The sequence below is a fragment of the Euleptes europaea genome, chromosome 8 (genome assembly GCF_029931775.1).
Source record: "Euleptes europaea isolate rEulEur1 chromosome 8, rEulEur1.hap1, whole genome shotgun sequence".
NCBI classification, from domain to species: domain Eukaryota; kingdom Metazoa; phylum Chordata; class Lepidosauria; order Squamata; family Sphaerodactylidae; genus Euleptes; species Euleptes europaea.
The window spans coordinates 85483774-85772131 of NC_079319.1; the positions used below are offsets into that span (position 1 = coordinate 85483774).

The 288358-nt window shown below is 43.3% G+C and overlaps 1 protein-coding gene across 1 annotated transcript; it reads right to left on the reverse strand.

The window, feature by feature from the left end:
• Positions 1 to 1830: 1830 nt before the first annotated feature.
• On the reverse strand, positions 1831 to 224822 carry CDH18 (cadherin 18). Its single transcript, XM_056854114.1, has 11 exons — positions 224475 to 224822; positions 153996 to 154290; positions 136245 to 136364; positions 86393 to 86560; positions 66100 to 66287; positions 52975 to 53228; positions 39561 to 39697; positions 19305 to 19426; positions 12496 to 12613; positions 5001 to 5252; positions 1831 to 2321 (listed from the first exon to the last, which is right to left on the reverse strand). Exons 1-11 carry the CDS (start codon positions 224700 to 224702, stop codon positions 1831 to 1833), a joined length of 2373 nt encoding a protein of 790 aa, XP_056710092.1. The 5' UTR covers positions 224703 to 224822.
• Positions 224823 to 288358: the final 63536 nt, after the last annotated feature.

Below are 288358 nucleotides of genomic sequence, written 5' to 3' on the forward strand. Positions count from 1 at the left end.
AATTGGATATTGCATTGGAATTGCCCAATCTGCTCTGCAACATTTGTGCTCTCTCATACTAACATAGAATCATAGAGTTGGAAGGGACCACCAGGGTCATTTAATCCAACCCCCTGCACAATGAAGAAATTCACAACTGCCTTCCCACCCATACCCCCAGTGGCCCCTACTCCACGCCCAGAAAACTCCTCCAGGATCACTGGCTAATTTGGCTTGGAGGAAAATTGCTTCTTGATTCCAAAGTAGTGATTGGCACTACCCTGGGCCTGGAAGAAAGGGCCATGAGAGCAAAGAACTGACACAAACCTTCCTGCCCTCCCTCTCATGATCTGCTTAAGTTCACAGAATCAGTATTGCTGACCGTTGGCCATCTAGCCTATGTTTAAAAACCTCCAGGGAAGGAAATCCCACCACCTCCCAAGGAAGCCTGTTCCACTGAGGAACCGCTCTAACTGTTAGAAAGTTCTTCCTAATGTTTAGCCAGAAACTCTTTTGATTTAATTTCAACTCGTTGGTTCTGGTCCGACCTTCTGGGGAAACTTGGCACCATCCTCTATATGACAGCCCTTCAAGTACTTGAAAAGGGTCATCATATCACTTCTCAGTTGTCTCCTCTCAAATTTGAACATGATGATGGGTTGGATCCAACCAGCACCATTCATGACAAAGGGAGGAGAGGGTTCCCTTCAACCACGAAAAAGGCTATGCTGGGGTTCTTGGGACCTGCATGGATCAAAGTCATGTGGGATGGATACTGTAGTAAGGAAGGGAATTAAGCAAGAATGGGTGAAAAAGCTGGCTGGATCAAACCTTATAATCTCCTAATCATGTGACTATTTCATTTCGGGATTTAGAGTAGCCTGTCACTGGCTACATCTTATTTACATTCACCAGTCCCAAGGCAGACTAGGCAATCCAGGCTTTTGCATAGCCGAACACATAACAGAACAATGACTTTTTTAAACCAAGCTCATTCATCTTCTACTTCACTGCAAAAAAGACAGAAACAGTCCCCCTTTTTTTGTGTTAAAAACTTTACCCAATATAGTAACTCTAAAACAGAAGCAGCAGTTTCAAAGCCAATCAATAACTTCCAAATTCAGTGTGGGAGGGTGATTATAAGCCTGTTTCAATAAACTGCAAATCAACTTGTCCTTCATTAACTCCTTCATGGATGGAAAGATTTACGTTTGGGCTAGTGAAATGTTATATTCCACAAGAAACTCTGGTGTTTAAGTACCATTCAGCTGCATGTTAGTAAGGACAGACACCATTATGGCATTTGACAAGATAATCCCAGTGCACATTCCTGGAAAATAAAATAGGATTTCTGAGGTTTGGTAAAACCAAAGTGAATTACCCTCACAATGGTTCCTTAAGCCTATAAACAGAGCTAGACACACAACCATCCCAATGAGATCGAGTTCTTGTGAATAGGCATCCCTAGAAGCTCACTGTAGTGCTGGTGTGTTTAAAGGATACTGCAATAATTTTGGCCATTGCTTGATTTACTTAAGGTATCTTTACTGATACTGCACCATGGACTTTATTGAGCAATTTAAAATATACACAAAGGGACAATCTTCTTTCTGGGGTATATTTTTTTCCCTCCAAAATTTGACTTTCTTCCAATTGAAGAACCCAGTTTCAAATGCGAAAAGGGCACTTGTTTCTACAGTAACTGTGCACATCCTGCTCATTTTGTTCGAAGTACTGTATTCATATATATATATTTCTTTCTCTCTCTCTCTCTCTCTTTTTAAAATCACCGTTGTCATTATGCCTCCAAGTTGCTTGGGGGAACAAAAATGTTCCTCATTAGGGGAAGAATTAAGTTGTTCTTTCGGATTCTATTTCTCCATAAAGTTCTGCTAGCTTCTTAAACTCTGGTCCCCAGTCACCAAGGTAATTATAATCCTGGTCAGAATGTGTGGTAGCTGAATCCAATGAGCTGATAGATCCAGCTTCTGACCTTTGACCCTCATACGCATATGTCTGTAGAGAATCGTATGGTGGTACGCTCGGGTCTAGGTCCGCTTCGGCCAGTCTTTGTTTAATAAATTCCTGAACATCTATGCTCTCAAGGCTAGATGAAGTGGGGTGCTTGGATGTGGGCTTCACTTCAGGCCGAACATCCCGCCGATACTTCAGTTCTTCAGCAGCTGATGGGTTCCGCAGAGCAGTAATGTCAAAAGCTTCAGTGTCCTCCTCGCCGCCGCCCTCGTCGTCGTAGGTGACAACATTTTCCCGGACATCCTCTTCCGAAATGATCAGAGGCTCCTTTTTGCTGCGTCTGAGCGTGATAAAAAGGACCACTATTGCTGAGGAGAAAATTCAGGAGAGGCGATTAGTAAGGTCTGCTGCCTGATTAAAGGCTTTTTAGTTCATTACACACCTGACTTTTAAAAGATCCATTATTCATTATTTAACTGATAGAAGGAAATCAATGCATTACCGAATCTTCAATGCAGATTCTTTTTTGAGATACTGAAGGAGCTCTAAGATAAAATAACCTTTTTCTGCTATTATCTTACGTAAGTAAATAATATTTTATGGAATCTGAGCAGAATACCTTCTATTAATGTTGCGTCAAACAAAATTGACACAACATATTGTGCAAGTTTTTTTAGCCTTACCATACCATACCATACCATACCATACACCATACTATACCATTTACCATACCATACCATACCATTTACTATACCACACCATTTACCATACTGTTTACCATACCATGTCATACCATACCATACAATTTACCATAACATACCATTTACCATATCACACCATACCATACCATACCATACCATTACCAGACCAGACCAGACCCAGACCAGCCAAAGTTGTCTTTTCAAATTCTGGAATCTCAGACCTGGTGTAGCACCATGGTGAAGAGAGTAATCTGTGATCTAGAAAGCTGCCAGTTCATACCAGCCCCCAAATCACAAGCTGGCCTCTGCCATGGTATCTGCAGTGCCCCCTCCCTGAAATATGGGGATACAATATATGTGACCACAGAATGACCTAAGCACATGAGACCTTACTAGAGTCCTCCCCAGACACTGACAAGTGATTATGGTTCCAGAATTGAAAGAATGGATGCTTACTATCTGACACGTAGCAGAATTATAATGCTTAGGCCTTTCTGTGGTCACACATATTGTTAAGAAACCCTGGGAGCACAGCGGAAGTTAGCAAAGGGGTGGGGATGACAGAAATCACCCCTCCCCTCTTGAGAAATGTGTTTTACAAGTGGAGCAAGAGATTGCATGGGGGGGGGGACTTCTTTCTTCCCCATGTAGTTGCAACCCTCTCAATTCACAAAGATTCCCCAGTGCTCAGGAGCAGCAGCAGCAGCAGCAGCAGCAGCAGCAGCAGAAGAAGAAGAAGAAGAAGAAGAAGAAGAGTTGATTTTTATACCCAGATTTTCTCTTCCTATAAGGAGTCTCAGACAGGTTTACAATCCCCTTCCCCTCATCTCCCCACAACAGACACCTTGTGAGAGTTCGGAAAGAACTGTGACTAGCCCAAGGTCACCCAGCAGGCTTCATGTGGAGGAATAAGGGGAACCAATCTGGTTCACCAGATTAGAGTCTGCTGCTCATGTGGAGGAGTGGGGAATAAACCCTGGTTTTCCAGGTTAGAGTCCACCATTCTTAACCACTACATCACACTGGGAGAGATCTGTGCCACAAACTCCTTCCATTCACAGGATCCTCCTGCGCTGATCTTAATTCTAAGAAAAACCATATCTGGGTCATTCATTGTGTGTAGCAGTGGCTTCCCACAAAGTGCTTTATTATCAAGCTGTGTGTGTATGTATTTCCGAGTCTGTGTATGAAAAACGTTGAATCTTGGCCAAATGAGAATATTAGCTAGCTAATGGGCACCATTCAAATTAGTCCGGGTGAAAGCAAATGCATTTCCAAGGACGTTTATCTAATGGAATCATATTCTTCCTTCCTCTCTCCCTTGCCCCTCTCGAGGAAGCTTTGTGCTGTTATCAGCTCATCCCACAGAGATAATTAGCAAATGGCTTTCTCACAGCCCTGGTAGTACTTCTGGCAGAGGAATCTCTTTCAAAAAGACTCTCCTCACCTCTTTTCTTTATCACTTTCCCCGAGAGTGCCGGACATGCCACTCAAGTCTGTGGCTTCCTGAAATCTTACCAAATTTCCTGAGTAGATTGACAATGCTAATTACTCAGTGACCTTGGTAGAATTAATTCCTCAGGATGCCAGCTGTCTGGGCTGCCTGCTTTCTTGTTTTTAAAATATATTTATTAAAATTTACCATGCCACATTAAAAATGAAATTCTTTCCAATCAAACATCGACCAATACTTATAAAACCCATAAAACCTATAAAACAATAAATCTCTTTATAGACTACCACCAACAGAATCTTGACTTTTAAGCATGTTCTCCATTCTGGATATTGTGGGATTCCATATTCCATTTAATTCCTCAAAGTTTTTTGTTATTTTGATAGTAAGTCAATTTAATCAAAACATAAATCTACTTTGTTGGACCAACTATTTAACTTTGGAGAGTTTGTTCCTTTCCAATATCTGGCAAAATTTATCCTTGCTAATGTTAACGTATGGAGGAATACATCAAGATGCTTCTTATTCATTGTTGGCAAACAATTTAACAAAATTATTTATGTTTTCATAATTATTTCCAGACCTTTAGATATTATACTAATCACTTTTCCCCAATAAACTGTAGCTCTGATACATTCCCACCACATATGATAAAAATCTGCCTTATCTATATTGCTTTAGAGGCCTATTTATTTTGGCAAAACCTATTAATTTTAGCAAAACCTTCTCCCCCTCCAAAACCAGAACTCTGCATTTCTAATTACCTTTCTATTTCTGATTACCTCCTATCACAAGCAGCTCCGAATAGCATTATGCTTAAAAGCCACAGTGCTGCTGTGATCATCGAAAATACATGGAAAGGACAACGGTATTTAGTTCTCAGACAGGCTTACCCAGGAGAATGACAACGCATAGCAGGATAGCAATTAAGGCTCCTGTACTCAGTCCCGCAGAGGAAAGGAATGCTTCAGCATTGCAGGTCCGCACACGCCCATCTCTTTCACATGCGCACACGCGGATCACTAGGGTGGCACTGCTGCTGAGAGAAGGGATCCCCCCATCGGCGATCACAACAGGGAGGTAATACACATCCTGGATCGTCCGGCTAAATCGCCGCCGTCTGGTAACGATACTGGCTGTGTTATCTAGAGTTGCAAAAAAGCAAGTCAGAGGAGTTGTTCAGGATTATATTTCATCATCTTTGCCCCAAGTCTGTATCAGGGGGAAAGATCACCCCATTCTCAAAAGCTGAGCAGCAGAAAATGTCAAGAGCATTAAGGAAGGGGTACAGTTCACTGGACGAGCATCTGCTTTGCATGCAGAAGATCCCAGGTTCGTGCTGTGGCATCACAAGTTAAAAGGATCATACGAACGTAAGAAACGTCATTCTGGATCACACCAAGGCCCATCAAGTCCAGCTGGCTGTTCACACAGTGGCCAATCAGGTGCCTCTAGGAAGCCACAAACAAGACGACTGCAGCAATATTATCTGCTTGTGTTCCAAAGCACCTAATATAATAGGCATGCTCCTCTGATCCTGGAGAGAATAGAGATGCGTCATGACTTGTATTCATTTTTACTACTAGCCATGGATATCTCTATCCTCCATGGATATCCCTATCCTCCATAGATATCCCTATCCTTGAAAGGTAGACTTTCTCTACCTTTCAAGGAGAATCAAACCGTCTTACAATTGCCTTCCCTTCCTTTCCGCACAACAGACACCTTGTGAGGTAGGTGAGGCTGAGAGAGTTCAGAGAGAGCTGTGACTAGCCCAAGGTCACCTAGCAGGCTTCATGTGGAGGAGTGAGGAATCAAACCCGGTTCTCCAGATTAGAATCCATCGCTCTTAACCACTATACCACACTGGTACCACGAATAACGGGATGCCACTGCAGTGGAGGACAAATATGCTATCTGCCTCTGATAACCACAGACACTGAGAATCCAGCCTCTTTCTGTCTGTGTAGTCCCATTTCAGAGTTTTGCTTATTGGTCACATTCAAGTGAGATGGCATGTGTAGGACTGACTTTTATAAACTAGGGTTGTGCAAAAAAAAAAATCGGTAAATTTCGGGTTCGAGTTTATTGGGACGGGTTTTTTTGTAAACCTGGAATAAACCAATAGCTTTGTGAGGGCCCATTGCAAGCATTAATGGGAAAGTGAGTTTTCCCACCCTAATGTAGACTGGATCCACTTATAATGGGATACTGTGCTACTACAGCGGTTCACCTCCTAGATCTTTTTGTCTGGACAGGAAAATCCAGGAAGTGTGCCATTACAATAGCATAGTAACCAGCCAAGTGTGGATCCAGCCATGAGGTCAGTAACTCTGAGAATATTACAGTATTCCATACATTTCTTGATTATTGATTCACTGATGGTTGTTTTTCACTTTCCGCACTGTTTTGGTATGACCTAATTGTAACAATAGTATGCTGTAAAAGATCAAGCTTTTGTTTTATAGTCAATGTTTTTGCTATACTTACTCAAAAGGTTATGGGGGGGGGGACCAAAAAACGAACAAACCATGAATTGATAATCCTAGTCCTACTATGTTCTGAGAATTTGTCATACACTGTTCCATATGCTATGTATGTGAATAAATTTATTTACAGCAAAAGCCAGAATAAAATGACCAAATACAACCTGTGAGAGATTAGGGTGTCTCTTGTTTAAAAATATCACAATTTAAAAACAGTTAAAACCAATAATTTACCAGATAAAAATTAGCCAGTCCCAATGTTCACCTTTCCCGTATGGCTCTTAATTGCAGCAGCGCAAAATTTGGCAACTTGAGAGAGACAAAAAGAGTCCCCGTCCCAAAGAAGAAGTTTCATTACCTCTTCCTTTGACTCCATTAAATTAATAAGTGGATGGATCAGCTTCCACCGAATACCCTCGTAAAAGCCACATCTGAGGAGCGCATGGTTTGTGTTTTCCAGTTCTCCCGCACTACATGGGCACTCCCACTGGGCTCTTGGCAACTTACGCATATGTGTAACAAACATGTATATTATGCTTGTCTATCTTTGTTTAGGAAATGCATTATTTTGCCACCTCTCAAGAACTTTCTAAGGCAGTGAACAAGTCAAAATATTAAAACAATAAAATCCAACTGAAACTAATATTGTAAGTAGCAGCATAAACACTAAAAACTGCAATAGTGACTGAATTTTTTCTCAAGCTAGTACGACGTGGAAACCCCATATTGGGATAGCCATAAGGTTGGCTTCAACTTGACAGCACTTGCATACAAAATAAGGATGGAATTAGTGCATCAGTAACTATGGCCAAAATCATGCTTCTCAAAAAAGGGATGCTGTTGGTGTACTTAATAACATAAGAACATAAGGAAGAACATGCTGGATCAGACCAAGGTCCATCAAGCCCAGCAGTCTGTTCACACAGTGGCCAACCAGTTGCCTCTAGGAAGCCCACAAACAAGACGACTACAGCAGCATTGTCCTGCCTATATTCAAAAACACCTAATATAATAAGCATGCTCATAGGAACATAAGAAGAGCTCTGCTGCATCAGATCAAGGCCCATCAAGTCCAGCAGTGTGTTCACACAGTGGCCAACCAGGTGCTTCTAGGAAGCCCACAAACAAGACAACTGCAGCAGCATTATCTTGCCGGTTTTCCACAACATCTAATACTGTAGGCATGCTCATAAGAACATAAGGAAAGCCTTGCTGAATCAGACCAAGGCCCGTCAAGTCCAGCAGTCTGTTCACACAGTGGCCAAACAGATGCCTCTAGGAAGCCCACAAACAAGACGACTGCAGCAGCATCCTGCCTGTGTTCCAGAGCATCTCATATAATAGGCATGCTCATCCGATTCTGGAGATAATAGGTATGCATCATGACTTGTATCCATTTTTACTAATTTTTACTTGTCAAATTTGTTTAAAGGCGCTATGTGCTATAGATTAAATTTGAATATCCATTTGTGGATATTATTACCATAAACCTTTGGGATCTACCTGAGAGATGAGCAAACAAATCCCATTTAATTTCTTTTCATGTCCGTTTATTGTTTTATTAACAGTTACCATGCTGTGCTTTTCCATTTGTTCAGCATTCCTTTGTACTGTGTTTTTCGTGTTGGATGGTTTTTACACACAATTTAAATGGCCATTTATACATTATGTGCATGTATAATGCTGTTTTACTGCCTCACAAAAGAAGTTTGAAAAATGAGTACATTTCATGGGGGAAATTTGGTGTGAAGAAACAGAAGGTGACATGAAAATAAAGAATTACAGATTTGATTCACTCAAGGGAGAAGTGAAATCAAAACAGGGATTTTGATGGTGAAAGAGCAGGGGCAAGAAATTCACAAGAATTCCTGGCCTAATTCACCTCCTCTCTCTGCAGTATCTATATTTCTTTCTTACATTCTCTGGGTGAGGAAAGCAAAACTCATGCAAAGTCTGGCCTTGCATAAGCCAACTGGAATTGGGCTCTGTAAAGAATCCATCAAAATATTTTTGGCTGCCTGCCAACTCTTACAGCAGCCTAAATGAAGTGTGAATGTCTATCCTATCTTTCTTCTTGGATCTCACCTCACCGCAGGAGACAAAATATTATGTTAATTCACCTTTAGTTCAGGTTTCTAAAAGTGCAACCAATCTGTGATGATGGAGGCCTTTCGCTGGAGACACCCGTGTAAGAACTGGTCACTGGGTGACCTCAGTTGATCATTATCTCTCCGGACAGAATTGGGGTAGAGAAAGACCATGTACATTGCTTTTGAACCCCTTGGGAGAAGGGCAGAATAAAAAATGAAATAGATGGATGTGTGATGCCTCTCAAGAAGCAGTTGCGGAAGGGGAGCATGTCAATCTAAACTGAAGCCTTTGTGCTGAGAAAAAAGAATTGGTTTTTATATGCCAACTTTTTTTACCTTTTAAGGAGAATCAAACTGGCTTACAATTGCCTTCCCTTCCTCTCCCCACAACAGACACCTTGTGAGGTAGGTGGGGCTGAGAAATTTCAGAGAGAACTGTGACTAGCTCAAGGTCACCCAGCTGGCTTCATGTGTAGGAGTGGGGAAACCAACCTGGTTCACCATATTGGAGTCTGTCGCTCATGTGGAGGAGTGGGGAATCAAACCCGGTTCTCCACATTAGTACACCGCTCCAAACCATTACACGATGCTGGCAGCGTAGCTCCTTCTACTTCACCATGTTGTATCTTTTTTCCTACTCAACTAAAAGCCTGGGAAAGGACTGGGGAAATGGCATGGGGAAGAGGAGCTGATCTCCCCAGCACCACAACCACAATCTATACTCCCTCCTTTAGTGAAGCTATTTTTTTAAAGGGCTAAATTGCATTGGGAAGGAATCTGATAAAACCCGGGGTCATCGTTTCTTATTGCCAAAATGCTTTCTTCCTGGATTAGTTACTGTGAATCATTGTACTACAAAACATATTAAAGGCAAGTGAGGGGGTGGGGATAAGACACCAGAGATATAATGGTAGAGTTGTAGCAGGTGAATGCAAGAACACCTTTGGAGAGCGCTAAATTATGTATTATTCATAATCTGAGGTGGGTTTTTTTTTTTTTACACATTATGCATAATAGGCTCTCAGAAGAGGATAGGAGAGAATCTGTTTTTTTCCCCTTTAGGCAAATTTTAATTTGTTGCTCAGCTCTATTTGTATTAAGCATTTAATCTATTCTAAGGTGTTGTGATTAATTAACGATCAACATTATATATTTGTATCTTTAGATTTGTTTTTGTAATGTCCCTGAAGTGAGAACTGGCACTTCTGAATCCTCCCTTTGTTTCCAGAAGACTAGTTTGTCATCACTGCACCCCATTTTTTCTTCAAGAAACTCCCATTTTTCTCTCTCTCAGCAACTTTGTGAGATAGAAGAAGAGTTGATTTTTATACCCCAATTTTCTCTGCCTCAGGAGTCTCAAACCGGCTTACAATTGCTGTCCCTTCCCTTCTTCACAGCAGGAACCTTTATGAGGCAAGTGGGACTGAATGAGTTCGGAGACAACTGTGACTAGAACAAGGTCACCCAGCTGGCTTCATGTGGGGAAACCGACCCGATTATCCAGATTAGAGTCTGCAGCTCTTAACCACTACACCACTATAGCTGGTGGTCTCCTGCTATTACAGTGATCTCCAGCCGATAGATATGAGTTCATCTGGAGAAAATGGCCACTTTGGCAACTGGACTCTAGGCACTGAAGTCCCTCCCCTCCCGAAACCCTGCCCTCCTCAGGCTCCACCCCAAAAATCTGTGGTTTCTTTTTCTCCAGTACCATGTTTGTCTTCATTATTTCCCGTTGAGCCCTCCCTCCCTCCCTCCCTTGTCCCTAGGACTGCAAGCTGCAGCCCCGGACTTACTTGGGGCCATTTTGTGGCAGCAGGATTAGGAGCAGATGAAAAGGGAGTTTTTTCCCTTTCTTCCCTCAGCTCCATGGCAGGTGGCTAGGGGCCATGGTGATTGGCCCGGAGGTGGCCCCAGTTATCCAGGCACCCAGGCAGGCTGCAGGGGAGCGAAGCCTCCAAGTAGGCCTGAAGGCCAAAGTCTTCATTCTGGTCCACCTGGATAGTTTAATGGCTGCAACCTGGGCCTCTCGGCAGTAGGGCTCCACCTTCCTCCACTCACCCTCCCTTGGTCTCCGTTCTCTTTATGTGTTTTATAATTTCTGTTTGCATGCATGTTCCATCACAACTTGGAGCCAGCATGGAGTAGTGGTTAAGAGTGGTGGTTTGGAGCAGAGGACTCTAATCTGGAGAACCATGCTTGATTCCCCCACTCTTTCACATGACCAGTGGACCCTAATTCAGTGAACTGTGTTGGTTTCCCCACTCCTCCACATGAAGCCAGCTGGGTGACCTTGGGCTAGTCACAGCTCTCTTAGAGCCCTCTCAGCCCTCCTACCTCACAGGCTGTCTGTTGTGGGGAGGGGAAGGGAAGATGATTATAAACCAGTTTGATTCTTCCTTAAATGGTAGAGAAAGTTGGCAGATAAAAACCAACACTTCTTCTTTTCATAAGCGGTTTGGGCACTTAGTCGGTTCCAATTTTGGGGGGAGGCTGAGCCTGTGTACCTGCCTCCCCAGGTCTGGGGACCCCCGTAAGAGGTCTTGGGGTATGCCTGTTTGGCAATATGCCCAGCTCAGGGGCGGTCACATAGCCTTCATCTTCAGAAGGCAAGGGAACCACCCAGAAGCTGGCACCGATGTGGGTCCTTGGGGCTTGACATTCCATGGTGGCTCTCCCAGCAGGTGGGCTGGGTGGAGGGTTGGTATAATCAGCCAACAGGTGGGTCACCCAGTGCTGGATCTGTGCCCCCTCCCCATGCTGCACCAATGCTCTGGTGACTGTTTTCCTATAAAAGCGGTGTCCTCCTTTTCTCCAGTTATATTTCAGCTTCATTATTTCCTGTGGAACTCCTTAAGGTCCCGCCGGGTCCTGATCTCATTTGGGAGGCTATTCCACCAGAAGGGGGCCAGGGCAGAAAAGGCCTTGGCCCTGGTCGAGGACAGCATGACACACTTTGGGCCAGGGACCACCAGCAGACTGGAAATAAGCCCCATTCAATACACCCGAATCAGATTCTGAGTAGACCTGTTTAGGATAACACTACTAGACACTCATATGTCTCAATGAAATAAAAGGCAGCAGACGGGGGGTGGGGACAGAAAATATCTAAACCTTTGAGAAAACTGCAGCTTCACTTCCAGTAAAATCCTAAGCAGACTTGCACCATTCTCCACTGAAGTCAATGTGGTTAGAAAGGCTTAGCTCTGCTTTGAACTACACTGTTAACAGCTCAAAATCCAAGCCCTCCAAAAATAGGTTGTCAGAAAACAAGACTATATTTTGCTCATTGACTTAAATTAGTTTGGAGTATTGCAGAACTACCATTTTACAGAACCAATTTTTATACTGAAAAAAATGAGTTATGGACTTAATTTACAATGTAATATTCTACAACAGTGTACTAAGCATCGCAAGGAGCAATAACACCCCATTTCCTCATAATTCTGTCCTTTTGTCTTTTAAAAAAACCAATAGAAGTCAAAGTTGCAACGATCACAATGTTACAGGGCTACTCAAGCAAGGAGCCAAAGTAACTGAACAAAAGGAAGCCTCATAAACCAGACATTGTGAGTACAAGAACAGAATAAAATGTCAAATGGGAACAAATATTACAAGGTCATTTTCTCAGTGCAACCCCTGAACATTCCTTGTTTGCGACACGCAGGGCGCAAGTGTGGTATCCTTGCTGCAAACACTTCTACCCTGATGGATTATGGCTTTCATCCATGGACAAAAAAAGATAAGAGAAAAGGAAGTCATTCTGTTCAACGAGACACTCACGACAAACACAGAGCCCAGTTGCTATTTACCTTCATTATCCTTCAGCGTAAAGTTGGGGTTTAAAGAAAGACTGTTGTCCAGAGAAAAATGGAGCCTTTGTCCATTGGCAAACTCATCTCTGTCAGTGGCACTGATAGTCTGAATAACCTGAAAGGAAAATGAAATAGTCGTGATCAAGTTTGAACAGGACCCACATTTTGCCAGAACTCAGCTGAATCTTGTAAGCTTGACTCAATTTCGCAACCTCCTACTTGGTTGCTGTCAAAGCCTGCCAACTCTCTCCCTTCACCTGATTTTTGTAGCTTCAGATATTTAAGCCATGATTTGAGATGAGTTAAACAAAAAACCAGCACTATAACTTTACTGCATATGGGCAAAGTCCATACATATTTGGAAGATTTGATAAAGATATTTTTGTGTGAAGTGCAGTCAAGTCACTTTTGACTCATGGCAACAATATGAATCAATGTCCTCCAAAATGTACTATCGTTAGGAGCCTTAGAGCCTGAGAACATAAGAAAAGCTATGCTAGATCAGATTAAGGCCCATCAAGTCCAGCAGTCTGTTCACATAGTGGGCAACCAGGTGCTGGAAGCCCACAAACAAGACAACTGCAGCAGCAGCATCCTGTGTTCCACAGCACCTGATAAAAGATGCATGCTCCTCTGAGATGGGAGAGAATAGGTATGCATCATGACTAGTATTCATTTTTACTAGTAGGCATGGATTGCCCTCTCCTCCATGAACATGTCCACTCCCCTTTTAAAACCTTCCAAGTTGGCAGCCATCACCACATTCTGGGGTAGGGAGTTCCACAATTTAACTATGTGTTATGTGAAGAAATACTTCCTTTTATCTGTTTAATCTTGCTTAGGTCTTGCAAACTGAGGGACGTGGCTTCCTTTACTGAGTCAATCCATCTCATTTTGGGTCTTCCTCTCTTAGAGCTCTCTCAGCCCCACCTACCCCACAGGGTGTCTGTTGTGGGGAGAGGAAGGGAAAGAGATTGTAAACCAGCTTGATTCTCCTTAAAAGGTAGAGAAAATTGGCATATAAATACCTACTCTTCTTATTCTTCTTTTGACCTTGTCTGTTCTGTGAAGATGGAGTGCATCTCTCTGAGGAGGGGCACAACCTGATGGATTTGCAGTGTGGCCTCTTCAAGGCTATCTGGATCAGATGAGGGTAGGCATACTATGCAGAGAGCTAGTCTCTTGCCATGACAATAGTAGTACAAGCCTTTAAATAGTAAGTACCAAAAATTAGGGGAGTTCACCAGAGGCATCAAATGAATGGTGAAGATGACAACTTCAGAGCTCATGTGACTTTGGGGAAGCAATGCCTCCATTTTGCTAGGCACAAGGGACACAGCATGCCTCCGTCAAAGGGCTGAAAGTGTTTGTTGAGGAACAGTATACTTTACTTGCATGACTAACAGCCAGAGTGGTCCTGCTCAGATATTGAAGACACACAGAGAGAAGAGGACTGACCATTCTGCATCCCAGTAGTTACCCACCCTGGAGCTGAGTAACTGTTGCAGAATCCCACCATTGCAGATAACTGTTGTTTTAACAATAAGGGCCACAACTTTATTTCTTTCAGATAATTGTGTCAGCTTTTTTAATGTCATGTCTGCCTGCAGACAAGATCCTTATTAGTTTTTGAGTACGCAAATCAGCTTTGGCTCCTATTGCACATGACAGAAAAGGGGCAGACCAGAGATCTGACTTTATTTGCAATGCAGGTTGCCACAAATTATTAATGTGCAGACATAAACTGGACAGCCCATGTGGAAGTGGAATTCAAAGACAACTGGGAGAGGGAGTTCTTCCTCAGGTAAAACATTTTAAGAATTCTGAAGGAAACCCATAGAATTTTGATAAAACAATCAATGGTTCTCAAGGTGGTCTTGCGCATTCTGTGGGGAGAAGATCTGCAGTACTGTAAGCCAGTGTGGTGTAGTGGTTAAGAGCGATGGTTTAGATCAGTGGACTTTAATCTGGAGAACTGGGCTTGATTCCCTACTCCTCCACATGAGCTGTGGATGCTAATCTGGTGAACCGGGTTGGTTTCCCCACTCCTCCACATGAAGCCAGCTGGGTGACCTTGGGCTAGTCATAGCTCTTTTAGTGCTCTCTCAGCCCCACCTACCTCACAGGGGAGGGAAAGGGAAGGTGATTGTAAGCTGGTTTGATTCTCCCTTAAGTGTTAAAGAAAGTCAGCATATAAAAACCAACCCAAATTCTTCTTCAACTGTAATATGCCACCAGTTGATAAAAAGAAAAGTTGGTTTTTATAACCCATTTTTCTCTACCTTTTTAGGAGACTCATACCAGCTTACAATCACCTTCCCTTCCTCTCCCCACTACAAACACCTTGTGAGGTAGGTGAGGCTTAGAGAGCTCTAAGTGAACTGTGACTAGCCCAGGGTCACCCAACTGGGAACTGGCTTCATGCGTAGGAGTGGGGAAGCCAACCCAGTTCTCTAGATTAGAGTCCCCCACTCTTAACCACTACACCGTGCTGGTAGTGCAACACAATCCCAGTTATTCCTAACAGAACTAATGGAGATATTTCTTGTCATTGATGTCTCAATGGAAATGTGATTTCGTACATAAGACGTTTGCACCATAAACTGCACACAGTACTAACTACCCAGGCACTGCATTGTTCTCACAAGTGTCCTTGGATTGGGGCCAGTATTGCTGACTCGAAACAAAAGCAGTTGATAGCTTTTTTCTCCATTTGCATTGCCAAGCAAAGCTATTATATCAGAACGACAGTCACACCAGCCCTTATGTTATATTTTCTATCATAACACAGTGCAGGATAAGCAAAGATGTAGCAGCCGCATCGTTTATTTTGTTCCACATAAATATGAAGATGAACTGTTGCAAGACGTCCTTATGGGAAACTGGGGTCTGAAAAAACAAAACCTCTGCAATGTAGATTGCTACCCTGGAACTAAAAAGAAAAGCTCACTTTCTTAAATTGGTACATTTGTGATTGTCTGTTTGTCACAACCGTTCACTGCACTGTTGTAACACCAGAAGTAACTCTGCCAGTGCTGTTCCTTTATCCCCAAAACAGAGTGCCGATTGTATCTGAGAACATGAATTTGTCTTGGTCCAGAGCTGTCAAAGGGAAATACAAACCACTAGAAAGAATAATGTGAGGAACTGCAAGTTGAATTGGGTAAATAAAGAACTGACAGGAGAAAAGAAGGGCAAGATGAGGAAGGAAAAGAAAAAGAAACAAAAGTGGGGGGGGGGGACAGAGGACCATCTTCAGAAAAATCTAGCTGGAACTCCTTAAAAAGTCATCTCCTGTAGGACCTTGAAAGCATGTGTTCATTTACGGGAGAGGCTGTGGCTCAGTGTCAAAGCATCTGCTCTGCATGCAGAAAGTCCTAAATTCAATCCCTGGCATCGCCAGTTAAAGGGACAAGGCAAGTAGGTGATGTGAAAGACCTCTGCCTGAGACCCTGGAGAGCCGCTGTTGGTCTGAGTAGACAATACTGATTTTGATGGACCAAGGGTCTGATTCAGTATAAGGCAGCCTCATGTGTTCATGTGTTCATTTTCTATAGATTTTCCATTGCTATGAACAACTAGGCACTAATTAAATCTAAAAACATTTATAACAAATCCTCATTCAAACCAAACAGATGTGTAAATAGCCTTCTTAACAAACAAGACGTTTCCCCTCTGATTGATGTGTCCTGTTTTTCCTCTATCATGGAACCCAAAGTGGTATACACAGGGCTCCTAGGGGATCTCCTATTGGGGCATGGATTGGACCCATGCCAGCTTGGTCTTAGTAAGGCCTCTGTGTCATAAGCCTTAGAACTGTGCCCTGGAGGAGAAGGAAGAGGAGGAAGGCAAACTGTAGCTCTTCTTCAGAACTGGATAGCAGAAAGTCTGCAGAGCACAGAGCTGTATCCTAGGAGATCCATGTGTGAAGTTCCATGATAAAGAGATAAGCAAAATTCCTGGCAAGATCCCAGAAAAAGACAATTCCCAGCAACTTCATGATATAAGTCTATTTTACCAGGAAGCCATCATCCCTTCTAGACTTGGCCATAGTGGCAACCTCCTTCTTCCTACTCTGACCTTTCGGCTAAATTGCTGTAATGAAGCTACCCTTGAAACCAACAGGGAAGCTGAAGATGCTCTAAGACATGGCTGCTCACTTGCTCTTGGCCATGGGCATGGCCATCATACATTTGAGTTAAAACGGCTATCCAGGTTACGTTGTTGTTTCAGGGTTCAATTCAAGATGCTGCAGATCTAAAGTCTGTAGCCCTCAGAACTATGCCTTTCATGGCATAGACTGATGACCTGTTGACTATGCCATCTTCTTGGGAAGTGGACATGTTCATGGAGGAGAGAGCTAGTCATGGCTACTAGTCAAAATGGCTACTAGTCATGATACATACCTATTCTGTCTAGTAGGGTTGTGCAAAAAAAAAAATCAGTAAATTTCAGTTTTGGGTTTATTGGGCCCAATTATTTTTTTGTAAACCTGGAATAAGCCAAATACCCATTCTAGTAAATATTGGTATTCGTCTTATTACCAGGTTTACTGAAAAATTCGGGCCCATTATAGTCTGTGGGGATATTTTTGGAGCTCCTGTGGGGGCATTTTTGGAGGTAAAGTCCCCAAATTTGCAGCATGGCTGCACGGGACTCTCCTTACACAGACACCAAAGTTTGGTGAACTTTGGGACGGGGGTCTGGTTTTATGGGCCCACAAAGAGGTTGCCCCATCCTCCAGGTATTTGAGAGCCGAGCTGTCCACAGGTTTCAGGTTCAGAAGTTCAGCATTGCTGAGGACTGATGGAAAGAGCTGATTTCCAGGCTGGCACCTCAAAGTCTGGGGGCTGCCTTCATATATGGGGCGCCTAGCATGATCACCATGCAAATTAGCTTCCAAACAAAGGAAAAAGGCTTAAATGCAAGAAAAATAAGGCACAGAAATGTTTCTTTTGGTAGCAAATTACATCCTGTGAAGAGTCCTTTATTGTTGTCATCAAAAATCTGATTTCAAGAGATGGTCACAATGCGGGGAAACAAATCCTCTACTTGGGGCAACCTTCAGTTTGGGAGCAGGTTTTCAGGGGGGAGTGACATTGGAGCCAGCCGAAGTCTTGACCACAGGGGCTGTCTGAAGGCGATTGCTCATCCACATGAAGAAATTGCCTTCGGAAGCCTGGTGGTCAGCAGCTGTTAAAGCTGGCTCTTTTTACTTGGAAGGTATATCCCTCCGGTTGGGACTTGGTGAGCCCCGTCTTTTACAAAACCCTTATGTTTGATCCAGATCAACCCACCGAAAGGTTGGTCAGACCAAGTCCGATTACATGATCCCCATCTCAAAATGGCCCCAAATACAGGACCCTAAAAAAACCCAGTTTTTTTTTTAAAAAAAAGATAGAAAAATGGGAGAAAGCACAGTGCCACGCCTCTGAGCAAAGACAAATAGCCAAACCCAAAAAAAGCCAGATATTTATTTAGCCTTTTCAGGAATTGACTATTTGGCTTTGGGGAGACCCCAAGGTTTTGGCATTCGTTAAATTTGAAGCCCGAAAATTACAAAAATGGCTATTTCTAGTTTATTTTTGGTTCAGGTTTATCAATATGCACAACCATACTCTCTAGTATTACAGGACCATGCCTATTATATCAGGTGCTGCAGAAGAACACAGGCAGGATAATGCTGCTGTAGTTGTCTTGTTTGTGGGCTTCCTAGAGGCACCTGGTTGGCCACTATGTGGACAGACTGCTGGACTTAATGGACCTTGGTCTGATCCAGCATGGTTTTTCTTATGTTCTTACTGGCATCTACAAGGACATGGGCTCTTTCAAGCATTGCCCCTCTGTTGTGAAACAGTTTGGTTGAATAAGTCCACTGGGCCTCTTTTCTGCCTAGCTTTTGTTAAGGTATATAAAACGTTGATACTTCAGTGAACTTTCTGGTAATACCAAACCCAACCCTTGGCAACCAAATCTATTCTTTCTGGATTTTTGTTGTTGTTGATGGACAGGCATTTGGTGTTAAGAATTTGTGGTATAAACTGGGCAAAATTTTAACTTCTTATGACATTTATTCTAAAATGTTCTTGTTGTTAGTATTTGGAAAGCTTTAATTGTGAATATGAACACAGAATGTAGAAAAGCATTTAATTTTAATTCACAAAGTTATTTTTTTATTATTACAGCCCTGTTGTTAGTTAACTTTTTAAAGTTCTTGTTCAAGGTGTTGGTGGGGTAGCCATTCAGATAGCCTGAGGAAAAGAGTTCTAAAGGCCAGCTGTCACAAGAAGGAAGATTTGTGCGTCCTATTGGATCTAACAGACAAGGCCTCTCTATATAATTTCAGTGTGTGGGAAGGTATATGTTAGTTTAATTTGAAACGGGGGGTATTTAAAAGTCAGTTTTGTTGCAGTTTTCTAAAAAAAACAACCCCTCCAGCCCTGCAGAAAAATTCCTTACAGGGAATAATGGAGCAGAAAAATATTGGAATTCCCCCCCCCCCCAAAAAAAACACAGATTCAAATACCAAACTGGTATTTGGAACATGGCTAACTGAGAATATCGAGATCCTTCAGCTCCTGGATATCTGGATCTGAAAAACACATTTTTTCCAGGTGGATATTCTTACTGCCCAATGTTAAATATTTCATCAAGAAAAGTACCAGCAATACCAGATTTTTTTTGTCCCACAGACAGTGAGGTTATTCCAAGCCAGTCATTACAGAATACATTTTGCAAGTGTCCTCTTTAATGCAACCACTGTGCTGCTTTCAAGCATGACACCGCATATGCAACTAGTGCGTTACCTGCCCTGCCTTTGCATTCTCGCAGACAACCACATCATAGTCTCTGGCGAGCTCTGGAGGGTTGTCATTGACATCAAGAATTTTAATTCCAACAGGAACGTGGCTCAGCAGGCCAGGACTGTCTGTAAAACACAAAAGCATGAAATGATTCAGCAGTTTCAACAGATGCTTGCCGACATCACAGCTTGTCCTCAAAGTACTTTGCCAGCCCAGACTCAGAGAGCAGCAGATTGGCGTGCAATTTCAAGATGATGGCTTGTCAGAAGGCTCCACATACTATGTCAGAACCATTGCAGGAATGACAACCTGATAAAGATGAGTTTGCTGAGAATCACTAGCTTTGTGAAAAAGCAATTCAAAGGCAAAGCTTGGCAGCTGAATGGAAGGTTAGGCAGGGCTGTCTTAACAGCATTATTAGGGTTGCCAACCCTCAGGTGGTGGGTAAGAAAGTCTCACAAAAACTGTAAGGTTGGCTAGAAATAAGGAACAGTAGTAGGCTCAGCACTCATGGGTAATAAACAAAACTCAATAAGAATAAATTCTTATATAAATACAATATATTCAAACAATGCTCCAAAAAAGCCAAGTTCACTAACCAAGGACAGTGCAATACAAAGATGCAATGCAAACATTACAATAAATAAGCGTAAAGAACAGCTGACAGCCAACAACACTGTTAAGGAGCGGAGAATCTCACTCCAAAAACAAACAATTTGGCTTGTCGCAGATCGCTTTGTTGCATCAGGCTTAGATGGTCAAAGGAAACGCCTTTCACTGAAAGACTCCATAAGAGAAGAAGCCCGTTTGGGGAGCATATGAATGATTCTTTGATTACACATTGAAGTTTAAAGCTTGTCTGGCTGAAGAAGCCACCTTTGGGTGGTGAAAACGCTGTGAATATCCGGAAAGGCGTTTCAGTGGAATCAGTGGAAGGGCAGCATGGTTAGTACAAATAAAAACCCATCTTTAATACAAGTGATTTGTCTTCTTTTTGCATATTCTACAACGTAAAGCAGAAACAAGCAGGCCCTGATTCTTTTTTCCCTTTTTCTTTTATAAAAGAAGGGGTACAAAGGGGAAAAAAGGGGAGAGGGGAAGAATAAGGGTTTCCACAATACAATTTAAAAAATGAAAATACACAAACATATCAAACAGATTGCATTGCCATGCTTTTCAGAGACATTATTCAATCAAATAATTACCCAAAATCTGAGGGGGGGGGGAAGAAAAGAAAATTAGTATAAATAAAAACCCATCTTTAGTACAAGTGACTTGGCTTCTTTTTGGGTATTCTACAAACATAAAAGCAGAATCAGGCAGGCCCTGAGTCTAAAGATGAGACAACATACCAATGCCATCCTTGCATATGAAAGGTTAATATGTTAGGAGGCAGTAAAATTCTTGCTGTGGGTGTACCTTCAAAGAAACGACCTCCTGCGAAGTTCTACGTTTGAACTGTCTGTTAAATTAATCATGTCAGAGTTTAGCACTAAAGTTCTTTGTGCCAGAACATACAAAACAATTCATTATGTATTGATCTAGCTTCAGTTCTGTAGATGCATAGGACAATGTTGCTCAGATTTATTTTTGATGCTTTCAAAATGACCCCATTCTTTCATTTGTGCGCTATAACATAAACGTCAATAGAAGCTTCAGTGGAAGAAACAGGCCCTTTCTGTTGTTGAAAGGTTGTGATCTCAAAAGTTGTTTGTTTGATTGAAAGGGTATAGAAGGAAATACCTACAATCGGTACAAGGTCCACAGGATCTTTTGAGTGCATTGAGTGCATTTGAGATGCCTACATATACCTCAAGAATTTCTTAATGTCTTTTTTCCTATCAGAACAGCCCCATTTTTTTCAAAGCCCCATCCCTGAAGTGGCACAATCCATTATTCAAAGATTCTATCATCCCATTCTAGGGTTACCAGCCTCCAGGTGGTAGCTGGAGATCTCTCGCTATTACAGCTGATCTCCAGCCAACAGAGATCAGTTCCTCTGGAGAAAAGGGATGCTTTAGGAATTGGACTCTATGGCATTGAAGCCTTTCCCCTCCCCAAACACTGCCCTCCTCAGGCTCCACCCCTAAAATCTCCTGGTATTTCCCAACCTGGAGCTGGCAATCCTATCCCATTCTGCTTCTTTTGCAGGGTAAGCATCATAAGCAGGGTAGGCAGGGAGTAAAGTTTGCTTTTGCATCACTGTTTGGTATATTAGAAGATTATCTGGCCAGTTGTTAGGGTTACCAGCTCCAGGTTGAGAAATACCTGGAGATTTTGGGGGGTGGAGACTGAGGAGGGCAGGGATTGGAGAGGGGAGGGACTCCAATTGCCAAAGTGTCCATTTTCTCCAGGTGAACTGATCTCTATCGGCTGGAGGTCAGTTGTAAGTAGGAGATCTCCAGCCACCACCTGGAGGTTAGCAACCCTACCAGCTGTAACCTCAAGGCAAGTGCAATACTTTGCTGATCTTGTGTAAAATAAAACATTAGGAGCATCCAGGGGAGATTCCTGCATGAACAGAATTAACCTTGAAGTTATTCACAAGACAAAAAATCTGTAGTACATTTGCCACCAGGACATAGGAAATAATCGTAACATCGGCCTCGTCACTGCAACAGGCAATCATCCAGAACTCTCTGCCAACTACAAACCAGGCTGGGTGATTAACATTCTGTAGCAATTATGCATGACAATGAATTTTACATTATCTGTTCAAGTTGCAGCCCTGTAATGACGTTTGAACAAAGGAAGGTTGAACTCATTTGCTTTAATTGTCTAATACTGGTCATTAAAATCATCTGATAATTTGCTGGGTGGAGAATATCAAAAGAATGAAAGCAAAACAAAACACAAAAACTGGGCTGTTCTCCGCTCCTTCCCTCCCCAACTCAGTTTTTAGATCTACTTCAAAACGTATACATTTCTGGGAAAAATGTCAACCCTTTTGTTGTTACCTAATTTTGAAGGATTATGTAATTAGGCCACTTTTAAAAATGGCAGCATGGGAGGTGCTGCAAAATGTTGCCTTTCCATGCTGCTGGAGTAACAAAGGAAAACCCTAGGAGTAGCTTCCACAGTAACTTCTCCACTATTGGACAATGCTGATGGGGGAGGAGCACCAATACGGTTGCCAGGTGGCTTGGAATGGTGGGCAATTGCCCACCAATCCATCTGGTGGCTGACAGCAAGGATTGTGTGTGCGTGCAGCCACAAGCAACATGATCCCATCACTTCTGGTTTACTTCCGGAAAGCTGCAGTGTGATAGGATGATTTATCACTCAAATGCGGGGTTGAGTGGTAAATTGTACCATTGTACTATGGTGCTTCCAGAAGTAAACCAGAAGTGACGGCATCACGTGCTTGTGGCCATGCACGTGCAGTCTCCACCCCCAAAAATCTTCCACCAGAGAAGAGGGAGGATCTGGCAACCCTAAGCTCCCAAGTGGGCTCCTCCCACATTGCCCAGGGCAGGCATGAGAAGTCAGGCACAAGTGGTTCTTGTGTCACTGGCATAAGTTAAAAAGGAGGCTTAAATCATGAAGAATAAGATCCAGAGTAGGGTTGTGCATACTGACATACACAAACCAAAAATAAACCCAAAACTAGCCATTTCGCCAATATTTGGGTTTGGGGTTGACCAAATACCAAAAACTGGGAATCTGCCCAAAGCCGAATAGGTGTTTGCTGAAAAAGCCGAATAATTATTTGGCTTTTTTGGGATTGGCTGTTCACCTTTGCTAATAGAATCATAGAATCATAGAATTGGAAGGGTCCATACAGGCCATCTAGTCCAACCCCCCCTGCTCAATGCAGGATCAGTCTAGATCATCCCTGACAAGTGTTTGTCCAGCCTCTGCTTAAAGACTGCCAGTGAGGGGGAACTCACCACCTCCCTAGGTAGCTGATTCCACTATTGAACAACTCTTACTGTAAAAATTGTTTTCCTAATATCCTAATACCTTTCCACCCTCAATTTAAGCCCATTATTGCAAGTCCTATCTTCTGCTGCCAACAGGAACAGCTCCCTGCCCTCCTCTAAGTGACAGACCTTCAAATACTTAAAGAGAGCAATCATGCCCCCCCTCAGCCTCCTCTTCTCCAGACTAAACATTCCCAACTCCCTCAGTCTTTCCTCATAGGGCTTGGTCTCCAGGACCCTGATAATTCTCATCACTCTCCTCTGCACCTGCTTGATTCTGTCCACATCTTTTTTTGAATTGAGGCCTTCAGAACTGCACACAATCCTCCAGGTGCGGCCTGACCAATGCAGTGTACAGTGGAACTATGACATCTTGTGATTTGGATGTTATGCCTCTGTTGGTGCACCCCAATATCACTGCATTAGTGTTTTTTGTCACTACTTCACACTGGCTGCTCATATTTAACTTTGCCCAAAAAAATTGGGCCCAATAAACCTAAACCCGAAATTTACTGATCCCAGATTCTTAGAACGGATCCCCAGGCAACAGAAATAATTTTCCCCAGAGAAAATGGCCGCTTTGGCCATTGGACTCTATGGCATAGAATTCCCTCCCCTCTCCAAACCCCGCCCTCCTCAGACTCCACCCCCAAACTCTCCAGTTATTTCCCAACCCGGAGCTGGCAACCCTACAAATGGTAGATTTATCAAGCTCAAGATGGGCTTAGAAACTTGACTGCTGGGCTGCGTTTGACTTGGTGGGTCAGAAATTGTGAAGGTGTGGCTTGTAAAGGGAAATATCTATGTGTCCAAAACAGTGCAAAAGAAAACACATGGGCAAGTTTTGTAAAAAAAAAAAAGGATATGATTAAGAAAATTTATTATTTAATATGGTTCAGAAAGTTGCATTGGTAAAGGGATAAAGACTGGGGCCTATACTACTGTATTGCTGCCTATCACTGTCTCCATACAAGGTAGTTTCTACAACATTTAATGCACTATGTTTAAATGCTTATGTTTTGTTTCAGGTTTGTTTCAGCTCAGTTTCAGATCCCTGTATGTTTTCAGATGTCCTATCCTATTGATTGTACTTGACTTGTACTATGTAATCCACCTTGAATTTCAGTGAGAAAGATGGACTATCAATCAGTCAATCCATCAGTAAAATTACATTCCCAATTTGGCAATCAGAACTATGTTGTAAGCCTTCCTGAAGCATTCTGGAAATCTTCCTCAAGGAATTAAAAAAAAAAGTAGATGCAGGCAACCTCTAATTCCAGTACAACAAAGGAGATATTTCTGCTTGCATTAGGTATGTTTTTAAATGCACCTCCTCCCTTGACTGACAGATATCCTGATCTTAAAACAAACAAACAAAAACCTGACTTACAGATATCCTGATCAAGTGGTTCCTTGCAGGGTTCCCAACTCAGAGCTAGCAACCCCTGAGAGATTTTGGTGGTGGGGCTAGGCATCACACAATACCACAACATCTCTTCTGGTTATGCAACTGGAAACCATGTTGCTGCTTTGCCATGATGACACTCCCCCACACACAACTTCTTCAGCTGCTGCATCTCTAGGGCTGTCGATTCGGTTGGTCTTGAACCGAAAAACAGCCGAATTTCCCCTGATTCGGCGGTTTTTAGTTCGGATGGAACCGAACTAAAAAAAGGCGGGAAAATGACGTGCCGAATTCAGCGAGTTCGGGGTGTTCGGCGAATAAATTTGGCAAATTCAGGGTTCAGCGCAGCAGCATAACCATCAGTTAGTAAGCAGCATTCTCCCGCGGCCAATCGGTGGCCAAGCTGGGTCTTCTTCTGGCCAATCAGTCGTGATTGAGTGCATGAGCCCAGCTGCTGTGTGGCCCGGGGAGAGAAAGAGAGAGTATCTGTTTGTGTGTGAGAGAGATCCCCCTTGGGGGGGGGGGGTGCGTGTCCACATTCGAGCCATTCCATGGCTGCAGAAGGCACATTTTTTGGGGTAGAGCCCCCAAACTTTCAGCATAGCTTCAGAGGACCCTTCTTGCAAGAACCCCCACGTTTTGTAAAGATTGGATCGGGGGGGGGCGAAATATGGGCCCCGGAAGGGGTCCCCCCCTTAATATGCATTTTATTCCATTTACAGCACACATTTGCTCCTTTCTGTGGCTGCAGGGGGTGCATTTTTTGGGGTAGAGCCTCCAAACTTTCAGCATAGCTTCAGAGGACCCTTCTTGAAAGAACCCCCAAGTTTTCTGAAGATTGGGTCGGGGGTTGCTGAGATATGGGCCCCAAAAGGGGTCCCCCTCCTTAATATGCATCTCTGACAATGGGGGTTTGCAATTAGCAGAGCTTGCCGCCCACGCCCCAAGCTCCCAGCCCCGACAAACAGCTGAGCTGCAGGGAGCAAGGGAGGGGCAGGTGCGAAGAAGATGGAACAGAAGACATCCACAGTAAGACCCGTTTTGGGGCTTTTCTCTATAATTTTTCTCCTGTGTGTGTGGGGGGAAGCAGAGTCTGTGTGTGTGTAGGGAGGGAGCAGTGTCTGTGGGTGGTGGGGAAGCCAAAGGGGGCTTTTGCCTATTCTGCCTGGGGTGTGTGTGCCCCCTCGAGTCTCTCCCTGATTTGAGGGGGGGGCTTCAGTTGTGTGTCCTCAGGTTTTCCCTCATTCATAAGATCGGTTAGGTCTATTTTGATGCTTGCTCAAAACTGGTTTTCAAATTGTGACTTAAAGAATGCATTTTCCTGGTCCCGAGTCCGATGCAAAAGGGGAAATTCCACCCCTCCTGCTCCTTTAGCATGCCTCTGTCCCTTTCCATGGTTTGCAAACTCCCAGGCGTCACGTGTTGCTTTGCATGGTTGCAAACGTGTTGCTTTGCATGGTTTGCATGGTTGCAAACCTGTTGCTTTGCATGGTTTGCAAACTTCTTCGCACCTGCCCCACCCTTGCTCCCCGCAGCTCAGCTGTTTGTCGGGGCTGGGAGCTTCGGGAGTGGGAGGCAAGCTCTGCTAATTGCAAACCCCCATTGTCAGAGATGCACATTAAGGAGGGGGGACCCCTTTCATTTCGGACCTCTACCCCCAAAAATGCCCCCCCCGGAGCCATGGAAAGGCGCGATTGTGTTTTTAATGGCTTTATTCGGCTGAATTTTCCCCCGAACTCCGGATCTCATGCCGAATTGCATGGATCCAAAGTGGGGGAGTTCGGACTTCGGCATTTCCTGAATAAAAACGGGCCAAATTTTGCTGAATCCGAATTTTACCCAAAAAAATTTTCAACAGCCCTATGTATCACAACAGCAGGACAGGGTTACCAGTTCTGGGTTGGGAAATACCTGGAGATTTCTGGGGAGAGCCTGAGGAGGGCAGAGTTTGGAAAGGGGAGGGACTTCAAAGCCTTATAGTCCAATGGCCAAAGTGGCCATTTTCTCCAGTTGAATTGATCTCTATTGGCTGGAGATCAGTTGTAATAGCGGGAGGTCTTCAGCTAGTACCTGAAGGTTCGCAACCCTACTAGGACCCCCTAGGTCAGTGGTTGGCAAACTCATTAGTCAACAGAGCCATATATCAACAGTACAACGATTGAGATATCTTTTGAGAGCCAAATTTCTTAAACTTAAACTATATAGGTAGGTACACTGTTTATTAATTTAATAAACTTTAATTTAAGTTTTAAGTCTTAATTAAACTATAGGCAATTAAAAACACTGGTCTTCTTGCCTAATCAGTTTCTAACATTAGTAAGTACTTTTATTTTTCATTTGTTGCGTACAGCTTGTACATCTTCCCTCAACACTGAACTTCCATTCTGTGAATTTTGCATTTTTTACAAGCACATTGATTTTTGTGTTTACTATATGGAATTTCATGGTGGGACTTACATGGGCCACTGGCAGACATTTTATAAGGGGATTACTGACAACTGCCCTCTCCCCTGAACTGCAAAAATAATAATACTGGAAGGCAGAGTACGCTGCACGGACCAGCCAGCTACCAGGAATGACCGCAGGGAGGGGAGTGAGTTCAAGGCAATCGACAGTTCATTTATCATGCAGATGGGACTGGGAGGGGGACAAAAAAAGAAGCTTCAGCTTCCTACACAGGCATTTTTTACAAGCAGGCACACTCAGTATATTGGCGGTTGCACACTCTGGCGTTTGCCGGAGTTTGGGTCCCTCTCCTGGCCTGCAGGTATTGACCAGGGGGGATTTCTAGCGGGCTCAGATGACCTCTGAGCATGTGGGCGGCAGCCCCTGTGCAACCCTCCCTCCGAAGTGCCCACGAAGCCCTCCGAAGTCTAGTCTGGAGGGTCCTTCGGCAGGGTTACCTGCGTGCCCCTCCTTGGCTTCTGTGCCGACCGCAGAATCACAGCTCTGCGCCCAGGCCAGCTCCTTCCTCTTCCATCAGACTCCCCCCGCCCCTTGCATGAACTCCAGGTGTCCCATCCCGCCTCGCCAGCCAGTGGGAGGAGGGCCTGCCGGGCCAAACCAACTGATGGCAACACTGGAGGGGAGCACAAACCTGGAGTGAGGATTCCAGACCCCCTTTTACTTTCCAATCATAGAACCAGCCTTTTTTTTTTTACTGCCGATGTAATCCGTCTCTTTTGAGAATGAAAGAGAACTTTGCTCCTCTGCTTTTCTAATGAACTACAAAGAACCAGGCGGGGCTGTAAGAGGAAAGGAGCAGTTTGCTAAATTGAGCACGCGCGTTTAGAGGGATGGTCTTCTCCTTCGGTAAAATGCAGCCTATGTTAGCGAAGGGTCTTTCCAGCCGTTCACGGTCTGCGGATCTAATTACAGAGCCGCACTCCAGGGGCCAAAGAGCCACTTGCAGCTCGGGAGCCGCGGTTTGCTGACCACTGCCCTAGGTGCCTTGGGATCAGGGGAATTTCAGTGTGGAAACAGTGCCCCCTTCCTTCTAGTCTTTTTTCTTTTCTCCTCCATAAACTCAACATCTCACTGTAGTGTGGGAGGGCCAAGCGTACATCACAGCCCACAAGGCAATCTCAACTGGGGGAGTGATTCCTAACTTTTCTAGCATTCGGTTACTGTGAATGGGATCCTATTGGCTTTTCCAGTCATGACAAAGGCCAGGAGGGGGTTCCTTTTGAGCACCAAAACAGCTATGCTGAAGATCATGGAGACTGCTTGCACAGCAGCAATGTGGGATAGGGAGGGGCTGTAGTAAAGAGAAGACTTAGGTCAGATGGAGCAAAAAAGGCTGGTTGGATCCCACCGTGTAAATCCTCCTTTTATTCACAGGTATGTGTAGATGGCTGGGGAAGGCAATGGCAAACCACCCCATAAACATAGTCTGCCTAGTAAATGTTGAGATGTGACATCACCCCACGGGTCAGTAATGACCCAGTTCTTGCATAGGAGACTACATTTACCTATGTGCCTGCTGAATTTTACCTTCGGATTAACAGGTGTGTGATCAACAAACGGGCCCATCTTTGTCTCAGCAGAATATCTGAGAACCTGCTGTTTTGCATCTTTCTATCATCTTTGTTTTGATTAGAATTCATGGCTCCTGCCTCAGAGCGCCTGCTAGCATCCTGGGCTAACGTACAGACTACGTTACCTTGGAATTGTTTTCAATTCCTCCAGTGTGTGGTGTGGAAGATTTTATTCATACAGCAGCAAGCTGTTCCTTTTATACTCGTACTCTCACTTTTGAAGGCAGAATAAGAAATATGAGATGTTTAAAGCAAGTATCTGCAAATCTGGAGGGGGGGAACCTTCTTTTTACAGTTGCTTACATTGCCCTGACTTTGAGGATTCCAAGGTTCTTGCAAAACTGCACATTTTGCTTTCAACCACTTTCCTCCCCAGGATATGCTACACAATTTGGGTTAAGAATTTACATCAAGCCACACAAAATATCAGATAAAAATATTTCATAAGGTTTCTTTCGGGATGTGTTTTTTTAATGATTTTATGTATTTATGACCACCAAGGAAGGCCTACTCAGGCCGAAAAGTGTCTGGTCAAGCATTGGTCTTTTATATTGTTTGTATATCAACTGTGCATTAGAATTTTATAACTGATTTTTATATGTAGCCTGTATTCCACGGCCTGTGTTTTTAACAATTTTATTGCATACACCTTGAAATAATTGTAATTATTTTGTTATATTATATAGTTTGTAGCTCAACCTTTGAACCTTAGTCTACATATTTGGTTGATTTCTCCCCCTTTTTTTGTTCTACTGTATCTTGCCTTCTGTCATAACAACAACACAAAAACATTTCGTTAGTACTTTTGCTCTGCTGTGCCTTCCTGTGCATAAAAATGAGAGAGTGCAGACGAGAAACAGGAAATCAAATCTGCTCTTCACCAAGGTGCCGGTGCTGCTGTCAAAGCCTGGACTGGTATGTTTTTGTCACTGTTTATTTCTCTGAAGAATATGCCGTATGTTCTGCCATCTGGAGCTCTCCGATAGCCTCTGCTTGGAAGTCATTTACAATCACCATGCGAGTCAGGGACTGCCGGGCTGAGGACTGACAGGCGGCTCAGCACAAACCCATCTACTGATCATCCTGGTTTGTTGTCCTCAAGCCATTTTTAAAAGACAAAAGGCCCTTGCTGTTTTTGCTGTGGAACGCAGGAAGGATAGTGCTGCTGCAGTTGTCTTGGGTGTGGGCTTCCTAGAGACATCTGGTTGGCCACTATGTAAAGAGACTGCTGGACTTGATGGGCCTGGGTCTGATCCAGCAGGGCTTGTCCTATGTTCTTATGATACTGGAACCATTCGAAACAATGGATCTATGAGGAAGCATCTATGAGGAAGAGGTTTTCTGTCCAGGGGTGCTTTTGCTTGTGTTTGTGGTAGCAGGGTCATTCCTGTTTCCTCACAACCTCATCTTTATTGTGCTTTGTTCCAGGCCAAGAGTTGGGGTTGCCAACCTCCAGGTACTAGCTGGAGATCTCCTGCTATTACAACTGATCTCCAGCCGATAGAGATCAGGTCCCCTGGAGAAAATGGCTGCTTTGGCAATTGGACTACATGGCATTAAAATCCCTCCCCTCCCCAAAACCCACCTCCACAGGCTCCACTGCAAAAACCTCCCACCAGTGGTGAAGAGGGGCCTGGCAAACCTAGTGGTGGTGGAGATATGCTAGCAGAATCTCACTGGAATGTTGGTACAACACCATGTTGTCTAACTCCCACATGCAAACATGAGAAACTCAAATGTGAGGAAACCCCAAGGAGAAGAAGGAGGTATAGGAGCTGAAAGAGCGCTTAGGTGGTACCACTTTTTCAAATCTGGAGCTCACACCAAATGTAGAACGCTTGAGCCCCCATTGCTTTCTGTTGTCATGGTGGAACATCATCCATAACTGTCCTTCCACCCTCTACATTGGATAAACATCCCAGCAGTAAAGATTGAATGGACATAAGTTTGACACCAGAAACCACAACATTCAGAAACCAGCAGGGAACACTTTCACCTTCCGGGACATTCAGTTGCTGGTTTAAGAGTTGCAGTTCTCTTTTGGGTTTGCAATTTTTTTTTGGTAAAATTCAGGTTTGGGTTTATTGGCCCCGATTTTGGGGGGGAAATCCCAAATAAGCCAAATTCCCATACCAGTAAATATGGGAATTTGGTTTATTTTAGGTTTCCTGAAAAAAAAATCATCCGTGAGGGGCATTTTTTTGAGGTAGAACCCCCAAACGTGCAGGATAGCTTGCAGAGATGCTCCTTGCAATAACCCCCAAGTTTGGTAAAGATTGGGTTGGGGGGCCCAAAGTTATGGGGTCTGGAAGAGGTTGCCCCTCCCACCTCCATACAAAAGCAGGAAGGTAAGAGTCAGATTCTCTGTTCACTAATCGGCTAATGCTTGTCTATGGAGGAGGGAGGGGTGACTTCTCCAGAGCCCATAACACCGGACCCCCTGACTCAATCTTCACCAAACTTTGGGATTCATGCAAGGAGAGTCCCTGAATGCTACCTTGAAAATGTGGAACCTCTACCCCAAAAAATTCCCCCACAGGAGCTTTGCAAAAAAAATCCCTTTTGTTTGCTATTGTGGGAATTTTCCATTAGCCAACTTCCGCAAGATAGCATCTATGTAGCGAAAGTCGGCTAATGGAAAATTCCCACAATAGCAAACAAAGGGGATTTTTTTGCAAAGCTCCTGTGGGGGAATTTTGGGGGTAGAGGTCCCAAATTTTCAAAGTAGCTTTCAGGGACTCTCCTTGCATGAACCCCAAAGTTCGGTGAAGATTGGGTCAGGAGGTCTGGTGTTATGGGCTCTGGAGACGTCGCTCCCTCCCTCCTCCATGGACAATTATTAGGGACAATTAGGCGGGAGGGGGCAACCTCTTCCCAACCCCATAACTTCGCCCCCCCCCCCCGACCCAATCTTCACCAAACTTAGGGGTTCTAGCAAGAAGAGTCTGAAGTGGTCATTTGCTGTGATAAGTGACTAAGGTTTTTAGATCTTGTATTTCACTGAAAAATATTTTATCTAATTTAACTAGTCATCCCAAGCAATGATACAAACTTTGAATTTAAAAAATCCTTTTTAATTATAGTTACTTCAGTATGAAAATGAAAAAGTAAAATATGAAAACACAAAAATATATGAAAATTGTTTTCATGAAAAGATCTAATATATTTTAACAAAATAATATAGATCTGGATACAGGTACACAATAGAAAAATTCAGAAATTCATACCTTTAAAGAGTCATGTTGGGGAGCCTTACCCAAAACAGCCTAAAGGAATACAGAGTCTGCCTGAGAAGGATCTCCAACTTTTCATAATTTTTGGATGCATATATATACCTTTTTTGAAAGTTGTTTACCACAAAAATCAGCAAATAAATGTTTTGGAAAAGTTGCAGTGTTCTCACACAGACAAAACTTCATTTGATTATGTTGTAACAGCATATAGTATGTATACTATTGATTGAGATAATATCGTCTATCGCAAACAGATGCAAAACTTCCCCCTTCCTCTTTTTCCCCTTCTGTATTCCTTAAAACACAATAAAAAACTTTTAATAAAAGACTAAACATGTCATTATTAAATTTGCATATAATGAGTTTCCATATATTATAAAAGCCAAACAAAATCATATGGGTAAGGAAATCTCCTTCCTATTCCCATTGGGGATTTAAAAGGTCACTTTGATATCATTTTTTTCCTGCGCTTCCATATCAGTAAACCACAAGTTTGTCTGGCCTCTGTTCTCAAGCAGCTGATTTTTGCTGACTGTACTCTCTGTTCCTTTCCCATCCACTCACATTTTCCATTCAGCCTTTTAATGTTTTATTCAGAAAAACCAAGAATTCATTCAAATTTATGCTGAAGTTTGTCAATAATCTATACTGTTAACACTAAATATATTGAAAACTACAGCATGACCCTGCAAGCTACCCAGAATGTTTGGGGGCTCTACCTCAAAAAGCCCCCCCCCAGGAGCTCTGCAAAGGCTGGGGAGAACCCGAAAAAAGCCAGATAATTACCCATTTTTTTGGGGAATGGCCAATTCGGCTTTGGCTTTCCCCCCAGATTTTGGAATTTGGTAAACCCAATCCTGAAATTCACCGAAATGGCTTTTTTTCCAGCTTATTTTCGGTTCAGGTTTATCGATATGAACAGCCCCAGTTCTCTTGCAAAGGGATTTTAAAGGGAGATTAGAAAGAGAGACTGCTGAATATTAACTAATAATGAAACATGCTACAGGTGTCCATACAAGAGAGGGTGCCATGTTACCTGTGTTCCTTCCTTTGCTGTGTTTGTGTGTGGTCTTTTCCAGTAGAGAACACTGACATTCTACTCTCCTATCACAGTGCACCATTCTTTCAGTCCTAAGCAAGGTTACTCTTTTCTCAGCCCGTTGACTTTAGTGGACTTAGAAGGGTGTAACTCTGCTTAGGACTGCATTGTATGAGAAATAAATAATGCATAGGAGGGCAACGTTTAAGTTGGATGATACTGAGTTTTATTTCTGCAGAGCGGCGACATGCAAAAATTCCTCCCCCTTCATCAGCCTCAATGGGCATGCAACTTCATAGATAAGCCCCGTCGAGGCTTTTAAATCTTAATTAAACCTGTCTGTTGGTGTATACTAGTTTATGATTAGGACTAAATTGCAGCCAAGAGTGTGCTGCCTTGGAAGGGGGGAAAGACACCACTTAAAAGGATGGTGCACAATATATCCAGGTCTCAGAGGTTGTGCTCTTAATGGTTAACTATAAAACTGCAGTTTACTAAGAAAATTTACTCAGTTCAAAGTATTAACTCAATCCCAAGAGTAGGAAGAACTATAAAAATCATTTTGCTGTCTTCATAAAATAGCCACGCAGAGCACTAATGCAGCCTTTGCCAGCGGCATCTCCTATAAATTAAAGTGCAAATTGGACTCGGTTAACCCACGGTAGTTAACGGCGAATGGAAATATGATGGGTGCATAGGAAGAAACCCCACCCGTTTTTACCATTTCATCTCATTCATCCATATAATTTGCTTGACGCCCTCTTGTGGTGGCTAAGAGATATCTGCAGTGCAGTCCTAGGCAGCGTGATACCCTTCCAAGTCCACTGAAGTCAACAAGCTCAGAAGGGGTAGACTCTGTTTAGGATTGCCCTGTGGTAGGATCCATGCTGAAAAGAGGGGAAATACATCAGCAGGGTTTTCCTACCGCCAGACATTTGGATGTGGAAGTAGAATGCAAAGTGACCATTAAGTAGAGCCATCTTGGTGTAGTGGTTAGGAGCAGTGGACTCTAACCAGCAGTAGTTAGGAGCAGTTTGATATTCCACTCCTTCACATGAAGCCAGCTGGGTGACCTTGGGCTAGTCACAGTTCTTTCTGAACTCTCTCAGCCTCACCTACCTCACAAGGTGTCTGTTGTGGGTAGAGGAAGGGAAGGCAATTGTAAGCCATCTTGGTTTACTCAATTTACTGAAATGGCTTTTTTTCGGTTCGGGTTTATCAATATGCACAGCCCCAGTTCTCTTACAAAGGGATTTTAAAGGGAGATTAGAAAGAGAGACTGCTGAATTACAACTAATAATGAAGCATGCCACAGGTGTCCATACAAGAGAGGGTGTCGTGTTACCTGTGTTCCTTCCCTTGCTGTGTTTGCTGATGGTCTTTTCCAGTAGAGAACACTGACATTCTACTCTCCTATCATAGTGTACCATTCTTTCAGTCCTAAGCAAGGTTACCCTTTTCTCAGCCCATTGCATAACAGGAGAACATGCTACATTTCTTTTGAGTTGCATAACAGGAGAACGTGCTACATTTTATTGTCCTAACACATGCTGTTGCCATTTTAAATAAAAGTAAAATAAAATGAATATTTTGGCTGGAAGAGGCAAATTGTGTATTTCCAGCTTTGTTACATGTGTGCTGGAATGAGTGGCTGAAAATACAGCCATTGTCTCTTTCAGACAAAATGGTGATCACATATCTAGGGTTGACAGGTTCCCATTTCCCACCGGTGGGAGCATCCTTGTGGTGGTGGGGGTGGTGGTGGAGCAATTTGTGTGTGCACGCAATGATGTCCGTTCTGGGTTTACCCTGGAAGTGATTAGGCTGCTATAGCATGCCTCTAAAAAACTCTATGGAAACTTCATTTTGCTATTTACAGGTTAAATAAATTGTTAAATAAACCCTAACCCTAACCCTAAACCACTGCTTTACTAGGTTGATACCTGCACACATAGCATATGAGAGACATATACTAACCAGTATTACAACTAGAACCTATCTGACTCTGCAGGAGTATATCGTATACCTTGCAGTTGTGGACAAGTTTACATCGGGACCACAAAACGCAACATACAAACAAGGATAAAAGAACATGAAAGATACTGCAGACTTGGCCAACCTGAGAAATCAGCAGTGGCTGAACATGGACTGACCCAAACAGGACACAGGGTCTTATTCCAAGACACTGAAAGACTGGACAATTCTACCAACTATTTTGTCAGATTGCACAGAGAAGCCATTGAAATTCATAAACATCAGCACAACTTTAACAGAAAAGAAGAGAGTTTAAGAATGAATAAGGCTTGGCTTCCTGTCCGGAAAACCTCCAGACTAACAAAGACTACAGTCCACAATAGCCATGCGGATTAGCTTTGGATTTCACACATTAACAGATCACTTCAGGATACAATGGTTCCACATTAACATACCACACCCTCATTAGCACATTGTCTTGATACTTACAGGATACTTTTTGCACGACAATGATTCAGCTCAACCCCCCTTTTATGACTATATATTACTCTTCCTACACACTTGACACTGAGAGACACTGTCCTTCAGTGTTACTCCTCTGAAGATGCCTGCCACAGCTGCTGGCGAAATGTCAGGAAAGAAAATACCAAGACCACGGTCACACAGCCCAGGTAGCCTACAAGAACCAATATCTGACCAGATGTTTGAGTAATTGGGAATAGATTTTACAACCTATGCACATGCCTGGTTGGGTTTGAACTGTTTGTATATGTATTTATTAATTTATTTCTGTAAATGTGTGCAGTCTTAACAAAGGTTTTAATTAACCACTGATGAAGGCCCTATAGGCCAAAACGCGTTTGGTATGTGGTTACAGTTATCAACCTCAGGAAATGCCCTTGTGCTATTTTAATGCTTTTAAATAATTTTAACCTTTAGCGCTTCTAATAAATTATATTTTTAGTATTTATAAACAGTATTTATACACAGATACATATATATAAAATTTCCTTTTTTTCTTTCCACCCAACCTTGGGTACCCAACCACATATCTAGGGTTGACAGGTTCCCATTTCCCACCGGTGGGAGCATCCTTGCGGTGGTTGTGGTGGGAGCAATTTGTGTGTGCACGCAATGATGTCCCTTCTGGGCTTACTCTGGAAGTGATTAGGATGCTACGGCATGCCTCAAAAAAACTCTATGGAAACTTCATTTTGCTCTTTACAGGTTAAATAAATTGTGCCCTGTGATCATTGCTCCACTCCTTCCTCAGTCCATTTCATGGAACAGCCAACCGAGTGAAAGTAATATTTATGTGTAGGGAAATGTTGGGGAGAGGTAGAAACACACTCCGCTTCTTAATTATTGACGGGACAAAGTAGATCTCAGACAGTTTATTTCCCATGTCTCCATCTTACTTATTCTGATTGCTAAGTGGCCTTATAAAATTTTTAAGAAGCTTTTGACATTTAATTTCACAGGTTATTAGCAGAAGCCTCCAAAAATAGTACATGGGTCTTAATCTTTAGTTTAGTAAAGGTACTTTCAAATGTCATCTTCCTTGTAATAAAGGCAGTCTCTATGAGCTGCCGCAATGTGAGGGTTAAGGGTGGAAGAAGCTAAAAAGGCCACGGTTCAAATTTCACTTTAGGCATGGTCTCTGTGCCCTATCCGCCTCAGCTGCAATAATGGGCTAATAATGTTGACTTCCTTCACAAGGTTGCTTTACAGATTGCTAAGACATGAAGAGCTTTGTGAAAGGCACTATAAAAATGCTACATCAGAGGTCCCCAACCATTTGAACCTGCGGGCACCTTTGGAATTTTGACACAAGGGGTGGGTAAAGTTACAAATTGGCTGCCAAATAGGGTTGCCAGCTACGGGTTGGGAAATACCTGGAGATTTTGGGGGTGGAGTCTGAGGAAGGCAGGGTTTGGAGAGGGGAGAGCCAGGGTGGTACAGTGGTTAAGAGTGGGGGTTTGGAGCGGTGGACTCTAATCTGGAGAACCGGGTTTGATTCCCCACTCCTCCAAATGAGCGGCAGACACTAATCTTGTGAACCGGGTGGGTTTCCCCACTCCTCCACATGAAGCCAGCTGGGTGACCTTGGGCTAGTCACAGATCCCTTAGAGCTCTCTCAGCCCCACCTACCTCACAGGGTGTCTGTTGTGGGGAGGGGAAGGGAAGGTGATTGTAAGCTAGTCTGATTCATCCTTATGTGGCAGAGAAAATCAGCATATAAAGACCAACTCTTCTTCTTCTTCACCACCACCGCCACCATGGAGTCCAATTGCCAGAGTGGACATTTTCCCCAGGGGAACTGATTTCTATCACCTGGAGATCAGTTGTAATAGCAGGAGATCTCCAGTCACCACCTGGAGGCTGACAACCATACTGCCACAGCAGCCGAACCCAACTACAAAATGGTTACTGCCGTAGCCAGAGCCAACCACAAGTTGTCAGGGAAAGTTACCATTCATAACTTTATAGTAGCTCTTCAACATTTCAGGCAGAAGCTTTGTTTAAAAGAATACCTTTCAAAATAAGCATAATGTTTAAAAATATCTTCTTGCACTCACATAGAGTAACACACTGAAGGTCCTTATGCTGCGGTGGCAGCCGCTTTCTAAAAACACTTGGCAGGCACCAAGAAAGGTGCCGGCAGTTGCCATCGTGCCCACGGGCATCACATTGGGGACCCCTGTGCTAAGTAGTCCTCTTTCCTTTGCTCTATGAACTCTATGGCTGCAATCTGGAGGGGGGGATCTCCTTAAGAGTTGGCGTAGGTAGGGTTGCCAACCTCCGGGTACTAGCTGGAGATCTCTTGCTATTACAACTGATCTCCAGCCGATAGAGATTGGTTCACCTGGAGAAAATGGCTGCTTTGGCAATTGGACTCTATGGCATTGAAGTCCCTCCCCTCCCCAAACCCCACCTTCCTCAGGCTCCACCCCAAAACCCTTCTGCTGGTGGTGAAGAGGGACCTGGCAACAGTAGGAGTAGGTGCCACTGTATCAATGGGGCAAACACGCTGGTGTATGGGAGAGATGGATCTCCGCCAGCCCCCACCACCAGTGCAGCCAATCGGGGAACTAAATCCCAGAAAAGAATGGCCACAGCTGCGTGGAGGAGGAGTTCCCAGGGTGTTCCTGGGGGCAGAGCTGCCTTTGGGCAGATCCTAACCCCCTTCGCCCTGGGAATACCCCCTTGAGCAGCAGCGGGGCTGTACCTCCTTTTTGGTGGCACAGTCTCTGTTTTCCTTTTAAAATTATTTTTTAATACCTCTTTTCTCCCTCTACTGTATGTTAGCTTCAAGCTCTACTATTGTTGGTAATGAGGGGTGTAACAGCAAATTAATTATGGGCATGGGAGAGGACGGGGCAGTTGAGTATGGGGGAAAGGCCTCCTGACTAAATACCACATGTGATCACTACTGGCCTGCTCAGGTTAAATTTTTAAGGAATATTTGAAAGACTTTTCTCTGTCGTGGTCCACCCATTTCCCCTTAGCACTTCCTTGCCTGAGAAAATGACATAGGTAATAACCATGGCTGTTAGAATCCACCACTCCCCAATTATAATTCTTTTCAAAGCTGAATGTAGGGCCAGATGGTAATCTTGTGCAGGGAAAAACCCCTGACATGCATGCATGCATGTGCAAACATACGCACAGTTCCAGAAAGAAAAGGCATGAAATCTCTTTTAAGACCAACCAAAGCAATATGGCACCAGCTACAATCCTAAGAACACTCTCCTGGGAGTAATATGATAATGACTGCATTGGGACTTACTTATAAGTAGACCTGCTTAGAATTGCTTCCACAGAATGCAAACTTTTCAGTTGTTCAGAATTCTTTTATCTGGCTGGATGTTAAACAAACAAACAGACGAACAGAAGAAAAGCCCTGCTGGATCAGACCCAGGCCCATCAAGTCCAGCGATCTGTTCACACAGTGGCCAACCAGGTGCCTCTAGGAAGCCCCCAAACAAGACGACTTCAGCAGCAGCAGCACACTGCCTGTGTTTCACAGCTCAATAAAAGGGGGTTCTTTTTTGTTTTTAATGGCCCTCCCGATGAATAAATCTGGAGAATTTGAAAGCTTGCACTCCGTTTTGTGTAATTTCAGTTGGTCTTGCTAAAAATATTATATGGCTTTTGTCTTGGACCAATGCGGCTAGCCGGTTTTGGGTTTTTTTTGTATTTTTCCTAGGTTTTTCCAAACATCAAAGACCAGGACTATATGGTTTATATGATGCATGATGCAGTAACCTTCTTCTTTTTCCACTAGTGTATAATAATATAGTAAAAAACCCCTGTGATGCAAGATCATTACGCTGAGTTTCCCTGCCCCATATGTTTTTTGTCAGGTTGCGGAAACTTGTAATTCAATTATAATGGATCATGCAATTTGCATTCCTGAATTTTGCCATGGGGAAGAGGCACCAGCATCAGCCGTACCCCTGCCATGTTCTTTCAGACATAACCTGACCACAGCAACAGCTGTACTCCAAACTCTTTTGAAACTCAACAATCGGTATTAAAGAAATAGCTCTGTATCAAAAAGAGAAATAAAATGGTCAATTGCCCCCAAGAGATCATTTCCTTTCTCCGTGAGAATGTATGGACTCTTAATCTTGTGACTGCCTACCAATTTCAGAAGCGGTGACTGTGATATTGTACCAAGAGATTTCTTCCCTGTCAAAAACCTTGGCTGTCTTAACAGTTCCAGTGTTGACATCAATGATGAAATATCTGTCTTCCTCCATATGGTGATCAATAAAATATCTAAAAAGGAAAGCAAAAAAAGTTAAAACTTCAGACATGCTTTTCATTGAAAAGGGATCTCAATTAATTGGCCAGTTAAATCTACACTGTGGAAGGGGGGAGGACTCCATGTCAGAGCACACACTTTTCCTGCAGAAGGTCTCTGCTGGTTTAACTGATGTTGAAAGGAGTTCAAGGGCACCCCCTGTTAAAAGATCTGGGTCTCACGTTCAATTTCCGGTATCTCTCACTAAAAGACCTCAAGTAGCAGAACTGACAAGAACCCTTATGACCATAAGAGATATCCTTAAAAGCCACTGGGAGTAGACATTATTGGATTAGATGTGCCCATGGACACAATGCATTCTTCTGGATTGAACAGAGATCTGGAATTCTTGTCTCATTACCAATACTAATTTCTCCATGCCTATGACCCCTCTGCATATCACACGAATCCAATCACATCTGCCAATGCCATTTACTTGCTTTTGGCATTTACATTGCCATTGTGCGTCTAATTCACTCTTCTCTACTTAAGGACAGATGGACTCACATTCTAGCTGTATCTGAAGAAGTGAGCTGTGGCTGAAGAAAGCTCAATACCCTGTCAGAAATTTTGTTTGTCTTTAAGGTGCTACTGGACTCTTGCTCTTTTCTACTGCTACAGACAGACTAACATGGCTATCCATCATGAAATTATGATAGCAACATATAAATTTGTCTTTTGAGCACAACAACTCAGAAATCAGGAGCTTGACAAAGGACATCTGTGCTTTCATTAACATATTAACGTATACATACAAACATACCAAATGTCTAAACCTATGAAGAATTTATGCACAATAAATCAGTTAATGACCAGTGTTCAACTACACAGTGAAGGGCAATAAGAAGAGTTTTCTTAAAGAGGGGGCAGCATTTCCACCAATTGCTCCCTCCCTGTACATACCCCCACTATGCTGTCCCTGAGAGATTACCAAGAAAAAATTGTCAGAGGGCTCAGCGATCTGCACTGCAAGGAAGGAAATGGGTCAGTTGCATTTAGAAGGTTCCAGGTTCAATTCATGACATCTCCAATTTAAAAGATCAGGGAAGTAAGACCTGTTATGCAGGGACATTTCCCCACGGTCACCCTGTTGACTGCTTTGGGGATTCCTTTTGATTATGCATGCCTTTTCCGCCCGTTAGAGATCGACTCACTCTCCCTGCACATTTTGCCCCCGTTATCCAGATTCTGGCTAAAACAGCATCTGGGAAACATGGGCAAAACACATGGGGAAATTGAGGCGACCTTTGCCGAGTGGAAAAGGTATGCATAATCAAAAGGAAGCCCCAAAGCAGTTGGGGAGGGTGACCGTGGGGCTACGCCCCTGCATAAAAGGCCCAAGTCATCAAAGACCTCCACCTAAGACCTTGGAGAGCTGCTGCTAGCCAGAGTAAATGATACTGGCCTTGACAGGCCAATGGACTGACTCAGTATAAGGTAGCTTTGTGCGTTCATGTGAAGCCAGTGGTGAGTGAGTAAACAAAGGTGATATATAGTCAAAGGGGAAGCGAACAGACTAGACAAAGACAGAATGTAAAGTAGATGCAAGATGATGGATCTGAGAAATCAGAAAGTAGGACACTGCGATAACCAACATAAAGAGCTGATCAGAGTGTTCACTAAAATCTTAGTGGTAAAGACAGTCAGGGAAGGCCAACATTTATAAGCGTTCAAAAGCTGTCAGGGTCCTAATAATGCTATATCATGGATAAAGGAATCAAAAAAAGAGGGAAGTATCAAACACAATGCTAAGATTATCCACCTCAGTGTAGGAAAGGATTGTAAGAGAACTGCAAAGCAAGGAAAATGAAGGAAGAAATGCTGGAGTGCCAAGAGGGCAGTGAAGAAGCTCCACATTAGATAGCTTAGTTTAAGAAAATGGAAAGAAAGCCAAATGAAAACATTAAAAAGGATACGAGCTAATATTGGACGATGAAGCAGAAGATCTTGAACCAAAAGGGTGCAGCTGTAGATTACCCACCCAGATGTGATGCTTAAATGAATATGCAATATAAAAGTCAATCTTAGTTGAAAGAAAGAAAGAAAGAAAGAAAGAAAGAAAGAAAGAAAGAAAGAAAGAAAGAAAGAAAGAAAGAAAGAAAGAAAGAAAGAAAGAAAGAAAGAAAGAAAGAGGACCTAGGACCCATCTCTGGGGTTCCTAGAATAACTCTGAAAAGCAAACCCCCTATATTTCAGATAACCAGTCTGCAATTAGTTCTCTGGGAGCATCTGTATCCCTGGTGGTTATAACAGGCTAATAGTCTTAGAACACTTTTTTGGCAATTATTTAGAGATTTATACTCCACTTTTCTCCCTACTGAGGACCCAAAGTGGTTTATAACATTGTTCAATTCTCTTCTCAACATTGTTCAATTTTATGCTCACAATAGGAGCCCTGTAAGGTAGATTAAGCTATGGGAGAGTTACTGGCCCAAGACCACTCAGCAAACTTCCATGATGGGCGGGGGGGACTTGAATCAAGATGGCCCACATCCTAGCACAACGCTGTGTCCAAGCTATATAATGTGAATGCATTCAAGAGCCAGTATCTAAATCTTGTCCCCCACCCCACCAGCCAACCTGAAATTGGATAAGGGGGGCGGGGGAGACTACATAGTATAGCTACATTAGAAAAGGATATGTGATTGATTTCTCCTATTTTTGAAGCATGACAGCCAGCGTGGTGTAATGGTTAAGAGCGGTGGTTTGGAGCAGTGGAGTCTAATCTGGAGAACCAGGTTTGACTCCCCACTCCTCCACATGAAGCTAGCTGGGTGGCCTTGGGCTAGTCACACTCTCTCAGCCCCACCTACCTCACAGGGTGTCTGTTGTGGGGAGGGGAAAGTGATTGTAAGCCGGTTTGATTCTTCCTTAAGTGGTAAAGAAAGTCAGCATATAAAAACAACACTTTTTCTTCTTCCTCTTCTTCTTCCTCTTCCTTTAAGCAAGACTGCAGATGTGGTTTATGATCCATGAAAATATTGCCAGAGGCTGTCAATCTTAAACAGCCACACAAGCTCAAATTAAGCATGAGATGCCATACATATCAGGCTTATTTGACTAACCACAGGAAGTTGTGGGGGAATGGTAAGTGCATCACCGGTTATCTGCTGTCACCTTCTTGATGGCTTGCCTTGTGTGGTGAGGAGACAGGATGTTTTCTCCACATGAATTATGAAAGCAAAAAAACCCAAATCTCATCCTCTCCTCTCGCCTCCAAGAACTAGTATTACTCAGATGGCCAACACATACTGTACCGCAATAGTCTCCAAACAGAACTAAGGAGCTCTTTGTAATTTCCTTCTATTGCTGGCACTCTGCCTAACACTGAGGGCCTTGAAAAGAAAAGAAAGAAACAGAACAAGACAACACCAAGAAGAAGACGGGCAAGGAGCATCAAATAGTGTACTTCACTGAAGGTTATTGTTAACATTTGAAGCAATTACAGACTTCTGGTGGCATTCAGATCGGCTTAAGAATCTTGACTGGAAAATGAAGGAGGCACTAAATATCTTATTCATATACCAGAAACTAGGTTTTGATGATACCCCCACAAGTCTGATACTTCAGTGAGGCATGTCTTATCTTTAAACTGACTATTCTGCCCATTTATTTCTGTGGAATCCTATACAGGCATGTGCATGAGCGCACTTGAGGGCCAGCGTGGTGTAGTGATTCAGGTGTTGGGATTAGGACCTGGGAAATTCAGGTTCAAATCTCCATTCTGCCTTGGAAACTTGTTGGGTGACCTTGGGCCAGTTACACACTCCCAGCCCTGACCCTGGCTAGTATTTAGATGGGAGAACTTCAAAGAATACTAGGGTTATGATGTGGAGGCAGGCAATGGCAAACCATCTCTGAACCTCTCTTGCCTTGAAAACCCTATGGGGTTGTCCTAAACCAGCTGTTACTTGATGGCAAACCCCCCCCCCCCAAAAAAAACCTTTATCTTAATGAATAAAACAAATCATTCCACCCAGGCTTATAGTAATATGGGAAGAGTCCACTAGCAGACATACTATAACAATATAAAACTGGAAACACAGCCAATGTTGTCTCATTACTAATTTCGTACAGCCTGCTGTTTGAAAGCTTAATTTGTACGCAGAAAGAAACACACAGATGTTGATTCAGGAAAATGTTTGGACGGTCACTCTTCTTTGGCAGCTCGGATAGGTTGGGACAGTTTCAATAACTAGGACTGGCTTGGCAATCTTCCTGAACAGATACAGGTCATCTGTTTTCTTCAAAGTCTTCAAGAAATATTTGATAATGGAATAGCACCCTCCCTATCCTCAGCACAGCATCAGAAGATCAACTGGGAAGTCACACAGCCTCCTAACAATCTCTCCAGATGCAGCAAACTGTGTTCCAACTCCATGGCTGTCTCTGCTTCATACCAGTACAAAACTGAGATTTGGCTTGTAGCTTCCCTTTCTGCCAGGGGTAGGTACGTCTTCTCAAAGAAGACAAACTTTATTCCAATACCTCCTTCACACTGTAGCCTTTCACTTTGACCCACACGATGTTTCTGGGGACCTGTAAAAACATGAGAGGCAGTTTCAGGGGCCATACACACTACAGTGTGTGTGTGTGTGTGTGTGTGTGTGTGTGGCGGGGTTGTCAACGTACAGGTGGTGGCTGCAGATCTCATGGGATTACAACTAATCTCTAGGCGACGGGGATCACTTCGCCTGGAGAAAATTGCCACTTTGGAAAGTGGACTCTATGGCACTGAAGTCCCACCCCTCTCCAAATCTTACCCGCCTCAGGCTCCACCTGATTTAAACCAGTCAATTATGGAAAGGGGGGTTCCTATAGATTTGTTTTGAGTTTTGCAGGCCAGATATGTTTTTGTGCATTGCTGCCTGTTCTTGGCCATGTCAGAAACATAAATAAATGTCAAAGCTTGTGAAAGATGCCTGGGAGAGTCAGGTGGAATGTTGTGAATTTAAATATATATGGTTAAGGAATATATAATTCCCTTGCCCTCATTTCCCACCTTTTTGCTCTATTTTCTTCCTTACTGGCTAAGATTCACCCCCATTCTTTGCCCATCCATCTTTATGCTTGTCCACATATCTCTCCCCCATGCTGACTTTCTTTCATAGTACAGTAGAATACCTCTGAAATCTCACAAGACTGCTTTACTAGGTTGATACCTGCACACATAGTATATGAGAGATATATACTAACCAGTATTACAACTAGAACCTATTATACCAGATGTTCGAATAATTGGGAATAGATTTTACAACATATACACATGCCTGGTTGGGTTTGAACTGTTTGAATTTATTAATGTATTTCTCTAAATGTGTGCAGGCTTAACAAGGGTTTTAATTAACCACTGATGAAGGCCCCATAGGCCATAGGTATGTGGTTACAGTTATCAACCTCAGGAAATGCCATTGTGCTATTTTAATGCTTTTAAACAATTTTAACTTTTACATAGCGCTTCCAATAAATTATACTTTCAGTATTTATACATAGTCTTATATATATTTTCTTTTCACCCAACCTTAGGTACCCAGCTTCTGTTTTTAGGGTGGGTTTTATTCCCCTCCTTTTTTTCTTGCATTTGTTTCATGAGACTTCAGCACAAACTATTTTATGTTTATACCTCTCCCCGATTGTTGTTCCAGAATTTTGTAGGTTTGCATAAACATTGCCCCAATCCTTATCTAGCCCCATCAGGAAGATGTTTTTATCCACATGCTGGGGGCTAGGTTCAAAATAAGATATAAAACACATTAATTGACCATGGTGGAAAAGATGTTCATTGCTTTGATTCTAACTTAGGTGAACTGGGTTTGTCCATCACGGCTTCCAGATGAAACAAAGCCAGATGGAAAATGGCTTTTCTAAATCGCCAGCAGGAGCAGGCAACTTAAGTACCGCAATATATCACTTCTTACTAGGTAATACTGCACAACAATTAGACAAAGTGGAAAGCCACAGGCGGCAATAAGATGCTCCTGCACGCTCCACTAGCTGCTCATAAAATGAACACTTTGAAGTGCACAGGAAAAAAAGCTTTTAAAATTGTGCAAGGTTTCTTTAATCTGGGAAGTGCACTTTGCACAGCCTGGAAATAAAGAATATGCTACCAGAAAGGGAACAGAAGTGTGTTTTTTGTTGTGTTTTATATGGAAATATTCCCTCTATTTATCACCTTTTAGTTTCAGTTAAGTTTGCAACAGAGCGTAATTTGTAATACAGTCTGCAAAACTAGTAAGGATCCGTAATGGTCTCCGCTGGCCGTCAGTTACAGCAAGGACTAATGAATTGCAAGACCACTAAGAGAATGACAGGGGTACAAAGTATTCCAGTTTAATATCCGGTTTTTCTCATTACAGTGTAAACTACCAGAACATATTCTTCACCCTCCCCGCCAAATACTTAGTAACTCTTCGAGAAGCAGTAACCTTGGGAAAGTAAAAACTCCAGCACATATTGGTCTAATGTTTTATTGTTTCAGTTATTTGAACAAACTCTGTTAGCTGGATGGATCTCAAGGTGGCTGACAACATGGGAAAATAATACCAAACAATCAAACAATTCCTAGCATTAATAAATAATAAATAATCTCCTGTGATGATAGCAGGAGCAATAAAATAGAAATAAAATAATGAAATCCATGGCAGCCAATAAACTATAAAAATTCTAAAAGCAGTAAAAATTAAGCTAGATATAAGCAGTGACAATATAAAACACCATTAGGCAGTATATGGGCACAGCAATATAAATTACTTACACGCCAGAGCATTCCGGATAGTATTAAAAAAGCTGCTTAAAACAAACTCAACAGAAAGCCTGGATATATAACACAGTCTTAAACTGGTGCTGAAAATTTAACAAACTTGTACTAGGCAAACAGCCTCTGGGAGGGTATCGTACAAGTCGATGGAGCAGTGGGCTCTGATCTGGAGAACCAGGTTTGATTCCCCACTCTTCCACATGAGTAGTGGACACTAATCTGGTGAACCAGGTTGGTTTTGCCACTCCTACACATAAAACCAGCTAGGTGACCTTGGGCCAGTCACAGTTCTCTCTAAACTCTCTCAGCCTTACCTACATCACAAGGTGTCTGTTGTGGGGAGAAAAAAGAAAGGCAATTGTAAGCCGGTTTGATTCTCCTTAAAAAAGGTACAGAAATTTGGCATAACTTCTTCTTCGAGTTCCACAACACTGGTGCCATTGGGGCAGATTTGCAGATACTGTTTAAGGAATCAATCTTAAAAGCCATGAGGCCATGTAGAATGGAGTCCATTTTTCAGACATGCTGGGTCAAGGCTATTTAGTGTTTTGTAGGTCATCACCGGCAACTTGAACGGAGCCCAGAAGAGAACAGGGAGTCAAAGCAGACAGGAAACCACGGTGCAGCATGCTCCCAATTATGCCCCCCATTTGGAAGGCAACCGGTAATGTTTCGTACTAGTCAGAACTTCCAGATCATGACTGAGGGCAGCCTGACGTGAAATGTATGACTGAAGTTTACCTGCCACATTATAAAGGCATTAATAATTGTCTGTATCTGAGAGAAAAGACTGCCGTTTTCGTTCCCAGTGAAGTGAGCAGAGTACTCAGGGTCACACTTCAATATTTCTTCCCAAGTCTCAAAAACAAGCAATTGCCCCTCGGGGATTGTTACGGCATGGTTGACGTGGCCTATCTATTGGAAACAAGTCCAACATCATGCTTCGGTGCAAAAAGGTAATATACAATATGTTTCTGCGATCCCATGAGTATCTGCTCTTTCTTTTTGCAGGAGCGTCCTGCAAGTTCATTGGATTAGCATCAGTCTTCAATTGATCTCTCTTAATAAACCCAGTGGCTTTTAGCCAGCCCTGCAATCAGATACAAGAACACAGCTTGATACTGATTGGATACAAGCTCATGGAATTTGCATTATGGAGCTAATGAGAACCATTACAAGAGCTATGATATTATATCAAATGTGCTGCTTCTTTAGTCGAACTACTCATAATTAGACTGTGCGTTTCTTGAACTCAATATACAGGTTGAGTATCCCTTATGTGGACATCCAATATCCAGACTGATTTGAAAACCAGATCTTTTGAGCCAGCATGCGGGCCTTACTCACAGGCCCTCAACAGCTCCACTGATAGTTCAATGTACACAAAATTATTACAAATATTGTTTAAAATGACATTCAGGTTATGTGTAGAAAGTATATATAAAACATATATAAAATGAAAATGAATTTCGTGTTTAGACTTGGGTCCCATCCCCAAGATATCTTATGTATATGAAAAAAATCCAAAATATTCCAAAATATGGAATGATCTGAAATACGGACCTCTTCTGGTCCCAAGTAGTCCAGATAAGGGATACTCAGCCTGTACCTAATAAAGTCCCATGTGGAGTTCTTCCCTAGAATTACTGCCTGCCATTCTTCTGGCTGAAACATTAGACATACACAAATCACCTGTCGCATCACTGAGCTAGGGGTCTCCACCCCATTCGTAGTGCTGCCTTTTGCTGAGCCAGACCAATGGACCATCTAGTCCACTACCAACCCTGCTTACTGAAACAACTTTCAAAGGGTTGGTTCCCGACAATTTCCACTAATCCTCTTCCGGATGCAGACTCCCTTGTGTCATTCCTCAGGGTCCCATATCTCCAGGAACAGCATTTTGTGGAGATCAGTGGGCTGCAGTGGGAGGGAGGAGGCAGGGAAGATCCACTCTGCCACAGTAAAATTTAGTACGGCTCCAACCCTAAGTCACAATCAAAGGTCTTTCCAGATCCTCTAACTGGTAAAAGTAGGGATGGAACCTGGACCCAAAGCACATCATATAGCTCATGTTGTAACCAAGAAACCTAACTGGGGAGGGGTCATGGCTCAGTGGTAGAGCATCTGCTTGACATGCAGAAGGTCCCAGGTTCAATCCCCAGCATTTCCAGTTAAAGGGCCTTGACAAGTAGGTGTTGTGAAAGACCTCTCCCTGAGACCCTGGAGAGCTGCTGCCAGTCTGAGTAGGCCATTCTGACTTTGATGGACCAAGGGTCTGATTCCGTATAAGGCAGCTTCTTGTGTTCATGTGTTCATGTGACTGCTTCATTAAATAGTATCATGCTCACTTATTTGGCCTCTGGCCACTTTCACAGGGTGGGTTGTACCCTACCACTCTGCTCAGCTAAGGGCAAAACTTTCTTTCAGCACAAGGGAACTTCCTCTAGAGGGGCTTCCTCTTCTGATAAGGAAGAGTCTTCTCTGCTGCTGAAGGAAGTCTTCTCACTTAGATGAGTACAGTGGAAGGATACAATCCACATAAAAGTCAAGTTTCACGAAGAGCTTTAGCAACCAATTTATTAAAGATGAATTAGGTGCATGTTTTTTTAAAGGATAAAGAGACAATATTATAGCATCATGCTCTCCCAAAGTGCTGTTCCATTTTGGAAACACATCCTTGTGAAAAGTATGTGTACAATGACTGGCAAGGCTTGTCATACAGGCAAATATTCCAAAACATTTTCATTAAGAGGTAGAGGAAAATAGCTGGATCACATGCTAACATTGTCATGATCCTGAGTGAAAAGCAGCTAGTATAATGCACCCAGTGTGCACAATGACCAACCTCAGTAGAATAAGAATAAGAATAAAAATAAGAATAAGAATAAGAATTGGTTTTTATATGCCAATTTTCTCTACCTTTTTTAAGGAGAATCAAACCGGTTTACAATCACCTTCCCTCCCTCTCCCCACAACCGACACCCTGTGAGGCAAATGGGGCTGAGAATGTTCAGAGACAACTGTGACTAGCCCAAGGTCTTCTAGCTGGCTTCATGTGGAGGAGTGGGGAAACCAACCCGGTTCAGCAGATTAGAGTCCACCCCTCTTAACCACTACACCACACTGGCAGATTTTTTTAAAAAAACACCACAAAACATAATTCTGTTCTGTATATTGTTACAAACTTATCAGTGTGATGTAGTGGTTAGATGGTCAGACTAGGATCTGGAAGACCCAGGTTCAAATCCTGCACTGTGCCATGGAAACTTCCTGGTTGACCATGGACCAATCACAGTCTAACCTCCCTCACAGGGTTGTTGTGAGGATAAAAGGAAGGAGAGGAGAATGATGTAAGCTGCTTTGGGTCTTCATTGGGGAGATATAAATGAATAAAAAATGCATGGAAGCGGATATCAATTTTTTTTATTAAAATTCTATCAATTACTATACTAAGGAAAAAGAAAAAAATAGTCTAAAAGGAAGAAAAGCCAAAAAAGTATGGAAAGAAGGAAAAATACAAATGAAATATTAGCAGCTTTAGATATAAAAATACACTAAAAGCAATCCACATGAACCATACAGGTACTTGTATTATCCCACATACTCACCTATGCAGGAGATTTAGAAGTTCTGGAGGGGGAGGACACTTAAATTGGAATATAATGTGTGGGGGAAATGTTGTGCTGGATCCAGACAGCTTTTTCACTCTGTCTCACCTAATTCCCCCCTCCTCATTATAGCCCCCACCCCACATAGCTTTTGCCCATACAGGCCCCATGCCCCTAGCATAGCCTTTTTTGGTAGTTAAAAAGGGCCCCCTCCTCTCTTTCGCACCAGTAAAAAGCTGATTGCACCCAGCTCATTCATTCTCCCCACACCACAGCCGAGATTCAAATTACCTCCTCCTCTCCATGGCCAATATCAGGCATTTGAAGGATCTCATCCAGTTTGGTCATTACTTTGGGGGAAAAGAGAGGGGTCCCTTCACAGCCTGGGGACTAGAGACCCTTCCACTGTCTGAGCATTTGCCCCAGCTACACACAGGCTTTCCTTACCCTGCGCTCCCGTAGCAATGTCTAGAGTCATAACTGGGGGCGTGAGGAGGGCAGTTGCTCCCCCTGTGGTGCGCAAAGAGGGCAGCAGAACTGCCTCTTCTGTAGGCGCCTCTGCGAGAAGCAGTTCTGCCATCCTCTCTGCATGCCACAAAGGTTGGTGGCTGCCACCCCCTGCTACGGCCCTGGCAGTGTCTGGGGTGGTGGTGACACATTCCAGGTGCTCTGGATTGGGCTCCCAGGAGGAGGTGGAGGACAAGTTGGTTTTTAGATGCTGACTTTCTCTACCTTTTTAAAGGAGAATCAAATCGGCTTACAGTCTCCTTCCCTTCCTCTCCCTGCAACAGACACCTTGTGAGGTAGATGGGGCTGAGAGAGTTCAGAGAGAACTGTGACTAGCTCAAGGTTGCCCAGCTGGCTTCCTGTGTAGGAGTGAGGAAAAGAACCCAGTTCCTCAGATTAGAGTCCACTGCTCATATGGAGAAGCGGGGAATCAAACCCAGTTCTCCAGATCAGAGTCCACCGCTCTCAACCCCTACACCACGCTGGCTCCCTACTACCCTACAGGACCATCGTCTCCTGGAGGATTGTAAGGAAAGCTTGCATGCCTGTTTCATTTCAAAATTAATCGATATTTATTCTGAGGCATTTGGTAGTGATGTACACCAAGCTAATTATTATACCACCATTCTAATGGCAAAGTGTGGTTTTAGCTGTTTGCAGCAGTTGGTTTATGTGTCTGTTTGCTGTTTTCATAAGACAAATTGCCTGTGGCCTGTTTCTATGGAAAGGTAATCTTAGCTAAGCTGGGACAGCCAGTGTCCTTGTAAGGCAGTCAGTTAAATCCCAGCATTAGGTTGCAGCTTTGTCCATAGCAAAAACCTGTACACATTCCTGTCTACAATTATGTCCACAGGAAAAACCTGTAAAGAATGGTGGGGGGGTTGGTATTATGCCTGTTAAAGATGCAGAACAGGAAGAGAAGTATCAATTTAGCAGCATTTTCAATTAACTGCCACTGACATCTTGCCTAAAGCAAAACGTGGAGTCAATTTGACTGTCCCTTCATAAGTGAAACATCTGAAAATTTCAAGGAAAGCCAAAAGCAGCTTTCATTAAGACCAGAGACATATTTCATGGGAGTTCCATGTATAACCCTATATTGTCACATGTCCATCACCTACGGTCATATTTAGAACAGATCTGACAGTTTTTCCTCCTCCATTTTATCGTCGCAACAAGTCAGGGTTGCCAGGTCCGTCTTGACCACCGCGGGAGGTTTTTGGGGTGGACCCTGAGGAGGGCGGGGTTTGGGGAGGGGAGGGACTTCAATGCCATAGAGTCCAATTGCCAAAGTGGCCATTTTCTCCAGGTGAACTGATCTCTATCGGATGGAGATCAGTTGTAATAGCAGGAGAATTCCAGCTAGTACCTGGATGTTGTCAACAAGCCTGTGAGGAAGATTGGGTTGAGAGGGTATGACTGGTCCAAAGTCACCCAGCAAGCTTCCATGGAACTTGAACCTGGGCCTCCCAGGCCCGAGTCTAACACTTTAATCACTGCACCTTGCTGGCACGGTTTTGCATTCTTAGTTTAGCTAACAGAATTATAACCAGCCCTGCTTATGAGGTAACTTGGCAGCAGATTGTGGTGGATCATGTTTGATAGCAAATGCTTCAGTTTCCCACAAAATGAGATTCCTTGGGATTTTTTTTTTAAATTAAGAGATGCATCTTCTACTTAGTTTCTGCCAACATAGTATGGAGGTTAAAGAGTTGGACTAGGATCTGGAAATCTCAGGTTTGAATCCCAACTCCGCCATAGAAACTTGTTGGGTGACCTTGGGCCAGTCACTCATTCACAGACTAACCTTACTCACAGGGTTGTTGTGAGGATAAATTGGAGGACAGAAGAAGAATTGGTTTTTATATGCCAACTTTCTCTACCACTTAAGGAAGAATCAAATCAGCTTACAATCACCTTCCCTTCCCCTCCCCATAACAGACCCCCTGTGAGGTAGGTGGGGCTGAGAGAGCTGTGACTAGCCCAAGGTCACTCAGCTGGCCTTATGTGCAGGAGTGGGAAAACCAACCCAGTTCACCAGATTAGCGTCAGCCTCTCATGTGGAGGAGTGGGGAATCAAACCCAGTTCTCCAGATTAGAGTCCACCACTCCAAACAACCACTCTTAACCACTACACCAAGCTGGTTCTCCAGAAGAACGATGTAAGCTGCTCTGGTTATAAATCAATAAATAAAAGGAATCTATTTCATAATAAAAAGGATTAGGTATTCACACCAGAATGACTCATATTTAAAAATGGATGAGGCCAGGCTTCCAAAATACATGTTTATACAAAACAGAAATCTGGTCCTTTCCTTTCTTGCCCCCACCCCCCTGGTTCTCCCAGCCCAGTGAAGATTTTTCAGTAGCACCATACCTTATTGCGTTGTTCGCACTGTCTGGATCTTGTGCTGTCACGGTGCCCACAATTGTCCCAATCTTGGCATTCTCATAAACATCCATCACATAGGAAGGTAAAGTGAATATTGGAGGCTCATCTACGTCGCCAACAATAATCTTCAACATAGTTACATCTTTAAAAGGTCCTAAGTGTGAGAAGCGGAAATCGAGGTGGGTATTTGCTCCTTCTATATTAAGAGTATAGGATTTCTTTTTTTCATAGTTGAGTGGCTGTGGGAAGAAAAGAAATCTAGCATTACCGTTCTGAGTTTGGGCTTAATGATCTACAAAATGCATTATTTCTCTACCTTATTTTGCAACTTTAGGTGGGCTTGCTAACTGCAGGGTTGTTTACATCAAAAGGACTGCTGAGATAGCCAGCGTGATATAGCGGTTAAGAGCGGCAGAGTCTAATCTGGTAAACCAGGTTGGTTTCCCCACTCCTACACATGAAGCCAGCTGGGTGACCTTGGGCTAGTCACAGTTCTCTCAGCACTCTTTCAGCCCCACCTACCTCACAAGGTGCCTCTTGTGGGGAGAGGAAAGGAAGGAGATTGTAAGCTGGTTTGATTCTCATTAAAAGGTAGAGAAAATCAGCATATAAAAACTTTTCTTCTTTTCAACTTTTCTTCTTCTGAGCCTGTGAGCTGGGGCCTAGACTTACACCCAAAGTCCATCCTTGATAGCATTATGCACCTAGCCCATCCTATCCCTGGACATCAAAAGCCACTTCGAGTAATGGGGGAAAGAGCTTTGCGGGAGACTCCCCTCCTTCCCAGACTTGAGTTTTGACAAATCACCAGGGGAAAGGAATTCCAGAGCTGAGGGGAGCATCAAGAATTCCACTGTGTCACCCCTGCAGACCTGCCTTGATTCACAGATGTTGATCAAGGCAATTCCTGCTCAGCCTTAAAAGCCATGAGGGTATGTAGAATGGAGACAGTTTTTCAGACATGCCGGGTCAAGGCTATTTAGGGTTTTGTAGGTCATCACTAGTGCCTTGAACTGAGCCCAGGAGGTGACAGGGAGCCAGAGCAGACAGGAAAACATGGTGCAGCGTGCTCCCAATTATGCACCCCATTTGGAAGGCAACCTGTAGCGTTTCGTACTAGTCGGCACTTGCAGATCATTGTGTGTGTGTTAAGTGCCGTCAAGTCGCTTCTGACTCATGGTGACCCTATGAATCAATGTCCTATCTTTGACAGACTTGCTCAGGTCTTGCAAATTGAGGGCTGTGACTTCCTTTATTGAGTCAATCCATGTCTTGTTGGGTCTTCCTCTTTTCCTGCTGCCCTCAACCTTTCCTAGCATGACTGTCTTCTCTAGTGACTCTTGCCTTCTCATAATGTGACCAAAATACAATAGCCTCAGTTTAGTCATTTTAGCTTCTAGGGTCAGTTCAGGCTTGATTTGATCTAGAACCCACTGATTTGTCTTTTTGGCAGTGCAGGGTATCCATAACACTCTCCTCCAACACCACATTTCAAAGGAATCTACTTTCTTCCTGTCAGCTGTCTTCATTGTCCAGTTTTCACACCCATACATAGTAATAGGGAATACAATGGCATGAACAAACCTGATCTTGGTGGCCAGTGACACATTCTTACACTTCAGAATCTTTTCTAGCTCCTTCATGGCTGCCCTTCCCAGTATCAAACTCCTTCTGATTTCTTGGCTGCAGTCTCCCTTTTGGTTGATGATGGAGCCAAGGAATAGAAAGTCTTCAACAATTTCAATTTCCTCATTGTCAACCTTAAAGTTGTGTAATTCTCCTGTAGTCATTACCAATGCCTGAAATGCATTACAGCAGTTTAGCCTCGCTGTTATAAAGGCATGAATAACTGTCTGCAGCTGAGAGAAAAGACTGCTGCTTTCTTTCCCAGTGAAGCTGGAAACAGCACTCCAGGATGCATTTCGATATTACTTGGCAAGTCTTAAAAATCAGTTAATCCACCCTTGGGTATTGCTACAGCACAGTTGACATGGCCCTCACTCTAAACCCTGTCTTTTCAAAAGACAGCAACAACAGGGCATCTCTTCTCGGACTTGCAACCCAACAGGCTCTGCAATCCCCCTGATGGTACCACCCTATGAAGGCTGCCGCTCTAAGGAGTCAAGATGGCTTTCCCCTTTATTCGCACAGCAATGCTCTAAGTGAGCTTATGACGAAAGGTAATGACTGGCCCAAAGTCACTCATGGCATGATCAACCCACTACCTTAATTTAAGTCCCTCCTCCTTTCATTTCAAACTGTATATGACTAGGGTTGTACATAACGATATACCCAAACAGAAAATAAATCTAGCTGTTTTAGTAATTTTTAGGTTTCAGGTTTACTGAACACCAAAACCTGGGATTCTGCCTGAAGCAGAATAGGAGATTCTTGAAAAAACTGAATAATAATTCTGCTTTTTCGGGTTCAGCTATTCACCCTTGATCAGATGCACGGCTCTGTGCTTCCATTTTTCTATCTTTTCCTGACTGATTTTGTTAGGGCCCCATAGTTGGGGCCCTTTTGAGGTAAGGGCCATGTAATTGGCACCAACTTGGTCTGACCAACCATCAGAGATCAGTTCACCAACTTGGTCTGACCAATCATCCAACCAAACATCCTTCCTCCATCACCATTCATTGGGTTAATTTGGATAAAGCATAAGGGTTGTTTAAAAGATGGGTCTCACCAGTCCCATCCAGAGGGATATACCCTCCAACCAAAAAGAGCTGGTATCAACAGCTGCTCACACCTCCAGGCTTCTGAAGGAGACTTCCTCACCCACGTGGATGAGCAATCTCCTTCAGACAGCCCCTATGGTCAAGAATTTGGCTAGCTCTGACATCACCCCCCCCCGGGGAAAACTTGCTCTCAAACTGAAGGTTGCCCTGAGTAGAGGCTTCATTTCCTTACACTGTGACCATCTCTTCAAATCAGATTTTTGATTACCATAATAAAGGTCTCTTCACAGAATGTAATTTGCCACCAAATGAAATGTTTTCTGTGCCACATTTTTCTTGCATTTAAGCCTTTTCCCTCAGTTTGGAAGCAAATTTGAATGGATATCATGCTATGCACCCCAGATATGAACAGAGCCCCAGACTTTGAGGCGCCAGCCAGTCAATCGGCTCTTTCTACCAGTCCTCAGCAATGCTGAACTTCTGAACCTGAAAGCCCAGAAATAAGCAGAATATCAATATTTACCAGTATGGGAATTTGGCTTATTTTGGGTTCACTGAAAAAAATAGGCCCCAATAAACCCGAACCCAAAATTTACTGAGTTGTTGTTGTTGTTGTTGTTGTTTACACAACCCTATATATGACTCTTGGAATCAATGAACTGTCTGGATTTATGGTAATAAATGTGAAATGGCACCATGTTATTCAACTGTCTGCGTGTATGTTTCAAAACAACATAACGGTGGACCTCTTTGTAGGTGCAGAACAAGCAAATGTATTTATTTTGAAATTAAGGAATATTAGAGGATACTGGTTATAGTAGTTTGTAGGGAAATGATATATTTTTGAATAAACTGAATATGCATCAAATTCTAATTCTTACAGTTGTTCATCATGCATATGTGTGTGTGTGTGTGTGTGTGATTGTTACCTTTACTGAGCCTGCCAACGGACTGGGCCCAATAAATGAAAAGATTTATTCTGAGGCAAAACAGGGCATTTTAAAAAGCTCCAATTATCTGAAAAATGGGAAAGACTCCTGAAACTTCTATTTAATACAGGCGCCACCAACAATACTACTTCAATCCAATATATATTAAAAGCAAATTACTCTTGAACGGGTAGATCTCTTCGGTATACAACTGGGAAGACTAAACCAACTATTTTTAGTGATGTGTAGGTCAGAGCATTAATAAGTGAAATTTGACTCAAACAATAAATATCCATTATTTATAGACATGGTAGATGTTTTGTAACTGGGTAGAATTTTTCCTGACATTCAGGAATGGTTGGGAATTATTGTGGCACCTCACAGTCATGTTTAATTTTCCCTGGCAATGAGAGAGAGATTGGCAGTGAGAGGTAAGAAGACTCATCAGATATGTGCCTGACAGGGGTAGCCAACCAGGAGAGTTTAACCAGCTTCCTGGCAAACAGGGCCATTCATTTATTTAGGACACTTCTATGCCACTTCTTTGGAGTTCTGCTCTAGGTGGCTTACAATTACAACCATGTCACAATATTAAAGCAAGCCATTCAAAACAAGCCATTGGACAAGCAGCATAAAAACTTCCCATAAGCCAAAAGCAGAGCATTAAAAAGCTGATAAGATAAAAGCCCTACGTAAAAGCCTGGGTAATAAAGATGTGTTTTGGCATGGCGCCTAAAGTAAAGTAGGGGGCAAGCATATCTCGAGGGGGAGGGTGTTCTAAAGGTGAGGTGCCACCACAGAAAATGCCCTGTCACAACCTGCCTCACCCATGAAGGCAGGGGCACAGAGACCAGGGCTGGAGGGGCAGCTCTTAGCTGGTGAGCTGGATAGTATGGGAGAAGAAAACTATGCAATGTGTTTTCACTTTCTGCAAATTATCGTGCCATTTCACTGAGTTTGGACCCTATACAAACATGGCTCCACTTTACTTGAGCAACGGTGATCTTTGGGCTGCAGCCATGAACACATGAAGCTGCCTTATACTGAATCAGATCCTTGGTCCATCAAAGTCAGTATTGTCTACTCAGACCAGCAGCGGCTCTCCAGGGTCTCAGGCAGAGGTCTGTCACATCACCTACTTGCCTAGTCCCCTTAACTGGAGATGCCGGGGATTGAACCTGGGACCTTCTGCATGCCAAGCAGATGCTCTACCACTGAGCCACGGCCCCTCCCCCATCAGCCATTACCAGCCTGACTGGACCAAAGGCAAAGAGGGAGGTGTAGGGGATAATCCAAACCCCAGCTAAGGTCCAGACTGTGGGCTGAACTCAAATATGAAACTCAGAGAATGTCTGCGAATTAATAATGCTTTATTGCATGAGTCTCATTTGCACAAATGGGAGAGATAGGCAGTGCTGACCTGTGGGGCAGCAACTGGACACACACTCTCTTTAACTGCCACAAATACCAACAGTTATATAGACATGTAGACAAGATTCTAGTTCTCATAAAGGGTTACAAAATACTGGTAGGAAAACATCTCAGCTTTCCCTCTTACCCCTCTACCCAAGCCAAGTTATTCAGTTCCTGCTGGTCAAGGACAGAATGTCATGCTGACTCTCCTTGGCTGTACGGTTGCCAACCTCCAGGTATTAGCTGGAGATCTCCTGATATTACAATTGATCTCCAGCTGATAGAGATCAGTTCACCTGGACAAAATGGCTGCTTTGGCAATTGCCCTCTATGGCATTGAAGTCCCTCCCCTCTCCAAACCCTGCCCTCCTCAGGCTCTGCCCCCAAAACCTCCTGCCAGTGGCAAAGTGGAACCTGGCAACCCTCCTTGGCTATTTTGTATTACCCTTGAGAGGAGGAAACCCGCTTCCTTCAACATGTTTCCAGCTGTTGTTCCTGTACAAAGATTTCTGCACAGAGTTCAAGCAATGCCTGCTGTTATTCTGTATTAAATTCAAAAGCAATGCTAAGCTTCTAACTGAAACTTTGGTTCATTGGCTTAGGTAGGCCTCAGACTATGCTCAATTCCACAATTCCTCTTCAGGGGAATAGAACCAGAAATTTGGCCTTGGGCTATATTTGCTCCTCCCTATGACAGAAACCTGCCTGCAGCATGGGAAAAAATTTGCATGTGCTAGTTAGGTTTGCCAGCTCCGGGTTGGGAAATACATAGAGATTTCTGGGGCATTGCCTGAGGAGGGCAGGGTTTGGGGAGGAACTGCAATGCCATAGAGTCCAATTGCCAAAGTGGTCATTTTCTCCAGGTGAACTGATCTCTATCAGCTGGAGATCAGTTGTAATAGCAGGAGATCTCCAGCTAGTACCTGGAGGTTGGCAACTCTAATTCTAGTAGGTAGGTCTAAAGAGATGAGGAACAAGAGGCAGAGGCTCCTCTCTCAGCCAGTGCCAACAAGCCCACCTCCCCTGCAGTCTGGGATGGATACAGAATGAAGCATGAGGTTCCCTCTCCATGAGAAAACACATGTACTTAAGACATGAGAGATGATGAAGGATGAGGTCATATTTCTATGAAATAGAAAACTGGACATTCAGGATCTGGTATATCACATCTTTATTGTGCTTCATGGCAATGCAGCCATGATGGGACATGATACAAAACATGAAAATTATCCCACAACTCTTATATAGAGCTTCAATATGGAATCCTCAGGTTGACAAGAGTATTGACCTCCCCTTGTGTCAGTTTTTACGGTGAATAACAGGAACCCCAAGATGTGTAGCTAAAGTAAGTTTAAGGTTAGAATTAGGCCAAGGTTATATTGAAAGCTAAAGCATGGCTACAAGCCTTCAAACATTGAGTAAAAGTCATATTTTCAACTGAGAAGGATGGCCTGATCTACAAACTAAACAAAGACCAGTTTTGCTCTTGTTGGATGCAAGAAATAGACAAGAAAGTATTAATTATTGGCCTATCTAAGGATACCTTATTAGGTATGGGGGAAAGTCAATTTATATTAACCATCAAGAACTATATTAAAAATTAGATTACTTCAGCTTTATTATGTGTGCTAGGAGAGTATGCTCCACCCAATTTTTAGGTATCCTTCCATCTTTGCGAACTCCAGTTTATTTAAGCAATTTAATAGTCCCTTGTTGTGTGTGTGTTAAGTGCCATGGCGACCCTATGAATGAAAGTCCTCCAGAATGTCCTATCTTTGACAGCCTTGTTCAGATCTTGCAAATTGAGGGCTGTGGCTTCCTTTATTGAGTCAGTCCAACTCTTGTTGGGTCTTCCTCTTTTCCTGCCACCCTGAACTTTTCATAGTATGACGGTCTTTTCCAGTGAAGTCCCTTGTTACCGTAGGGCATTCATGCTTGCTTGCTTGCTTGCTTGAATGTCACCCCTTCAGCAGTGTTAAATGAAAGATATGGCAATTTACCTTATTCAGATAGGCTTTGTCCCTGTGATCTGAAGAGAGTGGATTCATTACCCCATATGATGATGGAATGCCCACAATATAATTCCTATCACAATCAATGGATTAGCCCTATGTTAATCAAATTACCTGCCACCCTAACAAAAGATAAAACAGTCTCCTTTTTGATGGAGGATAAAGACCGTAGAACAACATTGGTGGTAGCCAAGTATCTCTCCACCATATTTTCCTTAAAGAAATAAAGGTTCCCCTTTTACAGCTCAAGACCTTTTGGTCAAGGGAGCTTGAAAGAAGGAAAGGGAAAGGGACATGATATGCAAGTGTCCACCCATCCCCATGTAAAGCAAGGAAGGTCTATTTATAGACAAAATCAGAGTCATGTGAACATTACCTCAGGAGTCATTTCCTCTGAGTGGCAACAAATCATCACATAAAAATGTTTCCTACATCACTGGCTCCGTGCCTCAAGGATTCTATTTATTATGAATGAGGCAAAGAGAAGACAACAGCACATACTGCCTTAAGGCATAATCGCTTGAAAAGAGCAGTATCCGGACACATGGTACAACTGAAAGTTTGTGACATGGAAGTGTGAAGATGTCCATGATTTTAGTATTATTATGATGGGCTTGCAACATGGGATTTGAGGTGTGGTTTTAGTTGTAGGGATGTGTAGTTTGAGGGGAAAATCAGGCTTAATGAAAACCAGAAGTGTCCATGCCAGGAGGGCTGAGAAAATAAATTAGCTGAATATGCCGTAATGACAAAATTAACAAACTATGTGAATAAATGACCAGTCAAAGAATTTCAATACAAATGAAAAGGATACTACTTTTTTTAAAAAAGGGCAGCAGATAACAAGTTTATTGACATGATGTATATGAATTATTAATAATCCTCTTTATATATTGTACAATTCATCTTATAATATTGTCTAACATTATTACCATGTTTATCAAGTATTGTATAGTTTCTTATGATTCTGCTAAGATTTATTATTATGATGATCACCAATTAATGCTCATTAGTATATCACTATTTACTACTAATTGGTGCTGTCATCTTTTATTGTTTATTGTTTACTATAACATTCATTATATTATATATTTTTCTTCATTTTTCCTTTTGATGTAATTGAGATTGCAGTTGGATATGGTTTCTATTCTCTTTCATTTTTGCTCTGCTTTATTTATATTTATATTAAAAATCTGACAATAAGAAAAAAGGGGGGAAAGAAAAAATCAGTCTTTTTTGGATCTGGATATCAGGGAGCCAAAAATTATCAGTATTCCTGGTTATCCAGATTCCAATTTTTTTTCCAGGACTCCGATATTATTCAGCTCCTTTATTCCCTATGGGGAACTTTTCCCAAGGGCTAGAAGGGCTGTTTCTTGAGCAAATACTACCAAACTCACAGTGGAACTGCTCATCCCTGTCCATTAAATAACTGCAAAGTTTCACAAGAATTGGACCAAGATGTCCAATTCTATGTGACCTTGAATATGGCCATCCTCCATTGGTTCCTGGGGGGTGGGGGGACTCCAAGCTTTCTCTGAGCAAACAGTATCCAAACACTCAAGAACAAGCAAAGCAATCCCTGGACAAAAATCTCTCAAAGCAGACAGAACCAACAAGCCCAAAGTACCAATGCAGAACCAGGCAATCCCACCAGAAGTGTGGGACAATATGGCAAGCCTAGCACAACAAATGTACAACCTGAGAATCCAAGCCAAGTTCAAACCAGAAAATCCTCCAAATCAAACTGAATCACAACTCTGTTGCAAGTGCAACAAATGTAAAATCAGATGATCTGAGCCAATGTACAACCCAAGAATCCATGGCAATGTTGAAACAGAGATTCCACTGCAAACCACAAACCCAACACAAACCAACTTGTGCAAAGAACACAATGTTGCAAGACCCATAGAACTAATTTCAAACCACAGAATCTAAGCCAAATCAACCTCTCAAGCCCTGGAAAGAAGACATTGACAGAGACACACAGCACATTCAAGAAAAGACAGTCTTGGGAGCCTTAAAATGCTGGCTTCCAATATTCTCAGTTACTCCCAAATATTTCCAGGATTTTTCAGGACCCATTTCCTGGTATCCCGGAAAATCCCAGATATTATCTGTAAATCTGAATATTTCTGGAAAATACCAACAAGGTATTTTCAGATATTTATTCATACTGGATATATACAAAGGCATACCCCTGTTTATTTTTTTTATAAACAGCCTTAAATTTGTTGGTGGTATGTGCATGTTTATGTATACATGTTTTTAACAAACAATAAAGGGTACTGAGTAGCCAACTTTTGGCCTTGCACCTGGAAAGCCTGAATTAAAACCCATACTTAGCCAAACAGATGGCCTTGCCAAATCTCTGTGCCTCAATTTCCTATCTGTAAATGAGCAGTAATAGTGGCCTATTAAGAGTTGATATGAGAGCACTGTAATTGGCACATGGGCTGGATCCAATCCTTCTATGAACTGAGTTCGCTAAAAGGATTTTTGTTGTCTTCCAGTGTGGTGCAGTGGTTAAGAGTGGTGGCTTGGAGCAGTTGACTTTAATCTGAAGAACCAGGTTTGATTACCCACTCCTACACATGAGCAACGGACGCTAATGTAGTGAACCGGGTTGGTTTTGCCACTCCTACACGTGAAGCCAGCTGGGTGACCTGGGGCTAGTCACAGCTCTCTTAGAGCTCTCTTAGCCTCACCTACCTCACAGGGGGTCTGTTGTGGGAAGGGGAAGGGAAGGTGATTGTAAGCTGGTTTGATTCTCCCTTAAAAAGTAGGGAAAGTGGTTAAGAGTGGTGGATTGGAGTGGTGGACTCTGATCTGGAGAACCGGGTTCAATTCCCCACTCCTCCACATGAGCGGCGGATGCTAATCTGGTGAACTGGGTTGGTTTCCCCACTCTTCCATATTAAGCCAGCTGGGTGATCTTGGGCTAGTCACACTCTCTCAGCCCCACCTACCTCACAGGGTGTCTGTTGTGGGGAGGGGAAGGGAAGGTGATTTTAAGCCAGTTGGATTCTGCCTTAAGTGGTAGAGGAAGTCAGCATATAAAAACCATCTCTTCTCCTCCTCCTCCTCCTTTTTCACAGGGCAGCCCCCCACCCCAAAAAAGCTGGAATTCTAAATATGGAGCAAAACTGGGGAATGAGGAGAAGTTGACCAGAAGAAAGCAACTGAGGCCAAGCAGAACAGAAGCCTGTGGCAAGTTGTCACTTCTGTGCCATTTCCACAGACTAGCTAGGATGATTTGTTTTTAATTAAAGGAATATATAAATACAATGGCATTAAAAAGCATTAAAAAGGTACCAGATAAAATATAACTATACTAGTTATCCACTAATGCTGATCAGTCATCTTCACCAACCTGACACCGAACATGACATGACACACAGAATAACATAACCTTGACTGGAATTCTGCAGGTTAATGGCTGTCTGTATGTCATACAATTATTTCCAGACAAAAAACATTTTGTAAAAGCATTTTAGAAACCAAGCCAGTGTCGACATCGTTGTCTCTTTGAGCCAATTCTGTATACACAGGGTGCCCCGTCAAACTTTGCTGCTAATGTTTTGCTTAACCAGGTAGTAACATTGTGTGTGTGTGTGTGTGTGTGTGTGTGTGTGTAACCCATCTCATGTTGGGTCGTACTCTTTTCCTGCTGTTTTTGACTTTTCCTAGCATTATTGTCTTTTCCAGTGACTCTTGTCTTCTCATAATGTGACCAATGTACGATAGCCTCAGTTTAGTTATTTTAGCTTCTAGGCTTGATTTGATGTAGAACCTATTTATTTGGGCTTTTTGGCAGTCCACGGTATCCATAACACTCTCCTGCAACGCCACATTTCAAAGGAATCTACTTTCTTCCTCTCAGCTTTCTTCATTGTCCAGCTTTCAGACCCATACATATTAAAAGGGAATACTATGGCATGAATTTACTTGATCATGGTGACACATCTTTACACTTAACAGTAACATTAAGCCAACATAACTGCTGGGCCTTTTGTGTTAAAGTGTTTGAGTAATTTACCTCACCTGGTATTTTGTGTGGAGATAGAAAAACAAGTTGTGTCTGTTTGGTTATGAGAATAAAAGGGGATTTGGAAAATGATAATTGATTTCCTACTCTATAATGTAGGAACAATTGGTAGTATTAACACAACTGTGTGCAGAGTGGGCTACACTTATCTCAACGCTAGGCCTACATTTTCTCCACAGGCTTTAAAAAAAGAAAATGGCAGTATTTCAGCTGATTTAAAGAGCTTGTAACCCAAATGAGCTTTTGAAGTTCTGGCCCTTGACACATAAGAAGTTCCATTCTTGAATGGACATGCAGAATGACTCCAAGTTTCCCTTACTATAGGAGGTGCTTCTGATGATAAGATTCACATGGTTTGGAAAGATAAGTATTCTGAAGCTGTTGCTACATCTACCAAACACTAGCACCAGTACAAAATAACAATGCAAATTAGCACATTTGGGTCAATACATCAGAAACTATCAGTATTAGATAACAGAGAAAATTAATAGAACTGTTGCCTTCAGGTAGAAGAAGAGTTGTTTTCATATGCTGATTTTCTCTATTTTTAAGAAGAATCAAACCGATGTACAATCTCCTTCCCTTCCTCTCCCCACAACAAACACCTTGTGAAACAGATGAGGTTGAGAGAGCTCTAAGAGAACTGTGACTTGCCCAAGGTCACCCAGCTGGCTTCATGTATAAGAGTTTGGAAACCCACCCGCTTCACCAGATTAGAGTCTACCACTCATGTGGAGGAGTAGGGAATCAAACCCGGTTCACCAGATTAGAGTCCACCGCTCCTAAGCACTACACCACAGTTGCTCTCTCTGGTAGGTGGGGCTCTCAAATTTTATCCCAGTTACAAGTCACCTAAAGAATTTAAATTTCTGTATGAGTTAGTACAGGGAACAATTTTAGTATCTGGGTATCTGCCTGTTTTCCAGCATATTTGGCTCAGATATTACTTCAGTCACTGATGCAGAGAACCACTTAGGTATCTTTCCCTGTGCAAAGTGCTTTTGTGTGTAGCTTCTACCTCATGGTTCAGGTGGAGGTTAATCATGGCAGTGAACCTTTTCTTTCTTTCATAGGGGAGGTTCAGTGGTCTTTTCAAATTGAGCCCAAACCATCTGGGAATCATTTCAACAGACAGCTCCCAGTAAAGCAGGGTGCCCATGCAAGTCCTGATTTCTACAGCTACTGTGCCATCATGGCAATATTCAAAGGAAGCCTCAATAAGCATATTCTGTGCAAGTTGGTTCAGAAATCTCCCACTAAAGAGGCATTTGCACATGTGGAATCATGCACTTTCAATCCACTTTCAGTGCACTTTGCAGCTGGATTTTAGTGTGTGAAATGGCAAAACCCACTAGCAAACAATCATTGAAGTGCATTGAAAGTAGATTGAAAGTGCATTATTCAGGATGTCTGAAAGCGCCCTACAATCAGTGGGACTTATTGATATGTAAGAATGCAGCTGCCCCAATCATGTAATAGAAGGAGAAGGAGAAGAGTTGGTTTTTATATGCTGACTTTCTCTACCACTTAAGGAAGAATCCAACCAGTTTACAATCACCTTCCCTTCCCCTCTCCACAACAGACACCCTGTGAGGTAGGTAGGGCTGAGAGACTTCTAAAAGAGCTGTGACTAGCCCAAGGTCACCCAGCTGGCTTCATGTGGAGGAGTGGGGAAACCAACCCTGTTCACCATATTAGAGCCCGCTGCTCATGTGTAGGAGTGGGGAATCAAACCCAGTTCTCCAGATTAGACTCCACTGCTCCAAACCACCTCTCTTAACCACTACACCACACTGGCTCTGATGAATGAAGGGTTTAAAGGAGCTGTCTGGCTTTAAAAACAACAAGACATGCCGGTACAAAGCACAGAACCCACAGCTTACTCCCCACAAGTGCTCTTCTCCTAGTTGAGGCACTTCTGGTACTAGAAGTCAGCCAAGGAAAAAGGTATTTGGGAAAAGAAACCATTGGGAGGTAAGTGGTATTGAGGGCTCTGCACTCCTTATTCAGGGCTCTTTGGGGCTTACCTTCTTCAGGGAGATAATTCCTTCTCGCGTTTCCTTGTCCGTCGACATGGAAAAGACTCCAGAGCCGTCCCCATTTATAATTGTGTATTTCATATCAGCATTCGACCCAGTGTCTGCGTCGTTGGCCTTGATTTTGCCCACTGCAGAGCCAACTTGTGCCGACTCAGGAACATACAACTGATAATGTTCTGGAAAATAGAATGAGAGCAATGTTGCTAGCAAGTCTACCATGGGAGAATTTTGCAGAGTCAAACATGCCTTCAAAGCATGAGTCATGATTTCACTACGATTTACCAAACTAGTTCTGCTGTACACTGACTTGGTCAGGCCACACCTAGAGTCTTGTGTGCAGTTCCAGAGGCCTCACATCAAAAAGGATGTGGGTAAAATGGAGCGGGTGCAGAGGAGAGCAACGAGGAGGGTCAGGGGCCTGGAGACCAAGCCCTATGAGGAAAGGCTGAGGGAGTTGGGAATGTTTAGTGTGGAGAAGAGGAGGTTGAGGGGGGGGCATGATTGCTCTCTTGAAGTATTTGAAGGGTTGTCACTTAGAGGAGGGCAGGGAGCTGTTCCTGTTGGCAGCAGAGAATAGGACTTGCAATAATGGGTTTAAATTGTGGGAGGAAAGGTGCCGGCTGGATATTAGGGGGGGAAATTACAGTAAGAGTTGTTCAACATTGGAATCAGCTACCTAGGGAGGTGGTAAGCTCCCCCTCACTGGCGGTCTTTAAGCAGAGGCTGGATAAACACTTTTCAAGGATGCTCTAGGCTTATCCGGCATTAAGCAGGGGGTTGTAATAGATGGCCTGTATGGCCTCTTCCAACTCTATGATTCTATGATTCTAGTGGGGAAACTCACAGGGAAATTCCCTCATTGGTCCTTTCTTTGTCCCCTGGTTTCTGACACTCTCCTTCAGCAAACTTTCTCTACCCTTTCCCCTCCCAGTGCCACCTCCTCCCCCCATCTTTTTCCTTCCACATTCTACTTCTTTTCCTCCCCATACCCCAATACTGGTCCCCACCTGTCCCTTGCCCTCCTGCTGCCCTCTTTCCTCAGTCTCACCTCCCCGCCACCTCCCCTTCTCCGCTAAACACCCATCCTCACCCCTTTTGGTTGGCAGGGCAGCCACTTACCAGCCAGCCTGCCCACTTGACGTGCTGCCAGTGCCAGTGCTCCCCTCCCAGTGCCACCTCCTCCCCCCATCTTTTTCCTTCTACATTCTACTTCTTTTCCTCCCCATACCCCAATACTGGTCCCCACCTGTCCCTTGCCCTCCTGCTGCCCTCTTTCCTCAGTCTCACCTCCCCGCCACCTCCCCCTCTCCGCTACACACCCATCCTCACCCCCTTTGGTTGGCAGGGCAGCCACTTACCAGTTCAGCCTGCCCACTTGACATGCTGCTGCCACCAGTCTGCCATGGCAGCTTCCCCTCCCACCTCAAGCTGTGGGGGTGGCTCCTCTCCTGTCTGTCCAGCTCACATGGTGGGAGGGAGCTGGGGGGCAGCAGTGGCTCCTCCTCCCACTTCCCTCCCTGCCACTCTAGCCACAAGCCTGCCCCCACCCTGCTGCTCTGCCCCGTCAACTACCCACCCACCCCCTTCCTCTCCCAGCAGTCTGATAGAGCTGCATAAAAGAGGTAAACATGCAGAAAACATGTTTGGTAGAATTTAAACCTCCCTCCATTTTCCCCAACATTCATATTTTCTGCAAGCCTGGGGTATCCACAAAGTTTGCAGAAAAACGTTCCTAGTCTGTAAATGGCTCTAATCCATTAGTTTAAGTATCAGAACATAGTGCCATGTTGGCTATTAGATCAATCTGTCTGTCTGTCCATTCGTCCGTCCGTCCGTCCATCCATCCATCCATCCATCCATCCATCCATCCATCCATCCATCCATCCTACTAGATATATCTATTCATTAGACTTATCTACAATGCATATACCTTGACTATGAAAGTTTGTCCTTCCTGAATGTGGAATACTGAATTCTGGCAGATGTAAAATAATAAGAAGTCTGTTGGATTAGACTATCTAGTCCATTCTAGTATCTGGATATCTAGCCAGATACATCTGGGAAGTCCTGAAGCAAGGTGTACTGACCCCCCCCCTGTTTCTTGTCATTAATACCTGATATTCAATTACCTTTGATTATCATTACAATTCTACTTTACTATTGCAGATGAGTTCCATCTGATAGGCCTTTCTGCCTTTTAAAAAGCAATTTAAACCATTGGTGAGCATAACAGCTTCTGGCTGAGAATTTTATACAAGAATTATGAGTTGTATGAAGGTTTCTGGCTGTCCTGAACTAGGTATGTTTAAAAAAAACAAAAAACAAAACAGAAACCAGACATATGTTGTTTGTCATTTAAAGTTAGAATTAAAATTAGCTGTATAAGGAAACCAAGTTGTTTCCATTGATGGTAGGTGGGCATCCTATTGTGGAGAGGTGGCAAATGTAGCCTGTGGCTGACCTTCAGTGTCAGTTCCTCCCATCAGGCTTGTCTTTGAGCATGTACGAAAAAACCTTTGTTGCAGCCCAAAAGGTGATGGCTATAGCTCCCCAGAACAAAATAACTTAAGCGAGCTTGTGCTTATATACAATCAGAAAGCCCCTCCCCAAAGCCAAAGGAGGTGATCCAGTGACTAGCAGAAAGTTGGATGTGAGGGCGATCTGGCTGTGACATCTGTCACCCCATTGATCGCCAGGGTTGATCTGGCTGGCTAGGCGGGTGTCCCCTACCTCCCTCACCGCTCCATGTGCATCCCTCCTGAAGCTGTGCGCTCGGTGGAAGAGGACGACCATCCCAGATAGATGGAGTGTACCGTGCTTCGGTCAAGGGTATATGATAGCTGTGCTCCCCTGCTAGAACCTCCCAACAAGAACACGGACTAGCAGAAAGTAGACAAAATTTCTGTGCCCAGAAATGCCCATTAGAATGCTCCTGTTTGGCAAGAAAATGATCCAACTAGACAACATCACCGTCGAAGGATGTATCCATTCTCACTCCTCAGGCTATCCCGTCTCCCTCCTACTGAGAAAATGAAACCAGACAGCAAGGCAGCGGAATGAACGGGCAGGCTAAAAGGTTTCCAGCCACTCCCAAATAATTCTTCAGATCCAGAATGATATTTACAAATGGGTGTGGCTCAGCTTGGAGCTCTATCTTAAATTTCCCAATGGCACATCCCATGGCAATCAATGTCACATGAGTTCTACGGTTATAAGTAGAGTTGGTTTTCATATAGCTGACTTTCTCTACCGCTTAAGGAAGTATTAAACCAGCTAACAATCACCTTCCCTTCCCCTGTCCACAACAGACACCTTGTGAGTAGGTGGGGCTGAGAGAGCTCTAAGAGATCTGTGACTAGCCCAGTGTCACCCAACTGGCTTAATGTGGAGGAGTGGGGAAACCAACCCAGTTCACCAGATTAGCGTCCATTGCTCATGTGGAAGAGTGGGGAATCAAACCTGGTTCACCAGTTCAGAGTCCGCTGCTCATGTGGAGGAGTGGGGAAAACAAAGCCATTGCTCCAGATTTGAGTCCACCACTCATGTGGAAGGGCAGGGAATCATATCCGGTTCACCAGATTAGAGTCTGCTGCTCATGTGGAGGAGTGGGGAATCAAACTCGGTTCTCCAGATTAGAGTCCACCATTCCAAACCACTGCTCTTAACCACTACACCATGTTGACTCTCCAAGATTAGTTGGGCTAATTGTTTTAAAGTAATGGAAATTCTAAAACACCATAAAGAATCCAAGATCTTGTGTTTTGTTTCATGGAATGGTTTGACGTTCAGAGCTGTAGCAGCCATGTATATCTTGCTGCCTTGGGAGAAAAATATAACACCTTTGCACACTCTCTTCTTTCTCTACTCCCAAATAGCCAGGGAAACAAGGACAAAAAATTTCCCAGAGTTAAAAGCTATGCAATTTTTAAAAGCCTAGGATGGGTTCTCCTCCTCCCACATTTATGTGCCTCGCAACTGAGAGAAACTTTTCTACTCCTAACTTTACAGCACTCAAGCCAAATCAAATTATTTCTTAAATGAATCTTTGCACACCCCAATGGCTGGCCTTAACGTAAAAGGAAATAAATGCTTATCCACAACTATGGAAGGCCACAATTAAGGTTGCAACAGTGGTTGCTATGCAGCCTACAGAACACTTTTGCTGGTCACTTAGGCGGCCTTGAGAGAGATCCTTTTGTGAGTATCTTAAAATTTTGTTTTCCAAAGAAGTACTTTAAAAAGAACAGTAACAACAATCAGGAGGGAACTAAACACAGTATGCCAGAGATGTGTATTCAGACATTCCTCAATTATCTTCATTATGGATCTCTCACATCTTATTTGTCCTTAAGTCTGTCGGTTTGTCCATATGAACGTATGCACCTTCTACTGGATCAGACCATCGGTCCATCAAAATCAGTATTGTCTACTCGGACTGGCAGTGGCTCTCCAGAGTCTTAGGCAGAGGCCTTTCACATCACCAACTATTTGCTCCTTTTAACTGGAGACGTCGGGGATTGAACCTACAGCCTTCTGCATGCCAAACAGATGCTCTGCCGTTGAGTCACAGCCCATCCCTTAATCTGTATCTGCATATTTTACTCATTGCAGTGCATGCTCTCTATTAAGACATGATAGCAGATGCCAGACATCCTTCCCCCCACCCATCAAGTCACAACTGACTTATAGTGAACCTTGTTGGGGTTTTCAAGGCAAGAGACAGTCAGAGGTGGATTGCCATTGCCTGCCTCTGTGTCATGACTGTATTCCATGGAGGTCTCCCATCTAAAGTGTCCTGGCATCAAGATTGTTGGTTTTGTTGCATTGCATTCTTATTCCAGTTGACTGTCCAGCAGATCTTGACTGTTGCCTGGAGCAATAGGATTGTATCGAGTCGTTCCAGGAATTTCTTCTGATGTCTCCTCTGAACCTAGGTAGGGTTCTATTGGACCAAAATGTCTTTGGAGCATTTGTCTTCTTGTTTTTGTATAAATTTTATTAGGTTTTATACTATAAATTTTCCATTGCAATAAACAACATCTATAACAATATAAAATTTCAATTCTAACTTGAAGTTGTTATGATTCCATAACATATAGTAATAAAAAAAGAAAATGGAAAATCTGTGACTTCCCCCTCACCTCCATCTGCCTCTTAATAAAAAGTTCATCCCGTCGTAGTTAATCTAATCTTGATGCTCTATCAATATCATTTAACAAAAAGAAAACCATAATCTGTTAGTAAATATAATTATACTTATTCATTATAAAAAAGACAAAGAAATCCTCTGGATCAGATTAGAAAATATTCTTCCATTTTTCCCAATTTTAACTCATATTCACAATAATGCATCCACGCCTCCCATTCCCCCAAAAACCGAGCCTCACTTTCTTCATTTAAAATAGCTGTGAGTTTTGCCATTTCTGCCACTTCAAACATTTTAACAATCCAGTCTTTTTTCACGGGAATTTCGATCCCTTTCCATTTCGCTGCATAAAGCAGTCTCGCAGCTGTTGTGGCATAAATCAAAAAGGTTCTTTGTGTTAATAAGTCGTCTGGAATCATACTCAATAACATCATTTCTGGTGTTTTGGGTATTTTTTTTGTAATATTAGTCTCAATTCATTGTAGATCATGTCCCAAAAGTCTTTAGCTTTATCACAGGTCCACCACATATGATAAAAGGAACCGATTTCTTTGTTACATTTCCAACAGATAGGGGACATTGTTTTGTAAATCTTTGCAATCTTCTTAGGTGTTAAATACCATCTATACATCATTTTGTAAATGTTTTCTCGCACTGACTGTGCTTTTATTCCTTTTAGGTCTTTAGACCATAGTCGTTCCCATTTATTTAAGGCAATATCATGTCCCACATTTTGAGCCCAATCGATCATAGTTGGTTTGATCGTGTCCTGCTCACAATATAATGTTAAAAGGAGATTATACATTTTAGAAATCAGTTTTGTATTATTATCTAATAGAATCCTTTGAAAAGAAGATTTTTCTTTAGAAAATCCTTTTTTGACATCTTGTACAAAAACTGATTTAATTTGATAGTATTGGAGCCATTGTAAATCGTCCTTAAGAAGTTGAAAGTCTTTTAGTGAGCATTTCTTTCCATCCCATTTAATTAGATCTTGATAGGTGATAAATTTGTCTGGTCTAAGTGGGCGCAATGTTAACATTTCTTGAGGCGATATCCACATTGGTGTTTCTGGTTCCAAAATATGTTTATATCTCATCCAAATACGGAATAAAGAGGACCTGATTATATGATTACGGAATGTTGCTTGTAATTTAATTTTATCATACCACAAGTAGCCATGCCATCCGCTTAAGTTATTATAACCTTCCAAGTCTAGCAAACGTGTATTTGACAAATCCATCCAGTCTTTTATCCATACTAAAGCTACCGCTTCAGCGTAAAGTTGAAGGTTAGGTAGTGCTAAACCTCCTCTAGTTTTTAGATCCACTAAATATTTATAAGCAGTCCTTGGTTTTTTCCCTTGCCAGATGAAATTTGAAATGTCTTTCCTCCAGGTATCAAAGTATTTAGTGTGTGATATTATTGGCAAATTTTGGAATAAAAAGAGCATCCTTGGTAGAACATTCATTTGAATCGTTGAAATACGTCCCATTAATGACAATTTTTTATTTGACCATATAATCATATCAGTTTTAATCTTACCCCATAGCTTGAGGTAATTGTTAATTATCAGATCTTTGTTCTTTGCAGTAATCCAGATTCCCAGGTATTTAACTTTGTTGGCTTTCTCCCAACCAGTATATGATATAAATTCCTGTTGCTGTATTTCCGGTAAATTTTTAAATATTATCTTTGTTTTTTCTTGATTCACTTTAAAGCCTGATATTTTCCCAAAGTCGTCCAAAGTCTCCCGAAGTATGTTCATTGACTGTGTTGGATTCTCCAAAATTAACAGGAGGTCATCCGCGAATGCTCTCAACTTGAATTCATGTTTTTTAATTCTTAATCCACGGATGTCCTCCATACTTCTTAGTTTCACACATAGCGGTTCCAACACCAACAAGAATAAAAGTGGAGACAGGGGACATCCCTGTCTAGTTCCTTTCGTGATTTGGCAATTATCTGACATTGATTCATTAACCAAAATTTTCGCCTGTTGGGAGGTATAGATAGCCGATATACCTTTCTGAAAACGATCTCCAAAATTCAATTTATCCAAAATCTGTTTTAAAAAATTCCAAGAGACCATATCAAAGGCTTTTTCTGCATCTAAAAATACAAAGGCCGCAGTTTGTTGGATGTTCTGATCATAATATTCCAATGAGTCTAGTAAAATTCTTACATTGTCTTTTATTTGCCTACCTGGTATAAAGCCTGCTTGGTCTTCGTGTATAAGATCCTTAATAAATTGTTTTATCCTACATGCCAAAACCGAAGCAAAAATTTTGTAATCCACATTTAACAGCGATATAGGTCTATAATTAAATGTTTTTTCTGGATCCCTTCCTTCTTTAGGTATCAATGATATAAATGCATGTGACCAAGTCTCCGGGGATATTCCCTCATCCAAAATTGCATTATAGAGTAAACCAAAAAAGCCAACTAGATTGTCACTGAATATTCTATAAAATAGTGCAGTAATTCCATCTGGTCCAGGTGTTTTATCCGTTTTTTGTCTCAGTATTGCTTCTTGTATTTCTTCTCTTGTAACTGGAGCTTCAATACATTCTCTCTGGGTCGTTGATAAAGCTTTCATCTGTATTGAATTTAAGAATTTATCTATTTTCTGCTTTGGAGTATTTTCTTTCTGATATAACTTGGAATAAAATGAAACAAATTCTTTTTGAATTTCTGAAGTTGAATAGACTGGTCCTTTAACAGTTTGGATTTTTGTTATAATCTTCTTTTGAAATGAATCCTTCAACTGTGTTGCTAAAAATTTTCCTGGTTTATTTGCATATTCAAAATATTTTTGTTTAGCAAGTTTCAAATTTTTATTCATTTCCTCCATTATTACCAAATTTAATTGGTGTTTAGATGCAGAAATCTTTATTTGAATTTCTCTTTTCTCCTCTTCCTGTGTTACCATTACCAATTTCTGCTCCAAATTTTGTAAATTCCAAAGTATATTGTTTGTAAATTGTAATTGAGTCTTCTTCCAAGCCGAGTGTTTCTGTATCATAAAACCTCTCAAAACAGCTTTAAATGCATCCCAAACTGTATTCAGAGAAGTTTCCCCATTAAGATTTATTTCAAAGAAGTCTTTCATTAAAGCCTGTAATTCCTTTTGTATCTTATTGTCTTTTAGAAGTTTATCATTCATTCGCCATCTAAATGCTTGTTTATTGTTCCAATCAAAAGTAACAGGATTGTGATCAGAAAAAGTTCTAGGTAAAATATGGATTTTGCGTAGCTGAGTGAAGATTGATTTACTGGCCCATATCATATCAATTCTGGAGTGTGAATCATGTCTCGCTGAATAAAAGGTGTATTCTTTAGCCGTTGTGTTCATTGTTCTCCAAATGTCTTGTAATTCTAATTCTGAAGCCATGGTGAAGAAAGTTTTAGGTAAGCATCCGTCATTGACGTCTTTTGCTTTTGATTTTTTGTCCAAAGATGGGAGAATAGTTCCATTGAAGTCGCCCATCAATAAGATTTGATCTTTTGCGTGTTGGGCTATCAAATCGTGTAGTTTTTCATAGAAGGATTTTTTCCCTTCATTGGGTGCATAAATTCCAACCACTATTGTCCTTTGTCCCAATATTTTAGTTCTGATAATTACAATTCTTCCTTCATTATCTTTATATACTAATTCTGGGCAAAGACTGGGGTGGGCATAAATTACCACTCCCTTTGTTTTAGTTTTAGCTGAGGCGATAAATGCTTGTCCAAGCACCTGTTTCTCCAAGTATTTTTTATGCTTTGAAGCTATATGGGTCTCTTGTAGACAAATTAGGGAGTATTTATATTTCTGTAAATATTTGAAAATTCTAGCCCTTTTAGTTTTCTCATTCAGTCCATTTACATTCCAAGAAATTGCTTTTGCCATGGTGTAGTATTTTTTAGCAAAATAGAAAGTCTATAATTTGGTACCTCCTTCTGCACCCTGTGCCTCTTCTTCTTCCTCTTCTTCTTCCTCCTTCTCCCCAGGTAATTCTTTAAGGTCCATTTTATATTTTCTCAGAAATTTCCCCACATCTGCTTGAGATAGAATTGTCGTTTTCACTTCCTTGTAGGTGAAAGCCAAACCTTGTGGCATGATCCAACGGTATTTGATACCATTAGCTTTCAATGTAGACACAAAGTCTTTGTAATTATTCCTCTGTGAGAGTAGATGCCTTGGAATATCCTTCAGTAATATAAGAGAGGAATCTCCTGCTGACACTGGATTTTCATAGTGAATCTTCATAATCTTGTCTTTAACTTTAGTGTCATAAAACACTATCATCAAATCTCTTGGCTTAGATCTTCTCATTCTAGCAGGTAGTGGTATCCTGTATATTCTGTTAATGGCTTGTTTTAGTTCTTGTTCATCTATCTGAAATAAGTAGGCCAAATTTGGTAATACAGTTTCTTTATTGTCTCCCATCATATCTGGAAAGTTGCGTATACGAAGATTAGTCTCTCTCACTCTCATCTCCATCATTGCCATTTGATTTTTTGCCGCCATCTGATCAGTTTGTATTGTTTCAATCTGTTTTTCTTGGCTTGTTAATTTTTTCTTTGTATCCTTGTGCTCATCCATCACTTTCTTAATTGATGCATCCATCGCTTGCATATCTGTCTTCATAACAGTCATTTGAGTTTTTACTTCTTTCAAGTCTCCCGTAACCACATCCAACTTCTGATTAATAGCTTGGGATGCTTGACCAAGATTTGTCATCATAGAAGTCAACTGTGCCATCTGTGTAGACATCTGTTCAAACTGTTTATTTGTTGCCTCAGTTTGTTTAGTTAGCATGTCCTGTAATTTTTTTCCCATGGTTGAGGTTTGTAATGAGTCCCTTAGTTTAGTATAGGCAGGGCTGTGTAGTGAGCCAGAGCGGGGTCGAGACATTTACATTCAGAAGAAGCTGGTAAAATACATGTCCACAGACAGGGCCTTTAAAGTACTAATTAAAAGATAATAGTTCAAACATCAGCCTTATAATTTTTTCGGGTTGAAAAGAGTCGAAATTGGCTTTAGAATTGCATTTTAAAGTTTTGAAATACCAGTGAGTTTTTTCGGCCGCTCTAGATCGGGTTAATCAGGAAGTATACCGGAAGTTGCTAGTGTTGCAGACCTTCTACCGCCTCTTCTCGATGGTTATTCCTTCAGGAATGATTTCAAAGTAACTCGAGTGCGACGCGTATTCAGTCCCACGGCTACTTCCTGTTGTTTTAGTTCCGATGATAGAGAGGGTGTTATAAAGAGTCTTCCGTTCCAGGCACTCCCTTACTACAAACGTGGCAGGAAATTCTTTTCACCGGAAAATCAGGAAGAAAGATCACCCTCCCCTTTCCTCGGACCTTCTCATTGGTGATAATTCTTGTCAATCTAAAAGATATCCTTCCGACTCTTTGTTATGGTTTAGGCTGATCGATTTGATAAGGCTCCTGTCGCTAATCCCGATGACTAACTCAAGTCAAACTTTTCCAGTTCGAATTAAGGGGGAGTGGGGGTCCCAGAAATATTCTTATCAGCCCCCCGTCTGTTCAAATTTCCAGTAAGTAGACGCAGAGTTCTTTTGTACTCACTTGGGTGTCAAGAGGTGAGGTTCTTTTCTTTATGTAGTCCTTATGTTGGTATTAAGGTGGTGGAGGGTAGAGCTTGAGGCCAAAGTTGCGTTTTGGCGATGTCCTTCCCTAGTGCCCTCGCAGGACCGGCGTCCAGGACTCCGAGGGGCTTAAAAAGCCCCCTCAGAGTACCTAGGAGGTCAAACCGCGTTTGCGGGCTGCAGGGAGTTCCTGCTTTCCAACCCACTTGCAAGGGTCGGATTGGGGTATCTATGTACCCCAGAAATAACGCAAACTTGGATTTCTCCCAGGACAGCCTGGGGAAATGGAGTGCTCTCTCCAGCGGCACCACCGGAAGTCTGTCTTCTTGTTTTTAAGTGAAAAGCATAGCCCTTTTCTTGTCCTTTGTTTCTATGAGGATGTCATCCGGGCTGTCCCCAAAGAGCTTGCTTCCAAGAAACAGCCATGTGGCCACATTTGGTTTACAGAGCGCATCTACTTTCCAGGACTTCAACCAGAGATGCTGACGAACCCCCACAATGGATGCCATAGCCCTTGCTAAGAATTTCATGGAGTCCAGGCTGGCATCAGTCATGAAGGTGGCTATTCTTTCCACCCTATGAAGGTACGCTAGGACCTTCTTGCCCAAGTCAGGGAACTCTTGAGCCAGCATGGTGTAGTGGTTAAGACCAGTGGTTTAGAGCGATGGACACTAATTTGGAGAACCAGGTTTGATTCCCCACTCCTCCTGTTAATGGGATCCTTTCATGGGGTAATTCCTCCTGTGTAAACAGTCTTTTAGAATGCTGGCTTGGTTTAGGAGGCTCATCCTCCAAGAATTCTCCATCCTCTATATCAGATTTCATTATTAGAGAGCTCAGAATCTGTGAGTGAATATTCTTCCTCTGATCTGCATGAAGGAGAGATGGAACATCTGCTTGAAGCAGGGGGACAACCCTTTAGGGTTGCCAGGTCCCTCTTCACCACCAGTGGGAGGTTTTTGGGGTGGAGCCTGAGGAGGGTGGGGTTTGGGGAAGGGAAGGAATTCAATGCCATGGAGTCCAATTGCCAAAGTAGCCATTTTCTCCAGGTGAACTGATCTCTATCGTCTGGAGATCAGTTGTAAAAGCGGGAGATCTCCATCTAGTACCTGGTGGTTGGCAACCCTACATCCCTTACTGGCTACCTTGGTTGGCCCGGTAGGGGCTCTCCTGCAGTCCAGTATTCTTGCAACCTGAGTAGCACACCTTTTAGGCTGGGAGTGATGGGGCCCCCAGAGAGTTTGCTTATTAGCCTCCTCTTTCCAGAGGTCTGCTTAGGCGTATTGAAGTTTTTCTCTTTTTTCTTCATTTGAGCGTTGACAAATTCCTTCAGCCAAGATTGGAAGGAAGGGAGGACACTAATAATCTCCAATTTATTTTTGGCTTGACAATGCTCTTCAGGAGTCAAGGCTTCTCACTCACTCATCCCTCCAAGCGCTTCTTCTCTGGTTGTAGAGGCCTGCTCTAGGGAGCTGGACATTCCCTGCTGTGTTCTCCAGGGAGCTGGCATTTTCACGCCTATTTGCTCCTCATCCCCCTTGCTGGTTTGTGGCGCGCTTCCTGGCTTATGGCTCCACCCTGGAGCTGTACCACTGTGTGGGGTTGTGGCGAGCACTAACACAGGGCCCTCCTGCTGTGCTACTTGGGAAGAATCCTCCCCAGCTCTCCTTCTGAAGTTGCTGCTGCATCTGAAACTCCAGTTGCTGAGTCAATTTTAGACATAATGATCTGCTAAGAAGGGATGCCATGTGGGGTGGCGGGAGGGGAGACAGACTGATGACAGGAACAGCTTTTCTTTAACTTTAAAGCCTAGCAGGTGGCAAAGACAAATGGTCAACAAATAACTTTTTTTAAAAACGCAAAGGAAGGTTAGGTGCATTACAGGGAAAGCTCTTGCAGGTTAGCTGCTCTATGAGAATTGGATGATTCATGGAGCTCAAAGGATCTGTGCAGTCTCAGAGGAGGCAAGAAAACAACTGAACAGGGCAGGCAGCTCCCCATGGGGGGTGGGGGTAGAAAAATTAATTTAGTTCCTGATTTCTAGGATGATGGAAAGGGGAGTGCTAGCAAACATCCTAGGATGTCCTCCTCATCTCAAACCAAAACAAACAAACAAACAAAAAACGAAAAACATGAAGTTTTAAAAGTCTGCACACCCTTAAAGCATGTTACATGCAGCAAAAGACATCTTGACATCTCAAATGAAAAAATGAAGTGAAAAAAGTCCGCACATCCTTAATGAGATGAGAGCCAGTGGTATAGTGGTCAAGAGTGGTGGTTTGGAGAGGTGGACTCTGATCTGGAGAACTGGGTTTGATTCCCCACTCCTCCACATGAGTGGTGGATGCTAATCTGGTGAAATGGATTTGTTTCTCCACTCCTAAACATGAAGCCAGCTGGGTGACCTTGGGTTAGTCACACTCTCTCAGCCCCACCTACCTCACAAGGTGCCTGATGTGAGGGAGAAGAAGGGAAGGAGATTGTAAACCAGTTTGATTCTTCCCTAAGTGGTAGAGAAAGTCAGCATATAAAAACCAACTCTTCTTCTTCTTACAATATATTACAAGTAGCAAAAGACATCTTGACATTTGGGTCCTCCTCCCATAATCCCTGGAGACCACTCCATGATTGAAGCCACTGAAGCTTCCAGAATCATGTGCCTCCTCAGCAGTTGACATGGGCACTGGTCATGGTCTTCTCTGTTTAGACACAAATGTGAAGGCACTGAGACACTTGAGAGCCAGCGTGGCATACTGGTTAAGAACAGCGGACTCTAATCTGGAGAACTGGGTTTGATTCTCCACTCTGCCACATGAGCAGATCATTTTGATCTGGTGAACTGGACTTGTTTCCCCATTTCTACACATGAAGCCGAGTGACCTTGGGCAAGCCACAGGTCTCTCGGAGCTCTCTCAGCCTCACCTACCTCACATGGTGTCTGTTTGTTGGGGGGAGAGGAAGGGAATGTGATTGTAAATTGGATTGAGACTCCTTAAAGTACAGGAAAGTGGAATTAAAAAAACCAATGGCCAGAGGTGGGTATCGTAGTTGAACAGCAGTCTGAGGGTCAATACCAGGCTGTTCCAGGTCTGAGTCCAAAGTCAGTATCAGAAACGAAATCCAAATTCCAAGTCAAGTCCATTCCAGAGTCAAGGCCACAAGTGTATCAGGAGTTACCAGCATCCAATGAGACCACAGAGTGATAGTAACAAGTTGTTTCCAGATTGGTCTGGATGTGAGTGCCTGCTTAAAGAGACCTAGGGTGAACCAGCTATTGCTTATTCCTCTAACTCAGCATTCCCTGCTGGGTGCAGCTCATTAGCCTCATCACTGTCAGAAGGGAGTGTTCTTCATTGGGCCTGCAGTCTAGCACTCCTTCTACCTCATGTAGGAGTGCTCTGAACCTTTGGTGTGCCTGTTCCAATGGCTTTGGGGGGCTCTCTGGTGACACTCCCTGTGGCTGGCCCTCTGACACAAGTGAGACCCTGCTCTGGGTGGTTGTAGGCACTGGGGGGGGGATTCCTCTGTCTGTGACTGCTCAGCCTGCTGCTGTTCCTCCCTTCCACTGCCTGCTGCTTCAAAGTTCTCCTCATCTGAGGAAGTCTCAGCAGGCTTCCCCATGACACTTGCTTTGTCAGCCCTGATTGGCTGACAGCTCACACCTGAACCTTCTCAGGCAGCCCAATGACAATGCAGCAAGTGGGAATTTTGACCCAGTGACTTGGCTCATTTTGGCTCTCCATATGTCTGTCTTCATTCTGGCACCCAACTATATATGGGTTGGATCCTGTCCACCTTTTCACTCCATTTCACCCATTTCCCTCCTTACTACCATCACTACCATTGCTTTTGTACAGGCAGATCTGATGGCCCCCAGCGTACACATTTTGGTGGTCTAACGGGACACATGGCTCCTTTTCCTATAGTCAAAAAGCTGGTTTGATCCAACCTTATGTGTTCTGCTGGCCTGTTTTGCATTTCCACTGTGTAGACTGTATCTTAAGACAACACGACTCTTCCCTAACGGCATTCCTCCCCTTCTCAATTTCACAGACTGCCTGTCTTCTCATTTGCGATCACATAACATTCATTCAGCAACTGCTGCCATAAAAAAATAATTGAGGAGACTCCAGTTACAACTCCACAGTTAGGTACATGGTTAGCTGTGCACTTAAAATAGGAAATGGACTTCATTGCCATGCATAATGAACACAGCACATCTTAATAAAAACTACACCACTTATTCTTTTGAGTGTCCGTTCAGCCAAGCATTTAACTGAATGGCTATCACTTAAGACCATGCTTATTAAAAGCATGGCTATGCTTGAGAATTACACTTCCTTGAAGAAAACATGTAAATCAGGTGTCGGGATGTTGGCTGTATTTCTCTAGAATTTGCAAATACTCTCGTTAATGAACATAGGCCACATTTATTTTAAAAACATTAAAATACATATTATGGTACATGTATGTTTGCAACTTCATAAAGTTGTAAACTTCAAAATAGATGGGCCAGTATGATACTGTCCACTTCTGAAAATAGAAATAAAACATTAATAAGAGAGAATTATGGCATGAGCATTAGTCTCCACTTCAGATGCTTGGCAGATTACTTTTTTAAAATTTCCTAGGTCCTGGATTTTAAACTATCAGATGAAGCAACTGAACTATGGGTTTCTTCATATGCTGCTTAAATGCATGGCTTAATTAAACTAGCTATGGTTAGTTGACTGACCAATCATTCCACTAATTGTGGTTAGCTAGGGTACCTCAAACTAGGTTTGGAAACCATGTTTTGAAGTTGGTTTACAATTAATCTTATCTACAGTTTCATGTGATGTACAACCACAGGTAGCATCAGCTCCTGCACTCTCTGGCTACAGAGACACATGCCCCCCCACACACACACAGGAAAAAAGTTATAGATAAAAGCCCCAAAATGGGTCAAACTGTGGATGTCTTCTGTTCCAGCAGAAGCAGGGCAGCAGCAGCTGCTCAGGATCTCTCACGACTCTCTGGCCATTTATGCACAGGAGGTTTTGCCTTGGATTTGCCGCTCTGTAGAGATGCACATTCAGGATCGCCTGATCCCATTCATCCCGATGGGCAGTTGGGGGGGACCCCATATCTCGGGACCCTCTGATCCAATCTTAACAAAATTTGGGGGTTCTTGCAAGAAGGGTCCCCTCAAGCTACCCTGAAAGTTTGGGACGTCTACCTCCAAAAATGCCCCCCCAGAGCTGCGGAATGCCGCCAATGTGCTTTAAGTGGCTTTATTCCTGTGGGCGATTTTTTGGGGGGTGACCCCTTCAGGGCCCCATATCTTGAGATCCTCTGATCCAATCTTCACAAAACGTGGGGGTTCTTGCAAGAAAGGACCCCTCAAGCTACCCTGAAAGTTTGGGACCTCTACCCCCAAAAATGCCCCCCCGGAGCCGTGGAAAGGCGCACATGTGTTTTTAATCGCTTTATTCCTGTGGGCAATTTTGGGGGGGTGACCCCTTCCGGGCCCCATATCTCGGGACCCTCTGATACAATCTTTACATAACTTGGGGGTTCTTGCAAGAAGGGTCTCCTCAAGCCACCCTGAAAGTTTGGGACGTCTACCTCCAAAAATGCCCCCCGGAGCCGTGGAATGCCGCCAAAGTGCTTTAAGTGGCTTTATTCCTGTGGGCGATTTGGGGGGGGGCGACCTCTTTCAGGCCCCATATCTTGGGACCCTCTGATCCAATCTTCACAAAACTTGGGGGTTCTTGCAAGGATCACCTCAAGCTACCCTGAAAGTTTGGGATCTCTATCTCCAAAAATGCCCCCCCTGGAGCCGTGGAAAGCCGCGAATGTGCACATGCACCCCCCCACACGGGGATCTCTCTCACACACAAACAGACACTCTCTCTTTCTCTCCCCGGGCCATGAAGCAGCTGTGCTCACGCACTCAACCGCAACTGATTGGCCAGAAGAAGACCCAGCTTGGCCACCGATTGGCTGCGGGAGAATGCTGCTAGTTGCTTACTAACTGATGGTTATGCTGCTGATTCGGAGCCCCCAAATTTGCTGAATTTATTCGGTGATTGCCCTGAACTCGCCGAATTCAGCTCGTCGTTTTCCCGCCTTTTTTGAATTTGGTTCCATCCCAACTGAAAACCCCCGAATCAGGGAAAATTCAGCTGTTTTTTGGTTCCGACGAACCAAATCGACAGCCCTACTGACAGCTGCTTTTGAATAATGAAATTGTTCTGAGCCACTCTCCTCATCAGCTATACATGGGGTTGCCTGCCTCCAGGTGGTGGCTGGAGATCTCCCGCTATTACAACTGATCTCCAGGCGACAGTGTTCATTTTCCCCGGAGAAAATGGCTGATTTGGCAATTAGACTCTAGGCATTGAAGTCCCTCCCCTCTCCAAACCTGACACCAACAAGGGGGTACTGAGGCAGGGGCCCACACCTAGCCTAAGCACTCCTCCCCATAGCTGCCTTTGCCCTTAATAAAAAGCGCATTTGCTCTTTTAAGGAGCAGTTAGAGTCAAGTGCATCAGAGATTTGCTGTATGGGGTATTAATTTGTTAATAGATGTGTGGGAAAATCAATGTATGGAACACTGAACGTTTAAATAAACTCCTGTCAATCATTTACCATTGTCCAAGGAGGCCAGATCAGAAACTTTTATGTCATCTGTAGCAATGCCCTCATCTTTAAAACTTAGCAAGGACACACAGTTCTCACAATCTGAAAGATATGGAGCCCATTAAAACCCAAATAAGGATAAAATTTCCATTTAAGGCTAGAGTTGTACATATTGATATACCTGAACTGAAAATAAACACGAAAATAGCTATTTCGGCAATATTCAGGTTTTGGTTTTACCGAATGCCAAACCCTGGGAATCTTCCCAAAGGTGATTCCCAAAAACGCCAAATAAATATTCAGCTTTTTTGGGTTTGGCTATTCATCTTTGCTCAGATGCACAGCTCTGTGCTTTTCCCCATTTTTCTATTTTTTGACTGGTTTTGTTAGGGCCCTATAGTTGGAGTCCTTTTGATGTAGGGATTGTGTAATCAGAGCCAAATTGGTCTGACCAACCATCACCTTTAAGTGGATTAATCTGGATCAAGCATAAGAGTTATTTAAAAGACGGGGCTCACCGAGTTTCATCTGGAGGGATATACCCTCTAAATAAAAAGAACCAACTTCAACAGCTGCTCACACCACCAGGCCTCCAAAGGAGACTTCCTCACCTGCATGGATCAGCAATCTCCTTCAGACAGCCCCCATGGTCGAGACTTCTGCTGTCTCTGATATCCCCCCCGAAAGCCTGCTCTTAAACTGAAGGTTGCTCCAAGTAGAGGCTTCGTTTCCCCACACTACCATCTCTTGAAATCAGATTTTAATTGCTATAATAAAGGACTCTTCACATGATGTCATTTACCACCAAAAGAAATGTTTTCTGTGCCTTATTTCTTTCGCATTTAAGCATTTTCCGTCAGTTTGTAAGCTAATTTGCATGGACATCATGCTATGCACCCCAGATATGATAGGAGCCCCCAGACTTTGAGACACCTGACCACCAATCGGCTCTTTCTGCCAGTCCTCGGCAATGCTGAACTTCTGAACCTGAAAACCGATGGACAGTTCGGCTTGCAAATGCCTGGAGGATGGGGGCGATCCCTTTGCTGGTCCATAAAATTGAACCCCCTGTTCCAAAGTTCACCACACATCTGTGGACGTCTAAGGAGGGTCCTTTGCAGCCATGCTGCAAATTTGGGGACTCTACCTCCATGTCTCCACAGGAGCTTCGAAAAAAATCTGCATAGACTATAATGGACCCGGTAATTAGCTGAAAACCCATATGTACCAATATGGGTATTCAGATTATTCCAAGTTTTCCAGAAAAAAATCGGGCCCAATAAACCAGAACTTGAAATTTACTGATTTTTTTTTTACACATTGCTAGTCAGACCTAATCATAAATAGTTTTAGTCATTTTTACATTCTGCTTTTAGCCTGTTCTATGAGACTTGTTTTAAGTTGTTCATTAATGCAGGGTATTCATGGTTTAAACCTTTTATGGTATTTTCCTTTTTTACTATGTTTTCCTTTCTGAGCTGCCTTAACCAGTTTCTCTGGAGAGACGGCATAGACAGTTTCTAAAATAAACACACACACTCACTTTGGATGGAATAAATAAATGTCCAATGGGCAAGATCCTACCACACTGCCAAACGTGTCTACATGTAATACGTGTACAGGGCTTTATGTCTTATTGATGTCAGTTGTTTGGTTAGTTATCTGAAATTGGTGCCCATCTGTAAATGAACAAGATGGGAACTGTAACTGGCCTGGTGGAACTCTCTCCCTAGTGAGATACGAACCCTTCGAGTTCTGATGCAGTTTTGCAGGGCCTGTAAGACTGAGATGTTCTGCCAGGCCTACGGTTGAGGGCAGCAACAATTTTCCAGCTAGCTGGCCTCCCATCCGCTCTCCATCTGCTTGGTTTATATTTTGTTAAATTCTTGTATAATGCAAACCCTTTCATAATTCTCCCCCCTGTTGGTGGGTTGCCAACCTCCAGATACTAGCTGGAAATCTCCTGCTATTACAACTGATCTCCAGCAATCAGTTCACCTGGAGAAAATGTCCACTTTGGCAATTAGATTCTATGGCATTGAAGTCCCTCCCCTCCCCAAACCTCACCCTCCTCAGGCTCCATCCCCAAAACCTCCTACCGGTGGTGAAGAGGGACCTGGCAACCCTGTCTGTGGGGAACCCCACGCTATTGTGATAATTTAAGGATGCCAATAGAGTTTGATTTATCAGAAATTTTAAATGTAACTTATGTTTTAATTGTTGAATGTGTTGTGAGCTGCCCCAAGTCCAGCTGTGGGCAAACACATGTAATTAAAATTACAAACACATGTAATTAAAAGAAGAGCCAGTGTGGTGTAGTGGCTAAAGCATGGGTGTCAAACATACAGCTCGTGGGCCAGATCTGGCCCCTTGAGAGCTCTTATCTGGCCCGTGAGCCAGCCAAGGAAGCCACCCCCCCCACTCCCAATATGCACTGGCGAAGCATGGCCCAGCCCGACCAAGCGACATTTATGTCATATTCGGCCCTCATAATAAATGAGTCCGACACCCCTGAGCTACAGGGTTGGACTAGGACCCAGGTTCTAATCCCCACTCTGTCATGCATACTTGCTGGGTGAACTTGAGCCAGTCTCTCTCTCTCAGCTTTACAATGTCACAAGTTGTGAAGATAAAATGGGTGAGGGGACTCTAATGTCGACCACTTTCTGTGGAGAAAGCAGGATATAAATGTTTAACTAAATCAATAGAAATGAATGTAGATGAATGTAAAAATACAATGTTGGGAACAGAAAGTACCCTGGGACGCAGGGGACCCCCAATCCTTGTGCAGTTATTCAAAGCTCATCTTAACTGAAATCAAATCCCCAACCCACCCACCACAAAAAACCAAGCAAGTTTTAATCACTATAGCAAAAGCTTGAAAAATAAATCATATCAAACCTTTACATACTCTGAGGGAACCTGGGAGGATTGTCGTTGACATCCGTGAGTGTTATATTGACGGTGGTCGATCCTGACAACCCTCCGACTTGTCCAGCCATATCTTTGGCTTGAATGACAACCGAGTAATGTTCTCTGGCTTCCCTGTCCATGTTATGCAAGGCTGTCCTGATGACTCCTGCGATGTCAACATAAAAGGGGAAAGGAAAAATTACGCTTCGTTTTATCGAAAGGTCAGAAAAGAATCAGCTGCCCACACAGTCCCTGTTGTCAACAGAAGAACACGATACCATAAAAGCAATTCGCACCCCCAATAACCTGTGTATAACTGAAATTCTGATTTACATTCCACCAATCATTCCATCTCTCCTGCGCTAAATCTGTCCAATAAATAAATAAATAAATACATACATACATACATACATAAAAGGCTCATTCAAGAAACATTACAAAGAAATGTCAGGCCCTGCTCCATTTCAAAGGGGGGGGTAGAATTTGCTAGACTGTCAGCTCGCGGGAGGTTACACAGAAGTTAAAAACACCCCTGCTATAAGAAACCATAATAACATATGATTAATCCAATCCATGCAAAATAGAAAGACCTCCATATACTCATCAAAAAGATAGTTTTATCACATATAATTACTTAAGTAGTGGCTTAATTGAATTATTAATGAATACAGTATCATGCTATGTGTGTGCAGTTGAAAATCTGATTTGGGGGAATGTTCAGATTTTGTTCTCCCGCATAATGTGACTGTATTCTCATCAATGACTCTGGCAATGGCTATAACCAGAGTGGTGTAGTGGTTAAGAGTGGTGAACTCTAATCTGGAGATCCGGGTTCGATTCCCCACTCCACCACATGAGCAGCGGACTCTAATCTGGAGAACCGGGTTTTATTCCCCACTCCTCCGCATGAAGCCAGCTGGGTGACCTTGGGCTAGTCACAGCTCTCTTAGAGCTCTCTCAGCTCTCTCAGCCCCACAGGGTGTCTATTGTGGGGAGGGGAAGGGAAGGTGATTGCAAGCCGATTTGATTCTTCCTTAAATGGTAGAGAAAGTCAGCATATAGAAACCAACTCTTCTTCTATTTCATATTATTTGAGCTCCTGATGTTTTGATCGTCTACCAACAGAAGTATTTCCTTAGCTGTTTTGATGCTTTCATTAAGTGAAGCTGGAATCCTTTGCCCCCTTGCCTGGAGGTATGTTCTATGGAACCCAGTGGTGCATAAGACCAAGTAGACACAGACACTATCAGAACGCAAGACTGACTACACTCCCCAAACTCTTAAGTGGTTCTACATGCACATTTATGGAAATGATGGGGAACTACTGGTGAAGATTTCCTGTGGAATGGTGCTGTTTTCCTTTATGGTGCTGTTGGGCTATTGTACCCATCACTCTGATCAGCCAGGAAAAGGAAGGAATGTATATGCAAATATTCCAAAATATGGGAAAGATCTGAAATATGGACCACTTCTGGTCCCAAGAAGTCTGGATAAGGGATACTCAACCTGAATTATATTATCAACATGAATTTTGTTTATATGTTTTAGTAGACTCCACAGACTGCCTTGCACACATACACACAAATCCTTTTTTTAGTTTGCTTCCTGAAAATAAACTTTTCCCAGTTCATTTTACTACCATTATTGCACATAATAATTGGGGAGGGCACGTGTTCCATGGCAGCACATCTGTCTTACATGAGGAAGGTTCCCAATCCAGGCATCTCTAGTTAAAAGGGTTGAGTAGCAGGTGTTGGGAAACAACACTGACTTTATCACACCAATGGTCTGACGATATAAGGCAACTTCATGTGTATTCAGATGTCCCCCCTCCTCCATTGTTCTATTCACTATTTGCTTTCTGATCAAACTGGATTACATTTTAAGAGACTGTACCTCTTCACCCAAATTTCGGACAGAGAGGAGAAAACATCAATTTCACAGGACCTTTCTTGGGACCAAAGGGACCCACACAGTCTCTTATGGTTTGGAGGAAGTAGGTTTGTTTAGAACTATAAGTCTTCCCCCGTAGTAACAAAATGTTAATAGGGTAGCAAGTGTAAAGGCTTTGGGTTCACTGCAATTATGTAAGTTTTGTGGTGAGTGAGATGAACGTGGAGATCACTGAGGCAAGAGTTGTATGTAAATGACAAAGAAGAGTGATTTATTTACAGGTTAGTTTTACAAAACCGATCAGCAGCACAGGACTTTAGGTAGTCAAAAAAGAAACCTGGCTGAGGCACATACATTGAATCTAGTTATGGCTTCAGAGAGTGGTTTGAATTTTTCTACAATGCTTACAGGTACAAATGGGCTTTTATTGACTAGCCACTAGGCTGGATCATCTCACACACCCAGGATTCCACCCACACCATCCTGCCCTTTCTCCAGAGTCACACTAAACAATACAAGGTCTGCTGAGCTTTAGAGACAATTAGATAATTGAACAATTAGTTGCATGTGTGTGAAGTGCTGTCAAATCACAGCTGACTTACGGCAACCCCTGCAAGGGACTTTCAAAGTGAGAAGCAGAGGTGGTTTGCCATTGTCTTCCTCTGCAGAATTTTCCTTGGAGGTCTCCCACCGACCCTGTTTAGCTTCCGAGATCTGACGAGATCGGGTTATACCATTTTGCCTTCCTTCCAAATACTTATTTACCAAAAGCTCTATTAAAGACTGAGCCCGTTTCATTTCTTGATTAACTTATGTCCAAATGCATATCCCTGGTGCCTCAAACAATTGTACAAAAGTGGTATTTTTTTTAAAAAAAATAGCCTATTTTGTATTGGGGTCTTTAGCCATGAAGACTCTAACAGCTCCAACTTCCGGCAAGATGGCTGATCTGATCACAACTTCTCTCAAGAGCTCTTGAGAGAACCTGGAGACGCTCCAAAAACAGGACACTTTTAGTGGCCCGACCACGTTCCTAAAAGGTGGAACGTGGAGCAGGAAATTCCTGCTGCCGAAGAGTGCGGTTTTGACTCCCAAACTTTCCCCCAGGAACGAAGCCTGGGGGCGTTTGGACGCTTGTCCCACCCGGCTGAGGAAGAAACCATCACCATAAGCGCCTCTAATGGATTCAGGATTAGATCTCCTCTACCAAACACCAGCTATTGAACCATTTTAACAACAGAAACCCCGACATCCGAGACCTGTAAGTGCCAAGAACTCCTTTTGCTTGCTTTTCAATCAAAAAAAAAGACTGAGGAGCTTTTTCAACTAGCTACAAACCCGCACCCCCCCCCCCAAGACCATGAGATAATTTGATAAAAATAAGAAAAGTCACCAACCAGACTGAGGAATTATAAATCTTTTTTGTGTGTAGACATAACAACAGTTGTTTTGAGTGACATTGTACGCAGCAACTGAAGATTCCGAGTTGGAATGGGGAGGGACGAAGTTCTATTTCCGATTTGAAACACTTTCGTTTTAGAGTCTTCCAGCCATGTTTCACTGTGAGAACGAGGAGACTTTGTGGGAAGAACCGGATGTCTTTAAAGGCCTAACTAGAGGACTCCTGAAACTTGATGGTTTGTGTTACACCAATACTGCCCACCTATACAACCAGCTCCACAGGGAACCATGGATTACAAAAGACTGGAGGAAATGTTGATGCAGCACACTGAAACACTCAATAAACAAATTCAACAACAAACAAAGCAAATGACCCAACTAATCAACCAGAAACTTGACAACCTTTTGAACGAGATTATGACAATTAAAGACCAAGTGAAGGTATTAAAAACAGACATGAAAAAGATGGAAATTACCATAACAAAAGTGGAGGAGGAACAAAAGGAAATTCGCACGGAAACTAAAGATAATGAGAAACAAATTGGAGAATTACAAACACAACGAGAGATTCTGAAGGACCAGATTGCACTTTTGGATATGAAATCGAGAGAATCCAATCTACGAATACGCAATCCCGCGGAAAAATATGGAGATACTAGAGAGACTATGATAAAGTCACTTGCTGATATTTTCCATTTAAATGAACAAAAAATAAACTATGCAATAGACAAAATATACAGAGCTCCCTTGTCACCAAAAACGCAGAAATCAACACCTAGAGAGATTGTGATTGCCTTTTATGATCTCAGAATGAAGAATACAATCATGCAAATCCAATATGATAGTCCTCTTTCGGTGAATGGATTATCATTAATACTGCTAAAAGATATACCTAGCCACTTGGTCACCAAGATAAATGCTTATAAAGATTTCACAATGATATTGAGGAAAAATTGAATTAAATACGCTTGGTTAACACCACAAGGACTTACTTTCATCTACAGACAGATCAGATGTGCGGTCAACTCATTAGCAGAGGCTGAAAGATTTTTATTAAGAAATAAGGAACTGACATATCCTATCCAAGGAAGAGACCAAGAAGAAACACGACGGGATGAAAACTCAACTGGGCAAGATGCAGTAACTGGTCACCATGGACTCCAAGAGACTACATTAAGAAAGCAAGAAAAAACCAATGGAAACCCCCGACAGAAAAAGTCGTTCAAAAAGAAGGGATAAAGGGTTGGAGGGTATTGAAATGTTGGGAGTAAGGGGAGGTGCAGGAAAATAACAATGAGTTTTTTAATTTACTTGATAATGTAAAGAATATAAAGTTCTATCCTTGTTTTTGGAGTAATTATGTATCCTAATAGTATCTTTAAATATCTTTAATGCTAATTGAATATATTAAAAATTGGGTTACTAAGTTATGGAGTATATATGGACACTAGAAAGAAATAGGCAATTATAAATAAATATATACTAGTTTAGAAGGAATAGACAAATAGTTATATAAAGAAGTGACTTGATTAAGAGTGGGTTAGAGGAAGTTTGGGGGGGGAGTTCAAATTATTATATGTATTTGACTATGAAGGTATGCATTAAGCTATGCATTATTATTCATAAATATATGGAAAGATAAGCTATATGGAATACCGAACAAGAAATGTATTATTTTTATGGAAAAAGCAATACAAAGTATTTTTTTTTTAAAAAAGACTCTAACAGCTGCTGAGCCGCTGTAAACATTCCAGTTCACAAACAATCCGAACCACCTGGCAATGATTTTTGAATGTTCTGAGAGGAAGCAAGAAACTGAGGCAAGAAGATACAAAGAAGGTTCTGGATGGCTCGAGGCCAGGGTGCTTGAAGGAATGCCTCATGCTGCACATCCATCAGAGCTGGATTAACAGTGCAATCCTAACGGGGGGGGGGATGGATAGGAACTGGCGAGACCTCTGCACCACATTAGTGCCACTTGTGCCAATTAAAGTGGCACTCATGCTGACATGGGGGCACTCATGCCAGCTCTTGTTGAGCCCCACGGTAGTGCGAGACATGGGCACCAGCACAGCCTTTCCAGCAGAATTTCCTGGCATAGGCGTCAAAGGGGGTGTTCCCAGGGGTGGAGCTGACATTAGGCGGTTCCCTAAGCACTTTCGGCCCAGGAACGTCCCTTTTTGCAGGAACCAAGTCACGTAGGACCTTGGAACTCTATGGAGAGTTCCACAAGGTTTCCTTCGAAATTGTATTTTCAGCTTGCTGTGCATGGCAGCTAGCCACTCAGGAGGTGGTGCAGCTGCACTGTCCCTGGATGCAGCAGAACTAACCCCCCCCCCATTAGGATTGGGCTGTAAGACCAGCAGAGACCATGAACTATGTCAAGAGGTCCCATTGCATTATACCCCCAAATATCTAGATATCTAATTTCATGCAGATAACTTAATCCACAGAAAGGGGGCACACTCACCTCAACAGATGTTTCTTCGAACTTGGGATACCTCAGTGTTTTCAGAAAAAATCGAAAACTAAAAAAAACCAGGGGGAGGGTTAAATCCCCGATTTTTAAAACTGTGTTGTCTGTGTATGTGCAGATAATGCTCCTCAGCCCAGCCCCACCCCTGCCCAGAGCAGCACTGGGCAAGCAAGCAACAGAGCAGGGCTTGGGGGGGGGGAAGGCTTGGAGCCATGATGGGGGAAGAGATGGGATCCCCCTGTGAGTTTCTCAGGCCCTTACTTACAGCAGCAAGCTGAGCAGGCACAGATGGATGAATGTTCCCATGCCTACAACCACCCAGAGCAGGGGACTCACCTGTGTCCAACAACAGCACTCCACAGCGGTGGCACCGAAGGTGCAAAACATTTCTACTTGAGCATAGAAGGAGTGCTAGGTTACAAGCACTATGTAGAGCATTGCTGGCTGACAGCAATAAGAATAATGAGTTCCCTCCAGCAGAGAGTGCTGAGTCAGAGCTGGTTCCTCTTAAGCTCATTTAAGCAGACACATCCAGGCTGACATGGGAACAACTTGTTACTACTACCCTGAGTTCTCTTGGTCTTCTGATCATTCCTGAGAGTCTTGTGGCCTTGACCTTGAACAGACTGTGACTTGCCATTTAGACTTCGCTTTTGATACTGACACTTTGGATCCAAACCTAGAACAGCCTCAGACTATTGACCCTCAGACTGACTACGCCATCCGCTTTTGGCCCTCAGGTATGCTGGCATTCAGGACAAGCAGCATATTATAGGAGAGGCAGAGAGTAGTTCTAGAAAACAGACTAGACTGAAAATCAAGAACCAAAGGAAACCATCAACAGTAGAGTTACGGAGAGGAAGATAGGAGACATTGAGGAAAAAATCAAACGGGGTCAAATGGCCAAGGAACAGATGGCATGAGCAGTATTAGTAGGAAGGAGATGGATAGATAAGGTGGGGGCTGGAAGGCTTTGGGTTATTTAGATAGGGCTTCTGTTTTCCCTATATGTACTGTTACGACTGGCAACATCACCACATTTTGTGACATCTGGACTGATTTCAAATTGCAAGCTCTCATGACAGTGCCTCCACATTTGGGATGAACCTGTGACCATCCTTTCCCTGAATAATATTAAATGAATCAGAAATCTAGCTGTTAAAATCAATGAACGACACATCAAGTATCATAGGGGTAAATCGGCCTTCATAAACAGCACGAAACAAACCAATGAAAATGGGAGAGTTGCCAAAATGTTAGGCGGGCCAAACATGCTCTTCCCAACCATGCAAGCAAACAAAACAAAAATTTTATAAATGTGTTTTTACAGTCCTAATTGTGCCCTGACAACCCCAAGGGGGCAAGGAAGGCCCTGAAGCAAGGGTGTGTGCAGTTCAATTCCATGCCCAGACTGAACTAACCCACCAATTCCTCAACACCAGACTTCCTTATTTCAAAACATTTTAAATAAATAAAATACTCCCCCCCCCCCCGTGAAGTCTACTATTTTAAATGAAAGGGGAATTTGTAGGGTTGTCAATGTCTGAGACAGGTTTGGGTGCTTTATCTAGTTTACTGTGAAACAGCCTGTCAGTGTGAGGGGCTGTATTTACTTCCATAAAAGTCCCTGCTATACCTCTCCAGACACTGGGGATTATTTACTTCCTTCCACAAACTGGTTCCCAGTGACAACTCAGAATGTAACAAAAGCAATAAAACTCTTGGAACTAACTAACATGGCGATAATTAGATTAATGCATGTGAAAGCCGGCAAGGAATTATGGGAAGAAGGAAGGAGCAGGACACTCTTTGTATTCTTTCACTTCCATCCTCCCTGTCACAATCAGATCTGTCCTCTCCTCTGTCCCGACAGCGACTTTGGTGGTGGCATGGCACAAATACACAATCCGTAACATTTTTGCTTCTTGTAAAACGACAGCATTTTCTATATAAGCCAATACAAAAGAGTGACATTCAAAATTAACTCTGCCTTTACACTTGGCAAGATAATTTTTTTAAAGGGGTAAGGATATGACAGTAAAGGGGGGGAAACTGTCACACTTTTCTTAAAGATAGCTCAAGAAACATAAACCAACTAAAAGACATTGAAATAATTATGCTGTGCAATATCAATAAATGACTATTAATTGTCAGTCATTGGGATCAGGCTGTGATTAAGTAATAGAGCATCTGCTTTCTGTAAAGAAGGTTCTAGGTTCAACTCCTGACACTTTCACCTAAAAAGATCAGGTGTTAGGTGATGTGAAAGACCTCTTATCTGCGACGCTGGAGAGCCATTGCCCATCAGAGTAGACAAGACTGATATTGATGGACCAAGGGTTTGACAGCATAAGGCACCTTCATACAATTCATGAAGAAATGTAGTTAATCAATCATCTGCTTGCTAAATGATCAATTCTGCAAATATAAGAAATTTTCCTGCCAGGTCAACAAAATTATCTGCAAATATTCCTCCGCTGCAACTGCAATCTGTTTGCAAATTGGGAGCAGCAAATGTTCACTTTCTATCAAGCCCTCAAAATTCTCACACTGTTTTCCCATGGCAGTTCCTGTCCCCCTCCTCTGTCTGTGATCCGTCAATTTATCCAACATAAAAAATAATCATACAAAAGAAGTGCTCTCCTTGGTGGCCGAGGAGGGAGGCTGGTGGGAAGGTAGGGTTGCCAGGTCCCTCTTCGCCACTGGAAGGAAGGTTTTGGGGTGGAGCCGGAGGAGATCAGGGTTTGGGGATGGGACGTCAATGCCATAGAGTCCAATTGCCAAAGTGACCATTTTCTCCAGGGGGACTGATCTCTATCGGCTGGAGATCACTTGTAATAGCAGGAGATCTCCAGCTAGTACCTGGAGGTTGGCAACCTAATGGGGAGGGGAAACTGGATGCCTTGCCCCTCTAGTGTTCCAGCCTTATCCGTTTTGCCTGTTTGCTACCACACACTGAATGTTTTGTGTCGTCGAGTGTCCTGAACTGGATCAAGACATTTTGCACCACTTGGGAATTGTAGTTTAATACAGTATGTTCTGAGTCGGTGCCAACATGATGAATGCCACTGACTCTGCATGCAGGGAAACATAGCTGATTTTAATTGACTTCTATCTGCTTTTGATGCCTCTGGTGCCTGTATAATTCAAGGAAGATATACACTGTGAGTGTGCACCAGCTACAGCCACCATGCCTAATGCGACCAACTGCAGAGATTCAAATAATCAAAATACTGCTAATTTTAAATTGCAAACAAATCATAAAGACAATCATACGGGGTGCCTGACCTGAGAGAAAATAGTCATGGGGAGAAAGGTAAGTTTGATTTTTTTAAATGTTATTAGCAACTTGAATCCACACCAACCAAAGCCTCAACAGAAGCAACATTTTTGAAGTACTGAAGGAATAGGATAATTTACAGATAAATAACGCAGAGCTACCAATCACTGCCATTAAGAAAAAGGACATCTTTGATGGCCATGACAGTTGGCCATGATCAGACTCTGGAAAGTTCCTGGCATTCAAATGGTATTCAGCCAAGAAGGCATGCTGCTGGAAAGTCCCTGTTGCCCCAGCTTGTGCTGAGCAGGATAGAATTAGAAATAAAAGCAAATTAAACAGGAGGTGGGTGAAAGGTCGGGCTGCCTAGAGTTCAGCCAAGTATGCAAAACCATTAACTGCCAAGTAAGCAAAAACCACAAACTGCCAAAATATGCAATAAGTAGATTGCATGCTGGCACCTCAAGTTGACACTAACACCTAGCTTTAGTCCCCACCACTATCCCTCAAAAAACAAGAAACTATAGCAACAAGGAAATGACAAGGGGCAAGGAAATGTATTCGTCACCCAACGGAATGTGTAAGATACGAGGGTTGTCAAATATGGGCAGTACCGAAATGTATAATTGCTTGGACCTTGGGTAGAAATCTTCAGAAAACTGTTCAAGCCCTGTTAACACTGCATTTCTCCTGCCAGGTTCAAATAAAGAAACCTTTACCTCCTTGGTGATTGGAACCAGAGTGGTGAGAGCCTCATGGCTATCAAATGGTGACCCAGATGGGACATTCCCACCTTGAACACCTTCGCCAGAGCTGGAAGGTGTTCCCCGGGCTTTTTTGCTGGTCTCGCCCATTGGTTTTGCTGCCTGATGAGTGGAGGACTGAGGCGTGGGGTCCCCTTAACAAAATGGCTCAGGACAGGTCAATGGACATGGGACCAGAAATCTATGGGATAAGGTAAGACCCTCTTTGGGGCAGATTCCTGTGAGTCAAGTTGTAAGTCCACCTCTTGTGGCAGCTTGCATGTGTGTACGCCAAGGATGGAGGGAAAGAGCTCTAAAGGGACCATCAGAGGGACTCCATTTGATTGTATGGTACAGAATTGGGGTAAGATTACTGGGGGAGACACAGAAACATACCCGGCATCGATATTCCCACTAGGGCTGTTGAAAAAAAAAATCGGTATAGTTCGGCTTCGGCAAAATTCAGCCCGTTTTTATTCGGGCCGTGCCAAAGTCCGAACTCCCCCGCTTCGGATCCTCGGAAATTCGGGGGGATCCGGAGTTTGGGGAAAAATTCGCCCCCCCCCCGCACGCCTTCAGGGGGATTCCCTGAAGGCGCGCGGGGGCCCTTTAAACAGATATGCGCCTCCCAGCTGGGAGGCGCAGATCTGTTTAAAGGGCACCCCGCCCCCTTCAGGGGGCTTCCCTGGAGAGGCGCGGGGTGCCCTTTAAACAGATCTGTGCCTCCCGGCCGGGAGGCACAGATCTGTTTAAAGAGCACCCCGCCCCCCTTCAGGGATTCCCTGGAGAGGTGCAGGGTGCCCTTTAAACAGATCTGTTGCTCTCGGCCAGGAGGCGCAGATCTGTTTAAAGGGCACCCTGCGCCTCTCCAAGGAAGCTCCCTGAAGGCACGTGGGGTGGGGGAAAGGGCCCGAATCGGCCGAATTTATTCGGGAACACCCCGAACTCGGCCAATTCGGCTTCCCGGTTCCCCCCCCTTTTTGAGTTCGGTTCGTCCGAACTGAAAAAACGCCGAATTGAGAGAAATTCGGCTGTTTTTTGGTTCATGCCAAACCGAATCAACAGCCCTAATTCCCACTATTAGGGATTTGTTTTCATATTTGCAAGACACAGGAAAGGCGGAGGAATATGATTATTTAGTCTTCTGGTGGTACGCCATGACGACCGCCAGATATGCTGAGTGATTGTGGCCCCAAACCTACTAAGTCAGTGGCTAGAATCATGGGGTCTCGCCAGCTGCACAAACCATTGTCCAGGGTAACATGTTCTCTCTGGTATCTCTGGACAGGGTTGCCCACAGGACAAGGGCCCGGGAGAAGGCCTGTTCGTTACTGGAACAGGTGCAGAAGCAGGCAAGGTAGGCGGTGGCAGCAGCCAGGGCGGCAGTCTCCGCCACATCAGGCGCTACCATGCCATTAGAGGGTTCCCCTCTGCCCTCTGGGTTCGCTATGTCACCACCTAGGACTCCTGCCCCTCCCCCCTATGCCCCAGAAACACAAATACATGCCCATGGGAGTGAAAGTTTCTCAACATTGGGTTCACCAAACCCGAAGGGGGAGGTTCTTCAACTCCCCCATCAAGAGGCCCCAAACCCTCAGGGTGTGGGCATCACTTTTGTATGTGTCCCCTTTACTACAGCAGACCTTATTAATTGGAAATGAACCATCCTTCATTTACGAAAAAACCCAGCAGAATGGTAAGGGAGTTTACATGTATTTTTCTAACATAAAGACCTACTTGGCAAGATTGCCAGCTCCTTATGGATACTGCCTTTACGCCTGAAGAGAAAAAAATAAGTAATTGATAAAACTAGACAGGTTTGGAGGGATAGGCAGCAGGGCACAGCCCAGCCCATGGAGGCCACCATTAATGAGACAGTCCCAACTTCAGATCCTAACTGGGTACATGGCACGGAGCTACAGTGTAAGAAACATGGGGACTACAGGGTATGCCTTATAGCTGGGATGAAGGTAGCAGTTCCCCAGATGGTTAATCTGAACAAAGTATTTGAAGTAAAGCAAGGGAGAGAAGATGATTTCACCACCTATTTAGACCACCTGATGGAGGCAATGAAGCAACATGGGCAGTTGGATCCAGAGCAGGCAGAGAATAGGAGAATGTTGAATTTATGGTACGCTGGGTAGGCCTGGGAGGATATTAGAAAGAAGTTGCAGAAGACAGAGGGTTGGGAGAATAAGATGATTGGAGATTTGGTTGAGATGGCATGGAAGGTGTATAATGGAAGGGACAAAGAGAGTAAGTAGATGGAAGCAGCAGAGCGCAGAAAAGATTTAAAGACACAGGGAATTATGATAGTGAAGACGATAAAAACCAACTCTCCTCCTCCTCCTCGGGGTGAAACCAGTGGGTGAATTTGATGAATTAAAACTAAGAAACCTAACAGCCTTTTAATTTGGGATATGAATGTTCCTATTTTAATGAATGGTTGTTTGTTTTGAAGGAAATTTCTAGGAACCCCCTCACCTTTGGCAAGTATGACTGTCAGCACAGCAACATGCTCAAAGGAGTCAAAAGGCACCTTAAAAGGACGGGCAACCTTTTTAGTCAGGGGATGAATCCTCCTGCCCAACTGTTCAGGATCTAGACTCTTCTAGCCACGTCATCACCCCATCCTCAACCAGCACAGGAGACGATCTGGAAATATTGCAGATCCACCTACGGAGGATACGGTCCTGACATTCTTCTCCTTAATACGTTTTATGACTGAATGGATTTCAATCTACAACCGAAGACACCAGTACATCAACTGTACTATGTGAGTCCTCAGATTACACCTTTTCAAACAGTATAGCACTGGAAATTTTAAATTGGTTCATCATGTACTCTTGGGAGGTGGAATAAATGGGCAAAATTATGTTGAGGTAGGTATTAAATCATTTTCTAAATACAAAATTTGTTCTCAAGGCATTACACTCTACTCTAGGTGTTGATTTCTCATAAGGTTGAAGCTGAGGAAGTGACCTTGCTCAAAGATTGTAACAGGTTTTTTTAAAAAATAATTATTGCTGTGCCATTTTTCTCAGCAACTTTTCTAATTGCCAGCCTTACAAGAGAGTATAAAGCTCAGTTTTAGTCTTGCTGTCAGGAACCTCATTATCCATAGGAATGGGGGGGAGAGAATTGGTGTTTTAATCTCACAAAATGACAGCTCTCCTGGAGTTTATGTGTCACAAACACAAAACCATATAGAACGTGTCAAATAAGCAACACTGCAACCCATGCTCAAGCGCATACAGGAGCTGATGGGCATTTTCATTTTCATCCCCCCCCCAAATAGCTAATGAAAAACTTAGAGCCACTCTTATTAGGTCCCTTCTCATAAAAAAATGCTGCGCAGGTTTATGCAACATGAAGTAACACAGCCCCAGTGGAGGAAAGAAAAGTTCTTACCACATTTTTAAAAAGACATAAGAACATCAGAAAAGCCCTGCTGGATCAGACCAAGGCCCATCAAGTCCAGCAGTCTGTTCACACAGTGGCCAACCAGGTGCCTCTAAGAAGCCCACAAACAAGACAGCTGCAGCAGCACTATTGTGCCTGTGCTCCAAAGCACCTAATATAATAGCCATGCTCATAAGAACATAAGAAAAGGCATACTGTATCAGACCAAGCTTCATCAAGTCCAGAAGTCAGTTCACACAGTGGCCAACCAAGGTGCTTCTATAAAGTCCACAGGCAAGACGACTTCAGCAGCATTATCCTGCCTGGGATCCACAGCACCTAATGGGCATGCTCCTCTGATCCTGGAGAGAATAGGTATGCACCATGAGTAGTATCAGTTTTGACTAGTAGCTATGGATAGCCCTCTCCTCCATGAACATGTCCACTCCCCTCTTAAAGGCTTCCAAGTTGGCAGCTATCACCACCTCCTGGGGCAGGGAGTTCCACAATTTAACTATGTGCTGTGTGAAGAAATATTTCTTTTTATCTGCTTTGAATCTCTCACCCTCCAGCTTCAGCAGATGACCCCCGTGTTCTGATATTATGAGAGAGAGAGAAAAGCTTCTCCCTCTCCACTCTCTCCATACCATGCATAATTTTATAGACCTCTATCATGTCTCCCCTTAACCGCCTTCTTCCCAAGACCATCTATGCAGAATTGATTTTAAGTTAAGCAACAGTTTCAGGGGCACTTCTTTTCAACCTGTCCACAGCTAATCTGAGGCCTTGCTCTGAACTCCACGACTCATCTCCATTTAGATCATTATGATGGACACTTCCTAGATTCTCCTTTTCTTTTTCACCACTGGAATATTGCAGAAGATGCAAAACTGTGCATCGACAAAAAGAAGGAACGGTCTCTTTTATATCCAGGGGAAATTAAATGGGGGTAAAAATGTGTTGCAGATTTCTGAAAGGTCTTTCTCAGCAATTAATCATCCCATTTGTTGCCAAGACTTGATATGTCTCTATTTTGTTGGCATTACTCCATATCATTTTGGTTAGCGCCTGACCTGACTACCTTTGCCAGATCCATAATGGTCTGCCAGATGTCTCTAGACAAGAATGGAGATAAGGCTAAGACTAGACACTTTGCATGATACAGTTGGAGCCCCTGAGACAATGGCTGGCTCATCAAGAAAAAAGTGCAAACCTTTGGAAGAGTCCTGTGGAGCAAACCCAACTAATTCGATCCAGTCAAGTACTAGGCAAAGGTTGCTATCATTCCCATCATACTGGTGATTCTTATGCAACAGCTATAGTTCCATTAGCTAACTGGGTTGCTTTCTCATATTAAATGAATCCTTTTTTATTCTCATCTTTCAGCTAGTAATGTTTGACGAAGGTTGAAATGGAGGGTCAAGTAGCTGCTCTACGTAACTCCTCCACCGAGGCCTGTGGAGGTAACTGCACTTTGCAGGGAGTATACCATGATGCCCAAAGGGATTGCAATATTGCTGGTATTGTAATCCTCAGCTGGGAGGCGGGGGAGACATTACCCCTAGAAGCGTGATCCGACAAAGCCATCTGACCCAGGGTAATCTTGTCAGGAGAGCCAGGCCTACCATTGTTGCCACTGTAGACCAAACTGGTGGCCGGCTGGGCTGTTTGCACCTTTTTTTCTCTGGCACCATGGACTTCCTCTTCTTAGGCACTGAAATGTCTGCATCTCCTTCTTCCTCTCTCCTGCCATCTTCTGTGTCGTTAGGGGTCTCAGCGACTCCTGACAGCAGAGAGAACGACAGCCCATGATCCACACCTCCTCAGAGAGGATTTCGTCGTTGCTGGGTTTTTCCCATGCCACCATCCCCACCATTGCTAGGGGAGGGGGAGAAGAGGAAGGAGCAATAGCAGAGAAGAAATGGAGAAAGGGTAGATAAGGAATTAAGCTCAGAGGGATTGAAGGTAAGGAGTAAGATATTAGGCTATGAGGTTAAAGAAAGAACGGCTGTTTGAGAATTGGTAGTAGCTGCTGCAGAGAGCTAGTTCCCTGCTCTCCTCCCTATCCACAGCAGGAAGTAAACTGGGCAGGAGATTCCCAACTGGGAGACATGAAGTGGAAAGATTAGTCCTGCCTCCCTGAGCAGCCTGCGAGAATCACCCAATGCCCAAGATGCCCTCCTTCTCAGAACAAGAAATGAGTTTCACTTATTGACATTTTTAAAGTGTACAATTCTATTTTGGGCTCAGAATATGGTTGCCAACCTCCAGGTACTGGCTGGAGATATCCTGCTATTACAACTGATCTCCAGCTGATAGAGATCAGTACACCTGGAGAAAATGGCCGCTTTGGCAGTTGGACTCTATGGCATTGAAGTCCCTCCCCTCCCCAAACCCTACCCTCCTCAGGCTCCACCTCAAAAACCTCCTGCCGGTGGCGAAGAGGGACCTGTGATGGACTCACTAGTGACTAGATAATGTTCTTCATAGCAAGGTGATCAACTGATGATACTGATGTTTTGCAATTTTACTCTTTGTGCCTTTCTTATTATGACCAGAATGCCAACATGTTATTTATGTTGAGAATTCCTTAGTAAATGGACTTCCCTTTCCTCGATACCAAGTAAATCATAGTTGTATTTTAAAAGATTTAATAAAAAGAAAAAAAGACAAACCTTGTAAATGAAATTAAGTTTGAGCCTCCTGGGAGACCAAAAGAAAATAAAGGATTAACACAAGAGCCAAAAAAAAAAAAAAAAAAAAGGAAATTCAAATTGAAATTTTGCAGTGTATTCTCACAGAGTTTATATGAACACCTGCCTATCAAATATGGTCCATTTATCATCTATGGTCTTCTTTCTTAAAGCTATCTACTATAGGCACTGAAATAATGTCCTCCAATTATTTCTAAAACAACAACAGCAAAATGAAATTCAGAAAAAATGCACATAGAATCATAGAGTTGGAAGGGTCCATAGAGGCCATCTAGTCCAACCTAGAGCATCCCTGACAATTGTTTGTCCAGCCTCTGTTTAAAGACTGCCAGTGAGGGGGAGCTTACAACTTCCCTATGTAGCTGATTCCACTGTCGAACAACTCTTACTGTAAAAAATAAAATAAAAATCCTAATATCCAGCCTGTACCTTTCCACCCACAATACATATGGGTATGTATAACAGGACCTTAAGCAGCAAATGGTGAAGTGGTCCATGGCTTAAGATGACACACAAAAATGGAAAAAATAAGCACCAGTGTCTTATATTTCAGAGCATTTAACCAGCTTAGTGCACGTTATGGCCAATATTCCATTATTGCAATCTCCGGCTGTCTCTGTGTTTTACACTTTTCATCCCAGCAATAACTGAGTGGAGATAACTACACCCCAAAAGTATTCCTGCGCACAGCTGTTGAGCAACAGTAAAACCATTTTCCAAGTTGTTAAGTGTCTTCCTTTGCCTAAAAGGCTGAGATGTTCACAATAAAAGCAGAGATATTTCAAACAACAGCATGCAGGTGCTCACATGCTAGAATGGTAACTGGCTCTGAGCTGTCCCTTGCAATCCTGGTTCTGAAAACGAGTTGATTCATTGGGTGTACATTCCTCCTGTGCAGATGGCATATTATTGTCCAGTAATAACCGAACACTGGCACAGCCAAAACAGCAGCCACACACACAAAAATACCCCCCCTCGCGTGCGCGTCCGCAAATTCTGGATGAATTGGATAACATCAATGTTGGATCCAAGTTGGAAAGATGGGCCATTTTGGAAAGTCAGGTGCTCACATAAAGCTATAGGAACACTTTCATATCTAAAATGGCTTATAGGGCTCTTGAGCACTCAAATCTCAGTAAATTTATTGATGCAAAAAAAAGGAATGTTCCCGGTAATGCTATTTATGCCATTTCATCATAACCTGATCTGCATTTTCCAAACCAACCAGCTGGTATGGGAGGTACCCTCTCATGGGAGGACTTAAAAAAGGATCCACCTTCAATTTTGAAGAGCCCACTGAAAGTAGGAATTACCATAGAAGCTATACCCTCTGTTCTGTTGAAAGTAATAAACCAATCACTCTGCTGCGGCTTGGTTCTAACCAGCATGACATGCGTTTGAATTTCTCCCCGTTACTTTTTTTTTTTTTTTGCTAATTTATATTTTATACCCCCCCCCCCACCAGAACATTGCAAAGTATGGTAAACCAACCTCAAGGTAGGGCATGGAATTACAGGTGATCTCCAGAATATACAGATCAGTTCCCCCAGAGGAAATAGAAGCTTGGAGGGGGTGTGTGAATTCTATGTAATTACACCCCCAGTGAGCTCCCTTCCCTCCTGAAACTCCCACCTCCCTAGACATCACTCCCAAATCTCCGGGAATTTCCTAAACCATAGTTGGCAATCTTATTGCAAAGGTATATTTGGATCTCTGTTTTCTATAGGAAAAATAATGCTGTCCTCCAGTATATTTACCATCATGTTCTCTTAGACAGAAGAGGAAGAGTTGGTTTTTATATGCCGACTTTCTCTACCACTTAAGGAAGAATCAAACCAGCTTTAATCATCTTTCCTTCCTCTCCCCACAATAGACACCCTGTAAGGTAGGTGGGGCTGAGAGAGCTCTAAGAGATCTGTGACTAGCCCAAGGTCACCCAGCTGGCTTCATGTGTAGCAGTGGGAAAAACTCAGTTTACCAAATTAGCGTCTGCCACTCATGTGGAGGACTGGGGAATCAAACCCGGTTCTCCAGATTACAGTCCACCGCTCCAAATCACTGCTCTTAACCATTACACAATGCTAGCTCAATATGTCCATCCACTACTAGATCTGGGTTAGGAATTCTGTGATTTTCAAATTTGACTGAAATTCTGAGATTCACAAATTTGACTGAAATGTAGTATATGATAATGATATGATTCTGTCTGGATAATTTGTTTGAAGTAAACTGCAGTAAATACAGGAAGTTAATTTTACTCGTGTTTTTGTCACTTCTACAGCTTTTTAAAAAAGAATTGTACCATCATGCGATTCCCTATAATGATGTCTTACTTTGTTGTGTTTTCATATATTTCAGATTATGATAATAGGGGTACTATTGGCCAATGGATTGGCATTTTCTGGTTTGGTTTGTGTTGCCCAGGGGTGCTATTTTTAAACTAAGCTATTATGTTCCAGAATAGGTGCCAAACATTGTTTCACAAAGTAGATAATCTTACTGAGCAAAGGTTCTATTTTTTCTTATGATATGTTAGTGCTGAAATTGAACTGTCAAAGTGCATATTTTGGATCTTTCCATATTTTGGAATATTTGCATATACATAATGCAAATCTTGGGGATGGGATCCAAGTCTAAACACGAATTCTGAATGTAATTTTAAACAATATTTATTAATAATTTTGTGTACATTTAACCATCAGAAAGCAAATTGATGTGGTGCTGAGGGCCTGTGAGTAATGCCTGTATGCTGGCTCTAAAAGTCTGGTTTTGGGGTCAGTCTAGATATCGGATGTTCAGATAAGGCATACTCTACCTGTACGTCTTGGAACTGTAGCTTACTCAACCTTCTAATTTACTACAGGAGGCAGTTTTAACTATAGTTCCCACCAACCCCAGTGGTAGATGATGGAAAAAAATGATTTAACAGGCTGTGGTCAGAGTCTATCCTCAGAAAAGCTTGGGGAAGGGAGGACCAAGAGGAAAGGGGTCAGGGAATTTTGCTTCTGAGCACACACTTTGCATGCACCCTAAGCATCCGCATATGACTGACTATTACAAGAGTTCAACTGGGATGTTTGCAAAAATGCACATGTTTGTTAAACACAGGAGGCATCTGTCCATCATTAATAATAATTAATAATATAATAACTTTTATATAGAGTTGTAGAAGGTCCAAAAGACTCAGCACGTATCATCTCAATAACCACAACAGTCCTATAAAGCAGCCCAGCAGTATAATCAGGGATGGGCAGATTCCAGCAGGGATGGGCTGGACAGGATCTCTCTCCCTCCTTTGGGGGAATGCGGCCTATTTCCAGCGCTGTTTCTCTCCCATCCCCAAATCCACCCTTGCTAAAGTGCAGGAAAACTTGCCCTGTGAAAAACCCATTGCTGCTGTTCAGCATCAGCATCCACAGCAGTAACAGGGAAACTACAGCAGCCAGTCCCTGTGCGGAAAACACCCTTGTATTGCAACACATCAACCAAAAAACCCTTCAAAGCCATCCCTTTTTTCTGTCAAAACGAACAAACAAAAACAGTAAGATATCTGGCACACAAAATGCTAACTTTGAAGAGGGTTCCCGTTTCTTTCTTTAGCAAAGAATAGTACAGTTTTATAGCACTGAATGAAATAATGACAGAAACCTTTCAATAACTCTCTCCATCTGTACTGAAATCACAGTTAAAAAAAGAACCAACTTTTAAAAAAAACTGCATGCAAAGAACTGAACGGGTTTCTACTTTTGTTCTTGTCTTTGGTGCAGCAGGGCAAAGTTGCACTTTTCTCTATGATAAAAACATGCTCCCTCCCCGGCACTTTCAAAAAATACCTCTTTGCATGCCAAGTCATGTATTTCCCAACACCCAAGCGACTGGTTTCGATCATTGTTTGTTTGTTTGTTTTTTCTTTTTTGTAACACACAAGCATGCTTTTACTGGGACTCAAAAGAGGAGGAGGAGGAGAAGAAAAGTTGGTTTTTATACCCTGTTTCTTTTTCCACTGAAAGGAGTCTCAAACTGGCTTACAATCGCCTTCCCTTCCTCTCCCCACAACTGACACTTTGTGAGGTTGGTGAGGTTGAGAGAGTTCGGAGAGAACTGTGACTAGCCTAGGGTTGCCAACCTCCAGGTAGTGACTGTTGCAGAAGGCAGCACGTGGCTCAACAGTAAAACTAAAGTAAACCCAAATTGGGATATATGTATGAAAAGAACTGCAAGGGTGATTAACTCTAAACCAAAACAATATTAATACACCAACATCAAATAATTAGCATACATCAAATAATGCACAGGAGCTTGAGGGAGGTCATATAATCTGTGTTGGAATGCACACGGAAACCTAAAACTACAAACAAGGCGAATAAGGATACAATGTATACAATGTTACAATGCATAAGCCTCAAACAAACTGAAAAAAAAAGGATACAGTAAAGAAAAGTTGAACCAAGTCTCACCAGGCTTATATACAATGTATTTAAAGGTAGAAACAAAAGCCTCACCGGGCTGTTATTATAAAGAACAAATGAAATAATCGGTGCAAAAGCTCCAAGTCATAGTCCATAATTCAACACAAAGAAAACCTGAGCCGGTGGATGAACAGGTGGGTACAAAGCAAGGACGCGTTTCGAAATCCTTCATCAGCTTGCCGACCATGTAATGGATTAAAGGAACCACCATTCATTCACTGAAGTTGCAATGAATCCACTGCTTTGTAAATTATTTTTCTCTTCCAAGAGGGAGACTCATATTGAGAACGTTCCCTATGAGAGAAGAAAGGAAAATATGTATGGGGTGATCTGTCGAAACGCATCCTTGTATCCTTATTCGCCTTGTTTGTAGTTTGAGGTTTCCGTGTGCATTCCAACACAGATTATATGACCTCCCTCAAACTCCTCTGCATTATTTGATGTATGCTAATTATTTGATGTTGGTGTATTAATATTGTTTTGGTTTAGAATTAATCACCCTTGCAGTTCTTTTCATACATATATCCCAATTTGGGTTTACTTTAGTTTTACTATTGAGCCACATGCTGCCTTCTCCAACTGTCTCCACTAGTTCAGCATAGGTTATCCTCTTTGTTTCTAACCTCCAGGTAGTAGCTGGAGATCTCCTCCTATTGCAACTGATCTCCAGCCGACAGAGATCAGTTCACCTGGAGAAAATGGCCGCTTCTGACATTGGACTCTATGGCATGGAAGTCCCTCCCCTCCCCAAAACCAGTTCTCAAGCTCCACCCCAAAAACCTCCCACCGGTGTTGAAGAGGAACCCGGCAACCCAAGATCATTAGAAGCCATCCTCTGATCTGTAAGCTATATGCTTTTCAGCATCTGAGATAGATCATCATCTCTCGCTACCTTTTCACTTCCCCGATGGACAAAGCCACGGCGAAATGGGTCTTACCTGTTTCCCGTCTCGGGATGAAATAATTTAATTTCCAGCTGCGGCTCAAATTGATGTTCTTTATCTCGCTAGCACACTTTGGTGTTTAGAGTTACGAAAAATCCAGTCTGGGTTTTCCACTTGACTTTTAGAGTTTGTCTCCTCTCCGAGTCTACTGGAGCCGCATCGCCTCTTGGTGTGTTTTGTAACTGTGTTTACATCTACTGATTTCGGGACTTTCTGCATACTGTTATATGCTTAGATAGGATTGTGCTTATATATAAAAATAAGTTGTATGCCATCAGTGCTTGTTGCTATCTTTTAAACCTCCAGGTAGTAGCTGGAGATCTCCCACTATTGCAACTGATCTCCAGCCGACAGAGATCAGTTCACCTGGAGAAAATGGCCGCTTCTGACATTGGACTCTATGGCATTGAAGTCCATCCCCTCCCCAAACCCAGTTCTCAAGCTCCACCCCAAAAACCTCCCACCAGTGGTGAAGAGGAACCTGGCAACCCTAGGGGAGAATTTGAAAAAAAAACCCTCAAAGCTTTTCCTCCCCTTGGAATGGGTGAAATGATTTTTAAGACAAGGTCGTACTCATTCAAAACATATAGGATTAAATTGTTTGAATGGAAAAACTGAAAGATTTGCGGTAGCACTTAGAAAGTTCCTATAAAATACTGCTTTTCTTGAGGAATTGGTAAAATGCTTTTTAAGACAAGATTTTTTTAAAAAAAATATTATTCTTATATCCTGCTTTCCCCAGCAAAGTTGTTGTTCATGTAACGTATGTTTAATATCCTCTGAAGTAATTATGATAACACTGCTGTCAGATTTTATTTTTTTCTTAATATGACTAGTATTTATTAGATTTCAGAATCCACACGTCAACTGTAGGACTTAGGTCTGATTTCCAATATCTTGCAAATACTAGTCTAGCAGCTGTCAACAGATGTGCAATTAAATTCTGTTTGTCTTTTGGAAAAATGGCTGTGCAGCTTAGTAGCATGACTTCAGCTGAAAAGGGGAAATCTATGTCAAAGCCTTTTTTTAAAGATAAGCTGTCATAAAGGACCAGCGGATTTGTGCTCTACAACATGACCATCACACGCGCAGACAGTCTGCATTTGGCAATTTACAGAGCCAACATTTATCCTGTATATTCCCATAGATATTAGCTAATTTAAGTGGTGACAGGTGCCATTGATATACATCCAAACCAGGTTTTGAATGTAGTTCTTGGTTAGGACTAAGCACAGTTTATATAATTCAGATGCCGAGGCAAACTTTGGCTGGAGCACACCATGAAAGGGAGTCCATGGGTGAGATTTTTTTCCACCCAGCCCATCTCACAGGGTGGTTGTGTGATTAAAATTCTATTCCCAGTTCTTCAAAGGAAGCTGGGATAACAATGCAAAGGACAGATGTATATTAACAGCCTCTAGGGTTCTGCACAATCCCTTATAAACTATTTTGATTCTTCAATTGCCGGTACCTTTCCACAGTAGGTAGCACAATCTAAGTGTAGGCAAACAGTAGAACTTACCTAAGTTACTCCTAAAATTGCAACTGGTGGGTTTAACATCCTTCTATTCTCTCCATCTCACATACTGAAGTACATGTTTTTCCTGCCTCAATCCTTGTCATGCCCTCATTAAAATCCTATCAGTTATCTAAGCACAAATCCGGGCTGCTGCATCCATCATCATAATTATGTAACGCATGCTGTATTTCTCCAATCAAGGACCTCCTACATATTTGATATAAACCTTTCAGGCTGCAAGGGAGAAATGAAATGAGACCCAGTCCCAGAGCTGTGTAGCGCGATTGGGAGAATCACTTATCCTTGTGTGTGGAGCCGCGGAATCAATTAACGTGTTCCACCATCTTCAGAAAGCACTGTCTACCGTGCAGCCTGCAACCAATTACAGCAGCTCTTCCAAAAAGCAATTGCTTCCTCCATTTAGGATTAGGATTAAGCTAAACTAACTCTTTCATTCGAAGTGCCGAACCTGAGAAAACATATCAATTGTCTTCTGTCAGCCCTTTCAACTGGATTTAAGCAGGGGTTGTATTACTGGTTTAAAACGAATTCATGTGTTCTTTCGAATTGGGAAACGTATACATTTAATACCGTCGATCTGTTATGCTTCAGATGCATTATGGTTCATGACATCTAAACAAGGAAAACAAACTTTCCCCCCCTACTGCATCTAACCACATAAAGAAAATTTAGAAGAAGAGTTTGTTTTTATATGCCAACTTTCCCTACCTTTTAAGGAGAATCAAACCGGCTTACAATCTCCTTCCCTTCCTCTCCCCACAGCAGACACCCTGTGAGGTAGATGGGGCTGAGAGAGTTCAGAGAGAACTGGGACTAGCTCAAGGTCACCCAGCTGGCTTCATGCAGAGGAGTGGGGAATTGAACCCGATTCACCAGATTAGAGTCTGCAGCTCATATGGAGGACTGGGCAATCAAACCTGGTTTTCCAGATTAGAGTCCACCACTCTTAACCACTACACCACACTAGCTCTCATGTACAGGGTCATCATAGCCTGGGAAGCAGTCAGAAACCACCGATGTAATTTGAGAAAAAGAAAAAAAGAGGGGGTAGGGTGGCAGGGAGGCCAGCTCTGATGACAGCCTGTTCCTGCCCTCAACTATAGGCCTGGCAGAAAATCTTCATTTTGCAGGCCCTGCGGAATTCTTTAAGGTCCCGCAGGGACCTTTATCTCATTGATAAGGGAGTCCCACCAGGCTGGGGCCAGGGCAGAGAAAGCCCTGGCCCTAGTTGAGGACAGCCGGACACTCTTTGGGTCAAAGGGACTACCAGTAGATTACTATTTGTAGAGTATAACGCTCTCTGGCAGGAGAGACAGTCCGGCAGATACAATGGTCCCAGACTGTAAAGGCTTTAAATGTTAAAACCAGCACCTTGAGCCTGATCCGGTGCTCCACCTGGAACCAGTGCCATTGGCATAGCACTGGCTGGAAAGTAAGGACCCTCGCTGTGGCATTTTGTACCAGCTGGAGCTTCCGGATCTGTCTCAAGGGCAGCCCCACGTAGAGTGAGTTACAGTAATCTGTAGGTCCCTCTTCACCTCTGGTGGGAGGTTTTTGGGGTGGAGCCTGATGAGGGTGGGGTTTGGGGTGGGGAGGGACTTCAATGTCATAGAGTCTAATTGCCAAAGCAGCCATTTTTCTCCTGGTGAACTCTCTATTGGCTGGATATCAGTTGTAGTAGCAGGAGATCTCCAGCCAGTACCCGGAGGTTGACAACCCTAGTTATCTAAATGCTGAATGGATGGGATCACTTGTGTGTCTAATCCGGGAATCAGAAGCCTGGGCACAGCTGACAAAATTGTTCTAAATAGGAACAACGAAGGGGAATACACAAAGTATTTTTTTTTTATATTTCTAGGCCACTGACATGGCTATGTGTAGCTTGAAAAACAAAGCTGGGGAATATCTGAGGCAGACCCAATTTTTAATGACTTCTACCATATAGCTTGTGAAAATGGGAATTTAGGTGCTATGACAATCTACAATTACAGGCAAGTTTGATACTGTTCATAGGATTCATATGATTGTGGGTTATTGCCAGTGATCATAGCAGCCAGGGAATTCACAGGGGGAACTAAATTGTAAGGTGATAAATCAAATCTCGGTGGTCATCCATTTATCGGAATCGGTGCATCAGGAAATGTCCATCAGTGCAGAGAATCTGCAGTATTTGAACACATGAACACAGGAAGCTCCCTTCTACTGAATCAGACCCTTGGTCCATCAAAGTCAGCATTGACTTTGGTCCATCAAACTCAGACCAGCAGCAGCTCTCCAGGGTCTCAGGTAGAGGTCTTTCACATCACCTACTTGCCTAGTCCCTTTAACTTAGGGTTGCCAGGTCCCTCTTTGCAACTGGCGGGAGATTTTGGGGCGGAGACTGAAGAGGGCGGGGTTTGGGGAGGGGAGGGACTTCAATGCCATAGAGTTCAATTGCCAAAGCGGCCATTTTTCTCCAGGTGATCTGATCTCTATTGGCTGGAGATCAGTTGAATTAGCAAGAGATCTCCTGCTACTACCTGGCAGCTGGCAACCCTACTTTAACTGGAAATGCCAGGGACAGAACCTGGAATCTTCTGCATGCCAAGCAGATGCTTTACCATTGAGCCATGTCCCCTGATTCACCCCAGAGTAACTGGTTGAAATTATCTTCTAGACGGGAGATCTGTTAAAAGTCCATATCTAAAATAGTTCATTACCAACTTTAAGCATTCTAATCCAAGGCTGATATCAAGGTGCAGAGGATTTTACATTTTGCTTTGCAACTCTGTGTGTCTGTGACATCTTGTAAGGTTGTAATCCTTGAGCTAAATAACCTAAAGCACATTCTTTTTAACAGAACAATCTTAAACTGGTCTACTAAATGGGGATTATTCCAAGAAAAATGTTTCTAGGATTGCATTAGATGTCTAAAAAAAAAAAGTGACCAAAATCAATAGCTTTGCTACAGCTATCGGATTTACTTGTGCTCAGAGATGCTAGCTGACTAGCCCAGGAGATATATAAAGGTAGAACCAGTTTACAAAACATTTCATTTGCTCACAGCTACACAACTAACCACAAGAGTTTTAAAGTATAGGATGCAGGATTGCAGGATTGTAACCTGTGCTTCCCTGAATCATTGCAAATACCGAGGCTATAGGAACAGCACACCATAAAGTAGTGGCTGCTACATATTCCTTGACCACAGTTCCCAAAGCAATGTGTAGAACAGGTGTGTCAAACATATGGCCTGGGGGCTGAATCCAGCCCCTTGAGAGCTCTTATCCAGCCCACAAGCCAGCCAAGGCAGCCCCCTCCCCAACTCTAGATCTGGGCTGGCAAGCCTGCTGTGGGCTCGCCAGCCACACACACATACATGCTCCTGATCTGGGCTGGCAAGGCATGGCCCACCCCAACCAAGTGACATTTATGTCAAATCCAGCCCTTGTAACAAATGAGTTTGACGCTCTTGGTGTAGAGTCTCTGGGTTAGCACTGGGTAAAATTGTCCAGAAGGAAGCAGTATATCTCCTAAGCAGATGGCTAACTGCAAAACTGGTTATTTTGAAAGGGCACCATCACAAAGATTTTCTTGAAAGGTTAATTTGGGGGGAAGAGAGCAGAATTTCAGAGGCAAGTTTCAGGATGAAGAAGAAGAGTTGGTTATTATATGTCGACTTTCTCTACCACTTAAGGAAGAATCAAACCGGCTTAGAATCACCTTCCCTTCCCCTCGCCACATCAGACACCTTGTGAGGTAGGTGGGGCTGAGAGAGTTCAGAGAGAACTGTGACTAGCCCGAGGTCACCCAGCAGACTCCATGCGTAGGAGTGAGGAAACCAACCTGGTTCATTAGATTAGAGTCCGCCGCTCATATGGAAGAGTGAGGAATCAAACCTGATTCTCCAGATTAGAGTCCACCACTCCAAACCCCTGCTCTTAACCACTACACCATACAGGAGTGAAGGCAATGGGAGCCAAGAGTGTGTGGAAAGACAGAAATTTGGGGGAAAGCTTCCTGCCATCAAGGGGCGGGCTACAGAAAGCAGCCTGTAAGTCACCTGCTTCCCTCCCCTCTCATCTCAACAGCCACAATAATTGCTCCAGCTTAAGTGGTGAGCAGCCGGATCACATCTCAAAGCTTTCCCCCTAATATTTACACCTGATGCCTGACGGCATTGGTGGAAAGTGCGGTCAAGTCACAGCGTGCGTTCTAGAGTGTGTGAATAATGCATGCGTGTCCATGTTTAAGACTGCAGTGCAGACATACTTGCCTTTCATTCTTGCATCAGGGACTTTGAAGCCAGCCCACTGCGAGGGTGGAAAGTGCTGTCAAGTAGCAGCTGACTTACAGCAACCCTGTAGGGTTTTCCAGGCAAGAGACGTTCAGAGGTGGTTTGCCATTGCCTGCCTCCATGTCACAACCCTGGTATTTCTTGGAGGTCTCCCAACCAAATACCCTGCTTAGCTTCTGAGAGCTGACGAGATCAGGCTAGCCTGGCTTTCTAGATCAGGGCTTTCCCTCTTTTACGTATTTTAAAAATATTAAAGGTTTCAGAGTTCTCATATGTATATTTTGTTGTGAATTGTATTGTGAACCACATTGGGCATTAATGTCAAAAGGCAGCCCAGGTTTTTTTTTTTTTTTTTAATTAGCAGTTGGTATGTGGTGTGATTATAAGCTATAATGTGGGACAGACCATTGCAGGGAAAGTGAAGGGGAAGTTACACAGGGAAAGTAAACATATCAAGGTTGGACTATCCCCATGGCCAAAGATGGAAGGGTAGTTCAGACAAACAATTTGATGTCATAGAGCCAGCTAGGAAGAAGAGCATGGTGACATCAAGTAGCAGCTGATTTATGGCAATCTTATAGGGTTTTCAAGGCAAGAGATGTCCAGAGGTGGTTTGCTATCCCCTCCCTCTGCATAGTAAACCCTGGACTTCCTTGGTGGTCTCCCATCCAAATACTAACCAGTGCTGACCTGAGACTGGCCCAGCCTGGGTGATTCAGTTCTACTGTCCACTAAATGTCATTCTTTTCCACTAACATACAGGAGTGTGCCCTAACATTTCATTCATGCTCATTTTATTCTTTAAAACTTGTGTTTGCTTTATTTATGCTTACTTTCTTACATGGGCGTTTTTTCTTTATTCCATTAGCTTCAAGCACGTTTGGTTTCAAGCACATTTTCTGGCTATACCATTTTTGTTTGTTACCTAATGGGGCACTCTTTTCAGACACTGTTCCTTTCAGCAAAGGGATCCTACCTGCCAGAATTCAGAGGAAGGGGGAAAAAACCCCATGATACAGGGAGGGCACAAAACATTCCCAGTGTTAACATTTCCCCCAGTCAATTGGAATGGAATTTTCAAGCCTCATACCCCTAACCAACAGAGACCTTCTTGCCAAATTTCAGGAGACACAAGATCACCGAAAGATCACTTACCAAATTGTAAGATAGGGTTTATTTATAAGCACTGACGGACTGAGTAAGGGATCAGTCCTAATAATGCCTACAAAGAAGTAATCCCCATTTCATTCAATGGTGTTTACTCCCAGGAAAGTGCTCTTAGGATTGCACTGTTGGTCACTCACTGTTTAAACAACATGCTGTCAAACAGCTCACAGTAATGGGTTCAGGACTAGAACTTGCATCAGGATGTGTGACAATGTGCATGTGTGAAATGCTATCAACTGCACTGTCTAAAGACGCAGATAGTAATCTGCTGAACCATTTGACAAAAGTTTGGCTTCCTGCTGACGACTGGCGAATCTCCAGTTATTCCATCATCATTAATCTAAAATAGCTTTAGAATGCCGTCATGGAAAGAAATTTCCCACACTGTTTGCAAGAGGAGATACGGTAACTAAGAATATAGTATTTGCTTCACATTAAATAATATACAGCTAAAAAGTAAATATTTTAAGTACGAAAACAGTCATTCTTATGAACTAGTATAATGGCTAGTACAGCACTTCGTTATCTTTTGATGGTGCAGGATTTTAGTTGAAAAGTGGCAAAGAAATGAAAGAAAATGTTATATGGGGCACGTGTAGGTGGCTTGTGTTTCTATTCCCCCTTAACTTTATAGAATTAAAATATAAGCCTGAGGTCACTGAAGATAGCTGATGAAGCTCTATATCCCATTATGAAGTTTTTCCCCCTAAGAAGCAAACACTGTACTTTCTACCAAACTGCCCAGCATGCAGCTGCCAGAGGCTAACATGTTTTCAGCCAACGTGACAAGTTGACAACTGGATGATGAGTATAGGAAGTAGATTCTCCCCCCCTTCATCTGGCAATCATGTCCACCCATTTCATTTTGGCTTTATACTAATTTGTTGACAAGCACAGACTGTATGTGGCCTCAAGATATTTTCAGCCCATTTATTCCTAACCCTTTCTGTTTGGTAAGAGCAAATTGCATGGTACAAGTATAGTAAAAAAACAAAAAAACAAAACAAAAACCCTTTCATTTTCTATAATTGTATTCATCAAAGCAATTCATCAAGGGGGGAGGAATCTACTTGGAGAGGTTATGGTAACATCTTCCTTCCAAGTTTCCTGGAAAATACCAAGTGGGAACAAGTTATCAGCACAGAGTAGGCTTGCCAGCTCTGGGTTGGGAAATACCTGAAGATTTAGGGGGTGGAGTCTGAGGAGGGTGAGGTTTGGGGAGGGGAGGGACTTCAGTGGGGTATAATGCCATGGAGTCCACCTTCCAAAGTGGCCGTTTTCTCCAGGGGAACTGATCTGTGTCCGCTGAAGATGAGTTGTGACAGCAGGAGATCTCCAGCCACCACCAGGACTTTGGCAACCCTACTCACTAGGTAGATAGGGCCCCAATAATTCCAGGAAGGGCTGGTCAGTGTTTAAAATTAAAGTGCTCACCCTGCTCACCGACAGTGAAATCCTAAACAGAGTTACGCCCTTCTAAAATCATTAAAATCAATGGCTTAGAAGGGGGTAACTGCTTAGGATTGCACTTTGGGTCCTGCCAAGCCAGAACACAAGCAAATGTCTATTTAATGCCTCTTTTCTCATACATGGACAATAGCCAATGTTTTGGCAGAGTCCTTCCTAATCATGCACCCCAGCTGTTTGTGTAAGAAAGTGACAGCTGAGGTGCTCCATTGGACAAACAAAACATAGGGGAGGGGCTGTGGCTCAATGGTAGAGGATCTGCTTGGCATGCAGAAGGTCCCAGGTTCAATCCCCGGCATCTCCAGTCAAAGGGACCAGGCAAGTAGGTGATGTGAAAGACCTCTGCCTGAGACACTGGAGAGCTGCTGCTGGTCTGTGTAGACAATACTGACTTCGATAAACCAAGGGTCTGGTTCAGTATAAGGCAGCTTCATGCATCTCCCCACCCTCCAAATAACAATGCTGTTGCTCCCATGGCTTGCTATTACATAGAGCTCTTGCCCCACTATTCAATAAACCTAACTGTAGGAATCTCACACAATAAGTCGTCACCTTTCCCCCACCAGAAACTATTGTTTACCTGCAGCCATCTCTATGCAGTTTTCACTTCTGGAAAAGAAAATAGTGGGTACTTGCTGGTACTAGTTTAGATATGTACACGTAATAGTTATAATTTATTTAGACAAGTAAGGACACTTTAACGGAGTCGTTAATTCCTGGTTGGTAATCTGCAACTATTATTATAGCAAATCCAAAAGAAATTGCTGACAACCTGTCACTTGTTCTTAAATGACATCATATTGTGAGGCTCGGCATTAAAAAGCTATGTTAAATTCACATGGCAATAATGCTATTATAATTAACAGGCAATTATGCACCTGTATATACATACGTATGCCTCTCATAATATGTATGTCAGCAAGTTTAAGTATATATGGCGGCTGAATGCCAATATGCAAGTAACAAGCTCTTTGTTTTTTTATAGGCTCAAACATCCCCCTGCCCCGAGCCTGTTACAAAAGAAAATAGAGTTGCCAACTCCAAGTAGGAAAATTCCTGGAGATTTGGGGGTGGAGTTTGGGGAAGGTAGGGACCTCACCAGGTTACAATGTAGGGTTGCCAAGACTGGGTTGGGAAATACCTGGAGATTTTTTGGGGTGGAGCCTGAAGAGGGCAAGGTTTGGGTAGGGGAGGGACTTCAGTAGGGTATAATGCCATAGAGTCCACCTTCCAAAGCGACCGTTTTCTCCAGGGGAACTGTAATAGTGGGAGATCTCCAGCCACCACCTGGAGGTTGGCAACCCTAGTACAATGCCATAGAGTCCACCCTTCAAAGCAGCCATTTTTTTCCCAGGGGAACTGATCTCTATTGCTTGGAGATCAATTATAATAGTGGGAGATCTCAAGCTCCCACTTGGAGGTTAGCAAGTCTGAAAGGGATGACAATGATTCTTCATGACAGTAGGTGTCTCCTTAATTGGTCTTGATTTTTAGGAAATGCTTTGTCCAAGCACCTATTGCAAGAGGGGACACAGGCTCCTAGTTGAAGGGAAGGAGTGAGTGTGTATGCGTGCAGGGCTGGTGCCAGACTTTTTTGCACTCTAGGCAAGGCTAACTACTTGAGCCCCACCCCCATTGCTAACCAATTTTCAAAAACAGATGTCTTGTAGAAAAAATAAAAGCACAAAACTTGAAACTGCTATTTTTTTTAAAAAAATTACAATAATAAGTAATACAACAATCTCTGATTTTCTTTTTCAAATGCATAACAATTTTAGCATACAAATCACAAATCATTTGAACAACTTTATGAATTGTGGTGTTAAAATTTAAGTCACTTGAATGTTTCAATTTCAGGCACATCAAAATCTCATTTTGCGTGCCTTTTCCTTTGCAAATTTTGTTACCAATTCCTTCAGGTCAAGTGCTGATGCTTGGGCATGTTCAATTGATATAGTTGCCAAACCAACTTGTAACTTTTGCAGCATTGTTGAGTGTGTGTACGTTTTTATAAGTTTGAGCTTTGAGAATCTGTGTTCACCACTTGCCACTGCCACTGGAAGTGTGAGAAGGATCCTTAGAGCAACAGAAGCATTAGGCACAATATCCAGGAATTTTTGTTGCCATATGAAGAGAAGTACTCCTTGTGGTGGCAAAGACTTTGGAAGTCTTCGAGCTATTACTATAAGTTCACAGCACAGATCTTCAGCATCAATATCTTTGTTTCCATTGTGCATCAATGATTTTTCCAAATTCTTGCAGGCCTTAAGTAGATCTTCAGGAGATTTTTTGTTGATACTGGATATCATACAGGAAGCCAAATAGGGAATTATATTGTTGTAGCTGTTGGAATCTCTCTGCAACAGATTGTATGGCTATGTCAAAAACAGCATAATAGAAACCTACTTTAAATTTCTGCTTTGGATCTTTCGGTGTTTCTTCTTGGGCTTCATACTCAAACTGCTGTTTCTTTCTCCTTTTTCTAACTTGTTCAGTCTCAAAGTTTGGTAGCATTTCTAGCTCCTTTGCAATCTTAGTAGCATTTATCAAAACTTGTTGAAATCCCTCATCATACCTGCAGCACGCAAGGTTCTTCTTGGTTACTTGCAATTGGCTTGTAGCTGAATTTAAATCAGCTTCCTTATTTTGTAGTAGCTTGCTTGTAAGATTAATTTCAAAAAGGATGTTGTACCATGTAACAAGGGATATCACAAACTTGAACTTACAGATTGCATCAGCAAGGGCCTTAGCTCCAATTTGGGAAGTAATTCCAGATAAACCTTTTAGGTCCATGTCATCAAAGACCTCTATTAAAGCATCATATATACTACTAAGATGATATCTCAGTGTTTTCAAAGCATCGATTCAACTCTCCCATCTTGTTTGACTCAATGGCTTAACAGTTATGCCTGATACTTGGCTAGTTAGAATTTGCCAATGCTGAGTCAATGCAGATAAATAATTATAGATCTTTTGATCCAAACTGAAGAAACTAGTTGCTTCCAGACAATACCAAGCAGCGTCATTGACTACCAAGTTTAAAGAGTGTGCATTGCAGGGCACGAAAAAGGCACGTGGATTTATGTCCAGGACTTTCTTTTGTATGCCATTTTCTTTGCCTTTCATGTTACTCCCATTATCATAACCTTGACCACACAGATTCGCAAGTGCTAATTCCATTTCCTCAAGCTGTCCAAGAAGAATTTCTGTCATAAAAGCACCTGTAGTCTCCTTTAGTGGAACGAATCCCAAGAAATGTTCTTACATCAACGTAACAGCTTCTGACTCTGTACCACTGTATGGCAGGCCCACACAAATGCTCCCAAAGAAATAGAAGAGTTGGTTTTTATACCCCAATTTTCTCTACCTTTAAGGAGTCTCAAAGCAGCTTACAATTGCCTTCTCTCCCTCTCTCCACCACAGACACCCTGTGAGGTAGGTGAGGCTGAGAGAGTTTGGAGAACTGTGACTAGCCCAAGGTCACCCAGCAGGCTTCATGTGTAGGAGTGAGGAAACAAATCCAGTTCTCCAGATTAGAGTCCGCCGCTCATGTGGAGGAGTGGGGAATCAAACCCGGTTCCCCAGATTAGAATCCACCACTCTTAACCACTACACCATGTTGGTCAGGTAGGTTTTCCTGCTCAGTTAGCACACCTGCTCACAGGAAAGGGACTCACAGTGTCCCTTCTCCCTAGACATCTGGTGTCAAGTGAGGAGTCCAATAACTCTCCCAGAGTCATTTGCAATTAGCACAAGTATAAAGAGCTGAGAGGGCACACAAAGGGGCGGTCCTTCAGTTGATATGCCCTGGCCAGTGAGGGCAATTGAGGGCAAGGGTCCTCCAAATCCTGTTTACATAACTGGAACACTGGGCATACACAGGTCCATGTGTGCAAACAAACATGTATGTATGTATGTATGTATGTATGTATGTATGTATGTATAGATGAACTTGGTAGGAAGAAGAAATTTATTTACATCATTTATACCCCCTTTCTCTTCCAAGCAGTGTAATATCATTCTCTCCTCCTCCATTTTATGCTCACAATAACCCAATGAAGATAATTCACAGTGGGTAGCCGTGTTAGTCTGTTTGCAGTAGTCAAAAAGGGCAAGAGTCCAGTAGCACCTTAAAGACTAACAAAAATATTTTCTGGTAGGGTATGAGCTTTCGTGAGCCACAGCTCACTTCTTCAGATACAGCTAGAATGTGAATCCATCGGTCTTTAAGTAGAGGAACAGTATGTAAATGTGAATAGCAGGCTTGATGGGATTAGGTGTGATATGCAGAAGAGTCTGTGATGTCCAGGGGAGAGATGGGTGTGGAGAAATCAGCATTGGTAATGGGCCATGAATGCAAGGTCTTTATTCAGCCCAGGTAAATGCATTGACTTTAGTTTGAATATCAACTGTAATTCAGCAGTTTCTCTTTCCAATCTCCCTTTAAAATTCCTTTGTAAGAGAACTGCTACTCTTAAATCTGCAACAGAATGTCCTGGAAGGTTGAAATGTTCACCCACTGGTTTTTGAATATTGTGGTTTCTGATGTCAGACTTATGTCCATTTAATCTTTGTCTAAGAGACTGACCTGTTTGTCCAATGTAGATTGTGGAAGGGCATTGCTGGCATGTGATGGCATAAATCACACTAGAAGATGAGCAGGAATATGAACCTGAGATAGTATGGCTGACATTGGTGGGTCCAGAGATGGTGTTCCTAGAATCTATATGAGGGCAAAGTTGGCACCTTGGTTTGTTGCAGGCCTTGGTGCCAGAGTCCATGTTCTTGTTAAGTAGTTTATCATCATGGGTGAGAAGTTGTTTTAGGTTAGCCAGCTGTCTGTAAGCAAGAAAGGGACGCCCCCGCCCCAGTGCTTCAGCGAGGGAAGTGTCACAATCCAGCATTGGTTGTAGGTCCTTAATAATACGGTGGACTGGTTTTAGTTGGGAGCTATAAGTGACAACCAGAGGTGTTCTGTTGTCATTCTCTCTGGGCTTATCTTGTAGTATCTACAACCACAATATTCAAAAACCAGTGGGTGAACATTTCAACCTTTCAGGACATTCTGTTGCAGATTTAAGAGTATCAGTTCTTACAAAGGAATTTTAAAGGGAGATTGGAAAGAGAAACTGCTGAATTACAGTTGATATTCAAACTAAAGTCAATGCATTTACCTGGGCTGAATAAAGACCTTGCATTCATGGCCCATTACCAATGCTGATTTCTCCACACCCATCTCTCCCCTGGACATCACAGACTCTTCTGCATATCACACCTAATCCCATCAAGCCTGCTATTCACATTTACATACTGTTCCTCTACTTAAAGACCGATGGATTCACATTCTAGCTGTATCTGAAGAAGTGAGCTGTGGCTCACGAAAGCTCATACCCTACCAGAAAATATTTTTGTTAGTCTTTAAGGTGCTACTGGACTCTTGCCCTTTTTGACTAATAACCCAATGAGGCAGGTTAGGCTGAGCAGTGAGATTGGCCCTCAGGAACCCAGCAAGATTCCATGGGGATTCAAACCTGGGCCTCCCAGATCCTACTCCAGCACTCAAACCATAATGGTGAATGACTCCTCCTCTATGTTCAAGTACTGAAAGAAATGGGAGAGCACACTGCAGATCAGCGTTTTTCAACAGCGGCCTAATTTTCACAAACTGCAACGGGGAGGTAAACTTGTGTTTGGATTATACCACTTAAAACTGGACGTGGGGCTCCCATGAGCGACTCATCCTCCCTACTAAAGCAATACCTGGTACATGGAAAAACAGATGACAGGGGGAAATGTCCTTGTCTTTTCAAAATGGGGTGTGTGTGTGTGTGTGTGCAGATTTTTTTAAATATGGAAAAGCATTCAGCTATGTCCACACAGTGTGGTAAGCCACACAGTGTGGAAAGCCAGCATGGTGTAGTGGTTAAGAGCAGTGGTTTGGAGCAATGGAATCTAATCTGGAGAACCAGATTTGATTCCCCACTCCTTCACATCAGCAGTGAATGCTAATCTGGTGAGCCGGGTTGGTTTCCCCACTCCTACACATGAAGACTGCTGGGTGACTTTGGGCTAGTCGCACTCTCTAGGCCCCACCTACCTCACAGGGTGTCTGCTGTGGGGAGGGGAAGGGAAGGTGATTGTAAGCTGGTTTGATTCTTACTTAAGTGGTAGAGAAAGTTGTCATATAAAACCAACTATTCTTCTTTTTTCCCTCTCCCTGTAGTCTGAAGCAGCCCAGAACTGGTTTTACCACATCATCTGCTGTTTGCAAAACCTGAGGGGGAAAAAAAAATCATGTCAGCTTTATGGATCTCTGGGTGAAAAATATTCAGCCTCAGTCTGACAACCTGGACAGAAAATTGCCTTTAAGTCAAGCTGCATACTTAAAGAGAGATGATTATGGAAAATACCCTGGTAAAGGCATCACAAGTTATATGGCCAGTGTGAATTGAAGGTGATATAGCTGACTGTGGAAATGATCATGTCACAACTGATTCCATGTTATAAGCATTCTGTTTATTATATAGAATAAGTGGGTGATTTCAGGACTGTTCCACAGCAATTTCTTGTTGAGCATGTGTATTATGTGTTACATCTCTAAATGTAAACACCCGCATTAAAAAAAAAATCTCTCTACTGAACTAGCATTTTGGGGACAGACCTGTCCTAAATCTTGGTTTCTGATATCCTCATTTATTACTTGGAGCACATGAACACATGAAGCTGCCACTGAAATGGCTGTGTGTAGCTTGAAAAACAAAGCTGGGGTATATTTGAGGCAGACCCAATTTTTAATTACTTCTACCATACAGCCTGTGAAAATGGGAATTTAGGTGCTATGCCAATCTACAATTATTAGGATTCCTGTGATAGTGGGTCATTGCCAATGATCATAGCAGCCAGGGAATTCACAGGGGGAGCTAAATTGTAAGGTGACAAGTCAAACCTCGGTGGGGCATCCATTTATCGGAATCGGTGCGTCGGCAAATTTCCAACTGCACAGAGAATCTGCAGTATTTGAACACATGAAGCTGCCTTCTACTGAATCCCCTGGTCCATCGAAGTCAGTATTGTCTACTCAGACCGGCTGCGGCTCTCCAGGGTCTCAGGCTGAGGTCTTTCACATCACCTACTTACCTAGTCCCTTGAACTGGAGATGCTGGGTATTGAACCTGGGACCTTCTGCATGACGAGCAGATGCTTTACCACTGAGCTACAGACCCACCCCAATGGAGGACAATCCTTCATTTTTTTACCAGATCTCTCAAAATATATCAACTTACTCCCAATTACACAAAGCAATAAAGAGGCATTACACTAACTCATAAAACTCATAAGGAAACAGTTTCTCTCTAATCTTCTTATGGAGGACATTACTTCAATGCACTGAATAATTTTTTGGGGGGGAAATCCCACATCTTTTCCTGCTGTTTGAATTGTGGCTCAGAAACGCTGGGAGCCTAGAACTGCAAGGGGAAGACTCAGCTTTTATGCCAACGCTCTACCTTTATACCAGACATTTTGGATTGGGAAATACCTGGAGATTTTGGGGGTGGAGTCTGAGGAGGGTGTGGCTTGGAGAAGGGAGGGACTTCAATGCCATAGAATCCAATTGCCAACGTGCCCATTTTCTCAAGGGGAACTCATTTCTCTCGTCTGAGATAAGTTGTAATGGTGGGCGATCTCTAGCCACTACCTGAAGGTTGGCAACCCTACATATGAAAGCTCTGAGGTTTATACAACTTCAGTGGAAACCTTAAAATGAACTGGAAGTGAATTTTGTAGAGAAATTACTGAATGGCAACTCACTAGAATGAGGACATATTTTTTCCTTAGGTTGTATTTTAACTGGTATTAATGGGTTTAACTTCAAATTTATTTATGGCTTTATGCTAACAGCCTGTAAATTAGCAAGAAAGTCATGAACAAAAGACCTGCAATTGCATTTGATAAAATGTTTATTCTTTTTAGTTCATTATCTCTAATTATAACTTGAAAAAGCCAATCAATTTTTACAGTTTCGTGGAGGTCTGAAAGCAGTAAACTTTCAAGAATCTTACTGTAGCCTCTGGCCAACTGTGAATTTAAAGGTTTAGTTGTTAAATTTATCTTTACATCCCCCCCCCTCAAATTCTCTTTGCATTTATGTGAATAACAGACACCAATCTTTTGGGAGGAGACTGTGGCAGCTGCTGCCAAAGCAACATTTAAAAAAAAAATCTGCACATCCAATCAGAAGCTGGCCAAAAGCTCTACCTGACCCCACCGACTTCCTAAAAACACTTGGTGAGTTCCAGAAAAGTTGCCAGCAAGTGCCATGGCACCACATAAACTGATCATACGTAATTAGGGTTGCCAACCACCAGGTACAAGCTGGAGATCTCCTGCTATTACAACTGATCTCCAACTGATAGAGATCAGTTCACCTGGGAAACATGGCCACTTTGGCAATTGGACTCTATGGCATTGAAGTCCCTCCCCTTCCAAACCCCACCCTCTTCAGGCTTTGCCCCAAAAACCTCCTGCCGTTGATGGAGAGGGACCTGGCAACTCTATACAAAATACACTTGCACACTCTCCCTTCCACCACCTCTGGCATCCCCCCACCCCCAACAACCCTTCCTTGGGCCCAGGAGGTCCTGGCAATCTTCCACAATGCCATGACCTACTCCCCCACCCACCAGTTTTTCAATGAAATCCATGTCAAGACACAGCATTTCTTCCCATCCATCCTCCCAACAGGGCTCTATAATGAATAGATCTGTACAGAGGGATGTGAGTAACAGAGGACAATTGAAGGCAGCATTTCCTGTTCTTTTGAAGAGGCCTCAGCCTCAATACAGCAGACTACACAAATACCTACAACTTCCAGTGTACTAGTCACATATGGCCAAGGTCAGCAAAGCTTTTTCAAAGGGATGCTTAACAACGTACCATCACAACTGATTTCAAATGCATTAGACCTGAAGCATATTAGACACACAGGCTGGGGAAAACATTCTTTTTCATGTAGCCAGTCTTTGCCATTTAATCCTGAGAACAAATGGTTGGAAGGGTGTTTCCAAGAAGAAATCAGTGTATCAACTGGGGAGTCAAAAAGCTGTCGCCTTGGGCCCTATTTCTTTCTGTGCTTTTGATATTTTGGGAGCAGAAGGATTTTTCACCTCAACAAATTTCCATGAAGTCTTATATTTAAAAAAAATCTTCAGTGAAGTACAGCAGGAAGAAGAAGAGTTGGTTTTTATATGCCAGCTTTCTCTACCACTTAAGAAAGAATCAAACTGGCTTACAATCACCTTTCCTTCCCCTCCCCACAACAGACACCCTGTGAGGTAGGTGGGGCTGAGAAAGCTGTGACTAGCCCAAGGTCACCCAGCTGGCTTCGTGTGTAGGAGTGGGGAAACAAATCCAGTTTACCAGATTACTGTCCGCTGCTCATGTGGAGGAGTGGGGAATCAAACCCGGTTCTTCAGATCGGAGCTCCAAACCACCAAACGCTCTTAACCACTACACCACGCTGGCTTTCCAGTGTGGTGTAGTGGTTAAGAAAAAGACCCATCCCCTAACACCCTGGCATCATACCCACACCTTCTCTGGGAACTGCAAGTAGATTAATTTTACTTTAGATACTAGATTTATGTAACCCACCCTGAAAACTTAGAATGTCTTATTTTTGGCTTCTCTAGAAAACTATCAGATATTTTTTGCTTTAGGCAAATTTGGAGACCATCTGGGAATGTATGTACTGCTATGAGAAATTTGGCAAGACTGTCCTAAACTTTTCTGACTTCCCGCACATTTCCTCAGATGTACTGAAGAACCACCTATAAATTTGTTTAGAATTTCCCTTGAGGTGGTGTTTCGGTGGTAACTGCAGTACAGCCTGTGAAAAATACCATGGAGGCAGCAAATCCCGAAAGCACGATTTAAAAATAAAATAAAAATTAGCCACCTTAACTGAAATACACTGCTTGGGTTCAGGGGGAAAGTGACATATTGCAAAAATGCTTGTCCTTAATACAACTTTTAAACAGTTTTTTTAAATGTTTGGTGGTTCATTGCCCACACTCCCAAATCAGGGTTAAGGAGTGTGGGATTAGTCCATGAAGAATAAAGGGGCAAAGAATGTCGTGAATATCAATTTTTTTCTGATTTTTTTTCCAACTAAAGGAAGTAGCGACTGTTACTTTGAGTCATCCCTGGAGGTGCTTACTGCAACATGTTTGCCTGAGGGATATTTGCCAACTTCAAAGTTTTGTAGCAAAGCTTCGATCTGCCTCGTAGCTTTCCTTGAGAACACTGTCAGGTAATGCACAGACAATTCTATCTGAAAGTTTTCAAGGAAGTATAATAGTGCCGCAATTCCTAGGTTCTGTCCTATACATGATTAAGCCCACAGTCACAGACAACAGGAAGGAGGGTAAACCTTCCCTCTTCCAATTCCAGCCACATGACGACTAGAAAAAGTCTGGTTTGTTATGATGAATATAATTACAACTTAGAAATATATGTGGTTGCAAAAGCTTTGGGGTTATATGAAAAGTTTGGTTGCCCTTCACACTGCAGTGGAATCAGTTTAATTCCGTTTCTAGTGATAAGATGGTATATAGAATAATGCTCGATAAGTGCTTTATTAAACATTAGTCTTCTTTTGGTAATTTATTAACTATGGCAATCATAGTAACATATTTGGAAAGTTATTTCTTTCTTTGTTATTTTAGAAACCTTGTAGATAGATTAGAGATAGAGATAGAGATATAAAGTCCCCCTTCCATGCATCAGTTTTGAGGTTGGGACCTGTGGGATGACTCCCAGCTACATATCTGGCTCATTTAAATGCTTCTCATGGAAAAGGCCTTCCATGTGGCTAAAGAAACATATGATAGACCCCAACCTTCCATTTGGCTAAAGAAACATGAGAGACTCCAACCCAGTGAGGAATAAAGCATATTTTTAAAATGTCTGTAGCTCGTTGTCATCAACTTGGAGGGCTCTTCTACATATAGAGAAGCTCATGTGTTGAAACTGTTGCAGACTGTGGTCTTTTATGCATGGCTGTTTCACTCGCCGTCACGACTTCGGGTCTTTGTGATGATTATGTATGCCATTTTTGACCATCAGAGGTCATCTCGTTCTCCCCCTGCCTTTCCCCGTGTTTTGCACACGTTTTGTAATTTGAGATAAAACAAGTCGCAAAATGTGGGGAAAGAAAGGGGGAGGGGGAGGCGACCTCTGATGGTGGGAAATGGTATGCATACTCAACACAAAGACTCGAAGTCATTGGAGGGGTGACCGCAAGGGAAACAGCCATGCATACTTAAAGACCTTCAAATGGCAAGTGTCACTTCAAATGGCAAGTAAGGGAATCATGTCTGACGATTTCAGAGATACAAACATTGCTGCAAGCAGACAATGGGCATAGCAAAAAGAAGGCTAGGTTAGAATCCTGCTCTGTGAAATCTATTTTTCTACATTCATGGGAGGGGGTTCTGTATAGGAGGGGATTCAATTGCACAAACCACACTGTCTACACCAGGAAACCTCCAAGCCAGGGTCCCACTGGGAACTTTCCTGCTAAGCTTGACTTGACTTGGAATTTGGACTTCCCTTTCTGATACTGACTTTGGACCCAGACCTGGAACAGCCCAGTATTGACCCTCGAACCGACATTCGATGAAGCTACCTGCCTCTGGCCCTCAGGTCTGCTGGCATTCAGGGCATCTGGGCAGTTTGCTAGGCAATGCTGCAGCAAGCCAGGTGCCACATGCAACTTGCCCAGGGCCAGGACTCCATCCATGAGGGGGTGGGGCCATTTGGGCCTCGTAGTCTGGCTCCAGATGCTGCTGACCCCCCCACCCCCCAGCATTTGCAGATTTCATAATTTGTGGAGATCCCAGAAACCAAACTCCTGCGGATTGCCAGGGCATACTATATTGCCTTTCCTGAACGAGGCTTTCATCTTTCAGATGTTACTTTTCCATTCCATATCACCAAAGATGGTAGGAGAAGGAAGACCAACAGACAGACAGACTTTCAGTGCTGTGGCTTATTGTTAGAACTTAACACCGATTATAAATCGGTAGGCAACAAATAAAGGAAAATACAGGGAAGAAGAATTCTGTACAGTACATTCTTTTTGTAGCCAAGTTGTGTGCTTTGAGGTTTTATTGTGCATCATGTCTTGAGATTTTTCTTTTCCACAAAATGCTAACAGGAAATATTCTCAAATTCCATATGTGCGTTTCCCCTCCCCCTAAAAAAGAAGACAATATACAATGTATAGAAAAGCACATCTAGCAAACGTTCATTGCTACCAGATACTAAGCACATATTTGGCCACCTCCAGAATGGAGGCAGATTCTGGAACTTGTCCAGTTTCTCTATAATGTTTAAAATTTTAGCTGCTACAGCTTTTCTCTGACATTTAAAAAATTAGTGGTTACAGATGACAGTGGCCTGCAGTTACCACAGCAGGCATCAAGTCACACAGGAGATCAGCTTTCCTTAGCATGCATCAAAATGATGAGAACTTTATTACGGTGCAGATTAGTGGAACTATAACCAAAGAGGAAAACTGAATGCCTGAGAGAGTTACAACAAAGGCGGAAGTATTATTTCGAGAGTGTTTTGAACCAGATTTCCCTATTGCAGTGAAACAGATACTGTGACCACAGCAAATATAAAATTGAAGAAAAGAGGTGGTGCAACTTGAATGGGAAAAATAATAATCAGGAAACAAAATTCCCCCACGACCTCTTTTGCTCAAGTACTTGAGATTTAAAGACAAATGGTGAAATGATTGCTTGAAAAGACACCAAGAAATGTCCGCATAAGTAAAATCAAACAGCCTGCTGGAAATATGTGTCTGCAATCGAGAGAGGCTTGACCAAGAAAATGAGCTTTGATTCTTCAACATGAACTCTTCTTGGTGCCACAAAGTAGAAATCAATAACTTATAATAATACATTTTGAAATACTTGGTGGAGGCTATCAGCAAACCACAGAAAGTGTAATTCAGCATTAGATTTCCAAGGCTTCCCTGTTTTAGGTGAACAGGACATAATTTCCTCAATTCTGAATTTTCAGAAAGGCTTTGTATAACATCTTTCTTAGGATAGTTAGGTGGACAGGTGTTTAATATTGCTGAGGAATATTTTCTGGATTGAACAGCACTGGCGCTGATGGAAAATCCTCCCCATTTGGACCGAAATATGTGTCCATTCTAGGGAAAATAACCACTCTATGACAGCAAGATGTTTTTCAGCTACCCCTTTTCATCCCAGTTCATTTGACTATTATCATCCTATCCCCAACCTCCTCCTACTCACCCAGAGAAGAAGAAGAAGAGTTGGTTTTTTATAAGCCGATTTTCTCTATCTTTTCAGGAGATTCAAACTAGCTTACAATCTCCTTCCCTTCCTCTCCCCACAAGACACCTCTCTTTATACATTGAACCCTGAAATTAGTTTTTGGCAAACATTCTATCTGCATTACAATCATTATCTGATGCTGATAAATTAATTCATTTGTTATCAGATATGGATCCCTATATTTCCCCCCAAAATGGCACTTTATGGCCTGGCAGCCAAGAAAATCAGAGAGAAGCAAATATAAATTGTGGAAAGCTGGACAGAATTGACTGGGGGAATTTAAAGTATTTTTTAAATTATATTGGCTTGTACATTTTAAAATTGCTGTTATATTTTTTTAGATTGTAATCGCCTATGGTCTTATACAATAAACTACTACTACTACTACTACTACTACTACTACAGACACCTTGTGAGGTTGGTGAGGATCTAAGAAAACCATGACTGGCCCAAGGTCACCCAGCTGGCTTCATAAGAACATAAGAAAAGCCCTGCTGGATCAGACCAAGGCCCATCAAGTCCAGCAGTCCATTCACACAGTGGCCAACCACTCCTTCACATGGAGGAGTGGGGAAACCAACCTGGTTCTCCAGATTAGAGTCTGCCACTCATGTGGAGGAGTGGGGAATCAAACCCAGTTCTCCATATTAGAGTTCACTGCTCCTAACCAGTACACCACGTTAGCTCTTACTTGGAGAGAAGATGCCTGAGCCTTTGCACAAGTACTTCAGGGCATTCCCCAGGACTTGGTCCTCAGGGGCTAGCTAAAGTACTTTCACAGCCTCCACGAGGCTTTAGAGAACCACCAGGACTGTACAACTCCCAGCAAACAGAATAGTCTATCTTGGCACTGAGATAGGGAGGCCTGGAAAAAATGGGGTTAGTAAAAGAGTGCAGAAATCAGGTGTCCCTAGTGTGGTGCCTGTGGGCGCCATGATGCCCACTAACACCTTTCCTGGTGCCAACCAAGTCTTTTTAGAAAGTGGTGGGAGTATGCAGGACTTCTGATTGGACACCAGAAATTTGATTGGCTGAGCAGATTAAAATAACATTGATTCTGTTGCAGCAGCCACCACCGTGTTGGTGTTATTACTGTTGGCTTCCTGTGAATGTATAGCTCTGCCTCCTGTGGCTGCCATTTTGTGGGTGGATCCACCTCCTGTGGCTGCCATTTTGTAGTTGTACCCATCACTAGGGTTGCCAACTTCCAGGTACTAGCTGGAGATCTCCTGCTGTTACAACTGATCTCCAGCCGACAGAGATCAGTTCACCTGGAAAAAAATGGCCGCTTTGGCATTTGGATTCTATGGCATTGAAGTCCCTCCCCTCCCCAAACCCCACCCTCCTCAGGCTCCGCCCCCAAAATCTCCAGGTATTTCCCAACACAGAGCTGGCAACCCTACCACCCAATCTATGTCAGAATTCCAAAGGTGCCCACAGGCTCAAAAAGATTGGATACCCCCATTACATAACATGAACCAGGATTACCAAGAGCAAAATAAGTTAAGAAAAGATAACATAATAACGAGAATAATATGAGGTTAGTACCACACATACACAATAGAAATACACACAGTACAATGCCCTTTCAGTCTAAGCGCACAGACACCCTGCAGACTAATGCCTTATATATATCTGACACATACAGTTCCAAAACTATTAATTTATCCCTCAACAATTGCATTCATTTTTTGCTGAACAACAATATTTTTGTGACTAATGGAGCTGTAAATCTAGTGCTATTTTGATGAGATAATTTTATATTTCAAAATGCAAAGAGGAATGTGGCATTTTAAACGGTGTAAAATATTCACAATCAAACAGCAAGTAAGCTGCTGGCATTGATCTCTATCTGGGAGAAAATGCTATCAAAATTAACAGAGAGGACTTGAATAGTACTTTCAGTTTCTTTGTTATCAAAAACACTAAAAATGAATTTCTCTGAAAAACACCCGTCATATTCTGTCACTCACAAAATCACCAAAAGAATCATTTTTTAAAAAAAACATGTTCATTTAGTAAGGTACATTTTCAAAAATCACATTATAACGATCTTCCTAAAAGTGTACAGAAAACCATTTCAATTCATATTGAGGCCTGCAAAAGTCAGAAAGAACAAAAATGAAATGCTGAAGGATTGATAAGTTTCTCATTATTGAACTTGGATGCAGGACATAGAATATACACGCAAAATAATCAACTGTCTGGAAGTTTATTCATTAAACCCCACTTGTTTGCAAACTGCAATAGCCATGTATGGACATAAGAACATTAGAAAAGCCCTGCTGGATCAGACCAAGGCCCAGCAAGTCAAGCAAGTCTGTTCACAGCGGCCAACCAGGTGCCTCTAGGAAGCCCCCAAACAAGACGACTGCAGCAGCATTTATCCTGCCTGTGTTCCAAAGCACCTAATACACTGGCAGCCCATACCTGAGCTGTCGGCGGCTAGGGACGGCGGGGAAGAGGCACCGCGGTGGCACCTACTAATCTGTTTCCCAGGCGCCGACAGCTCAAAAAAGCCCTTTAAAGGCTTTTTACATTTTAAATGGGGCTTTTTGCCCCATAGAGAACAGCGAGGCTGCACCTGATAAAAAGCAGGCACAGCACCGCCATTCTCGCCAGCAGCGTGCTGTGCTGAAAGGGGACACAGCATGCCCACAGCATCCTTTCCCCAGCATGCCCACGGAATGCCCCCGGGGACACTGGAACGCCCCATGGAACGCTGGCATGGGCCTTTATGCCGGTGGGACTCCGGCAGAAGGCCTAGTTGGCATCCTGGGGTGACGCTGCTGGGAGATCAGCATCCGGGCCTCCCTGCCAGTGTTGGGGCCACTTAAAGTGGTGCAAGTAGCCCAGACACCAGTGAGGGGGCCGCCAACGCCGGTGCAGCCCCTTCCTGGCCTCCTAAGGACTTTCATCCTTAGAAGTCAGGATGCGCTGTACATATGCTCCTCTGATCCTGGAGAGAATAGGTATGCATCATGACTAGTATCCATTTTTACTAATAGCCATGAATAGCCCTCTCCTCCATGAAAATGTCCACTCCCTTCTTAAAGCTTTCTCAGTTGGCAGCCATAACTACACCTTGGAGCAGGATGCCCCTGCAATGGTAATGAGATCGAGTCAATCGAACATATATTACTGAATTGTGAATTTTACATGGATATTAGTAATCACCTAATTCTACCTTTGCCAGCCAGGTTTCATGAGTACTCTAGTCCTTTTAGATATGCTAGCACTTCAATGGCAAGTTTTTTGCTTGAAGATAAGAACACCACTGTCTCATACACAGTGGCGAAGTTCTGTTACATTGCCATCAGAATATGGAGATTGTTGGCATGAGAGACAGTTCAATAAATGTTGGGATAATTGTATTACCACAATTGTTATGCTGGTCATTGACTGTATTCAATAAATGATGATCCTGGGGCAGGGAGTTCCACAATTTAACAATGCATTATGTGAAGAAATACTTCCTTTGATCAGTTTTGAATCTGTCACCCTCCAGTTTCAGCAGATGACTCTGTGATCTAGTATTATGAGAGAGGGAGAAGAGCTTCTCCCTGTCCCCTCTCCATACCATGCATAATGTTACAGACCTCTATCATGTCTTTCCTTAACCACCTTCTTTCTAAGCTAAACAGCCCTAAGGTTTTTAACTGCTTCTCATAGGGCAGTTGCTCTAGTTGCAAACTGTGAGGATTTGAGTAGCTATCAAGGAAAGGCAGGGACACTCTACATCTGCCAAAATATGACAGGAGGGTGTAACACCATTTATTGCCTCTGGCTGAGTTCCCCAAATGCTGAGTACCTGAGTTCCCAGGCAAAGATTTTTCATGCAAGCTTCCTTCCTATGGTCTCTAACCTTGGATCTGGATGTGGGGGGTGGGTAGCTTTGATCCCACAAATCTTTCACAGGATCCACTTGTATTAGGGTTGCTAACCTCCAGGTACTAGCTGGAGATCTCCCACTGTTACAACAGATCTCCAGCCGATAGAGATCAATTCCCCTGGATAAAATGGCTGCTTTGGCCATTGGACTCTATGGCATTGAAGTCCCTCCCCTCCCCAAACCCCACCCTCCTCAGGCTCTGCCCCCAAAATCTCCAGGTATTTCCCAACCTGGAGCTGACGACCCTAACTTGTATCCAGCCAGTTTTAGAAATACTATCATGCAAATAGGCAACTGTGAGTTTAGGATCATATGACTGTATAAGCCTGGTTTATACCAAGCCCAGCCATTCGTTCATCCAGCTCTGTATTGTATATTCTGGTTGGAAGCAGCTCCTCCAGGACACATAGGTTGTTTACGCATGGGAATTTTACCTGAGGTTCGTTGCTCACTGGACCCACACTTTCCTGTTGGGAATCTCTGCACCAGCAGTCTCCAAGCTCAAATCAAATCCCTGCCCCCTTAAATGCTGCTTTGTAATTGGCTTACTTTGTAGGGCATCCTGTGAGAGAACCCCCCTGCAAAACCCAATTGCTGCATAAAAAAGCATTTTAAGAACATAAAAACATAAATCAGGGCAATCTGAAAGAGGGGGGGAGAAATCCCAGCCTCGGTTTTAAAAAGCCTTTTTTTCTGCTCAGAAAGAGCTCAGAGGAAGCAGGAAGCATTTGAATCCCCACCCCTTGACATGCTGCTTTGTAACTGGCTGTCTGCTTGCTGTGAGAGAAACCAAGCTTGCGTGTCCCGCAGTTTGCCTTGTGTACAGGGATTTCACCCGGGCTAAGCTCAGGGGAGAGGGAAGAATTGGGTTAACAGAGGAATGGGATGTCCCAGGATTCATGAGGGCTGGCAGCAAGGACATCTCTAATGGATGGAAAACTCATGTGTAACTCCAAAGAACAACCGAGACAAACCAGGGGCAAACATGGGTGAAAGTACCCGTGCATATATGACCATAAAGAGGCTTTCCCAAGTCGTGCTACCCAGAGATGCTTTCGCATGGAGTTGCCAAGGAGTGATCCATGGGCTCTTCTTGGTGCAAAGCATGCATTCCATCATTGGGTTATGGCCCCTGTGAATTGCTCACCAGCAGCCTCAGTGGCTCATTTCTCCTGAATTCATCATACTTAATTCACTGAAGGACACTCTCTCCCAAAAAACAAATAGAAAGATCATGTGCAGTCAGCACAGCGAATATTTCAAGATAAGTTTGGAAAGTTCAGATGTATTTTCAACCTACACGAGAGAAAAACACTAAGCACAAAGAGAGCCACAATCCACTGCACAAACACAAAGCTGCAGCTTGTAGCTAATGTAATAAAACAAACTCAAATTTCCCAAGGACAGTAAAAGCAGCAGGGGAATGCCTATGCATGCCAAGAATTTTTCTCCTGATAGAGGAGAATGGGAAGCCTCTGCACAGGGTGGTTTTTAAGCCATGACTTATGTAGAGAACCAACAGCTACAACCAAGAAATGAACCTCTTGAGATTAAAAAAATCCATAGTGAAAGCATATTATTTATAGAAAAAGAGGAACAACATTCACATTAAAATGCTGCAAAGAATTCAAATACCCTCAAAGCCTTGGAATAAAATTTGCAAGAGTTTATTTTATTTAATTTATTTATTTTTTTCTTCCCAACGAGGACACAAAATAGTTTACATTGTTCTCCTCTCCTCCATTTGAGCCTCACCACAACCCTGTGAGGTAGTTTAGGCTGAGCAAGTGTGACTGGCCCAAGGTCACCCAGCAAGCTTCCATGGCATGAGTGGGGAATCGAACCTGGGTCTCTTGCATACTAGCCCAAGGTCATTTATGCATGGTCGCTTTAACCTCCTTTATTCCCCGCTTCAGCCAGGATCAAAGTAACCCAGGTTGGGGGAAAGTGTATGTATTGGCTAGAATGATCAGGGACGAAACTGTGGGCTAATGGAGGCTTGAATACAGAAAAGCAGTCTCCAAGTTCAAATCAAGTCCCACCCCTTTAAATGCTTACCTCGTGTGAGATTTCCCTCCCCCCAAACCCAACTGCCGCATTAAAAAAGCATTTTAAAAACAAAAAACAGAGCAATCTGAAAGAAGGGGGGGGAGAGAAATCCAAGCCTCATTTAAAAAAAAGCCTTTCTTTTGCTCAGAAAGAGCTCCGAGGAAGCAGGAAGCACTTGAATCCCTGCCTCTTTACACACTGCTTCGTGATTGGCTGTGAGAGAAGCCACTCTTCTGTGCTTCCCCTGTTTGGCTATCTGGATGCTGCCTTGAAGAGGGGATTGGAAAAGGGTGGGGCAAAGCTCAACCCGAGAAAGTTGTACGCTCGCTCAGTGATTCTGGAATGAGCCAGGATCCACAGTTTAATTTGGGCAAGAAGAAGAATGGGAAAAGCCGAGTTCATTTTGCGTTGAAGCAGCATTGAGCCTCCAAGGAATGAGGTAACGTGCATACCCAAAAATTTGATCCTGGATGAAACAGGGAATAAAGGAGGGTTAAGCGACCATGCATAAAACACCCAACGCTCTTAACCACTACATCACACTGCCTCTCTCAAATGCAGAACTAGAATGTAATGTCCAAAGTCCCCCAGAGTTCAGAGCAGATTTGGGGAAGGTACATCTTGTACCTTATGTTATGCCTATTGTTTCTTCTCTGGACCTATACAATGTGCTGACTTGAATGTTGAAGAATCTAGTTAACACATGTTGTTCAGTCCACCAACAGAATATGCTCATCTACTTTGCATTTTAAAAGACATATGCTTACCTGTTTTAGGGTCAACAGAGAAATATGGCTGTCCCTGAAGAATACTGTACACTACCCGGGCACTATTTCCATATGTGGGATCATCTGCATCTGTAGCTGTCACCTGAAGGACTGAGGTACCTGTAATGACAACGAAAAAAGAGATGTAGTCAACATACATGTGCATGGTTTAACTAATGCAATAAGTTTAAAAAAAAAAACCTCTCAAGACAACTAGATCCCAGAGTTGAACAAATGTAACTCATTTTATTCTATATGTCTTCATAGGTTTTGCTGCATCAGATGTTCTGTTATGAGTCCTGAGGATCCACTGTGAATTTCTGCATACAGTGTATACATGCACACTTTGGCATGTGTTTTGTATGTGTTTCTACATACTCACTATTTAGAGTGATTGACTTATATTTCAACAGTCCCCCCCAATGATAACTTGTATCCAGTTTCATAATTCCACTAACATCTGGGAAACACCTGCAATTTCATTTCATGATATGAACAAATAACATGGGAACAGCATGTTACCAAAGGAATTCCTACTGGAGAAGAATTCCTAATTGCATATAGTAAGAAATTCAAAATACAGCTTGAATTGGACAACGGTGTAAGATCGGGTTTCTAAACTTGAACAGTCCTCAGCTTACTTGGGTTTGCTGCTGAGACACTATTCTGTTCCTCTAATTGTCATATCTTCTTTGGCTCAAGAGGCGTAGTTTAAGATATGCACCTATGGACTTGGTATTTGTGTTCTGTAGTTTGGCTGTTTTGAAAAAAATATATATCAATTTCACATGGTATCTGAAGAAGTGAGCTGTGGCTCACAAAAGTTCATACCCTGCCAGAAATTTTGTTAGTCTTTAAGGTTTTCTACTGCTACTGACTGCCCTGTTATACAAGTGATGAGGGACAGTTAAGACAAAAGTTCAGGATGTATAGTATATAACCTGTGCTAAGACAATTTTATAAGCACCTCTAATTATGCAGAAGCCCAGAAGATACATGAGCCATGTGCACAAGTTACAGTGAATGCACATGCAATCTGGGTGCAACATGTGTGTGTGTAAAGTGCCTTCAAGTCGCAGCCGACTTATGGCGACCCCTTTTGGGGTTTTCATGGCAAGAGACTAACAGAGGTGGTTTCCCAGTGCCTTCCTCTGCACCTACACTTACTTTTTTTTCTTTTTATGTGTGCCAAATGTGTTATATGCATGTCAAATTCTTTTTATTTCCATTTGCAATGGCATGGGAAAACTTCCTATGTGGGTAATGGCTCTTTAAAAAAAAGAAAAGCTATCTTTAATAATATTGTCAGAAAGGAAGCATCCACTGGAATCTTTTAAAATTTATAGGAAATTCAGTTGACTAAGAGCTAAAAATGGTTTCCTATGAAAGATTTGCCCTGTCCTTACGTTTTGGAATCTTATGCTGTATCCATAAAACACTGCTTTTCTCCTCTTATGTTTTCTTCTTCTTCAGAGTGTTTGTGTCTTCCCAACCTTGATATTAACTTCCCAGGTTGGTTTGTCTTAGATTATACCCTTTCAAATTGCTTTGGTTGACTTTGCAATATTGTGTTCTTTGCTCGAGTTGCTTAGTGTCAGGTTTACCTTTTTTGTGGTGGATTCTCAGGTTTGACATTGCTGTAGATTCATGAATTGCACATTGGCTCAGTTCCCTGGTTTTAAATTTGCTAGGCTTGCAAGGGTGTTCCTGTCTGTTTTGGCTTGGGAGATTCTTGGGTTGCATATTGGCATGGATTCACGGGTTTTACATTTCTAATACTTTTTATATAGGACTCAATGGAGGCTGGGGGCACCTTGTTCAGGAGCCAAGAGGTCCAATTCACTCAAAATCTGGGGGCTATTTAAAGGACTGGCACCAGCACTTTCACTACAATCTTAGTGCCAGTAAAAAGAGTCCCCCCAGCACCCCACATAGATTCCCCATAAGGTATAATGGAGCTGAACAATATTGGAATCCCCCCCCCCCCTATAAAAAGGATCTGAATACCAAACCAGTGTCCGGAATCCAGAAAAAACAATATTTTTTGGCTTTCTGATATCTGGATTTTAAAAATACCATTCTGCCCCCAGCACACAGATCATTTTTCTTGCCCACTCTTTGTGAGAATACCTTGCATGTATAAGGCTTGTGACTCCAGTGTGGGGACTGGCAACCTAATAGCATTTAGCAGGACAACAAATAGCAGGACTGCAACCTAAACATTTAAAGCCCATTCCTGAGCTGAGGCGTACGGGGACGGCGGGGAAGAGGCACAGCAGCGCCTCTTCCTAAGCCGTTTCTGCGACGCCGTTAAACAAAAAAAAAGCCAATTTGGGGCTTGTTTTTGTTCAACTGGGGCTTTTTGCCCCATTGAAAACAGCAAGGCTGCGCCTGCTAAACAGCAGGCATAGCAAGGCTGTTCCGGCCACCGGTGCAAGTGGCCGAAAGGGGCTCCTCCCCCCGCCCCGCCCCCAGAACGCCCCCTGCACCGGCGTGGCATCTCCACACCATTGCTGGTGCCACGGAGAGGCTGCGCCAGTGGAGGGGGGAGGTGCGGTCCTGCAGTGCTCAGCGGCTACCAGGACTGGCCTTGCCGCCGGTGTAAATGCATGTAATCACGTGATTACACGTATTTATGCCGGCGGCCAGGTCACGCCACCTCCAAAGAACTTTCAGCCCCATTCTCAGGAATGGGCTGTTAGAGTCTGTCTCATAATTTCCCCTCCATTTCCCTACCTTTTACATCAGGGTCCTACCAGTTTGGGATGCCCCCAATTTTATACTAGTTTCCTTTTTTCTTTCTATTTGCTTATTCTTTGTTGCTTTATCACTGAGATTTTGCAAAGATACATGCTGATGCAAATCTGAAAGTTCCTCCACAGACAAAGCTTTAATGTTTAAAGAAGCAGTTTAATTAAAAAAATGGCAAATGTCTACTGAGAATGCAAATCTGACTTGCCTGACTTGCCATTCTTTTGGTGCACTGTTAAAATCTCGAATTGCTTCCTGTCTCACAGGAACCAGAATGGGTGAAAACAAGGAGAAGACTTATGAAAACTCCAAGCATCTGACTACTCATGGGCTGTTTTCTCAAAGGAGGGACTTAAGAGTTAGCACAGCATAACCTTAACATTGTTTCACACACACACACAAAAAAAAACCTGTTAAAAACCCATAGGTAACAGAATGAAAAAAAAATCAGAGTTTACATTCTGGAAAAATAAGGATTTTTCCATTCTTTCTGGTAACAATGTAAAATTTCTGGAAATTTTGAAGCCACGGGAGAATGGATTTTTTGGGGAGGGTAGAGGTAGAACTGCCCAGTAGAAAGTGTTGACTTCCTGACCAAACCCCATCTCTTGGCCTTGATTTGATGCTTATTCAAACCTTCCCTTTTTGAGAGACCTTCTCGTGAAAGTTAATAGAAGCTTTTTGTACAACTTGTGGGTTTTCTACTCTGGCTTACATCCCATTTTTCATGAACAGTAAGCAGCAGAATTTTCAAAGGAATTGAACAACAGAAAAATATTGGAAACTGGTGTAAGATAATTGAGTCTAAACAGGAAGTTCACCCATCCCCTGGTGAAAGGCCATACATACTCTCTCTTTTGTATGCATGTGTGATGGATTCTCTATTTACTTTTATATAAAGGTCAGAAATATTTGGCACATAAGAGACTTTTTGAAGTAAAACTTAAAATAGCTTTATTTGTCTCCTTAGAGGGGAATGTAAAGGTCAGGTTAATGAAGTGTCATAACATGAATGCTGCTTGTAACAAAACAACAGACGTGAAGAATTTATGGTGGTTATATACAAGAGATATTTTGTAATTCAAGATGTATCTAAAGTGTTTCACAGACAAGTGCTGATACTTTTATTAATTACTGAGATTGATCTCTCTTGGAAGTCACTGCATTGTTTCATAAACATAAGTTTCTTCAAACAGTAACTGATTCCCGAGCAAAGAGTGGAGTTCATCCTGGGCAGATGCTTCACAGCCATCTAATCTCAGCTTGGCCATAGACAGAGACTTTGTCATGGCCCAGCCTGGGCTTAGTGCCAGTGAGGTCTCAGAGGAGGAGAAGGAGGCCTGTGAAAGCAGGCCACAGTCACCTCCAGCTGTCCAGCTGGAAGACCAAATGCAGGCACTCCCAGACACACAGCAGCCAGTTAGCTCAGAGGTACTCTCTGACCTCGGGGCAGTAGATCAACCTCAGAGCCCCTGTTCTCCAGGATCCCCAGTGCCCTTGGAAGGGAACAGGAAGCAGCTGAGAGTGGACCTGCAAGCTCAAAGACACAGTGCACGTTTGGCTGCATGTCAGCAACTACAGGTAGAGAATGATTGAGTAACTGCAGGACCCAGCCAGAGACAAAGCCAGCATGTTCCCAGAGTGTTGCATAAAAACATCTTGGGAAAGAGTGCTGGGTGTCGATGCAACATGTTTGCTTCATGCTGACCTGACTGCCACCTGACATTAAAACTTCTGGAATACTGACCTTGGACGGTAACTGACCTTACAAATCTTTCTGCCTCCCTTTCTGACTCCAGCACTCCTGTCCCAACTTATTCTAAACTCCTTGACAGCTCTTACATGGAAAGAGGGACACTGAAACCTGATACCCGCTGCTGGCGGGCAGTTGTAACAGACTTTCTTATGTCTCTGACCTTGGAAACTCCCCTGTGGACATGCAGTGAGCAATCCTTGCCTCTTCTTTGGAAAGTGAAACTGATGAAGGGAGCTTTGACTCATGAAAGCTTATAGCCCCAAAATCTTTTTAGTTTCTAAGGTGCTGCTGGACTCTGCGAGACTGCCTCTCCTGGTATGCTCCCCAGAGAATACAAAGATAATCAAATACCAATCTACTGGTGATCCCTGGCCCAAAGATTGTCCAGCTGGCCTTGGCCAGGGACTTCTCTGTCCTAGTTCCTGCCTGGTGGAACAGTCTCTCTAGTGAGACCAGGGCCCTGCGGGACCTTATGGAGTTCTGCAGAGCATGTAAAACAGAACTGTTCCACCAGGCCTATGGTTGAGGCCAGCTATGGTTTCCCTTATCAATGCTTGCCTCCCTACCTTACTCCACCGCTGCCTGAATATGACATCTTCTGTGTTGTGTGTTAAGTGCCATCAAGTTGCCTCCAACTCATGACAACCCTCTGAACCAATGTCCTCCAAAACATCCAATCTTTAACAGCCTTGCTCAGGTCTTACAAATTGAGGGCTGTGGAGTCAATCCATCTCTTGTTGGGTCTTCCTCTTTTCCTGCTGCATTCAACTTTTCCTAGCATTATTGTTTTTTCCAGTGACTCTTGTTTTCTCATAATGTGGCCAAACTACAATAGCCTCAGTTCAGTCATTTTAGCTTCTAGTCCGACTTGATTTGATCTATAACCCACTTACTTGTTTTTTGTTTTTGTTTTGGAAGTCCATGGTATCCATAACACTCCTCCAACACCACATTTCAAAGTAATCTATTCTCTTCCTATCAGCTTTCTTTATTGTCCAGCTTTTACACTCATACCATAAATAGTAACAGGAAATATGATTGTATGAATTAACTTGATCTTGGTTGCCAGTGACATATTGTTACGAAATGGGTTGCCTATTTCCCGGACTGGTCATGGCAACCCCAGCTGGTGCAAGCCTCCGCCTCTCCAGACAAAGAGGCAAGCCTAAACCGCCTGGAAAAGAGTGCCCCGTCATCCCTCGGCAGTCAAGGAGCAGTGGCCAGGTCAACCCCTCAAGTGAGCCAGCATAGTTTACTAAATTACTCCACTTCCCGACCCCGGCAGCTGACCATTAATCCTTTTTGTCACCTTTTGTTTTAGCTTGGGAACCACGAGGATAATCCAATTAACCCCCTTCCCCAGAAAACAGTATATCTGGGGTCCCCACCTTCCATAGGATATTTTAGTCTTCCCTTGGCTTCCTTGCCGCCACTCTGTGATTTGGATTTTGCGCACCCTGGTCACAACCCCCCCCCTCCTGACTCGCTGGTTGATCCTCCAGGACCCCTCTTCCTCGCCCCGCTTTCCCAGTATTTTAGCCTACGGAACTCAGGACACCTCCGCTTCAGGACAGGTACCGTATAATCCGTCATCAGGGCCTGCCACATTGGCGACTGTCTCTATACTCCTCTCTTTTGCTCCTAGATTCTGTATGTTGTTGTGTATATGATATTTGCGTGCTTGTGTAAATATTTTATTAATAAGTAAACTCTTGTAATAAGTAAACTAAAATCCATTTGCCTTCGCCTTATTTATTGGGTCTCGGATTGGACTCCCGTAAACATTGGTTAAGATCCCTAGGTTATGCCCCTTGCCGGTTATTGAACGCTAATTTCTCCATAAACATTCATAACCGAGCATTTTGGCTAACTTCAGAATCTTTTCTAGCTCCTTCATGGCTGCCATTCCCAGTCTCAATCTCCTTCTGATTTCTTGGCTGAAGTATCCCTTTTGGTTGATGATGGAGCCAAGGAATAGAAAGTCTTGAACAATTTCCATTTCCTCACTGTCAACCTTAAAGTTGAGTAATTCTTCCATAGTCATTACTTTTGTCTTCTTGATGTTCAGCTGTAGTCCTGCTTTGGCACTTTCTCTTTTAACTTTCAGCAGTAGTCGTTTCAAGTCTTCGCTATTTTCTGCCAGTAATGTACTATCATCAGCATATCTCAAATTGTTAATGTTCCTCCCCTCAATTTTCACTCCACCTTCATCTAAATCTAATCCAGCTATCCTAATTATATGTTCTGCATACAGATCTTACTTGCAGGCTCTGTTTTGAACTGCCTGCAGGCCCTGCTGTGGCCTTATATCACAATCCAATGAGCAACTGAGAAATGAGATTTTAACATTTGTTAGGGCTGCTTTTAATCTATTGTTTTATGTGTTTTCAAGGTTTTGTTGTATATTTATTGTTATGTGAACCACTCTGAGCCTGGCTTTTTTGGGGGAGGGAGGGCTATGAAAATGAATGAATGAATGGATGGATGAATGCATGAATAAATAAATAAATAATCTAGCTGTTCTACTGCAGTCAGATGTGGCTACCTTCTGAAACCAAGAAGAATTTCTTCTCTAAACCAAAGAACCAATCACCATTTTCCTCCACTTCCTTAGAGAAGGAGGAACTTAAGAGAGGAATCTGTTTTATATCCACAAGTTCCCAGACTTTGTGACAGACCCAACCCCCTATGACATCCATTATATGATTGGCTGCCATGGGGTCAGAAACATTTTATGGTGGTCTTTTTCCCAATTTTAATTTATCTTTATTTATATAGTTATTCACAGAGACTTGGTGTATTTTGTTTTCCTATCATACACACATTTTTGGTATATTTTTAGGGGGGGGGGAAGGAGCAATTTAAGTCAGTACATCCCTTGAGTGAATGGTATGTTTACCACAAGGGTACCAAAAGAAAAGAGAAAGGTTAAGAGAAAGATTTTAAGAAAGAAAGAAAAAGGCTGCCATAAAAAACAAAACAAAAAACAAAATACCAAATCTAATCAAAGACAAAAGGACTAATATTGACAGAGGAACAGTACAGAGTTCAACAGACCTGTGAAAAACACGCCAATTCCACTCTCATCTCTACTACATTGCAAAGAACCTTGGGTTGTTTTGTTCCTGTTGTTTCAAAACCTACATTATTCAAGCAAATTATATCCCCTCTCCCATCTTGCTTAAAAACAATAAAATAAGCCTAAGAGATATACATTATACACAGTCCTGTAGAGATGCCTGATTCTATTTTGCAGCACCAAGAATTAATATGCCTGTCATTAAAATCAATTAAAACTCAAGAGCAATGATCCTTATTGACTGTTCTGCAGACTTCCAGGTTTTTAATAAAGGTTCAGCTTTTTAGGGTGGTCTTGACTGCCCTTTCTGAAAATTCTAAAAGCGTTCACAAGCGTAAGAAGGTTGGGGAGCCCTGCCTGAGAAACACCACCCCCATTTACTTTGTATATTTCTCCTCAATGAGATGAACAGAATCTCTTGCAGGAATCTCTTGGGAAGGTCTGCCCAGAGGGCTTTCAATTGGAGTTTCTGTCCCAGGATTTAATTCCTTGAACAGGAAACCACACTGAAGAAAAAAAAGAAGAAGAAGAAGAAGAAGAAGAAGAAGAAGAAGAAGAAGAAGAAGAGGGAGGAGTAGGAGTTGGTTTTTATATGCCTATTTTCTCTATCTTTTAAGGAGAATCAAACTGGCTTGCAATCTCCTTCCCTTCCTCTCCCTACAACAGACCCCTTGGGAGGCAGGTGAGGCTGAGAGAGCTGTAAGAAAACCGTGACTGGCCCAAGGTCACCCAGCTGGCTTCATGTGGAGGAGTGGGGAAACAAACCTGGTTCACCAGATTAGAGTCCGCTACTTATGTGGAGGAGTGAGGAATCAAACCCAATTCTGCAGATTAGAGTCCACCGCACTTAACCACTACACCATGCTGGCTCTCTATGGCTGCAAACCTTTTAAGCAATGAGGCTGAGGAACACATTTTCCAACACTCATCCACAGTTATCATCAGTGCTACTGCAATAGGAAGATGCAACCATCAAGGCACTGGTTTGTCCTATGCCCTTGTAAGGGATACGCCTCTAACCAGAACAAAGACTACTTCTGAGTTTAATCAATAATATATGGTACACGAAAATAAGTTTTCCTATCAGTGAGAACTGCACTAATTTAATCTTGTATGTGAAGAAGAAGACGAAGACGAAAAAGAAGAAGAAGAAGAAGAGTTGGTTTTTATATACCGACTTTCTCTACCACTTAAGGCAGAATCAAACAGTTTTACAATCACCTTTACCTTCCCCTCCCCACAACAGACCCCCTGTGAAGTAGGTGAGGATGAGAGAACATGACTTGCCCAAGGTAACCCAGCTGGCTTCATGTGTAGGAGTGGGGAAACAAAAATCCAGTTCACCGGATTAGCCTCCACCGTTCATGTGGAGGAGTGGGGAATCAAACCCGGTTCTCCAGATCAGACTCCACCGCTCCAAACCACTGCTCTTAACCACTACACCATGCTGTATACATTAAGAAAATTTCCTATGTTTACAATTTCCTAAAAGGAGATTAATTTGTGTATAGGGAAGAATAAACTATATAAATAATGGCATAATTAATCTTTTCACGGCTAATACATCATTTGGGCAGCTACCATATCGGTATATACCCAACAGAAAATGCACTCATTAAACACTTAATATATCAACATTTAGTAAATGAAGAGTAATTTTTTTTTTGCATAGGAAAAGGACCTAAGAAGAAATACAAACATTACTTCAACACCCAAGATACAATTTAGGAAAAAAGCAAGTATTTGCAAGTATATGCACCCCCTTGCCAGCTGGTCTGGATTTTTGGGCTGAGTTGTCATCAGTATACAGATGACACCCAACTGTATCTGTTGATGGGCAGGCGGCGGGATGCTGCCCCAGATGTACTGGCCAGTTGTCTGGAGGCCATGGTGAGGTGGTTGAAGTAGAGTTGGCTGAAAATGAATCCATCGAAGACAGAGGTTCTGTGGCTGGGCCAGGGAAACTTAGGGTCAGGGTGCAATTAACACCAGCATCCAACACCGGGAGTTTGGGTGTGATGCTGGATGCCTCACTTTCACTGGAGGCACAGGTCATAAATGTAGCCAGAGTAGCATTTTATCATCTCCGCCAGATTAGGCAACTGGTACCCTTCTTATCCTCCTCTTACCTAGCCATGGTGATCCATGCAATGGTTAGACTATTGTAACTTGCCCTTGAGACTGCTCCAGAAACTTCAGCTGGTCCAGAAGGCGGCACAGGTCCTTGTGGGGACCCCATGGAGGGCACATATACAACCGGTGCTCTGTCAGCTGCACTGGCTCCAGATTGAGTACTGGATCAGGTTCAAGGTTTTGGTACTGACCTTTGAAGCCCTAAGAGCCAGCATAGTGTGGCAGTTAAGAACGGTGGACTCTAATCTGGAGAACCAGGTTTGTTTCCCCACTCCTATACTTGAAGCTTGCTGGGTGACCTTGGGCCAGTCACAGTTCTCTTAGAACTTTCTCAGCCCCACCTGCCTCACAAGGTGTCCGTTGTGAGGAAGGGAAGGGGAAGTGATCGTAAGCCACTTTGAGACTCCCTAAAGGTAGAGAAACACAGGGTATAAAAACTACCTCTTCTTCTTCTTCTAAATGGTCTGGGACCATCGTACCTGTGGGACCACCTCTCCTAATATGCCCCACAAAGAGCATTACACTCAGCTGGGAACAACCTGCTGGTGGTCCCTAGCCCAAAAAAGCATCTAGTTGTACTCAACCAGAGCCAGGGCCTTCTCGGCTCTGGCCCTAGCCTGGCAGAACACTTTGTCAAGTGAGCCCCAGGACCTGAAGCAATTCAGCAGGGCCTGTAAGCCGTAGATGTTCCACCGAGTCTACAGTTGAGAACACAATGGCTTTCATCTCGCTGGCCCCCTCCTTCCCTCTTTTCCTTTTTATTAATTTCCTTATAAAGAGTATCCTATTGTTTTTTTCCTTACTTTCCCCCTATGAATTCATCCTCATTATTAACTGTTACATGGTTTTAGGGAACCTTTGCTAATTTTAAGATATATTGTGGTTTTAAATTGTAAATTGTTGGGATTTTAACCGTTGGTGATATTTATATATTATGTGGTTTGTATTTTAATTGGAATATTGTTGGAAACTATATTTGGATGTAAGCCGCTCTGAGGTAGGCTTTGGTAGGGAAACAGCAGGTTAAAAATCTAATAAATAAAGAAATAAAAATAAAAAATAAGCCCCTCTGAGCCTGACTTGAAAGTCGTGAAAGAGTCTCATAAAAGTCGAACAAACAAACAAATAAATAAATTATTTTAATCCATTCAGAGAACATGGGCACAACACAAACAGCCAAGTAAATCCCACTGGTTTAAAAGGAGGTTAAGCACATACATCCCATTGATATTGCTATTATACCACATAATTGTGGTTAGACTGGGTTCATATTGTTTGACCAGCATGGCCACAATCCAGCAAAGAGAAGTGCTTCTGGATTCCATGGATTTAAACAGGAGAGCTAAGCACCTGTTTAAACTTCATGTGCTCAACAAACTGGGTTGTGTCACCTATATAATATCCAAAATACAAGAAATTGTTGTTCTTTCAATGTTTTAGTTAATCTGTTTTTGAATTGGGTCCCCTGCATCTGGTTGGTACTGGCCAGAAAAGTCACAGTTGTAAAGAATACACCAAGTTTCCCACGAGTTCCCAATTTCAAACCACTGATAGGAACTGTAAAAGAGTGAAGCCCTGCCCCTCCAGATAGTAAAAGCTTCTACCAAAATCAGCTGGTGAATCCTTGATGAGGTTCCAGGGTTGCAGAAAGTAGCCTTGGGGTGTAAAAAAAAAAAAAATCAGTAAATTTCAGGTTCGGGTTTATTGGGCCCTATTTTTTTCCGGTAAACCCAAAATAAGTTGAATACCTGCTTATTTTCAGGTTTGTTGAAAAAATTCAGCCCATTATAGTCTATGAAGCTCCTGCGGAAGCATTTTTGGAGATAGATTCCCAAATTTTCAGGGTAGATTCAACAGACTCTCCTTGCATGAACCCCGAAGTTCGGTGAAGATTGGGTCAGAGGGTCCAAGTTTATAAGGTCCCAAAGGGGTCACCCCCTCTATAGAAATGCATGGTAAAGTCTACAATGTTTTTCCAAGGGAGAGGAGGTCAACCCCTTCAGGACCCCATAAGATTAGACCCTCTGACCCAATCTTCACCAAACTTTAGGGTTCATGCAAGGAGAGTCCCTTGCAGCTACACTGTGAATTTGGTGACTCTATCTTGAAAAATGCCCCCCCCGGGAGAATTTTAAAAGTACTTACTTTTCAAAGTCTTAAAGTATTTAAACAATAATAATAAATTAACCCATCAATGGCGTACCATCAGCAAACCAGCTGCTGGAAGATTTAGAGCAATTCAATAACAAAATAGGGGGAAGGCAGGGAGGACAGCAATAGATGATAACCTGCGGCTGCCCTCAACCATAGGCCTGGTGGAATAACTCCATCTTGCGGGCCCTGTACAACTCTTTGAGGTCCCACAGGGCCCTGATGTTATTAGGGAGGGAATTCTACTAAGCCGGGGCCAGGGCTGAAAAGGCCCTGGCCCTTGTCGAGGACAGCCACACACTCCTACACCAATACACCAATAAAAACGAGTAAGTTCAAGCTTCTGCCTCTTATCCCCCCTCTGGTCCTTCTGTCTGCCTTTGCTGTGAAACGGTAAGCAGGATTCCATGCTTGGCCTGTAATAGGTGGGGAGAAAAAGGTGGGTGGAGCAAGCAGCAGAAGTACCTATGGCAAGAAGCAGCCATGATGAGAACCTTCTACTTTTTGGTAAACATTTCTTTAGTAAATATCAAAGTAAACATACTGCAACATACCAACTGAATGCTGATGACAGAACTACCTCGAAGAAGAAGAAGAAGAAGAAGAAGAAGAAGAAGAAGAAGAAGAAGAAGAAGAGTTGGTTTTTATATGCTGACTTTCTCTACCTTTTTTTTAAGGAGAATCAAAGCACCTTACAGTTGCCTTCCCTCTCCCCACACCAGATACCTCTTAACCACTACACCACCCTAGCTCTAAGAATAAAAATGCAAACAGACATTTGACGCAGAGGCTCACAATGACTTTGCCAACTCTGATATTCCACACAGGAAGACTATCATTCCAGGAAACGAAGGTTAACAGTTGTTCGGTCCTCCAACCATTTCCAGAAAACATTCTTCTAAAAGTATGACTTGGGGAAGTTACGTCTCTTTAGAGCAGATGGTAATATTTGGACGGAAAGCCATTAAATTATTCATCCCCATGATAAAACAAAATGACTCCCATCACTATTTATTAGCAGTTCTGCCTGAAAGACGAGCATCAGACCCACCACAAAAGACAAAGAAATCGATTAGGTTAATTAGATAGGAAGCAAATGGTTGGGGGGGGGGGAGGGAGACTCAAAATGGGCTGCAAGCAAAGAATCAGATTATCGAACGGTCATCTATATTTCAGCCATCTCATCCTTCCTCTGTGTCAACACTAGTCTTATGGATTTATCTAAGATTTATCTTATGGATTTATCTAAGATTTGGAGAAAGTGAAACTCTTGGTACAGCCAGTGGGCCTAGCCGCTTTTCTCTCTCCATGCTCCTCCCTGCTTAAAGCAACAAATAAGAGATGACTCTATGGCAACTCTGAAGAAGAAGGAGCTGCTGCTTTCTGGAGTCCTTGGCTGCTACCTAGAGATGCCAGCCTCCAGGTGGAACCTGAGGATCCCCTGGAATTACAACTCATCTCCAGATTACAGAGATCAGCTCCCCTGGAGAAAATGGATGCTTTGGAGGGTGGGCTCTATGGCATTATATCCCACTGAGGTCCTTGTCCTCCCCAGGCTACATTCCCAAATCTCCAGGAGTTGTATCTGGCAACCCTACGTACGCATCCCCTGCCGGTGGCCAGGGGAGACCTAGTAATCCTACTGCAACCACTTCAAATGGCCAGAGAGCAGTAGTGCAACTATCAGTAAGGGTAAGATGATACAAAGGGCGAATGATGTTCTAAAACTTCTGCCTGGTCAGAGTTCCTCAGTCTGAACCATTCATTTTGAAGGGGGGCATTAACAGATTCTCTTTATTGGCTTCTCTGCCCACACACTCCCTACCTTGCAGGTTTCCACTCACTGACAATAACAGACTGCAGAAGTTTAGAATACAATAGGTCAGGAACGAGGACGAGTCTTTGCTGGTCAGATAACATGCTTGACGAGCATTCATGTTTCTTAAACAATGCCAATAACTCACCCCCAACCTTTAGGCAGATTTGGGAATATTGGAAATTACCACTCAAACAGGTTCATCAGCATGCAGGGTGGTTCCAACACAGTACACCATAATGATTATGGGATTATCAATTCATTAATCCTTACAGCCCATTAGATCTTTTGATTGTTTAACAGCTTGATCCATTGGTTTAAAAGTATGTTTATGACAATGTTAATTTTAATGTAAGTACTTATAAGATCATGGATTGGAAGCATCTCCTTAGAAGAGGCATTCCTCCCTCCTGTGCCCATAGGGAAGAAAGTTTCTTCCAAGACAGAACCTGCACATATAAGCTTCATCTAAATAGAGAAAGACCTTCTCCTTGTTCTCAGATTTAATTAATTACATCTATTTAATCACATGTTGTTTATTAAGACATATAGATATATAGTTTTTAGATACAGATGGGCAGCCCAATCCTAAGGGGGGGGGGGGTTGCGATGGCGGCCGAGAAAGGCACTGCTACATTGCCTCATCAGAGGCTTCCTGGCTGCCAAAAAGAAATTTAACTTCTTTTTTTTTTAAAAAAAAAAGGAAAATGCCCCCATAGACTTCAACAGGGCTACGACACCGAAAAAGATGTCACGCCGAGAAGGGGCGTTCCTGAAGCGAAAGGGATTAGGAAACTGCCTAGAGGCAGCTCTGCCTCCAGGAATGCTGGGACCACTTCCCAGGACACCAACATGGGAACGTGTAGTGTTGTCCTGTCACTGGCATGAATGCCACCTGTGATGGCGTAAGTGCCCCTTATCATGGATTAAATGGGCACTTACGCCGGCATAGGGTCATGCCAGCTCCTAAGGAGCTTCTCCCTTCCCGACTTACACAGATAGTGCTGATTTACAGCGCATTCCTGTGAGGAATGCCTGTGCCGGGCTTAGGAGGCAACCCAGCGGAATTGCCCCCTAAGGAGGTTTCGGCACTGCCGAAACCTCTACCTGGTGCAAAAAAAACGTGCAACCCTCATAGGATTGCATGGGAGATACGCCAGCAAAAAGCTGGCATATCTCAACAAAAAAAGGGGGAGTTCCTGAGCCGTTTCGGCTCAGGAGGCCGACTGACATCGTCCCCGACCCCTGGCCAGCGGCAGAACGCCTGGGGAACGCCTCCTGGGGCACAGTTACACCCCGGGAATGCCTCCCGGCTCGCTGCTGCGGCCTGTGCCGGTGGCCAGAGGCAGGCTGCGGCAGTGGCCGGTCCCAGCGCTGCCGCGGTGGTGGCCGGGGACTGGTGTCCAAGCCTTCACGCCGGCACTGGGCCACTCACGCCGGCGTGCGACTTCGGGGTGCCGGCAGTGTGGGCCCCTGCGCCGGCGGAGGCCTTTGTCGGCCTCCTAAGGCCTTTGGGTCGAGCTGCTGGCACAGCTCAGGAATGGGCTGTTAGGCCACTACTTAACGTATCATTTGCTTACTTGGTCTGCAGATGATAACTGACAGCTGAATGAATGAACTGCCTACACTGTAAAGTATCATAGCTAACTGGTGTTTCGGCAACATGTCCGTGGTGTTAGACAGGAAATGGCTTGTTCACATATGCAAGCCACTGCTTGATGGTGTAATCATCAAATGATGTGTGTTTCGCAATCAAAAAAAGATAAAGGCTGAAAGCAGTTTCTCCAGGCCACGGTGTAAAGGTGCATGATCTTGCATGCATTGTCTGAGGGATGAAAGCAGACAATTAACTTGGCTTTATTGCTGGTGTGGTTTTATCTTACAGCACGTTGTCTGGGAAGCTAAACTCAGCTCATCTTGTCCAATCTTGGGTTCTTCATAGTTATACAAAAACCCACCCCAGTTCAATCCAAAATTGTCCCAAATGCCAAACGGGAAGCACTTGTCGATTGCAGGCTTACAGAAATAGGAAGCACATTACGGTCTCTGTATTAACAATGTTTGCAATAAAATTAAGGTGTTCAAAATTTAATAGAGTGAAGTAAATCCAAAGTAGATGGTATTATGTTGTTTTCAGAACACAGCCTTTACCGAGGACTTCTTTCATTAACGTTGCCAAGCCTGGCAATCAGTGGGAGACTGGGTGGGGCGGTGACATGGAGGGGCCATCAGCAATGGCTTCCAGAGAAAACCAGGAAAGGACATCACACCTGTCTAGGAGTCATCAAAAACTCTATGATAAATCCTAGAGAGGGCTGACATCACTTCTGGGAAAACCAAAAAGTGATGCCAACCCTTTCAAGGAATCTCAGACATTCTTAGGGAGACAGAATGTCACTTGCAGGGTTTCTTAAAAGTGACACCATGCTGTTGCTGACAGCAATTAAAAAATAATAATAATTTCTCCTGCTGTCTGCTAGAGTGCCCACTCCAGTGGGCACATGGCAATGCTAACTTCCATTCTGTTGACAACTGCATAGATTTCATTCTTGTTTGTAGATTTTGCAAGGACCAATACGGCAGTTCAACTTTTTCTATAGATTTGGATTTCCCTTTACTCCCTATTCCAGACAGAAGGATATACAGTGACAGGAAACTATTCTCTTGCTGGCAGAAATAGGAACTACGGAGTGCCTTAAACTGAGACAGACGAATTGTCTGTCTTCTGTCTGCCTTGATCAGCAGTTGTTCTCCAAGGGATCCAGGCTTTACCCAGCCCTGCTACCTGAAACCTAGATGTTCTGAGGACAGGGTTTCTATGGTATAGCTTTATCCCCACAATGGAAAGGCAGGGGTGAGAGAGCCCCACTTGCTAAAATTCCACTTGTTGTGCATCTGCTGCAGTGCTATTAGCCTGCCCACATAATAAAATAAATATATAGCATTAACAATAAGAACATAAGAACATAAGAAAAGCCCTGCTGGTTCAGACCAAGGCCCATCAAGTTCAACAGTCTGTTCACATAGTGGCAAAGCAGGTGCCTCTAGAAAGCCAACAAACAAAGCCAACAAACTACTGCAGAGAGTTATCCTGCCTGTATTCCACAGCACCTCATATAATTGGCATGCTCCTCTGAGACTGGACAGCATAGGTATGTATCATGACTAGTATCCATTTTGACTAGTGGCCATGGATAGCCCTCTCCTCCATGAACATGTCCACTCCCTTCTTAAAGCCTTCCAAGCTGGCAGCCATCACCACATCCTGGGGCAGGGAGTTCCATAGTTTGTCAGGATGCCAGAATCACACTTCAGAGTGGCCAGGGAATCCCATCTTGGATGAAGGTGAAGGGCTATGCAGGTAGCAACAGTCTTCATTCTCAATGGCTAGGACCTCCAGGAGGGTTGAACCTCATCCCAGTGGTGCCCCAGAGCACATCATAAGAACATAAGAAAGGCCATGTTGGATCAGAGCAAGGTCCATCAGGTCAAGCAGTCTGTTCACACAGTAGCCAACCAGTTACCTCTAGGAAGCCCGCAAGCAAGACGACTGCAGCAGCATTATCCTGCCTGTGTTTCACAGCACCTAATATAATGGGCATGCTCATATGAACATAAGAGCCCTGCTGCATCAAACCAAGGCCCATCAAGTCCAGCAGTCTGTTCACAGAGTGGACAACCAGGAGCCTCTAGGAAGCCCACAAACAAGAAAACTGTAGCTGCATTATCCTGCCTGTGTTCCAAAGCATCTAATATAATAGGCATGCTCCTCTGATCCTGGAGAGAATAGGTATGCATCATGACTAGTATCCATTTTGACTAGTGGCATGGATAGCCCTCTCCTTCATGAACATGTCCACTCCCACAATTTAACTATGCATTAAACCAATGACCTGCATGCATTCCCTAAGGATCTTTCCGACATCATACATCCCACCCATCGCAATGACAAGCAAACACTCCGAGGTCATCATCACTTACTCTTCCGACCATCAGTAGAAAAGGAAGCCAGCAGCATTGTCTATTAAAAACGCCAAAGTCTAAATTCTCCATTCTTTTTCTTACCCATATCAGACATCTCTGGCACTGTAACAATGTATGGCCCATCTGTGAACGTTGGAGCGTTGTCATTGATGTCTTGAACTTTGATAATGAACTCTGATTCAGGCTCCAGCGGCTTGTTTGTCCTTCTGTCAATAGCCTGGGCATGCAACACATAGTGCGTCTTCTTCTCTCGATCTAGGCTTTTGGTCGAATGGATGTCCCCCGTAGTGTCGTCAATAATAAATATAGTCCCAGCCCCTTCTCCGGTAAGGATGTATTTGACTGATCCATCACCTTTGTCGGAATTGGAGTGCAGCTGTAAAATGCAGAGATGTAATAAGCAATATAATACTTCAATGTGATATAACTTTGTCTGTTCTGTTAAGCAACATCTGTATGCTAATATGAATACAGCTAAAGAAAAAGGATGTTCAAATGTCAGCAGAACAAGCCAACCTAATCTAAAGCAAGCTTTAATTTAGTCAAAGGTAACAAATACAGTTTGCTTGACAGTACTAATTCTTTGCCTTAGTCTGGGAAGTAAGGGATTAAAAATGTCTAGATCAAATCAAAAGATCTCCAACTACTATCATAAGCAACGGCAGTTGGGTTTATCTGTACATACAATCAAGGCTGAAGGATAAAAAGACCCATAACAGGTTCAGAGCAGTTCTGAGGGACTCATAACTGGCTCAAGGAAACAATTCATTGAGTTTAACCCTTCCACCATTCCACATCTCCAAGCTGCCCTCACTCTTAATGAATCTGGCACAGGCCACAACAGGGAAATTTTCAAGTCACTGTATGATACCCATATTCCACCAGAAGGATTAACTGAAGATTTGGAGGCAGGAGATTTAGACTTTGTAAGAACCCCGGAGGGAAAGATGTAACTTTCACACTCAAAGCCACCTCTTTGGTCAAAACAGCCACAAGGCTTATTTTGTAGTGTTAAGGTTTGTTCTTAAGTAGAGGGAAGATCCAATGTCCTACATCATGTCTAGACTGGCCCTCAAAGCAATGGGAAAATCACAGCTACTTCCTCGGTTTACGTCATCCAGCCACCAGCAGTTTCCTATTCCTAACCCTGTTTACTTTACTGTCTATTCTATGCGAAGCCCTGGGTTAAGTTTCTTGATAGGCTACTAGTGGGTACAAACCTCCACTCTGAAATGAGACAATCATATTCTTGTTGTCTGACTCCAATGAGAATAAATCTCCTAGAACATCATTGTTTGCTCTGGCAGCAAAGAAAATAAGGGTTAAGATAGATAGCTCTAGAGCAGAATTCCATAAATGATGATGATGAAAAAGAGTTGTTTTTATATGCTGACTTTCTCTACCACTTAAGGAAGAATCAAACAGGCTTACAATCACCTTCCCTTCCCCTCCCCACAACGGACACCCTGTGAGGTAGGTGGGGCTGAGAGTGTGTGACTAGCCAAAAGAAACCCAGCTGGCTTCATGTGTAGAAGTACGGAAACAAATCCAGTTCATGAGCTTAGCCTCCGCTGCTAATATGGAGGAGTGGGGAATCAAACCTGGTTCTCCAGATCAGAGTCCACCACTCCAAACCACCGCTCTTAACCACACCACACTGGTTCTCCAGTTGGTTTTGGTGGTTTATATAAATGTTAATCCTTCCAGATTTTATTTTCCTATATATTTTTCTTTTGTTTATAATGTGCTACTCTGTGGATGATGTTTTGTGAAGGCCTATGACCACATACAAATCAATTTTACTTACTTACTATTCCTAACCCTAACGGCAATGCCTATCTACCGTTTTGAATGGTTTACTCATACTGAAAGTCCCACTTAATGGAAAACCAGTATAGGGTTAAAAAAAATAAAAACCTTGTGCAGAAAATAGAATAGCTTATATTTGTAAAACCTGACCATATCTTGTCATCAAATGTATTTTTTACACTCCAGTTGTAAAGCAGCTGCTGAAGTCAAGTGCCTGAGGCACCTCGGCTCTTTCCCCATGATAAGCTTTGCTACTATGAAATGTTCTGGGTTTTTGCTCATGGATTTCTAAGGATGGAGTCCTAATGCTAAAAAGAGAGGGTTTTTTTATACAGTTTTAAATTCTCAACCCATTCTCTGAACCACATGGTTAATATTTTATGCTTCAACAAAGGTTTTTTTTTAAAAAAAATCAATAAAAGTATTTCTATCATCAAGTCCATGCCACAGACATTATTTTTAAATGACTTCACACATTTTCTAACCCTCTTGCTATTATAAATGGGACCACGTGGAGCTCCTGTGAATCTGTTACTGACATTTGGAAGAAAAAGAGGATGGATGGCTTGTAGGGATTCTTTTTGTAAACTTTACATAACTAATTCCGCTTTCATGTTTCCTCTGCAAAACAGACCTATTTCCTACCTCAGTCCTTTTGGAGCAGAGGGATAATTAAAAAACTTCTTCAAATAAGTCTAGCCCCTGACAATTTACTAGAAATGAGATTGAGCAGAGCAAAAAATATGGTTAGTCAACGACTTATAGACATCGAATTGCCGAATGAGAGGCCACTTCTTCCTAGTCTATATAGATCACTAAAGAGTTGGGAAGGATTCTCTTCGGCCCCTTATCTTATGTCCAGGGATGCCCTTGTAAGACAGGAGAAACAGAGAATGTAGGTCAGGTTTTATTCAGATGTGTCTTTTATGAGGAAATGCGCCAGAAATTGATTTTCCCACTTATTAATACAACAGATTTTAGCTCAGAGGTGGAGAAATTGAAATTCTTCTTGTGGGAAGGAGATCGTAATAGACTGTTACAAGTAGCTAAATTATGTTCTGTAGTGATTAAAATTCACTCAGAAAAGGAGGGTAGAGTCAATAATTTTAAATCCTAAATTATTAAAAAAATTGGCCATTTTTTTTAGGGAGAGAATATTTTATCTGGGTTTTTAGTAATTGCTTATTTTCTATTTATAGTTTATTTAAGGTATGTTTGTTCTCTTTTGCTGGCAATCACTGTATCAATAAACTGAACTGATCTTATGTCCATTACTTTTACTAAATTTTGATGGGCTTTTTCAAGAGCTCATTTTAATGCCTTTCTATCCACTTTGCTCAGTGGGCAGTGCCGGATTTACATATAAGCTAAACAAGCTATAGCTTAGGGCCCCACTCTCTTGGGCCCCCCAAAAAAATTTAAAGGAAAAAAAAAAACCTGGATGTACATTTCCAAAATATAAGATAAAAAACAAATAAAATAAAACCTACATTCAGCAACAGTGTTTAATGTTGTGTAGGCTCCTATGATGTAAGTAATGGGCCCCGCCTGCATATTTTGTTATGTGCAAATGGCTTTAGATACCTATTAGGTCCATAAATTACCATATAGCATATATTCAACACAAAAAAACAGCGACAATTTGTTGTTGACAAAGGACAGCTGGACATATAAAGGGCCCCATTACCTTCAATAGCTTAGGGCCTCATCAAACCTAAATCCAACCCTGTCAGTGGGACATTCCACCATTTACCTTTGGAGTCTAAATTGTGTCCCTGTAACTCTGATGTTGAGACAACTACTCATATTTTGTTGTAGATTTTATCAGGATGTCAGGAATCAGCAGATTTTGTCCTTGTTGACCAGAGTTTTTAGGCATTCAGATGATTTTATTATTAATTATTTACTTGAGGACAAAGGTGTCAACATTTCCTACCCAGTGGGAAAGTTTTGTTACAGTCCCACTAGAGTGTGGAGAGCTCTGGTTAGCATAACCAAATTGTAATTCTGCCTATGTATTGATCAATTGTTTATCTGCTGGTCAAATGATAGGGTTGCCAGATCCCTCTTTGCCATCGTTGGAAGGTTTTTGGGGCAGAGCCTGAGGAGGGTGGGGTTTGGGGAGGGGAGGGACTTCAGTGCCATAGAGTCCAATTGCCAAAGCAGCCATTTTCTCCAGGGGAACTTCTCTCTATCAGCTGGAGATCAGTTGTAATAGCAGGAGATCTCCAGCTAGTATCTGGAGGCAGGCAACCCTACAGATATAAAAACATAAAAGTTATCCGATTGCTTCATAACATGTCCACTTCCCAACCAAACTCCATTTTATCGTGACACCATTAATATAAGAAGTGGCTCACTGATGTACTTGGTGGTGGGTGGGAGGATGAAATACATAAATGCATAGGAGAGAAATAAGAAATATTAAGCCCCCAAAATGAAAAAAAAACAGTGTAGTTAACTTTGGCATTTCAACAGTTTCACATGTTTTAAGTGTCCATCAATGTATAGGAAGAATAGCCCATTTACACTTATCAACCAATATTTTTTGCTGGTGTTAAAATATACATTCTGAAGCCAGTTTCAAAAACAAACAAACATGCAACTAATCTCAAATACTTAAGAAGGCCCTTGAGCTTGCGTTTCGCACAGTGTAATCCTTAACAGTCCATCTTCTTAGAAGAGAATAACTCCATTTAAGACTGCACTTTCAGACAGGAATTTCTAAGAGCACTTTTGAAACAGAGGAGACCTTAATTCACAGTGGGTAGCCGTGTTAGTCTGTTTGCAGTAGTCAAAAAGGGCAAGAGTCCAGTAGCACCTTAAAGACTAACAAAAATATTTTCTGGTAGGGTATGAGCTTTCGTGAGCCACAGCTCACTTCTTCAGATCAGAGGAGACCTTAGACATTGTTATGATACATGATCCTATCTGTCCAACCCCCCCCCAAAAAAATAAAAAAATAAAAAAGGGGGGCTATCTCTTTCAGTCCCTGCTCCTGCCAATAGTTTTTGTACCAGTTCACTCAGGAACCTTAACAAGGTACCTAAAGAACTATTTAATTGGCCATCAACTGAATCACATATGTGGCTTTTACGAAAAATGTTATTTCACAACATGCATGCCCAACTTGTAACCCCCTGGGAGTTTTCTAAAGTTCTATGGGGGGGAATGAAAATAACAGCTTCACAGAAAATAAAATATGTGTTGTCCCCTTTTATCAACCGAGAAGTCTTCAATTTCAGACATCTCCAATAACAGTTTGGCTTCAGAATGATTTATGACCACTCTTCAGAATTTAACTGCCCTTTTTCTTTAGCACTTGACTAACTTAGAAAGGAGAAGTGAATCTAGACCCTTATTGTGTTTGGGAAAGTGTTTTTTTTTTTCCCCCTTCTTGGGTCCAATTAGCTGCCTACTTTTATTTCCTTTCATTATCAGGGGATTCGTGAAATAAAACGATTCTTAATGTAATAAAACACACTGAGGTTTTTATAACTGAATCTACAGTTTGTTTGTGTCTTAGCAGAAATTCCTCACCAGGAATGTCTGTACACTAAAACAGGACAAAAGAAATCCACCACAACAGTGCATCAGTATGAAAGGCAGAGATGACCAAATGCTGCAGATGAGTGGGATACTTCCATATCCCTCCTGATAGATCCCCACAGTACACCGTTCAAATCCAAGTTACCCAAGTCATTGAAGGGAAATGCATGTTGGTTTGTTTGTTTTTCTTTTCTTTTGTTGCCAATATTAGAACATAAGACAAGCCCTGCTGGACGTCAAGTCCATCAAGTCCAGACGTTTGTTCACACAGTGGCCAACCAGGTGCCTCTAGGAAGCCCACAAACAAGACGACTGCAGAAGCATTGTTCTGCCTGTGTTCCACAACACCTAATATAATAGATATGTTCCTCTGAGACTGGAGAGAATAGGTGTGCATTATGATGGATAGCCATGGATTGCCTTCTCCTCCATGAAAATGTCCACTCCTCTCTTAAAGTCTTCCAAATTGGCAGCTATCACCACATCCTAGGGCAGGGATCCATAATTTAACTATGTGTCATGTGAAGAAATACTTCCTTTTATCTGTTTTGGATCTCTCACCCTCCAGCTTCAGCAGATGACCCCACATTCTGGTATTCTTCTGTTGCTATTCCGTTGATATGCCTCAATTGAGGGGCTTACAGCAGATACATGTTGAGATATGTACTGGGTTATGAAAATACATATTGCTACGTGTATAACGTTGGATCCTGTGCATGTCTTGTTCTAGCAGAAAGGCTTTCATCCAGTGAAAAGGGTCTTCTCTGGATGCAAGATGCTCTACTGCCTTGGCTGGTGGAATGGATATGCAGGATCTCACCCAGTAAATAAGTACACAATATGCATAAGATATGTATCCAGATGTGCATCACATGTGCACCTAAAATGGCATTCACAGCCATTTGCAGTGGGTCATGAAATTGAATCCATCTACTGTAATGCACTCTGCAGAGATCTTCTCTCAAAGTCAACTCAGTGACTCCAGTTGGTGCAAAACACTGCAGACTGGTTATTATCAGCAGCTAGGGGGAGCATTCCATTGGCTGCCCATCAATCAGCGAGCTCAATGCAAGGGACTGGTTGTCAAATACAAAGCCCCCCGTGGCCTTGGACCCTCATTTCTGCAAGACCACCACTCCACCTTTGTCCTGCTACAACACCTTTGCTTATCTGAGCAGGGCCTTCTACAGGTACCACCCTGCAGGATCACCAACTGTTCATACATATGTATTCTCTGTTGTGGCTCCTATCTTGTCTGATGAGGTCAGGAAGGCTCCCACACTCTTGACATCTTACATTTTAAAAAAGGAAATAGAGCTACATGATAATAGACTGGCCCAGGAAAATGCACTGTGTTACTACTGATGTAATACCATGTTCTGCATTGATCATGCCATGTTTGATACATATGCTTTAGTTCAGCTCCATTTCAAATTTCTGCAATTACTAGTTCTATTAGAAGGAGGAGGAGGAGTTGGTTTTTATATGCCAATTTTCTCTACCTTTTAAGGAGGATCAAACCAGTTTACAATCTCCTTCCCTTCCTCTCCCCACGACCAGGTTTGATTCCTCCAGACAAGTGACTCCAGACTCTAATCTGGAGAACCACATGAAGCCAGCTGGGTGACCTTTCTCAGCTCCACCTACCTCTCAAGATGTCTGTTGTAGGGAGAGGAAAGGAAGGTGATTGTAAGGCACTTTGAGACTCCTTCCTTAAAGGTAGTGAAAATCGGGGTATAAAAACCAACTCCTCCTCCTCTTCCTCTTCTATTTCCTCAGTGCCACTACACATTTTCCCCCCAAATTGCAGGGACAAGGAAGAAACTGCCTGACCTACATGGCGTACCAATATATATGAAAGGAGTACAATGTAAGAGAGAGCCTCCACAGGGATTGATATGAAGTGGCCTTCGAGGTGTCAGGACTTCCACTTGCAGGACAACGTGCTTGGGTCAGAGGGACATCTAGGGAAGAATTTAGCCTGCCAGTTGCATCTCCAAGCAGTTCTGGCCAAAGGAGGGGACCACAGTGAAGCCACCCAGGCCAGACCTCTTAACACAGCCCTCAGTGGGGTCATGGGATAAAGCCAGAGCCCTGGGAAAGCATCCAGTTCAAGTTTCCTCACTTGTGTGGGTCACAAGGGTGCTGTGTGCTCGCTTAAAGCCTGCTGTCGGCTCTCCACCCTTGACAGGACCTGTGTGTTATGCAAGTGACCAGCTACAAAACACACTCTAGTCCTTCAACAGAAAAGAACTGTTACTTGGCTTCTGATATGGAGAGCCCTGATCAGGGACCTCAAGTGTTAACAGACATATCAATTACTATGTGCTCTAGCCCATAGTTTCAAAGCAAAACATTTAAATGTGGAGAAGACAGGCTTTATTTCCATCCCTAAATTCACACATCAGAGATAAGAGCACCCGCTTTGCTCGGAAGATATGAATTAATAACCATAATAAGAGAGAAAACATTTCACACGCGCACACACACCAACTTCATGCTACAGTTTTATGCGCTGAGGCTAATTTCTAATTTCCTCAGAAACCAACCGGAACAAAAAGACATTGACTAGAGTGCAAGTAGGCATGCCGCCATTCAATCCTCTGGGGTTTCAGATATTAATGTAAACAGGTTAATCTGGCTAAAACCGGATTAGTTTTGCAAGACTAAATTCCATCTGAGGCAATTAAATCCCACAGACTGCATTGTGACTGATGTGCACGCTGACATCCCTGCGGAAAGGGCCAGCCCATAATGCAATCTCAACTGGAAGATGGTTGAGAAGTAAATGAGAACCAAGGCACAAAAAAAACATGATTGGCTGAGGGGGGACTCTCCAAGAGCCCACGGGCAGTTACTGGATGGCCATTGTGGTGTAGTGTGGTTAAGATTGGCCAGCGTGTCATCCTACTTCTTCTCAGGCAGACCTAAAGCCAGCATGGTATAGTGGTTAAAAGTGGTGGACTCTAATCTGGAGAACCGGGTTGGTTTCCCCCACTCCTCCACATGAAGCCTGCTGGGTGACCTTGGGCCAGTCACAGTTCTCTTATAGCTCTCTCAGCCTCACCTACCTCAGAAGGTGTCTGTTGTAAGGAGAGGAAGGGAAGGAGATTGCAAGCCGTTTTGATTCTCCTTAAAAGGTAGAGAAAATCAATACATAAAAACCAACTCTTCTTCTTTTCCAATGGAAGGAAACCATTCTGAGATGGAGCTGGGTTCACTGTCACTAATCAAATGTTTCATGTTCACTCCTCTCTTGTTCTGAGAGCCAGCATGGTATAGTGGTTAAGAGCGGCGGTTTGGAGCGGTGGACTCTAATCTGGAGAACAGGGTTGATTCCCTACTCCTCCACGTGAGCGGCGGACTCTATTCTGGGGAACGGGGTTGGTTTCCCCACTCGTACACATGAAGCCAGCTGGGTGACCTTGGGCTAGTCACAGTTCTCTTAGAGCTGTCTCACCTACCTCACAAGGTATCTGTTGTGGGGAGAGGAAAGGAAGCAGACTGTAAGCCAGTTTGATTCTTCTTAAAGGTAGAGAAAATTGGCATATAAAAACCAACTCTTCTTCTCCTTGTTGGTATAGAAGCAGGCCGAGAAATCCAAATGTAGCTCTATCAGGCATTCAACAAACTTCCTATTTTGTTCCCTGCCTGGGACAGCAGACATCTGCTTAAGTATCTGGTAGGTTAAGTATCTTAAGCAGCTCAAGTATCTGGTTGGGTAATCATTCTAGAATGGTAGCAGTGATACTCTGCTGTAGCAATACTAAATAGGTGACCACCAGCTTAAAGACAAACTAGCCCGTCAGAGGGTGCTTTCACACATGCCAAATAATGTACTTTCAATCCATTTTCAATGCACTTTGCAGCTGGATTTTTCGGCATGAAATGACAGAATCTGCTTGCAAACCATCGTTAAAGTGCATTGAAAGCGGATTGAAAATGGATTATTCAGTATGTGTGAAAGCGCCCAGAGTTTACTTCATCAATTGGGTCAGTGGGTCAAAAACCCTATTTCCTTCGGTGAGGCCATTTAGTTAGTTTTGTATCCCGCCCTCACTCCCTGACCAAGGCCGGTCTCAGGGCAGTTCACAGAATGATAATCAATATAATAAATACAATCCAATTTCAATAAAATCATAAAAAACAATTTACAAAATCAACACTTTTACATCATGGTGGAATAACTCCGTCTTGCATAAGAACACAAGAAAGGCATAAGAGAAGCCCTGCTAGATCAGACCAAGGCCCATCAAGTCCAGCAGTCTGTTCAGACAGTGGCCAACCAGGTGCCTCTAGGAAGCCCACAAACTGCAGCAGCATTATCCTGCCTGTGTTCCAAAGCACCTAATATAATAGGCATGCTCCTCTGATCCTGGAGAGAATAGGTATGCATCATGATTAGTATCCACTTTTACTAGTAGCCATGAATTGCCCTCTCCTCCATGAACATGTCCACTCCCCTCTTAAAGCCTTCTAAGCTGGCAGCCATCACCACATCCTGAGGCAGGGAGTTCCACAATTTAACTATGTGTTGCGTGAAGAAATACATCCTTTTATCTGTTTTGTATCTCTCACCCTCCAGATTCAGCAGATGACCCCGTGCTCTAGTATTATGAGAAAGAAAAGCTTCTCCCTGTCCACTCTCTCCACACCATGCATAATTTTATAGACCTCTGTCATGTCTCCCCTTAACCGCCTTCTTTCCAAGCTAAACAACCCTAAGCATTTTAACCGCACCTCATAGGGCAGTTGCTCTAGTCCTGATCATTTTGGTTGCTCTTTTCTGCACCTTCTCAAGCTCGGCAATATCCTTTTTTAGGTGTTGTGAGTAGAACTGTACACTTGCAGGCCCTGTGGAATTCTTTAAGACCCTGCAGGACCCTGATCTCATTAGAAAGGGAGTTCCACCACGCCAGGGGCCCAGGCTGAAAAAGCCCTAGCCCTGGTTGAGGACAGCTGGACACCAGGAGGTTGTTATTTGCAGAATGTAGGGGGGGCATACCAGGAGAGGTGGTCCCACAGATATGAAGGTCCTAGACCGTGTAATGCTTTAAAGGTCAAAAACAGCACCTTGGACCTGATCCCGTATTCCAGCTGGAGCCAGTGTAGTTGATGGAGCACGGGCTGGACACATGCCCTCAGTAAGATCCCTGTAAGGAGCCTTGCTGCGGCATTTTGTACCAGCTGGAGTTTCCAGATCAGTCTCAAGGGCAGCCCTATGTAGAGTGAGTTTCAGTAATCCAGCCTGGAGGTGACTGTCACATGGATCACTGTGGCTAGGTTGGGATGGGAGAGGTAGGGAACTATCTGTCTGGCGGAGATGGAAAAAGGCTGCCTTGGCCACGGTTGTAACCTGAGCCTCCATCCATAAGGAGGCATTAAGTGTCGTGAGTCAGCCTGAACTCTCCTCGGAAGAAGAGGAGGAAGGAGTGGAAGCAGGGTGATACACCGGTGGAAGTCTTACCAGGGCGACTGGACCATAGGTCTGAACCAGCAAAGACGGCAGATGCAGAAGAAGGTGGTACATATTGGGAAGGAGCAGAGGAACAGAGAAGGTTATCACCTCCAGACTCGCCCAGCCCAGTTAGCCGTCAAAGATCAAAGGTTCGGCTCAGTTTGCAGGAGAGGCGTCGCAGCGCGAGATTGCAGGCAATCGGTCGTAGGTGTTTGCAGGAGCCAACACCAGCGAGTGATGCAGAACAGCTGGTCCGGGAAGGGAGTGAGGAGGAACAGCCATAAATCTTAGGCTGGCCAGTCAGTCAGTGTGGGAACAACTTTGCTAATTACTGCAAGCGCTGCTGCTCGTGCTGAGATCTCTGTGCTCAGTATTATCTCGCGTCGGTGCCAGCTACCAGCTCCTGCCCTTCTGGTATCCCTGCAGAACCTGGGAGGACCGAGCCTAGACCTTGATTCAAAGGAGCTTGTTCCTTGTTTAGAGTGCTGCCTTGGTTACACACTCAATCCGCCCACACTACCGGGAAGAGTAAACCGCGACAGGTTCTGCTCCCCCCAGTACTCTCCATTGCTGGGAGTGGAGTCAGAAGCCAAGCACCTCTGCCTGGTCCCTGCCTGTACGCAACATTAAGGATCATACCCAGACTCTTGACAGCAGGTGCTGTCAGCATCAAGAGCTGGGAGTCGGCACCCACCTCAGAGCTGCCCCGGCCAAGCCACAGGACCTCCGTCTTCAATGGATTCCGTTTCAGCCGGCTTTTCCTCAACTATCCAATCACAGCATCCAAGCACCTGGCAAGTGTGTTTAGCGGCGGCGGATGTGTGGACTGGCAGTGTTTCAGTTGCCTTCTTTTTGCTTTTGCCCCAGAATTTTAACTCTGCTCATTCTAGCTTTAGCGTTGTCCAGGAAGAAACCACAATGTCCCACAAATCAGCTGTTTTTGCCATACCGTTAATCTGAGGGTGTGTGTGGGGGTCATTCACGGCACTGTTTCCGAAAGCACCTGAGACACTAGATGTGCCCAAGCCCCACCAGCCCTTGAAGCAGAAATCCCAGATCTGTGATCTCCGGCCATATGGCAGCCCTGCTGTGGGCTTATCGTCAACAAAAGAAAGGATTAACAGGAAAGGACATGAATTCAGACAGGCAGATTTAGGCCAGCTTCAATCCTTTCGAGAAGTCAGAGTAACAGCCAGGCCATGCAGGCGCATACGTAACAGAATTCAAAATAACATTTCTAACACATGTTGTGAAAGCCAGACAGTGTCAAAGAGCAAAGAGAGAGAAATGTTAAAGTATTCCATGCTGAACAGGATAGATGACCAGCACCAGGAGGGCTTCAACCTAGACCCCAAGGCTAGCAGCTCTTGAGTTAGGGTTGTCATGTCAACCTTCACTACTACCTGGAGATCTCCTGCTATTACAACTGATCTTCAGCCGATAGAAATCAGTTCACCTGGAGAAAATGGCCACTTGGCAATTGGACTCTATGGCATTGAAGTCCCCCCCTCACCAAACCCACCCTCCTCCTCAGGCTCCACCCCAAAAACCTCCCATCAGTGGCAAAGAGGGACCTTGCAACCCTGTCTTGAGTCTTGTTTTGGAAGGCTTCAGAGATGCCTGCTTTCCAGGGCCCAATCTCTGCTGTCCCATAGCACCCCCACCTCAAGATGCTCGCCAAAGAGAGAACAGCACATCTGGAGGAAGAGTTGACTGATGGATCCATGAGATCTAGTCTAGAGGTATGGACGACTGCCCTTCATACTGAGCAACTTGTCTGTAGGAGGAAGGCCACGCCAATTCTGTTGCTCATGGTTCCTGACTCTTCTCCATCTGACCAAGCGTTTTAGAAAAGCCTCTATGGATTCCCAACTTCTGGCTTGACCCTAAACCACACTTCTGCCATGTCATGTAGACTTTCTGCCTATTTCTGATTTTCTGGCTAGCTGACCTTTGACTTGACTTTGTACTCTTCCATCTTGTTTGAAAATGTGGTCCTTTTACCAACAGAACTCTGTGATGTAGTGGTTAAGAGCAGCGGATTCTAATCTGGTGAACCAGGTTGGTTTCCCCACTCCTATACATGAAGCCAGCTGGGTGACCTTGGGCTAGTCATAGTTCTCTCCAAACTCTCTCAGCCCCACCTTCCTCAAAAGGTGCCGGCTGTGGGGGGAGGAATGGAGGTAGTAAGCCGGTTTGATTATCCTCAAAAAGGAAGAGATACCTCTTCTTCTTCTCAGGCCCTGAACCACATTTCTTCCATGTACAAAATTTATGTCAGCCTCTTGCAACAGTAAGGCCTTTACTGTAATTGGAGTTTTCACATCAGCCAATAAGGGGGCTTGGTATAAGCGCCATTGCATATAGCTGTTGATTTCAAAATTAGCAGAGGCTTTTCTGCAGCAGCCCACAGAAATATGGGTATGCCCTACACTTAGGGTTCCCAAACTCCAGGAACTAGCTGGAGATCTCCTGCTGTTACAACTGATCTCCAGCCGATAGAGATCAGTTCACCTGGAGAAAATGGCCGCTTTGACAATTGGACTCTGTGGCATTGAAGTCCCTCCCCTCCTCAAACCCGGCCCCCCTTAGGCTCTGCCCCCAAAACCTCCAGCCAATGGCAAAGAGGTACCTGGCAACCCTACCTCCACTGGGAATATTCATTTGCCTCCTCTACTTCATCCCTCTTCAAACAGGCAAAGTCATTTTGTAACAATGACTGCAGGTTGGGCCTGTTAGGATTTCTGCTGCAAAGCTGCTTTATTTAATCAAATTGTTTTATTATTATTATTATTATTATTATTATTATTATTATTACATTTTTGTGATGTTGATTTTAGTTTCATATAAACAGCAGCATGGGGGGGGGGATACTGCAAATAGGTAGGTAAAATAATGACCCTGTCTGCAACCAACAGGAGACACCAAATCACCACAAAGCCTTCCCACCCCTGGAGCCGCTGAAGAATATTTCATACAGCAATGAAAACTTCTACAAATGCACACAGCTTGCTCGGCTTTATCAAAGATGCTAGTACAAGCAAACTACTGATAATTTTAGCCAAAAAGCTCCCTTGGTTTATAGATCCGAAAACAGAAGCTCAATGCAACATTCTCTCAATTAAAGATGTACAAGTGGGAACCCACAAGGATTTTTGGGGAGCATCTAATTTCCACCTTCTCCATCTTCCTCTCTCCCACCCTTGAAAGCCCCCATAGCCCCTCTCCTTTTCCTGCCTCCTTCTCTCCTTCCTACCCACCAGCCAACCTACCTTTATCTCCCCCCTTCATTTCCCCTCCTTCCCTACTCTATTCCTGGGAAAACTGTGGTCTAGTTGCACAGTGAAGAGCCCCATGGCGCAGTGGTAAGCTGCAGTACTGCAGTCCAAGCTCTGCTAACGACCTGAGTTCGATCCCGACGGAAGTTTCAGGTAGCCGGCTCAAGGTTGACTCAGCCTTCCATCCTTCTGAAGTCAGCAAAATGAGTACCCAGCTTGCTGGGGGTAAAGGGAAGTTTACTGGGGAAGGCACTGCAAACCACCCCATAAACAAAGTCTGCCTAGTAAATGTCGTGATGTGACGTCACTCCATGGGTCAGGAATGACCCGGAGCTTGCACAGGGACTGCCTTTTACTCTCAAAAACCATGCCTGGAATACTGGGAAAACTGTTGGGGTTTCCTAGAAATAGCCACTGAGGGGCATCCATTTCTTAAAGCTATAGGCACTCTTTTTATCATTTTGGGTTTTTTTCATCCTCTCACTGTATTTTTTTTATAGATTTTTCTGCAAACCTGGGGCATTTTTTCAGGTTTGTAGAAAGATCTACCTCGAATTAGATATGCATTGCAGAGGAGGACCAGGGCACTGGCTGTAATCATTAGTGGTGTACTCATCAAAGAACCCCAGAGATCCTTGGAACTTAGTTTCAAAATCACTGAACTTGGACAAGCAAGAGTTTACTGAAAATAGCAATAATAAGATCAGCAAAACACTAGGAAATGTCATGTCCACTGGCACTATCTTTGCATTTGACTCAGGTAGTGCAAGTTCTATTTATCAGTGCAGAGCAAAAAACACATGGATTGTTGGGCTAAATAAATGGGTCAGCAAGCCAGCATTACCAAATGCTGCTCATACAGATGTTCTTGATTGAAGCCAGTTCCCACACACTGATAAAACAGCTGGTTAAAAAAAAGTTAGCTTCCACAGGCAAATCTGAGAAGGCTCCAGTTGCTCCACTTAATTTTCAACCATGTCTAAAGCAACACTAATCCCACAGGAGAATTCAGTTGCAAAAGGATGCTCAGAGTTTCCTCTCAAAAGGCAAAACAAGTAACACAATCATACTTTTCACCAGGGTTCACAATTATCCTTCAGAAAAAAAAATAGAAGCAGAGGTGGGTCTCACCTAAGGTGGGTCTCACCTAAGGAAAGGCATTGGGGAGGGGCTGTGGCTCAGTGGTAGAGCATCTGCTTGACATGAAGAAGGTCCCAGGTTCAATCCCTGGCATATCCAGGGACTAGGCAAGTAGGTGATGTGAAAAACCTCTGCCTGAGACTCTGGAGAGTGGCTGCCAGGCTGAGTAGACAATACTGATTTTGATGGACCAAGGGGGGTCTGATTCAGTATAAAGCAGCTTCATGTGTTCATGTGTTCATTTTCAAAAATCAGGAGCCACCAGTTTTCTATTCCAGATGTGAACACCAACATTCAGGATGGTGATACCCTATTGGAGTGGTGGACTTTGATCTGGAGAACCGGGTTTGATTCCCCACTCCTACACATGAAGCCATCTGGGTGACCTTGGGCTAGTCACACTTTTGCAGCCTCACAGGGTGTCTGTTGTGGGGAGGGGAAGGTGATTATAAGCTGGTTTGATTCTCCCTTAAGTGGTACAGAAAGTCGGCATATAAAAACCAACTCCTCCTTCCCCTCCTCCCCCTTCTTCTTTTTCTTCTTCATACGATACAATAAAATTTTATTGTTTGTGGCCAAAGGCCAACACAATCTGTCATAAAAAACCCAGTCATAAATAATAACATCAAAACAGTCTGACCCAAAAAAGCTAATGATTAAATGCATTACACACCCTGATCAAAAACAGCTTTAGCCTGGATTTTCTTGGCTGCTAAAGCAAAGAGTGACACTTTGTAGGAAACATCAGGATCAGCATCTGAGAGGAGAAAGAGCAGCTTCTCTGGATCTGAAAAAAGATTTAGGCCCTTCAGAAATGCTGCAAAAGATTTAGATCTGGGCTCTATATAAAGAGGACAGAATAAAGTGTAATGCATTAAGTCCTCTGGAACAGCAACTCCACAAATACATAGACAAGAGGCCCAGGTTGTTTGGGAGTCACATCCAGCTAACAAAGCTGTTGGCGTAGTTTGAAACTGGAGTGAGATGAAAGCTATTCTGAGATTGTGGAAGGGGATACTGACCAGGTATGAAGCTCTGACATGATCCCTTTTAAAACTGTTTAAATGATACCCTACTGGCCCCACATCTGGGCACCCATCACGTCAAAATCAGGCAGCAGTCAAATTTCCTAAAACGTCTTCAAGGGCAGCTCTATGTAAATATTATTGATATTGCCTCACATGGTAAAGGAAAGTATTCAAATCTTGGTGGAGGGGATCAAATGAAGATATGCTTTTGAGTTGTCGTCACTTTCCCCAAACGGTAAGATTAACTCCGTTTGCTGAGTGCTGAAGAGCTTCTGACCAGATTTCAAGGACAGGAAGATAATCAGGGGGTGCCAAGACAAATGCAAGTTTAATCAAATGGAACAAGCCTGACTATTAAACATGAATACTTACATAATTCTATTACACTGACAACCTAAAACTGTATGAATTGCCTCGTCGAAACAGATCAAAAACATCTAGGCCAGCCTCTGTCTCAGGTCAATGCCCCTGAGAAGCTCATAAATGAGGGAAAACAAGATTAAGCCATAGGGCTGCCGACACCAGGTTGGGGGATTCCTGAAAATTTGGAGATGGAGCCTGGGGCGGGTGGGATCTCCACAGAATCCACCCTCCAAAGCAGCCATTTTCTCCAGGGGAACTCTCTTGTCTCTCTTGTCTGGAGATCACATGTGATTAGGGATGCCAGCCTCTAGGTGGGACCGGGGGATCCCCCAAAATTACAGCTCATCTCCAGACTACAGAGATCAGTTCCTTTGGAGAAAATGGATGCTTTGGAGCGGGGGCTCTATGGCATTATACCCCACTGAGGTCCCTGTCCTCCCCAGGCTCTATCCCCAAATCTCCAGGAGCTTCCCAACCTCGATCTGGCAAACCTATCCCTCCCTCCTGGCAACCTGCAGGAGCTTCACGGAGATGAGTTCGGGGGAGAGTTTTGGGGGGAGAGTGAGACTTCGCCTCCCCTGGTGCGAAGTCAACCTGAACACACATGAACACATGAAGCTGCAATACATTGAACCAGACCCTTGGTCCATCAAAGTCAGTATTGTCTACTCAGATGGGCAGAGGCTTTCCAGGATCTCAGGCAGGGGTCTTTCACATCACCTACTACCCTAGTCCCTTTAACTGGAGATGCCGGGGATCGAACCTGGGACCTTCTGCATATAGGGTTGCCAGGACCTTCTTCACCACTGGCGGGAAGTTTTTGGGGTGGAGCCTGAAGAGGGTGGTGTTTGGGGAGGGGAGGGTCTTCAATGCCATAGAGTCCAATTGCCAAAGCAGCCATGTTCTCCAGGTGAACTAATCTCTATCGGCTGGAGATCAGTTGTAATAGCAGGAGATCTCCAGCTAGTACCTGGAGGTTTTTCCATGAAAAGTCTATAGCTAAATGAGCGGATTTAATTGAATCCACTCGTTCGGGTATAGAGTTTCATGGGAAAAGTACCTGGAGGTTGACAACCCTATCTGCATACCAAGTATGCTAGTACCTGGAGGTTTTTCCATGAAAAGTCTATAGCCGAATGAGCAGATTTAATTAATCATTCTGGTATAGACTTTTCATGGAAAAAGTACCTGGAGGTTGGCAACCCTATCTGCATACCAAGCAGATGCTGTACCACTGAGACACGGCCCCTCCCCTGGAAGTGATGTCATTGCACTGGGCATGCAGATTGCTCCCCCCTCCCGCATGAGCAGCTGCATGAACTGGCAGGCGATTGCCCATTATTACTAGGCATCTGGGAAACCTACCTCCTGCGAGTGGCTGGGTGGACCTGGCAACCCTACTTGTGATTTTAGGAGATCTCCAGGCCCCATCTTCAGGTTGGCAACACCATAACCTATTTCCACCCAGCATTTGGTAATTTTAGACTAAATAATATCTGAACATGTTTTTATTTTTAGCTTCTGTGGCAAAAGCTACTGACAGACCTATCCTTTATGAATGGGCCTGGCCAAGCATTTTATACTGACACACTGAACATCCCCCACCCCAATCCACCTAATCTGAAACATGTACTACCAGAAGTGCTCTGAAAAAAATAAATACAAAACCAGAAGTGTTAAGATAGTTGATATCCCGTTTAGAAGGCTCCTGAATACACCCACCAAACATTCAGATTTAGCAAAATAAGAACATAAGAAAAGCCCTGCTGGATAATATCAAGTCCAGCAGTCTGTTCACACAGTGGCCAACCAGGTGCCTCTGGGAAGCCCCCAAACAAGACGACAGCAGCAGCATTATCCTGCCTGTGCTCCATGGCACCTAATATAATAGGCATGCTCCAGAGATCTCAGAGCTGCAGGGTCACTTGCTTGCTACAGCAGTCCACCCTACCTCACAGGGTTGTGGGTTTTGATATGATTTTTATACCTCCCTTTCCCAGGAAGGCTGGGCTCAGGGCAGCTTACAAGAAGCAAACAGAAAAATAAACAGGTAAAAATACAAAGGTTGAGGGACTGAATGCTGCCTTGAGTGATTCTTGGGAAGACGAATTTTGCATGCTTTGGAAATCTTGAAGACAGGGAGGTGTAAGAATCTAGGAAATGCCCTGCTTGATCAGTCTCGTGATGCATCTGCCTCAAAAGGACCCAACCTGTGGTTCCTATGAGGTGAATGCTTTCTTCTTCACTCAAGATGCCCAAGCCCGGCTTGCTAGGAAAGGACGGGGTACAAATAAAATAAAAATAAAATAAAAATTACAGCCTGAAAAAAAAAAGAAGAAGAAGTCAGCGCCTCATTACATGTTTTGCATGCAATGTGTAGTGGGGCTTTTGGCGTACTTCTGCCAAAAACACTATGAATTCTCCAGTGTCAAAGCTCAGCAAGTTCTGTTCTCCGCCGAATTGTTACTTTGCAGAAACTCAAATGCCTTCCTTTTTCAACTGATGTAACTGGAAGACTCTAGGAAATCCCTAAAGAGCTGCATTTTGTGCGCCACAGCTAACTGTCGCCTGACCCTTTCCTCCTAGAACAGAGTTTCTGAGTATATGAAACACAGGAAATTAATTACAGACACTTGCAGCATTAGATCTTCCTTCTCTTTTCTGCAAGTTTCAGCTTAGTCTCAAATACTGGAAAGAATGTCATCTATCATCTATGTTTCAGTGATTTTTACCGCCCAGAGAATCCATTAATGAATGTTCCAGCAGAACAGGATTATGTTGCTTCACACTGTAGGACTGTAGAGGTATAATATAAAACTAAGCACCTTAAGTGTTATCGGGCAATTTGATAGGAAAACAGAATGACTGTTTAAAGCCTTAACAACAAGTACTTGATTTTAAGAGAGCTTGAACTGACGTATGTTTTAGAAGATGCCAAACATTAGCGCTGTTTACTTGAGGATGAAATGCTGCCGTCAGTAGTTACAATCAAGTACATGTTTGAAATACATACTGCTTCAGCTATGAGAAAAAGCTTTTTCTATGTTCCAATGTAACAGGCAAAATAAGACTGAGGCATCTTTGGGGATTTTTTTTTAATAAAAGAGGGAAAAGAAGAGTTGGTTTTTTATATGCTGATTTTCTCTGCCTTTTAAGGAGAATCAAACTGGCCTACAATCTTCCCCCAACAGATACCCTCTGAGGTACGTGGGGCTGCGAGATTTCAGAGAGAACTGTGACTAGCTCAAGGCTACCCAGCTGCCTTCATGTGTGGAAGTGGGGAAACCCACCCAGGTCACCAGATTAGAATCCGCCGCTCATGCGGAGGAGTGGGGAATCAAACCCGGTTCTACAGATCAGAGTCCACCACTCTTAACCACTAAACCATGCTGGCAATTGTAACCTGCTGGAGTCAGATCCCAGTTAAGTAAAGACATCCCACTCAGCTCACCAGCTAATCCCTTCGCTTCTCTATATTGTTGGCGTGCTTCGTCAGAGCATGGATTTGGGATAAATGTCTTCTCCCCAGTAAAACCGGGGCTCAGTGTTTCGCTTGCTAGAGTAACTGGGCCGCAGCTGCGAATAAAAACTTTTTCTTGACAACGGTCTTGGGTCTCTCTCTCTCCCCCCACGAATCCCGGTTTTCTGCTACATTCCTTGGTGCCGTGACTCGGATCCGAGGGGGGGAGATGGGGTGTTGGACCCCTCTGGCCCACCTGGCTCGGGTCGCTGGAAGCGGGGTGCCTTTGAGTGACTTCTGGCACCACAACCCTTTTTGGTCGAGAAAGTTACACACAGACACCTTGATCCCGGTCTCGGTTGGGGTGCCGTCTGAACCCAACAGGACCACAAGAACTAGTTCTGCACCTCTGGAGGAAATCACAGAAGTCAGGTGAGAGTCAGAAGGGGTTTTTAGTTCAGTTTCGGAACTCTCCGCTATCAGGGGAAGGGAAGTCTGATCAACTTCCAGGTCCCGCCCTAGTAGAGCCATCAGGTTTGGCCGAAACCGAAGGACCTTAAGTCAGTCGGGAAAAGGGGGGAAGCTTGTGAGCATGCTTGAAAACTGCATGAGTGATTTTGTGTTTTATTGGAGGGGTGGTCTTCGGACTTAACATCCCGGGCAGAGTCGGCGCAGTTTTCCGCAGGGCGACCTCGCAGGGTCACTGACAAAGCCTTGCTTTGTGTGAGAGACTGTTGTGGAACACTTTGCACACACTGCTATACATTTTGGGAGGCTCATAGGTGGAAAAGTTTCCCGAGTGACACCTCACTTGAGTGGGTGTTACACAATTTCTCAAAAGTCTATCAGAATCATCCCGAATGCAACCCGAAGACCCTCCGCATTCTCTGTGAACTGGATTGGGTTGCATTCGAGGTTGGCTGGTCCCCTGAAGGTAGCTTCGACTGGACTCTGGTCCAGCGGGTCTATCAGGAAATCACTGGAGAAGGGCTCCTCCATCTGGACCAGTTTCCGTATATTGATGGGTGGAGTGGCTTTGTTACAAAAAAATTGCCAAAATCTGCTCTCCGAGCTCATGAGAATCAATGCCGCATCATGGTTCTGCAACCTCCGTCCCGCCTGATTAAAAAGTCGACCTCTCCTCCAATTCTCCAAAGCCCACCAGAGGAAGAGCAAGTCCCACCATCATACAATCCCGTTACCCACCATTGCCTCTGCCGCCCCTACCTCCAGGCGCCCACTCCTGGATCAATATCAAGGGTCCCCATAGGGTTGCCAGTTCCCTCTTTGCCACCAGCAGGAGGTTTTTGGGAAGAAGCCTGAGGAGGGCGGGGTTTGGGGAGGGGAGGGACTTCAATGCCATAGACTCCAATTGCCAAAGCAGCCATTTTCTCTAGGTGAACTGATCTCTATTGGCTGGAGATAAGTTGTAATAGCAGGAGATCTCCAGCTAGTACCTGTAGGTTGGAAACCCTATGTCCCCATGATGTTCAACTTGGCATTGCACAGACCAGAAAATAAATGCAAAAGGAAGGAAGGCAACTATGCCATGTTTCTGTTGGCAGGAAACTACTCAGTTACCGGGAATGACTGCCCACCTCTAGATTTTTTTTTTTAAATGGTACACTGTTAGCAGTTAGAGCAACATGACTAGGACCGTTGCCTTCACTTGATCAGAGAGCAGGCGAGAATATGCAGCTGACACAGTCAACTAAACTGTTCCCAGTTCAATTACTGAACAGACAGTACATTGCATTAATCAGATTACTTTCATCATAAACTCCACACAGATGAATAATCCCATTGAGCAGCTTTCCGACTTCTTCTTTCCTAGGCTTCTCCTGCACCAGGCAGAAGCGAGCGGCTTGTGCGGATGTCCTCCCTTTTATTAGACAAGAAGCTGGTTAAAGTTGCCGGCAGCTCATTAAATCCTGATTCGCCTGTTTATCCGCAGCCTGCCTGTCTCAGTGACCCGGAGGTTTCGCTGAAGCCTTCTGCAATTACTCCTCAAGTTGTTAACTGAACATTAATAAGAAAAGGAAAGAGGCACTTCTGCAATTTTCCAAAGAGCATCTGAGGTCAAACCAGAGCTCTACAAAGTTAGGTATGGTTTTTCTTATCATCCCCCCCTCCTTGACAAAGCAACGCTTGAATTATTTCTGCCTCAGAAAGGCTGCAGTCTGCTACCCTTACATGAACAAACCTTTCCACAGGGCTGTTCCTTAGAGCATGCAAAGACACAGTGGCCTTCTCATAAAGAGCAGGAGGTCTTAGCTGTAAAGAAGCAACCTGTCAGGCATTCAGGCCTTAAGGATGAACCCAGACCGGACTGACAAGCTGCAAGACCAGGGGACAGAGGGCAGGTGAGCAAGCTGGCCACCAGACGGGGGGACAGCAGCAGATCTGGGAACTTGAAGCCTGCCTAGGGCTGTCAACCTCCAGGTACTAGCAGGAGATCTCCTGCTATTACAACTGATCTCCAGCTGATAGAGATCAGTTCACCTGGAGAAAATGGCCGCTTTGGCAATTAAACCCTATGACATTGAAGTCCCTCCCCTCCCAAACCCCACCCTCCTCAGTCTCCACCCCAAAAACCTCCCGCTGGTGGCGAAGAGGGACCCATCAATCCTAAGCTTGCCACAAAGGTATAACAAAACAAAGCCTCTGCTAGGATCTATCCAAAATGGTATGCAAGCTTTTGAGCTCAACAGAACTCTTCTTCGAGCTAGATGGTCAGCAAAAGCAAAGGAGAGAACATGGTGGAGAAAAAAAATGTTGCCAGGTGTGATGAAAGTCCCTCTGTACAGTCTTCAGATGGAATGGAGGAGACATTTTGCATACTATATTAGATCAGATTCATGAGATTGTACAGCTGGTAGCAACTTTAACTTGGAATGGAAGAGCTGGTTTGCAGACTTACACTGCATTCCTAAGAAGAGTTACTCCAGTCTAAGCCTATTCATTTCAAAGCAGCTCTCCCATTCCAACTTAAAGTTGCTACAAGCTGTACGCTGTGGTTTCCACCACTCTAAACCACATTGTTTCCTATCCATGCAACACCCCCCTGAAAAAAAAACACAACCCTCATCTGGAAAAGAGTTCTGCTAAACTTGAACATTTGTACCCTATTTTGTGATTCTTGGTTGCTCCTAAAAGGAAATTACAGTCCATGGGATTTTTCTAACGGACCAGGATGACGACTGGTGTTTCTATCTTTCTTTCTTTAAAATATTTATATAACCACCCCTTTCCCAAGTCTCTCAGCCTGGAGGTACTAGACTAGCCCTATTTAGGCTCAGAGGATTATGGTCTGTTGCATAAATTACCTATTTGGAGTGATCTATAATCCCCTTTTCTTGGAATTTTGTTCAGGGGTAGGGCTGCAAACTTCCAAGTACCAGCTGGAGATCTGCTATTAGCTGGCTGAAATCTGCTTCAGAGCCGATTGTCAGAAGAGTTCCCAAGTAACTTGTAGTCCTTCGCCTGCTTATACAGAGACCTTAGGTCACTGCTACAGCTGCCAACCTTCAGGTACTAGCTGGGGATCTCCTGCTATTACAACTGATCTCCAGCAGATAGTGATTAGTTCATCTGGAGAAAATGGCCACTTTGGCAATTGGGCTTTATGGCATTGAAGTCCCTCCCCTCCCCAAACCCTGCCCTCCTCTGGCTCCACCCCAAAAATCTCCAGGTATTTCCCAACCCAGAGCTGGCAACCCTACATGAGTACCATCACAAAAAAAAGCCCTCAAATCTCCCACAAAGAGCATGGGAGTAATATTTTTGTGTATACAACAATCCTATTGAGGAACTGGCTCAAAAGAGCAGATTAATTTCACTGAGGGTTATGATTAGAGCAAGCCCCCTTCCTAATTGTTTTGACTTACCCGATAGGTAAGCCTGCAGTACCTTGAAATTATTGATATGTGGCTGTCCTTGAAAAAAGTTTGCAAAGAGCAACTGATTCAGAACATGGCAGATGGGTTACTATGTGGAATTTGCCCATTCAATTATATCAGTTAGTCTTTTTTTTTTTTTTTATCTTTACTGGCTTCCAGTTTGATTCCAGACACAATTTAGGTTCTGGTTTCAATCTTTAAAACCTGAAATGGACTGGAATCAAGACATGTGATTTTAGATTTTGTTTGTTTGTTTCTGTGCCACTTGGAGATGTTTTTAAGAAGAAAAGCAGCCTGTGAATATCTAGCTAAATAAACGTGGATGGGCCATGGCTGTACAGGGCAGGTATGGACAAGCAGCCGTTTGGGCAGCATGTAATTGCATTTGGGATTTGTTTTCTCATACATACAGAAAACACGTTCACTGCACTCCAAGATGGTAGCACTCATGCCTGGAAAATCTGATCATCACTCATCAAGATCATGTGGATTGATTCTATAATTTAGAAGTCAGGAGGTTGCTGGGGAAAGGCGTACAAACTTCTGCTCATGCAGGAATTCCGCAGAGTCTTGTATTTACTCCATTTAGATCTGAACTCACATCATTAGGAATAATCATTGAACTGAAGTCACACCGGGCCAATTTATCTAAGAAAGGCAATTAACCTTGCATGACACCTCATTAAAAATAAGGTCACAATGCCAAAGACCTGGAAAGGGCCTTAGAGGATATCAAGTTCCATCCCCTGCTCAATGCCGGAAATCAAAATCGACAGTATTCCCAAGAGTCCGGTGCCCAGTCTCCTAGCGAGGGAGAGTTTTTCCTCGATCCATGCTAAGTGGATCCCTTATAGAATTGCTCTTACTAGTAGAAAGTTTCTCCTAATCTTTAACTGACATCTGCCCTACTACATCTACTCTTGTCCTCAGAAGCAGCAGTGAACTAATCTTTGTTCTCTTCCATGTAAATGCCCATCCAGGATTTGTTGTTTTTATACTCCTTTTCTCTTCCTTTTTAAAGGAGTCTCAAAGTGGCTTACAATCACCTTCCCCTCCCCTCCCTATAACAGACACCTTGTGAGGTAGGTGAGGCTGAGAGAGTTCGGAGAGAACTGTGACTGGCCCAAGGTCACCCAGCAGGCTTCAGGCAGAAGAGTGGGGAATCAAACCCGGTTCTCCAAATTAGAGGCCACCACTCTTAACCCCTACACCACGCTGGCTCTTAAGGGGCATACTCAAGTCTCACCTCATTTGTTTGTTCTCTGGGCTAAACTTACCCAATTCCTTTGGCCTTTCCTTGTCAGAGTTGTTTTCCAGACCCTTGTCCATCTTGACTGTCTTCCTCTGAGCCTATTCCAAGTTTTTCTACATTTTTCTTAAAGTGTGGTGCCCAGGCCCAGACTGGGCCTAACCAGCTTGGAGCACTGAAACTACTCCTTCTTGTGGCTTGGAGTCAGCATGGTGTAGTGGTTAAGGGTGGCGGACTCTAATCTGGAGAACCAGTTTGATTCCTGATTCCACCACATGAGCGGCAGACTCTAATCTGGTGAACCGGGTTGGTTTCCCCACTCCTACACATGAAGCCAGCTGGGTGACCTTGGGCTAGTCACAGTTCTCTCGGAACTCTCTCAGCCCCACCTACCTCACAAGGTGTCTGTTGTGGGGGAGGGGAAGGGAAGGAGATTGTAAGCCGGTTTGATTCACCTTAAAAGGTAGAGGAAGTCAGCATATACAAACCAACCCTTCCTCTTCTATCAATTACATGTCTGACTCCAGTTCAGCTTGGATGCAATGTTCACCTATGCCAGGGGTGAGGAACCTTTTTTCTGCCAAGGGCCATTTGTATATTTATCACATCGTTGGGGGCCATACCAGTCGTAGATCTCCCGGCGGGGGGTGGGGGTGGGAGGGGAGAGGCTAGGGAGGTTTTTGGGGTGGAAGAAAAAAAGGCCATTTATGCATGGGAGGTTTTGCCTTGGATTTGCTGCTCTCTAGATGCACATTTTTTTCCCCATCTGAATTCTCAAAACTCTGCATGGGGGCTTACTGTTGAGTTTTGAGAATTCAGATGGGGAAAATGTGCATCTAGTCTACAGAGTGGCAAATCCAAGGCAAAACCTCCCATGCATAAATGGCCGAAGGAAGGAAGGAGGGAGGGAGAAAGAAAGACAAATGGAGGGGGGGGGGAGAAAAGGACAGAGAAAAAGAAAAGGATGGAGGGAGACAGACAAAGAAAGAGACAGAAAAAGAGGGAGAAAGAGAGGGAGAGAAAGGAGAGAGAGTGACAGAAAAAGAGGAAGAAAAGAGAGAAAAGCCTCCCCCACACACACACACACTCTCGCCGCCTTTCAGCTGTTGAGTGGCTAGAAGAGGAAGCCAGCAGCTCCTAGCGGTGAAGCATCCGCACGGGAGCCGATTCAGCTGAGGTGGTGAGAGGGGTTTTTTAAGCACGCCGTGGCTGTAGGGGCAGCCTTGGGGGGAAGCGTCTTTCTCCCTCCCCCCTCCACTCGCTGATTAACATTTTCAGTGGCCCTCGGGAGCTCCAGGGCCCTCCCCGAAACGGTTCCTGAAGCCGCCCTGCTGTGCCATAAGAACATAAGAAAGGCCCTGCTGGATCAGACCCAGGCCCATCAAGTCCAGCAGTCTGTTCACACCGTGGCCAACCAGGGGCCTCTAGGAAGATCACAAGCAAGACGACTGCAGCAGCATTAACCCGCCTGTGTTCTACAGCAGCACATAATATAATGGGCATGCTCCCCTGATACCAGAGAGAATAGGTATGCAGCATGACTAGTATCCATTCTAATAGCCATGAATACCCCTCTCCTCCATGAATGTGTCCACTCCCCTCTTAAAGCCCTTCAAGCTGGCAGCCATCTCCACATCCTGCGGCAGGGAGTTCCACAATTTCACTATGCGTTGTGTGAAAAAATACTTCCTTTTGTCTGTTTTGAATCTCTCGCCCTCCAGCTTTAGCAGATGACCCCGTGTTCTAGTATTATGGGAGAGGGAGAAAAACTTCTCCCTGTCCACTCTCTCCAAACCATGCATAATTTTATAGACCTCTATCATGTCTCCCCTCAGCCGCCTTCTTTCCAAGCTAAACAGCCCTAAGCGTCCTAACCGCTCCCCATAGGACAGTTGCTCTAGTCCCCTAATCATTTTGGTTGCTCTTTTCTGCACTTTCTCAAGCTCTGTAATATCCTTTTTTAGGTGTGGTGACCAGAACTGTACACAGTATTCCAAGTGTGGTCTCACCATAGATTTGTACAAGGGCAGTATGATATCAGCAGTTTTATTCTCTATTCCTCGTCTAATTATGGCCAGCATGGAATTTGCCTTTTTTACAGCAGCCGCACACTTGGTTGTCATCTTCATTGAGCTATCCACCACCACCCCAAGATCCCTTTCTTGGTCTGTCGCTGCCAGCACAGATCCCATCAGTGTATATGTGAAGTTGGGATTTTTTGCCCCAATATGCATCACTTTGCTCACATTTAATCTCATTTGCCATTTTAATGCTCATTCTTCCAGTACGCAGAGATCCTTCTGGAGCTCTTCACAGTCCAATTTTGTTTTAACCATCCTAAACAATTTGGTGTCATCTGCAAACTTGGCTACTTCACTGTTTAACCCCAACTCCAAGTCATTGATGAACAGGTTGAAAAGCACGGGTCCCAACACAAATCCCTGAGGCACCCCACTGCTCACATCCCGCCATTTACTCTCTGCTTCCTATTTTTCAGCCAGCTCTCAATCCATAAGAGGACTTATCCTCTTATCTCGTGACTATGAAGTTTGCTTAGAAGTCTTGGGGGGGGGGGGGCTTTGTCAAAAGCTTTTTGGAAATCCAAATACACAATATCCACAGGCTCATTCCTGTCCACATGCAAGATTTCAAAAAACTCTAATAGGTTAGTGAGACAGGACCAACCCTTACAGAAGCCATGTTGGGTTTTGCCCAGCAGACCTTGCCCTTCTATATGCTTGACAATTCTATCTTTAATAATGCTTTCCACTAATTTACCCGGAACAGATGTTAAGCTAACTGGCCTGAAATTTCCTGGGTCCCCCCTGGAACCTTTTTTTATAAATGGGTGTTACAGAGGCTGATCGAAGGGACATATTACATATCTTTGTTCAGCAATTTCCCATTTGAGTTCTTGAAGAACTCTAGGATGAATACTGTCTGGTCCCTGTGACTTGTTAGTTTGCAGTTTGTCTACTCATTCTAGGACTTCCTGCCTTGTTACCTCTATTTGCCTCAGTTCTTCATTTCCCCCTCTCCAAAATCTCTGTTCAGGAGAAGGAATCTGCCCTGTATCTTCAACAGTGAAAACAGATGAGAAGAATTCATTTAGTTTTTCAGCAATCGCTTTATCCTCCCTTAGAGTTCCTTTACTCCCATTGTCATCCAATGGTCCAACCGCTTCCCTAGCTGGTTTCCTACTCCTAATATACTTAAATAATTTCTTATTGTTTGTTTTGATGTGTTTAGCAATATGCCCCTCAAGATCTTTTTTTGCATCTCTAATTATCTGCTTGCATTTCCTTTGTGCAAGTTTGTGTTTGCTTCTGTTCGCCTCGTTTGGGCAAACCTTCCAGTCTCTGAAGGAAGACTTTTCCTCTCTAATTGCTTCCTCTTGGACTTATTACTACCTTTACTGACCTGCGGTATACAAGCTAGCTGAGCCACTAGTAATGTGGACTTGAGTAACCCCCAAGCCTTTTTCAAGAGATTTAACCCTCCTAACTGTTCCTTTCAACTTCCTCTTTACCACTTTTCTCATTTTAGAGAAGTTCCCTCTTTTAAAGTCAAAGATAATTGTGTGAGATTTCCCAGTCACTTTCCCACTTACATATAAATTAAATGTGATGCCATTGTGATCACTATTGCCAACTGGCTCAACTACATCCACATCCCGCACTAAATCACTGGCAGCACCACCAGGATCGCCTCCCCTCTGGTTGGGTCTATGACCAACTGTTCAAGGGCACAGTCATTTAGGATGTCTAAAAATTTTATCTCTTTGGCTTGACTGGAGAATACATTTATCCAATCAATATGAGGGAAGTTGAAGTCTCCTGTTATTACTACTTCATTACCTTTACATGCTTCCCTAATTTCATTCTCCATCTCAAGATCACCCTGAGCCATTTGGTCAGGGGGCCGATAGAACGATAGTACTAAATCTCCTTTGGGGCCTGGAATCGTCACCCAAAAGGATTCTGTGGACGAGTCTGCCCTTTTTATGGTCTCTAGCTTATTAGACACTATGCCTTCCTTGATATACATAGCAACACCCCCTCCAATACGCCCTTCCCTGTCATTTCTATACAGTTTGTAACCAGGGATGACTGTATCCCACTGGTTCTCTCCCCTCCACCAGGTTTCTGTAATGCTCACTATATCTATGTTTTCTCTTAAAACCATGCACTCTAATTCCCCCATTTTTGCTTGGAGGCTTCTAGTATTAGCATAGAAACACGTCCACACTGTTTCTCTCTTTCAACTTGCCTGGCATGTGCCTTTGGGCATCTTTCAGTGGCTATCCATCATTTTTCCCCATTCCCTTTCATGTCCAAGTAATTCCCATGTGGGCAATCTGAAGCAATTTTCCCATTGTCCATGTGCACTGAGTTTGCCTGAACGGGATGCTTCTCAGCTCCTGTCAGCTTTCCCCCCAGGTTCAGTTTAAAAGCTGCTCTGCCACCTTTTTTATATTACGCGCCAGCAGTCTGGTTCCATCCTGGTTCAAGTGGAGCCCATCCCTTTTGTATAGGCCCGGCTTGTCCCAAAATGTTGCCCAGTTCCTTACAAATCTAAAGCCCTCTTCCCTGCACCACCGTCTCATCCACGCATTGAGACTCACCAACTGTGCCTACCTAGCTGGTCCTGCACGTGGAAAGCTACCTTGGAGGTCCTGGCTTTAAGTCTCCTGCCTAGCAACCTAAATTTGGATTCCAAGACCTCCGGACTACATTTCCCCATGTCGTGGTGCCAACATGCACCACAACCACTGGCTCCTCCCCAGCACTACCTACCAGACTACCAATATGACAGGTAATGTCCGCAACCTTCGCACCAGGCAGGCAAGTCACCATGCGGTCCATGCACCCACCAGAAACCCAGCTATCTACATTCCTAAGGATTGAATCCCCCACTACAAGAAGCCCCCCTCCCCTCTGAGGCATATCCTTGGTACAAGAGGTTATCTGTTCATCCACCAAGGAAGAGGTCCCTTCTAAGGTACCCCATTCCCCTACCTCAGTGAGATGGCCTCCTTCCCCAAGGGCTCCATCATCCGTGACTGGCAGGTTGCCATCACCTTGGGACTGGGATGAGACTATTTCATCCCCGGAGTCCTTAGTCACCTTTCTCTCTGCCTGCCTCAGCTCCTCCAGTTGAGCTACCTTGGCCTCGAGGAAGTGAACTCGCTTCCTGAGAGCCAGGAGCTCCCTGCACCGAGCGCACACCCACGACTTCTGTCCAGCAGGCAGATAATCATACATGTGACACTCCATGCAGCACACTGGATAGACCCCCGACCCCTGCTGGCTTTCTACCTTCATAACTGGTATTTTATTAATTTATTTATTATTATATTATTCTTTGGTGTTGTAACCCTGCCCTTTACTCTCTTGCACTCTTCCTATACCAAATAAGAACTGAGTGCCAAAGTTCCTTGTTTCTATGCCAGGGCCCTGGAGCTCCTGAGGGCCACTGAAAATGTCCTCGAGGGCAGTTTCCAGCCCATGGGCCGGATGTTCCCCATCCCTGACCTATGCACAAATGCCTACGCAAACAAGGCTTCACTGCCAATGATCCATGCCTGAACGGAAGTACACAAATATATGACCAATGCATGCTAAGTAGGGTTGTCAGGTCCCTCTTCCCTACAAGTGGGGGGTTTTCAGGGTGGAGCCTGAGGAGGGTGGGGTTTGGGGGGGGGACTTCAATGTCATACAGTTCAATTGCCAAAGCGGCCATTTTCTCCAGGTGAACTGATCTCTATCGGCTGGAGATCAGTTGTAATAGCAGGAAATCTCCAGCTAGTACCTGGAGGTTGGCAACCCTAATGCTAAGGGACCACTGCATGTGTGAAAACCTCTTGAAACAAGACACCAACATGGAACCATGCAAGAGTAACAGCTGCGTACCTAAATCAGCTTCTTGCTAAGCTCTAGCAAAGCATAATTCGCAAATGTAACACAGTATTTTGTGGATGACATACCTTTGCTCCGGGAATAAAGCCTTCCTCTGGTTATGTTGCTTTCTCCCCCTCTGCCCCAACAATTAATGAGCTCAGTTACATAATATAATTATATAACACAGATCACAATCTGAGCTGAAACTAATCATTCCTTCCAAAGTTACAAACACTGGAGGAGGGTTTTTTCCCTCCCCTACGTTGAACATTCAGCTTTAAATTAGCACATGTTGACAGCTAGCTCCCAATTCACGTAATTTGCTTTGACAACCTTGACCTGGTTCAGCGGGCTTGCAGAACTTCAGCTAAAATGGGTTCCTCTACTATGGCAGTTCAAGGAGTATACAGTCAGCTAAATGGGACTCCTCCATCCAAATTCATAGATCCACACAACACTCAAGCTTCTGTTACCCAGATGAGCACCATACAACAGCAACAGAGCAGTGGGATCTTCATGGCCAAGGACCCTCGTATCTGCAGAATCTTCCCCATCTCCCACCACAGAAGCTTTGCTTATCTGAGCACAACCTTCGCAGGAATCTCCCTGGAAATGGGTGGGATCAACAACTGTCCAAACATGCACATTATCTGGTGTGGAATGGCCTTCCTGTTATTCGACTACGTAAAACAGAAGTGTCCAGCAGGGCATTTTTACAAAGGCAACAGGGCTATCCCTTAGTTTGCAAGACCTGGGCAAGGCTGATAATGACAAGACGTCTGGGAGGACACTGATTCATAGGGTTGCCATGAGTTGGAAGCAACTTGACAGCACTTAACACCTACACAATAGGGTTATGTAATAATGCAACGGTTCAAAAAGGTGCTTTAAGAAAGGGAATGGAACGGTGGGCTAGACTATTTGTTTGTTCCCTCAGATGTACTTGAAGGCAGATATATATATATATATATATATATATATATATATATATATATATATATATATATATATATATATATATATATACACTTCATACTTAGATAGACTCTCCCCATGTCCAATGGGTGAGGCAGAGACTTTTTAGATGATTGTACTACAGTAGATTGAGGGCTGTTTGTTTCTCTTTTATTAGCTAAATGCCCAGAATGCTCAGAATTGGTATGGTTGGATAAGCCATTAATTGGTGATGATCCCAAATTTTGTGCTTATGTGGTCAAAGCTCGAAACAAGAAAATGGTTGCTGGTAATGATAAACGATCGTATTAACTACAGATCTACACTTTGGGTACTTTCCCACAGCCCAAAGAATGGACTTTCAATCCGTTTTCAATGCACTTTGAAGGTGGATTTTACTGTGTGAACTGGCAAAATCCACTTGCAAACGATCGTTAAGGTGCAGTGAAAGTGAATTGAAAGTGCATTCTTTGGGCTGTATGAAAGGGCCCAAAATATTGTTTTATATAGAATTTTACCTATTTTGGTAGTAATTTTTGAAAACAAGGTTTTAGGCTGTTATATTCGTAGTATAGAATCTGTACCTTGATATCTTCTGGTCTATGACTGCAATAAAATTTATCATTATTATTTGTGAGTCAAAAGCCAGTGTGTTGCAGTAGTTAAGAGTGTTGGATGAGTAACTGGCAGTCCCGGGTTTGAATCCCCACAGAGCAATTCCACTAGGCCTATAAATGAGGACAGCTGCAGGTGTAATCAATGCTGTCCCCCTACTTTTTAATATATATTTAGTGGGATTATGCTAGAGGGGGTTGTCCCGCCTGCTTGTTGACACAGCAAATGTTACAGGAACTGTGCGCCATCTATGGTTTTAATGATTTGTAAGTACATATATAATTAAAACATTTAAAATAATAAAATATACACTTACAAATCATTTAAAACCATAGATGGAGCACAGTTCCTGTAGCACCTGCTGTGTCAACTATATATATATAGAAAAATGTAAGCTGCTTTGGATACTTGTTGGGGAGAAATGAATTAAATAATAAACAAATAAAATTTATCTGCATGCCACACTACTATCTTGTTTTCATTATCTTGTTTTCTACCTATGTAATTCCAGTTTTCGACACTACTAACATATCATGTCTACCCTTAATGCTTTGTTTCAGATTTTCTGTAATCCTAGCTTTTCACTCACTTATCAGCACTCTTATTCTGTTGAAGGCACTGAATTACTTATAGTGAATTCCTGAGAATCGGTGTAGGGGAACAGCGGGGAGAAGGCACAGCCAAGCCGCCTCCTAAAACCATTCCACCTATGCCGAAAAACAACAACAAAAAGCCTTTTCACAGCTTTTTTTGTTGTTAAATGGGGCCGTTTTGCCCCATAGAGAACAGCAAGGCTGTGCCTGCTAAAAAGCAGGTGCAGCAACGTTGTTCTCGGCACCGATGTCATGGGGTGAAAGGGGACAGGAAACCACCTAATGGCAGCTCCTCCCCCTGGCCCGTCCCAGGAATGCCCCGGGAACGCCCTCCCACGCTGGCACCCCAAGTCTCCACCATGATCTGCGCTACAGGGAGAGTGAGCCAGCGGAGGAGTGGCATGCACCTCCGCGGCACTCAGGCGCCGACGGAACTGCCCTTGCCACCAGCGTAAGTGCCTCTTAACACGGAACAAGAGGCACTTATGCTGGCAGCGAGGTCAAGCCACCTGCTAAGCCCAATCAGCCACAATTCTCAGGAATGCACTCTTAGTATAATTCACCTTGAGTCTCAATAAGAAAAATGAACGATAACTAACATAAATAAAAATAAACATGCAAATTTTGCCCCAAGTACCTCTTTCATTTGCACCCACCACTTTGAAATAATCCAGCTGCGAAAATTCTACTAGTCCATAATAATATTGACGAGCCCACCTGCTTGCACTCTCTCTCTCTCTCTCTCTCTCTCTCTCTCTCTCTCTCTCTCTCTCTCTCTCTCTATATATATATATATATATATATATATATATATACCTACCATATATTTAGTTTTTATTTATTTATTATTTCCATTTATTACCCCGTTCTCCCTGCCCAAAATTTTATTTTAACACACATACAAACATTAAAGCATAAACAACCATAATATAACAATATATAACAAGTTTACCATTCAAGATTACAACTCAATTATCTCAACGTCTTTTTCCATATCTGATAACATATTTATTATTTATCATACATATATTACCTAAATCTTTCTTATTCTGTTTTAATTTAATTTATGTTTTAAATTTTTAGCTATATAATTAAAGAAAATATTCCAGCGTGGTGTAGTGGTTAAGAGTGGTGGTTTAGAGTGGTGGACTCTAAGCTGGAGAACTGGGTTTGATTCCCCACTCCTCCACATGAGCGATGGACACTAATCTGGTGAACCGGGTGGTTTCCCCACTCCTCCACATGAAGCCAGCTGGGTAACCTTGAGCTCTCAGCCCCAACTACCTCACAGGGTGTGTTGTGAGGAGGGGAAGGGAAGGAGATTGTAAACTGGTTTGATTCTCCTTAAAAGGCAGAGAAAGTTGGCGTATAAAAACCAACTCTTCTTCCTGAAAATCTGAAATTGATCTGTTATGTATAAGAGAGGTCAGTTTTTCCATAGTTGCATACTCTGTTTGTAAATCAATTCATCTAAATCTGGGTATATCTCTGCTTTCCATTGTGCTTTTATTTTATTTTTTTTGCATGCTGTGTCCATGTTGGATTTTTCTTATGTATACAATGTATTGGTATGATAAATATATAAACCTGAGTTGTTGACACAAAGATAATGTTGGAAAATGTATTTTTGAAAATCCAATGCCAGACAGCAGAAAGTGGTGTGAAAATAAGGTTCATCATGGGCAAAATAAGGTTCATCACACAAGAAAGAGATGGGAAAGAAACAAGAGTTTGAGTGCAACAAGGATAAGGAATTCAGAATCATTGTTAACACTCACCCATAGCTATCTTAGTTTTCTGGTCGTAAATTGATAGCTGGAAAGGTGTGTTGCAAGCAATTCTTACCTGATCCAAAAGATCAGGGAACTGACTGGTGATCTAGCATTTGAAGAAGAAGAGTTGGTTTTTATATGCAGATTTTTTCCTATCTTTTTAAAGGGACTCAAACCAGCTTGCAATTACCTTCCTTTCCTCTCCCCATAACAGATACCTTGTGAGGTAGGTAAGGCTGAGAGAGCTCTATGAGAGCTGTGACCCAGCTGGCTTCATGTAGAGGAGTGGGGAAACAAATCCAGTTCACCAGATTAGTGACTGCCATTCATGTGGAGAAGTGGAAAATCAAACCTTGACTCCACATCAAAGTCCACTACTCCAAACCACTGCACCATGCTGGCTCCCATTTGACAGGCATGTGGGACACTATCCAGAGGTCTTTGGATTCCATGCCATATAACTTTTGATGCATTTAGGTGAGTGTTTCCAGACGTCACTCCCATGTTTAAAATTTATTACCATCTCCAAGGAATGAACTACAGATAGAGAGAGAACCGGCAGCCCTAAGACACACCTTCCTTGAACTCATCACTACCAACAAGACAAAAGAAGCAATTCTCTTTCAATTTATAAGTAATTCTCTGCTTGGTCACCTAGGAAGCAACTGTTACTCGCTTCAATGAAACAGATGAGTGGCTATTTTTAAGACTCGGTAGCTATGCCCTTGGCCAACAGTAATGATTATCAATAAGTATCTTCAGGTTAAGGGTCATTCCTGTTACAATATTGTGACATACTTGCCGATGTACAAATGTCTAGAGAAATCCACGTTCGCATGTGTGCAACCCTGGTAAAGCAAATGTGATCTTCACAAATATCTTTCGGCTTCCTTTGAAATACAGGTTGAGCATCCCTTAACCTGACATCCAAAAACCAGAATGACACGAAAACTGGAAGTTTTGAGACAACATGAAGGCATTACTCATAGGTCCCCAGCAGCGCGTCAAGCCTCTGTCTCAATGTTCACAAAATTATTTAAAATATTGTTTAAAATTACAGGCTATGTGTGTAAGGTAAAAGGTAAAGGTTTATTTATTTTTAAAATATCTCTCTGCTGTCGTTCCAAAGTTCAAAGCAATGTGCAAAATTATAATATTTCAAAATGGAAAATCAACATGACAGGCACACACACAAACACAAAACAGAGCATCCTTCAATAACAAAAACTCTTGAGAAACTAGCCAGAGATGGCATCCACCCATGTTTTGCTTCACGTTGGCTCTAAAACTGGAGTGGCATTTTTAGAATGTCCATATAACCTTGCGATCCAATCTCACTTCCTTGCAGGGTTTCTCCTGTTTCTATTCAATCTCTCTTGAACAATCACAATCCAAGTAGGTTTGCACACCATGTGGATGGGGAGGTGCACATTTTCAGACCTCCTACGCACACTGGCACCATTTTACTGCTGTCACCCTCTTGTGGCTACCATTTTCCCACCACACTACCTGAAGGCCTCTTGGAAAGCCAGCTTGGTGTAGTGGTTAAGAGCGGTGGACTCTAATCTAGAGAACCAGGTTTGATTCCCCACTCCTCCACATGAGCGGCAGAGTCTAATCTGGAAAACTGGGTTGGTTTCCCTACTCCTAAAAAGATTGTTTAAAATTTCATTCAAGATATTTCATTATGTACATGCAAAAATTCCAATATATAGAAAGATCCAAAATATGGACACTTCTGGTCCCAAGCAATCTGGATAAAGGATACTCAACCTCTACAACAAATGTCTATATAGCCTAGCACTGAGAACCAAGGCTTTCTACAACATGAGCTTCTGGGCAGGGTTGAGACTGAGCACTTCTTGGCTTCCCAATTGTGTCCTGATGAATTTAAGTGATACTAAAAGTTGTGTTTGAGCAATTTTTGGAAACAAACCACTCTGCTGGATGAAAACAATGGCTGCTATCAGAAATGCAATTAGGCTAAAAATCTCCAGTATCGGAAGTAAGAGCACTGCGATTGTTGACGGACATGCATATTTATCTCGGCTCATCACCAGCTCAAGAAGGAGCCTAGAGCTCTCCCAGCACTGCTACCCAGTTCATTAATTTCTAGCTCTAGTGGAGTGGGAATCACTTCATAGACAGCAACGCTACTGCCCTCATGATGATTTCTCATTGTTTCCCAGTTCAGAGTTATGCCTCAGGCTCCTTTCAACTTGATTTCTACAAATCTACATCTGTCAGTCTTAAACACTGTTCGGATCCTGATGCCAGGAGTTCAGGGAAGATGGATTACCAATACGCACAACTCAATTGATACTGTAACATGGAGATTTGCTTGAAGCTGGAATTGTACCTCTGGAATGAACACAAGCCCAAGAACTTTGAGTTTATGCTGCAGTTGGGCCAAAAAAAAAAAGTCCATTTAGAAATGGTATAATTTCTCTCTTCTTTCTAAACCAGAATATAAATATAAAACTGTATAGTTTGCATTCCAAAGGTCAAAATATATGTGACTTTTGGAAACAGGCTTTGCAACTGAGTGTCAATTTATTACGGTCTTTAGACCAAATATAAAATTTTTGCAGTTACATTGCCTTACCCATCCGACAGTATAAAAAAATTACATTTTGGTTAAAACACTATACAGAAATATTGCTCCCTTTAAAATGGTTAAAAACTAGTTATTGATATAAATTTAAATAATTAATCCCATCAACAACAATCCATTTCTATTTAGATTTCCGAAAATTAAATACTAATCTACAAAATTTGGCCACCAACTTTGTTACCTGAGAAAATTCATTCTTAAGCAGGATGTTAACTCTAACAGATTCAGGATAGGTAACCAGTACTTGTTCTCAAAAGAGGGCCAAGAATCTTCTCCCTATCCACCTTATAGTAACTGCACCTAAGAAGGACATGTTCTAGTGTTTCCGGTACACCACTGTTGCAGAGACAGAGCAGGGGAGTCCTTTGAATTTTCCTTCTAATACTGCAGAGGGCAGAGCCAAAGGCTTTGCAATTGAGAAAACTGTATTTTAATACAGACCATGTGTGAGCTGTCGTATAACGGTATTTACTTTTAATCTGGTCTATGCAAATTGTGATCCACCAAGCAGAATGCAGACCATTGGCCATATGCGGTAGCTCAACATAGTTAGACAATACCTTCATTTTGCAGCCTTACTCAGATTGCAAAAACCGTGTGTTTGGGGGGGGAGGACTACCATACATTTGGAGGTAAAATGCATAGCTGCTTTTGGCTTGGTAAATCACAAATCATGCAGCTCTGCCTTGGATTTAGAACTCTCCATTCCTGAAAAGTTTAATTGCCAATTATGCTGTTTAGGAAATCCCAGTCACACTGAAACTGCTTTTTATTGATTCATCAATTAAAACATTTATTTCCTGCCTTGTTCAAGGCGGCTTACAACTGTCTAGAAAAGAAGCCAATTATGATATTATATTTCAGTGAAGGCAGAAAAGCAGCTCTAGAGCCAGGAATCCCAAACTCAAAGCTTTTTAATAATTTCATACTTATTGCTTGTTGAAATTACATTTTTGGTACTAGAAATATGGGCATGCTCACTGTAGTTTATTGCCCTGAGATATAGTTCAGACGTAGGCAGGCTTACTTTGCCACAACAATTCAGAAATTGCACGACAGACCTTGCCCAGGTCATTGATTACTTCCTGTTCCTGATAAAGAGTGGCGACAAAAATTCTAGGTTGCTTTTTTTTTAAGCAGCAGGACTTCATTTAACACAGCTGATTAGATTTACTCATGATTTACTCACCCCATCCTATCACAAAGCATGTTTGGGTAGGGTACTTATTCACAAGTCATCTTTCCACTCTTCATCAATGTGAACACCCCCCCTTGATTATTCCTCTTTTATCCTGCATACCAGATACCCCCCTGAGGAGCACGATTTTATGTATTTTTGTACTCTGATTTCTCTGATTTCATTGACTGTTGATATGTAAAGGGCTGGTTTTTATTGTTTTACTGTTATACAAATGGTTTTAATGTATTTTATTGAATGTAATGTGTTGATTCTGCTGGAACCCACACTGAGCCCAGCTTTTGTCGGGGAGAGCAGCAAATAAGAATAATAATGAAATAAAATTAAGTAAGTAATTAACTCTACCTCACATGCTAGGCTGAAAGATAGTGGGTTGGATCCAGCCAAGTCCTGTGGTTCTCAACACAACCTTCTTTGGTAGTCAGTTATGTACTAATAGCTGACTTTAGCAGTCTGTTGATGCTAATATATTTTGTCACTTGTTGATGTTACAACACATCTGGAAACTTTTTTTTTTTGCACCAGACACTTGTGTGAGCAAATTACCATGCTGAATGTCCTATGGTTGGTGTGATTAATTTACATCTAGCCACACAGGATATAAGGTTTCTAAATTTCTCATATAATACATTGTAAAGTGATTTCTGGATGTGTTTTTTAATAATCATATTTTGTGTAATTTGAGCACTGAGAAAGGCCCAAGAGGCCAAAACGCATATGGTCTATTGGTCATTTCTATTTTGTATATCATCAACTGTGTTGATTATGTTTGTAACTGTTTATACTGGTGGTTCTAGATGTAGCTTGTATTCCAGGCCCAGTGTTTTAATCCATTTTATTGTGTACACCTAACAAATATATTACTTTATAAGAATTTTTAGTTTCCAGCTCAACCCTTAGGTTCCCAGTGGTGATCCCTCCTATTTCACTAGTGGAAAAGGTGGCTGGATCCAACCCTAAGACTTCCCAGGGCAACCCTTGTTCCGTGCATTTGAACCCCATTCATAGCAATACAACATTTCTATAATACTTGCCCTCTAACTTGCTACAGCAGGCAGTTTCGGAGCACTGGAACATGAGCATCCGCTGTACCAGACAATAACCCCCACACCTACATGATCTCTCACTACCCCCAGAGAAGAGCTCTGCTAGATCAAACCAGTGGGCCCTCTTGGCCAGCATTTTGTATTACACAGTGGCCAACAAGTCACCCAAAAGGACCAACAAACAGGCGTAGAGGGGGAGGCCTGCCCTTGAGGCTGCCTACTAGCACTGGTATTCAGAAGCTATTCTGTTTCTCCATCCAGAATCTATGACTCATCTACTTCATTGAGTTCCCTTCAAGTTCTAATGTTATGAGAAAAAAGTTATCTCTGTCCACTTTTTCCACCTTGTGAGTAATTTTATAAATCTCTATCATCTCTTCCTTTTAGCAATCAATTGTTTTTCTAAACTGAAAAGCTCTACAAAAAGCAAAAGCTCCAACCCTCTAATCATCTTGGTTGCCCTCATCTGCAATCTTCCAGCTCTGCAATATCAAGATACAGAGATCAAAACAGTATAGAGTAAGAAAGAAGAGTTGCATCTGGGTTAAGAAGAAGAAGAGTGGGTTTTTATATGCCAACTTTCTCTACCTTTTAAGGAGAATCAAACATCTCCTTCCCTTCCTCTCCGCACAATAACCATCTTAGGAAGAAGGTGGGGCTGAGAGAGTTCAGAGAACTAGCCCAAGGTCACCAGCTGGCTTCATGTATAGGAGTGGGGAAACCAACCCAGTTCACCAGATTAGAGTCCGGCGTTCATGTGGAGAAGTAGGGAATCAAACCCGGTTCTCCAGTTTAAAGTCCAACGCTTTTAACCACTGCAACATGCTGGCTCTCCTCATAAGAACCCAAGCATCAATTCATGCAGTGCTTTTTTTCTATCTACTTTCAAAAGTGTTTCTTTATTCTCTAAATTTAAAAAAAATCCAGGTATCATAGACTCAGAAAATTTCTTACAATACTACTCCCTGTTCAAGGAGTGATAAGCAAAATGCAGTGCAGTCTCTAGGAGACTGCCCATGCTCCATCATGATATATTCTATCCTGTGCAGAGGTGTGGAGCCAAGCTAAAATGAAGATAAACTCAAGTTCAGCCTCAAAGGAGCACAGAAACAGAAGAAGGGCTGGACAATCCCCTCAATTCACTACCAGAACCACAGGTGCAACAACACACAGAGGGATTACAGATGCCAAAAAGACATTCAGGAGTTAGTGAAACCCAACAACTGCATCCCCCTCCAGTGAAATTCAAACAAGTGAAGGGAATCCAACTGAAGAATTTAAAGCAAGTAGACATACTCCCTGAAGGATTCTCAGAAGCCATGGGGGGGGGGGGGGAATGAAAATCTCTTATTTCTCAGGGAAAAAAACAAAAATAACACAAATAGACCGAGAGAGAGCTTGAGAAAGGCAAAGGTAGAGATGTTAGTCACAAATATCCAAGGTTAACCAAAGGAATTGGCACTCAGACAGGCAGTAGCAGTTACTGTGTTGGGAGTAGGTTCAATTCCCTGCTCACCGTGAAAAACTTGCTGGATGATGACTTCAGGCCCAGAGTTCTCTTTCAGCCTAAACTACATCACAAGGTTGTGAGGATAAAATGGATGAAGAAGGAACAATATATGCTCCCCTGAGCTCCGTGAAGGAAGGGCCGGATGAAAATGTGATAAATAATTGTCTGGTGGCCCAAGTAGGGTTGCCAACCTCCAGGTACTAGCTGGAGATCTCCTACTATTACAACTGATCTGCAGCCGCTAGAGATCGGTTCACCTGGAGAAAATGGCTGCTTTGGCAATTGGACTCAATGCCAAAATGTCCCTCCCCTCCCCAAATCCTGCCCTCCTCAGGCTCAGCCCCAAAAATCTCCAGGTATTTCCCAACTCAGAGCTGGCAACCCTAAGTGTCACCTGGCACGGCTACATATAATCTAGTCCACATGTCTTGAGTGTTGTGACCCACAATCGCCAGCCATGGGATTGGCTTTCACTACAGAGCTTGTATATGAGATGTAAGACACTGTATGTAATGGGGAAACTCCATATGTAGGCTTGGGAGGGGAGGCATGAGCTTGACTTACTCAATCTTTTCTGGATCTTAATGAGAATGAAGGCTCATCTAAATTAAATATCAGTGTAGCTGCTGAATGTGCAATTTAATATTTTAATTGTAATGTTCAATGAAGAATTGAGCTGTGGCTGACAAAAGCTCATAGCCTGCTACTGGACTCTGGCTCTTTTCTACTGCTATTGACAGACTAACACAGCTATCCATCATGATCTTTTCCCAGATTGGTTGCGGTTCTGGGTGGGTGTCCCAAACCCAAGTTAGAGACTCCACATGTCTCTAAGGATACACATGTGAAAGGGAGCACACGTGGTAACAAAAGAGAATTAAATATGTGTGCACATTAAAAAAAAAAATATGATGCCAATACTGTTATTCCATCTAGGGTTGCCAGGTCCCTCTTTGCCATCAGCGGGATATTTTTGAGGCAGAGCCTGAAAAGGGAAGGGTTTGGGTAGGGACTTCAATGTTATAGAGTCCAATTGCCAAAGTGGCCATTTTCTCCAGGTGAACTGATGTCTATCGGCTGGAGACCAGTTGTAATAGCAGGAGATCTCCAGCTACTACCTGGAGGTTGGCAACCCTAATTCCATCCCATTGAGCATGAGTGCTTAAATGCATCTCCAATGGTATGTTCATTTGGTCCAACAGCAGATGTCCAATTACATTCCTTGAAGTCTCCTTATTTTCCCTAAACTTGTGAGAGAAAGGCCTTCTCCTCCCTATTCTGTATCTCACATCCCTCCCATTGTTACAGCTAATAAGCACAAAGAATTCACCTCCGTAATTCACAAAATGTCTAAAAAAATCATAATGAAAAGTAGTTTTAACCACAGGCCTTCCTACACTGTACAATGCAGCTCCCCAGCTATCTAACTCCCCCTTTTCACATAAGCATCCTGAAGCTCAAGATGTAATGGAGCATCCATCAAGCTATAATCCTAAAAGTAATGCTTATGATGCTTTATTCCATTGGCAAGGCACCAGTTTCTCCTCCCCACCCTCCACAATCTCAGTAATAGAAGCAATTCTCGGTAATAGAAGCCCACGCAATATATTGAAATAGAAAAGGACAAAGGCATTAGGATCGCAATCTATCATATCATGGGGACCAAGCTCAGGCAAAAAGGAGAAGATGAAGATGAAGACAAAGAAGAAGAGTTGGTTTTTATATGCCGACTTTCTCTTCCACTTAAGGGAGAATCAAACTGGCTTACAATCACCTTCAGTTCCCACAAAAGACACCCTGTGAGGTAGGTGGGGCTGAGAGCTCTAAGAGGGCTGTGACTAGCCCAATGTCACCCAGCTGGCTTTGTGTGTAGGAATGAGGAAACCAACCCAGTTCACCAGATTAGTGTCCACCGCTCATGTGGAGGAGTGGGGAATCAAACCCGGTTCTCAAGATTAGAGTCCACTGCTCCAAACCACAGCTCTTATCCACTACATCACTCTGGATCTTATGGAACTGAACAATCTTTCTGGCTCCTTTCCCCATGACATACATACACCAAAATAATCACAGGACTGTTGACACTTTCACTACCTCACACTGCTTCTTAACCTATTAGTTTTAAGCAGATTGCTAAAAATATTTTTTTTAAACTAAACCGCATCAGAACGGCTGCGAAAATTGATCACAAGGCCATAAAATTCCACAACTGAAAGAGTGGTAGGTCTACTATTATCACACCCCAACCCAAGAGGGAGGCATCTGTGGTTACTGTGGCATCAAAGTTGCATATCCCAAAGGGAGTGCCCTGCAATATGTTATTTGGCTCCACCCACCAGGACAAGGATCTCAAGGCTGAACGTGGGACAGAGAACATCTGATGTTGGGAATGACAAGATAGTTTGTAATATGTCAAAAACCAAATTTGCAAGGGTCACATAGTCTCGCTAGAACAGCGCTTCTCAACCAGGGTTCTCTGAAACCATAGAAATTGCTAGGGGTTCTATGAGAAATAGTGATGAATAGGCTAATCATATGTAGGGGGTCCCTGAGACATGAATATTATTTCAAGGGTTCCGCAAGGGTAAAAAGGTTGAGAAAGGCTGTGCTAGAGTGCTGCTGTAGTGGATGACATAAACCCCAATAGTCTAAGTATGCTCCCTATTGTCTAAAAATGATTACTGAGAAAAGAGCGTGTCATTCTCCTAATATTAGTATTATTTCCTGCAGGAGAAACCCTTTTCCTTCACTTGAATCCAGGCTGACCTTTATAAACTGTATAGAAGTAAAAGGGATGAACTTAGGCTTCTTCTCCCAGTTGACAACTAGGCCCAAGTTAGAAGTGTCAAGTTGAGGTGTGAATGAAGCTCTTGTTCTGATCTGGTCATTAAAAGCCAGTCATCTAAACAGGGGTAGATGATGTATACCTGGAGCCTCAAATGGGCCACCACTGGGGCCGTGCATTTAGTAAACATTTGAAGAGCAGTGGCTAACATGAAGAGCAGGACTTGATACTGATATACTTCCAACTCATACCTAAACCTCAAGAGCCTACAGTGTGGTTCAGGAATAGAGATGTGGAAATAAACATCTTTAAGATCCAGCACCGCAAACCAGGAATGCGGCGGTAATAATTGTAACACTCAAATCAAGGATGGGTCTTTTTCCTCCATCCTTTTTGTCAACGAGAAAAAAATGGGAATAAAAGCTCTCTAGATGCACATTTTCCCCATCCAAATTCTCAAAACTCAACAATAAGCTCCCATGCAGAGTTTTGAGAATCTGGACGGGGAAAATGTGCATCTAGAGAGTGGCAAATCCAAGGCAAAACCTCCCATGCATAAATGGCCAGAGAGTCTGTGTGTGAGAGTCTGTATTCCTTCCATTGCTGCTGCTCCTGTGCTGCTCCTGTGCTGATTGTGAGAGATCCTGAGCTGCGCTGACCTGCTGCTGCTTGCTGGAATCAGTATGGATTTCTCCTCCTGACCCCTGCTTCTGCTGGAAGAGAAGACATCCACAGTTTGACCCATTTGGGGGCTTTTCTCTATAACTTTTTTTCCTGTGTGTGTGTGGGGGGGAGCAGATTCTCTGTGTGTGTGTGAGGGGAGAAGCCAAAGGGGGGTGGGTTTACCTGTTCTGCTGGGGGGTGGGCTTGATTGCCTCTGTGTGGGACTGTGTTTTCTGCTGTTTTCACCGGTTGCCAACTTTGTGTAGCGTTAACTGTGGGTCAGTGAGTCTCTCTCTGGCTGGCTCCTAATCTTTCCAATGGGCTGAGCAGCCGCTCCTGTTGTTTCTAATGGGCTAGTCTGTCATTTGTTTTAGTACATCCTATGTCAGTGAGTCTCTCTCTGGCTGGCCTGTTCTTCTCCTTCGTTTGGAATTTGTGTCTTTTGGTTGGGAGGGGGTTGTTCTGCTGGGGGGGCTTGATTGCCTCTGTGGAGTATGATTTGGGAGGGGTTACCTGTCCTGGGGGGGGGGTGATTGCCTCTTTGCGAGTTTGATTGTTGCTGTGGAAGATTTGAATCCAGCAGCATGAAATCTATCAATACTGAAGATATGGAATTTTAGCAGGTCGCACTTACGCTAGTAGTGTTATAAGATGCACTTTGGCTGTGTTGAAATGAAAAGATACGTTACCCAAGCTAGTTACGCTGTTTACTTACTCTTTGAGCGGGATGCACTTTTGGTGTAGTTACATCGGCTCTTAGAAGCCACTGACTGGCTTCTACTGTGTGTGTGTGGGGAGGGGAAGCCAAAGGGGGGGTGACCTGTCCTGGTGGAGGGATGGCTTGCTCTCCTCTTGGTGAGTGTGATTGTTTCTGTTTTCACTGGTTGCCACTTTTGCCTGGAGGTCAGTGTGGGTTGGTGAGTCTCTCTCTGGCTGCCCCAGAAACAATGGGAGGTTTTGCCTTGGATTTGCCATTCTCTAGTTGCACATTTCCCCCATCCAAATTTCCAGATCTCAACAATAAGCCCCCCTGCAGAGTTTTGAGAATTCAGATGGGGGAAATGTGCATCTAGAGAGCAGCAAATCCAAAGCAAAACCTCTCATGCATAAATAGCCAGTGCAGCATCCTGCTTATTCCCCCCCTCCCCGTCCCCCTGCGGGTGTCCCTGCTCAGGATTTCTCCTTTCCCCTGACAGTGACAGCTCAGCCACGTTGTCTCCTCCCTCAACTCCCCCCACCCCGGTCTTCGTTGTTTTGGGGTGCCCCCATGGCTGAGGAAGCGGTAACAGGAGGAAGCGAAATGTAGAGGAAAGGGCGGGCAGTCCTGATCCTCCGGCGTGCTTACTCAGAAGTAAGATCCGCAGTGGGGCTTTGCTCCCAAGGTAAAGCGGAGCGAATTGTAAACAACGCTGTCTTTTATCAGTCTGCAACAATGGGAGGTTTTGCCTTGGATTTTCCACTCTCTAGATGCACATTTTCCCCATCCAAATTCTCAAATCTCAACAATAAGCCCCCCTGCAGAGTTTGGATAATTTGTCTGGGAGAAATGTGCATCTAGAAAGTGGAAAATCCAGGGCAAAACCTCCCATGCATAAATAGCCAATGAGAAACAATGGGAGGTTTTGCCTTGGATTTGCCGCTCTCTAGATACACATTAAGGATTGCCTGCTCCCATTCATTCCAATGGGCGGATGGGGGAACCCCTTCCAGACCCCATAACTCGGGACCCCCTGACCCAACCTTCACTAAACTTGGGGGTTCTTGCAGGTAGGGTCCCTCCAAGCGACCCTAAAAGTTTGGGACCTCTACCTCCAAAAATGCCCTCCCCGGAGCCATGGAAAGCTGTGAATGTGTTTTTAATTGCTTTAAATGGCTGAATTTATTCGCGAATGCCAAATTTCATGCCGAATTCCACGGATCCGAATAGGGGGAGTTTGTACTTCGGCATTTCCCAAATAAAAACAGGCCAAATTTTGCCAAATCCGAATTTTAATGAATTTTTTTTTTCAACAGCCCTAATTGGAGGAGGGCAGGCAGGCACAATTATAATGGAGCCACTGGTATGTAGCAAAGCAGAGAAGCGCTTCCAAGAACAAATCCCTCACTGGTAACTTTTGTTCCCCTATCACCTTGACCATTTTTATTGCAATTAAAAAATAGAACACAAGTGCCTTTGAACATAAACAGATGCGTTTCTGAACGTTTTACATAATCTTGATACAACAATTGAAAGAAACCATGCATGCAAAGGAACTAATGAGGTGAGGAAAAAATCAGACAGAAGACAAGACGTTCCAGATATGGCTCATGAATCATTATTTCCCATGGCGGTAGAAATAAACTTTTCAGAGCAAAAATCAGGGGTGGGGGAGAGGGATGCTATTCATGCTTATCCATTTGAATAGTAATTGTGATTCAATGATCTAATGGCAGGAGTTCTGAATGCAAAAGAAATTCTAAGGTTTGGCTGGTCAGCTTGAACTACTGCACATTGAATACTGTCCATTACACCACAGTACAGAGAAAGAAAAACCCATCAAACTGTCTGTTGAAATTTGAGTGGAAGCATGATTCTATCATATTTATATCATAATTCTATTTGCTCTGGGAAGCAGGGAAAATTTTTTTTAGCGCTTCATATACAGGCATGCCTTTTCATCTATTAAAAAGGCATCTTAGGTCAGATGGCTGAAAAAAATATTTAAAATCAAGTGCTAGACAAAGAATCATTTAATTTTTGGGGAAAGGAAGGGATGAATCAGGGCTCCTCAATGATTGACCCTGCGAGTACCAACTGGTTCATGCAAGCCTAATTTTCAAATGTTTTTGGGAAACATCAGGTAGCCTCCTAGACCCCATAGCACGTGCTTTGTGTGCACTCCAGAATGTGCGCACCCCACTTTCATAATCCACTCCACTTTCTATCATGCATAAGTAGATACATTCATGCTATGGGCCACAACTGTATACAGGAGGGACTACTGGCACCTCAATCATTCAGCTCAGCAGGACATAGGGAAAACAGAGCCTTTGATTAGAATCACAACTAGAACAAGTTCTCAGAGATGTATCATGAGAAATCATCCATTTAGAATACATATAAACAGCCTCAACATCAGTCTAAAAAGAAAAAATACTAACATGTACTTATTGGCCAGAAATCTTGCCCCCAGAAGTGTCTCAACAGGCATGAATTTTGGGGTTAAGGACAGTAATAAAATCCATGCCTTTTTATTATTAAGACTAACCAAATAGACACAAAACACTGTGCAAAAGCTTTCATGCTCACAAGCTGGCTGTTACAAAATGTAAAATTCCACTCAAGCAATAACGCTAACTGCCTGCTTGCATCCCTCAGATGATGTGGAATAGTATAGCATAGCATAGCATAGCATAGCATAGCGTAGCATAGCATGTCTCATTGTTACCCTAAGTAGGCAGTCTCCATTTTAGTTTGGGGGAATTCGGTGAGGTAGCAAGAGAGAGTACCGTAAGTGGGATCGATAACCTATATATAACTGGATAGTCCTGAGTGAAAACTCTCAAATTATCAGGCTGTTGTATAATTCAAATTGGTTTCATTAAAGAATAAAAATAGTAGATCAAGAAATATATTTTAAACAAGGAACACACACACAAAGCATACAAGAGCTAACTAAGAGAAAAGGGAGCAAGTTGGATAGGGGTTTAGGTATGGGTGATAGTTACCAGTCTTGAAGGAACGTCCAGGGAAGCAGCGCTGAAGAGGGAAACAATCACACACAACACACACTATGAATGGCCAAATAACCAACATGTATATCCCAAAATGGGTCCTGAGGTGGTATGAGGTAAGCTGGCAGGAAAGCCAGAAACAAAGAATTGATTGCTTTACCGGGGTCCGAACAAAAGGTAGGAGAGGCTTGATGATTCATCTGGACCCAAGAGAATGCCAGGACTATTCTCTTGAATATTGATTGATTGATGGGATGGGTGCAGATAGGGTAAGTAATGGTCTGCTCGGATTGCTTATTAAATCACCTTAGGGAGACAAAATGGAGATTTGCTGGCCCCTTTGTCCAGCCAGGCACACCTTAGAGCCAGGGGGGAAATTCAGCTGCCAACCTCCTTCCTGCCCAAGCTTGACACACAAGATGAATCCCAAAACTTTGTGAGAGACACCCTGTGGGCAGTGTCCAATTTGTTTTTGAAAAAAGCCACATCTGACATCAGGGCCATTCAAACAATGGATTCTTAGGGCAGGCTTCCCAACCTTTTTGAGCCTGTGGGTGCCTTTGAAATCCTCACACAGTGTGGTGAACACAGCTACAAAATGGCTGTAAAAAAATTAGGGTTGCCAGGTCCCCCTTTGCCACCGGTGGGAGGTTTTTTTTTTTTTTTTTTTTTTTTTTTTATAATTTTTTTATTAAATTTTACAATATAAAAAAAAGAAAAGAAAAAAGAAACAAGAAAAAAAAAATACATATATAGATATAAAAGGGTATTCACATAACATATTGAATACATTTCATTTTTTAATACATTCATCAAAAGAAAAATACCCTTTCCCCCCACCCACCAAAAGTGACCCATCACCATGACTTCCATAGAAGTGTCCGGTAGCTTTATTTATTTATCTAAATTCTAATATTGCTTAAAGAATAATTTTCTATAGCTCACTAAATAACAAAGTAAAATCCATTTTTGCCAACTTATCCCAATATGAGGTAGCCTTAAACCATGTTAACTTAAATTCTTCCAAATCATTTCCATGCAGAATTTCTGTTAATCTAGCCATCCTCATATATAACCACACTTTCTCTCTCCATTCTGTAATTGAGGGTTTACTTGTTTGTTTCCATACTCTCGCTATCACAATCCTTGCAGCAGCAAAACTATATTGACAAATAATCCTATCCCGATCATGAATATCGTTTGTGGGTATTCCCAATAAACAAAATAATGGTTTTCTTTTCACTTTACTATTAATCAAATTATTTGTTTCTTTTATTATTTTTTTCCAAAATTTTTTGATTTTTTTACAAGTCCACCAGACATGCATATAAGTTCCTCTTTCTTTTCCACATTTCCAACAGATTCCTTTATCTTGACTGTTCATTTTAGATATCATAAATGGGGTTATATGCCATCTATAAAACATTTTATAGAGATTTTCTCTAATTTCATTAGTTATTGTAAATTTAAACTCCCTCTTCCATAAATTTTCCCATTTATCCAAGTCTATATTGAATCCTAAATCCTGCATCCATTTGATCATGACTGGTTTAATTCTTTCTTGTTCTAAATTAATAGTCATCAATAATTTATACATCCTACCAATCAATCCTTTATTTCCTTTATCTAATATCTTTTCTAACTCGGATTTATTTTTACTGAATCCAAGTTTACTATCTTTATTAAAAATATCTTGTAGTTTATAATATAAAAACCAGTCTTTTATATTTAATTCTTCCCTGCTTTTTAAAGCCCATTTACTCTCCTTCCATTCAATAATACCCCTATATATCTCTATATCTAAGTTTAATTGTTTTCCCCTCTTCATATAAGCTTCTATTGGATTAATCCACCCCGGGGTCGTATTTTCTAAAGTCTTCTTATATTTTGTCCAAATTTGAAATAACCCAGCTCTAATAATATGAATTTTAAAATCTCTGTTTACCTTTTCCTTTTCATACCACAGATATGCATGCCAGCCATATCGAAGATTATACCCTTCTAACTCTAATAATCGATAATTTTCTAATTTAATCCAGGTTTTTAACCAGAGAAAGCAGGAAGCCTCATAATATTGTTGCAAGTCAGGTAAACCTAATCCTCCTGTTTCTCTTAATTGAATCAAATTTTTATACGCTATTCTATGTTTTCCTTTTCCCCACAAAAATTTTTGAATATCCTTCTTCCAAATTTTAAAAACTTTGAACCCCTTAATAATCGGTAAATTTTGAAATAAAAAAAGCATCCTGGGTAATACCATCATTTTAATCACCGATACTCTACCCCACAATGATAAGGGTATTTTTTCCCAATTTGTCAAATCGGTATTTATTTGTTGCCATGTTTTTTCATAATTATTTTTAAATAGGTTAAAATTGTTAGGAGTTAACCATATTCCCAGATATTTTACTTTATGTTCTATACCAAAACCTGTTACTCTCGCTAATTCCTGCTGCTGCAAGAGTGTAATATTTTTAACCAATATTTTAGTTTTATTTTTGTTTATTTTAAAGCCTGCAAGTTTTCCGTAAACCTCAATCATTTTGCTCCATTCAGCTATCTGAGTAATAGGATCAGTTAAAAAACACACTAAATCATCTGCATATGCCTTAACTTTATAATGATTTCTCCCTATTTTATAACCTACAATCTCTGCATTCATTCTAATTTTTCTCATCAATACCTCTAAAATAATAATAAACAACAGTGGTGAAAGGGGGCACCCTTGTCTGGTGCCCTTTTGTATTTCAAATTGTGATGATAATTCTCCATTAATTATTAGCTTAGCAGTTTGACAAGTATAAATATTTCCAATAACCTTTTGAAATTTATCACCAAAACCCATATATTCTAACACTTTCCTCATAAAATTCCAATTTACATTGTCAAACGCTTTTTCTGCATCTAAAAATATCATTGCAAAAGGTGTATTATCAAATTCTGCATATTCTAGTAAGTCTAACACAACTCTAACATTTTGATTGATTAACCTCCCCGGAAGGAATCCTGCTTGGTCTTCATGTATAATACTATTAAGAATTTTCTTCAATCTATTCGCTAAAATCATCACAAACATTTTATAATCATTGTTTAATAATGATATTGGTCTATAGTTTTTAACTTCCATTAAATCAGCGTTTGGTTTAGGTATTAAAACTATATTTGCTTTCTTCCAGGTATTTGGAATGGATCCTCCCTGTATACAATTATTCATAACTCTCAATAAATTTGGTGATAGTTGATCCATAAAAGTTTTGTAATAAAGATTTGTGAAGCCATCTTCTCCTGGTGCTTTGTTTAATTTACTTTTCTTTATTACTGATTTTAACTCCTCTAATGTTATTTCTGCATCTAATAATTCTTTCTGTTCCTGTGAGATTTTATCCCATACAAATTGTGTTAAATATTTTTCTATCTCTTTTTCTAAAACTATTCCCTGTGTATAAAGATTAGAATAATAGTCTATAAAAGTTTCTGTAATTTTTTGTTTATCTAATAAAATTTTTCCATCCTTCCTTATTTTCAATATTGGCTTTCTCCTCTCTTTATGTTTAAGTTGCCATGCTAACATTTTGCCTGGTTTATTTGAATGTTCAAAAAATCTTTGTCTATTATATAATATTTTTCTTTCTATATCGGTAGTTAATAAAATCTCATATTGTTGTTGCCAAGTTTTTATTTTATCAATCTGTTCTTGTTTAAGTAATTTGGTTTGTGCTTTTCTTAACTGTATTTCCGCCTGTTTAATTTCCTCCAGTATTTTTTTCTTTTTTGACTCTCTTTCTCTAAACCACCGCGAGTTTTGTTGTATTAAAATGCCTCTTATCACTGCTTTCCCCGCATCCCAGACAACATCTTCAGATGTGCCTTTATTTATGTTATCTTGAAAATAATGTTGTATTTCTACTTTTATTTTGTCTGTAATTTTCTTATTTTTTAATAAATATTCATTAATATGCCAAGATTTGTTTTTCTTAATTCCCAAATTCATTTGCAACAACAGTGCATTATGATCTGAAAGAACCTTCGGTAAAATTTCAAGGTCATCTAGTTTGCATATAATATCTTTAGATAGCCAAATCATATCTATTCTAGAGTGAGAGTTATGTCTTGAAGAGTAAAAAGTATATCCCTTTTTATTACCTTTTTTCATTCTCCACGCATCAAACATTTCCCATTGTTCTGTTAAATGATCAAAAATACCAGGTATTTTACCTTCAAATTTCCCCTGTTTTTTTTTTTGCTGATCTATCTAAACGAGGATCTGTTACTCCATTGAAATCACCCATCCATAACATATTTTCCGTAGCATATTCAGCCAATGTCGATATTAGATCCATATAAAATAATTTTTGGTTATTATTAGGTGCATATATACCGACTAATACTATTTTTTGGTAACCACACAGAACCTCTACCATCAAAATCCTCCCTTCCCTGTCTTTATACAACATCTTTGGTTCAAATATTAAAGGAATGTACATAGCTATTCCATTAACCTTTTTCTTATCATTACATGAAGTAAACAGTTTACCTAATTTATTTTGTTCTAATCTTAAAACCTCTTTTGTTAAAATATGTGTCTCCTGTAAACAAAAAATGTTAGCTTTTGATTTCTGTAGATGATAGAATATTTTTCTCCTCTTATTTGGAGAGTTTAAACCATTAACATTCCATGATAGTATCTTCATCATTTGTTGGTTAGTAACTCAAATTTTCCCCCAGGTATAATACCCCTTCCCCCCCTCCTCCCCCAATAGTATCCCCATCTCCTTCTCATAAATCCTCAGACCCTAATTCAGTCTGTGTCCTCTTCTTCCGTCAGAGATTTTCCTCCTGAAGCTTCTGCAGCCTTCTCATTCTCTGTAAGATTCTTTTCAACCAGTTCTTTAATTGGTTGTTGTGGTGGTTTACTTAATTCTCCTTCATATCTCCGAAAGAACTGATCAACTTTAGCCATGTCAGTAAGTTTGAACCTCTTTGTTTTGAATATAAATGAGACTCCTTGAGGGTATTCCCATCTATGTTGTATTCCATTATATCTCAGCCTTGCCACCAATTCTGCAAACTCCTTTCTTTTTCTCAGTAGTCTCCCTGGTATCTCCTTCATTAGTCTCACTGGTTGACCTTCTATTGTTAAAGGATTGTTGTAATGTTTATTTAGTATCAGGTCCCGGTGAGATCTTGAAAAAAGCTGTACCAAGCAATCCCTTGGAACTTTGTTTCTGGCTGCATAAGCAGAGTTGACTCTATAAGCTGTAATTATCATCCCTTCCACTATTGCTTCTTCTTCTTGCAAAAAATCAGCCAGGAGCACTTTCAAATATTCTTTCAGGTCAGAACCTTCAGTCCGTTCTTTAAATCCGCGAATACGAATCCAGCTCTCCTTTATCCGCATTTCTAACATCGCCACATTATCCTCTTGCCGTTCTTCACGTTCCTGGCGGGCCTCCAGTACAAGTTCCATAGTATCAACCTTTTTTCTGGTTTCTTTATTTTCCTTTGCTTGTTTTTGCTGTTTCGCCTCCAACTTGTCTTGCTTCACAGTCAAAGCTGAGATAGAGTCCTGCAATGTTGAGATAGCTGCAGTATTCTGGTTAAGACCTTGCTTTACATAGTCCATATCTTGCTTCATTGAGACAACTTCAGATTTTACTTCTGTCACTTCTTTTTTGACTTCAACCACTTCAGTTTTAACTGATGTCACTTCCTGAAGTGTTTTTGTTAGCAGCTCTTGCAAAGAATTCAGCGTGGCATCAGCTTTCTTAGTCATTTTTGCCAAAGAAGTTGATCCTGTTACTGGGGAGGAATCTGGAGAAATAGCTGGACTAGTGAGAGATGGTCTTCTTTTTGTTTGCATAGATAATTGAGTCTGAAGGGTCTTGGGGTCTTTAATAAGTACTTTAGGGTGCTTTTCTGAGTCCTTTTTATTTTTTCCTTCTTTATCTCCCATTGAAGGGCTCAAAAATGCAACATTTGTAATCCAAAGGAGAGGAGAGGGGGGGGGAGAGATGACAGTCTCACAACATCAGTTCAAAGAATCTCAATAATGGAGCAATTAACTGGTAAAGTCAATCTTGAAGAGCCAGCTCAATGATCATAAATCTGCTGTATATCTCTTAAAACTGTCAGAGTCAACAGAGCAGGAAATTCAACTGCGCCACAGTCTGGCAAAAAGCCAAGTTTCTTTTTGTATTCGTTAGCAAGTATAGAAAAAAAAACCAGCTTGCTTCTCCCTATGAGTTATACCACCAGACACCCCCGTGAATCACTAGTTGTACATCAAAAGAGTAAAAAAAAAAAAAACCTGTTGTTTCTTCCGTGCCTTTAAACCGCCGTCCCGATCAGCCTGAGAACAATGGCGCCTGCTTCTCCGCTGGTTCGCCCGAACGCTCCCCGCCGCTTCCAAGGCAGGGAGCGCATCAAGGGCAAGCCGCGAGCCGGCCGCTTGCTCAGCTTCCCCTCTACTTCAAGGGGAGCCGTGGCTGTTGTTCGGGGGAGGGGGGATTCCCTCCCTCCCTTGCCACTTTGATCGGGGCTCGAGAATCGTGCTGCCACGGTGATCAGCAACGGAAGTGGAAGTCACCGGTGGGAGGTTTTGAGCCTGAGAAGGGGGGGCTGGGAGGGGAGGGACTTCAATTCCATAGAGTCCAATTGTCATGGCGGCCATTTTCTCCAGGTGAAATGATCTCTATTGGCTGAAGATCAGTTGTACCTGGAGGATGGCAACCCCACACAAAATGGCTGCCATAGGAGACACAGCCATCCACAAAATGGCTGCCATAGCTTACCTCCAGCCACACAGTGAAGAGCCTTGCACTGTGGGGGCAGCTACTGCTGAAGCAATGTTTTAAAAAATGCACAGGCAATCAAATCTCCAAAGGTCAATCAGAAGCCATGCTGGCCAAAAGCATTACCTGTCCATGCCCACTTTCTAAAAGCACTTGGAGGGTACCAGGAATGTTGCTGTGCGAGCACCGTGATGCAGATGAGCACCACATTGGGGACCCCTGCTTTAGGTGCTTCGCCCAAAATGAAAATTTAAATCAAAACATAGAAGAAAGCTGAAGAAGGTATGTCCATGCATTTATTCAAAGGAACCAGCTCTGGAACCCAGGATCAAGTAATGTTATGAAGAGCCATTCCCAAATCCATAGACCTTTACTAAAAAACATAAACATAAGAACATAAGAAAAGCCCTGCTGGATCAGACCAAGGCCCATCAAGTCCAGCTGTCTGTTCACACAATGGCCAACCAGGTGCAGCATTGTCCTGCCTGTGTTCCACAGCACCTAATACAACAGTCATGTTCCTCTGATAGGTATGCATCACGACTAGTATCCATTTTGACTACTAGCCATGAATAGCCCTTTCCTCCATGAACATGTCCACTCCCCTCTTAAAGCCTTCCAGGTTGGCAGCCATCACCACATCCAGGGGCAGGGAGTTCCACAATTCCAAAATCTTCTGTTTACAACTCTTACTGGGACCATGTGGATAGGGCTGCCAACTTCCAGGTGGTGGCAGGAGATCTCCTGGGATTACCGCTGCTCTCCAGGGAACAGAGATCAGTTCCCCTGGAAAAAAATGGCCATTTGGGAAGGTGGACTGTATGGCATTATACCCTATTGAAGACCCTTCCCCCAAATCCCATCCTCCTCAGGTTTTACCCTCAAAATCTCCAGGAATTTCTCAGCCCAGACATGGCAACCCTATATGTGAAGGAAGGAGATTTGGATCTTTTTTTAAAAAATAATATTATTTATTAAACCCAAAAAAGGAATACAAATGGTTAGCTGGAAAGCTATTTGGAGCAAGTAAATGCATAATCTAAATCAACGGGACTATATGCTAATAAATACAGCAAGAAATGAGCTATCTGATTACACACTGCTGTCTAAAAAAGTCTAATGGCAATATCTAACTACACAGCAAAGCAGGAACTAATACAACTACCAGCTACAAAAATCTAATCACAACAGCCTAAGAAATAAATGAGAGATTTGGTTCTTGGGGAACATATAAGGACATAAGAAAAGCCATGCTGGATCAGACCAAGGTCCATCAAGTCCAGCAGTATGTTCATACTGTGGCCAACCACGTGCCTCCAGGAAGCCCACAAGCAAGACGACTGATGCAGCATTACCCTGCAAGTGATCCACAGCACCTAATATAATAGCCATGTTCATAAGAACATAAGAAAATCCCTGCTGGATCAGACCCAGGCCCATCAAGTCCAGCGGTCTGTTCACACAGGGGCCAACCAGGTGTCTCTAGGAAGCCCACAAACAAGATGACTATAGCAGCATCCTGTCTGTGTTCCACAGCACCTAATAGGCATGCTCCTCTGATCCTGGAGAGAATAGGTGTGCATCATGACTAGTATTCATTTTTGCTAGTAGCCATGTCCACTCCCCTCTTAAAGCCTTCCAAGTTGGCAGCCACCACCACATCCTGGAGCAGGGAGTTCCACAATTTAGCTATGTGCTGTGTGAAGAAATACTTCCTTTTATCTGTTTTGAATCTTTCACCCTCCAGCTTCGGCAGATGACCTTTGCTAAGGAAAGCTTTGCCAGACTCTATCACTAACATCCTCTCCTACCTTACTTTTGCAATCTAACTGCCCAGTTTTCATTGCTACAAGCTGGGTGATTCTCCTTTCAGCTTCCAGCTGCCTGTTTCTTGATCCTTGGTCATTCATTAAGAGCATATTACTCAGACTTATTCTCACCTCTGATATAGAACAGAATTTTACTTGTTAACCAAAACAACAAAATACTGCATGTGTTATGCATCCCTGGGTTTCTAACAAGTTTCATTTAGAAACCGGCTACCCGAGATCAAAAAGCCACTCCCCGAGGAAGCCTGATAAGCGGTATCACATTATTCATTAGTCGTCCATTACTGATGCAACCTGCCATCTGTACCAGTTTGCAACTGTCAAATACTATAAAGTGCAACATCTTTGAACTTCCTGCTACTGGGATACATGCCTATGTTAATTTCTGTCTATGCCACACCTGCTGGGATGGAGGCCATTGTTAAAATGGGAGTATTACATTCAATTTTATGTTTACCAAATGGAAGCAACACTCTAAAAGTAGCCTCCCTCATCAAGCAAGATTGCAGTAGATGTTATTGCAAGGAGAAGCCTCTTCCGTGTTATCTCCCAAGTTTTATAGGGAAATCAAGATCTCGCAGGCATTGTGCAGTTCAGGATCTGTCTCTAGTCATGTTTCAAGCCGGGTTAACTGCTGTGGTAGCAACCAAATAGCTTTGGAAATGTATTTTGCACCGGAGAAAGGCAGTAGAAAACTCTTACAAAGGTTTTCCCCGACACTCATAAAACTGCAGTTACCAGGGGCAATCATGAAAATTGCATTTGTAGTGTCAATGTAATCTGATGAGAGGTGTAGCAAAAATACAAGATACAAAACTTTGGAGACTTAAGTACACTTGCTGATCTCATTAAATGACATGTGAAATGTGGAAAATAGTGCAGCAGCAACTGGGGTTTCAGCTTGGTGTAATGGTTAAGAGCGGTGGTTTGGAGTGCTGGATTCTGATCTGGAGATACGGGTTTGATTCCCCACTCCTACACATGAGCAGTGGAGGCCAATCTGGTGAGCCGGGTTGGTTTCCCCTCTCTTCCATATGAAGCCAGCTGGGTGATCTTGGGTTAGTCACAATTCTCTTTGAACTCTCTCAGCCCCACCTACCTCACAGGGTGTCTGTTGTGGGGAGGAGAAGGGAAGGTGATTGTAAGCCATTTTGATTCTTCCTTAAGTGGTAGAGAAAGTTGGCATATACAAACCTCTTCTATTTCCACTGAAGGAGGAAAGGTGGCATGGTATAGCACAATCTCCTCAGATCTCAGAAGCTAAGCAGGGTCAGTACTTGGAAGGGAGACTATCAAGGAAGGCTCTGCAGAGGATGGCAATGGCAAACCACCTCTGCTGCTCACTTGCCTTGAAAGCCCCTTGCCAGGGTTACCATAAGTCAGCTGTTACCTGATGGCACTTGACACACACACACACATTTCAACTGAACTCACTGTAGAACCTACAATAATAGCTGCAACATTGGCAGGGATATCAGAGAAGTGGGGATGGGGCTTCAATATCATGTGACTGCTCTTTTCTTAGCCATCCCACCACCAAAAGATGAGACTTGGCCACATTCCACGTGAAGCTGCATTTCGTGTATGGCGTTAATATATTATAATTCAACTTAGAGAGCCGCTGCCCAAAGGCAGAGATATTAATATCTAAAAGAAATAATATAAAAAAACTATACAATCTCATTTGATATCTCAGCCATTTTTCTTGAGAGCCAGAATTAGATTTCATACTGGAGAGATTAGTCAACATATTCATCACACGAACACATGAAGCTACTTTAAACTGAATCGTAAGAAAATAAGAAAAGCTCTGTTGGATCAGATGAAGGCCCATCAAGTACAGCAGTCTGTTCACACAGTGGCCAACCAAGAGCCTCTAGGAAGCCCACAAACAAGACCACTGCAGCAGCACTGTCCTGCCTGTGTTCCACACCACCTAATAAAACAGACATGATCCTCTGATCCTGGAGAGGACAGGTATGCATCATGACTATGATCAGAACTCTGGTCTATCAAAGTCAGAATTTTCTACTCAGACTGGCAGTGGTTCTCCAAGGTTTCAGGTAGAGCTCATACTACCAGCATCTTTCCACTGGAGAGGCTGGTAGCTGAACCTGTGGCCTTCTGCATGCAAAGCGTATGCTCTGCCCCGTCAGGAGCTCAAGAGGCTTGAACAAAGAACCTTAGGGTCTGAGGCTGGTTTCCACTTAATATGCTACCATGAACTGTGTGTATTCATGCCTCGGAACCCATTCCAGGCACAGAACAAAACATGAATTTGCAACATTGCCCTCTGTAATTGGCAGGCAGTATGAAACTGCTGAATTGGCCAGGCATGATAGAAATCTTAGTGATGTCTGGTGCAATTTCTTTTATCTTTGCCTGGTCTTTTCTGCTTGTTGAATTTCTTGTGACTACTTTTTCAGGTTCCTGCTGAAACCAAAAGCCCCAGAAACCCTTATGGTCTGGATTTGGGAATGAAGCTCACGGCTTCACTCTTGACCAGAAAGGATTTGATACCTCTATGATTTAGGAATGAATTGTTTTCTAGTTAATCCCTCCTTTTTGTATCTGTTCATATTTTTGCCAATAGTTCAGTTCTCCATTTCTCACTGCATATTTGTTTGTATTTTGTATACATTGTCAATGTTCATAATGCAGGTGGTATTTATACAATATATACTAGTCAAATGCATAATATATAATGTTGATTTACTGGTACACAAACAATGCAGAAACATGAGTATGCTTCAAGAAGGGGGAAATCCAGCGCTAACAACCAAAATGGCATTAGAATGAAGAATCTCAAGATCAGACAGCATTAGAAAGAAGCAAAAAGTAGATCAGGTAGGATGAAACAGCACGGGTGTGAAATTTGAAATCATAACTAATAATAACCATGATTGTGAGCCAGGGTGGCATAGTGGTTAACAAGAGTGGACTCTAATCTGGGGAGCCAGGTTTGATTCTCCACTCCTCCACCTCGGGCTAGTCACAGTTCTCTCCAAACTCTTGCAGCCCCACCTACCTCACAAGATGTCTGTTGCGGGGAGAGGAAGGGAAGGCAAATGTAAGCTGCTTTGAGACTCCTTAAAGGTAGAGAAAATCGGGGTATAAAACCTATGCTTTCAATTTAAAATTATGCTCACAGCAATTTAAAGTACTTCAGTTTAATACTTGTAGCCACTTGAATACCAGATGGATTCAGAAAACAGCAGCAGAATCCTCTGGTATTGCCAACATGTCTAGCATGAAGGGTCAGGTTCTTTCTTAAGTTCCAAGCTTAAGCCAGGAGTGGCAGTTTAAAGTTAAAGGTCTTGACTTGCCTTCATTTAGTAAAAGCAATACTTCAGAGCTTACTTTGAGTGTGTACAAAAGAAAAGGAAGCAAAAAAAGACAAATCAAGAGGCAAGTCCTGTCTGGTTTTCACAAAGTACAGAAGATTTCAGATAACATAACAGGGAAGTGGATGGTTTTGAACAAGCAGTTGAAATAACCCGGCTCTGTTAATGTGAACATTTAGATCGAGGGTTTTTAGACCAGATAATCCCCATCCTATACTCTTATTACACTTGTATATTCAGGAGTTTCTGATTGCCTAACTTATTCATGTGGCAGCTTCACAACTACTTTAAGGGAAACAGCATAAAAATATTAATTTAAGTAATTCTCTTTCATTTGTGAGTGAAGTCCTTGTTTTATTTATTGAGACTGGGCGTGGTGTGGTAGGGAAAAACTGGTTTCAAATCAAAGTACATTTATTGGTATAATTTATAGCATTAGGAGAAAAATTAAAATTCATGAAAAAAAAATTGTATTCAGTGTTCACAGGCTGAGGGGAACCTGGGGGGAGGGAATTGTCTTCTTTTTAAAATGTAAATAAGTGCCAATATTATCTTGACAGCTTCAAGATAGTTCTCAACATTATCTCCTGCTAACTCAAAAGTAAATTTGGAGTGAAGGCTATTCTCCAGTCTCAGCACATCTTGTTTCTCGCTCAGTTTCTTGCAGACCTCTTGTGCCTGGGCACAGTTCACCTCAGAATGAGACAGATGTCCCAATAAAAGAGTGAGGTATGCTCAAAGGGTGACTTTGTCAAGAGTTGTGCTGGTCACTTTTTTGTGTTTTAGATCACAAGTACACAAGATCAAAAGGTTGGAAGAGACCACAAGGGCCATCCAGTCCCACCCCCTGCCATGCAGGATCCCACAATCAAAGCACTCTCAACAGATGGCCATCCAGCCTCTGCTTAAAGACCTCCAAAGATGGGGACTCCACCACCCTCCGAGGCAGATGCAATATAATTTTCTGTATATCATGTATAACAGTGTTTAGAGGGAAAGTGGCAGGGTGTAGCCCTATCTCATCACATCTCGGAAGCTAAGCAGGGTCATTACTTGGATGGGAGACTGCCCAGGAGCACTTTGAGAGCATCATGGTGTAGTGGTTAAGAGTGGTGGACTCTAATCTGGAGAACCAGGTTTGATTCCCCACTCCTTCACATGAGCGGTGGACTATAACCTGGTGAACCAGGTTGGTTTCCCCACTCCTACACATGAAGCTGGGTGACCCTGGGCTAGTCACAGTTCTAATGGGCATGCCAGTCAGCTATGAGGAGAGGCTGGAAAATCCCTGTCACCTCAGCTAGTGCTAAGTCGACTGAACATAGAAATAGAAATGAAGTAAACGAGATGGGTAGAAGCTGGGCTGCCAAGAGTTCAGCCACTAACTGCCAAGTAGCCGAAAACCACTAACTGCCAAGATTGCTGACGCCATGAATTAACATTATTTCCCAGCTTTAGCTCCCACCACTATCTCCCCCACCACTATCTCTCAAAAGAGAAGGAACTGTAGCAACAAGGAAATGACAAGGGACAAGGAAATATGTACGTTACCCAATTGAAGGTGTAAGATAGGAGGCTTTCCAAATATGGGCAGTGCCAAAATGTATGATTGCTTGGACCTTGGGTGGAAATGTTTGGAGAACTGTTCAAGCCTTGCTATGCTGCTTTTCTCCAGAGAGGTGAGTGCCTCTTGACTATCGGTCCTCTTAGAGCTCTCTCCCCCTCACCTACCTCACAAGGTGTCTGTTGTGGGGAGGGGAAGGGAAGGTGATTGTAAGCTGCTTTGAGACTCCTTAAAGATAGAAATAAGCGAGATATAAAAACCAACTCTTCCTTTTTCTTCGCAGAAGAAGGCAATGGCAAACCACCTCTGCTTCTCACTTGCATTGAAAGCCACTTGCTGGAGTTATCATAAGTCGGCTGCATCTTGACAACACTTAACACACACATAACAATATTTACATAAGTAAGGAAAGTTTGTTTCTAAAACAAATGCCTACCACCAGTGGTGGCCTGGAACTTGGTCACATTGTGGTACACACCGGTATTTGGGGTGAAAAGGTTTACCCCATTCTGCCCCTTTTATTTATCCATGGGTACTGTCTGATCTACTTTCCACTCCTCTTGAATTCTCCTTTACAAGAATTAACAAAATCAATTAGGGAGCTATGCACAATACTCCTCAACTTTACGTTCCTTCTGTACATGTGCATAGTTTCCACAACCACAAAACTGTTATGTGATAAGGAATGGGCTCACCCCATATCAGCAACTAGCACAGTGGCTGGATCTGTAATTCACAAAATATATTTATTTCAGGACATTTACATGCTGCCTCTCCTTGCTTGTTGGGGTACACGTCAATTATCAATACATGCTTCTGTGGGAGCTAAAAGCAAAAGAAAATTGGGGTGTGTGTGTGTGTGAAATCTTAAATATTTTAAAATTGATTAATTTTCACATGTGGAGTCCATGCATGGCTAGCTAGCTCTGCATTTTCATTTCTCCACTCCCAAAGCATGATGCCCTTTGCAAGCATCAGGTGATAACAGACTTCCATTACATTTAGTGTGAGATAGATAACCGGCCATTTTGCTGTCATGCCCAATCTGTTAAACAATCATTTTTTTTATGAAATGTATGGGTGATAAGAAAGAAAGTGAGGGAATCTAGCAGCCAGGGGTAAAAAAAAAAATTATGTGTTGAAGCATCTAAAAATTGACAATGGATGTGATGAGTGTGGAAAGTGTGAGCCTTCATTGCTACTGCTGAAAGGTAATTCAGAGGGTGCACCTTTATTCTGGATTAATAACTTGAAATGCTTCTTGCCTTCCAATGCAACAGAAAAATAGGGGAAAGGAGGTCTATACACACAACTCATCAAGTTGGAGCAGCGTCCCTGGACCAAATGTCCCACATTATAATAATATGCTTTCTACACAGAGAAAACAAGACATTAGGGAGAAAGATTCTTGCCTAACCTTTTCCTGATATGTAACTTGGCTCAGTATATGAATTTATCTGTCCACCTTGGAACGGCTCACCTGGATAAGGGCACTAACTTCCTCATTCCTTCTGCTAAGTGTACTGACCAAGACTGTACGTACGTGTGGGCAGCATTCTGACATACAAAGACAGATGCACTGTAGGCGCATGCACATAGATTTGCTAGTGTTAAGAAGAAGAAGAAGAAGAGTTGGTTTTTATATGTTGACTTTCTCTGTCACTTAAGGGAGAATCAAACCGGCTTACAATCACCTTCCCTTCCCCTCCCCACAACAGACACCCTGTGAGGTAGGTGAGGCTGAGAGAGAATGACTTGCCCAAGGTCACCTAGCCGGCTTCATGTGTAGGTGCAGGGAAACAAATCCAGTTCAGTTAACCTTTTACTCTGGCTGAAACTAAAGAAATTATTTCTTCACACAATGCATAGTTACATTGTGGAACTCCCTGCCCCAGGATGTGGTGATGGGTGCCAACTTGGAAGGCTTTAAGAGGGGAGTGGACATATTCATGGAGGATAGGGCTATCCGTGGCTACTAATAAAAATGAATACTAGTCATGATGCATACCTATTCTCTTCAGTATCAGAGGAGCATGCCTATTATATTAGGTGCTGCAGACACAGGCAGGATGCTGCTACAGTCGTCTTGCTTGTGGGCTTCCTAGAGGTACCTGGTTGGCCACTGTGTGAACAGACTGCTGGACTTGATGGGCCTGGGTCTGATCCAGCATCTTATGTTCTTATGTACACGACTGGATCGCCCAGCCTTTTGTTTTCTGAGTACCTACTTGGGTCTATTCTAGAATGCCAAGAGATTATGATAAATGCTTCTTAGCATTTTTTTCTGATAGTTGTCCCTCATCGAGATCTAAAATCCTGTCCTTTCTCTGGTATATTTATTTGGGTGAGCAGTTGAACTTGAAGAATCAAGATGGTGTCCTGAGCAGACACACAGGCACATTGCTCCTGCCTATATTGTGGTTTTAAGATAAATATTTTACTTTTCATCCGTTGGCCACATTTGGAAGTGGAATTGCTGCTTATGACCCCTAGATTCCCTTGCTTTGTCTTCTGGTAAACCAGTTCTACATTGTCGCTTTTGTATCTGTTGTGATGGGAGCCAGTAAATGGCAGCAGGATGTGGAGGAAGTTGCTCCTCCACCTGCTAGTATACAGACTAAAATAGCTGATTATTTTGTTGTGGGGGACCCTATAATCTGTAATATCCCTGTTTCTAATTATTTCAACCTTTTGGGAGCAGTTGAACCTCTGCAGTGGTTGATGCTATGGGGTGAGTGTAAGGCAAATGAAACCCAACAACGGTTCCAAGCAGTGAAACAATAATGCATCCATAAGCAGCGCCACCAATGTGGATGCAGTACCACTGATGCGCATAAACCAGCATTATAAGCCTGGAAAGAACTTTTAGCAAACTAATAAGCTTTGTCCAGATGCTTGTCCGAAAAGACAGTAAACACCACACAAAGTACAAATGAAGCTGAAGCCACTAACCCATTACTGCACTGAAGAGAAGCACTGTTTCCGCAGGGCACATTGACCAAATGCAGTCATCCTCTAACAACAGTTGCCTTGTGACAGCTCACCATCCAGCATCATCTCTATGGCCATTTATTCATGGAAGGTTTTGCATTGGATTTGTCACTCTATAGATGCACATTTTCCCCATCTGAATTCTCAAAACTCTGCATGGTGGCTTATTTTTGAGTTTTGAGAATACGGATGGGGGGAAAGTGCATCTAAAGAGTGGCAAATCCAATGCAAAACCTTCCATGAATAAATGGCCTATGTCTGGGAAGAACTGCCAGTGGAAAACATATGTCCTCCACATCAGCATGTGGTTGGAACCAGAGCAGACGGCAGCAGCAACCACATTGGCTTACTCCTCGCCATAGGATCATGGTGCTTGCTGCAAATGGGTTCATTGAGGATATAAGCATTTTCCAGCAGGTGTTTTCATCAGGGCCAACCGACTTATGCTTGATTGTCCAGTTTTACTAAGAACAATGAAGTCTTGAGGGATGGAAATTTGATTGCAGGAATGGTGCTAGGAAGAAGATGCTCAACTCCTTCCCTAGGGGGCCACTTCTGTGATCAAAATAGCATTTGCATCCCCAGTCTGGCCTGTAATTTCCTGTGTCTCCTCTGGACCCCCTTCTGGAAAAAAATGGTGTAACACTTGCAATTTTCCAGTCCTCCAATACCAAAGTAAATTTTAGCAACAAGTCTGACATTCTGGCAAGAAGACCACATACATTATCTGGTTGTAAACCTTACAAAAGCCCCATAAGGTAGACAATGTTATTACCCCCATATTTCAGGGAAGGAGGCTGACACTCAGATAATGTGGGCATAAGGCCATGTAGTGAGTGAAGAGGGTATCCGAACTAGAGACCCCCCTCCCACAACTCACAGAGAGCCAGCATGGTGTAGTGGTTAGGAGCAGTGGACTCTAATCTGGAGAAATGAGTTTGATTCTCCATTCTTCCACATGAGCGGCGGATTCTAATCTGGTGAACTGGGTTGGTTTCCTCACTCCTCCATATGAAGCCAGCTGGGTGACCTTGGGCTAATCACAGTTCTCTTAGAGCTCTCTCAGCCCCACCTACCTCACAAGGTGTCCGTTGTGGGGAGAGGAAGGGAAGGCGATTTTAAGCCAATCTGATTTTCCTTAAAAGGTAGAAAAAATTGGGGTATAAAAACCAACTCCTCCTCCTCTTCTCTTTATCAGCCTCTGAACTCACCATCTCCTTAAACAGGGGGTGTTTCCTTAACACTCAAAAGCCAAATGCAACTCTTGTTACAATGGTACTCTGCCTGGCATTTCAACACTCCCTTTTCAGCAACCAATTTGCCCATTAAGTGCTCCTCACAAGCTTCTTTATGCACTATGACACTGAGTAGCAACAAGGGCTCAGTTAAGCATCAGAGTAGTTTGGTTACATTTACAAAGCAATTAGCAGCACTTTGGTGGAGCTCAGTTGCCTTGTAAACTAGTTGCGGATGCCTTAAACGGTGACTTTTACAAGGAGAGATTCTTGCTGAAAGTGCTTGCAAGGCGACAGCCAAAGCAATAAACTACAACGCTCACATTCAAGCTGGGCAAATTAGCCTATTAATACACAACTGGTCCTGTACTTTGCCAGCACTACTTGTAGCTTGCTTGTTGCTTTCTGTTAAGTCGACAATTGTCAATAAAAGTAAAAAAAAAAATGTTTTATGAGTAGGGTTGCCAACCTCCAGGTACTTGGCTAAGGAATTATTCAGTACGAGGCCACCAACATACCGTACCAATACAATAATATTACAAACTCACCCGGCCTCAACCTTGCAGCTCCTGGAATGTGACTCTTAGTCCGTTAATTTGCTAAATCACAGCACGATGCTATGTAAGGAAAATACCTGTGGCAGGTGCAGCCAATACCCTCTGTCTCTGTTGTGTCATGGTAAAAATCCTGCTATACTGTAACCTAGTATAGACTGCAACGTATAAGTTTTGCAGGATTTTTACCATGACACAACAGTTCAGAGATAGAGGGTATTGGCTGCACCTGCCACAGGTATATTGTGACGGCCTATGGCTATACAATAAAAACTTTTACCTGCCACAGGTATTGTCCTTACATAGCATAGTGCTCTGGTGAGACGCTCCTAGTACGCTCCTATTGTTTGGTAACTTCCAGGTACTAGCTGGAGATCTCCTGCTATTACACCTGATCTCCAGCCGATAGAGATCAGTTCACCTGCAGAAAATGGCCACTTTGGCAATTGGACTCTATGGCACTGAAGTCCCTCCCCAAACACCACCCTCTTCAGGCTCCACCCCAAAAATCTCCTGCTGGTGGCGAAGAGGGACCTGGCAACCCTAGGCCCATCCCATGGATGCCACCGCCATCTTAAAGGGATTTAAAAACACCACAAGGCCACAGAACGGTGGACTGAAACACTCTTCCCCCCTTCAAGTGCCAAAATGGCCATGGGGATAGGCACTGTGGCCATTTCAGCACTTGTAACGTGGGCGGGGAGAGAAGAGCATTCCAGCCTGCCATGGTGCAGGCCTGATTTGGCCCTAGAATTCATGGTTCGGATCCATGGGAGCTGACATGATTAGTTTGGCCCTAGCAGGCCTCCATACCATTTAAACTGACTTAGACACATTCAGGTCAAAGATCCTAAACCAATTTATCCCTGGTCGTAATTGGGTATGATCATGGACCTGCTTTCCTATGCATCCAGAAATAAAATTAAAACCCCAAATAAAAACGTCCTTCATCCATACATTACCCGACCGTCTTTACTACCCAAAACCTGGTTAGAAGAAGAAGAAGAGTTGGTTTTTATATGCCGACTTTCTCTGCCACTTAAGGGAGACTCAAACGGGCTTACAATCACCTTCCCTTCCCCTCCCCACAACAGACACCCTGTGAGGTAGGTGGGGCTGTGAGAGCTCTTAATAGAACTGTAACTTGCCCAAGGTCACCCAGCTGGCTTCGTGTGGAGGAGTGGGGAAACCAACCCAGTTCACCAGATTAGCCTCCGCCGCTCATGTGGAGGAGTGGGGAATCAAACCTGGTTCTCTAGATCAGAGTCCACCACTCCAAACCACCGCTCTTAACCACTACACCACACTGGTGTAGAATGCATGAGAGAAATGACTTGATTATGGAGCCCTTGTAAAATTCCACAACTAAGAAAGGGGAATAAAAATGGCCCTTTGTATTTTTATTCATGACCAAGTGACAAAGCTGTTAACTTGTTTTAATTAATTACATGATAGTCTGGGCTGTGGTGGTGAATCAGGATCATTCTGTAGTTTTCTGCAGTTCATATCTTGTGGGTCAGCCTGCCGACTCTTCCTCAGATGGAGAGGAACTAGAGGGAGACGGCAGGGTGAAAACTGAGAAGCAGCCCCAGCAGACAGAAGATAGTGAAAGGAATGAAGACCAGGAACATAAGAGCCTAAGAAAAGCCCTGCTGGATCAGACCAAGGCCCATCATGTCCAGAAATCTATTCACACAGTAGCCAACCAGGGACCTCTAGGAGGTCAACAAACAAGATGACTACAGCAGCATTATCCTGTCTGCGTTCCACAGCACCTAATATAACAGGCATGCTCCTCTGATACTATGCATTGGGTGAAGAAATACTTCCTTTTATCTGTTTTGAATCTCTCACCCTCCAGCTTCAGCAGATGACCCCGTGTTCTGGTATTATGAGAGAGGGAGAAAAGCTTCTCCTTGTCCACTCTCTCAATACCATGCATACCATGCATAATTTTATATGACTCTATCATGTCTCCCCTTAACCACCTTCTTTCCAATCTAAACAGCCCTAAACCCTAATGAAGTCTCACCGGCTCTGTAGCCTGGCAGCTCAGGAGAACCACCTGTGTCTGGGGTTCAGCCACAGGTGGCCTCACCTGGAGGGTCACCAAGCCTAGTCGAGCAGAGATGCCAGAAGATCAGGGCCATGACAGAAAGCTGTCGGAAAAGTGCAAGGCTACAGGTTTTGCACAGAGCACTGAGCAATGATGAAACTGGGCTGGTCTGCATTAAGATAAAGCCTATTTAGGCAGGCAATGAGCTCAGCATTTTGTGGAAGCAACTTGTTCACTTGCAGCCACCTCGGGTCTCTAATTTTCTCTGGACTCCTGACCCTGGGAATTGAACCTGCCCCTGAATTTGGATTACCCCTCTGCTTAGACTGCTTAGACAGATTAACCACTGGCTGATTGGAGAGGTCAATGGCAGCAAAAAGAGAGACCAGTAATGACAGGGAACTACTCGGTGTCTTGTCTTCTTCTGGTATGAATATTTTCTGTAAAATCACCAGAAACCTTGTAAATGTCTATTATCCTCAATTTAGGGAAAAGAGACTACAGGGATCAACATTTGATTAACTGGCCTCAAGAAGAAACCCACTATTATTAGGAACATACCAGTATGTCTGTTCTTTCTTTCACACATCAACATTCCTTGTGAAAACAGAAGCAAACTAAATCAAGCAGACATCTACTCTACTGAATCCTGATACCAGCTGTTTCTCCCCAATAGTTTCAGTAGCATACTGAGTTCTGTTGACTATTTCTAAGGTTAATTAATGAGTGCTTATGTTCTTGGCAGACCAAAATACACCCAAACTTGCAATAAATCAAAAGCCCTTGCTCTCATGGAGACTGTGGGAACTTTGGGAACCATGGGGTGCTGGGGCCAATCACAAATTGTTGAGCGAATACAAGCCAAACATCCTCCTACAAATGGAGGCAGCTATGTCTGAGTGAGCGCTCCCTTCATTTACAAAGGTGATGCCTCTTGGGACATATTCTGTGATTCACACAACCATCCGGACACAGGAGAGAGAAAGGAAGAGGTGAGAACACTTATACAACACTGAGAGTTCTCCCCTGAATATAAATGTCCCATAGATTAGTAGCGCAAACAGGCAACTGAAACGTTTTTGGAATATTAAACTCCCCAACTGCTCCTGCACACTCAGCAAAACAGACACATTACCAGCGAGGAAAATTTTACATCTTCTTGTTAGAACACAATGCACAGCAAAAAAAGGTTCTGAAATACTTTTGCCAATTGTCTGGGAGTTTGAAAAGTCAGTTTCCATGGCTATCCAGCAGGTCCTAGAGACAAACGTAAGCCACTGGGGGTGGGGTAGACAACTAGCAACACAACACAGCAGCACATATTTGAATGCAAATTGTTGGCTTAGCAGATTCCAGTAAACTGATGTGCACAAAATGGTATTGACGAAGTATTTATAAATTTTTAAAAATTGAAAATTATGCCTGACTACCCAGATCAGTATGTATTTATGATCCCCCCCACCCCATGGGTATGTGCAGTAAGTAGTTCTTCCGTTATTCTGATTCAGGGTGTCACAACCTTTTGTACAGGCTGAGGAACCCAAAGAGTTTGCCATTACTTGTCTCACAGAAAGCAAAACGCAGAAGGACAGGCCGTACCTTTCCAACATACTGTGGGTCGGGTCCCATGTGCTCTTCTAAAACAAAGAACTGGTTCCACACCCATCCACGTTTGGGGCGATGGTGCACTTCTGTTTCCCCCTCGATCTGTTTGGTCTGGTTTCTGGTCACCTTGATGGAGCCATGGTGTGCAGTCCCATAACACCTCTGCACGAAACAGAGACAAATGAGGACTGGACAGATGCAAGATGTGCTCGTAATTCTCATTGTAGGACCGCTTTCCACTCCAAGGTGTTTTCTTCCCCTTTCTCCTCTTTTTCGTCTTTCCCACTGTAATCCACTAATAGGCTCCCACCGGGAAAGGAAGGAACTGATGTAAACAAACAGTCCAGATCATTTTTTTAAGTCTGTCCATGGTTCAGCCGCCCATTGGTCAGAGTGCCATTTACATCATGAACAGGGACGTGAGGAAACAGCTGCTGTTTATTCCAGAATCTTCACAACCGACAGCTGGAGTCATACATTTTCATACCTAATAGGGGGGAAAGAGAAAAGGAAAAATAAAACACTTTACACATCACTAGGAATAGTAATTTCAGATTTTTGACCTCCAGTAAGAATATTCTGATCACTGCATTAACAAATCCTGTCAAGGGAATACCCAACAGCAACCAATATTCCCAACCTTTTTAGAAAGAAACATGCGGTATTTTTTAAAAGGAACACATCTTAAAGGTTTTGTGTTGCAAAATGTGCCAATGGCTAGAGTCAGGTAGCTCATTGTACTGAGAGAATGAAGGCTTGATGCAGAAAATGTATTTTATGTTTTATGGATGAAGGCTTATAACCCATCCTAGGTCCTGAGGCTCTGGCCAGGTAACACCGTTTCCTGATTCCCTGCATTCGTCAAGGGCCCCGTCAAGCAGATTGCTTTATGATCCAGCTCCTGCAAAAACTGTTTACATCATCCCAAACTCAAGAAATTAGCATTTCAAGGGGGGGGGGAGTATGAAGACATCCTGTCCAAGTAATTCAGGAGATGCAGGTTATATTCTACATTATGAGAATCAATTTTATTTTTGGTCTGTCTAGTTCAGAAACATTAACAATTTGAGATATGCCAATGATACTACATCACTGGCAGAAAATAGTGAGGACTTGAAACGACTACTGCTGAAAGTTAAAAGAGAAAGTGCCAAAGCACTGCAGCTGAACATCAAGAAGACAAAAGTAATGACTACAGGAGAATTACACAACTTTACGGTTGATAATGAGGAAATTGAAATCGTTGAAGACTTTCTATTCCTTGGTTCCATCATCAACCAAAAGGGAGACTGCAGCCAAGAAATCAAAAGGAGATTGAGACTGGGAAGGGCAGCCATGAAGGAGCTAGAAAAGATCTTAAATGTAAGGATGTGTCGCTGGCAACCAAGATCAAGTTAATTCATGCCACTGTATTCCCTATTACTATGTACGGGTGTGAGAGCTGGACAATGAAGAAAGCTGATAGGAAGAAAGTAAGTAGATTCCTTTGAAATGTGGTGTTGGAGGAGAGCGTTATGGAAACCCTGGACTGCCCAAAAAAAACAAATCAGTGGGTTTTAGAACAAATCAAGCCTGAACTGACCCTAGAAGCTAAAATGACGAAACTGAGGCTGTCGTACTTTGGACACGTTATGAAAAGACAAGACTCGCTGGAAAAGGCAATCATGCTAGGAAAAGTTGAAGGCAGCAGGAAAAGAGGAAGACCCAACAAGAGATGGATTGACTCTATAGAGGAAGTCACTGCCCTCAATTTGCAAGATCTGAGCAAGGCTGTTAAGGATAGGACGTTTTGGAGGACATTGATTCATAGGGTCGCCATGAGTCAGAAACGACTTGATGGCACTTAACTCACACAGTTCAGAAACCAGCTAATGGCAATACAGTGTGCTCGTAATTCTCAGGCAGTGTGGTGTAGTGGTTAAGAGCAGGGGTTTGGAGCGGTGGACTGTAATCTGGAGAACCAGGTTCAATTCCCTACTCCTCCACATGAGTGGTGGAGGCTAATCTGGTGAGCTGGATTTGTTTCCCCACTCCTACACATGAAGACAGCTAGGTGACCTTGGGCTAGTCACAGCTCTCTTAGAGCTCTCTCAGACTCACCTACCTCACAGGGTGTCTGTTGGGGGGAGGGGAGGGGAAGGGAAGGTGTTGTAGGCCGGTTTGATTCCCCCTTAAGTGGCAGAAAAAATCGGTATATAAAAACTAACTCTTCTTCCTAGAGGCACCTGGTTGGCCACTGTGTGAACAGACTGCTGGACTTGATATGCCTTGGCCTGATCCAGAAGGGCATTTCTTATATTCTTATGATGCAGACTGACCTGACCCTCTCTCTGTTGTCACCAGCCCATGAGCTCCTTGGCCATTCCATTGTTATTCCACTCCATGGGAATTTGAGCTCCCCAGAGGCAACAGCAACTATTCTGACCAGGACATACCGAGAGCCAGACTGGTGTGCCAGTTAAACTATGGCTGGGGAGACTTGGGTTTCAGTGTCCACTCTGCCATGCAACTCACTGTGGGGACCACGGAGCAGTCTTCCTCTCTTAGCTTAACCTACATCCCTGTCTGTACTATGAGGTTTAACAGGGAATAAGCACTACATAAATTACGCTGAGGTCCTTCGGGAAAGGGTGGGATAACAAACAGTCAAATAATTAATAACTATATGTAAGTCTTCGGCCCCCAATGCCTGCATCTGAATTCTCCCCCAATATATGCACTGTTTCTTATTCATTAGGTATCCTCAGACAGAACCCTAATGTTGTGCCTGCCAGCATCTTTCCGATCACCCACTTTCATCTTCCTCAAAACAAAGAGCCAATCCTGGCTTTCCTCCACTTCGGAGAGCCAGCGTAGTGTAGAGGTTAAGAGAGGCGGACTGTAATCTGGAGAACTGGGTTTGATTCCCCACTCCTCACATGAGTGGCAGACTCTAATCGGGAGAACTGGGAATGATTCCCCACTCCTCCACATGAGCGGTGGACTCTGCTCCATCTAGCTGCCTAAACGTCATTTATCACCTGACCAGATACTCCCTTCGAAGAACAAGATTCAAAAGCAACACAAGACAAGCTTCTTCAGGACAGATTCACAGTAATTTGTTGTGGTTCTAAATATCCAGGCAGCATGAGATAAATTCGAAACCAAAGAATTCTCCCGGAGGAGGCTCTACCTGAGGGTGTTATTCTGTCGCCATCTTGGAAGAGCAAGCGGTGGACTCTAATCTGGTGAACCAGGTGTGATTCCCCACTCCTCCACATGAGCTGCGGACATAGGGTTGCCAGCCTCAAGGTACTAGCTGGAGATCTCCTGCTATTACACCTGATCTCCAGCTGATAGAGATCAGTTCACCTGGAGAAAATGGCCGCTTTGGCAATTGGACTCTATGGCATTGAAGTCCCTCCCCTCCCCAAGCCCCACCCTCCTCAGGCTCCACCCCAAAAACCTCCTGCCAGTGGCAAAGAGGCACCTGGCAACCCTATGCGGACTCTAATCTGGAGTACTGGGTGTGATTCCCCGCTCCTCCATATGAAGCTGGCTGGGTGACGTAGGCCTAGTCACAGTTCTATCTGAACTCTCTCAGTCCCACCTAACAAGGTGTCTGTTATGGGGTGGAGGGGAGAGAAAGGGAAGTCAATTTTAAGCTGCTTTGAGGCTCCTTAAATGTATAGAAAAGTGGGGTATAAAACCAATTCTTCTTCTTCACTGGAGAAGGAGGTGGTTCCGAAGAGTCCAAGGGCATTAACGCATGGGCAGAATGTTCCTGGTTCGCTCTTCTGTTATCCCACAATATTTTAGTCCCACAATATTTAAGTCTGGATAATCAAACGCATGACGCCAGCCTATCCCACATTAAGTCTGAAACAAGTAGCTGCTGGAGGCTCCCCATGCGTTTGAACCAACCATATAATGTGGGATAGTTCACAATGCGGGATAGCAGGGGAGTGACATCGCCCAAGGATTGGCTGAGGAGTTATCCAATCAAAGGGCGATTCTCCCCCCTTTTTTTTTCTTTGAACGCCAGCGTTCCGGTATACCATCTTCTCAACCTGTCAATTAAAAAAAGGCGGGACGGGAGACCGGAAGCAGCAATTGCTCGCACAGGAAAGGGGGCGAGACGGGGGATGGGAAGCGGCAATTGCTCGCGCAGGGAAGGGGGCGGGACGGAGGAGACCGGTAAGGAGCATTAGTAGCGAGCTAGCTAAGTAATTACACGCACGTCGGCGTTCCGGTAATGTAGCGGAATTTAAAAAAAGTAGCGGATTAGAACCGAAAAGATCGCTATAAACCAGGGATTGATTAACCCGGGTTTTTTAGCCTTAATTCGCGACTAAGGTGGGTCCGATGCGCAGCCCTTGGATGGTCGTGCGTGTGTACCATGGAGATTCGCTACTATTAAGGCACAAAAGCGAGACAAATTGGCCGTGCGTTAAGCCCCCAAAACCCATTTTTTAAACATCATAGAAGGATTTTGGAATTTTCTTTCCTGACGTTTCGCCAGCAACTGTGGCAGGCATCTTCAGAGTAGTGTCTCTCAGTGTCAAGGGTGTAGGAAGAGTAATATATAGTCAGAAAGGGGTGGGGTTTGAGCTGAGTATTGTCCTGCAAAAGTAATGTGCTAATCATTGTCCTGTAAGTATCAAGATAATGTGCTAATGAGGATATGGTATGTTAATATGGAACCATTGTATCCTGAAGTGATCTGTTAATGTGTGTAATCCAAAGCTAATCTGCATGGCTATTGTTGAATGTTGTCTTTGTTAGTCTGGAGGTTTTTTAGAACAGGAAGCCAAGCCTTATTCATTCTTAAACTCTCCTCTTTTCTGTTAAAGTTGTGCTGATGTTTATGAATTTCAATGGCTTCTCTGTGCAATCTGACAAAATAGTTGGTAGAATGGTCCAGTCTTTCAGTGTCTTGGAATAAGACCCTGTGTCCTGTTTGTGTCAGTCCATGTTCAGCCACTGCTGATTTCTCAGGTTGGCCAAGTCTGCAGTATCTTTCATGTTCTTTTATCCTTGTTTGTATGCTGCGTTTTGTGGTCCCGATGTAAACTTCTCCACAGCTGCAAGGTATACGATATACTCCTGCAGAGGTGAGGGGGACTCTTTTGTCTTTTGCTGATCGTAGCATTTGTTGTATTTTCTTGGTGGGTTTAAACACTGTTTGTAGGTTATGTTTTTTCAAAAGTTTCTCCATCCTATCAGTGACTCCTTTAATAAATGGCAAGAATACCTTTCCTATAGGAGACTGTTTTTCCTGCGTTTTCTGATTTTTGTTTGGTTTAATGGCCCTTCTGATTTCATTCTTGGAGTAGCCGTTTGCTAGCAGTGCGTGATTTAGATGATTAGTTTCTTCCTTGAGAAACTGTGGTTCACAGATCCGTCTTGCACGGTCCATTAATGTTTTGATTATTCCTCTTTTCTGTCGGGGGTGGTGGTTGGAGTTTTTGTGTAAGTAGCGATCTGTGTGAGTTGGTTTCCGGTAGACCTTGTGACCTAACTGAAAGTTTGTTTTACGGATGACAAGGGTATCAAGAAATGGGAGTTTACCCTCAATTTCCTTTTCCATGGTAAACTGAATGTTTGGATGGATATTATTAAGATGGTTTAGAAAGTCCATTAATTTTTCTTCACCATGGCTCCAAATAGTAAATGTATCATCTACGAACCTGAACCAGACTGTAGGTTTGTAAGGTGCTGATTCTAATGCTGTCTTTTCAAAATATTCCATGTAAAAGTTTGCTATTACTGGACTGAGTGGACTTCCCATAGCTACTCCATCAATCTGTTCATAAAATTCTTGATCCCATAGGAAGTAACTTGTTGTCAAACAATGGTGAAATAAGGCTGTTATATCTTCTGGAAAAATCTGGTTAATCAATGAGATTGTGTCTTTTACTGGAACCTTGGTAAAGAGGGATACAATATCAAAACTGATTAATATATCCTGTGGATTGAGTCTCAACGGACTGATTTTGTTGATGAAGTGAGTTGAATCTTTGATGTAAGAAGTGGTTTTTCCAATGTGGTCCTGTAGGAGGGTGGTCAAATATCTAGCTAATTCATATGTTGGGGAACCTATGGCACTCACGATGGGTCGGAGTGGAACGGAATCCTTATGAATTTTAGGTAGTCCATATAATCGTGGTGGTTATGTTTCTGTCTTGCATAGTTTTCTGTGTGTGTCGGGATGAAGAGTGGAATTCTTGATCAGAATGCTAGTTTTCCTGGTAATTTTGCAAGTTGGATCTCGTTTTAGTTTTTTGTATGTGGCAGGGTCCAGAAGTTCCTCAATCTTCTTTTTGTATTCTTCTGTTTTCATGATCACTGTGGCATTGCCTTTGTCACCTGGTAGAATAATGATTTCTGGATCTGCATTGAGGGTCTTGATGGCGTTTCTCTCCTTGCGTGTTATATTGCTAGCAGGGGGCTTTGCTTTTCGTAGAATTCTTGCTGTCTCTCCTCTTATTTCCTCAGCATCTTCTTCAGGTAGATTACGAATGGCAGATTCTACATTTGCAATGATGTCTTCCACTGGAATTTGGGTGGGAGTGACTTCAAAGTTTCCTCCCTTAGCTAAGATGGACGTTTCTTCAGGTGAGAGTTGTCGGTCTGTCAGATTGAAGATAATCCGTTTGTTGTCAAGTTTTGGACTGGTCTGTCTTCTTTCCTGTAATTTGTTAAACTTTTGCTTCTGTCTGGAAGTATGGCTGGTTAACCCCTGTTCCATTTTTTTGTAGGTGAGATTATCAATCTTGTCCCAATCATGGCTTCTCATTTTGTGGCTAGTATTGATATGTAAGGAAAACAACTCCTTGTCTGTGGCAGCAAGTTCTCTGCGGGTAGTGTGAATTCTCTCTCGTAAGAGAACCCGTTCTAGATGGTCATAAATGCAGTTAGCTCGTGAAGTTTTAGGGATTCTTTTACTTATGAGAAAAGATGGAATGGTTCCTGTGTCTCTGCATCGCAGTAGAAAAGTTAAAGAACAAAGTAGATGTGCTTTCTTGTTCCGAAGTGTTTCCAATCTCCGGGTATGTTGAAATGTTTCCTCCCCGTAGAGGCGTTCAAAATATTGTCGAAGGCTTTCACGGTCAGAGTTCATTGGTTCTTGTAGGTTATCCGGGCTGTGTAACCGTAAACATCAGCACAACTTTAACAGAAAAGAGGAGAGTTTAAGAATGAATAAGGCTTGGCTTCCTGTTCTAAAAAACCTCCAGACTAACAAAGACAACATTCAACAATAGCCATGCAGATTAGCTTTGGATTACACACAGTAACAGATCACTTCAGGATACAATGGTTCCATATTAACATACCATATCCTCATTAGCACATTATCTTGATACTTACAGGACAATGATTAGCACATTACTTTTGCAGGACAATACTCAGCTCAAACCCCACCCCTTTCTGACTATATATTACTCTTCCTACACCCTTGACACTGAGAGACACTACTCTGAAGATGCCTGCCACAGTTGCTGGCGAAACGTCAGGAAAGAAAATTCCAAGACCACGGTTACACAGCCCGGATAACCTACAAGAACCAATGAACTCTGACCGTGAAAGCCTTCGACAATATCATAGAAGGATGCTTGGCTCGGGATCCTCCCAACATTTTTTGGCACCTCCGACAAGAAACGTTCACCATTGTGTGTTTAATAAAATAAATAAAGGAAGCCGCTAATCCAAACCTGAAACAATCACGAAAGAGAGCAAAGAGAGGAAAGTTGGCTGCTATTTCTAAAAAAGCAGTGACCCAATGACTCATCTCCGGGGGAAAGGGGTGCTCCAAACTTCAATTAATATCTCCTGCAGACCCTAAACATAACAGGATCAGGGAGCTCAGTTAATTTGGTCTCTGATGACAAGATGCTGTTTGTTGATGGGAAAGGAGATTTTTCTAAGTCAGAATTATTGAAGTGTTTTGAGGAGGAAGAAAGGAAGCCATGTTGCTGTGAGAGGCAGCAGAGTTAGAAAAGAGTAGAGCGTAGCTTTGTTCCTGGCACACACACACACACACACTTCTCCATCCCGAAATGTAACAAAGCAGCTGCGGCAGGAAATAGGTCATCACTGACAGACCTCCCACACCCATGGGTGCCATTATCTTATGGTAATCACACCTCTGCCCTTCACGGTGCATTGTTTAACAACCTAATGTGACAGAAGAAGGGGAATAACAGAATAAAGTCAATCCCCACTGGAACAAAGTTTTAAGAAACTCATCTTCCCTGGACACTCTCGGTTAGGGTCTCCGGGAAAACAACAATAACAAGCGAAAAACAAAAAAAGCCAATACCAGGAAGGCAAGTCGCAGGGAATATGCAGGATCCCAAACGCTCCTGTTTCAGCATGAGTTATGAATTTTTCTCTCTTTCTAAATACATGCTTCGGAAAAAAAGGATTCCCACTGGGGAATGCCACACTGTTGCGGTGTTTGTACTCCATCCAAGCACAGTTCTGTCGGGCGTCATCAGGGCAAAGAGCAAACACCAGCCCAATCTTTTTCTGCTAATTAACAAGGAGGGGGGAAAAACCACCCCTGGAGAGGCACATAATTTCCCAACACATACTAGGTAACAGTGAAACTCTGGCATTGGTGCTTCTGCCAAAAGAAAAGGGGGGAGAGACATAACGGGATTTGTGTGCCTCCATCCAGCGCTCTGATTATTCCCCCCCAAATTGCTCCTGCCCAAAGAATCGGTCACAAAGGATTGCTCCAGCTAGATCCAGATGAAGCACGCCATTGTCTGTTGTAGCTAAAGAAAAACTAACAGTAATATAACAATTCTGACGGTGTAGGACCTGCCTGCCTGGAAACACAAAATTCAGTATTAACTTTTGTTGTTGTTGGAGCAACATTATCTTTCTAATTCAGATGCAGACAGGCTTAGTTGCAAGTTATTATTTTTTTCAATTAAAACACCATATACCATTATTAACCTGCAGAGTGAGTGTTGCCGGTTGTGTTATGAGTACAAGTGATTTCAATCATTGCAAGGATAAACATATTTTAATTATTAAAGAGTTACCATTTCCCCCCTTTTTGCACAGCCAACATAAAGAGTAAACAGTACCCAATGTCTGTTAATATTCTAATTTCAAGTTTGTACAATAGCAAATATTTGATAGTGTGCAAAGCAACCTGCAAGGAAGAGTGTTTAATTCTAATTTGGTTCAACAAAAAAAGAACTCATAGCCAATCCACATACTTGGCATGAGCAATCAGTTTGCACATTCAACTGAGGAAGCTGAGAAGCAGGCTGACCGTTCAACAGGGATCAAGGCAGGGCTTTCAGAGCATCTTTTGCTCAGGGCTCATTCACATGTTACTTTTGATCAGACATGCAAGGAAACTTCCATGCCTGGAGCTTCATTGCCATGCATGCGCAGGGCCAGTTCAGAACATGATACTTGGGGAATTGGGTTCCCAGGTTCCCACTAATGGTGGGCAATCAACCAATGATTCCTGCTTCTGCCTGCCAACAGAAGATTCCTGCTTCTGCCTTCGGTGGGCAGAAGCAGGCTGGCCAAAAGGGGGGGGGCGATCGGCATCCGTGTACAATGACATCACATCTGGAGCAATGCGGATGCACCAGAACCGCACGGGGGACATTCTATAACTTTCCCCAAAACTCTATGGAAACCAGAGTTTTGGGTGCAAGTGCTAGAGCGTCCCCCCAGTACAATGCCAGTGCTTTCGCATCATGCTGGAAATGACATCATAGTGCACAGATGCCAATCGCTGCCCCCTGTACCCCCCAGTACAATGCCAGTGCTTTCGCATCATGCTGGAAATGACATCATAGTGCACAGATGCCAATCGCTGCCCCCTGTACCTGCCAGGAACCTGGCAGAGCTAGTGGGGAAATAGGACTGTGCCGTTTTCCCGATATGAATTGGCTACAAGTAGCCACTATTTGTCCCTTACCATTTGGAGAAATGACAGGTAGCCATTCATAGAAAATATAGCTTACCTGTAACAGGTTTCTGAAGGGTCATATGTGCAGGCACCCTGTGATTGCAACCATGCACAGGGGCTCCATCCTAACCATATAGAACAAAGAGAACTTTGGCACTAACTTTACTCACCCAACCCAACACAGGTGCATGAAACATGTTTGCGTTGGACCAGGCAGCACCTCCCACTCAGTTCTCTCCTTGCTCTGATGAGTAAGACACTGAGTAGCAAGTAGAGTGCACTGGGGACCTCCTGGGAGCCAGGATATGGCAACCCCATGACCTGTGGAATGGAGGTCCACTGAGCCAAAATATACACCTGAATTTAACAGGCCCCATACCTCGAGTCTATACACAGGCATGAATTGGGGGGGTACAGAAGGGGCCCAACTTCATCTTAAATACTGCTAAAGGGTGCTGGACTAGCATAGACAGTGGAATAGCCTTAAGGCAGTGGTTCCAACTTGGTCCGGGACCATCTGGTAGTTCATTGGTTCTTGTAGGTTATCCGGGCTGTGTGACCGTGGTCTTGGTATTTTCTTTCCTGACGTTTTTTCTTTCCTGACATTCTTTCCTGACATTTTTTCTTTCCTGGTGTTCAGGAAAGAAAATACCAAGAACACGGTCACACAGCCTGGATAACCTACAAGAACCAATGAACTCTGACCACGAAAGCCTTTGACAACATCTGGTAGTTGTCTGAACTGGTGGCAGTGCCAGCTCTAGTTGGCAGGGTATGCTGAGGGATGAAGAAAGGGTGTGAGGAGCTGTGGACAATGGACATAATATCCCTCACCTGGAATCTTAAAAGAACTTACCTCACCTTGTATGCCAGAAATAGTCAGCACACTAACTCTTGGAACCCGTTTTTTTAAAAATCCTTTTTTCCAGTCCTATGATCTTTATGCCCTGACCTGGATGGCCCAGACTAGCCTGATCTCATCAGATCTCAGAAGCTAAGCAGGGCCAGCCCTGGTTAGTATTTGGATGGGAGACCACCAAGGAATACTAGGGTTGCTGTGCAGAGGAAGGCACTGGCAAACCATCTCTGTTAGTCTCTTGCCATGAAAAACCCCCCAAAGGGGTCGCCATAAGTCGGCTGCAACATGAAGGCACTTTACACACACACACATGATCTTTGTCATGGAACCTGAGCTAGTGTAGCAGTAGTCATGATCTCATACCCAGCATAGGAGATTAGACACCTGCTGGTTATGTCATTCTTTGTTTTACAGACACAAGACCTGAATACGGTAGGTACTTTTCATGAGACAGCTATGGCCTTCTCCCTTGCTATCTCAGAATGAGCTCATAAGTATTTGTTGAGTAATCATTTGCGTTTGTGCTGATATCACTTATTTCAACAGCCAGTCAGATACTTAGAAGTAGCCACATGATTGTGAGAAACAACTTTAGAGAATGATCAGATACATCAATTTTATCTATAAACATACATGGTTGTGAAAAGCAAATCAGATTTCTTTGAATTGAATCTCAAGATGCAGAGGTTGAAGAATCATTGACTGGTAAGATATTGGGGTCTTCAGGCTTATTTGATAATAGACAACAGGCGAAAGGCTGAAACCTGACTTGTTCAAAATATTATAATCAATTTTTATATATATTGATAATGTTAGGGACCCTAATTATATCCATATTTTGTGTAGGTATAATTATTTCATTTCTTTTATCAATAAAAGATTAAAAGATTCAAACAGGTGTTTTGGACAAATTGTTGGTTGCTCAAATAAGAGAAAAACAGGATTCACAGTCCAACAGATTATATTGTATAATCAAAAGTTGGAGGAGGTAGTAACTTTTCTGGCATGATAAGTAGGGTTGCCAACTGCCAGGTAGTAGCAGGAGATCTCCTGCTAATTCAACTGATCTCCAGCCGACAGAGGTCAGATCACCTGGAGGAAATGGCCACTTTGGCAATTGGACTCTATGGCATTGAAGTCCCTCCCCTCCCCCAAACCACACCCTCATCAGGCTCCGCCCCCAAAACCTCCCTCTACTGGTGAAGCAGGACCTGGCAACCCTAGACCCTTAAGCACCCATTTTTTATCATTTTTTTTTCAATCCCATAATCTTCATCATGGAACTTGAGGATGGGTCCATTGAGCTCCCCCTCTGGGCACCACCAGGTCAGCCTCAGGAGGGCAACTGCAGTATGGGTGCAGAATATGGCAGGTCATTGTTCTGAGGGAGTTCCAATGTATGTCCAAGTCTGCATGCCCTGACAGACAGGAATGATGTTGTCAAGGCCCCAGTACCAAAAACCACACTGCTGCAGGACTCCCTGAGGGATGCTGACTTATGGTCACTGGATCTTGTGGTCTCTTGCCATTCATGGTCCAATAAGTGCAACCTTCCACAGAACCTGTCAGAGATCCACAGCACCTGTGATGGATACGGGGTTCAATGTAAACTCTGAGACTGAGGAACTCGGTCAGCCAATGCCAGCAGGCAGTGGGCAGAGTCTGGTGAGCTGACAGGAGTCTTCTTGGAGGGAGACAGACGTTCCTGATCTTCTAGCTCTGAGCTCCTGAACTGTGCGGTTGTGTGTAGAGACTCTTAGAACCTGTGTGTTCAAATATTACCTAGCTTGTATAAACCAAATCTGAGTGGTGACAAGGGGGAATTGTGGTAGAGAGAGAAAACCCTTTCTTCAGCCACTAACAGCCCATTCCTGAGCTGACAACGTAGGGGAACGGTGGGGAAGAGGTGCAGCGGCGCCTCTTCCTAAGCCGTTTCCCCTACGCCGTTAAACTGGGGCTTTTCGTCCCTAAGAAAACAGCGAGGCTGGGCCTGCAAAATAGCAGGTTGTGGATAAACCTCCCCTCTCTGGTGTTCTTTGTGCTAGGGTAAACTGAGTCCACACTGAGTATATGGAGTGCAATGACTATACTGAACAAAGTCTGAATATATTTACTGAACAGCCTGAAGAGAGTGTACTGAGAACTAAGTACTGTGCCTGTAACCATTTACGATTTGAACTGTTCCTAACCAACTAAGCTTTGTTCCTCTATTGAAGAAAAGCAATCAAATTGTCAAATTCAAATACCTTTATTGGCGTAGTATTGTTTGTAAAAATAGATAAATGAATAGAAATGCAATCAATCTATCTACCTCTCTGTAAATAATAAACTTCAATTTATATTCATAATTATAAAATCAGCTACAGCCTCTAAGCCTCTCAATTTCATCTGGGGGGAGGAAAGGGAAGCTCTCTCCTCACACAGACAAAGGTAACAAGGTGTGGGGTTTAAGAAATATTAAAAAAACCCTCACAGTTATTGGTAAAAGAAGAAAAAATTGTGAGGTTTCAAAAGGGAAGAAGGACCTCACAGCACCTCTAGATAAAGGGCTTCTGCTGCTGCCTCCACTTATATAAGCAGAGTTCTTTTGGAGAGGTAGGGTATGTTCCGGTACTGCAGAAAAAAGTACTGCCCCTTAGCTTATTTGTTTTGAAATTGGTAGGGGATTTCCCTTAGGCTTGGCCATGGGATTGCCTCCATGGTCAAATTAATAGTGCTCGGCTGCTCCAGGGCAAGAACAATCTTGGCCCATGGGCCCTGGTAACATCAAGAGGCATTTGGTTACTCAGGCAGTGAGTTCCACAATTTAACTATATTAAATTGCATTTGCTCTCATCCACCTTTCTAACCACAATGACACTCAAACGTAGCTACTACCAGGAGGTGAATTTGAAGCCTGGTACAGAAGCAAGAAGTCCTGACCTGGATGGCCCAGGCTAGCCTGATCTCGTCAGATCTCAGAAGCTAAGCAGGGTCGGCCCTGGTTAGTATTTGGATGGGGGACCACCAAGGAATACCAGGGTTGCTATGCAGAGGAAGGCACTGGAAAACCACCTCTGTTAGTCTCTTGCCTTGAAAACCCCATAAGGGGTCTCCATAAGTCAGCTGTGACTTGACGGCACTTTACACACACACAGAAGCAAACTCAACTTTAGAAATCTCAGACAATGAAATAAACATGGCTGAACTTTGGAAAAGGGTACATCTTTTGAGTTCTAGAGTTGGCTGCTCTGTTTCTGTTTGCAGTTTTGGACCAGAGTTGATGGTCCTACATGACACACACAGAATACATACGTGCATGACAGAAAGCCCTGGGGGGGAAACAAACAGAAGAGCTGTTCAGTGACTGACAGAGACATGGACCATGGTTATTGTCAGTTATGTAATTTGATGCCCTCTGTTTCGGGCTGATCATCTTCCTCAGGGAAGAGTCTATAAAATAATATTTCATCAACACAATTATATTATACCACCGATCCTTATGTGAGTCAGACAGTATCAGCAAACCCAATAAAACATAATGAAATGAATAAAAATCCTGTCAATCATTCTACAAGTAGACTCTAAAGAGTTCTGTATGTGCATTATACACACACATAAAAAATGCCTATACACACACACACTTTTAAAATCACAGTATAAGTACAGGAAACACGCCCAGTTGTGTTTCAAATGTGAGACTTATAAAATAGCACAAAATGGGGTGTGTGTAAGGTGCCATCAAGTCACAGCCAATTTATGGCAACCCCAAGCAAGGCACTTTCAAGGCAAGTGAGAAACAGAGGTGGTTTGCCGTTGCCTTCCTCTGCAGAGTCTTCTTTGGAGGTCTCCCTTCCAAGTACTGACCCTGCTTAGTTTCCAAGATCTGACGAGATTGGGCTATACCCTGCTGCCTTCCGTAGCACAAAATTAGCCTTTTACAAATTATATTCTGTGTTCAATCCATGAAATGGTCAATCCCAAAGAAAGCATTGAAAGAGAACTCTATATTTAAGAAGAAGGGAAAAGGAGAAAAAAAGAAAAAGAAAGAAGAAGACGAAGAGTTGGCTTTTATATCCCATGTTTCTCTACCTTTAAACAGTCTCGAAGTGGCCTTCCCTTCATCTCCCCACAACGGACACCTTGTGAGGTAGGTGGGGTTGAGAGAGTTCAGAGAGAACTGTGACTAGCCCAAGATCACCCAGCAGGCTTCATGTGGAGGAGTGGGGAATCAAACCGGGTTCTCCAGATCAGAGTCTGCCACTCTCAACCACTAAGCCACACTGGAATGTAAACATTTATAAGAAAAGTTATCAACACCCTTATAACAAAGACCATTTTAAATCTTTCCCTCGTGATAATTTTAAGCCAAACCAATAGTATTCGAGTAGTGGTGGTGGAAAGTGCGGTCAGGTCACAGCCAACTTATGGAGAGCCCTTAGGGTTTTCGAGACATGAGATGAATGGGGGTGGTTTGCTATTGCCTACATTGCAACCTGGACTTCTTTGGTGGTCTCACATCGAAGTACTAACCAGGACTCACCCAGATTAATTTCTGAGAACTGATAGCCCATTCAGGACAGGGCACCCAACGAGTAGAACTCAAAACTTAACCTCTGGGGTGGGAGAGGCTCACTAAAGGGATCTTCCCCATCCAAGACAAAATGCACCTTGTCCTTCTCAGAAAACGTAGAGCAAAAAGACACCATGGAGTCCGAGAGCAGACAATATATATGCACTACCTTCCTTTTTCCTTACTATGAGGAACACCTGATCCTAATTAGCAACAAGGATCCTAATTTTAACAAGGAAGGACATTCAAACTCATTAAGTGTTTCAGGTGTTAATGTTATGCCTTCTCAAAATCCACTGAGCCTCCACTGTTAAATAAATGCATTCACTAAACAGCATTCACTGGTTGCAAGGTGCAAAATAGGCAACTTGTTAAGCTGTGTATTGTCTTCCCAAAAATGCTTCAGCACTGGTACATTGTCTTCATCAGGGAAGAGACAAGTTCAGTGTTTATTAATTCTTCTCATTAAGTTCCCCACTTGTTTTCCCTGTGTGGGTTTGTTTATTTTTATTTATTTATAACGTGGGCACTGCACTGCATGAATGTCATATGCAGTATTGCAAGCAGGTAATACACTTTTCACTATTTGCTGGATAGTCTGTTTCTAGCACATACCTGTCCCACAAAACAAACTCCAACAGAACAACAGTGATATGGATTCATGGGGGAGGCAGAAAAGTTCTGCCACTGAAAAATTTAACCTGGATCTGGCCACACGGGAAATACTCCTGCAAAGGTGCGGCTCCTGATAAAACTTGAGATTTAGACCTTTTGCCTTTGTAGTCAATGTCATTATGCATGAAACTGTTCTTGATAGTCTTTTGATTCTCCCCAAAGCAAAGACACATCTTTTTTTTTTCATACAGAGGAATTCATTCAGCTCTGTTTCAATGTTAACTTGATTTTTGTTTCGAGTAAGTTAGGAGATACTTTCTGCTGCTGTATTTTCCCATTATAATGTTTGCTAGGTGTCATACAACACTTTCAAGTCTAGACTTACTTCTATGAACCAGCAAACTCTTTTGTGAATGATCAGATTAATTCCTGATCTTGAGCTGCATCAGAGAGCAAATGCCAAGTTGTGCTCTACAAACCTGCTGAATAATGTTCAGAATGCAAGAATTCCCTGTCATTGTTTATTTATGTAGACATTGATAGTCTGTTCCTCCCCACAAAAAATGGGAATCCAAAGCAGCTAACAACATTGTTTACCACTCCTACATTTTATCATTCCAATAGAAGCCCTCTGGCATAGATTAGTCTGAGAGTGAATTGCCCCAGGTCACCCAATGGATTTTGAGGGCAAACAGAAGAGTCAAATCCGGGCCTCCTGGCTCCTAGTCTGACACTCTAACCTCCATACCATGCTGGCTCTTAAAGCGATGAAGGCATTAAATTATTTTTTATAGAATCTGCCTTGAAAACACTAGCTCAGACTGCACAGGGGAAAAAAATATCCCAATAAACTGTCAAAAAACACCTGTATCTCCCCTCCCCCCTCAAAAGAGGCAACAACATACACTACCACTGAGCCATCTTCCATAGAAGAAGAGTGGGATACCCACTGCAAGCTTCAGGCTGGTATTTTGTTTTCCACAGCTAAAATTTTCCAATGAAAAATTGAATCTAGGAGTGAGCTGCCCAAGGCTGAAATCTAAAATCAGAACTTGTGTTTTCAACACATGGAGGATATCCATTAGGATAAACCAACACATCATTTTTCACCAGCTGTTAAAAACAGCATGTCTCCAAATTTTGTTCACTGTCTACATGTGCCTTATGCTCTATGTACTCTTTCAGATCTGCAGATGAATGCAAAAAGTGGATAATCCCCGCCCTGGCAGTCAAATATATCCCACAAGGCTGTCACATTGCCATTTCTAAATGTTGTTTACTTTTGATCAAATGATGTGTGTGTGTGTGCGTGTGTACATGCACATGCACGCAAATATGAATGCTAGAAACCTAAATGAACTTCATTTAGAAGGGATTTGCAAAAAGCAGGAAAAAGAAAAGAATGAAAAGAAGTTAAACCCTATTAAAATTAACAAAGCATTAATCACGACGAACAAATACTACTGGATCAAATAGGGCATTCAACTCATGCCTGTGAATGTCTACTTTGAAATAAGCTACACTAGCTTCAGTGGGTTTCCAGGTAAGTATGCCCAGGATTGCAGTCTTTGGCCAGACCACAGTCTCTCAACTGGGCTCAAACTCATCTACAGAGTGTACTAGTGTTTCAGATCTCATCAAGAGCTTCTGAACCAGATGAGTTTCAGAATAAATAAATTGAATGAATACATTCACAGTAGATGGCAGAAAAGGTACACAGGAAAGACACTCAGGAAAATATATACTAAAGATATTTCAGGAAAGGGGAAACATGTTTTCTGGGGTAAAGCAAGGATCCAGAAATTGGCTGAGAATAAGACATCAATTTGCAAAGGCAAAACTGGAAAGAGAGAGGAGGAAAAAACATCCAAGTGTAAGCGCAGCACATTGTAAAAAACATCCACAGGAACTGCTACCAGAGCCAAACAAGCACTTTGATGTCAACAGGCTGCATCTGAAATACAGAGTAGAACTTTTCCAAGAAAAGGTTTCATAGACAACCTGAATTTTGATGTTTTGAGGGTTGTTGCTGAACCATAGGTTCACACAGGGAGACAGACTTTCAGGTATGTAGGCACCAGGGTGCGAAGTTAAGAATCAAGCGCCTATATCCAACCACACAATCCCAAAGACTTAAAACACATAAGTTATCTTAAGTGAGCCAGTGTGGTATAGTGGTTAAGGTGTCGGACGAGGATCTGCGAAACCCAGGTTCGAATCCCCACTCTGCCATGGAAACCTGCTGTGTGACCTTGGCCCAGTCACAAACTCTCAGCCTCAACCCTGGCAAGTATTTGGATGGGAATACCAGAGGCATGATGCAGAGGCAGGCAATGGCAAACCTCTGAATGACTCTTGCCCTGAAAACCCTACAGCAGGGGTGGGGAATGTCAGGCCTGGGGGCCCTTTAAGGCCCGCAAAATCATTTGGTCTGACCCTTCGTGGGACCTGGCAGATCTCTAGCTCAGAAGGATCTAGGACTGGTGATCCGCCCCCTCCTGCGGACAGGAATAGCCTATATTCAAGGCGGATGTGAGTTTGTTTTGCTGAGAAAATGAACCTTTTTTCCAACTTGCAGAAGAGTCATTCGCTATGGAGCTGCTAGGACCGCCCAAGAAACTGTGTTAACCCTTTCCCACCCGTGCTGTGGAGAAACGTATTCCCTCTGTACTACAAGAGGGCTGGGAGAGGAAGTGGTGACAATGGAGGGGTTAAAGGTGGCAGGGCCAGAATGCGGGGGGGGGGGAGTTCTTAACCAGTGAGTCCTCATTTCACCCCTGCAGGAGGAGGTAGCAGGAGCCGGCTGTAGAATCCGGCCCCGACCATGCGGAGCAGGAGCAACTGGATGGCTACACCCAGCTGGTACAACAGACCATCCTGTGCCACCAGGTGGGCGAGTACACCACCGGTTGGATGCCTGCCTGCTTGTCCGCGCAAGGGGGGGTCATCTGGGGCAGCTGCCTGCTTGGGCTTGGTCGGCTAATTTTTAAGTTGATAATTTTGTATGGCCCGCGAATGATGTTATAAATATCCAAATGGCCCTTGGCGGGAAAAAAGGTTCTCCACCCCTGCCCTACAGGGTTGCCATAAGTCAGCTGTGACTTGAGAGCAATGAAAAAGTTATCTCAACAAGGGGGAGCAATTTCATCAAATTGTCCCCTACTAAATCGTGAATATACGTTGGTATGGATGACTCTAGGCAGGCCTGGTTCACATACAGGTGTCCATATAACAAGCCTTAGGCATATAGAGAGCTAGCATGGTGTAGTGGTTAAGAGCAGTGGTTTGGAGTGGTGGACTCTAATCTGAAGTCCCAGGTTGGTTTCCCCACTCCTCCACATGAAGCCAGCTGGGTGACCTTGGGCTAGTCACAGCTCTCTTCGAGCTCTCTCAGCCTCACCTACCTCACAGGGTGTCTATTGTGGGGAGAGAAAGGGAAGGAGATTGTAAGCTGATTTGATTATCCTTAAAAGGCAGAGAAAGTTGGCTTATAAAAACCAACTCTCCTTTTTTTCTTCTTCATATACAATACATGGTCACAACATGCCTAGCATAAATTTGTTGACTTCCTGCACGTTTCCGGAATCAAGTTGTTAAAGAAAAAAATTTTTGCAGGCAATTTCAAACACAGTTTCAGGACAATTCCTTGGTTACATGAATACAAAGGATAAAAGGGCCAAAACTCTTCTGTTACTACCCCCTGCCAACCATAATGCTCACAGCATTCTTTAATCACAATGCAACCACACTTCAAAGGTGTTCCCCCACCCCCAGAATTAATTGCATTTGTGTTATGTAAAGGAAAAGGAGCCCCGTGGCGCAGAGTGTTAAGCTGCAGTACTGCAGTCAAAAGCTCTGCTCATGACCTGAGTTCGATCCCGACGGAAGTCGGTTTCAGGTAGCCGGCTCAAGGTCGACTCAGCCTGCCATCCTTCCGAGGTCGGTCAAATGAGTACCCAGCTTGCTGGGGGTAAAGGGAAGATGACTGGGGAAGGCACTGGCAAACCACCCCGCAAACAAAGTCTGCCTAGAAAACGTCAGGATGTGACGTCTCCCCATGGGTCAGGAATGACCCGGTGCTTGCACAGGGGACCTTTACCTTTTTTTATGTAAAGGAAAGCCAAAGCTCTCATCATCTCAGGAAACACAGCCACACAAAAAAATAGAACATTATTTGAGAGGCAGCCTCATAGGTTTTGACACGTAACCTGTTTAACATAAGAACATACGAACATCTGCTGGATCAGACCAAGGCCTATCAAGTCCAGCAGTCTGTTCACACAGCAGTCAGTTCACACAACTGCAGCAACTGTCTCCTGCCTGTGTTCCACAGCACCTAATATAGTAGGCCTGCTCCTTTGAGACTGGAGAGAATAGGTATGCATCATAAGAACATAAGAAAGCCATGCTGGATCAGACCAAGGGACATCAAGTCCAGCTGTCTGTCCACACAGTGGCCAAAAAGGTGCCTCTAGGAAGCCCACAAACAAGATGATTGCAGCACCATCCCACCTGTGTTCCATAGCACCTCATATAATGAGCATGCTCCTCTGATACTGGAGATAATGGGTATGCATCACGACTAGTATCCATTTTGACTACTAGCCATGAATAGCCCTCTCCTCCATGTACATGTCCAGTCCCCTCTTAAAGCCTTCCAAGTTGGCAGCCATCACTACATCCGGGGAATCAAAACCTCCTGCCGGTGGCAACCCTGTCCATTATGTACCTTCTCCTCCATTCCTGACTCTCCTTTTAGTTCAGGGAGAGCCACAAGGGATTCCTCTCTTGCCTTTCCCTTCCTCTGCCTTTAACTTAGGAATAACCCCCAAGCCACATCTGTGTCCCCATTCTTATTCCTTCCTTGAGAGGAGCCACAGCTTCTTAAGAAACCATTCAGGCAAGCTGTTCACCTCTGCAACAAAATTGTCTCTTGCCATCTGCTGCCATTTCCATATGAAAGCTGGGCACTAGGGTTGCTAGGTCCCTCTTCACCACCGTGGGGAGGAATTTTCGCAGACCCTGATGAGGGCAGGGTTTGGGGAGGGGAGGGACTTCAATGCCATGGAGTTCAATTGCCAAAGTGGCCATTTTCTCCAGGGGAACTGATCTCTATCGGCTGGAGATCAGTTGTAATAGCAGGAGATCTCCAGCTAGTACCTGGAAGTTGGCAACCCTGCTCACAGAGTTGTTGAAAGGGTAAAATGGAGGAGAAGAGGACAACAGAAGCCACTTTAGGTCTGACTGGGGGAGAAAGGAGAAGGACAAATGAAGTCAATAAATAATGGCAGCAGTGTTAAGAGATCAGACAATAGCAATGCTGTGACTATCCAAGGTGCCAGTTAAGAAGTCCTTCTCCAAATCTCAGTTATAACATTTAGGGCAATAACTAAAATATAAATAGATCCTTAATTACTACGCCACATTGTGACAGCCGAGAATGATTGACAAAACAGGCTCATCTCACTTAAGTGCTCATTAGTACTGGCTTAAGCAACAAATCCCTTTATCTAACTTTAGCCGTCCTCTTAAAGCTGATTTCTCAAAAGCCTGCTGCTCAAGAGTTGATGGGCCAGCTTTAATAGTAGGGCTGCTGGAGAAAACAATCTCCCAGCTATTTAAGACTGAGATTCATTCTTCATCTATATTTTCTTTCTTCTTCTCAGCCAGTTAATAGTCAAGGGTAAACAAAGCCGTGATCTGAACCTTCAACACAGCATTAGACGCCAAGAGAACCAAACCCTGTTCTGATGGTTGAAAATGATTGCTTAAATTCTCCTTCTCTCCTCATTACTTTTCAACCCTACCTGCCAAAGTTGTAAGGTGAAGCATTAAAATACCGCAGAGACAGGCAATTCACAAACCATTCCACTTAAGGTTGCCAGCCTCCAGATCTCCTGTTATTACAACTGATCTCCAGCCAATAGAGATCAGTTCACTTGGAAAAAATGGCTGCTTTGGCAATTGGACTTTACGGCACTGAAGTCCCTCCCCTCCCCAAACCCTGCCCTCCTGAGGCTCCACCCCAAAAATATCCAAGTATTTTCCAAACCAAAGCTGGCAACCCTAATTCCACTTGAAGCTCCAAACAGTTCCATCAGATCCACCAAGAAAAATCTGCCATGGGGAACAGATATCTGGAAGCGCAGCCACCACTACTGCCAACAGAAGTGTGCCTCTGCTTCTGAACAGGTGTGGTCATCTGGGCCCCACATCTGGGCTGGGCAGGCATCTCTAACCAGGCAAAGAGAAGAAAACAGAGCAGCACTCAAGATGATCAAAGCAACCAAGCAAGAAGGATGGGCCTCAAAGAGGTGCCAAAAAAAGATAAGACTACTTAGAGCTACTAGTCATTTTATGCGCTAATCCTAGACTTTGTGCCAGAGAATTAGAATTGTGTAACTGGATACAATCGAGGTCCATGCACACCAACATTTTGTGTCTGATACCAGCCAGAGGTCTGAGGGACCTCACAAGCAGAGAACCAGTGACAGCATTCCTGTAATAGAATCATAGAGCTGGAAGCCAGGCCATCTAGTCCAACCCTTGCTCAATGCGGAATCAGCCGAAAACATCCCTGACAAGTGTTTGAAGAAGAAGAGTTGTTATATGCTGACTTTCTCCACCATTTAAGGAGAATCAAACCGGCTTACAATCACCTTCTCTTCCCTTCCCCTCCCCACAGCAGACACCCTGTGAGGTAGGTGGGGCTGAGAGAGCTCTAAGAGAACTGTGACTAGCCCAAGGTCACCCAGTTGGCTTCATGTGGAGGAGTGGGGAATCAAACTCTGTTGTCCACCACTCCTAACCACTACACCACACTGACTCTCAGCTGCAGCTTGAAGATTGCCAGTAAACTACCTGTGAAAACTTAACTACCCTTGCTAAAAGCTGCATTGTCTAAGACTTTCTTTAAAGCCATTTTGTGGCCACCGTGACATCTTGTGGTAGCAAATTATCTAATTTAGTTATGTATTATATGAAGAAATATTTTGTTTCATCCTGAACAGGGCATACATGTGAAGTTCTTTTCATCTAAATCACTGGTTCCCAACCAGGGGTCCGTGGACCCCCAGGGGTCCGCGAGAACTAAATTAAGGTCCGCGAAACAAAGTTATAAACCCATAATAAATTAATATTTTCAATTAAAAGTTCTCTATTATAAAATATATATATTCAAATATTATTCTAAGTTTAATGTTTAACTCACAGTTATGATTAAAGTTTATTTTCAAATTCTCTGAATTTTTATTTTGAACCTTGGGGTCCCTGCACTGAACAAAAATGTTCTAGTGGTCCCTGGTCAAAAAAAGGTTGGGAACCACTGATCTAAATGTATTGATTTACTGGGTCTTCGTTCTGAAGGGGAGCTAACATATTAGGTATCCCTTTTTTAAAAATACTGAACATGTGCAGTTTCCTGCTACTTTCAATACTTTCTATATTCCTTCCAATTTCTAATGCGTATGTGCAGATTTGGGGTGAACTCTGTTCACCGAAAGAATTTTAACACAGTCCTAAATACTATCAGATCAAGATTGCCTTTCGCATTGTTGTATCTATTTGCACATGAATACTGGTAACACAGAAGAGAAAACAGTTGCAAACAAACAGCAGGAATTGAAAGATGTGGCAAACTACATTTGTTCCAGTTTCAGAATCAATTTTAGAAGATCTCCTAATTGAAGCAAGTCAAGACTGGAATAAAGGGGCAGAGTGAGCATCCACAACAATTAAAGAAACAAAACTCGGGAAATCCACTCATCTCTCTATCCTGATGTTACTGACAATGAACTGTAGCAGGTGATTCCAAGTATGGGAAGAAAAATCTCCCTCTCTTCTCAATCTCTACTCAACACCATACACCTCAGTAATAATCTTTTTTTCTGAACTGGAAAACCCCCAAAACTTTGTTTTTCATTTAATTTTGGGGAATGGTTTTGGTAAATTTCCCCCCTCCCTCGCCTTTATGGACAGACAGACATCTTTGAAACTTAATTTTCAAACTGTAGCTAACTCTCTTGCAGCTGACTCATCTGTCTCCTAGAAGACCACTTGAGCAAGAGATGCGCTGATGGCCAGCGTGGTATAGTGGTTAAGAGCAGTGGTTTGGAGCAGTGGACTCTAATCTGGAGAACCGGGTTTGATTCTTTACTCCTCCACATGAGAGGTGGTTGCTAATCTGGTGAACTGGATTTGTTTCCCCACTCCACCACATGAAGCCTGATGGGTGACCTTGTGCTAGTCACAGTTCTCTCTGAACTCTCTCAGCCTCACCTACCTCACAGGGTGTCTGTTGTGGGGAGGGCAAGGGAAGGCGGTTGTAAGCCAGTTTGATTCTCGCTTAAGTGGTAGAGAAAGCTGGCATGTAAAAACCAAGTCTTCTTCTTCTTCTGAACAGTAGCTATCACTGAACTGATGAAGATTGTTGTGATGATAACTGTGGATCATGGTGGCAGTCTGTTAAAGCACACCTCCCTTCCTGATAACATATAACTATTGTCAGCATTATTCAGTATCCTGGCACAGATTAATCACCAATTCCAAGACAGAAACAATATAACCACTATGGTAAAATGTCAGAAACTGTGCGGTGAATTATTTAAAAGAATCAAACAGTGCAAACGACGGGAGCAGTTCTGCAACTTGTGTTCATTACCCCATAAATAGGTACCGGTTACTGCACAATTCTGAAAGCATCTGCTTTGCTAAAAATGGCTTTAACAGCTCAAAGATATAGGGGTCCCCAAATCACACAGAGATTGGGGATAGGAAGAAACTCTTTTGAATCTATTTCCTGAAATCAATTTTCAAAAAGATTTTATCTTCTTTTGTTTGACCTACTAGACTAGTATCAGTTGCTTCTCTTCAATTCCAGACTTATTTCAGTCATAGTCACAGTATATAGCGGTGTTTTTAGTCTACGGTCTTTTATGCATGGCTGTTTTACTTGCTGTCACCCCTCCAATGACGTAAGGTCTTTGTTCTGATTATGCATGCCGTTTCCTTGCTCTCCCCCTGCCTTTCCCCACATTTTGCCCACATTTTCAAATCCGAGATAAAACAGGCCTCTTAAAGCACAAGCAAAATGTGGGGAAAGGCAGGGGGAGAGCAAGGTGACCTCTGACAGTCAGAAATGGCATGCATAATCCAAACAAAGACACGACATTGGAGGGGTGACTGCGGAGGAAACAGCCAAACATTAAAGGCCTTTGTCACAGTACATGGTGGTGTTTGTAGTCTACCTCTATTACTCAAACCCTGGCTTTATATAACAGGAATTCTCTGGGGAAACTTGGTTACTGTAAAAGCTTACAGGAATTCAGGCTCGTGACAGCTTGACCACTGAAACCTGAGACCTTCAAATGTCTTACTTAAAGACATCACCCAAGGAATATTGGCCAGGACACTATGGCCAGGGGCCACATCTCCCATGAGGTGTGCTATCTTCAAACACCGTTGACCAGGTCAAGCTGATTCCTGAGATACTCAGAGGTTTCACTTTAGTTTTGCTCTGATCACTCGCGAGAGCTACAAAAGCCAGAGACTACAGCCCCGCAGAGACAAATAAACATACTGTGGCATATGCTTTTATAAACTGCAGCCTACTTCATTATCTGGGCTATGTGCTGATGTTACATCTCAGGGGTTAGCAATTTGTGCAGCTACACACGTCTGAAATCACAATACCGGGGAACAGACGGTGCAGTTGCCATGGGAATATTCTTGAAAATGGCTTCCCTGCAGAGAGCAACCTCCCTCGTAGGTGTAACGCAGAAGCGCCAACTGTGGGGAGCTCCGCTATTCCATCGGGAGCCTCCATAACCCCTCCAGCAACCACTACAAACAGAGCCCCGTGTAGTAAGTGCTTTATTTGCTAAAGGCCCCAGGGAAGGGGACATCAGTCACCATGGGGAGGGCATTTCTGACAGGCACCCTGCAGCGACTGCAGCATGTATTCTGGATGGAAGACCTCAGGTCTTGTCGCTCCATGGAAATGACACTGTTTTTGCAGTTATCCACTCACATGGGCAATAAGAAGTCCCAGAGCCAGCCACTCCTAGGAAGGAGACAGCATCAGAATCTTTGGGGCATTTTTTGGATCATTGTCTATGATTTAAAAGGGAAGCTGGAGACAAAGGAGCAGGGCACACAGTTCAAGCCCATAAAGCTGCATCAGCTCCCGCACACACCAAGCAAAAAGCATCCTTTGGAGTGCCCCCTTTGGCTATGCGGAAGGAAGGGAGGCTGCCCCTGGAAAAGGTCCACAGGAGGCGTGTTGCTTTAAGAGAGAAAGGGGTTGTTTTCATTGATAAAAGGGAAAAAAATCCCCACTGTGATAGGAAGGGTGAGAAAGTTCGAAAAGGATGCGGACAGAATCGAGTGGGTGCAGAGGGGAGTGAAGAGGATGATCCAGGGCCTGGAGAACAAGCCCTACGAGGAAAGGCTGAGGGAGTTGGGAATGTTTAGTCTGGAGAAGAGGAGGTTGAAGGGGGGCATGATTGCTCTCTTGAAGGATTTGAAGGCCATCCCTCAGAGGAGGGCAGGGAGCTGTTCTTGTTGGCAGCAGAGGATAGAACTCGCAGTAATGGGTTTAAATTGAGAGCGGAAAGGTACCGGCTGGATATTGGGGGGGGGGGGGGTTATAGTAAGTGTTGCTCAACAGTGGAATCAGCTCCCTAGAGAGGTGGTGAGCTCCCCCTCACAGTCAGTATTCAAGCAGAGGCTGGACAAACACTTGTCAGGGATGCTCTAGGCTGATCCTGCAACGAGCAGGGGGCTGGACTAGATGGCCTGTATGGCCACTTGCAACACTATGATTCCATGAAAGGCATTCTGACTAGCAGAGACAGAGAGAGCACAGAGAGAGAGAGGAGGAGGAGCAGCTGGAAGAAAGGACATGCCCGAGATCAGCAGTCAAGAAGTAGAGGGTCACTGGGGGTGTGGGGAGGAGGCAGCTGTGAATTTCCTGCATTGGACTAGATGACCCTAGTGGTCCCTTCCAGCTCTATGATTCTATTATTCTAAGGCAACAAAGGGAAAGCAGACCAGACAAGAGGAAAGCAGACACAAGGAATCGGCCTGTCCACCTGGCTGCTTCTACTGTCCGTCCGTCCTCCCAGTTCAGGTGTGCTGGCTGCAAAGAGACCCTGCATCTTCCTTTGCTTCCAACATGGAGCCCCATAGACAGCTGGAAAACTCTGGTTTCCTATGGGGCAGCAGCTCCAAGCTGTATGGAGACCAGTGGTTCCATTAATTTCCCCCTTTCTCTGGCTTCCTGAGACAGCCAAAGAAAAGGATGACCGGCATGCGGCAAGACGAGGCTGATGGGCTGGGTTTGGCCTGAGGTGGGTATCAACTTATAAAGACAGAGGCTAAACAAACAAAAACACATTAACTCGGTGGCTGAAATTACCGTCAAGCTCTTAGAGATACTTTATAATTTAAAGAATGCAATAACAATGGGATTCCCAGATTTCTTTCCACTAAATAAGGTCCTCAAAGCAACTACCATGGACAGTTCCTATGAGAAAACACTAAAATCACATGCTAAGTCAGACCAGTGGTCTATTTAGGTCAATATTGTCTTCTCTGTCTGGCAGTGGATTTCCAGGGAATTTCCTAGACCTGACATTTGAGAATCTCCCCCTTCCCATATTGTAAATACTGACATATCTTGGCCCTTCTGCATACAACTGTATGCTTTGTGCAATGGTCCCTCGCCTGACTCATGCATACTGCCTTTAAGGGTTTTTGAGAAATGGTGGATGAGAAATAATGGAAGGGGGGGACCCTGATCCAAAACTTGCTAGAAGAAACAGCAAATGATGTAGTAGTTTGACCAGGGTGGGTGCTACACTCCAAAGTAGAGAATTTTGCATTTTTAAAAAAAATTACCTAAGACTGTGGTCTTTGCTATACTTTCCCCTTCCCACATAATCCAATTTGCATCTTAATGCAAAAAGGGCAGTGGTTAATGTCGCTGAACATGGGGTTCCCTTTAGTCCCCAGGGCTAGTAGCAACTGATAGACCTCTCCTCCACAAATCTAATTCCGTTTGAAAGCTGTCTATCTGAACACTGATACATAAGGACAATGGGGGGGGGGGGTGAGGAACCCTTGAAAAATAAACAAGCATTTGTGGAACAATTCCGGCACTTCAAATATATTCTCCCAACCATTCATATAAAAGCTCTATAAAGCAGAGTGGTATTATTATCCCCATAATGCCGAGAGAGAATCATTCGCCAAAAACTACCTAGGTATTTTATGCTTGGCTGTTTCACTTGCCGTCAACCCTCTGATGATTTCCGGTCTTCGTGGTGATTGTGCATGCCATTTCTAACCATTAGAGGTTGCCTCGCTCTCCCCCTGCCTTCCCCCACATTTTGTCCACATTTTCAAATTCGAGATAAAACAGGTCTCCAAACATGTGGGCAAAATGTGGAGAAATGCACTGGGAGAGGGAGGAAACATCTGACGGTCGGAAACGGCATGCATAATCAACACAAAGACCCGAAGTCATCCGAAGGGTGACGGCGAGTGAAACAGCCATGCATAAAAGTCCATGGAGGCAAAAGGTAGAATTACATCCAACATCCACAAGTTCTCAGTGGGGTAAAATGTTTCAAGGTAGCATTTTCCAGTGTGAAAACAGCGGAACAAAGGGATAAAAAGAGATCTCTCTTCCTGGACTGTTTAAACCCTTGGAAAAGCAGCACTCGCAGCCGCATTTGGAAAGAGCTACTAGATTCAACTTCAGTAGCACCTCAGAGACTGACAAGGTTTTCGGGGTTATAAACTTTCAAGAGTCAAAGCTCCCTTCATTAGATACAAGTATCTTAAAAGTATCTAACGAAGGGAGCGTTAACTCTTCACATCTTAAAACCCCAAAGACCGCCCCCTCCCCACATTCAAAGAAGTGAGGGGAGGGGCGCATTTGGCTGCGGGCGCGAAAAGAGAGCCAGTCCTCTTGCATCTTTTGGCCTGACGTGGGGAAGAGGGCGGGCCTGGGGGAAAGGGCTTAATAGTGCCGGGGTGGTAATTTCATCCCTCTTTTGAAGCGGACAGAGCAGACATCCCACCCTCCCTCTCCTTGTTTCAGAGTAGGCGCAAGCTGGTCGCCCATCTGGGGGCCGGGTAGGAATTTTCTACCCCCCAGGCACCATTGGCAACTAGCCGAAGGGTTTTTTTCGCCTACCCTGCTCTGAAAGTGATAGGTAGCATGCGGGAGCAGTGCGGGAAAAAGGTGGCTTCATGGTTCATGTGACAACTCCGGTGAGCACCCTGAGGCATCACTTGGGAATATGAAGGAGTAACCCTCAAATCAGGACTGGGGCCTCGGTGCCTGGCAGGGACCTGGGACAGGAACTCCTTGAGGGGTGCTGCTATCCTTTACCTATAGACCTCGCGGCTCGGGTGGATTGGACGCCGCACACCTCCCTCGAGCACTAAAAAGGCTTGGCAAGGAAGAGCAGGAGCCGTACCACATGTGACAGCTCAGAGCTCAGAGCCAGGGTGGGTCTCGCCCTTAGAACGGAGATGCAAAAGCAAGAGGAGGCCTGACTCTTCAGCATCCCTGCAATGGCCCGCACTGCAGTCAGTTATTGGGGATGTTTTGGTTTTGTGCGCTGCAGATCCCTCTTGAACGATTAAATAAAGTTGGCCCTTTTATTATCCCAGCTCTGGTGTCAGCTCTCATTATTTACGCATCCGCGGACAAAATCTTTTTGGTCTCTAAGGTGCTACTGAACCCGAATCTACCTCTTCTACGGAAGACCAGCATGACTACCCTCCTGGAAAGGGAGGGGATCTTTAAAAGTGATCATGGAGCTAAACGTAACACCTAGTTCCACCTCAAAATGAGATTAAGAAGTACTGTGCCGTACTAGCTGCAAGTGGTTTCAAAGTTGGGTCACAAAGCATTGCAGTGTTTCTGACATAAAAATAATAATTATTATATTTCAAAATGGGGGGGGGGGAGAAATGGCAACAGTGTTTGGTCAGGGCTCCATGTTGTCCTTCAGGCTAGACAGCAGCGGGGTGGGGGGTAAATTCTGTTTAACAGCAAACAAATCCGACAGAGCCCTCAGTTCACCTTTCTCTGTCTGCCGGCCACCTTTCTCTCCAACGAAGCAGGAAAACACAAAATGGTAACAATACCAATGGTAACAATGGTTAACCACATCGCATCTCTGCACTAAGCATTCCTTTCTGACTTAAGCTCCTCAGACAGCCTTTATGGGGAATCAGGGTGAACACAGGAGTCACAGTTCCACCCAGCATGCAAGTAAGGGAAGCCCTGCACCTTTCTCTGGGTACGCTGCTATGACCCAACATGCTAGCCATGTCAGAAGCAAGCGGAAAGTCAAGACGGATCAATCTCTGACATTGTTGTAAGAGGCTGCAGAGTCTCCTCCTGACCATTCTCACACTTTGGCGGCATATCTATAAGAATATGAAGGTAAACAAAAAATAATTATTATACTGAAAAGAAAAAGAGAGTATGCATGCCCTTTGAAATGAGGACTACTGATGGCATACAGTACAAACAGCACCTGTGGTGACTCAGTTGGCAGCTGAAAATCCCCCTCTGATATAAATACTCCAATTACCAGAAAAAGAAGGGGGGAGTTGTGTTGATTGTGCATGCCATTTTTGACAATCAGAGGTCACCTCGCTCTCCCCCTGTGTTTTCCAGAGTTTTGCCCGCGTTTTCAAATTTGAGATAAAACAGGTCCCTGAAAACGCGGGCAAAACATGGGGAAACACAAGGGGAGAGCGAGGCGACCTCTGACGGTCGGAAACGGCATGCATAATCAACACAGAGACCCAAAGTCTTCGGAGAGTTGTCACAAGGGAAACTGGCATGCATAAAAGACCATGGAGATTCCCCTGCTCAACACAGAGCTGGGGCGACTGGCTCATTCCTGGCAAGAGAGCCATCCTTTTCCCTTCCATCTCTCTTTTGGGAGTTGGGGATGGGGGCGGACTAGATGGCGGGTCCCTTTCCAGGGCTGTTTTTGCTTCTCAGTATGGGGACTGATTTGCTTGTCTTCTATAGGCAACATTGAAACTACACACAATACAGGTTGAGTATCCCTTATCTGGACTGCTTGGGACCAGAAGGGGTCCGTATTTTGGATCTTTCCGCATTTTGGAATATTTTGGAATTTTTGCATATACATAATGAGATGCCTTGTGGATGGGACCCAAGTCTAAATACGAAATTCATTTATGTTTTATATATACTTTATACACATAGCCTAAATGTAATTTTAGACAATATTTTTAATAATTGTGTGTACACTGAACCATCAATGGTACTGCTGAGGGCCTATGAGTAATGTCTACATGCCGCCTCAAAAGGTCCAGTTTTCGGATCAGTCCGGATATTGGATGTCTGGATAAATTATACTCAACCTGTACTAAGAACTGTGAACTGCTGAACTTTGTGTTACCTCACTTTTTGCCATCTGAGAAAGGGGAGAAATGTCAAAAACAGAACCAAAAGTATTATTTGAACAGAAACAGACAGTCACAATAGGACAAATCACATATTTAGATATCTTGGTAAGCTGAACAATAGTATAGTCTCATGGTGCACTCTACAGCATATTAATTATTCATGTATACTTGAAAATATGTGGTGCATACACCCAGGAACAATCATTATCTAAAGGTATAGATTATTGTACATTAAATATTCATACTTCATGTTTTGAATAAAATTTTTATTTGTTCCAAAAGAGGCAAATAATATTATGCATCAGGGTGTTTGTTTTTTGTTTGTTTTTCAAATTTCCTTTTTTTCCCCAGTGGAAAAACTGAAAACCATCCTTTGGTGCTGGAGGAGAAAATAAAAAGTGCCCCCCCCCTGAAATGTTTCCAGTCTTTTTCTCCAGGCCTTCCCTAACTTATGCTGAGTTATTTGGAGGTCTGAAATATATCAGACCACTATTGCTTTACAGACAACAGCTAAGCGCGGAGAACAAAGGAAGGAGTGGATTATGTCATTGATCAGCTTCCTGAATTGTATACCACACAGCATCAAGGATAATTTCAGGGTCAAGGATAAAGAACACAGTACAGCCATTCCCACTTTAAAAAAAAACCCTCCAAAGGCCAACTTCTCAACATTCATATCAAGCTTTGTGAAATGAATACACCATATTTCTTTGCTAAATCCATTTCTGTCTCATGCTTCCTTTTCAGTTACGCCAGTTCATGGGGAAAATGACTTCTAATACCTAAGAACTGTTCGCCCCCCCCCCCCCCGCCCTGTTATAAAATTTCAACAATTCCACTGTTCATAAAAGGGCTTCACTTTCACCTTGTGTTACGTTCCCTGCCAGAAGTCCTGCATAGCCATTTTATAAAACAGAAAGTTATTCATTTTCTATACAGTCCTTTAAATGCTTTCTTTTATTCATGTATTTACTGGTCAATTGGCACAGTTGCATTGGCACAAAATAATAAACCGCTGTTAGTTAATGTAGCAGTATTAACAAGTTGATCTTGCTTCATATGACAGTTTTATTACTAAACATTATATGAATATCAGCCATTTGTTAATGCCTCGTTTTCTGATACATACCATTGTGTAAAATAAGGCATCACACATTTACAGCATGCCAAGAAAGCTACCATGGGCAGTATTGTACACATGCCCTCTGCCTACTGTCCCATAAGTGCAACCCTCTAAAAATTGTTCTCATACAGTATCCATACATCTAATTCTGAGCCTGGCCCTACAGCGTGGATCAAAAAGTCCACAAGATTGGGCCAGTAACAGAAAACAGTGATGTTTCCAAAAGAAGGTTTGCATAAAATGTTTAGATTTAAGAAAAACAAAGGAAGAAATAAAATTTAAAAGATTGATAGAGATCACATGGTGAAATTCAGGAAAGTCAAAATCACTGCTGCAGTTTGATGTTGAAAGCTAAGGTGAGTTGAGCTGGCGGAGAAGTGGGCAGGCAGGAAAGGCAAGAACAAAGATGATGGGAAGGAAGCAAAGCCAGAGTGGAGGAAGGGAGGAAAGAAAAATGGAGATCAAGGATGAAGTAACTGCAAGGGACAAGGAAGGAAGGGCTGCAGAGAAATTGACAAATGAGAGGGGAAAACTGAGAAAAGCTTCCAAAGTTATGAAAGATCTCCAAACCCACCCTTTAGTTTGCGTGTAGATATAAAATACACACTTTTTTGCCATCAAGTCACAACTGACTCATGGCGACTTTGTAGGGTTTTCAAGGCAAGAGACATTCAAAAGTGGTTTGTCATTGCCTGCCTCCACATCATGCCCCTGGAATTCTTTAGAGGTCTCCCATCACACAGCTTTAAATGAAGCATTTCTTCCTATAGTTTAAGCCAGCAGCCTCTTGTGCTTCATAAAAACTGGTGTTACATCGAATTGACCACTCGAGGGAGCAAAACGTGTGCATGACTGAACCCCCCCCCCCTACCCCGAAGAAACAGGAAATTAGATGCGAGGAAACAAAATTAATACATTCTCATTCAGTCAATGAACTTAGGATCTGACCTTCTTTGCTTTATTATTTGTAGATGTACAACATTTCTCAATTCCCAACAAGCTTTATTTCCTTCAACCACTCTATTCTGCTCAAGCACGTCAAGTACCAGCATGTCACCCATATTGAGGATCTCAGAGGAAAATGAAAAGCCTTGCAGCTCTGATTCGAGTGTTCACACTCCTTCCCAACACACAATACTCAATTTAACACACCAGCAGAACAATAAAAGAAAGGAGGGGGGAATACCTTGACTATAACACAAACCTTATCTTTCAATCTTGATTCTCACACTCACGGCAGGAGAAATCCCAGCTGCTCCTCACCACATTTTTCATTACCATTCTGTTTTACATCTTTCAACTATCTGTACTTCTTTAGGGGGAGACAATTTTTTTAAAAGAATCAAAGAGATTAATTTTATGTACTTTCTATGTTCCTAAAGTGATGTGAGATGATTCTTTGGGATCGTGTTTGTTTCTCAGAATCCTGGTAGGGCTCATGATTGTGAAATCCTAGTCATGCTGACTGTACACTCACATCTCGGGCAGCTTTCGGGCAGGGGAGGCCCCAGCTATGCAAGCTGCAGCAAGCAGGACTGAAGTGCACAGAAACAGCATTTACGTCCCGTTTCAACTCCGCTCGTGGCTGGCACCCCTCCCCAACCCATTCCGGCTTATCACATGGGGCAAAAGTGACAACCTGAAAATAATTTTGCCAGCCCACCACAAACCCTGAGCCTTGGCTGAGTTTTTTTTTAAGCCTTGTTAAGGGGCCAAAGGGGGGTGGGCGCACCATAGATGAGTGTTACCATTTTGTAGGCCACACAAAGCCTCCCCTTCAGATTGGCTGAAGGTAGAGCTTTCCAGTGGAGGTTCTGAATGCTGCTGGAGCATTGTTTCCCCTTTGCTTCCCCTTCCAGTTTAAAAGGGAAAGGGCCAGGAGCCATGAATGGAAAGAGCACGGCATCTCATGGAACCTCCTGAATAAAGCAGGCACCTGCTGCATGCCACCCACAGAAAAATCCCTATGTGGAAACATCCTTGGTCTCCCCACCACTGCAATGCTTTCTGGATCGAAACCCAAATGTATGGGAAACCCTATGAGCAGTGCAAAAGGAGTTTGTATTTTTGTTTTTTCTATTAGAGACTGCATATGCCACACACTAAGGTCCCAGTGGTACACGTGATAGCCAAGGGGCTCTCACCTCTCTGGTTCCAATTACCAAGGAGGAGACAACTCAGGAATCAGATAAAGGGTTCTTTATTGAAGCCGGTGGGAGAAAAGCAGCATAGCAGGGCTAGAACAGTTCTCCTAAGCCCATGGTCCAAGCAATTATACATTTTGGCATTGCCCATATTTGGAAACCCTCCTATCTTACACCTTCAATTGGGTAACGTGGCAGGGAAGGGAGAAGGGAGAAGGGAGAAAGAGAAGGAAAGCCTGAAGGAGAAATTCTGCTGGTCCTCCTGACCCTTCAGTGGCTGCTATTACAGTCATGGGAAACCCTTTCATCTGATTGTAGGCAGACAATAACAAACCCTACCCTTCAATGACTCTGCTCCCCTTCTTCGTAGGTGCCAGGGGAAGTACTGGTGGCTGCCACAGCACCCACAGATACCATGTTAGGGAACCCTAAACTAAAGGAGTCCACTCAACCCTAATTTCCTGGGTTGAATGCCTGTACATGAGGAGGAATCACTTTCATATAGAAAGAACTGGTGCTATGTCTTCCTTCTCTTACCACCCAACATGGCACAAATGATGTCTGTTAATGCTATTTATGAGCAAGTTATGTTACGTTAGAAAGACCTGTGGCTATTTTAACAAAGGTACCAAGGGCTAGGGTCTTAGGATTGAGTGCCTCGTTCTTTCCAGCACTCTGCATAGACCTTGCAGTGTACCTTTTTCAGGTTGCCTTGCAGTATGGGGCTGTGCCAATCCCCTAATGATGGGTACCTCAATCTGCTGCCTCTAGCTTGCAAGCTCGATACTCTGAGTGAGGGCCATGAGCATAAATAAACAGAGTTAGACCCCACTCCCTTTCAGGTTCCCAATCCTCACCAAAATTCTGATTGTCTCGTGTTTTGAGCAAGCCCACAACAGTCTCCTCCCAAGAGTCATTGATCCAATATTGGAACCACAAATTAGAGCACACTCATCCTTCCTCCACCTTATGCCAATCCACTAGGCCAAACAAGGGGACAAAATAGGGTTGTGTTGAGCTGAAACCGTTCCTGCAAGTCATGACTGATCTCATGTCTGCCTCCAGAAGAGGAGCTTGAGGTCATCCAAGGGTTCCAAGATCCAGTCATCTGCAGGTGAATTGGGATCACTTGTACCTGGATCCTCACCAGCTGCTATGGTTTTGGCTCCTGCTTTGTCATCCAGAGTTGGGACCCTTTGACACCTGGAGTGATGGATGCACCCCCTTTTGTGTCCACCTTGACGACACTATCTCCAACCATGAGGACCTGGAAGGGCCCCCTCCAGCAGGAAGCGAGAAACTGATGTTTTCACAATTTCACAAACACCCAATCTCCAGGTCGGAAGGCATGCAATGGTGCATCTAAAGACAAAGGTTGAACAGTCATAGCCTGCCGATGCATAGCATTAAGGGCACCCGGCAGGTTTATGATATATTCCTGCATCAGCCTGTCCCCCATTTCGAAATCGCCCAACAGGGTTCCCACCAAATGTGGGAACAGTCACCCATAAATGAGCTCAAAAGGGAAGAGTCTATGTGGGCCCCTGGGTAGGGCACAAACTCGGGTGAGTGCTGTAGGGAGTGCATCTGGCCATTTGAGGTTGGTTTCAATGCCAATTTAAGTGATCAATTTTAGTGATTGGACTCTTAAAGTCCAATTCATTGTCTCTACATGCCCCAAAGCCTAAGGATGCCATGCCATATGGAAATCCCACTTGATCCCAAAAATTATCATATATTTCCTAGATTATTTTCCCTATGAAAGGTTGCCCTCAATCTGGATTTATGGACTCTGGGAGGCTGAGTCTTGGTATTATGTCCTTCACCAGAGTCTTAACCACACTTTTGGCTGAGGGTGCCACATATGGGAATGCCTCAACCCATCCCGTAAGTTTGTCCACCAACACCAAAAGGTACCTCCACCATCCTCAGCAAGGAAGTTCAGCAAAGTCAATTTGAACTGACTCAAAGGGCCAGGTAACAATTTTGTAAACGATACATTGCAGCTTTTACTGTTATAACTAGATGGCATCTATTTTAACTGGAGACATAAATGGATCCTGATTTCTACTGTCCAGATCTTTTTCCTAGTGAAATACTTTCCCACTAAGTTGTGTCAATCTGTTCTACATTGTAAATGTGTCCCTGCATGGGTGCTTGCCAAAAGAAAGGCAAGGAGAAACAAGGGTGGGTAATTCTTCTTTTTTGATTAGTTCTCCTTTGTGGTAAAATGGAAAGGGTCACCACAGCAGGAAGCAGAGAGTGTCAACAGGGCTACTGGTTCTCCCAAGAGATCACAGGATTCAGCAAGACCTACAAGCTGCTTGGTGACCCACCTTCATAAATGGGGAGGTATAACCCTCAAGGACTGATATCTTCAGTGTTTCCTTTTATATCTCTCCTTTGCTGGAATGACCTAGATGACTACCAGCAGGAAGGGAAGAGAATGTTATTCACATAAAGAAGAAAAAAGTTCAATCAGGAACAAAAAAAATAATGAAGCAGAAGCTAGTTGACATGAACTTTAAAGTTCTCACCAATGACATTTTGAAACATGTCACATTTCAAACCTCTGAATAATGTAGTAGAAGATCAGGTCTCAACCTGGAAGTGCAAAATCAAGCATCACCTGCAAAATCAGTATGAAAATGGAAAGGTATCATTGTGGAATTAAATATATCTGGAGCCTCTATGAAGACTAGGGCTGTCAATTCGGTTAGTCCTGAACCGAAAAACAGCTGAATTTCCCCTGATTTGGCGGTTTTAGTTCGGGACGAACCAAACTCAAAAAAGGCGGGAAAACAGGGAGCCGAATTCAGTGAGTTCGGGGTGTTCGCGAATAAATTCAGCAAATTCGGGGTTCGGGGCAGCAGCAGAGGGGCGGGGGTCTTTAAACCCCTCTGCGCTGCCTGCGCAGGCAGCGCAGAGGGGCTTGACAACCCACCGCCTGCCTTCCCGGGACTCCGGGAAGAGGGGCGGGGGGTCTTTAAACCCCTCTACGCTGCCTGCGCAGACAGCACAGAGGGGCTTGACAACCCACCGCCCGCCTTCCCGGGACACCCAGGAAGAGGGGCGGGGTCTTTAAACCCCTCTGCGCTGCCTGCGCAGACAGTGCAGAGGGGCTTGACAACCCACCGCCTGCCTTCCCGGGACTCCCGGGAAGAGTGGCGAGGGGGTCTTTAAATTCCTCTGCGCTGCCTGTGTAGACAGCGCAGAGGGGCTTGACAACCTACCGCCGGCCTTCCCGGGAGTCCTGGGAAGAGGGGCGGGGGGTCTTTAAACCCCTCTGCCCCCCCCCTGCGCCTTCACGGGGCTTCCCTGAAGGCGCACGGGGGCTCTTTAAACAGATCTGCGCCTTCCACCTGGAAGGCGCAGATCTGTTTAAAGAGCCCCCAGCACGCCTTCATGGAAGCCCTGTGAAGGCCTGCAGGGGGGCTCTTTAAAGACCCCCGCCCCCTTCCCGACTCTTTGAAGTGGTGGGCGCCGCCTGGGCAGGCAGCGCCCAGCACTTCAAAGACCCGGCCGAATTTTCCCCTGAACTCTTTATCTCGTGCTGAATTTCGCGGATCCGAAGCGGGGCAGTTCGGACTTCGCACGTCCCGAATTTAAAAAGGGCAAATTTTGCCAAAGCCGAACTTTACCGAATTTTTTTTCAACAGCCCTAATGTGGACTGAAAGTGGGTCCCTTACAATAACAAAACATTTGATATCACAAAAAGCGTTTTGCTTTAAAAAACACACACAGAGATCCAACTTACTTGCCTGTATATTTGGAAGGACCACACAGTTATAAAACCAGGTGCTGCATGCTATCTGCAACTTGTGGGCATCATATGCTAAACATTGCTGATATTTTCCAAGTAATGGCATGCAAAATATACCAGAATTTTAACTCCTTATTTACTTGGTCGCTCACATTTATTAGAGCAAGACATACAAAGAGCTATGTTAGTTCCACTTATGGTTACTTTTATTTTCTTTTAATTTTTCAGAACAAAACATCCAAACATAAACACACAAACGATTACACTATTACAATATCTGGTATCTGAAGAAGTGAGCTGTGGCTCACGAAAGCTCATACCCTGCCAGAAAATATTTTTGTTTGTCTTTAAGGTGCTACTGGACTCTTGCCCTTTTCTACTACTATTGCAATATGTTTGTTGGAGCTTACTTTGAGATTACATTTCAATTATTAACTTCTTTGACTTACACTTTAAAATATTCTGATTATATTTTCATATATAATAATACATTTTTACTTAAATCCTTACATACTATTTCTGTTATTAAATTCCAGGTATGTGGTTAAAGAATATATTCCCTTTTTCATAGAATTCAGAGATTGATCTATTATGTACTAAAGATGTTAATTTTGCCATAGTTGCATATTCTGTTAATGTATTTATCCATTCAATTAAACCTGCATGCTCCTCTGTTTGCCACTTTCCTGCATATACCACTCTTGCTACTGTGACCATATACCTAAACACTTGTGGTTACTTTTCCAGCCTGTTCTGTGGATTGCCACCTGTTAAATCTCCTCTTGGGGTCTGACAAGAGGACTCCCAAAACAGTGGCAAAATTCATCTCATGGGCACTAGAACAACATGACCAAGTCCTGGAGCTATCTTGAAAGTAGTAGAAGTAGAAGTAGAAGAAGAGGTGGTTTTTATATGCCAATTTTTCTACCTTTTAAGGAGAATCAAACCATCTTACAGTCTCCTTCCCTTCCTCTCCCCACAACGGACACCTTGTGAGGTAGGTGGAGCTGAGAAAGCTTGAGGAGAACTGTGACTAGCCCAAGGTCACCCAGCAGGCTGCATGTAGAGGAGTGTGGAAACCAACCTGGTTCACCAGATTAGAGTCCGCCACTAGTGTGGATGAGTGGGGAATCAAACCTGGTTCTCCAGATTAACTCTTAACCTCTACACCATGCTGGGTCTCCTAGGATCTGGGGACTTTGATCTAATCCTTATATCAATATCTTAGCTAATTTTTAACATGTACTAGTTCCATCTTTTGATTCTGAACTGTGTTTATGTGTGTCTTGCAGGCTACTGAACATTTATATTGGACCCAGCCTCAGTAAGTCCAACAAGCCCTTGTGGTTTGTGGACTATTTTAATGAGCATAAACAAACAATCAGAGGGAGTCCACGCAGCTGGCTGTGGATGTCTACTGTGTATAAAATATCTTTCTTTGCTAGGGTTGCCAGGTCCCTCTTTGCCAGCAGCGGGAGGTTTTTGGGGTGGAGCCTGAGGAGGGTGGGGTTTGGGGGGGAGGGACTTCAATGCCATAGAGTCCAATTGCCAAAGCAGCCATGTTCTCCAGGTGAACTGATCTCTATCAGTTGGAGATCGGTTGTAATAGCAGGAGACCTCCAGCTAGTACCTGGAGGTTGTAAACAAAAAACAGCAGTAAGGAAGAGAAATACCATACAGTAATGCAATGTTGCCCAACATAGGAGCTAGTTACATAACAGCCCAAGTTGGCTGCTGATGAAGGCCCCCGTGGTCGAAACAGGGTAATTAACCGGCCCCCTGTATCTATCATCTTTTCCTTATCAACACCACTGATGTGAACAGTGAGTTACAATACTCCACGGAGCTTAAACAGAAGCAAATTTTTATCTCTTACACAAGCTGCAAGACGCACCGTGAAAGCTGCCTGTGCTCCTCATATGTCAATTAAGTGAGACATCTACAAGAACTGTTTTGTCTACCTTTAAACACCTGTGAAGCAACAGAGTGTTTCAACAATATTGGACTACTTAGTTTGTTTGTATTTGTTTTTGTATGGACTATATACTTACCACATGTGCTTGGTGAATTACCTATGCTTAATATAGCAACATTGCATTAATATATGGTATTTCTCTTCCTTACTGCTGTTTTTTTGTTTACAAACTCCTGTTACAGCAGGCTAACTTTTCTATTTTTAGTGCCTGGAGGTTGGCAACCCTATTCTCTGCAGATTTTTTTCCATGGTAATAATAAGTAGATAGAAAGCGGGGAAATAAAGCTAAAGTAAAAATATATAAATAATATAAATAAAACCAATGAAGCTAAAACCAGCAGTCTAAAACTTGCACTGAGATTGACCTAAAACAATTAAAACCACTCACTGGTGAGCTGTGTACAGAAGCAAAATAGATCTAAAAGTTACTCTTGAAAAAGCAGCAAAACTCATTCGAGTAAGCAAGACCAATGAGAGGGGAAAGAGAAACGAACAACCCTCTGCTCAGCAATCTGAAAATGCTTCAGAAAACAAAAAGGTTTTGAGCTGGATCCAACCAGCTTTTATGCTGGTTAAAAATGGAGGCAAGGGTCCTCTAATATCACCAAAAAAGCTACACTGAGGTTCATGGGACCTGAGTGGACAAAAGCCATGTGGGACAGGGATTATAGTAAAGAGGGAAATTAGGCAAAATGAAGTGAAAAGACAGGCTGGATCCAACCCTGTATCAGGCACTAAAAAGATATTATATTTGGCACCTGGTGACAAGACATGAAGAGGAATTCCATAAACTTTCTTCTTTGTAACACAAAAGGCTAATTACATAAGCATCCTCATAAAGAAGACAGAAAATGACAATTAAATCCCTTGAAAGATTTTTTTCACCCCTTACAGGCTTAATAATAGGATCCAATAATTCTATTTTGTGTAGTTTTCAAGAAAGCGTTATCTTTGGGGAAGAAAAAGGAGGAAAAATAAGTTTAAAAAATTAATTCCGAGAAAGGCTTCTAATATTACTTTTTATTAGCTTCTTTCAGGTTATTGCTCCTGGAAAGCATATGAAAGATTGAAGAGCTCTGGAGTTATTGTTTTCTTTGTGTCTTGACCAGAGAAGAAGGGAAGTTTTGTTCCCAAGAAAATTAAATCCACCTTATCTTACCACTGCATAATCAATAGTTCTAATGTAGCAATATGCAGCCTACATTGGTTTATATACCTGAACCCAAGGTTGCATGAAGGGTGTTTCTTAAAGTAACATCCCTTTAACTTACTCTGAGAGTCTCTATGGTCCATAGTTTAGAGAAGGTCACAAATTCAGACAATCTCCCATTCCTATTAGAAACTCCAGGAAGCCAAACTCCTGCTTCTTTCTTTCTTTTCTTTTTTTACACAGATATTAAGGCTGTAGGAGGGAAGGAGATCTGGCATATAGCCTGATCTTGTCAGATCTCAGAAGCTAAGCAGGGTCGGTTCTTGGAAGGAAGACCACCAAGGAAGACAATGGCAAACCACCTCTGCTTCCCACTTGCCTTGAAAGCCCCTTGCTGGGGTTGCCATAAGTCAGCTGTGACTTGATGGCACTTTACACACACACAATAAGGCTGTACTGTAGTGCAAAGGTTAAGAAAGATGCTTTGGTAAAGGGATAGGAACTGTGGACTATACTATTGAGTTGTGTCCACCACAGACATCACCTATTATGTAATTTCTGCACTATTTAACGTGTCATGTTTAAATCCTTGTACTTTGTTTCTTTTTTTAATAAATGTTTATTGTAGAAAAAATTATAACATACATACTATCCATACATCCAGTGTAATAAAGCTTCCAAAGGATATCGAATATTAACAACATTTTTTGTTTTGTTACTGTTAATGCCAATAAAGGTTCTGTTTTCTGTTTTCTGTTTTCTGTTATTAACAACATACTAACCGCATATCAGTGAAATATTCTCATGAGAAAAAAATAGCTGCTATTATTAAGAGTTAATGTTCTTAACTACTATTTGCTACTCAGTATAATAAACTAACCTTGTGCTTTGTTTAATCTCTTTCAGATTTCTGCTTGTTTTCAGGTTTCTGCAATCCAAACCCAACTGTGCTGCTAATTTGATGCCCCATCCTGTTGATCGTATCGACTTGAGTCAAAGTGAGAATGGCAGACTATAAATAATGCCAATAACTGAATAAATAAAGAAGAAGGGCATTCCACAGATGAGGCACCACCACTAAAAAGCCCCATCTCTAGTTGCCACCTCCCTCAGTTCCAAAAGCAGGGGTTGCGATGAAGTTTTTATCTGGTGGGCTGGGCTTTCTGGGGAAAGACAGTACTTCCAATTCCCTGCCCCCAAGACAATTAGTTCCCTCAAACCAATAGTCTGAATTGTGTCCAGAAAGAAATCGGTAGCCAACGCAGACATTTCAGCGCAAGGGTATTTCGATTCCTGTGTCCTGCCCCCAACACTAGCCTTAAGGAGCTTGGCTCATCCGCATCATATTTGAAGTTGTTTTGATTGGTTGGACTGTCCCCCCCCCCCGATACTGTTTTGGGACTAGAGAAATATAACAAAAAATTGATGTCATAGGAACCAACTTTCAGTACAACTGAAGCACTTTAAAAACATTGTCTTTTCAAAGAGAAAATATTTTTGTGTATGTATATGTATTAAGTGTATGTTGTGGTATTGTGATATTGTTTGTCTGTATTCACATAGGCTTATGTTTGCTTGTTAAATACCCTTAGTAATTGTGAATTCTTGGCATTATTGCTGCTTAGTTTTCCCAACGCCCTGACCTGGATGGCCCAGGCTAGCCTGATCTCGTCAGATCTCAGAAGCTAAGCAGGGTCAGCCCTGGTTAGTATTTGGATGGGAGACCACCAAGGAATACCAGGGTTGCTGTGCAGAGGACGGCACTGGCAAACCACATCTGTTAGTCTCTTGCCATGAAAACCCCAAAAAGGGGTCACCATAAGTCAGCTGCGACTTGATGGTACTTTACACACACACAGTTTTCCCAACACTAGCCTGGCAGCTGCATCTTGAAGTTTCCAGACAGTTTTCAAAAGCAGCCCCATATACAGCACATTACAGTAATCTAATCTGGATGTAGCCAGAGCACGGATCACTGTGGCCAGATCACACTTTTCAAGGAAGGTCAGTAGCTGATGAAGATGATTAAAAGATGCCAACGGAGGAGATTTGAGCCTCGGCATTGCTGGGCCTGTACATTCTCACTGATAAACCAGGGCTAAACAAAGGGTTGCCAGGTCCCTCTTTGCCACCGGCGGGAGGTTTTTGGGGTAGAGCCTGAGGAGGGTGGAGTTTGGGGAGAGACTTCAATGCCAAACCAGCCATTTTCTCAAGGGGAACTGATCTCTATCAGCTGGAGCTCAGTTGTAATAGCAGGAAGTTGGCAACCCTACCTAAATGTTCTAAGGCATGGGTGTCAAACATAAGGCCCAAGGGCTGGATCTGGTCCCTTGACAGCTCTTACCCGGCCTACGAGCCAGGCGAGGCAGATATCCTCCCACTCTTCATCTGGGCTGGCGAGGCATGGCCCTTCCCAACCAAGGGAAATGCATGTCAAATCTGGCCCTCGTAACAACTGAGTTCGAACCCCTGATCTAAGGTATATATTATTTATTTGCTGTATGTTTGCTGTATGTATTATCCTATCCCCCTATATTGTCTTCTACTTACGTAATACCATTTTCTGCATTGTTAACTTATCACGTCTAATACTTTCTGGCTTTGTTTCAAATTTCTGTAATTCTAGTCTGACCATGTTGCTTATTAGATGTCACATCCTATTGATCACACCGACTTACACTGTATAATCCACCTTGAGTCTCAGAGAGAAAGGCAAACAAAAGAAATATTCTTGCATATCCTTTAAAAACCCTGCATTTGCACGATCTCTTCTCTAAGGTTAAGGTATTTCGTGAGAACAGATGCCAAAAGCATTTCCCAAACTGAACTTCCTTTCGAGAGTATTCCACAGCAATTCACAATAAAAGAGGCTCCCTTGAAATGAACAAGTTTACCACACTTATGCTCTTCTTTTTCTATTCTTCATGCCTTGTGGTTATTTGACATGCCTTAGCTCTGGAAGTGTAATTTATCATTTTGCTTTTGCACACACACAGTCCTTTTGCTCTGCTAAATTTCAAGCTAAGTATAGAAACAAGAGCAGAGCACTAGGGAATTCAGTCCCTTCGTGAGGACCTGAAGTCTTCCTTCTACAATCCCAGCAACGACGTATAATATCAGGATTATCTCAGTGCTTAGGGTTGCCATGTGCCAGCTGGTGGCGGGCAAACCCCCAGCAATTGCCCCCTCTGCCCACCGACCACCTGAGGGTTGGTGGGCAAACGTGCACACGAGTTTAGAACCGGAAGTTCCTCCTCGTGAGGGGCCTTTACCTCTTAGTTTGAGTGGTAAAGGGCCGCTTTACCACTCAAACTAAGAGATAAAGGCTCTTTGCAAGGCGGCGCTTCCAGTTCTAAACTGGAAGTGCTGAGCGCGCCCACGCTTAAACGCAAAAGCCTCCCGCCAGAGGAAAAGAGGGACCTGGCAACCCTAGCAGTGCTCCACTTTTATCAGTGAGCAAGCCAGAAAGTACTAGCCAAAGGCCACCTGTGTCCTAGTCAAAAGGGCTCCTAGAAAGTGCTTGTGACTTACATCCTGGGGACTAGACAGCATCTCACAGGGTTTGCTTTTCTGTCACAATACTATTCCCTCTCTATCACACTGCACTAGGGTTCTCAGCAGGAAACCGAAAGAGAAACCTGGTTCAATGGGATAGGATCTAGGCCTGGGTATAAACCCCTCAAGCTTAGATTTTTGAGGAGGAGGAAGAGAAGAAGAAGAGTTAGTTTTATACCTCCATTTTCTCTATCTTTAAGGAGTCTCAAAGCAGCTTACAATCACCTTCCCTTCCCCTCCCCACAACAGACACCTTGTGAGGTAGGTGGGGCTGAGAGAGTTCAGAGAGAACTGTGACCGGGCAGGGAGTTATTTACATAGATTTGGAGAGATAGGTGTTCAGAATACTCCATGTATTGCTCCAAAATCATGACATTCCATGCAGCTGCTACAGGTCTGCAAGACAGTATGAGTTGAATCAGGGAAAACCAGGCACACTGCTGACAACTCTAACGTCTAATTTGGCCCTTGCTAACAATCTCCCCTGTCAAATCTTAACGGTTCCAGTACACTGCACCTACCGACTGATTCAGAGCGCTGCTCTAACGGGCTCCTGTGTCTCTGGGGTACATTTCCGTGCTCTGCCTGTACTGGTACTGCATTTGCTTGGAAGAATGCATCCCTATTGCTGAACCTTACATTCCTTTATTACCTATTGTGCTTATATGTATCTATTTACAATCTGTACAGCCCACCTTTCTGGCTGTGACTAAAAGCAGATTACAAAATATAAGAAACAATTCAGACAGCACAAGGCATCCAGTAAAGAATGTGGTTGGACTAGGATTACTGGCCAGGAGGCACAGATCTGTTCTCCCCCCCCCCCCCGCGTGCCTTCAGGGGGCTTCCATGGAGACGTTTGGGGTGCCCTTTAAATAGATCTGTGCCTCCCGGCCGGGAGGAAGCCCCCTGAAGGCGCGCGGGGGGCCGAATTTCCCCCCGAACTCCGGATCTCGCCCGAATTTTGGGGATCCGAAGCGGGGGAGTTCGGACTTCAGCACGGCCCAAATCAAAATGGGCCGAATTTTGCTGAATCCGAATTTTTCCAAAAAAAAATTTCCAACAGCCCTATGGTAAAGTGAGTACATGGCTTGCTGGGGTTAAAGTGTAGATGACTGTGGAAGGTAATAGCAAACCACCCCGTAGACATAGTCTTCCTTGTAAACCTCATGATGTGACATCACCCATGGGTCAGTAATGACCCAGTGTTTGCACAGGGGACTCCCTTTACCTTTTTACATCACATGAATACTGTATGACTCCACTACTAAGTAAAATAAAAATCACCACTATGTGCCGACGTCTAGGCGTTTCTGGGTAGGCTCAGATGTGCCCAGTTACCTTATCTGAATCCATTATCAACCAGATTAACAGTGTATTCCGGGGGGGGGGCAAAACACCTTTGGAGGTGGCAAACTGGCACAAAAAATGGTGTTGGGGGCACTTACGCCAGTTCTTCTGGACCGCAGCAGCAACACAGCCCTCAGATGATGGCGAGGCCTCCCACTGGCAGTCTCCCTGCGCACTGGGAATGCCCCCAACACAATGGCATTGCTGCAACACTGTTTGCAATGGGGCCTTTCCCCCCATTTTTGGGTTGTTTTTTTTTTAAAAAAACCTTTTCCCCACCATTGTGGCCATGAAACCTCATTGAAAGCCCCAAGACAGCCCCATGGCCATGCCATTCCCGGCCGCTGCGGCTCTCAGGAATGGGCTGTAAGACTCTGAAGCATAGCAGCCACTAAAGTTTACCCATAACATAAAAACAAAACTAAAACAAAAAACTCTAGGTACCTGTTTGAGCAAAACAACCACTCAATTTTTTTAGCCAACCTACAAAAAAATTAAATGCCAGTAGTAACAACTCGAAGTGTAGATCAGCCTATCTTTAAATTTCCAGCAATTTTTATTCGAAGTAAAATTCTAGGGAAGTTCAGTGATCCTTGCTTTAAAAAAAAAAGAACAAGAGCATGTCGCACTACAAAAAAATTCTGAAGACAGGATGATTTTACATACCGTACTTTTCCACCAGAGAACCTACTGTTCAATTCTTTGAGAACTTGGTTCTTTATCAGAATACTATCAGATCATGGCATATTACAACATTCAGCAAAAACTGTCATTGCTGTTAATAGTAACTGGAGTTCTTATACGGTACCTATAATCATCCCGAATCTTCAATACACAGCAGGCCCATTTACGCACCAGCAACTTACCTCGCAAATCACACGCATCCAATACACAAGAATCCAGACCGCCTTTAAATTCCTGTTCCCACCGCGCCTCCTTTCCCCGCAGCACTTGAAAATCCCCAGACCGGCAAGCTTCCAGGCATGCCCAGTCGGCACTCCAAGCAAGGACGGCTATTGGTTCAGCTTTAGTAAGGGAGGCGGGGGGAGTGCAGGGGTTGGCTGGCAGCAGGATTGAGGACGCATTGCATGTTCCCACTTTAAGGCACCGAGTGTGGAGGATGTTTTATTTTTTTAACTCACCTTATCAGCGGATCCTCTTATCGTGGAGAAACTGCGCTCTGGAGACGTCCTGGGAATCCTTCGGGTGAGATGAAGTGGGAACATGCAAGGAAACCCCGCAGAAATCGGAGCTGCAAATGGTAAGTGCGGACACGGCCCAGATCAGACACTAACCAGAGTGTCTGCATATTAATGGGTAACAGAAACCTAGGTTCACTTCATATTTTCCATTTTTGGCATGGCAACAGGGATTTTTTTTTGATGGGAATTTTACCCTTAATAGAGGAAATGGATCGTTGAATATTAATGGAATCACCGGCAGAAGCTACTTAAGGTTGCACGCACACAAAGAAAGACACGCAGTCATTTCTCTTAGTAAAAATCACCTTTACTTACTAACTTCAGGAAAGGGTAACTTGGATGTAAAATAATAAATCTCTTTCTACATTCTAAGTTTCCTATCACATCCCAAAGTGGGAGTTCTATAGTTTACATCTTCACATGGTCAGATCTAAAGTCTAATTCTAATGGCGGAGGCTTCTTCTAGGTAAGACAAAGAAGAAGCTCCTGGTATGCAAATACCTTTACAACTGTCCTGTTTAGCCAATGGCTATTTGACACATACTGTAGGTCACATCACCTTTGATCTGGTCAGCTTGGTTACAAACAGTTTAACCCTTGAGTGACTGAAATACAATGAAACTCGCTATCCAAAACCCAACAAACCCCTTTTCGAGTTTACATAGTATTCAGGCATACAAACATAAAGCATCACGCAAATATTCAAATTGTTGCTTGTGTAGTGGCTTTGTCAAAATGTCCGCCACCATCTCTTTGCTCTCACAGTACTTCACTTTCAAAAGTCCTCTTTGTTGCTTGTCTCTCACGGAGGCAGTCTTGTATTGAAGAAATCTTCTTCCTTTCCTGGCGCTTTCGCTGCTCAGTATTGCTATGCAAGCTTGATTGTCCTCAAATGGTTCACTTCCTTCCAGACTCATATATGATGGGTCAAGTGGAATATTTTTGGTTTTGCACTCCATCATATCCATAAATTGTAGGAATTTCAGTATTTTGCTCCTTTGGCTGATTGAGAATCCATTATCTTGATCTCTTTCAATTTCCATTCCAACATAATTTTTCACTTCTCCAAGTAGTTTGACTTCTACTGATTGGTTCAGTTTGTCTGCTATTTGCTTAGCAGCTGTTTCTGTATCACAACAGATTAGAATGTCGTCTACAAAAATTAAAATATATTGCCATCGATCATCCACTTTCCTGCTGAATAAACATCTCTCTATGTTTCCTTGTTTGAAGCCTTGAGCTTCCAGTAAGGTTGTAAGTTTGTGGTTCCATGCTCTTGCAGATTGTTTAAGTCCATATAAAGTCTTTTCAAGTTTACAAACTTTATTCTCCGTATTACTGTCCATTAGTCCAGGAGGTATTTCCATGTATATCTCCTCTGTTAATTCTCCATTTAGAAATGCTGTCTTGACATCCAGTTGTAAGACAATTTTGTTCTTAGATGCAGCTATACTCAGCAAAGTCTTTATAGCTGTTTGTCCACTAACAGGTGCATACGTTTCTGTGTAGTCAGTCCCATATTTCTGGGTAAATCCTTTTGCGACTAATCTTGCTTTGTACTTGTTGATCTTTCCATCAGCATTTTCCTTCAGTTTGAAAACCCATTTACATCCCACTGCCTTCTTTCCAGGTGGGAGTGTGGTTAATTTCCAAGTTTTATTTTTCTTCAGCGATTCTAGTTCATCTCGAATTGCGTCAAGCCATTTGGTCCGCTCACCATCGGGAAGCTTTTCCAGCTCTTCCCAACTTGAGGGCTCCATCTGACCTTTCACTTCCGCATAGAGATTCAGTTTAGGCGCTGGTATTCCTTTTGTAGTCCTTGTGGATCTTCTTAGGATTGGAGAGGGTGAGGTGGTTCCATCAGCACCGGGGTCATCCCCTTTTGTTCCTGCAGTCTCTGGGTTGTCTGCAGAATCAGGTGGTATGATTTCCCATGCTGTAAACGGAATTCCCTTTTCTTCCTCTTCACTGTCCTCTGGATTAGATGAGTAGCTGGTTTGCTTTCCATTCATGACGTCTCTCTCATCTATGTACACTGCATTCAATGCTTGAACTTTGAATGTCTTTGGATTCATTACACGGTATCCTTTTGGGAGATATCCTACTAAGATTCCAAGTTCTGTTGTAGGACTTAGCTTTCCCCTTTTCTCTTTCGGGATGTAAGTATATACATGACTTCCAAAAGCTTTCAAATGTCTTAGACTAGGCTTTCTGCCATTCCATCTTTCATATGGAGTCATGTTAATGGTACTAGAAATTGACCTATTGTAGAGATAGGCTGCTGTACTAACACATTCTCCCCAGCAGGGGTCAGGCAATCCTGCCTGCAACAACATACATCTCGCACTTTGCATCAGAGTTCTATTAAATCTCTCTGAGAGTCCATTGTGCCGTGGGCTATATGCAACACTGGTCACATGTTCAATCCCTTCAGATTCAACAAATTCCTTCATTTGACTATTAACGTACTCAGTTCCTAGATCTGTGAATAACACTTGAATTCCTTTATTAAATTTGTTCTTCACCATGGCAGCATACATCTTAAACTTATCAACTACTTCAGTCTTTGATTTCAATAAGTAGACATATGCATATCTTGAATAACTGTCTATAAAATGCAGAATATATTTAGATCCTCCAGCAGAATCTTTGATTGGCCCAATAAGATCAGAGTGAACTTCATCAAGAATTTCTGCCTTAACATCTGTGCCTCTCTGCACGTGCTTTGGGGCAGTTCCTTTCCCTCTAATGCAAACGCTGCATCGCTCCTGGCTGGCAAAGCATTCTTTCACTGCTATATCACAATCATTCAGCAGTTGCTTCACAGATTTGAAATTTCTATGCCCTAATTTCACATGATATCCATAAACACAGTCCTTATGATCACATTCCTTAGTTTTCATCTCATTTGATTTTCCATTATATGCAGCTAAATGCTCCGTTTCTGAATTGCAGGCCTCATCCTGCGCTTCCTGCAATGCCTCATCATTGCAATCTGAATCAGAAGTGTCTATTTCATCTGCTATGTTAACCAAACAGTAATGAGATCCTTCTGCTTTGGTTGGATAAATCCGTCCTTTAGGGTCAATTAACCAACATCCATCTTTCTCCATAGTCACTTTAAAATCTGCATTATTCAGTTTCCTTACAGACATCAAACATTCTTTGGCATTAGGCACATGATAAACATCAGTCAAATTCAGTTGCATTACATTTCCACATAGGCTCTCTATATACACAGTCACAGATCCCTTTTCCTTGCAAGTGATTGACTCTCCATTGGCAACTGTAAGTTTCTCATTGCATGCTTCCATATGGTTAAAACATTCCCTGTTAGACCATAAGTGGCAATCCGCTCCTGAATCAAGAATAATGTCTCTAACATGCTTGGATTCAGTTTTAGACTTTAAATCAATACAAGAAGTCTTCTTAACCATAAGCGTGGTCATCTCATTTGGCCTTTTACTTGTACTCTGGTTCCCTCTTGTGGCTGGTTGGCGCGATTGCTGCCTTTCCGGCCTTTGTTTGAATTTCGCGGGCTTTTGGTGAGAAGAAGAAGAGGGGGAGGGGGATGAGGGGCCCCCCTTCGCCATGTTTTCTCGGCATTGAAAACTTCCGTGACCAATTTTCCCACACGTAAAGCATTTAAAAATCTTTCTTTCATGCACATTCATCACTGAGATCCCACTTGATACTTCATTTAAACGTTTCTGATCATTTTCAAACTCTTTCAGTGCACATACAAGATCATTAAGGTTCAGGTCCTTTCTCCCTAGCAAGTTTCTCCTTTCAGACTGAAATTTGGGATGAAGACTGGCTAGGAAAATTGTTATAAAGTCTCTTTCTGACACTGTTTCGCCTGCAATACGAATTTCAGCGGCCAGGGTCTGTAATTGTCTTAGATGCTCAGTCAGAGAAATATTTTCTGGCATCCTGCTTGAGAATAAGTTTCCTTTCATTGCCATGAGCTGATTTGAGGAAGTTACAGAATACTTTGCAGATAGCTCTTTCATTATATCTTTGGCCGTTTCATTATTTAACAGAATATCAGATTCACTTTGGCTTAATGCTCCCATTAAGAGGCAGACTGCTTGTGCATTTGCCCTCTTAAAATCAGGGTACTCTGGGTCATCTCTTCCTGGCTTTTCTTTATCTAAGACCCATTCAATATCCATAGCTTCAAAGGCAAACATTACATTTCTCTTCCATAAAGCAAATGGTGTTTTTGCTATGGGAGGTATAGTCACAGTTTGGGGACCTTTTGCACTCACGACTTGTGGAGTTGCGTTGGGAGCGGCTGGAGTTCCCGTGCTCGTTGTAGCTCTGTCGTCTGGGTTCGACATCCTCGCAGCTTTCCTCCTCTCAGATTACAGCACGCTGGGTCTGAGTTCCTCAGGTCTCACACGAATAAACCGCTGAGCTCTTGCAGAGAAAAAGATCCCTTCTGGCGTTTTGTAATCCGTTTGGCTTCCCTGGAAAAATCCTAACTTAATCTGTGCGTGTTTTGGCTTCTCCAAAATCCATTAATAATTCATATTAATATTCCAAACCGTCTGATGCTACCAATTTGATGGGAATTTTACCCTTAATAGAGGAAATGGATCGTTGAATATTAATGGAATCACCGGCAGAAGCTACTTAAGGTTGCACGCACACAAAGAAAGACACGCAGTCATTTCTCTTAGTAAAAATCACCTTTACTTACTAACTTCAGGAAAGGGTAACTTGGATGTAAAATAATAAATCTCTTTCTACATTCTAAGTTTCCTATCACATCCCAAAGTGGGAGTTCTATAGTTTACATCTTCACATGGTCAGATCTAAAGTCTAATTCTAATGGCGGAGGCTTCTTCTAGGTAAGACAAAGAAGAAGCTCCTGGTATGCAAATACCTTTACAACTGTCCTGTTTAGCCAATGGCTATTTGACACATACTGTAGGTCACATCACCTTTGATCTGGTCAGCTTGGTTACAAACAGTTTAACCCTTGAGTGACTGAAATACAATGAAACTCGCTATCCAAAACCCAACATTTTTCATGTATGTTCTGAATAGCATAAGTAGCTAAGGGGGTCATCTGTGAAATCTCCGATTCGAAATTTTTCTCTGGCGTGAATTTACTAGACAGCCTTGTGGAAACTACTGTTCTCTCGACACCAGTCCTATATCCCCTCCATCTGCTATGATCAGGATAATACCGGCCTTCCTTACATGCCTGTTTTAAGGATTATTGTGGCAATATGTATAAAAGCACTCTGAATATTTGAAATACGCTAAAGGAATGGGAATCATTATTACAGCTAAGGCACTAGATGCTTAATGCAACTTACAGGAGTAACAATTTAAGAATAAAATAGAATTCAACACATTACTTCAACAAGCAGTGAAAAGTATTAAGATGTCCTTAACAAGGACATGCAAGTTTCCCTAAAGTTAACATCTGGAAGGACAGAATCGAGGCAAGAGATACCAAGGAGCATACATATGCTGCACAAAAGGGAACAGTTTATTAACTGAGCCACGTCAAAATGTCACCGGGCTTTCTGGGGAGACATCTGGCTGCAGCGACATCTTGTCTCATTTTATCATGTCACACACATGTGAAAGTTGTGATGTTTTACTGGGGACACTTCACATCAGTGACACATTCATCAGACTAAATTTAGAGGGTCAGATTCACTGAGGCAGGGGCAGAGAGGTTTAAATTACCACATGCCTTGTCAGCCTGTCCCTTCGCATAATCCCTTGTTATCTTACTTCAAGCTGGCAGGAAGGCAGATGGTAGAGCTGGTTACCAGCTCATCCCCAGGGGCATCTACCATGAGTGGTCAGTTTAAGAAAAAACACCACTGATTGCATGAGCTCTCCCAGAGAGACAGACAGTGGATATTCTGCATTTTGACAATATGCTCCTGCACCTGGTTGATGCTGGCCAAATGACAACATAGATAATGAAGAAAAATATTCAGGATTCATAACTACAGTAGATAAGCAGCATCCCAGGCTGCAGCTCTACACATTTAGGTGACTTATAGAGCAACCCTGAAGGGGGGGTTGGCCTTAGGAGCAAGCGTGACCCCTGCGCCAGCATTAGTACCACTTGCACCGGCTAAATGGGCACTAATGCTGGTGCAGGACCACATATGCCGGCACTGGGGAGCCTCAAGGCAGCAACTCGCATGGCCGCTGCAGCAGTGTTTCTCTGGTGCAAGGGCTCGTGCCAGTGCCAAAGGGGACATTCTCAGGGATGGGGCTGATTTAGCCAGATCCCTGAGCCCCTTTCACCCTTTCACTGGCACAAAAATGGTGGCGTAGTCCTGTGAAACTTTATAGATGTCATGGCCCAGGGCCCCAGGCAGGGTCAAGAGCAATCCAAAGTCAATGCCAGGTTACCTGCAGAGTTTGTTCTCAAGTAGTAAACATAGTTCAAGAGAATAGTCAGAATACAGTCCAGGGTCACATGCACACAGAGCTCAGAATCAGGTATAGTTGCTGTTAGTACAAGGTGATATCACAAGTTGTTCCCACAGAATCAGGTATAGTTGCTGTTAGTACAAGGTGATATCACAAGTTGTTCCCACAGTGGCCAGAATGCAAGTGCCTGCTTAAATAGGCCTAAGGTAAACCAGCTGTTGCTTGTTCCTGTGACTCAGCATTCCTTGCTGGATGCAGCTCATTAGCCTCATTATTGTCAGCAGGGAGTGCTCTTTGCTGGGCCTGCAGTCTAGCACTCTATGCTCATGTAGGAGTGCTGTGAACCTTTGGCTCTTCTGCCACAGCAGCCTTGGGCTCGCTGGTGAACCTGCCTGTGGCTGGCCCTCTGACACAGGTGAGTCCCCTGCTCTGGGTGGCTGTAGGCCAAGGGGGAACTCATCTCTCTGTGACTGCTCAGCCTGCTGCTGTTCCTCCTTTCCACTGCCTGCTGCATCAAGGTCCTCCTCATCTGAGGAAGCCTCAGCAGGCAGCCCCATGACAATAGAACAATGCAATCCCAAGAACACTTTCCTGGGAGTAAGCCCCACTGAATATATTTGAGTAGGATTCTAAGTAGACCGGCTTAGAATTGCTCTTTTACTGTACCGTTCTAAGCAGAGTTACAGCATTCTAAGTCCATTGAAATGAATTGGCTTAGAAGAAAAAGAAAAATAGTTGGTTTTTATACCCCATTTTCTCTACCTTTTAAGGAGTCTCAAATCAGTTTACAATTGCTTTCCCTTCCTCTCCCTACAACAGACACCTTGTGAGGTAGGTGATGCTCAGAGAGTTCAGAGAGGACTGTGACTAGCTCAAGGTCACTCAGCTGGCTTCATGTGGAGGAGTGGGGAAACCAACCCGGATTCACTAGATTAGAGTCCACCACTCATGTGGAGGAGTGGGGAATCAAACCTGGTTCTCCAGATTAGAGTCCACTGCTCCTAACAACTACACCATGCTGGCAATCCTAACCAGTGTTACACTCTTCTATTCCATTGGCTTCCACTGAGTTAGATGGGCATAACTCTGTTTAGTATTTCACTGTTAAAAGTCCTCTAAAGATCAGTAAAGCACTGGAGGAGGGAAGAATAAGGAGAAGGTTGGAAAAGAATTATGATATCTGTGCAAATCTACTTTTTATTGTACCGTAGACTTAATCTGTGTTTTCTGTAATCTGTGAATCGGCAGTCAGTTGATGCATGCAATCTGTGTGTATATCTGTAAAGCTCTCTCCAAGATCTTGTACACTACGTTTTCAGGGGTTCATGATTGTGTGAAAAGAAGAATATGAGTACAGTTGAACAGGCATAGACTCCAAGCAGCTGGTTCAACTGAATTTGCCCAGATTGTATCAATTCCTCCCAACCACACACAGTTTCACTCAACCTAATGTACCATCTGACCCTCAACCCTTCCCTTTAAGTCTGTTTTATCAGATTGTACAGATATATCACACAACCTTTTGCACATGGCTTCTTCACGTGGCAGCACAGGAAAGTATGAATGACAGTTCTGCCAGGATGTTTCTGGCAGCTCACCTTGCTTTTGGGTTCCATTATATTCACTTGAAGGTTGATGGTCAAGAGCATAAATTGTCAGACAAGCTTTTGCTCCATTCATGAAACAACTCGTTCAGAAAAAAACTTTTTGTTTCGCCCATTTCCCCTGAACCGCCTGTCATCTGTGCTGCATCTCACTCTGTTCCAGAGGATTCCTCAACCATCAGGAATAGATAGGGTTGCCAACCTCCAGGTGGTGACTGAAGATCTCCCGCTACTGCAACTGATCTCCAGGCATTGAAGTCCCTCCCTTCCCCAAACCCTGTGTTCTTCAGGCTCCACCCCCAAAATATCCCAGTAATTCCCAACCCAGAACTGGCACCCCTAGGAATAGATTTTGGGAGGAGGAAGGGGCTGCAGAGGGGAGGGAGAAGGAGGAAAGAACCATTCTGTGAACTGCTTCAGTTCCCATAGTCCAGCTTATTTTTTAGAAACAATTTTATGTAGTCAATAACAACAAAATAAAAGCTCTTTCAAAATGTAACTGAAGGACACCATTGGAAACAAAACAAGGCTCTTCAAATCTCATCCATGCCATTTAAAAAAAAATCAATTAAAAACCTAATTTTGAAGGGGTTTTGCTACGATGCTTGAACGTTTGGTGCAACACATGTATCACTTTAAAAAATGGCTAAAATAACCCACCTGAAATTATTGTGAACATACAGAAACAAGGTGGCGTGAGAGAAGAACCAAATGAAGTTTCCAAACAGGCTCAAGTAAAGCTCATTCGAGAAATCTAACCTGGATGTGATCAGACAATGGATCACCATGGCCATATCACGCTTTCTGAAGAACATCCTTCTAGTCTTCTTAAGCCTTTATTAAGACCAGAGAGGGACGAAACCCCCTTCAAATTCATTTCCTCCCTTCCAAATAGGGTTGCCAGGTCTGCCCAGCCACCAGTGGAACATGGAGGGGTTAGGGTTGCTTGATCCAGGTTGGGAAACTCCTGGAGATTTGGTGGAGCCTGGGGAGGACAGGGACCTCAGTGGGGCACAATGCCATATAGCCCACCCTCCAGGGGAACTGATCTCTGTAGTCTAGAGGTGAGCTGTAATTACAGGGGGTCCCCAGGTCCCACCTGGAGGCTGGCATCCCTATTTTCAAAGCACCTAGGCAAAGAAAATGCACAACTGAGCTACTGCCATTTATGTCTGGTGTTATCTAGGACTCAAAATGTGGAAATATTTCAGAGAGCTAGAATTAATCAATTAAAAGATATCCTCTTTACCTATATTCCATGTCTGCCATTTTAATTAATCAGGAGAAAGATATAATAGTTTGTATGATTGCCACTGAAGAAATGTAAAAGAACGTAGCATTGGAAAGATGACTTAAAAAAAACACCCTTATGTTTTCTCTCGTGAGAACCATTCAAGTTCTTAACAGTGCTAGATATTATAGCTATTACTGATTTCTGCGTGCTTTAAATCCCATTCTCCCACCCACCACTTTACCAGAGCATATTTGATGGGTGGGGGCTTCATCGTGTAAGTATGGCACCCCACTTTGTAGCTAAAGGATTTGGTCTTTTTTTAACATGCTATTACTTTTATGTGAAATAAAACACAGGCTGTCAGCTTCGTTTGCTGAAATGTAATTTTGGGCCCTTTTATGGAGAACCAAGTGAACAGCACATCTACTTGATAGATCACCAACTGTTGGTTAATGAAAAGTAAAATTACGGCAATAGTATAATCTTCTGTCCTGCAGCAAAGTCTTATTTTAACTCTCACACTGGATTTGCCTAAGCTAGGCCTTTGCCTACCCTTAAAAAGGTAATAACAAATTGTTTTGGCCCATTCTTTGGATATGCCGATGATACTACATTACTGGCAGAAAACAGTAAAGACTTGAAATGACTAATGCTGAAAGTTTAAGGAGAAAGTGCCAAAGCAGGACTACAGCTGAACATCAAGAAGACAAAAGTAATGACTATAGGAGAATTACAGCCCATTCCTGAGAATTGGGCTAAAAGTTCTTTGGAGGCGGCGTGACTTTGCCGCCAGCATAAGTGTGTGTAATCGCGCGATTACACACACTTACGCTGGCGGCGAGGCCAGTCCCACTGGCGGCCGAGTGCCACGGGACTGCGCCTCGCCCTTATGCTGGGGCTTTTAGCCCCGTTGAAAACAAAAAAAGCGGCAAAATGGCTTTTTTTGTTCCCCTGGCATGTGCAAATTGACTTAGGATGAGGCGCCGAAATCAGCAGTAATAACTACAATAAGTACAGCATAATGTAGGTACTAAGTATAATCTATGTGTGTATATCAATGATTGAGACAATGTCGTTTATTGCAAATGGATGCAAACTTTTCCTCCTCCCCTTCTTTCCTTTCTGTATTCCCTAAATAATAATAATAATAAAAATAAAAAAAGGAAGAGGCGCAGCCGCCGACTCCGCAAGCCATTGTTTCAGGAATGGGCTGTTATTCAACTTTAAGGTTGACAATGAAGAAACTGAAATAGTTCAAGACTTTCTATTCCTTGGCTCCACCATCAACCAAAAAGGAGACTGCAGCCAAGAAATCAGAAGGAGATGGAGACTGGGAAGGGCAGCCATGAAGGAGCTAGAAAAGATTGTGAAGTGTAAGGATGTGACACTGGCAACCCAGATCAAGTTAATTCATGCCATCGTATTCCCTATTACTATGTATGGGTGTGAAAGCTGGACAATGAAGAAAGCTGATAGTAAGAAAGTAGATTCCTTTGAAATGTGATGTCGGAGGAGAGTGTTACGGGTACCGTGGACTGCCAAAAAAACAAATCAGTGGGTTATAGATCAAATCAAGCCTGAACTGACCCTAGAAGCTAAAAAGACTAAACTGAGGCTATCGTACTTTGGTCACATTATGAGAAGACAAGAGTCACTGGAAAAGACAATCATGCTAGGATAAGTTGAGGGTAGCAGGAAAAGAGGAAGACCCAACCAGAGATGGACTGACTCTATAAAGGAAGCCTCAGCCCTCAATTTGTAAGACCTGAGCAAGGCTGTTAAAGATAGGATGTTCTGGAGGACATTGATTCATGGGGTCGCCACGAGTCAGAAGCAACTTGACGGAACACACACACACACACATTTGGATAATTTTGAGAGTCAACACCTTGAAGGTTTATTCACGGTATGAACCAAGACTAATGTGAACCAGAGAGAGAGAAAGAGCTCAGCAGGGCGGCCAACTGTCTGGAGAAAAAAATTATCCTGTCCCATAAACAGAGGCTTAAACAGAGTGATGTTCTTTATCTCCATGCTATGAAAAGCCTCAGCTGCCTGTTTTTCATATAGTTTTCCAGCTAACCATCTGCTTATCTGGCATTTAGGGCCCCACAAAGTTCCTAGGTAAACCAGTCAGGTCAGTTAGCAGTACTACAACAGGTTGAGTATCCCTTATCCTGACATCTGATAGCCAGACTGACCCGAACACTGGACCTTTGCAGCCGGCATGCAGGCATTACTCACAGGCCCTCAGCAGCGTGCCAATTTGCTTTCTGATGGTTCAGTGTACACAAAATTATTTAAAAATATTGTTTTTAAATTACATTCATGCTATGAGTATAAAGTGTATATAAAACATAAATGAATTTTGTGTGTACACTTGGATCCCATCCCCAAGATATCACATTATGTATTTGCAAATACTCCAAAATAAGGAAAGATCTGAAATACAAATCACTTCTGGTCCCAAGCAGTTTGGATAAGAGATACTCAACCTGTACCAGGGAGTTATGCGAATGTGACAAAGTTTTGTTTAAAAAACTGTGGATGGAAAGATTTCTATTAAAATATTTGCAAAAATACCTCATTTATTGCCCCAAAATAAGTCCTATTGAATTCAGAGGGACTTACTTCTATCAAGTACCCTAAAGAAATAAAGAATTATATATATTAAAAGAGTTTACAATGAAATTGATTTACATTTCTTATGCCAGAGGCATGAATTAAAGCAATATTGGTGCCCACACATAAAAAGGGAGATTATACGATTCCAGCTAACTTTAGACCCATCAGTCTCCTCTCGATTGTAGGGAAACTATGTCAAACATCTATTGAATAAACTCTTAGCTTGGATGGAAGAACATAAGATTCTAGGCCCCGAACAAGTGGGTTTATGCCAGGGGAAATCTACTTTAGACCACTGCATTGTACTTGCACATCTAGTTAACAAGTATGCTAGGAAAACCAATACCAAGTTATACTCAGCCTTTCTGGACCTTAAGGGAGCATTTGATTCCATCCCAAGAAACCTCTATGGGATAAATTAATGAGCATGAACATCGACAAGAGATTAGTATTCCTAATCAGAAGGTTGTATACCAACACAAGATGTCAAGTCAAGTGCACACCGCTGGGCAAACTATCCCCTAAAATCAATATCAATAAAGGAGTTAAGCTGGGCTGCATCCTGGCCCCGACTCTTTTCAACCTCTTCTTAAATGATCTGACTACTGCGTTAAGAGAGGTTGATGGCCATTGTCCCAAACTCAGCTCCGTACATACTCCTCTGTTACTTTACGCTGACGATGCTGTGCTATTGTCATGTTCAAGGGTTGGCTTAAAGAGATTACTTAACTGGTGCTATGAGTATTGTACTGCAAATGGTCTGGTGTGGAACTATGCAAAATCTAAGGTCCTAGTATTCTCAAAGTCCTGGAAACCACTTAAATGGATAATTGGTGGCAACTCACTTGAGCAAGTCAAATATTTAGGCATTTATTTTTATCATAATGCATCTTGGAAAACCCATTATCAATTTGCAACTAAATCAGCAGAATTTAGCTCATTAGCAATTATTCGTGTGTGTTTTTTTTCAATAGAGGGAATCAATATATTCCTGCTGCCCATAAGGTCTTTAACGCCACAATCAATGCGCAATTGCTGTATGGTATTCCTGTCTGGATTAGTGCACTAGGTTATCCACTGGGATGCACCCAAGCCAAATTCCTCAGAAAAATGATGAATATGCCCTGTTGTGTCCCATATGCTGCATTGTGCTTGGAAACTGGCCAAATGCTACTTGAAAGAAGAGCGTGGCTCATGACTGTAAAATTCTGGTTACACCTCCACTTTAAGACAGATTCCTCTTCCCTTATCTATTATATGCTCATGGAGTCACGGGTTTCTAAGTGGCTTCAACATATTGAGAGCAAAATTAAATCTATTGGCTTTAACTTCGGCTCCTTGCTTATGCTTACTGAGGCAGAAGCTTTTCAAAGGATAAAATGCAGACTCTTAGATATAGGACCAAGACCTAAATAGCGCTGCTAATAAAACATGTTCCCCATCAAATTTAGGGGTGTCTTTTGACTTTTATCAGCCCTCCCCATACTTATCTCACATGTGTGATCCTTCTCAATGTAGAGCCATTTCTCTGGCCAGATTTAATGTTTTGCCATCTGCACTACTAGAAGGCAGATTTTGGAAAATTCCTCTGTCTGACAGGCTTTGCCCTTGTGGCAACAATTGTATTGAAATGGTTGCTCATGTCTTATTTTATTGTAGTTTCTACACAGAATCTTGTAACGAATTTTTAAGCCCCCTGTTAGTTAATAGACAGAATGTCTCAGATTCTTTTAACATTTCCTATTTATTGAACAATTGTTTGCCCCATATATTGGAGACAGTGGCACAGTTTTAAAAGTTTGTTTTAAAAGCCCGCCAAACAGTTAATTAAATGGCAGTATCAACAAACAGTGCTATTCGATGTAACTGTCTTTTAACTATTTTATAAAGGGCACTTTTGTCAGCTCTTGACCCATCGAACCAGAAATCACCACAGAGACAATCAGATTCCAAGCAGATGGCTTTACTGGTCAAATAGGCAATACAGTGCATGAAAAGCAAGATGACAGCTATGGCTTGTCTTGCCCGTTATTTGGAAATATAAGGCAGAGAAACGGCGGGAGATTACAAAGCATAAACAGAGCATTATTTCCCAGGAGTGGCGTTCCCAGGCTTTGGTATGTGTAGCCGTCCTTGAGTCTGGACGGTTCAGCAGAGAAACAAAAGGAAACATCTAAACCGAGATAACAACCTGACATCCTGCTCCCCTTAAGTCCCCCTCCCATCCGGCAAGGGGGCTGGTCTGTCCGGGTAGGTATTGTGAAAGGCGTTGACAAGTTTGGGGGCGGAGACATCCCGTGCGCGAACCCACTCGTCATAGGCAGGGGGGAAGTGTTTCCAGCGGATCAGGTATTGTAAGGCCCCATGGTGTATGCGGGAATCCAGGATTCTGGAGACTTCGAAATGTTCCTCCCCCCCCCCCACCATTATGGGTTGTTCAGGAGGCGGCTCCGGGTGCCATTGTGGGGAAGCAATATGGGGCTTTAGAAGGCTGACATGGAAAACGGGGTGCACACGCCTCAGAGTTTTGGGGAGAGACAGTTCCACCGTGACAGGATTTATGAGGCGGGTGATGGGAAATGGGCCAATGTATTTAGCACTGAGCTTAAGGCAAGGACGGGTGGAGCGCAGGTTTTTGGTGGAAAGGTATACCAGGTCACCCACTTGCAGGTCCCTACTGGGGGAACGATGCTTGTCAGCCTGCGCCTTGTATTTGCGCTTGGCTCTGTCCAGATTGCTAATCAGCCAGGGCCATGTTGTACGGAGGGTGTGTGCCCAAGAGGCAATGTCGGCATTCCCCTACCCCTCTGATCCTTCTACCGGGGTGATAGGACCAAAGTCCTGTCCATACACCGCATAAAACGGGCTGAAACCTGTGGACTGATGTACAGCATTATTGTAGGCATATTCTGCAAAAGGCAACAGTTTCACCCAGTCATCTTGGTGGTAATTGACATAACAGCGCAAATAACATTCGAGTACAGCATTGACACGTTCGGTTTGACCATCCGCTTGGGGATGGTATGCACTAGACAACCCTTGCTCCACCCCCACCAATTTGAGAAAAGCTTTCCAAAATTAGCAACGAAACTACTTCCGCGGTCGCAGATTATCTTGCGCGGAAACGAATGTAGTCTAAAGACATGTGACACGAAGAGGCGGGCCAACTTCTGAGCGGAGGGGATCCCCGCACACGGAACCAATGTCGATGTTCATGCTTAGAAAATAAGTCAGTGATAACCCATAACACAGTTTTTCCCCCGCTGAGAGGGAGATCCGTCATAAAATCCATAGCAATCACTTCCCAGGGTTTGCTGGGTATTTCAAGTGGTTGCAGTAGTCCTGGGGGTTTGCCTTGAGATCGTTTGACCGTGGCGCAAACAGGACAGCTGCGAATAAAAGAGTCAATGTCAGAACGCATTCCCCCCCACCAGAACTGTCTGCGCAACAGGTGAAGGGTCTTTAGAAACCCAAAGTGTCCAGCTGTTTTTACTCCATGAGCCAAATGTAAGACTTCTTTTCGGAGCGTTTTGGGCACGTATAATTTCGAGTCTTTGTACCAGCAACCTCCTTGTTCGATTACATCGGGAGGCAGGGTTTGAGTAGAGCGTTCCATAAGGCATTGTGCCCGAAGGGAATTTAAGAAAGACTCGGAGACGGGAACCCCCCCTTTTTTACGGTGGAAGCAGGAGCAGATATGGGGGTCGACGAGGGGGAAGCGCTTACGTGCGGCTGTGCACTGACTGCAGGCGGCTTGGTGGCCGGTTGGGTCGGAGGAGTTGGTGTGTTAGCTACTGCGTGCTTCCGTTGTGGGGGCAGTGTTTGGGATCGGGTTTGTACAGCCAGCACGGGTAGGGCTTCTCTTTGCGCGGGCGTAAATAAAGAGTCTGTTGGCCGATCGAGTTTCAACGGGTATCGAGGTAGTCTGGAGAGAGCATCCGCGAGAACGTTTTGTTTTCCAGGGACATGCTTCAGGACAAAACAAAACTGAGCAAAGAAATCCGCCCAACGCTGTTGTTTCGCAGACAATTTATGGGTTCCCGTGAGGGCAGCTAGATTTTAGTGGTCGGTCCAGACTTCAAAGGGTACTTTAGACCCCTCCAGGAATTGTCGCCACAGAGTAAGTGCATGGTGAAGGGCTGATGCTTCTTTCTCCCAAATGGGCCAGTTCAATTGGGAGTGCGCAAACTTCTTTGAGAAGTAAGCGCAGGGGTGAAGGAGACCATTTGGTCCTCTTTGGAGAAGGGCCCCTCCCATAGCCACGTTGGAGGCATCGACTTGCACAATGAACATTTGATTCGGGTCCGGGTGCCGTAGCA

Coding starts and splice junctions, on each gene's coding strand:
- CDH18 (XM_056854114.1), bottom strand. CDS start 224,702: ATGAGAATTACGAGCACATCTTGCATCTGTCCAGTCCTCATTTGTCTC. Junction 53,229..66,099: donor GAATTATCTCCCTGAAGAAG/GTAAGCCCCAAA, acceptor TTCTTCCCACAG/CCACTCAACTATGAAAAAAA. Junction 12,614..19,304: donor AGAATGCAAAGGCAGGGCAG/GTAACGCACTAG, acceptor TTTTCCTTTCAG/GTTATTCAGACTATCAGTGC.